The following is a 279,798-nucleotide window of genomic DNA, read 5'->3' on the forward strand; positions in this document are numbered from 1 at the left end:
TAGCCTAATGACTTTGCAAGTTAACTCCTTTTAGACCATCACAATTGCTGAAGGAGAAAATGTTGCAGGTTAACAGAGATCGGTAACACTGTCTAATCCCTAGCCTAGTGCTGTCCTAAGGCCCCATCCTTTGCTCAAGTGAGTAACTGTTAACTGACAGGGCCAGCATAAGGCATCAACCACATTGGTGACCATCTTGAAGAAAATATTTAGGGGAGGTTCCATTCCGGGCACCCCATGCCTACCATCTAATGGCTGGACAGTTTCAGGGGCCTTACTACTTTAGGAGCACGCTCTGCACTGCAGGGCAGTGGCCTAGACCATCAAAATACCTAGCAGTGCCTCTATACATAACTACTTACCTGACTTCAATTGTCCCCACTAGGACAACTCCCATGAGTAAGGTCACTCACATGGGGAAGAAGGGGGGGTGTCTCAAGATTGGACCCATAACGAAACATCAGTATGTTTGGGGAGACAACATAGAAAACATAGAAAACTTCTCCTGGTTTCATGGAAAATGAGCCTCAAAGTTTGCACTGCTTATTAAATGACTGATCCAAAACCTACTGTAGTTAACAGGAAGACTTCCATTGACCTTCAGTGGGCTTTGGAACTGGTCATACAAATCTGGGAATCCCTGGGTGTGATCCCATAGCCACTCCACATGCTGAACTCCCACTGAAACCAGGGGGTATTCTGGGTGCCCTTTGAGCCCCCTATAATATTAGGTGGGCTCAGATTGTGAGCTTTGTTTCTGCCTGACCTCAATTCAGCAGTACATGCTACAAGAAAGCCAATAATTCTGGCTAAAGCGTATTTTAAAAAAATGCTTAAAGCAACACTAATGCATTATTCACTACTTATTGAGGCAGGAAGAGCAGAGATAGACATTTGGGCCTTGGGTCTTTCCTGAGACGTACAGTATACTGACTTGGTGTGCTTATGGCGTTATAATAGGTTTTTCATTACTAAGATTATTTAAAAGACATCCCTATGATCAAAGGAAGAGACGTGTATGAGTGTTGCTGGAGCACTACATTAAGTTCACCTTTGCTTTTTTACTCTTATAATGGCTAGAGATGTTTCCGGTGCTGTCAGTTTTCTCTAGGGATAAAATATGCATTTTTTTTTCTTTTAGAATAGCAAATATTTGGGGAACTCATGGAGTACTCAGTGCAAAATGCCATCTTCTCAGCAGCTAGCCCAATGCCTAAGGACTTGCTCCTGAATGTGCCATAATGAGCACAGATCTCACCACCTTCCAAACAAAATGCAAAACTCGCTTATTTAACTTTCCCAAAATAAAAAAAAATATGAGGGGGAGAGAGAGAAACTTAAGATACACAAAGAACTTGTAATAAATAAATGAAAACCCTCGTAAGGCACTCAGGTTCCATTGTGATAAATACAATGTAATAACCTAGATAGAATACATTTATAATGATTGCTATTGTGAGACGTAATCTCAAAACAGTCAGAGATGCCGGGTTCTTCCTGGTCCTCCAGAACACACATTTTGGACTTTCCCCAAATTAGAACCTTTTTGTTCTATGATACTTTATCGTATCTCAGCAGTTATACAAGTTGTAGTGGCATCACAGCCAAGCCTTGCTCATACCACAGAGGATATAATGTTAGACAATTTCCTCTGCTGTTGTTGGTGAAAAGAAACATCACACTTTACTTCGGAAACCTGAAACTCCACCAAGCCTCTTTAGCTGTATGGAGAAGGCCTGCTGGACCCAGGAATAGCATGACTGAATTTTAGTTACAGTTCCTCAAGGTAGGTTCTGCCTAACATGTTTTGAGTCTGATACTTCATGATTTTTAGCTGTGACTATACATTAGTTTGCACTTAGATTACGATCTTCTTTAACATATTACCAATATCCACGGCTGATCTGGCACGGAAGCCACTTACTCAGTTTGCTGAATAACAAAACAAAGAAGCGACCACACTGAGCTGTAAAAAAGCAACAAGGTTATATGCTATAGTTTTATCTACAACTTTGTTATAAACCTCCCTATATTTATCCTTTTATAATACAGATATACACACTCACAAACACACACTAATGCACCTGGTTTATTGGTGATTTTCTTCATAGCCTTAGATAATGGCTGCAACTCAGGATATAACATGATTTCTATAAATAAGAGTTTTATTAAAAGAATAATAATTAGGAGGGGAAAGAGTTCTCTGAAGTCCCTATTCTTGATAGAATTTATATTTTTCCTCTGTTTGATCCCAGAAGCAAAGTCTAAAAAACTGACACCACAGCTCAATATTATGGTTCTTAATAACAGAATAGTTTTTAAAAATGTAAAATTCAGTCAGTAAACCAATCATAAAGCACCACCCATTAATGTGATCTATATTTTTAAAAAAGTTTAAATTAAGTCAGTAGTGTGAGCTAGGTCATAACTACATTAACATGACATTGCATGTCAAACATCACATGACATTATGGTGACATCACAAATCACTACACTATGCCATTGTCATTTATTATTATGTCACTAAAACCTCTTGCTGTATTTAGCAAGTGGTAACACCAGTGGCTATATAAATCCATTGTTAAACTACAGTGATGAAATAAGCCGTGGAACTCAGGTGGATTATGACCTCATGAAAACTCAAATAATGGAAATGTAGTTTTATAATCTCTTCTATTCATTACTCTTTTTATAATATACAATGCCTTAAACAATTTTTAAAGATGCCTGAGTCTTCCTGCAGTCCATTCCTTATTGTTTCAAAAGCTGAAAATTACTTCTCTTACTACAAATCTTGCATCTGTTCAGAATTTCTATGTTATATGCTTTCACCCCATTTACTGTGTTCTGAAGAGTTTAGAACAAATGATATGCACACATTGGATTATAAACCCCACACAGCTCATAGTATCAGTGTTGATTATAATTCATGAATCCAATTTAAAACTTCTAATCCATCTTGGATTGCTGCATTAATAACAAAATATGACAGCATTTCTTTCAATATGTATAGCATTGACGTGATCAAAGCGTTTCTATGCAATCAAGAGTAAAGCAAAGATGTGTGATCCAACTGGATTACTCATGGTGCTTTGTAATAGGGAATAATAGAACCTTGTTAGGATTACCACTAAAAATAATCTATTAAATGGCTATAGTACCTATATACAAAATGATCCTGACTACTTTAAAACAAGTACAGATTAAGGTTCTGATTCTGTGTTGGAATCCACGAGTGCACACCCTGTGTCCATGCAGAGTCCTGATACTTATTGGGGGCCCACTAGACAAACGTTATCTTTTAATTTTGCCACCAAAAGATGTACAAATTCCCTAAAGATGCACAAGCAGTACTAGGGCTCCGTTATGCTTACATTATATGTAAGCATTTACAGATTTGGGCCCCTTAATTTGCATTCTTATTTTAGCTGCCCTAAGTATAGCAACCCAAACAAATTGTTCCTAACAGAAACAAGATTCTATTCTAGCACTGGCAGTGTTTATGTTATTAAGATAAGTAGTTTTAGGAAATACCATAGGGATAGATGGATGAGGTAGACATGCTGATGCACACCCACAGAGCCGTATAAATTAATAAATAATAATTGCTCTCTTAGTAACATGGTGAAGTTTGCCTGAGGCTATGCTATCTCACCTTCCTCAAGAGACATGCAGCAAAATGACATAATGCTTACCAACTTGTTTAGTGACATTGACCATGGCAGGTCTATGAGAGCATCAGTGTGAGACATGAGAAGAGGGCAATCAGCCATCATTGACATGGGGATTTTTAATTGATTTTAAATTAAGGTCACTGTCCCCAGGCCACAGCTAGATTCGATTATTTCTGGCATATCTCTGTGCATATATTTCTGACAGAAATATATGCGCAGCACTGACTTGGGGGGTCATGAGGGTTTTTGTAGAGGTCTGTGACCCAGTAAACTTTCATAATGTGCACTACACCTATAGCTAACATTGCTACTATCCCATTGATAATAGTTAACATCTTGTTTAACCATTCCATTCATCTCTTTTAATATTAGGTTTTATTGTTACAGTTTGTAACACCACCACAAACATCACTGCTTTCCATTCCCAGTATCTGAATAGAATATAACAATCTTCCATTACAGTGCAGGCTGTGTCCTTATATATGTTACACTGTGAAATACAACGTAATGTCCTCTCCGATTGTCCATTGAATGGTTGTAATTCCCTCTAGGGGTCTCCTTTAAATTCAGGCTCATAGTTTTAAAATATTTGGAGGAGGGAAGAAAAAAGAGACTGTCTCAACCCTATGTAATCTGCCTAAGAACTATAGATGCTAGCTGTTATATTAACACCTTTTTATATATTCCTTGATTCCACAGCCATGGAATTTGCTGTAAAATCTACCCCTTGCCAAAGAATTGTGCTCCAGAATGTACATATTATTTATTTTTAAAATCATGGTTCTCGTGCAGCCTTCGTGCCTGTAAAGAAAACCTTGGAACTGTGAACCCAGTGTATGTTGGTGCAATGTTGGCTTCCTGTGAGTGCTGACAATCCTGAAACAATAGCTTCCCCACTCATCTCAATGGGGTGTTGATTCTGAAATCTAAATATTACAGTTTAAATGATTATTTGTTCCATTGCTGATCATTTTACTGAGAGCACCAGGTACTGTTCCCATCCCAAAGCCTTAAACTGTCTTCTCTGGAGCCAAAAGTCCCAACTATCCTCTACTCATCTACAAGACCCTCCTGCTTCCCCTCACAGCTTCCATAATGCAGTTATGCATTTCCAATATGTAATTCTGCATAATACAAAAAATTAAAAAGTTGAGGACAACACACAGTTAAATGTAATATCACATTAAATCACAGAGGCTCCTTCACTGAGTGTATTATTTATATTCATAGTTAATTGACCAAAACCCACCATTTTAAAATTTAAATGAAGCTACTGTTCAACTCAGGCCTGCTCCATCCGTGTGCTGTTGTATCCAGACATCATGTCACAGAATTTAGGTCAGCTTGCTGTAGTATACACGGGGCGTTGACTGTGGTGGTTGGTGCATCTGAAAAAAGTTAAGACAAAATGGGTAAAGGAAAGATTAGAAAAGCTGAAGAGAAAGGAATTAGTTACATTTATTCACATCTTCAAGGAAATTAGGCTATATAATATTGAAAGGTTTTATGGTGTCTAGTATTTCTTTCCATATCAACAAGTTCACTCATACTTTATTTATAATGATCTCTAGCTCAGCAGACTATATTTCTCTGTTATGAGAAGTGGTCAAGGAACTAGGATTTTCTCATCTAGGTTTGATAAATCTGCTAGGTCTACTTGTCCATGGGTTTTCCACCTAGGGGTGGTGACCCCTCTGCCCTTCCTATATTGCTAATAGGGAAGGAGGTCTCACTTACATCTACGCAGTTGCAGTTTGGAAAAATCCAAGAACCTCATGGTACTTGGTAATAAGTCAATATGTTTACTAGCAGGTAGGTTTGACCTAGATTCCTAAGGGGGAGTGGAGAAACATTTTAAACAAAACTGCACAAAGGACTAGAACAGGGGTAGGCAACCTATGGCATGTGTGCCAAAGGCGGCACGTGAGCTGATTTTCAGTCGCACTTGCACTGCCTGGGTCTTGGCCACCGGTCCGGGGGGGCTCTGCATATTAATTTAATTTTAAATGAACCTTCTTAAACATTTTAAAACCCTTATTTACTTTACATACAACAATAGTTTAGTTATATGTTATAGATTTATAGAAAGAGACCTTCTAAAAATGTTAAAATGTATTACTGGCACATGAAACCGTAAATTAGAGTGAATAAATGAAGACTTGGCACACCACTTCTGAAAGGCTGCCAACCCCTGGACTAGAAGATAGACTATAGGGGACACTCCTGCATTATTTGGGAGATGGATCAGATGACCTAGTAAGTCTTTCTCCCCTCATTAGTTCCAATGATGCTATGATAAAAGGGAGTGTTCTCCTTTAGTATTTCTAAATCCATAATCTATTTGATCTGAGTCCAATCAAAGATTTTGAAATGACATCATAAACTACAACTCCAAATTTGGAGTAGCTAGTTAATATCACCATAAACCCAGATGGAAATACAATCATTTATATAATGTACATTTAAAGGCATATTATGTAATATTAGACATGGATTTAGTTTAATGCTCAGAACCATCCAATAAGCTGCTAGTGCCACTAACAGCAATTTAAAGTATCTGAAAACACTTTAAAAATTGGGTTACATGATAACAGCTGGGCTGGGGGGAGTTCTGGGGATGGGGAATGAGGGTATAGGAGTTGCAGGGGAAAATGGGGGTGCAAAATAAAAACCACAGCGAGGGACCAAGGTAAAAAAATGTAGGGAGAGGGCACACTGTAGAAGCAGGAGAGCCTGGTCAAATATGGGACAGAGGAAAAACAGAGGGATCACAAAGTGCAGGGGTATAGGCCAAAACACTCCTGTTAGAAAGGGAGAGGTCCTATGGCCTCCCCCTTCTCTAGCTGTTTATGAGGTTGTCAGGATTGTATTGTAAACCTTAGGGTTAAAAATCCTGTGACCCTTTCCAAGGTGCATAGTGTGTTTATTTGGTTGCTGACTATGGGCCACCTCTTACAACAGGATCCGTGGGGGCAGCAGACCCCAACCGAAGCCACTGGCGCCCCCGCGAGGAAGCCGTGGTCCCCTCCATGCAGATCCAGTTGCAGAAGGGGGCCCAGCACCTCCAGAGCGAGCTCTAAAGAGACGCGGAGAGGGGGTGCGGGGCAGGGGGTGGCGAACACCGCGATCAGTAACGCCCCAGCTTCCCCTTTCGCGTGGGCTCCTGGCCCCCGCCATCCCCCCACTCGCCAGTTTCCCCCACGCTCCCGTCTTTCCCAAGCACCCCAGTTTCCCCCACACCCGCTGATTATCGCCACCCTCTCTACACCCCCCCCCCGCCTTTCCCTTCACGCCCCGATCAGCCCGCCTGCTCCCCCTTCTCCACCTGCTCCCATCACCCCCCGCCTCCCGCCCCGGCATTTCCCCCTGCACACGGGGCCGCCGCGGGGCCCTTCTCAGCTGGAAGCCGGGAGCAGAGGCAGCCCCGCGCCCCGAGCCGCGAGCGGAGAAGGCGCCGGGGGCCTCGCTGCGGCTCCGGCGCACCCTCCCCCCCCCCGCGTCGGGCATGCGCCGTGGCGGGCAAGCGAGCGATTTTGGGAGGGGAGGGAGACGTGACACTCCCCGGCATGTGCACCCGGGGGGGGGCGGGGACACTCCTCCACCCGCTGCCCCCCCCCCAGCCTCGCGTGGGGCGGGGCGGGGCGGGGGGAGCGAGCGAGAGACGCGGCTCCCCAGCCAGCCGCGAGGACAGGGCGGGCGGGCAGCGCCGCGGCACGTAGAGTGGCTCGGCCACGCCAGTCGGGCGGCGGCGGCGGCTGACAGCGACGCAGGACCCCCCCCCCCCCCGCCCGGCCAGAGCAGGCGCAGCCCTCCCCGCCCCCGGTCCAGCGGCGGCGTGACACCGACCGCGCTCCATGGAGCCCGGCTAGGGGCTCCCGCCCGCAGCCGCCGGGAGAGCCGGAGGTGAGCCGCGGAGCCGCGTGGGGAGAGCGCGGGGTGCGCAGGGACCCTGCCCGGCCGGGGTGTGTCTGTGTGTGTGTGTGTGTGTATGTGCGGGGGGGGGGTGTTGCTGAAGGGTGACCCCCGCCCCCTCCCCCGGATATATCCGGCTACCAGCGGGAGCGGGCGAGTCCGCACGGTCATCCGTGGGAAGGTGACATGAGGGGTGGGAGGCGGGGTGCAGCCGGCTGACAGGTCGCTGGAGCCGCCCGGGGAGGAGGAGGAGGAAGCCGGCGGCTTGCAAAGCCCGCGGCGGGGCTGGACCGGCTGCCCCCGGCACGGGCAGCCGCCGGCACCGAGAGGCTGCGGTGCGGGGTTTGCCACAGACAAGGGGAAAACGGGGCGGGGGGATCGGAAGCAGAGTGGGGTTTTTTGGGTGGTCGGGGGGGGGGGTGATTGGCGCAGCCGGGCGGTGTGAAGGGAACGGGGTTGGTGCTGGAGGAAGGAGGCTGTTTGCGCTGCTGTTGGCGCTGATTTGCATCCAGCGGAACAATGCTAAAATTGCCTTTTGGTAGGTGATGGGAGGGATTGTTTGTTGGGGGCATCCGTCTCCTCTTAGATTTGTGGCTGGGAGAATGAACTGGGTTGTTCTATTTAATTAATTAATTTATTTATTTATTTGAAAAGCGATGTCTGCTCCCTGCGGCTCCAAGGAGCAGGGCTTGCTGTGAACTTGTATTTTCAAGGGTTTTGCAAAATACCTCCCCGCACCCTAACTACGTGCGCGCTATAGCACTCAGAATTGGCTCTGCGATATGCACTTCGGGAGCCTTATAATAAACATTCTGAGATTCTGGGAAATAATCAAAACGTGGAAGATATGAAGACCCCAGGTATAAAGCAAACACACAGAGAATTGTGGTATTATTTCTCTTGCCTTAGCTACATTTCTAGCCACAACTCTTTTCAATAATATTGGCTAACACAAACCAATCCTGCATCTGATGTGGCTTTTCTAGCTGAAAGAGTTGATTTCATATACATTTGTTGTAAACCATGACTGTTGTGTCACATCGCACTGAATGAGGTCTGAATGTTTAGTGAAATGAAATCTCATCACAGTTGCTTTTTAGGGTTAGAAATGTTGCCAAACAGCTGCTGCTTTGTGTTTCAATTGTCGAGGTCCCAGGAGTGGATTTTGGACACAGTAAGAGAGAGATGGTGTGTAAACATTGAAGGAAGGGGAAGAGCATATACATGTACATAGAGTGCCTCTTTACAAAACTTTTAAAAATAATTATTGGGGTTCTGGAGTGGAGAGCTTTGCATGTGTGTGAGAGAGACATAATTTAGATGAAGTGGTCCGATTTTTACAATAAACAAACACTTCCCAGTTATCAGTGGTTCAAATACTTGCATCAGTGAAGTAAATGAAAGCCAGAGAGAAATTAAAAAAATATTGTGTATATTTAAAGGTTGGCAGTAATGTGTTATGTAGATATTTTTCACAGTCAGTAGTGAAACACTTGGAAGATTTATGGTTCAAAAGTTGCATCACTTCCTTTCTCATTGTTCAGATTCATAGAGAAGGTTGCCAAGAAGATAAATTGTCACCTGTGTTCTTTGTTATCTACAGTAGATAGAGGTAATTGTTTCTTCTGGACTAGGTAATTATGGGTTATGTGCCACTAGTGTCACAGTAGTGAGGTTTGGATGCACATCATCTTGGCTTTTTAAGAATATGTAAATATTTTACTAAAGAAGTTTTACATGAACCAAATGGTATTGTGCAGAGTCTGAGTGTTCAGTGATGGAGATAAATAGATAACATCTTTTCTTAAAAGGCTGGTTTTGCTTAGGTTTTTTTTTTTTTTTTTGCAGTTGTTTACATTAGTTTTCTCAGGTTAGTCTCAGTATGAATAAATTTTTTTAGAAGAAAATCTTCCTTAAAATACAAGAAAAATGCAGTGAGGTAAATTGTAATCTGTAATTTTAATTCTAATGTATTAGTTTGAGAGGAAAGAGCATTTGGTTGCTGAAGTATTCCTGGATTTTTCTGTATTAACCCTTATTTGTTTAGATCACATTTTCTCTTTTTCATTGTTACCTCTTTAATGTAGCTTATTCTCTAGGGAAATGATTTAAAATAAATTTGAAAATAACAATATATTTTTCCCTTTGGCAACTGGCAAGAACATGTTTAATTACTAAAATAATATAGAACGCCGGAGTATTCCCAGCAATACAATTATATATGGCAGTGGTTCTCAAACTTATTTGATCGGGCCCCCCTTTTTTGTGTCTTTAATCATTTATGGCCCCAACCCCAACAGTATATATACTGCCACCCAGCTCTGAAGGCAGAGCGGAGAGCAGTGGCTGCTGGCTGGGTGCCCAGCTCTGAAGGCAGCGCAGTGCCAGGAGTGGCACTGAAGTAAGGGAGGCAGTGTGAAAAGTGATATTTGTCACAGCACTTTTCACAGGAGACTTAGCACCCCATTGCCACCCATACTTCTGCGCTGGTGCTGCTGCCACCACCCTGGGGGCTGGTAGTTGGAGCCCCACCACCTTCAGGTGAGGGATTGGAGGAGCGGAGGGAGGAGAGCTGGAGCCTGGGCTGCCTCCCAGTGAGGGATTGAGGGCAGTGGGGGGGAGGAGGCGAGCCCAGGTAATGGGGCTCTGGCTGTCAACTCTGTGGCGGCGGGGCTCCAGCTGTCCCTTTATCCCCACCTCCCAGGCATGTGTGGCCCTTCTGCATGAGCTCCAGCCACCTGGGGTTGACAGAGCTCTTAAAAAACCAACCAACCAACCAACAAAAAGCACACAGCTCCCTTGCCCCTTTCCCACGCCTCCCTGGGAGGCCTGTCCCAACCGCTGATATAGGAAGTAAAATCAGAATGCTTCCTTTTTCTTTTCATTTGATATATGAATTTGGGGAGTTCTTCTCCTCCTGGAAAGAGAGACATCAGTGGCAGTGACTGCAACTAGACACTATGGGCTGAATAGATACCTGGGGATCGGGTCCAATAAGATGCAAATACGATGCACATTTTCCCACAGACCGCTCTCAGTGCAGTTCATTAATTACTTCTAGCACTCTTGATATTTTGTCCTTAGAATCTCTGATCAATTTCGTGGTGTTTTTTTATGGTAAGAGCAAAGCTCCATGTGGGGTCTCATTGAATGAGCCAAACCTTGCCTCCCCCAATGTAAGCTGCTCTTTTTATTTTATTTTAAATCTCCTTTCTTTGAAGCATGAGAAATGGCCACAACGGGAGATGGGGTGGCACCAGGCATTCACTCTCCGGTGGTTGGCTGGCTGGTTCTTGCTGACGTGCTCCAGGTCTAACAGATCATCATATATGGGGTCAGGAAGGAATCTCCCCGCCCCCAGTCATGTTATCAGTGACCTTGGGGTTTGTTTGTTTTTTGCCTTCCTCTGTAGCTTGGGATGCAGGTCACTTGCCGGGATTATCTGGGCATATCTCACTTAATCATTTCCCTGCTATTGAGAGGGTGTCAGGCACTGGTATACTTCAGTCCCTCCCATTCTCGGGCTGTGGCACTTAATAATGTAGTCTCCTCTGGGCTGTAATACTTTGGTCTGATTTTGGTTGTTGGATTTAGTGTATGGGTGCTGGGTGGGGTTGATGGCCTGTGATACACTGGAGGTCAGACTAGATGATCTAGTGGTCTCTTCTGGCCTTGAACTCTGACTCTAAACCCATTTTTACCTTGCAACGTGGCTGAAGCCAAATTTGAACATGAGGTAAATGCTAGTAAATTAAGCTAGAGCGACATTTAGCTTCCATTTATGTATATAAAATTCTGAAACAGCACCAGTAAAAAGATCTGTCTGAGTCTGACTGCATCAAGAACCTCCAGAACTATGATTTTTCCAGGACACTCAGACTCTGCACAATACCATTTGGTTCATGTAAAACTTCTTTAGTAAAATATTTACATATTCTTAAAAAGCCAAGATGATGTGCATCCAAACCTCACTACTGTGACACTAGTGGCACATAAGCCATAATTACCTAGTCCAGAAAAAACAATTAACTCTATCTACTGTAGATAACAAAGAACACAGGTGACAATTAAACTGCCTTCTAACGAGAACACAAATGATAAGTATTATAACTTGCATGGATTGCATTAAAAGCAGAATCTCTAGGATAAAGTCATTGGAGCTGGTTAGATGAAGGCATAGAATCCGTGTTAAGAGGGTGGATCTGAGCAGGTTGCAGCTTCAAGAGGCTAGAATCGTCAGTGAACAGCCATTTGAAACTCATGCTTGATTAGCGCTCAGAGTAATATGGATTACAGTAGAAAAGGTGTGTCTATATGTAATGAAGAAGATTGACCCTGTGGTCTGGGGTACAGGAGATTTTGGTTCAATTTCTGGCTCTACCACAAAGTTCTTATGTGGCATTGGGCAAGTCACTTAATCAAAATAGATAAAACAGACAAAGGGTGAGGGAATTGTGGCACAGAAAGCTTATCAGCTTTTCAGGGCAGGGACTCTCTCACTCTGTGTTTATAAAATGCCTAGCACAATAGACCTTGATCTTGTTTGGGGCTTCTAGGCATAACTGTAATGCACATCATAAATAGTAATGTAACAAAAAGGTGGCCAACAAATGGTACCTCGAGAGTTTCCTATGCTGTCATCTCTGTAAATCAACAGAGAATGGAGGTGGAAGCAAGCACCTCTCTTGGAATAACAACAGGCTTCTTATTTTAGCATGGAAAAGAGCCAGAGATAGGGAGGTTGTTGCTGCCTTGCTGGTCAAAGTAAAACAGAAGTCTTGCTGAAAGAGTAAGATTTTCACTTGGGTACCAGAAGAGCAGAAAAGCTAGCTCTGGACTTAAAGACAGAAGGCAGTTTGCTTCCATGAACATACAAATGATTGTAATTAGGCCCAGACCCTCTTAAGTGACACATGGGTTCATTTATTTCAGATGTTTCCAACTCCCAGGGATGGGGCCAAATATGAAGCGTTTGATGTAGCCTGTAGTTTAACCCCAATTACTTCTACATAAATCATGTGACAATTACAAGCACTAAGTACACATTTGTCACATAAGTGCTACCTGTTAGAAAAAATTACAGTAACTTTAAAAAATGTTATTCTAGTAAAAATCTTTGAAAAAATAAAGGATAAACAACACTACTAGACATTAGCTTGCCTGAGCTGTGGACTGCATTGTGCAGACAATGGAGCCACCTATCTGGCTCCGATAAGAGAATGAAAATGCAGTATCTAGTGTCCTAGTCTTAGTGTCTTTTGGAGAGCATTTAAAAAAAATTAAACGAAGAAAATCAAAATGTTGTAGCTGTACAAACTCTTTGTGCTTACCAGTCTGTATGCTTAGAGAACTGAAATGGTGGTTTTGTAGAGCAGTGAACAAGAGAGCGAGAGAAGCAAAATGGGAGCTGGCAAAAATTCTTGTTACAAAACTGTGATGGATAAATGATTTACAGGGGTGTTTGCTTTCTTATTTTGGGTGAAAGGACTGAGTTGACAATGTGTAGTGATAGCTGTGAATTGTTTTGTTTTGGGATTAGACTGCATTGGGTCACACCTTCTGATCCTACATCTCCAGAATAAAAATGCAGTAGAACGCTTCATAACATCTCTCAGAAAACCAGCTATAACTTCTGTAGACTCAGTTTAAAAAAAAACAAACCTTTTTTTTTTTTTTCTTTCAGTCCTTATGCCATTCTGCAATTGTTCCAAAAGTGTCTAGGTCACAAAAAGGTGGATGTAACTTTGGCACAAAGTCCTAGGCACCTTCCTTCTTGCTGGTCATTAGCATTTCTTCATTTTCCTTAGCAATTCCTACAGCTTAGATTTTCAAATTGCTCACCTTTTGCAGGACAACCAGAAAAGATGCTATATATCAGATGTGTGAAGAAACCATATCATTCACAGTGTAATCTTGCTTAGTAATTTTGGGTTTCCTTCCATCTTCCATGTTTGTGTGTGTGTGTACACACACCTTACTACCCTTACCGATCCCCGCCATACCTTCATTGTCACATAGGCAATGTTTCGTGTATCAGGTCTGCTAAACTGGAGAGTAATTTTGTAGTTTTAGTTGAATGATTTTACAGGACTGCATTATAAGATTACTAGGTGTATGTGTTTAAATAATAGCTCATGGATGTGAACAGGGACGGTGGAGGCATGCTTTAATGTTGTCTTGTGTCTGGCTGGATCTCTTGGGGAGCCTTAGCAACAGTGCCACAAACATCAGTACAGTCTCTCTATCACATATTGTTCTCTGATTTCGTGTTCTATGAATACAAACCTCAAAGGCTGCTTCAGGAACAATTCTTTCCACACAGACTGTGGTTACTAATATGGTACAATTTTTGGAAAATTCTTCTGTCACACATCCGATGGGAGGCTGAATGTCTTCAAGAACTAACCCAAATCTCTCAAGCATTGCCCACCCCGAACGCTTTCTTTCTCATTGCCCCTTATAGTCTCCATGGCATAAACTGCCCATCAACTTTGTGAACCTAATCTCATTGACACTTCCACAATGAACCTCAGTTTCTTTAAATTAGTTGCTGAAGCATTTTCAGGGGGGGCTGGGCTAGAACTGCAACCACAGTTGGGAATGGTGAGCTAATTGCTGTTTCGGTTGAACAAGTAGGTTTTGATTTTTTTCCCCCTGGCACGTGTTGAGTTCTATGGACAAGTTCCAGGACTGGTCATGCCTATAGCTTTTCATTCGAATTCTGATGGGAAACCAGCCTTCTACTGAGGCATGTGACTGTGGGGTGCCCATCGGTTCTTAATTACAACTTGGATTCTTATGTCTTTGAGCCTACTTTTTAGTGTCTTTTGAAAATCTCATCTTGAACTGCTAAGGGAGTTAGGTGGTTAACCCCACCTCTGTTTCAGTGGCTGTTGGGTGCCTAACTCATTTAGGCACCTTTGAAAAATCCCAGCTTTTATCTCTGAATTCACTTATTGTAGGATAGTGGTAAGATCAATCTTGAGTCAAACATCAGAATTTACTTAGGCTTTCAGTGTTTTTTCTGCTTCTATTGTGACATGATAACAAAGAGGTTAGATGAACACTGTGGCTAACATGATGGCTGGGAGGACAATGGCTTTTACATGCTATGGTAGACAGAGCATTCTTCTTCATGGCAAATCTGGGTTATTTGCAGGAGTGCACTAAGCAAGTCCTACATTCCTGTGAAAAATAATTCATTAATGGCAAGAAAATAATCAGCTTACTCTAAAAAGCCGCTCCAACTGCATTGCTCCAACTGTTCTTTTTCAGCCTCTGAATCCTTAATGATAGTCATTGCTAATTTCTTGTTATTGTGTATTTCTAACTGCAGAGTCCTTTTTCTCCTGAGTTTTAAAGAGAAGATGATAGTAGTAATTGCAGAGCATAGCTATTTATCACTATTCAGGGGAGGACTCTTCCTCTATAGTTGAACAGACAAGTTGCTGGTCAGTTGGTGCTAGATTCACAAAAGGATTTAGGTGCCTAACTGCCATGATTTTTGGCACCTAACTCCCAAAATCAGGCCTAGTGGTATTTACAAAATCCCTGCTCTGCTGCCGCCGCACACTGTAGGTGCCTAAGCTCCCTTAGTGCCTAAGTTTTCGCAGTAAAAGTTCTCTAAGTGCCTATGTTTCTGCCTCTGTGCATGCACATTGGTGCTCCGCCCCAGGTGTTCAGATGCCTGAGCCACAGAGCAGTTCACAAACCAGGTGAAGATAGGTGTTCTTCTGCCTGACATGCCTGCAGGGCCTGACCTGGTGCGTGGACTCAGGGCTCGTCTACCAGATAGGGTCCCTGTAGGTGAGCTTACACAAAGTGGGAGGGTGGGGAGTAAAGAGAAGGCCTTCCTTCATGACTTCTAGCCTGGTGGTAAGGGTGTTCACCTGGGAGGTGGGAGACCCCTGGTTCAAGTCCTTCCTCTGCCTGAAAGGGAGAAGGGATTTGAATAGGGAGGGATCTGTTACTGCTCAGGTGAGTGCCCTAACTAGTGGGCTATGAGATATTCTGATGTGGGCTCCCTCACTCTCTTCTGTTGAAGCTCTTCCACTGTGGGTAAATAATTTTAAAAAGTCATTGGAGTAGGGGATTGGATCCTGGCTCTCCCACCTCTCTGGTTAGTTCTCCAACCACCCGCCTACACAGTCATCCTCATGCTTGCTTTCTCTTTGGCCCAATGATTCTTTCATTATTTATTCACAGTGGATGAGGGTTCACAGCTGAGTCACTGGCAGAAATAGGCACCTCCCTGCAGCCCAGAGTTAGATGCCTAACTCTGTGAGAGGGTAGGGTGTTGCATACACCCTCTCATTGGCATCTTCCATGGTCTAACTTAGGAGGCTCTCCACCTAGTATGCCAGCTTTTGTGAATTTCAGTCTAAGGCACCTATCTATCCCAGTTCATTGCATAGGGAGCCTAGGCACCCAACTCAGGCTTTGTGAATTGCAATGTGTTCCTGTGATTTCCCTCCCCCTCCCCCCCCCCCCCCCCGGTGCCTAAAAGTACCTAAGTGTCTTTGTGAAGTTAGCCCTTGATCCTTTAGCTTAAGCAGCAGTGTCTCATGTTCCTGATCCAGAAGTCCTGGTTCACTGCCTGTGGACAGCCCCTCCAGGATTGTTGTAATACAGGCTACAGAGCTCTGGTGCAATATACTATGTATGCGAAGCACTGCTTCATAAGTAAACAGCTCCATTCTGTGTTATCTTAAGTTACTGAAGGATCTAAATGGTGTTAATGTGTAGTCCCATCAAAAAGCACAAAGCAGTTGTCTAATCTAAAGGTGAGAAAGGTGTGTGGAGAACTGTAGCTGAGACTATTATGTGGCATCATGGCTCTTTATCCCTCTGTAGTGGTTATGTTGGTATGGGTGACACCTGCTCTGGCTTCTAGTTAGTTTCCAGGTGAATTGAAGGTGTTGGTTTTGTAGTATAAAGCCTTAAATGATTGGGACTTGGTGCTTCAGGAACTACCTTTCTTCAGGTGAGATGCCCCTGTACTTCCAATCAGTTGAGGTGCTAAAGCTACCAGCCTCCTGCTTTAAAAGGGACAGGGCATTTCCATTAGGACTCTTCAGTTCTGAACTTACTGCTCCCTTTGGTATGATTTGTTTCCCTTCGGGGATACCGTAAGGCTTAATTTTTTCCCTTTTGGGCTCTTGTTGAAAGGATAGGTTAAAGGTTATGACGTGGTTATACGTGGGGGCTGTTTTCACATTGGACAACGTATTTTTAGTCAGGCCAGTATGTTGTGGTTTTGAATTCCTATACTCGTTATGTGCAATTTGATTTGTGAAAACTCTCTATTTGAGATAGGCACTTTAAAGGAGTCTAACTATATAGAGAATGATGGAACAGAAGATGTTTGTAGTAAGTTGTGCTAGTTATGCTGGCAGTATCTCTGCTTAAACATTTAACATGATTTAAAAAAACCAAAAGTATCTTTCCTTCTGTTAAATTTGACATTTAAAAAAATTAAAAATGGAAAACATGCATTTTAGATAAACACATTGTTTATAATTACGATTCAATGAGATTTGGTGCTTTTATAAATCGTTTAAGTGTATTATTCGATTTAAAAGGTCAAAGGTAAGCTTTAAAATGGATACCAAATTGAGATGGGTAGGAAAGGTGACATTTCTATTCCTGTATATAGTTTGAATTTGACTGCAGACAAAACAAGACAGATTTCACTATGGGCTTGGTCCAGCAAAATCTTATTCACATGAGTAAGGCTTAGCAAGACAGGGTCCTAGCTAAATCAGTGCACTCCTGTCTTCATATCCAAGAAGTTTAGCTGTTGATTCTGCAAAGTCTTACTCATGCGAACAGACTGAGGGGTGACAGCAGATAGATAAATATGTCTAATATTATTTATTTTCAAGTACTTCAAGAAGATGTGGCTAATCTGCAATCTAACCTTTTTTTTTCATTTCTCCTGCCCTTTGTCTGTTTGAGATTCTAAATACTTTACGGAAAGAACTGTAGGTTCCTTTGTTTGTACAGATCCCGGTGCATTGTGGGTGCTATCAGTAGTACAATACAAGTAGCAAAATATAAAGTGAGTAAATCCTTTGACTTCTGTCCTTAGGCCTGGTCTACACTACAGAGTAAGGAGTGGGGAGCTCCACCTGGAACTGAGAGCCCATGCATTCAGCTCTCCACACTGCTCCTCTTAAGTCAGTTTAAGTGCTTCTGGTGAGGACTCCACCGACAGAAGGAGGGTAGCATGGACATGGAAAACCTCCGTAATTACTGCGTGTGGCTGTATGTCAATTTAAGTCAACTTAAGTTTGTAGTTTAGACATGCCCTCTGAGAATAGCTACTGATTACTGGTATGAGCAAGGCTTATGGGGCCAGACTCTAAGAACATAATAATATAATTCCTAAAATGTCAGTGTTTTAGTTTTTGGAGAATTCAGCATCATCTGAGTGAGAACTGAATCTGTGGATTTTCTGTGCCCATGGACTTCTACTGCACTCTGTTATTGCAGGGACCTGACCCTGCAAATGTGCCAAGTGCCCTGGGAGTTCATGATGCTCCCCTCCTTTGAGGACTGGGCACTTGGTGGCAGGTATGGGTCTTGGGCTATATAAACATCTAACTTCACAAGTTACTTATTTTCATTCCCGTTGCTTGGCGAAACCTATAAATCAAAAGTTTTTTTAAAAAAACGTTAAAATCCCACCAAATAAATCTTTCCTTCCTACACAAGGTGCTTCATCAAAGGTATGGCATCCAACATGAGAATATGAGTCACCTCACACAGAGAGGGGTAGTTACCTCTGCCCTGTATTTTATAGGGAAACATGTCCTCACTTCATGAATGCTGCAGATGATGTGTCAAGTTGGGAAGATCCAAAACTGGTTTTAAAACAATTATTTTTTTAATAGAAAGTAACAAATAAATAATACTTTTAAAAGATAAAAGCAAATGTTTTTGTTCAGTGTTTCAGACTGAGAGCCCAGTCCTCCTGTACAGTATTGTGTTTTTCAGATAAGGTCTGTGGGGCCAGAGGGAAATGGACAATGTGTGTCCCTTGGACAGCTCAGACTCCCGAACTTGCCCCTGACTCCCCAATTCCCATGTCACCCCCTCTCCCTGCCCACCTGAAACCTAATTGTGTGAAGTGCCCACTTGAAGGTTCAAGGGGGAAACCTGCAGTGGAGGCAGCTGAATGTAGAGCAGGGGAGACTGCATAAAAGGGTAGATCTGTGGGGGATGAGTGCCCATAGTGCTTTGGAGAGTATGAGTCAAATTCTGCTCTGTTACCTTTGACCAACTGTTAGTTACTGAAGGGTCACACAGGTATAAAGAGCAGATATGGTCCTGCCCCCACCACCACCTCGTTGATTTTACTACAGTAACTTTCCTCAGGTCAGAACCACCTCCCTTCCAAGTGAGGGGCCAAATACTGGTCCTATTGAAGGCAATGTGAGTTTGAAATGGAAGGCAATGGGATCAAGATTTACCAGCTATGGCTGAGTAGCTGATTATCAAAATAATTGCATTGTCTTTTACTGATTCTCATCCTTAGCCAACTAATCTTTGCTGACTAAGTGCCTGCTCCAAAACCCATGGAAAGCAATAGAAAGACACCCATTACATTCAATGTGCTCTGGGTCCACCTGTGTGCAAGTTTTGACAATTGCCCTTAAGAAGTTAAAATCTGAAGTAATTTCTTAACAAGAGGGAGGTGCATGTCTTAAACCTGAGCCAGCAGGCAAAGGTCTAAAAGATGGATGGAAGTCTACCACACTGACCACTCATATCTCATCAACTAAGCCCCACAGCCAGCTTATTCTTTATTGTTGCTGGAAAAGAGAGGCTGGACAGGCTTGGTACTAGAGTGAAAAAGACTATCACGTTTTTTCAAGCTGATAAATTGACAGCTTAAAAAACCCACAAATAATTGTTCCAACTCTTGCTAGCCGATCTAAGGACATCATGAGTGATGTTGGGCATTCAGAACCGGGTAAAGAGGCATGAGATTTTGAATCCATTGCGTATGGATTGCTCAGTTTAGTGGCAGGCAGCATTGCTGTTGGAGTACAGAAACTTGCGGCATTGACATTTTGTTAATAACATTGATGATAACATAAATGGTTGTGAAACAAACACTCAGGGCTTATATACACTATACAGTAGAGCAATGTGCACTATAGGAGTGAGTTCTAGAGTGAGCTGACATGTTGTGCATTAATTGGTCCATGTAAACCCTGCTGGTGCTCAGTAAAGGTGCTCTAGTCACAGTGTGCTTTAACATTATACTGTTTCAACAACACTATTTTAAAGCCCACTAGGGAACATTTAGCATGCACCAACAGGGTTTACTTGGGGCCAATTAATGCACAACACATTAATGCTCTTCAGAAATCACACTCCCATAGTATGCATTTCTGCACCATATAGACAAACCCTTAGATTGTTTTTTTTTTTTTGTCATAAAGATGGAAACCGCCCTGCTGCAGGGTGAAGTAAAATGCATTTTGTTGCAGCTATATCACATAGAAACAAGCCATTTTTGACTCTTTTTAATGACATTTATTTATCGCAGGTAGTGCCCAAGCTGCTGCTATTACTCAGCATGCTGAAAGAATGTTCTCCAGATGGCACTTGCAGTTTATGCTTTTATTCAGTTCACTTGAACACAGCAGCACTCAGTACAAAATCCAGAAAATTGAAAAATAAATGTAATACTGTTTCTACAAAGTGCCACGTTATTAGCTGAGAAAGCTTATATTCTGAATGACGAGAGAGAGGCCCCAAGCCATCCTGGATGATTGAACGTTTCTCAAATACTAGTCAGATTTACCAAATGGATAACAGGCATCTGCCTCAGTTTTAAAAAGCATTTTACTTCCCTCTCCCAAAAGGTATTTTAAGCATGACTACTGTTATCCCCATATTTATTGCCTCCTCCTTCCTTTTTTCTGGCTAGGTTGGATTTATTGGAATTTTATGGAGGTGTTTATAATTACGATATTTTAGCTGTCTTTTACATTGATATAGAGCTTCTCAGTGGGAATTGTGCTTGGAGCAAGGTGCTTTATAAATTATTTTATTTTTTCAATTGTCATTCTCTTGGCTTTTAATTTCAGTGAAAAAAAATGCAGGGCTTCCTGCTGGTGCTGTTGAGGTCAGTACAGTTCCTGTTGACCTTCAAGGGAACGTGATCAGGCCCTGATTCTTGTTCATTAAAATTACCAAACCATATAGTATTATCCAAATTATAGGCATGGTAGCCTTTCTTATTCCCTTTGACTTCAATGGGACTGCTCGCCTGAGAAAGAGTTCCAGGCCCAGGCCCTTTTCGGTTTATAGAAATCCAGCAATTTCCTAAGGGTTATTTTGCCACCCTTTAGTAGTTTCAGTGGAACTCCTTTTAGAGTAAGGTATTACTCAGTGTGAGTAAGAGTGGTAGGATCTGGTCCAGAATATAAATATTTAAATCCACTGGTTAAATATTTAAATCAACTGTCTTTTTTTAAAAAAATTGAAATTTGATAATCATTACTATAGTAACTATTTCATATAGCTCCTTCTGAAATGTAAACGAAAGTCAGGATTTGATGATTTGCTGCAATTAGAAAAATATAAAATATATAATTCTTACGCCTTTCGTGAACTGAGCTCAGTATGACTACATGGAAGAGACAATGTCAGGTTCTGAAGAGTCAAGGGGATATTAATTTGGAAGAGTCTAGGGGATATTAATCTCAGCTCAAGAAAGTTGGTCCACTTCCCTGTTTTGTTTTGGGTCAGACCCCAGTTGACAGTCAATTGTTCTTCACAGACAAACCCTGTTTAAGTCAGTGGGAGGCTCTCCCATTTACTTCAATAGGCACTGGATCAGGCCCCTGAAGAAGACAGAGGCTGTTGCCTTTTGTGGTTGCAAGGTCAGATGGCTAAACACTGAGGGGCAGATCTTATATTGGTGTAGATTGTCGTAGCTTCATTGAAGTAAATGGAGGAATCACAATTTACACACTCTGAGGATCCGCCCCTCAAGACAGAAGTCAGGATTAAAAGATGGAAGGGATCATGAACCAAGAATGAAAAAGATCAAGTGATTCAATCCTCCCATTCATCTTTCTGTCAAAAATATTGGTTATGTTTAACACAAGGTATTTTGAGTAGGGTTTAAAGTAGAGCTGGTTTGAATTTTTCAAACCAAAAAGTTGAATTAAAGAAGTCTTTTTTGAAAATGGAAATTTTTTGGTGAAAAATAACTTAAATGACAAACTTTGACAATTGGCTTTTTCCAGTTTTTGATCAAAACATTGTCAATGGTTTTCAGTAATCAAAAATATTGATAAACACTTCAGTGTTTTCTGTTTTTAAACAATGAATTAAAAATTGAAATAGCAAAGAATGGGTCAGTTTCTAATACTTCAAAATGAAAAACAACTTTGAATTTTTTTGTAAATGTATTTAATGGTCAGCCAGCTCTAGTTTAAAGTATTGGTAGTAAATATTGGTATTAAAACAAAACAAAAAAATAGGTGTACAAATGGATTCCAGTGTTCCTCAGCTAAACAGTAGGGCAATATTGTGAGATGTTTCTGTTTCTTTCTGCTTTCTATTCCCCAAGGAATACTCCCTTTCCAAACAGAATTCTTGCTACATCAGCTAGCTGCACACTGTTTATATTGGTTGCTCTCTTGGCAGTTATTATTTCTTAATGTGTTAATTGCAGTTCTTGGACCCTTTGAGAGGTGGGGTGTGTGTGTGTGTGTGTGTATTGCTATTTCCATTGTGTACATACTACATCCAGTAAGAGGATCTAATGGTAAGAATTAAAATAGCAAAAGGAGAACAAAATAGCCAGGGTAAATGGGAAGAATAGCCACCATTTTCTGCTTATTCAGTAAAGATTCCTACTACTATTCTTGGTTTGTCTGATGTCTTTTAATTGAAACGTGACTTATGTTAGTTGCTTTCCACCCACTACCAATATTTTACAGTTAATTCCTCTATAATAGTAGCTAGTCAGGGATAAGGAATGACTTCAATGAGAGATGGAGATTTTTAGCGATTTAAAAAGAAACCTATAGATTTTAAATATGTAGAGCTCCACTTGGGCTCTGAGTAGGTTTGCCAGTTGTGGTTGGATGTATTCCTAGAGGTTTCATCATGTGACATAATCTTCAATTAAAGATTAATCTTTAATTCCTGGAGACTCCTGGGCAATCCTGGAGGTTGGCAACACTAGTTCTGAGCCTTCAAGCACTTTACTCACAAGAACTTTACATTCAAATAGGCCTACTGATTTCAGTTGCAGAATATGACAGCTCTGTATTAAACCAGTGTAATTTGATTGACTTCAGTGAAGTAGCTCCAGGTTTACATTGATATAGTTGAGATTCAAATCAGGTCCTAAATAATGGGTTTTGTACTTATACATCCCATGAAAAATCATCTGTAGAAAATATTATGTGGAACTGTGTCATGGAGACTGAATATAACTTACTTATAGTTAAATACACGTAACATTAATTAATATGTTTTCATCAACTCCTTTATTCAGTTGTAACCCTGGAAAGATGAGTACATAGAACTGTATATTTTCAGGGAAGTCATATTGAAGACCGTTATATAAGCACCATCTACACAGCGTTCTAGAAATTTGGTTTCATTTTGTAGGTACAGTATTCACACACACACACGCTCTATGGGGTCCATTATCTTTTTGAGACACACCCCGGGCTTCAATTAACTTTACGGAGAGTCACACGCTTGCATCAGGAGGAGAAAAGTCCTCTGTGCTGGTTAGAAATTAGCAATAATGTTTTCTATCTGTGCAACAGTTTAAAATTAATTATTCAGAATGTACTGTTTGAGCAGCTTGCACATATATGCCCATTTACTATTACCCTCCATGGTGTAGTTATTATTCATGCCAATGGGAATTGAACACATGGACTGAGGGCAAGTTTTGGCCCATAGCCTGGAACACCATTTGACTGCACCTATGCAGAAAAGGATAGGAATATCTCCCTCACCATAGTCAGAGACCTAGAGAAAATGCTGTTTTGTTCTTTGGATATTTCAACAAGTCATGAATGAAGGGACTTTTTAAAATAAGAAACTGTTAATAGTTTTGACTGTTTAAAATATGTTCAGTGAGTACAAATTAATTTGTTTGATTAAATATGTCCTGTGAGATATCGAACACACTTGGTGCCTTTTGAAGTTCAGGTGAGTTGAGGGTTTTTCAGCACCTCAGGATTGGGCTTGTAGCTAACAAATCAGTTGATGCACAAGGCAGAAAGAAATCCAGGGACATCTCTGAAGACCGCCTTGGTTTTGCAATGTTAGAGAATTAAAATCATCTATTTCTGACAGCAAACTAAACATGTGAGATTCACACTACACATGCATAGCCTGTGAAGTGTCTGAGCTGGTTTGGATTAGCAGGCTGGCGGTGTTGTGAGTGACACACTGTGGGGAATTGTAGTGAGGAGACACTGTATGAGGGAGCATAGATTAATTTACTCAACAACAAAAATTCACTCACTTCATATACAGTTTCCAGGACAGATGTGCAGGGTGGAAGATGGACATTCATCTTATTTAATTTCCTAATTCTGGGAGGTGCTCAGTTACCATGATGGATGGGGTAAAAAAAACCTAAGCAGAATAAAATCTGTTGATTTAAGAAGGTGCTATTTCTACATAATCACTTTTTGGGCTATAACTGTATTTTAAATATACAAAGAGTACAGTATAAGAACACTTCATTCTCTGGATGATTGTGATTTCACCAGTATCCTTTGTAATATAGGCATCAGTCTTATGTCTCACAGTTTGTTGTTTGGAATTTTTCCTACTCTGTGTTATACAGAAATATGTATAATATATATGGCAAAAATCCCATTTACTAGTGAGTGAGGGAAATAATCTTTTATAATGTATAATTAATAACTGTGAAGCCAACAGCCATCCACTGACTTTTATTTAGTGTAAGAAAATTCTGGAACATTAGCACTTCAAAATGGGATTGTGGTATGAAATGAAATAGTCCAACCACCATTGTTCACAGTCTTGAAATAGCAAATTTAGTTTTTTAAGTCTGCCCGAGTTTTCTCTTTTCTTCCTCTTTATATCTCTAACAGATATCATCTTCTAATGCAGGGATGGGGAACCTTTTTTCTATCATGAGCCTTTGACCCACAGAAAATATCAATCGCAGGTGCTCACCCACTGGAGGGGGCGGAGCTCAGGGCTTCCCCTGCAGCAGGGCGAGCCAGTGCTTGTGACTCCAGCCCCATGGTGGTGGGGGCGCCGAGGACTGGATGAAATTAAGCAAGGGGCCGGATCTGGCTCATGGGTTCTCCACCCCTGTTCTCATGTAACTAGGTTAGTACTGTACCTAGAGAGGGAAAGACGCAATATCCAGATAACTGTAAAACAAAGGGCTAATAGACATTAAAGCCCTAATCAGGGAAGCATCTCTGTTCAGTAAGCACTTGAGGGGATGCATTACTTCAAGCATGTGCTTATGTCCCATTAAAGTCAATAGAATTTAGGCACATGCTTAATGTTAAGAATGTGCTCAATGTTTTACAGGATCAGGACCTATGTTCTGATAATAGTGCAATAACTGCAAGAGTGTTGCTCAAAACATTCAAATCCTATTGTCTACACAGTTTTATATCTGACTTTGCTGAGGTCTTTACATTAGCAGAGAGAAGTAAAACTGTGGCATATTACTGGGGTTATATTGTTTATGTGTGTTATGGTAATATATGCATCTTGATATGTTAGTTTAGTGTTCCCTCAGAGCGGAATTTCCTGTCTACCCCTTAGCTGACAATTAGGAGTTCTGAAGCTTTTTTGCCATTAAAATTTTTTTAAGGTGTGTGTTTTTTGGGGGTGGGGGGGGGCTGACTGTGTGTTTAGGACCATATCCATTACCCGGTATGTACAAAATATGTTGTGTGTATGTGACATCATTATTTCAATTGCAACTATTTTAGGTACTCTGTGAGGTAGGGAAGTGTCATTATCCCCATTTTTCATATAGTGAAATGAGGCACACAGAGACTTAGGGCCAGATTTGAAAGTTATTTAGGAGCCTAAAGATGTAGATGATTGATTTTGAAAACTCCACTAGGCACCTATCTCCTATTAATTTCTGAATCATTAGGTGCTTGAATACCTTTAAAAATCTGACCCTAAATGACTTGCCTACGGTCACGCAGGAAATCTTTGGCAGAGTGGGAAACTGAATACAGGTCTTCCAAGACCCTGGCTAGGAACTTAACTACTGTACTATCCCTTCCTAAAGTATTTAAGAACAGTAGGTGGGGATAATAAAAAGGACCAAAATAAAATGAACAAAATAAGTATCATGAGTAACATATGCGGCGTGGAGTGCATAAAGTTTTCAGTGATGCTTGATTGGGAAGATGTGTAACTTTTGAGCATTCAGTCTTTAGTAATACAGTTAATCCATGCAGGTGGCAATAAAAACTTTATAGGACCTCAGAGCATTATGTGTTTTCTTTCTACACCTTCATGTATACATGTGTGCGTGTGCATGAGCGCTGTTGTACAGTGTATAAAAAATATATAGTGTAGCTAGTTTAATAGAGAAAGTAGATATTTTAGCAGTGAATAACCTCATGGGTTTTTGTACAGCATTATTTGGAATGTTTAAAAACTAATCTTTAACATACAGTAATTTGTCTCGTACACAAAATCTGTGTTTTATTTTGCTGAAATGTGTTAAATTCTTTAAAGGGCTTCTGTAAACCATTCTTAGAAATATTTTGTTGCCGCAGTTTTATGGGTTAGCAACAAAACTGCATTTTTTGAAAAACACTCTCATTTTCTTCATGTGCATGTTTGAAAAGCAATACAACAGTGCATCAAACAAGGCAGACTGGAAATTTCCAGGTCAATTTCCTGTCTAATTCATGCTCATAAAGCTGGATTGTCTGTACTGTATGTAGCTGCAGTACTGCAGAAAGTCAATAAAGAGCTGACCGCCTCACCACTATCAAAAGCACTGAGAAACTCTGCCTTATTAAAACCACACTTGACTCCTGCAGAGAAACATAGCTGGAAACCTTGAGGAAGAAGGAATAAAAAGGAAGCTAAAATTGCAGTGAGTACTCTGTATGTTTAGGCCTTCCAGAGAGGTTAAAGGGTATTTATTATAAAATAAAACAAAAAGGCAGATTCATTAAAACATCATATTAAATATGGGCATTTTGCTTGAACTTCTGACTCTCCCACATACAGTTTGACACAGAAAGAAGGTGATTAATTTTCCCAGCAATGAGTGGATTTAAGTAGCTCCCTAATGGGTTTTGTATATCAGAATTATAAAATGTATATATTTCTTTATTCTCTAGAAGAAAGCACATGATGAAGAATTAGGAAATAAGCAATAGAACATGTACTGTAAGATATTTGGAAATGGGTTTATGAAGGGCGTACTAGGAAATGGGTTTATGAAGGGCGTACTATTTTATTCTTATCCACTGTATAGTATTAATTTATTGCTCGCCAAGCTTTAGGTAGCATCAAGCAGGATTTCCCTCCCCTCCTCTCTGTGCTCCTAGCTTTTTCTCACCGAGTGAAAAAAGAAGTAACTTTAATGGAAAGATCACTGGTTAAGCTTCATATTGTAATATTTCGGAGACTGAATTCGCTGAAAGTGATGAAACAAACCCAAAGTTATGCTGTGAATTTGATTGCAGTGAATTTGATTTCAGACATGTGAAACAAAGCTAGCCTGTTAGCTTTAACCCCACATACTTTGAATTTGTATGAAGGTTTCCAAACAATATATACAGTATCTTCTGCAAATCAGTTGTTTTTAACAATGACTGTAAATAAGGGCACCCATAAGTAGCACTAGATAAAGAATTATTGGAAGTCCCTGCTGCAGAGCCCAGCATATATCTGACCATTATTTCAGCTATGTTCATTACCTACCTTTTCACAAGAGCAACTACTGTGAGGATACCAACCTACGCACATGCGCAAACCCAGTCCTACAATTCTTAGCCATATGGACACTCCTTGTTGATCTCAGTGGAACTACTCTTACGGTAGTCAGAGTTACTCATGTGAGTGAAGCTTGTGGGGTCAATACCCCAATTTCTAATTATTTTTATTTGCTTTTACAGTGCTCCTCTGGCCAGAATTTACATGTATAGTGGCCAGAGCAAGAGGCAGTAACCCATTCAGGACAGGAGATCTGGAGGTGTCTGTTTTGCTGTTTGGAATGGCTCACGACCAGGAGTGCCAACCTCTGGGCAGACAGTCAAGAAAAATGGCAAAAACCCCAAACTGGTTGTGTGTTCTGTGCTTAGATTTCACCAACCCAGTAATAAGTGTGAACTCCTAAAGCACCATAACAGTCTTATCAATGAGTCATAGACAATCTCCTTGGTCAGTCCCGTCTATCTTGCCACCCGGGCAAGCTTGACTTTGTGGTAGATGATTGCTTGACACCAAAAATCACAATAGTAGTCAGGTTACTCCCAGTAACTAACCCCAGATCAACTGTATTCAGATCTCACACCAAAGACAATGTTTGTAGCCAATCCTGTAACAAACTAAAAGTTTATTAACTAGGAAAAAGAAATAAGAGTTATTTACCAGGTCAAAGCAAGTAAGTATACACACACGAATGAGTTACAGTCAGGTTTCAAAAGGTAATATAAACTTTTATAGTAAACAGACTCTGTATATCCTTTAGGACTAACCCAGGACAAACAGCTTGGAACTCCTTGCCTATGTGTAGAAATCCTTGCCCCTCAGAGTTCAAGCAGCATAAGAATAATAAATTCTCCTTATTTTTATTCCCTTCCCCCAGTGTTCAATCTGTGATGGGTCAAGGGCCTGGGCTTATACCCTCTTCACTGATGTGGGGAAAGCAGTCAACAAAGTCTTTTGTCCACAGAGGTTTGTCTGATGTCTTCTTTCCTTGGGGAGAAGATAACATCCCTTGTGATGAACTGGTATTTCACACTTGATAATGTTTCTCCCCTGACTATGGGGGATTTACAGGCTTAGCAAACATTTAAACATTACCTTTAAAACATGGGATAAAGTATTATAGATAGGATTAATGCATACAGCACCCTACAAGCATTCTGTGAAATCTGAACACTAAACATATTCTTATAACTCTAATACCTATTTTAACAATACTGACCCACAGGTGAGCCAGACCGATTTCCAGCTATGCATTTGTCAATGATCAGTGAGGCCTAGGGAGCGTGGCATGAACTAGCAGCTGATCTGCCAGCATCACAGTCATCTCTGCATGCACAATTTACACCTGTGCAGTAGTTTAGTAAAATGGAGGAAGATGAGGATATATGGGCAACTCTCCACCACATCTGATGGTTCAGAAGAAAGAACAGCAGGAGATTACTAAAAACCATGAGGGGAGCCAAAATTGGACCAGATGGTGGTGGGGCAAACAGAAGAAGAGTTCTGAAGCAGAGAGTGGGGCTAGGTGACAGTGGGGAAAGAATAAGAAGATGCTGTTCCTAGGTAGGAGGTTAAGGGTGATGAGATGATGGGCGTGAGTAGTAAGATGGGAGTAATTTTGGGAGTGTTTACATGTGAGGAGGAAATGAGGAGCTGCAAGGGAGGTTATTACTGTGATTGGATGATGAGAGGACTGGTTAACTGGGAGACTGGAAGGTCCTTCAGGGAGTCGGTGAGCTGGATTACACTTGGTGCTGGTCATGTGCAGGAGGGAAAGAATCTGTAGATGGGAAGTAGGTTGGATGCTAGGCTGGAACAAGTTGCCAGTGGGTTGGGGCTGGCATTGGAGGTCAGGGGTTTGTCACTAAATTCTCCATCTCCATCTATGAGCTGCACTGAGCACTTTTCTGGTGCTATATATTTGAAATAATGAGTGTGCCAGAGGGTAAATTCTTCCAGCGTGATGAAACTTATATTTGGGTTTTGCTCTGCAAAACCCCAGTTCTACTACAATATCAAACTGCCGAGGGCGTCAGAAACACCTACTCTTTTGCCCCACAGCTAAAAAAATTACGAAATTCAAACTTTCTACCCCCCCTTTTTTTGGCTTGCTGGACATGGGCAGAGAAAAGTTCCAGAGGTCAGGATGTGTCCAAACAATTGATCATAGATTGATAAATTCCAACGCCAACAGGGTTCACTGTGATGATCTAGTTCAGGGATCGGCAACCTTTGGCACTCGGCCCATCAGGGACATCCTCTGGTGGGCCGGGACGGTTTGTTTATCTGCAGCGTTTGCAGGTTCGGCTGATCGCAGCTCCCACTGGCTGCGGTTCGCCACTCCAGGTCAATGGGGGCTGCGGGAAGCGGCGCGGGACAAGGGATGTGCTGGCTGCCGCTTCCCACAGCCCCCATTGGCCACAGAACTTCCCCAAAATAATTCTTAGAGCATATTTTTTAGAAAACATCTAATCTTGCTGTAAAAATAGTCAGCGGTGGAGACTCCACCATGTCCTTTGGTAAATTATTGAAATGTTTAATTATCCTCACTGTCAAACATTTATTCCTTATTTCCAGTCTGAATTTGTCTAACTTTGACTTTCAGCCATTGGATCATATTCTAACTTTGTCTGCTAGATTGAAGAGCCCATTATTAAATATTTGTTCCCCATGTAGATACTTATAGTCTGTAATGAAGTTCCCCTAACCTTTTGTTTGTTGAGCTAAATAGATTGAGTTCTTTGGGTATGTCTTCACTACAAAAAGGCGTCTGCGGCTGGCCCATGTCAGCTGACTCAGGCTGATGGAGCGCAGTCTGCGGGACTAATTGCATTGAAGATGTTTGGGCTTGGGTTGGAGCCAGGGCTGTGGGGTCCTCCCATCTTGCTGGGTCCCAGAGCTCAGGCTCCAGCCCCAGTGAAAGTTGCCATTTTGCTACATGACAAATTGTACTTTTTCCTGTGGCTGGGGGAGGGAGGAGCAGGATGGACAATACACCCTTAGTACCCATAGCCACAGGCTCACTCATTTCAGCCTGCATTCAGTGAGGTGGAAGTACAGTGGATATGAGGATACTGGAGGCTGAAGGGCTGCATCAGGTGCTCCGAATCTTTCCTTTGCACGTTTTCCACAGATTTGCACCCGTCTTCATAGCAGAGGCTGGCAGCAGGATTTAACGCTTACTGAGGAATGCTGTAGCTTAAATCTTGCTACCAACTCTAAGTTAGAGTAGTTCAGAGGTACAGTAACGGACATTTCTCAGTAACTGGAATAAAACCACAGCAGAGAGCACAGCTCGGAAGGAAACATAATTTTTACACATCAGCAATTTTTTATGATTAATAACATTATCCTGCCTTAATTGAAAAATGGCATGGTGCCCTTAAGAAAATTAAGCTGCAGGAATTAGTATCTAACATCTTGATGATGAATGTATATTTTTACACACTGCATATTACTGTCAGTGCATTTAGAAATAATAGTGTAGTGTATTGTAATAAGTCATCCTATGTTGTTTGTAGTTTCATGGCACCATTCTGTCTGGCTGACTTGACTCTTAGAGCTGAAATGCTTGTGTAGATTCAGGATGAGGATCCTGAAATCTTCAAAATGGAATTAATGTACAAACATGAGAATTATGTGTAGGCTCTGAGCTTTGTTATCAGTTGTTATTGCTGAGAGGTATTCACAGCAAGTTAATGCCAGACATAGCATTAGTAATTGTCAGCTCCAATGCCTTTGTGAAAAGTAAACTATTTGTGTGACTTTAAACATTAATGAATCCTTTTGAATGGTAGGTCAGTTGTTGTGATGAGTTTGTGTAATGCATGTTTGTGGGCCACTCTCTCTTCCTAGCCAAAGACTGAGAATGAAAAAAGGTGATTCCAAAGAACAGGGGGATTTGTTATACCTGTCAGAAAGCTTATAGCTGTGCATGGCCAATGTTTTCACGTCAGTGTAAAACACCAGAGGCATGTAGTAGTTCTCTTCTCCACCTACCAATACTCAGCCCAGCAGAGATGCCAAATTGTGACTGAAGAGCACAATATGTATCATGTGGAACCAGACCCTCACCTGGTGCAAATCAGCTTCGCTCCAGTGGAGTCAGAGTTACACAGATTTACATCAACTGAGGATCTGACTTGTGATGTGAAAAGTCAGGTAGTAAAACGTATGAATTCATCTTTGCTCCAGTGGAGTTATTCTCATCCCATCTGTTTCCTACATACCATTAAAACAGGACCATGGCTGCCTTAACAAAAGGAAAGAGAGGTCAGTTTTGTTGATATAAAATTAATTATACAAGTGTGAATGTCTTAATCCTCCAAACAGCACCAACTAAAAGTGCAAAATAATATTGTTGGCTGTGGTATTGTCAGCCCCAAGCATTCAAAAAAATCACAAGATTTTAAAAAAACAATGAATTTGGGGTCTTTTTATTTCTTTGTTTCTGAACCTCTAGAATTCAAGTTTTCATGCTCTTCTCTCTTGAAACTATGAGGACTAGAAACACTGCTATATATGGGGGGAAGGGAGGGAAGGTAAAATTGTAATGCAAGGATCGACAACCTTTGGCACGCAGCCCGTCAGGAAAATCTGCTAATGTGCCGGGTCGGTTTGTTTACCTGCAGCATCCACAGGTTTGGCCGATCGCAGCTCCCACTGGCTGCGGTTCGCCGTTCCAGGCCAATGGGGGCTGCGGAAAGTGGTGGCCAGTACATCCCTCAGCTCTCGGCCGAACCCACGGACGCTGCAGGTAAACAAACCGGCCCGGCAGCAGATTTCCCTGACAGGCCGTGTGCCAAAGGTTGCTGATCCCTGTTCTAATGTAATCACCTGACTCCAAGAACTGGGGCTTTAAGATAAAAATGGCTTGGGATTTTTTGATAGTCACGAGCTGGCCACAGTGTGGCTTTGCCGACTGACAGACTTCTCCAACCATCAAGAAGAGAATAAGAGTTGTTGTAGAAATGTTCCACCTGTAAGCACCTGTGTAACAATGCTGCACTTTCCATCCAGCAATAACACCTGTCATAGACCCAGGCCAGTTGTGTTCAGCAGAGTAGCAGAAGGCAGATATACTGGCCACTGGATTAACAGTTTTCTGTTCCCTGACTGACCAGAGCAGGGGCTGCTCCAGGCTAATGAGAACACCTGACTCCAATTAACCTGCAAAGAGTCAGGTGAGGCCATTAAGCTAATGTGATCACCTGACTCTAATTAAGGCCCCTCTGATCTTATAAAAGGGCTCACTCCAGTCAGCCAGCTTGTACGCACACACTCCTCATGTGAGGGCAGTTCTTACTCTGTTGATCCTCTCCTGGGTACATAAAAGTATCAGTGCAAAGAGGTTTTAAACACTATACTATACCCACTTTTGCACCAGTGTTTTGGACACACAAGGTGCCCGGCAATGATTAAATGATTACATTACCCTTCCCCTCCTCTCCTCCTGGCAAGGGCTGTCCAACCAGACACATTTCTTTTTCTATTCTCATCAGAATAACTAACTGAAATCTTTGCCCAATCTTGCTGATAAAACAGCGGACGATAGAACAGTGAGAGAGATGACAGGAGGTACTGGCATTTTCCTGCAGCTCTTCCAGATCACTGATACTTTGGTGCTTATATGTTGGCCCTGATCCACCTTTCCACTTGCTCTTTGTTTGTCCATATTTGTAGGCAAATGTCTACCTACTTACCTTCCCTTTTGAATTCTAGTCAGTGTCCCTATGAAAACAGACAATGAGGAAAGCCGTAATAATATACTTCCTTCTTCCCCGCCGCCGCACATTGTCCCTTGAGGAAAGATTCGTTTCTGCCAAGATCTCAGCTTGCAAAACTAAACAATATAACATTGCAATAAAGTATTTTCATTCAGTGGGTCTAGCATCTAGGAGCTGTACTGCATAGGGAATTATAAAAAGGATCCTCTATAGCTAGCCAGTGGGAGAAAAAATAATCTTTCATTTTCAGTGTATTTTAAATGGAAGTATTAGAGCAGTGCAGACGAAGAACAAGGGACTTCTTTGTCAAAACTTAAGGTTCTTAAGAGGCTTATTATTCAGCATCTGTCAACAGCTTTCTGTCTGACTTTTATCTCTGATTGGTTATTGCATATAACCCTGTCAATATCCCTGGGTTTTATGTGTGCGTGTGCTGTTGTTTTTAATATTTGAACAAGTGGGGTGTCTTACTGAGAACACTGAAAATGAAATATGTGAGCTGAAATTGGTTTCCTCTAAGGTTGCTCCAAATGAGTCAAACTAAAGCAAACCTAAGTGGTGGTGTAATCCCTAAGAGATGAGCTTCTTTGGAATCTTGCCAGTTTTGCAGGCTGGGTAATCTGCACTGTCATCAAGATTCGCAGATTAGCTATAGTGAGGTTAGTTGGTTTTGACATTTCATTAGGGGAACTTCTACAGTCATGCACCCCAAGTCTTTATACTGTAATATGTGGATGACCTACTTTTATTGACTGTATAACTTTTAAAATCCCTTCAAGTAAATAGTGGGATTGCAAACAGGTCTACCAGGTACTTTTGTTAATGGTGCACTGAAGCCTGCTCTACGCTTAAAAAATTAGATTGACCTAGCTACGTTGTTCAGGCCTGTGAAAAATTGTATACTCAGCGTGCCATAGTTAAGTCAACCTAACTTCCGATGTAGATGCAGCTAGGTTGATGGAAGAATTCTTCCATCAACCTAATTACCGCCTCTTGGAGAGGTGAATTAGCTGCATCAACAGAGTAACCCCTCCTGCTGATGTAGAAAGCATCTATGCCGTAGCACTACAGTGTGCAGTCACCCTGACTTGTTTGCAAAGTAAAAGTGGATCAAACGCTGATACAGAAAAGAGATTGCTTATCCTAAAGTAAGAATTTAGAGTCACTTGGGGTGGGGCGAGGGGAAACAGTGAAAGCATTATTTCCCAAAACAGAATATATGTGTTAAAGCAAGTGTTTATCTGTATAATCTGCTACGGTGTTGAAAAGAAAAACAGGATGTCAATAAAATAAATTCATAGCTGAGCCTCAAAGGAGCTTTTCAGAATTTTTCTTTACTACAGCATTTCTCAAAGTGGGGTCTGCAAGGGTACTCCAGGGGCCCCGGCTGATCAACTCCTCCCCCTCCCTCCCAGTGCCTCCTGCATGGTGGGGAACAGCTGTTCAGCAGTGTGCAGGAGGCGCTGGGAGGGAGGGGGAGGAGTGGGGACGGGGCGCGCTCAGGGTAGGGGATGGAAAGAGGCAGGGAAGAGGAAGGGAAAGGGTGCACTGGGGCGGGAAGAGGTGGGGTTGGGCCGTGAAATTTTTTAAAATCAAAATGGGGGTCCTCTGGTTGTTCAAAACCGCTGATTTACTAAAGTACTTTGGAGAAAGACTGGTTGTGCAAATGGGAGAGCAAATTCTAATCCTAGAGGAATGAGTGCTACAACAAGAGCGGCACAGTGCTGCAATCTGTCTGGAAGGGTCAAGGGACTGGGGAAGGGCACGGTATGCTAACTCATTTGTTCACAGAGATGTTTGGTGATAAGGGCTGTTAGTACACATGATGATGATTAACGACAAGATAAAAGATCATCCAGTGAGCTCCTGGAGCTCTTTTCAGAAACCTGTAGATTTCTGTAAATTGGAAGTGTCTTAACTTTTTAGTCCTACTAGTGTTGGAGGGGGGCTGGTGTTATCCTCTTGGTCTGTCTGGTAGCCCCAGTGACTCTCCCTCCACTAGGGTGACCAGATGTCCTGATTTTTATAGAGACAATCCTGATATTCGGAGCTTTTTCTTATATAGACACTTATTACCCCATCCCGATTTTTCACACTTTCTGTCTGGTCACCCTACCCTCCACCTTCATTTTATTCAAAGAATGAACCCTCATGCTCACACTCCATTTCTTTTCATTTCTTATTACAATGACATTAACTTTTCTGGAACATTGGGCACATCGCTTGTATTTATCTGGGACAATGTAAACGGCCATGTGTTGTAATCATTTTTGCTTTTGCACTGATTTGAGAATTGGAAGCATAAACTGGTAAAAAGAGATCACGGGAGTCGGGACTTCAGTGCAGCCCTAATAGATTTCTGAATTTGTTTAGTAAATGGCCAAATGCATATAAGATTGGCGTCCATACAATAGGTTATTATTACTTACAGTGGTTTCAACATGATTTCTTTACTTCCGGAATGTAAAGTGCAAGAAATTCCTGTTTGAGAGTGACTGCTAATTTAAGGTGTTTTTTCCCCCAAGAGCACTGAGTGTCATCCTAATTCTCTTCATACTGCAAATAGGAAAAACTGCCATTCATGTAGCTGGGAGCAGAGTCAGGCCACTGCTGAGCACTTCTGAAACCCCATCCTTTCAGTTGGACGTAAGGTATTGTTCAACCTGAATAAAAATATCGCAAGCTGTCCCTTAATAATCAGACAGAAGATTGGGGGTTGTGAGGAGAGATTATAATGAAGAACAATCCATTAACTATCTGGACTGCTGTCTATTGGCAACAAATAGAGATCTAGGGTAACATTTTCAATAGTGTCTAAGATCCATTGCTTTCACTGCGGCTTAAGTACTTAAGTCACTTAGGTTCTTTTGAAAATGTTACCCTGACTTTAAAAAGTAGTTCTTTGTACCCTTAAGGTGAAATCCTGGCCCCATTGACCTCAGTAAAGCCAGAATTTCGCCTTTAGTTATTTTTCTAACCATATTTTTGTCTGGGCAATTTCAGTGACACACATCTATCCAATGACATTGACTGTCTACCCACGGGTCTGAGCTGGTGAGGTGCTGAGTGCCTTGAATTCCACTAGCTTTGGTGGGAACTGAGAGCGTGTAGCCCCACTCAGGAAATGCTCAGCACTTTGTTTTATCGGGTACTATTTTTCTCATTTATATCAAATGTAACTTGACAATGTAAATATACAATGGAGATAATTGACCCCCACGGAAATAACATCATAAAGGACACCTATATTTTTATAATAACAAAATAATGTATATTACAGAATGGGCCACTTCTCTGATTTTTTTTTTTTAGATAATTTGAGGAACATCCATCATCTTCCTTCTCTGTTCTTGACATAGTGATAAAGTTATAGTTAACATTTTACCCTGTTCAGTCTCTATTAACAGTACGCTACTAAGAGTGTCAAAGTACTGCTACATCCTCATCCCTTCTGTGCCATGTAGTTGGTGTTCAGCACTGGGAAGTAATTAACGGCAGAACACAGTCGTGTGACTTCTGTAACCTAATGTCTTTGTGACATCAATACCCTCATAATTGCAGGACAAGTGTTAGCTTTCTGTTGCAGGAACTGTGGGCTTGACCCTGAGAGGTGATCAGCACCCTAATCTCTTACAGAGAAGTCAATGTGAATTGAGGGTACTCTGCACCGGGTAGGAGGCTTTTAGCGCCAGGCAGGATCAGGCCAATGGTAATTGCAGTTTAACAGTGGAAAACAACAGCTATTTCCTTGCCTACCCTCCTCCTTCAGCCATATAACAAGGGAAAAGAAGAGAACAAGCCTCTTATCCATAGTGCTGGAAAGAAATGTACAGTGATAATGTTAAAGTGCTGTGGGTTGGTGATACACGAGCCAGCTGTAGGCACATGTGCAATGCCAGTACAAACAGCACTGCTTTCCCTTCAGTTACAAGGAGATCATCTTAAAACGGTTTCCTTATTCTTTTCCCCCCAAAATCTTTTGACAGAATTCACAACAGCTAACATAACCCAGGGTCCAGCAATCCCTCTCTGAGAGAAAACCCATAGGAAGAGAGTCTAAACATGGACTATAGTTCTTCCCTGCTCTCCAAGAGGCTAGAGGGTGAGATGATGCATTCTCTCCTTGCCTGCTTGCCCACTCTCTCTTAGCCACTCCTCTCCCATGCATGAATCCACAGGAGTCCCTGTTCTGCGTGGAATGGGGAGATCCGTGCAGGAAGGGTCCCCTCTGTGCATGGATTTGAGGGGCAATCGACCCTGGAGTCACTTGTAACCAATTTTTTTCTTGCTAGCGGAGGAAATCAGAACAATCTCACTTTCCAAATATATGGGGCTTTGAATAATAAATTACATATAACACAACAAAGCAAAGTCTCGGGGAAGGAAGGAACCCTACTAAATGATGTATCTTATTTAGGTTTCAGATAAAACAAAATAGTAATTTATTCATAGACTCCTTGAAGCAATTCATCTTCGAGTCATCTCTGTATCATCTGACTTGTAGTGTGAGGCTAAAATGATGCTGCTCTGACTGTGGTTCTCACTTTACATCTAGACTTTGAGCTCTAGGTGGTCTTTCAGCTTTCTTTTTATCGTTACCAGTAGGGATCATTATTTTTTTTTTAAACAACTTCCTCTTTATTTATCATTTGCTGCAACAAGAGTACGATAAAAAGCCAGGCAAGAGAGTTGGAAATCTACCCACAGAAGCTATAAAAGGCACCAAGTATTCTTTTTAATGTTCCCTACTTTCTTTTCTCTACAAATCATAGTTATTAACAGACACATCTTGAGGTGCCATCAAAACAGTCCTCCATCCCCCAAGTTCCATAATGAACACCACACAGAAAAAGAAATACAGCTTCTCTCTTGACAATTTTGAAGGTAAACATTTTCATCATTATCTGAAATTTAAATTCTTTTTTGGTTTATTTATGATTTTAAGTGATATTATTGGGAAAATTCTTGTCCTGCTTTATTGAAACTTTCAGTGTTTGTTTTCCTTTTCTTGAATTGAGATTACCAATTTCATCTAATAATTAGGATGAAGATGCAACGAAGAATATTTTCCAAACTAATTTTAATCCAGAAATCTATTTTACTTTTGACTCAGTCCAGGTTCTTCGAAAATGAAAATGTTGAAGCTTTGGTACACTAAGCTGTGCAATTCCTCCCCTCTCCCTTCTTTTTAAAAAAAGTGTGCTATTGCATTAGATTGAGTGTAATCTGGATGCAGGGTACAATACAGCTCTAAACTCTAAATATCAGTGACCCAGATAAGCATGTTTTTAAAATGTTTGGCTTCACAAGACAGAAGCAGTAGAAATTCTAAAACAGACCCTACAGATAAACTTGTTAGGTAGAACTCATTAATATAGTACTGTGAAAAGCACATTCATTGCTCATTTTTAATGAAGAAAGTCCTAATATAGAAGTATTAATGTGAACAATATACATATAATCTATGTTAAAAGAATGTTTTTTAGTTTGCAAAGCCAGGCATTTGACAGGTAGGAAATGCCAGTTTTACAGTTGCCCGTGCAGTCTTCCTTCTGCTCCCTTATGCATTCATCTTGTGCACTGATTGAGGCAGGAGTCCTGTGGAAAAAAATAGTATGTAATTAAGACTGCATCGTAATGCACATGCACAGAATCAGGGTTGCACAGACAACTAAAACAGTAGCACTTTGTCACTTTTGACTGCACCCTTAATGTTCTTTTGGCAGTTTGTGTGTAATTTCTGAGATGTGTTTTTTGTTTTGCTTTGTTTTTTAAGAAAGTTAAAAACAAATTCTATGATGTGCAACAGTAATACCCCTGCTGCCATTTGCCCTAACTCATCAACAGGATTTGACCTGTGAACCTTTAGACTTGTGGCACAGGCTGTTCACAGTTGACCTGCAGAACTAATCATGTTAGCTCAACCCAGGAAGAGGCCTTTATCCCCAGAGGGGGGAAATGAGTTGCTGGGTTCAGGCACTAGGAAGTGATTGGTGAGGGAAGCCTCACTCTGTTCCCCCCCCCCGGGAATTTGGGGAGCTCCTGCCCAATCTGTTGCTCCCAATGGGGGGAAGAAGGCATTGGCCATTGGTACCATGTGCTGTGTCAGGAGGCAGTTGTAGGGAAGCACCTGAACTTCTGGGTAGGGAGAGAGACAGCTGGCCTGGGGGAATTCCTGCCCCCAAGGAAGGAGTAAATGAGACATGTACTAGCTACAGATGTGCTACAGTGGTTCTGGCACCCACTGGTGGTCTCAGCGCAGTGTGATGCTGCAGCCTCGGCAGGGTCGACAATTTTGGTGGGCTGCCAAGATTTTCTTAAGGGACACCAGTAAGAGAAGAGAAATGGTTATATTTAGCATGTTATTCCTCAGCCAAATTTGGATGGAATTTCATGGTCCAAAGAAAAGGCACTTGTGTGGCCCAAAGGAGGAGTGAGAGCTTCTCAGAGAAAAGGTCACCAGAATCATTTATAATATAATTGAAAGTGTCAAAATATAAAAGTTGCTACCAGCTCCCCTTTAATAGTGTGCTTTATAGCACGTTCCATGCCCCAATGATCTTGCAGTCCAAGCAAGACAAGCCTACGAATGTGCCTCATACAAGTTGGTAACTTGTACTCACAACCAGTAAACCCATGTACTAGTAAAGTTTCTTGTAAGATTTGCAGGATTAAGTGCAAATACAAAACGTAATGAGGAACAGCAAAAATGGTTCAGATAATGGAGGTTGCATAGTAATGATTAGTGAGGAAGGAAAAGATTATTCCTGGAAGAAATGTATTTTAAGGAAGGATTTAAAGAGCAAGAGAGAGAACTTGCTTGCTTGTCGGGGACATCAGTGAAAGTGTGCAGCTGAGAGTGGATGGAGGAGTCAAAGGAAATAGTAAATACAATTGCCATCCCCTAGTTCAAAAGTCATAAGTCCAGCCCACAAATGTCATAAGTCCAGCCCACAAATGAGTGGCTTAAAAATCATGAGTTTAACAAAAATGCAGTTTGGGTTCTTTTTATTTGCCTTCTGGTTTGTGAGCCTTTGGGATACATTTGGGTTATGTTTTCAACTTTTCTCTGTGACCAAGAGGGCTAGACATTTTATTTTTAAATAGAAGCTGAGATTCACACATCTTAGTATGACTCCAGCAGCTGGGGATTTAAGAAAACCACAAAATATTATAAGACTTCTGATATAATTATTAGAGTTGGCAATACTGCCTGAATGACTTATGCAGGTGAAAGGATTTTAATGAAGAATTGCACTGAGTTTTATGATATTTACCAGCTCTTTATTAATCCATCATTTTTGTTGTCCTTCAGCAATTTCACCTTCTCTCTCTCTCCCCTCCCCCCCCCCCTCTCTCTTGCTTGCACGCGCACACACACACACGCACATGATGTCCTTGTGTGTCTTTTTCTGTCTTCTCCTGCTTCACTCTCTGGTCCTTTTGTTTTCCTTCCTATTTCTGTAACTAAAAATGAATTTTTTGACCAAAAATGAAATCTCTAATATTTAATATCATCCTAGTAATGGCTCCATTTTTAAAATCTTTTGTCTAAGAATGGCTATTGATTACTACTCTAGCAATCACTTCCCTATGGAATTCTCATTGCAGTGATCAGGAGTTCCTTGTACAGTGCCTGGGCAGAATCGGGCCCTGTATTTGTGGAAAGGGCTTTGTATCTTTCATAGACTGTATTACAATTTGCCCAGCCACATACATTTTCATTTTTCATGTCTCATGGATTTTTAGACCAATAAGTGGCTATGTCAGATATAAACACAGAGGAAAAAATAGGACACGAGAAACAACCTTCTTATAAACACTTAGTAGTTAATAAAGACAAAGAGGAGTGAATGTACTTGCTCTGCACATGGCATAGACTATTACAGAAGTGCAAAGTGGCTGTAAAGTACTGCCGTTCCGATTTGGTAATGTTTGACACTCACTTTGCACACATGTAACTGACTGCACCTTGAGGTACATGGTAACAGTGTGTGAGCCTTGTGATGCATTGAGACTTCATGAAGGTTAGGGAGACAGAATCTACTACCTCCTTCCTCCCGGGGCACACAGCACATTATAGTCTATGGGCTGAGTGAAAAGCCACGGCTTTTATTCATCCCTTGACATGTGTGGGTGTTGGGCAGAAGATCTGTATAGTCATAACTCCACCCTTTAACTAGGCTTGACTCCTTCCCCTCCCTTCTACTGCTGCTCTGTACCCTGCAGTGAAGCTTTCTTTTCCCCGGGGAAGTCCCCCGTGAACAGCCCTGTTCACTCAGATGGTGGGCAAAGCTAAGGAACTGGAACCCTCACTAATTCTGTTACTATAACCTTTATGTAGCTGCTTTGATTAATGTTACTGTACAATAAAATGCTTCTGTGATATTGGGGACTCTACCTTTAAGGGTAGAGCTTCCCAGAGGAAGAGTCTGTGAAGCTCTTGTTGTTATGCTCAGCCATTGGAAATGGGACACAGAATAAAGCTGAGCTTTTCCAAGCACCTGACACACTGAATGATCACAGAATACCTCACACCCCTTCGGCCAACAGGTGTAAATTTGCAATGCTGCTTTGACTTCCATGAAGCAATGCCAGTTAACACCAGCTGAGGATCTGGACCCTTGTATTCTAAGCAAGTTCAGTGTTCTATGGTTCTCTGTAACTATAGCCAGGCTGGCGAAAGCAGAGAGCCGCTGCTGTAGATACATGGGGGAGTTAAGGAAAGACCGGTCCTTGATATTATTTTTATGTACTCTTTTTATAGATAGGTATGCAAGTTCAACTTTAATCGTTTGAAGGACAAAGCAGGGTTTGCAGGCGTGTATTGCATTGGGTGACTTTGGAATCTCTAGAGAACTTTTTTATTTTTGTTTAATTATTTTTTGGTAGCCTTATGGTCTTCTACTTACTTTGATTAGCATTAAGCTATAAAATTGTTAATGTCAGACAGGAAAGCCCATATCTTGTATTGATTTTTCAGTATTTTTAGATGTGCAGTATGAGCATATTCTCTGTATAAGTGCAGACTATCTCCACCAGGTGGTTTCAAAGTCCAGGCATCTGGAATTGCTAAGGGCACGAATCTTAAAGGCCCTTGATCCTGCAAAAGCTTCTGCATTGGCTTAACTTTACACATGTAAGCTATCCCATTGAACTCAATGGGACTGCCCATGTGCCTGAGGTTAAGCACATGTGTGTTTGCAGGCAGGTATGCAAATACTGTTGGTGAGCTAGGTGGTAATATACTGCAAAACAGTACATCCAGTCATTAGAGTAAATATTTAAAAACACTATATCATAGTTAAGGTGCACCAGATAAACTGATGTCCCCGTGAAGGATTTATGCTGTTCGTGTATGAGAGAGCCAAACAGTCAGTAAGTAAGTAATAACATGCTAGGTTAGTATTCCTTGAACCTCTTTTGATAGTGGGTGACCAATGTGTCTCCCCACCCCCCGCCCTTGAAAAATGCTAGTTCTAAATCTGGCTTGAATAGGGGTTCCAATCCAATGATTCGGGGGCTTCTCAGACCTTTTTATTGTGTGCACCACATCAGAATGGGAAGATTATCTTGGGGACTACAGCTATCCATACCTGCACAAGTCCCTTCCATTTGCAATCACACAGGAGCCCTATAGCAGCTACAGGAATTGCTTATGTACAACAACAACAAGAAGAAAGTACTTAACTTTCTCCACTACCCAGGTGGCCTATTTTTTCCCCACAACAAAGAGGGTGGGGTGACTTTGTGGCCTACTATGCTTCCCTCTGAATAGTTTGCCTGAGGCAAGGCCAGTATGTATGGTCTTCCAGGGCTTCTGTGGCTGCATAGGCTACAAATAACTTTTTTCTGAAATGTTTTTGGAACTTGTGTGTGTATATATATATATATATATATATATATATATATATATATATATATATATATATATATATATATATATATGTTTTGTTTTGTTTTGTTTTGTTTTGTTTTGTTTACCTCAGTTCATCGGAAAACTCGCACTCTCTGTTAAGCTGGCAGGGTTAGATTGGTTCAGTGGGCACTTAGATATCAGGATGTCTGATGCCCTTGAATGAGTGAGAGGGCACAGACGCACTGCTGCTGAAAGTTATTTTCTTGTTGGACAGAGGGTTTACAATAGTTAAACACAGGGTTAAAACATTAATACAGATACTGAAAGAGAAAATGTTTAATTCCAGCGTGTTAGTGAAAACGTGTCCTGAGTCAGAATGTAGAGAACACTAGGTACTTCTACAGTGTAGCTGGGAACGAGCCTCTGAGCCCAGGTAGACAGACTCGCAGTAGCTTTGCTCGAGCTATCACGCCAAAAATAGCAGTGTGGACATTGCAGCTCCTGTGGAGGCCCAGGCTATCCACCCAAGCTCAGACCCATTGGGTCTAGCGGGCTCAGAGTCAGGCATTTAGCCTGCACCACTGCTGAAGCCTGAGAATGCACACTGCTATTCTTAATGCACTAATTTGAGCCCCACGAGCAGGTGTCTGCCCAGCTTGGAGACATGCTCACAGCTGCAGTGTGGACGTACCCACTGAGACAGGCAGGGGTATCCTCATTTCCCACTATGAGTTTACTTCACTCAGTCCTACCTCATAGAATAGATTCCTTGAGCCTGACTTTCCCGTCACATCAGTTTTACGCTGGTAAAACACCCGTGGATTTCTCTTGTTTTATAACAGCATGAGCGAGAAGGTCCCAGATCTTTCTAGAATAAGGATAGGCAGTGGGGATTCAGCACAGCCATGTATATTTTTATTTATATTCCTATTTGTTAGCAGAAGCATTCTACTTGATCTTTATTTAAGGGAGAGCCTAGCAGAAGTATGTTTCAGGAAGCAGAAAACCTCTTGCCTTCCTTCTGTAACAGTTGTTTTGCCTCCATTTTCACAGCAACATTTCTCTATGCTACAGTCATCTGAAAAGTTTTGGTACCCATGGAAAATTTGCAGTCAGATTTGCACCTTGTATAGCTAGGCTTTTTTTCCTTACAGTGTTGTTCTTTCTATTAACTGAATGAATTCTGAAAGCAGCATTCTTGGTTATTTATTTTATAATCTGTCTGAATTCTGCTGTTTTCCACAATACATGGATCTTCCAGTCTGCCTGTTGTCTGCAAATAACTAAACGTGTGTCATTAAGAAGAAGCTGAAATTCTCTGTCCTTCCACATTTCCAGGCACTGACTTTCCATAAAACTGTGTGAGCCTCATCATGTGTGCAGAGAACCTTTTGGCTACGCATGCTATTTCTTTTTAACCTACCTCTTCAAGCTGAATTCGAGAGCCAAATACAAAATCTAGCACTGAGGGTTATCAGTATGGCCTTGTGACAGTCCCTGGAGGATTTAGGGCTTGTGATGATGGATTACACTGATCCATTAATGTAGTAGTATCATCTGTGAAAGATGTAATTGTGGCCTTGTATCCTGCCATTTCTGCAAGTTTTTGTTTGTTTAGAACATGGTGGTGTGTAGTAGCACACGTCACAATGGAAATTGCTTATACAGAATGTTGCAGTAAATGTGTCAGGAACTTGGTAGTGTATAGTTGGGATAGTTTTAGTCTGGCACTACACAGACATATTTAGGATAGGATTAAAAATACAACCTAGAGCTTTTTTCATTTGTAATGTTATATATTGTCTCCAAAAGTCTGACAGGGAAAAAATGGCTCGTGCTGATTTTTGTGTCCTTGTGGTTCATCAAAAATAGTCTCTGATCATACATTTCAACAGAATGTTTCTGTGTTGTCTGGTTCCGGCTCATAGTTACAGGAAAAATATTTACCTTTACCTGCAGTAGCACTGGCTGAAATATAACCAATGTTCTTCTCCATTACCAGAGTTTGTACAGCTAAACACAAAGAACATTACTTGACTGTATATTCTTTCAAACATGGTATTTACAGTTAGTAGAATGGTAAATGTTATTTCAAGAAAAGAAATATGGAAGCCCATTCTGTGTTTGAAAGGCAGAAATAGGCACTTTATGAAAACAAAACACTGTTAATGGCACATAACTATTTAAGAGGAAAATACTGGTTTAAACCTACCTCGTCTGTGTACACATTCTTTCTCTCTCATATTGATTATTTTTATTACAGCAGTATCTGGCAGCGCTAACCAAGATTGGGGCCCCATTATCCTAGGCACTGTGTTTTATGCTAAACATGAAGTAAGAGACAGTTCCTGCTCTGAAGAGCTTACAATCTTAGACCCAGCAGAGGGTGGAGAAAGGAAATATTTACAGATGAGGAACACCTGCATATACATACACTCTGTGTGTGTGTGTGTGTGTGTGTGTGTGTGTTACACACACACATAATATAGGTGTCCTGGCTAATGGTATGTGGATACAAACCCAGAGTCAGCTCTATCAAGACAGATCTTCAGTATCTCAAGTTAGTTATACATCATTTGTGACATAGAGGCATCTTCAAATATTTCACAGTTAGGTGTGTGGACCTTGAGGAGACTGGAATCGGATGCTGAGAGTGAACGTATGTTGAAAAAGTTGTGAGGCTTCTCTGATCACATCTATCGGCCTTGTAGTGTTGCATCTTACATTGGTGTTATCTCGATTTCAGTCAAAAGTGTGAAGTTTTACACATGAGCGTACAAAGGAGAGGTTAGGTTGTTTTATTTTACAAAATAAAACAATCAATTCTCAGTTAAGCAGATGGGGATGAAAGTGAGTACTTTAGAGTAAGGAAAAATTAAAAATACTGTGCACATTACCAAATACTATAAGATCCTTAAATTTTCTATGCTTGGTCTCTGCCCAGAGGTGAATTTGTTAAGGCCTTTTTTTAAGGCCTTTTATGCAAAATCCCCAAATCCTTTCAGTTTGTTTGTAAGTTTTGCAAGGGTGTGAATAATATAATTTCCCCATTTAAAACATTCTCTCCACACGTTTTTAGACAGGACTAAGGAAAAAATAGGTTAAGTTTGAAACTTGACATGAACAAACTTTCCACTGAGGACTAGTGCCTTGGCTTGGTTAGTAAAATGTTGTGTTTGGTGTACCAAAGTTATGTGCATTTGAATATTATGTACTAAGCATACACAGGAGATTGCCTGTTAGATCTAATGATGTGCACTTAGGGCCTGATCCTGCACACTAAGATCATAGAGTTTAAGGCCAGAAGGAACCACCACATCATCTAGTTTGACGTCCTGTATATCACAGGCCCCCAGCAGCACCCACGCACAAAGTGACTAGCATTTTGAAATTGACTTCAGTGAGCCTGGTGTCGTAGGCCAGATCATCTCCTAAATACACATCCTGTGCATTAGGGAATGAATCTTCCTCACCCTAGCAATACATGAGTTCTTCTGCAGCTTACTGTCTGCAGTAGCTGCCGAATGAGCAGTACCTGCCCCACAAAGCAAGAATAGTTGGAGGATCTGCATACTTGCAGATTCTCTGACCCACCCCAAAATCCTCTCCTTCATGATGGAGCACAACGGACTTCTTTGGTGGTGCAGAGGTCTACTGACTGTCTGGATTACGTGGAATATGACTCATCCTCCTCCCTGTGTAGCATAACTGTTGATTCCACTGCCTTCATGACCCTTCTGAGCCATGGAATGAGGGCAGTAGCCAGTTGGGACAAAATGAAGAGCATAAGTGTACATGGCTAATGACATACGGATTCTTCAAAACTGACCTTAAACTTAAACTCTCAAAACTTTAAAACTACTGACCCGCTTCTCTTCTCAATTGGATTTTTGGTACATTACTCTGAGACTTAAATGTCAAGCCAACTTCTATTAACATTGGTTTCAATATGTTTGTAATTATTTGGAACATTCAGACGCACATTGGAACCTTTTCCTTTGTTTTCATTTTCTTCTGTTTATATTTAGATTGACTTAAAGCCAGAGTGGGTATGACAATAGTTGCAGTTTATAAAATAGTGTGGCTCTCAATCTAAGTGGGGTTCAGATGGTGTCAGGACTTGCTGATTCTAAGCATCTGTGACTTTAAAACGATTAGACTGATTTTTTTATGTACTTCACTTAATCTGTCTCAAGGAGAACTATAAAGCAAATCAAGTTTAAAGAAAATAAAGCTGAATATTTTTGAAGTTATTCACACTTCGGTCTTGTCTTCACTAGGAAAACAAAGGTTTGTTTTTAACTCAAGTTAAAATCCTAATGAAGATAAGACAATTCATAGTTTTCATAGGAATTAGCAAATCGAGTTAAAGATTGTCTACCTAGTTCCCTGGGAATCCCACTGAAGTCAGTGGAAGGATCTGCACTAACGGATCCCACTGCAGGATCAGTGGCTTAGATTGGTGTACACGTCAAAAAATATTCCAGAATACATCATTTGGGTAGATGATAATAAAGGGACTGCTGGAGTTCTTGAGGTTGCATTGATGTAATTATGTAATATTTGAGTCAATTGAAATTTGTAGCCAAATACTTGAATTGGGACTCACTGGAATATAGGAAGCTTTTCTCCTTTAATGCCGCAAAGTCTTACACAAGGGGCGTGTGTAACCCATGCCTGTTTGATGTGGTGCTCTGTCCTTCTCTACAGGCCCCATGGGCCAACTCGAGATTAATGAATCTGCTACAACCTCAGCTAAGAGCCATGTGGCTTTTCGCTCATGCAGTAGAGGCTCTCACATGAAGCTTCAGAGGTCCCAGGTTCAATCCCACCTGCTGATTCCTTGTTGTCAGTGTTATACTTGCACACACCTAACCACTGCTTATCCTGCTACTCTCCTCCCTCTTCTCTCCCCCCCCCCCACCTGAGCATATAGTGGATTTTATTACATCAATACAAACTCTTGTTTTGATTTGACAATTATGAAAAATCAAACAAATTTAGCAAAAACATCACAGAATCCTGGATCAATGAAACTGGGTCAGGAGAAATTAGCAAACTGAATACTTCTCTGCTGAATATAAACATCAGTCACAGAACTAATACTTTGAAGTCATTATTTAACTGACACAAAACTTTGAAATCCTTTGTAAGAACTGAGATGTTTTAAGCCAGTTTAACAAAATTCTAGACCAGTGGTGGGCAACCTGTGTCCCATCAGGGTGATCTGATTGCAGGCCACAAGACATTTTGCTGATGTTGACCATCCACAGGCATGGCCATCCACAGCTCCTAGTGGCCACGGTTCACTGTTCCTGGCCAATGGGAGCTGCAGGAAGTGGGGTGGGTCACTGATCTAGACTGTGATAAAATACTTGTTTTTCCTTCTGAAGTTGATTTTTTTTTTAAATCCATTTTAATTAATATTCCTTTTTTACTTATGTTATCTTGGGATATCAATTGCTGAGAAAACAAAATGCATGTTTTTTTAAATGATTTTAAAATAATCTTGCTCTTATTTATTTTTTTTAGCTCTGTGTTCTCCAAACAGCTCATTTTTCTGTGCTTTTTTGGAGGTTATAGTGTTATGAATAAAAATGATACTAAGTAATCAGTCAATGGAGAGACTTTAATTACAAAAGGAAAAATATTTAAAAAATTTTCCCATAGGAAAATCATGCAGCTTAGATATCAGGTCTAAGAAGACTTTTTAGTAGTAGTATTGTTCCATATGCTTCCTAAGATCTCATCCCAAAACAAGTGAACACATTTTGTGTGTGTGAAGTTTAGGAAACTTCAAGAACTATTTTTTTAGGCTGACAGAAAATTCCCCTAACATACAACAGATGTTTTGTATATTATTTTTCTTAGAATTTGTCTCTTCGATGCTTGCTTCTTTTTTCTCACCATGTCTTTTAAGTCAGAGGATCTCAAACTGTGGTCTGCGAACTCCATTCAGATGGTCTGTGGATAGTTCCCTCTAAGGTGCACACCTGGGCAGCCTCACAAGGGAGAATGAAGGGCCACCCACCTAATTAGTGGAGCCGCGCAGGCATGGCTCCACTAATTCGGTGCCTGGACCCTGGAGAAGATGCACATGTAAGATGAGGTGGTGGCCTTGGGGGAAACAGTGTGTAGGTCGGAGTGGGCAGTGGGGTGAGAGGAATTAGGGACATGCAGGGCTGCAATGGCCAGACAAAGAGGTGACTTTCCCCAGCTCCATGGCTGCGGTTGGTGAGGAGAGACAGCCCTCCTTCCCAGCCTCAGCTCTGTGGCTGCTGTGGCAGGGGAGAGACCCCCCCACTCTTTCCCAGCCTCAGCTTGGGGGCTGCTGTGGCAGGGGAGAGACCCTCCCCCGCCCCCGTTTTCCCAGTCCCAGCTCGGAGGCTGCTGAGGTGGGGGAGAGAAGGCACATCTATCTCATTAGAAAGGTAAGACTACTGATCTTAAAATATGAGTTGTGTGCTTTTTATTTGTAGAACAAAAAACGTTAATTATTAAGGTTGTTTTTTTTTTCAATAGTGCTTTTATCCAAAGCGCTTTACAGTAGTTAGCTAACGGTACAAACAACATTTGGAAAGATCATTAAGTGGTCCGCTGAGACCCTCAGCAATTTTCAAGTGGTCCGTGGAAAAAAAAAAGTTTGAGAACCACTGTTCTAAGTTGACCGGAACCCCCCAGTGTTTGAATGCAAGTAACGATTCCAAACCCACACTATGTTTGAGATGAAGCAAAATACCTGTTCCTATAAAAAATTTGCAACAGGAAGTGATACTTACTGGGTACCATCTTTGGACAAATTGTGAGACATGTTCAAACTCCTTAGATTCTAAATGGGATCAGGTTACCCTCAAGCTTACCACCTGTGAAACTAGAGTGGTAACTCTGAACGTAGTTCTCCTTATAACACCTCTGTGAGCTAAGGAAATACCATTATTACTTGGTCACAGCTGGGGAGCTGTGATCCCGAGAGGCTAAGTGACTTGTTCAAGGTCACACAGGAAGCTGTGGTGGAGCAGAGAATTGAATCGGGGTGGCCCTAACCACTGAACCATCCTTCCTCGGTAGGCTTGCTCCCTGCGGTTCACCTCAATCAGCTACCTCAAGGTAAAACTACACCGTGCCCTGATGACACTAGGATATTACATTGTGTTAGCGATCTTATTGAAAAACACACCAATTTTTCCTAGTGTAGACAAGGGCAGTGGGGCTCCACAAGAGCTTGAGAGTTCATCCACGTGGATCCAGTTGCAGGGTTAGGACCTATATGAGTTTAACATGCGGTCATCCTGATTTGTTAGCATTTTATAACCACTTTGTACTAATACAAATGACAGGAAGACCGTGAATAATCTGGCCAAAGGCCCAGAGATAAAATCATGGTACCACTGAATGGGAATTTTGCCATGGACTTCAGTGGAGCCAGGATTTCACCCAGATCTTTAGCTGTGGGTGGGGAGTAAAATGTGACTTTAAGATGTGTTTGCATTCCTTCAGTCCTGGGTCCATCCCAGAGCCAGTTACATCCCCATTATAAATTAGAGCAACTTCGTATGCCAGTTGCCAACAACAACCAGGTACCATTGTGACAACAAGCCTTGACGTCTGTGCCAGCTGCTGAATGACGTAAGTGCCCATCTCTCAGCTCCTCTTCATCAGAGGACCCCCTTTTTGCAAGGGCAATCCTTAAGAAGCTTGATCTGCTGGGTCTTTGTGCCAGCAGCTCGGAGCAGTTTTTGTCCCTGAGTATTTATTTATCAAGCTCCAAATGGGGTCTTCAGTACATTGCAAGAGACATCAAGGGAAGGTTGATTTCAGTGGATGTCCTTGTAAATGCTTTAGGAGATTTTTTCAAAATCAGCTGCTCAGTTTCGCTGTTTGAACTCAAAATCTGAACAAGGAGGCTGTTAACTTCTGAGTCACTCTGTTATGTTAAAGGAACCTGACAAAATGTATGCAACACGTGACTCAACAGTAATTACAGTCTGTGAATTTATTTTCTTCCTCCGTGTGTCATGCTTAATATGTCAGATTTCCATACGGTATTTCAGCTTCAGATCAAATGTGTTGCCTACTGCAGGCTAAGCAAATTGCTATTTTTCATTGCTATTTTTCATTTTAGGCTGTACTAAACTAAAAAAGTGGTTTCTACGTTCTTTTGGAAAACGTAGCTACAATATATCTGTCCTTTATAGCATTATGGTTTAGGGCTTTGAAATAGCGAGAGCTAGAACATGTTACAGATATGAGGGTACCTGAACCTTAGGGAGTAGCAAGATGAACTCCAATAATTTCAAACTCATCATGTTCTTACAGTACCTGTTTGCCGACTAGTTCATCCAGTTATCAGAATTGTAAATGAATGGAGCTGAGCCAGGGAAAATGCATCTGGAAACACAGCAGCATGTGCTATCCCCATTATAGTTTGGGGTGTGCCACGGTCCCTATTGTAAACACAGTTGTTGAGGGTTTTTTAATTTGGTTATAAAAATTCATTACAGATTGAAAATTGTCAGATAAATGTTCTGTTCCTATCTCAGTACTCATTGTCTACCTCATCTACTTTGCCCTTGGGAACAGAGACCAATGTCTCAGACGAGGGGCAAATCTTTTAAAAAATAAATAATTTAATTAATTGGGTTGATTTATTTTTAAATTAGAAAAAAGCAATTTCCCCTCGTCCCCAAAATGGATCACTGCCTGTAGACCAGTGGTTCTCAAACTAGGGTCACTGCTTGTTCATGGAAATCCCCTGGTGGGCCGGGCCGGCTTGTTTACCTGTCATGTCCACAGGTTCGGCCGGTCGCAGCTCCCACTGGCCGCAGTTTGCCGCTCCAGGCCAATTGGGGCTGCAGGAAGGGTGGTCAGCACATCCCTCGGCCCGCACCGCTTCCCGCAGCCCACGTTGGCCTGGAGCGGCGAACCGCAGCCAGTGGGAGCTGCGATCAGCTGAACCTGCGGACGCGGCCGGTAAACAGCCCGGCCCGCGAGGGGCTTTCCCTGAACAAGTGGTGGCCCTAGTTTGAGAACCACTGCTGTAGACTCTTGGCATGCCACTACACTACCATATAATATATAATAATAAACCCAAAACTTTGCAGATTATTAGTCTGTGAAGTAGGAAAATATTTTAACTGTTTCTAAAACACAATATTTTAAAAAGATGAAATATGAAGATTTAAAAAAACTCCCCTACTGCTTTACATTATTTATGCATGAAGTACTTCTGAAAACATATTATGTAGTCAATATAATATCAATAATATGCAATTTTGTGCTGCTGTAATGATTTTCTTCCCCTGCAATCCCCTTTGTAGTTAATAGCCTACATATGAAAACCTTGACGGATCCATAAAGCAACATACATAAGTGGGGTTGAGGAGTCCTTATTAAAGAAGTACTTGATGCGTGGTCTGAGTCCTGGACTTCTGCTATTAGCTGGTATCCCCCCGAAATTGTATTTCTAGATTGACTTTTCATGACATTCATATCATGTTCCATAATAGATCTCCGATATAAAGTAAAATAATATACCAGGTGCCAATGCCTAAAGGCTGCTTAAAGGATGGTGAATGTTACATATTGGTGAGGGGGTGAAGGGGAATATGAGTTGCGCAGCTTACATTCTGTAAGGAAAGAAGGGAAAAGATGTGATGCTGTGTGATGCACATCAATTGATAACCCCTGTGTGATCCAAAGGAGTAGTCACCAGGGTGACTGGAGAGGGTTAAAGAGGTGAAGAGAGGGCTGGAACCAAACCCCCAAACTGGTGTCTACCCCGTTAGATGATGGGAAATGCAATCACCTGGAGGACTCCCCTAGCAATCTGATTGCTGGGTAGAATTAGGGGCAGAATTTTTAGCCCTATCTGTCCAACTCTGCTCCCAGATGATGCTTGTGTTCTGGATCTATTAACCAGAAGTGCAATGTAAAGGGGAGCATAGCCTCTTTAAATATTCTTGGGTTCGTCGATCCCTTTAGTTCTGCATGCACAGTACCTCCCCAGTGATATCCCCAGCTGCTCCAGATAGGGGTAGAGTCACTGCATCTATCTTGTGGTCCAGGGATAGATTTTGCTAGCGTGTGGTCCCCCAGAACCATCACTGAATATAACTGGTTCCCCCCGGGCATATTCAGACACGGCTGCACACTTTTCATTGGGCTCTGTACGTATCTTATGCTAGTTCCATACACAAGTGGGACTCAAATTGTAGCTGTGATGACCTTGCAACCTGGTGCATGGTGGGGTGTCCAACAGAGCTTCCGAGAAACTGAAATGAAGGGGAAAGCATTAATTTAATATTATTTGTGAGCTGAATACCCTTCTTCCTTTTGCTGTTTGAGGCATTCAGTACATCATCGGAAAAAGACACCGATGAGCCAGAACTTTCCAGTTCAGGTGCCTAGGCACGAAAATGAGGGGAAGTTGGGGAGGCAAGCATGACTGAATTTGGGCCAGTTTTTTAGGTGCCTAAAGTTAGGCAACCAAGCCTGAGTATTCTGACTGTAGTTCACTTAAATATTTGCAGGTTCTTTAACTTTTAACTGATGTCGATAACAACATGATAAAGGCCTTATTTTTGCAGGGTTATGAATCCCCCACAAGATTCCAGGTTGGAAGATGATGTGAGGTTTCAGCCAGGAAGCCACTTACAGAACTTGAGGGTGGTGGTGGTGGGGTGCGGAAGAATCCCTTATTGGTTTTAAAATTAAAAAGCACTTGCCCTCAACCCCCCAGGACAGGTAAATAATACAATTTGTATTTATAGGGCACCCATGTAAATGAAAGCCACTGGATCGTTAAACACAGAGTAAATGTAAGCAACAAGGCCTGCTAAATATCGGAACGGGGGCAGAAATGAAAAACAAGACACACACCAAAACCCCATCCCAAATGCACATAAATAAAACATCCCCGTCAGATGAGGGGTGCCAGTGTTAACGTTGTATTTTCTTGCTTTTGTCAGTGTGCATCTTCATAATTTTTTATGAGAGAGAGGACCTTTATGGGAGGATGACTTTAATAGGTGAGATAGCTGATAATGGATATGTCTGCCTGACATCAGGAGCTATGATTGCAGCTTTAATATAGATAGCACGAGTACCAATAGTAGTGAAGCTATGACAGTGGGGGCTTCAGCATGGACTGCACAAGTGTACACAGGACCCTGAGTACTTCAGCATGGGCTAGCTACCTGAGCAAGTCTCTGCTGCCTTGGCTTTGCCGCTGTTGGTACTCACGCTAGCTAGATTAAAGTTAGCTTGGGTATGTCTACACGTACTGCAGTTACACCTCTGACTGCAGTGTAGACACACTCAATGTGTGGACATGATTCTATGATCCTTAGAACAGTTTTTGGTCTGTTATATCTGTGTAAATCAGAATAATTCTACAGTGGAGTTACTCCCAGTGTATCCTGGTGTAACTGAAATCAGAATTTTACTGACTAATTTCCATAGGAGTTCTGCTGGAGTGAAGACTGAACAACCCAGGCTAATACTGGCAACGGTATTAGTGAGGCTGAGCAACAGGCTTAAGCTATTTTTCTCCCCTGTAACTATAGCTCCTGAGCTCTGAAGACTATTAAAGACTATTCTGGTCCAAATTCTGCTATAATTTACTCACCTTGCAGTTCTACTGAAATCAGGGCTTATAATTTTGCTTTTATGTATAGTGCTTTGCACATACTAAAATGGGTTGGCAACCTTTCAGAAGTGGTGTGCCAAGTCTTCATTTATTCACTCTAATTTAAGGTTTCGCGTGCCAGTAATACATTTTAACGTTTTTAGAAGGTCTCTTTCTATAAGTCTATAATATACAACTAAACTACTGTTGTATGTAAAGTAAATAAGGGTTTTAAAATGTTTAAGAAGCTTCATTTAAAATTAAATTTAAAATGCAGAGCTCCCTCCAGACCAGTGGCCAAGACCTGGGCAGTGTGAGTGCCACTGAAAATCAGCTCGCATGCCGCTTTTGGCATGTGTGCCATAGGTTGCCTACCCCTGTACTAAAAGAAAATCCTACATGTCCACTGTTGCCAGCTCTCATGATGATGTTGTGAATCTCGTGCTATTTGGTGTTTTTCTGGTAATCCCAGCTGCTAGAGTCATGTGCTTATTTGAGAATCTCAACTTTTTGGAATGAAAGTTTCTAACTTTCATGGTGGTGGAAGAAAGCTTGAAAACGTTAACCCTCCAGGCTCAAATACCAGAAGGCAAATAAAAAGTGCCCCAGATTTTTTTTCTGAGATCTCACTCTTTTTTAAAAACCAATTTTCATCATTCTTTGTGGTCAGACTCATGAACATTGAGCACTTAGGTTTGGCAATTGTACTGCTCTTTAGGCTTCTGAAGTACTGATTAATGTTGTTAGTTATTTCTATCCTGCCAGTTTCATTGGGTGGATGGTGCACAAAGCTAAAAGAAAACACATTGTTCTTGAATAAAGCTTACAGTGTAAGTCTCCAATCCTGCACTGAGCTCCGTGTAGGCACAAGGATCTGCCCATGTAGAGTTCAGTACAGGACTTGTCTGTCTTCACCTTCTTTCCCATCAAGCACTTTGTTTGTTATCGTCCCACATAATGTTACATTACATAAGAACGTCCATACTGGGTCAGACCAAAGGTCCATCTTGCCCAGTATCCTGTCTTTCGACAGTGGCCAACGCCAGGTGCCCCAGAGGGAATGAACAGAACAGGTAATCATCAAGTGATCCATCCCCGATCACCCATTCCCAGCTTCTGGCAAACAGAGGCTAGGGACACCATCCCTGTTCATCCTAGGTAATAACCATTGATGGACGTATCCTCCATGAATTTATCTAGTTCTTTTTTGAATGCTGTTATAGTCTTTGTCTTCACAACACCCTCTGGCAAGGAGTTCCACAGGATAACTGTGCATTCTGTGAAAAAACACTTCCTTTTGCATGTTTTAAACCTGCTGCCTATTGATTTCATTTGGTGATCCCTAGTTCTTGTGTTTATGAGAAGGAGTAAATAACACTTCCTTATTTACTTTCTCCACACCAGTCATGATTTTAGAGACCTCTATTGTATTCCCCCTTTGTCGTCTCTTTTCCAAGCTGAAAAGTTCCAGTCTTATTGATGTCTCCTCATACGGAAGCCGTTCCATACCCCTAATCATTTTTATTGCCCTTTTCTGTATGTTTTCCAATTCCAATATATTTTTTTTTGAGATTGGGCGACCACATCTGCACACAGTATTCAAGATTTGGGTTTACCATGGATTTATATAGAGGCAATATGATATTTTCTGTCTTATTATCTATCCCTTTCTTAATCATTCCCAGCATTCTGTTTGCTTTTTTGACTGCTGCTACACATTGAGTGGATGTTTTCAGAAAACTATCCACAATGACTCCAAGATCTTTCTTGAGTGGTAACAGCTAATTTAGACCCCATCATTTTATATGTATAGTTGGGATTGTTTTCCAATGTGCATTACTTTGCATTTGTCAACACTGAATTTCATCTGCCATTTTGTTACCCAGTCACCCAGTTTTGTGAGATCCCTTTTGTAGCTCTTCACAGTCTGCTTGGGACTTAACTATCTTGAGTAGTTTTGTATCATCTGCAAATTTTGCCACCTCACTGTTTACCTCTTTTTCCAGATCATTTATGAATATGTTGAATAGGACTGGTCTCAGTACAGACCCCTAGGGAGACACCAATGTTTACCTCTCTCTCCATTCTGAAAACTGACCATTTATTCCTACCCTTTGTTTCCTTTCTTTTAACCAGTTTTGATCCTTGATCCTTCCATTTTATTATTTGTATTGGGGTAACACCTGGTTATACAGTGGAGTCTTGGTCCATAATCAGAAAAGGCAGTCCTGTCCCAAAAGAGCTTAACCACAACAATTGACACTGTGCAGACACATTGCTGTGCCTTCGCGGAGCCCGATTAGCGTGCCCACGCACTCTCAAATTGCAGGATTGAGGCCTACGATTCTAAGCAAAACACTTCACAGCAGGACACTCTTTAAATTTATTCTGTAAAATGCCTAGCACACTTTGGATGCTCTATAAATAATTAATAATGAGATAAGGAGCAAGACGTGGTGCATACAAGCAGGTAAACTAGAAGGATAAGCTGGGCTTAATGGCTTTAGAGAGACAAATTCTTTGGTTCCATCTTATGGCACATAAGTGCTGACATGATAGAATTAATCACCACTCTTTTAAATGGGATTTCCATGTAGTTAACATGTAGTTTCCTATAAAATAACATACATCATTGCATGGTCCTATGCACTTAACTCCTATCACCATCCCAGGGGGAACCTAGCAGTATTTAACATAGGTCTATTTTCAGTGCTGTGAGTTTTATTTTACATTAAAACAAACAAAAATAAATTAAATATTAAACCAGTAAGTGAAATCAAATCAGTTTCTGGGACTGAAGCTTGGTAGATGGTAAGAGGAAATTTTAAGATTTCACTCACTTGTATTAAATTGCAGCTTTATAATATGTACATTAAATAGGCCATCTGTGACATGAACACTGAAAAATTATTCTATGAAATTAAATCTTAAGGGTTATTTAATGAAAGAGACATGGTGGGTGAGATAATATCTTTTATTGGACCAACTTCTGTTGGTGAACAAGACAAGCTTTTGAGCTACACAGCTGTTCAAGTCTGGGAACGGTATTTAGAGTGTCACAATTAAATACAAGTTGCAACAGATTGTTAAGCATAAGAAGTTAACACATGGTGCAAGAGACCATTCAGGGTGAGGTGGGCAGTTAACATCTCTGCTGTCAATAGACTAAGGAGTTATAGATTGTTCTAATGAGACCTAAAACCAGTGTCTCCATTGAGTCCATGATGTTTAGTGTTGAGCAAAGTTATGGATTTAAGCTCCCAGACTCGTCTTTAGAAGGTGTCGTGCAGGTTTCCTTTGAAGATGAGGACTGAGAGGTCAGATATAGAGTGATTGTTTTGTGAAAAGTGTGTGCCTAGGAGTGATAGTGTGTTTTGTCTGTTATCATTTCTCTGTGTGAGTTCATTTGAGAGCATAGTGATTGTCTGTTTTCACCCACACAGTTGGGGCATTTGATGCACTGGATGAGGTACAACACATGTTGTGAGAGGCACGTGTAGGACCCATGGATCTTGAAAGGTGTATTGTATGGGGTGTTGATCATTGTAGCCGTGGAGATACGTCTGCAGGTTTTGCATCTGTTGTGATGACAGGATCTGGTGTTGCTTTGAATTGGTGTGTCCTGGTCTGTGGCGAGCTTGGTGAGGTTGGGGGTTTGTTTGAAGGCCAGAAGAGGGCGTTTATGAAAGATTTTTTTTCGAGATGTGGCCCCCAGCAGGTATGAGCTGTAATTGTTTGATGCAGGTTCTCTCAGGTATTTGGGTGGCCTGTTCTATGATCTGATCTACCTCTCTGGTGGAATGTCCTTGTTTTGTGCAGGTTGTTTTAAGTGTTTTAAGGTGTGTATCCTGGACTTTCTTCCACATAACATATTCTGAATTATCTGAGTGCCTGACTGTAGCTAACAGATTTCTTGGTGTGTCTGGGGTGGTGACTGGATCTGTGAAGGTAGGTGTGCTGATCCGTGGGTTTCTTATATATAGATGTCTGTAGTGTTCCATTGTTGAAGCTAATCACGATGTCTAGGAAATTGATGCTGGTGTGGGAGCATTCCAAAGAGAGTTTGATGGGTGGATGGCGGTAGTTGAAGTTGTGATGGAAATTTATGACGGAGTTTAGGTCGTTTGTCAAGAGGATGAAAATATCATCAGTGTATTTTAGGTATATCATTGGTTTTGTGGTGCATTTTTCCAGTATTTTTTTCTAGAGATGGGTCAGGAAGAGATTGGTATATGGGGAATGTAAAGTTGTAATGGGTGAGTGTAGCGATGTGTTTTGTGTGGATATCTGAGGGTTGTCCATTGTCTTGTAGATATTTGAGGCAGACAGTGAAGCCATTATTGCGAGGGATGTTGGTGTATAGAGAGGTGACATCTATGATGGCAAGGATGATGATCTGAGGGAGGTTGTTAATGTTACAGCGCTTCTGGAGGAAGTCAGTTGCATCCTGGAGGGAGCTGGCCTTTGTGTGATGAATGATTTTAAGATGTTTTCTATGAGCCCAGATAGTCCTTCAGTAAGAGTGCCATGGCCAGATGTGATGGGTCTGCCTGGGTTCCCTTTTTTGTGTATCTTGGGAAACATGTAGAAGGTTCCTGGCTAGGTTCCTAACAGATAATGTTGTAAAGTTTCTCTTGGAGTTGTTTGGGGGAAGGATTAGATGATATCTTTAAAGTCCTGTGCGAATTGTGGTGCGGGGTCTTCTTTGAGCTCTTTATAGTAGGTGGTGTCAGAGAGTTGTCCGTTAGTCTCATTGACACAGTCATCATGGTTGAGGACTATGATGGCGCCTCCTTTGTCTGCTGTTTGATGAGTAGCTGGTGGTTGGATTTCAGGGACTGTATAGCTTTGGTGGAGGTGAAGATGGAGAGATGGAGGTGGATGTGATGTTTGTTATGGATTTTACTGTCAATTATTTTTTGCCTGAAGCAATCAATGTAACGATCAACTGAATGGTTTTGTCTGTTGGAGGGTGTCTAGTCAGGTGATTCTTTTTTTTTTAATGACTTGACAGTGGGAACGTGGTAATTGTGGGTGGTGTCATCTTTGTTGTGAAAGAATTTTTTGTGGTAGAGTTGGAGAAAAATTTATTTTAGTCCTCCACATGTTAGTATAGTATCAGGTTTTGTGTTGTGGGAGAAGTTCAGTCCCTTGGCAAGTACAGATAATTCATCTCTGGTAATGGGTAGTCTTAATAAAATTTATGATGTTGAGGTATTGTGTAGTGTCCATGTGGCAGGTCCTAGTGTCTTGGTTTCTCCCAGAAGTCTTTTTTTTTTTAACCCACTCCAATTTTATGCAGAGAGAAATATATGAGTATTAGCATTAAAGTTGGAAAAAGTAGCTGAGCTACTCTTCCGAATTTCAATTACATTTTGGATCCCTTAGCAAGGAATACAGTCTAAAGGGGAGATGGTCCTTTAAAAAAATTCTCCTTTGGTTCCTGGATCTCTTCAACTCTGCATTCACAGTACATATACACATTTTAAATAAAATGTAATGATTAGTGTAGACCACACCTCCACCGATAGGTAGTGCTGTATCTTTATTTTAGGATTAAGTTGCTGTCTTGTTTTGATATTATATCATTGTATCTGGTCAGGAGGTTTATAGGAAGATTTAGTCCTGCATGTGTTTGCTGGAGTTGTTACTTGTCGTGCCCCAATAAATCCTTTGATTTCTATAAGTGAATATTCTGATATTGGCAATTGTCTAGTTGGATTGGCTTGTAGGTCAGAAGGGAAAAATATTATAAACAGTGCAGTGGACAGTTCTACTTTTGATAGATACAGTGGATAGTTCTACTATCCCATCTTAAACCCAAACAATGTTTGTCAGACTGCTATGTATTGTTCGCATGTTGTTTTATATGATGATGTGAAATATGATAATACATTTTACATCTATTCTCTGCTGTGCTCACGTACATAAGAACAAACTGTCATAGAAATAAGCAAGCTGTCTTTCCACACGTGTGTAAAGGAGAGGAAGAGCATAGGTTTAGTTTTCTAGCAGCTTTACAGTTAATGTGCGTAGGAGAAAAATGTTGGCAGAGCACATCATGTTATAAGGACTGCAGGGTTTGAGATTGTGCCTTTTCACCGTTCTAAATCTGTGTGCATGCAGTTCTGATTTTGGGGGCTGCTGCCATTATCCAGTTCTGGCAAACCTGGTCAGTGTTTAAACCCTTAAATAGACCTGTATATGAGAGCTTGCTTTCTCTCTGCTGTCTTTGATTTACTGTCTTGAATTGAAAATACACAGATAGACTTGGGAGCTTTGGATCAGGCCCTTTCTGTTGCCTTCAGTGGGCATTTAAGCATACCTCTAATGCAGGACTTGAAAAAATTTATCAGACTCCTATTAGCCAGGGACTGATGCAAAAGATGGGGGAAGACTGCCAACAAGGTCCAAAACCAAAACCCTGCAGAGAAGGCCAACCCTGCTGCTGCCAGGACTCCTGCCAGAGAACTCTCCGTAGACACTGATTTAGATGCTCCATTGACTCCTAGCTGCTGTTGCAGGGCTAAGGTAGAATTGGAGTGGTGTCCACTGTTCTACTCCTCCCCTGTCCTCTTGGCTTCTGCCAGATATTATGAAAGTTGGTCTGTTGTTCTGGCCCAGCCTGTGGTGGTTTTTTGATGAGGGGTTGCCTCTTCCTTCCTTCCCAACCCCACGCATGAATAGCTACAATGCATGCCCCTGCTTAGCGCTTTGCCAAGCAGGAACAACAGGAGCCCCCACCCCAGGCATTCCAAAATCATGAGATTGTAAAAATAATAAATTTGGGGTTCTTTTGCTTGGCCTTCTGGTATTTTTGGAGCCTTAGGGGGTCACATTTTCAAGCCTTTCTCCACAACCTGAAGGGCTAGAAGCATCCTTTTTCTTTTTAAAAAAGAAAGCTGACATTTCTCCCATAATCCCCTGACTCCAAGCGCTGAGAGAGTTGGCATAAAATTGAGAGGTGGCAACGCTGTGAAATGAAAACGATTCTTATCAGTTTTATAGCTGCCCTTGGGGTTTTGTCATTCACCCTTGCCCACTAGCAAGAGAGACAAGAATGAAAAAAAATACAACCCCTACTTTATCATTTAACATAGTTTAAAAACACACAGCGCCTCCCCCTCTTTCCCCTTTGCAGTTCCCACTCTCACAGTTCTGCATCTGTGTTGCTAACAAGCCAGAACCCTCAAGCAGTGCCAGAAATATTTTCCACATAATAGAGAGACACACGACTCAGCATAGAAAACAGTATTTGAGCGTGTTTAAAGCTATCCCTAGCCTTTTCTCCAAGGTGTCAGATTATGATACATGAGGTCTTCTTTCCCTGTCTAGCTATGTCCTCTGCCTCCAGCCCTGTAACATTTTAAGGCAGCAGTGTGAGGTTTTATGATGTTTTATACTTTCATCTCCTGCAGTTATCCCTGTTTCCCTCCTGGAGTCTGTATGTATGGCATGCTAAGTCATCACATCTGTAGTGTAATTTTCACCCTGTATTCCCTATTTTTCAATGTCAATTGAACTTGGTAGAGGAATAGAAGGTCGTCTTCTGCCCTTACAAGATCATCATTTCCTATGAAACCACAGAAATTTCTGTTTTAAAATACATAAAAAAATCAGAGAAATCTGACCTAATTTGCCAAGGATACAAAATGCATTTCTGCGTGCCAACATTTAGAGAAGCAACCAGACGGGTGGAAAATACAGTAGGTAAGGAATTTGAAAGTGACAATTAAAAACAGAGCAGAACAGAGCTTTAAAAAAGAGATGCTTTTCCTGGATTTTTCTAATTTACTAACACGAACAGGAAGGTTTTGGTTTTTGAAAACTTGAACTTGCCAAGTGCTGTTACCTGCATTATCTTTATTTTTAGAAATGTTTGTTCTTTACTTTCCAAAAACAGGCTGGCATGATCTTGTTGTTAGTTGAAGCACATTTGTTACAGTTTGAATCACTGATGGGTTTTTCTGTTTGGAAAGCAAAAATCTCAATAATTGTTTTTATTTAATTTGCTTTATCTAGAGCTGGGCAAATAATCAAAAAACACAGCACCCTGTATATGTGGATGTTCGATTCAAAGAATGTAATGAAATAAGAATATTCATAAATTATTCTCTCAGTTCTAGAAACTAGGTGAGTAAGAGGGGAAAATAACAGAGTAATTTGCTACTAAAATAAAAGTTTGATAAATTATGGTCTTATTATTCAGCCAGCCTTAAAATATTGGCCACTCACATATTTGTAGTGTAACACACTGTGATACCTACATCCCAATACAAAGATGTAAGTCACAGGAGAGGACAGTGAGATCATAATTTAATTTTTATTTTTTTCTGTCTTGGTCATTTTTTTTTAGCCGTTGGATGTGTTTTATTTGGTCTTGGAAGGATTAGATTTTGATTGGTAAATGTTGATTTCACAATGAAAAAATATTCCATCAATAATAATCAAAATGTACATATAGGCAAAGTAAGAAAAATGCTACTTGAGAACTTACTGAAGTTTGATTTAAGTCTATTTACTTTGTATATTTTGACATGTGACTTTGACAATTTGTATTTTAAGTTCTAACTTTTAGAATCTCAACATCTACTGTCATTAAATAATTGTTAGGCACTTCCCATAATTTCCAATCTAAATGGATACAAATTGGAAAAAATGCTTAAAAATAAATATTGATATAATCTGTCAAAATTATAAAAAATCAAATTTCGCCAAGCTTTGATTTATTATATTTCCTTTTAGCTTGTGCATTATGGCCCCAATCCTTCAAACACTTACACATGTGCGTAAATTTACACTCATGAATAGGCTCATTGAGTCAGGGAAACTACTTACATGCTTTAGGTTACTCATTTGCATAAGCATTTGTAGATCAGACCCTATGGGTATGTCTACACTACGAAATTAGGTCGAATTTATAGAAGTTGATTTTTAGAAAGCGATTTTATACAGTCGTTTGTGTGTGTCCCCACTAAGCGCATTAAGTTGGTGGAGTGCGTCCACAGTACCGAGGCTAGCGTCGACTTTCAGAGCGTTGCACTGTGGGTGGCTATCCCCAGTTCCCGCAGTCTCCACTGCCCATTGGAATTCTGGGTTAAGCTCCCAATGCCTGATGGGGCAAAAACATAGTCACAGATGGTTTTGGGTACATGTCGTCGTCAGTCGTCCCTCCTTCCGTGAAAGCAATGGCAGACAATCGTTTCACGCCTTTTTTCCATGCGAGCGCCATATTGCTTTCAGCAGATGGTGCAATAGGACTGCTAACCGTCATCATCCAACCACCGCTTCCGCTGTCACTCTGCTCTCCTGCTCTTGTCTCGATAGCGAATTTCTCCATGTTGTCTGTCATGGGCTCCTGCTTCCGCTGCAACTCTGCTCTCCTGCTCTCATGAATCCACCTTGCGGGTCGTCAGCCACTGCTTCCGCTGCCACTCTGTTCTCCTGGTGGTCTCGCAGGGCTGCTTCCGCTGCTACTCTGCTCGGCTGCTCTTGTCTCGCAATAACACGGCAAGCGTGCAGCCCGCTCAGCTGTTGTGTCCTGGCAGCAGACGGTTAGTAGGTCTCCAAACCATCGTCATTGAACAACCGCTTTCGCTGCCACTCTGCTCTCCTGCAGACGCCATACCACGGAAAGCATGGAGCCCGCTCAGATCACCGCAGCAGTTATGAGCAGTGTAAACACCTCACACATTATCATGCAGTATATGCAGAACCAGAACCTGCAAAAGCAGTGAGGAGGCGATGGCAGCATGGTGACGAGAGTGATGAGGACATGGACACAGACTTCTCTCAAAGCACAGGCCCTGGCAATTTGGCCATCCTGGTGGCAATGGGGCAAGTTCATGACATGGAACGCCGATTCTGGGCCTGTGAAACAAGCACAGGCTGGTGGGACCGCATAGTGTTGCAGGTCTGGGATGAGTCCCAGTGGCTGCGAAACTTTTGCATGCGTAAGGGCACTTTCATGGAACTTTGTGACTTGCTTTCCCCTGTCCTGAAGCACAAGAATACCAATATGAGAGCAGCCCTCACAGTTCACAAGCGAGTGGCAATAACCCTTTGGAAGCTTGCAACACCAGACAGCTACCGGTCAGTCAGGGATCAATTTGGAGTGGGCAAATCTACTGTGGGGGCTGCTGTGATCCAACCAGCCAACACAATCACTGAGCTGCTGCTATCAAGGGTAGTGACTCTGGGAAATGTGCAGGTCATAGTGGATGGCTTTGCTGCAATGGGATTCCCTAACTGTGGTGGGGCGATAGACAGAACTCATATCCCTATCTTGGGACTGGACTACCAAGGCAGCCAGTACATAAACCGAAAGGGGTACTTTTCAGTGGTGTGGCAAGCATCAACGTGGGATGGCCGGGAAAGGTACATGACGCTTGCATCTTCAGGAACTCTGGTCTGTATGAACAGCTGTAGCAAGGGACTTACTTTCCAGACCAGAAAATATCCGTTGGGGATGTTGAAATGCCTATAGTTATGCTTGGGGACCCAGCCTACCCCTTAATGCCCTGACTCATGAAGCCATACACAGGCACCCTGGACAGTAGTCAGGAGCTGTTCAACTACAGGCTGAGCAAGTGCAGAATGGTGGTAGAATGTGCGTTCGGACATTTAAAAGCACGCTGGCGCAGTTTACTGACTCGGTTAGACCTCAGTGAAACCAGTATTCCCATTGTTATTACTGCTTGCTGTGTGCTCCACACTCTCTCTGTGAGAGTAAGAGGGAGATGTTTATGGCGGGGTGGGAAGTTGAGGCAAATTGCCTGGCTGCTGATTATGCACAGCCAGACACAGGGCAGTTAGAAGAGCACAGTAGGGCGCGCTGTGCTTCAGAGAAGCTTTGAAAACCAGTTTCATGACTGGCCAGGCTACGGTGTGACAGTTGTTTTTCTCCTTGATGAAAACCTGCTCCCTTGGTTCACTCTACTTCCCTGTAAGCCAACCACCCTCCCCTCCCCTCTTTGATCACCGCTTGCAGAGGCAATAAAGTCATTGTTGTTTCAGATTCATGCATTCTTTATTAATTTGTCACACAAATAAGGGAATAACTGCCAAGGTAGCCCGGGAGTGGTGGGGGAGGAGGGAAGCACCGGGTGGGGTGGTGGATGAGGGGAGGAGGGAAGCACAAGGCCACACTGCACTTCAAAACTTATTGAATGCCAGCCTTCTGTTGCTTGGACAGCCCTCTGGGGAGTGGTTGGGTGCCCAGATGGGGGGCCCCCCCACATTCTTGGGTGTCTGGGTGAGGAGGCTATGGAACTTGGGGAGGAGGGCAGTTGATTACGCAGGGCCTGCAGTGGTGGTCTGTATCTTTTCTGCACCTCAACCATATGCCAGAGCCTATCAGTTTGATCCTCCAGTAGCCTCAGCATTGCATCCTGCCACCTCTCATCGTGCTGCCGCCACCTCTTCTGTTGCTGTAGCCATCTATCCTCTTGCACGTTCCTCCTGTCCTCATGTTCATTTTGTGCTTTCCTGGACTCTGCCATTGTCTGCCTTCACGCATTCTGCTGGGCTCTTTCAGTTTGGGTGGACTGCATAAGCTCAGAGAACATTTCATCGCGAGTGCGTTTTTTTCACCTTCTTATCTGCGCTAGCCTCTGGAACGGAGATGCTAGTGACAGCACTGAAACATTTGCAGCTGTGGGAGGAATAAAAGGGAGATTAAAATTGAAAAAGTCACACTGGCCACTTAAGAGGAGGGGCTGATGTTTTTGGGTTAACGTGCAGCACAACCCCCCCACACACACACACGCACACCCAATTCTCTGGGATGATCGCTTCACCCCTTCCCCCCACCGTGTGGCTAAGTGGGGATGATTTCTTTTCAGCCACAGGCAAACAGCCTAGCAGGAACGGCCACCTCTGAATGTCCCCTGAATAAAATTCCCCTATTTCAACCAGGTGACCATGAATGATATCACTCTCCTGAGGATAACACAGAGAGATAAAGAACGGATGTTGCTTGAATGCCAGCAAACACCGGGACCACACGCAGCCATGCTTTCTTATGCAGTGATTCCAGACTACATGCTACTGGCCTGCCGTGGTAAAGTGTCCTACCATGGCAGAGGCAATAAGGCTGCCCTCCCCAGAAACCTTTTGCAAAGCTTTGGGAGTACCTCCAGGACAGCTTCATGGAGATGTCCCTGGAGGATTTCCACTCTATCCCCAGACACGTTAACAGACTTTTCCAGTAGCTGTACTGGCCGCAAATGCATCCCAAGTCTTCAGAGCAAATTAATCATTAAACACGCTTGCTTTTAAACCGTATATTATATTTACAAAGGTAGACTCACCAGAGCTGCCTTCTTCGCCTTCAAGGTCTGGGAGCACAGGTTGGGAGGGTATTGGATCCAGGGTGATAAACGGTTCCTGGCTGTCGGGGAGAACAGTTTCTCCGCTTGCTTGCTGTGCGCTATCTTCAACCTCCCCCTCCTCCTCATCTTCTTCATCCCCAAAATCCTCATCCCTGTTGCGTGAGACTCCCCCCTTGCAGGAGTCCACGTACGGGGTGGGGCAGTGGTAGGGACACCCCCTAGAATTGCATGCAGCTCATCATAGAAGTGGCATGTCTGGGGCTCTGACCCCGAGCGGGCGTTTGCCTCTTTGGTTTTTTTGGTAGGCTTGCCTAAGCTCCTTAAGTTTCACTCGGCACTGCTGTAGGTCCCTGTTATAGCCTCTGTCTTTCATGTCCTTGGAGATTTTTTCAAATATTTTGGCATTTCTTCTTTTGGAACGGAGTTCTGATAGCACGGATTCATCTCCCCATACAGCAATCAGATCCAGTACCTCCCATTTGGTCCATGCTGGAGCTCTTTTGTGACTCTGGGACTCCATGGTCACCTCTGCTGATGGGCTCGCCATGCTGGCCAAACAGGAAATGAAATTCAAAAGGCTTTTCCTGTCTACCTGGCCAGTGCATCTGAGTTCAGAGTGCTGTCCAGAGCAGTCACAATGGAGCACTGTGGGATAGCTCCCAGAGGCCAATACTGTCAAATTGCATCCACACTAACCCAAATTCGACCTGGCGATGTTGATTTCAGCCCTAAGCCTCTTGTCGGGGAGAAGTACAGAAATTGATTTTAAGAGCCCATTAAGTTGACAGAAATGGCTTCATTGTGTGGACGGGTGCAGGGTTAAATCGATCTAATGCTGCTAAATTCGACCTAAACTCGTCATGTAGACCAGGGCTAAGATGTCAAATTGTGGAGTTACATTTAACTTCATTTTATCTCAGTAAGAAACAGGACTGAAACAAATAAGGGAGAAAACCTCCTGAACTGTTCAGCCTAACAAATGCATGAACAATAATGCAGATATAACTTGAGGCAGTAAAATGCAGGTTAACGTACCTGGACCTGTAAAGTTGGGGTGCTTTTCTACTTCCCCATGGTAACAGAGTTAAATATAGACAAGTTTCCATGGCAGTTATTATCACAGGATGGAACAGTTTAGGAGCATCACCTTCTTGTTTTCTTCTGTACTACTGTATCAAAAGATCTTAAAGAGAAGTTTTGCGTATGGTAGCTTCCATGGGGGAGAGAGCATTCAGTGAGCTCACTGCCTATATGGGAGAGAAAATCTTTTTAAGAAATATGCAAAAATTTCTCTAGGCTCATTAAAGGGAAAAGATCTCCGCACTTCTTATTAAGCTTATTAACATTTGCTTAGTTAAGATAAGGGATTAGTTTGTCAAAATAAATTTAAAGTTGCTTTGATTTTTATTCTTTGCAGCTTATTAATAAGTTTTCTGGTTCATATTACTGTCGTCTAGCTCTAGAGCAGGAGGTGAGTGCCGGGTTTAGGTTTCTTTCTTTTTTTATTTTATTTTTTTTAAGTGGGAAGAAAAGCATTGTTGTTAAATAAACGAAACTGCCAAACTACACAGTCCTGTGCGTGTGTGTGTTGCTGAGCTACTGATAGCTCTTTGTTGTGCTGTTTACTGCAGATTTTGAACGCGCTATGTAGTGTATGCATGGATCGTCAGATTTATTTTAGGATCTTCAAAGACAAGAAAAGGATGATTAATTTAGGCTGAGTGGGGAGCCTTTATCCACGGAGAGCCTTCACAATGGAACATTTCTTAAGTTTATTTTTAGGAAAGTTTGTTTTTATGCTTTTTACGGAGTTTAAACACTGCAGTGTCTCTTGACTGTGCCATACCCTGTCATTTCATGAAGCTTTGTTTAAAAATGTAAAATGTACTGCCTCGGTTCTTTTATTATGCTATGTACTGTAACTTTTTTCTTTGACTGCAGTTAGTTCTTTAGGCCTTTAAATGATCTATGTTTATAGCTAAATATAAGTTCCCCAGAACTCTTCATATAACACTCACAGATGTATGTACTGTATGTATATACAGTATGTATGTATAGAGTGTACAGTATAATGGAGCAGTTACCCTGAAGTGTGGAAACATTTTATAGCTTTTATGTGATAGGCTTTTTAAAGGCAGTTGCAAATATTATTTTAAGAACGAGATTTATGCAGTGCCTAAAGTATGTTTCTGTTCTGCAGGCCAAGCTATGTCGGTGCAGATGCTTTTGGCAGCCCTGACCCAATGTGGATCCTGGTGACAGCAATGTAAACGTGAATTTCTGCAAAGTCTCAGAAGTCCTGTAAAATGGAGGAACTGTACAAGGACACACAAAATCTGCCCATGGATGTTACCAACTCTCCTTCCACAATAGCTAACAATAAGCTAGAAAATGGGGTCGCTCAGCTGATAACTGCTGAAGCCTGGAATATCAACTCCACAGACTTGATGAAGAAAGCACTTTCACCACTTGTGACTGTCCCAGCCCCTTCGATCCTCACCCCACCAGCGGAATCCCAAAGTGGGGTAGCTCTGAAAGTAGCAGCCACGGTGCTCCAGCCAATTTGTTTAGGGGACAGCCCAGTGGTTCTTCCAATACACCTGCAAGTAGCCGGGAGCACCACCCCTCAGATTGCGCCTAATAACAACACTCCATATGTTATGACGACTCAAGGTCCAGTTCCACTACCTGTCCTCTTGGAGCAACATGTGTTTCAGCATTTAAATTCTCCATTGGTGTTACCTCAGGGTGCTCCCTGCTCTACAAATCCCATTCACAGCAATCTTTTCCAGGGTTCTTCTGCCCCAGTTGGACAGCCCCAGTTACTGGATCAGAAAGCATCCAACCAGACCCAGGAGCCCATCTTACCCCCAGTGTTTCAGACACCAGGATTTGCTGCAGTTCTTCAGGATTTGTTTCCTCCACAGGGCACCTTAGGTTCATCACCCTGTCAGCCACCCCCAGATTACTCCTCTGTTCCGCCCCAGGCCTTCAGTTCCCCTCTGTCTCCACTGGTACCCCCAGCCACCCTCCTAGTGCCATATCCAGTGATTGTTCCCTTGCCAGTCCCAGTCCCCATCCCTATCCCTATCCCCATCCCTGTGCCTCATGGCGCTGAATCCAAGGTCAACCCGGACTACCCCAAGCCACCATTGTTCACCCTGTATTCCTGCAAAGGCACCCAAACCCCTCTGGAGAAAGAAGAATCTAAACCCTTTGATTTCATCCACCACAGGGAATTTTCCCAGCTGAATCGTCACACAGTCATCAAGATGAGCAATGAGAATGAGGCCCTGGACCTTTCCATGAAAACGGTGCCCTTGCTAAAGGCAAGTGAGGTCAGTTCCCAGCTCACCCCTGAAGATGGTGCTTTAGACTTGTCGATTGCTTCCTACAGGAAGACGGGCAATGCGGGGGTCCATGCTGAAGCAGCTAGTGCCATGTGCTCTGGATCCATGATGGACAGTGCTGCTCATTCCATGATAGATAAACTCTCCAGTGCAACAGTCCCCTTTGCCCCTCCCAAACCTCACGAAGCCTCAGCCAAGGTTGACAGCAGAATGACTGGTAGCAATTCGGCCGAGCTCCTGAGACAGCAGCAAAAGTGGCTGGTGGATCAGACGAGCAGAGCAGCCTGTGAACCCAAGGCTGGGAATAATATTGAGATTGTGAGCACTTCGCAGACTGCCAAAGTAATAGTCTCTGTCAAAGATGCTGTGCCCACTATTTTTTGTGGCAAGATTAAAGGCCTCTCGGGAGTATCCACCAAAAACTTCTCCTTCAAAAGGGACATGCCCCAGGACTCTGTTCTGCAGTGTTACGATGTGAAGAACCAGCCAGAGCCTAGGGATAATGCAGAAGCTCTTAGGAAACCAATCAAAAACAGGAGTGTAAAGTTAAAGAAAATGAACTCCCAGGAGATACACATTCTTCCAATCAAAAAGCAACGGCTCGCTGCCTTCTTTCCAAGAAAGTAAATTATGGGTTTTTAGAATTTTAAGATATAATTATTATTATGAAAAATAAAAAAGATGCACTTGGCTTAAAATGCATTTAAAACTTTAAACTATCTTTGTAAGTTATTTTGGGGAAAGCGGGAGAGGATTGGATGTAGATTTCCTGTAAAGCTGGGGGAGGAAACTTCTTTTGGTTTTGTTTTTTGTTATTGATTTTTGACTTTTCATGAAAAAGTAAATAAAAAGCAACCTATTTTTCAAGCGGATTGCACATTTTGCAGCTTTAATGGAATAACGGATGAGTCAGAGGGGTAAGAGCTATTTTCACTGCCATAAAGTGCTTTGATGATGTAATTCTTAGAAATGGGTACAATGGAAACTTCAAAATAAATGTTTGTATGTGGTAATTGGCTGTGGTTTATTTTGTCATTTATAAATTGCTTGCATTATTGGGGAAGATTTGGCAAAAGTCTGTAAACTGTAAAGCACTACAAGTTTATCTTTGTTATAGCCCTGAAATGTTAAGGTGACCAGGCTAAGAAAAATTATATTGCCCCATAGCACCATTAGAGAGCACCTCTGAACAGCCACTAATGATGTGTTTCAACTATCTTCAATAAAAATGACAGAACAAGATCACTGTTATGCTCTGGCATGAGTCCAATGCACAGAAAAGACTAGTTTTATGATTAAAAATAGAGATCAGTTTTTAAACACAAAGTAAACACTAATGATGATTTTAATAAAATCTAAAAGTCAGGGGAATTTGGTTGCCACTGGGTGAGGAAAAGTCACATAATTTTTCCCAGCCTGAATATAGATATAAGGAAAAGTGTTCGTTGTAAGTTTTACCATGTCTTGATGGCTGAAATCAATGCACACAAAAGAGCAGAACAATGTAACTTTACGACATTACAGTGTAAAAGCCAGCCACGTGAATGGAGAAATGTGAATGTAAACTTAAAATAAAAGCCTGCTAGGTGACAGTTGCGCTTGTATGTGAAAATGGGCTGGAGCTGTATTATTGCATGTCTGCTTCTAAATTTACACGTCTTGCAGTTAAAATATATCCAGCTGTTAGTGTGAACATGAGCGCAGGAAAGTATTCTGATGGATCGTCGAGATTTATGGTGAGGCCCCCTTACAGTTTAGAATGTTATTGTTTAGCTGTTCGTAGCATGTGTTGCCACAACAGTCCTGGTTCCGTTGAAATAAACATGAGACTGTAAGCAAGCGAGCAGGGGTCTGTATCCGGTTTACTGGTCCTTACTCTGCAGGGTCGCAGCCAGCCTCTCTACTTCCAGTCCGCTCCGTCATTCTGCAGTTCCTTGCATTAATCCATGAGCACTGAGGCAAAGACTCTCAAAAGTTAGGCACCCTTTTAAGGCACTGGCCTTTCTCCTCACCCCCCCATCCCCAAATATTGAGCACCCAAAAGGACAGTGTCTTAAGAGGACTTTAGGAAAATCTTGGTCCAACCATGTTCCGGTTAAAAATAATATAGATGTTGCATTTTCATTAGTAAGAATCCTTTTTTGCCTCGGACACCTTTTCCTTGGCTAGAGAATTGATGCTGGTGGTGCTTTATCTTTCTTGCTTTCTGTGGGGACCAGGAGCTTCAACGGTCAGGACTTGTTAGGGCTGTAGGTATGTTTGTTTTGTAAGAAGTATCTTTTTTTTTTTTTTTTTTTTAAGCTAGCCTTTTCCTTTTTCCAAGGCTGGCCGAACAGAGTGTACAAAATAGTTTGAAGGATTAGCCACTCAGTTAATGTTTATTGACTCCCTTTTATTGTCTATCTGCAAATACTTTGCTTTCTTCCCCTTGGGTACAGTTTTGATTAAATAAGAGGTGGATCTTGTGATTTATTCAGTGTGCAGAAATACGAGTTATGTTATGTGGTATGAATGCCCTTTCCAATTGCTGCTTGCCCCCTCTTCATGTTTTAAGTTGGACTTTTCAAACCGCCAAGATCTTCTGAAAATTTACTTCATTCCAACTGGGAAATTTTTAAAGAGGAAAGTCACAAAATCAGCTGCTGAAACATTGAGTTCTCAAATAATGCAAAGAGCAATAATCAGTGGGAAGAAACATGTATCAGATGAGTGGTACTTTCATATAGACCCCATGGCCCTTGTTAAATACTGTACTTGATTTCACATGGCAAGTGAGCGAGTCGTAGCCATCAAGTTCCACCTATTAACTCCAGTAATTCCTCTTAGCCATTGTGTTAGCAGTACCGATCCTCTTTGCAGCCTGTTTAAAGAGGACTATAGTAACATGAACTAGGTACCTTGTTAGTTCGCACCTACAGCAGCCACACAGGAGAGCTACAGCGCAGCACACTAATGCAGACGTAGGCTAACTAAAATTGGTTTAAAAAAAAAATCAAATGAGTCTAACCAGTGCCAGCCCCTCTGTGGACACACTTACATTGGTTTCCAACTGGCTTATAGCAATGTAGCTTAATTCACTCTCAATGGTTGTACACACAGGAAGTTTGGTCACCAAATTAAGCTAAATCAGTTCAAGCCAGTTGTAAATCATTGTGTGTGAATTTTGACTAAATCAGTTTAAAACCAATTTTAGTAAAACTGGTGCAATTTGTGTGTGTAGAAAAAGCGGTACTATCATAGGATGTCTGCCAAGAATGATTTAAAAATCTAAACAGCTGAAATGTGACAACCACATCTGATATTAAATGAAAGAAATTTTTCCAAATGCCTTTTAAAATATACCAGTTGCTTATCTGCGGCCTTCGGGGTGAAATGGCCTGTTTTCAGTCCTATGATTTATTTTATTTTTTTTTTAAATTTCCAGATTGCCCTGAGTTAATCACTGATGTACCTGCTGATACACTTGCTTACAAACCATCAGGAACAGCTCAACTGGATCAGTGGGCTGACAGTGGAAAAGTTCCCATGTTCAACTGCTTTGCCCTCAGTGTTATTTTTTTAAGCTACAGCCTCTGGTGGTGGTGTTTGGAAGAGCATCTAACCCAACAGTAAGGGCTATTGCAGGCCACTTTATCCTCTCATCATTGTCTGGTTTTAATCTGTGAAGGAGACCATATTAAATACAAAAGGAGAGATCCTCCTTTCATACCTGCATTATTTTGAGCAAACCCCACTATGTTCCAGGTTGTTTCTTTTCTCTCCTCCTACTGGAAATGTTCCAAAGCACGAGTAGAAGTGATACAGATTGGACAGATTGGAATTCTGCATCCCCAAAATTAAAAAAATCTGTGCACAATATTTTCAAATTCTGCATATTTTATGTTGTGTTATTTTGACAAATAATCATTCCAGTTTCAATTATTTTGGTAATTTGTTTCGAAGTACCTGTCAACAAGTATGTCAACAATGCAAACAGCAGCAAAAAAAAGTCCCCCAGGAATAGAGAGTTAAAGAAAAACCCCTACAATAATCCAGTTCAGGGGGCCCTCCCAGAGCCCAGAAAACCCACATCTCCGATTCCCCCAGAGCCAAGCCATGGGGCAGCCCCCAGCCTTGCCCCCCACCCCTCAAACACAGAGCCCTGCTGCGGTGCAACCCCTGGCTCAGACACCAGCCCTCCCCTTTCCAGAGCCCAACCATGGGGCAGGCACTAGTGCCCCCTCCTCCCCCCAGCTTTTATTCCACCCAGGTTCTTTACTGTCCCGCCAGGGGACGTGGTGTGGTGTGGTGCGGCCCTGCCCTTCCTCCTGCTTTGCCAGAGTTGTCTGGGTCTCCCAGGCTCTCTCCTGTCCCCGGAAGAATGAGGACTGGGTTCTGCAGAGTCCAGCAGTCCCTCATGGTGGTCAGAAATTCTGCGGGGCAAACGGGAATTCTACAAAATTCTGCATTGCGCAGTGGTGGAGAATTCCTCCAGGAATAAGATTCTTAGCATGGGGAAGAGGCAGCCACAAAACAAGGCACTTAATTATTCACACCCCCACCATGCCTCTCTAGTAGCAATTACAGTGTTGGTGTATTGACCCATTAATTATTGAAAGAGCTGCATTTTAAATACGTCTAAAACTTTTGCATGGACCCAGAGCTGTAGTGTTGATAGATGGCGGTTCCATTTCTGGTAGCTGTTAATGGAGACATTAGTGCCTTGGTGACGTTGGCATGAAAGTCATTCCATCAGTATGGCAGGAGAAGGTGGTTTTCTGAGATGCCTGTCTGCGTGCTATTTAAGCTCTTAGAAGCGATCAGTGTGTGTTCTGACCAGCAACAGGCTCTCACTCTCCCTTGGAGCCTGTGTGCATTTCTGGACATTTTTCCTTCCTCATCTTCTTGCCTTTTAAGTCCTCTCTCCAAATTTTCAAGTCGATGCCATCACTCAGGAAAGTTAGTGTGGCTTAAGTTAGGGTGTGTATGTAAAGCACATTACCTGCTCCATACTAAATCACCATGTGGCCAGTCTTACTCTACACTGAGTGTCTTTGTGTGCTTTAGCTAAATACACTTTGCAGGTGTAGGTGCCAAAGGCACCCTTAATGCAGAGTAAGCGTGTCCACACAGCGCTTTAGTATGGAGTAGCTAGGGCATTCGAGCTATGCCAGCCTTTTCCCCAGATAAACCCTTAGTAGTAAAGCTGAAAAAATTGGGGGTTAGGCTCTATTGATCGCTTTAACGGTTGGGGACTGGCACAGAGCCTGCTTTGGCCCATTGCGTCTTAGCCTGAAGCAGTCTTTTTGACTCTCTTTGGGGCATGTAGCTGCCTGGGAGATTCATGAATTGGATAGGGAGTCTTCATGGTAGCTTCTACCCAAGCTATTAAGTGCCCAGTAAATCAAGACTAGGCTCCTATAGTCGAGGCATGAACACATTGCACCATTGCCTCTTTGGCTGAGTAGTAAATGTGCTACACACGAGCTTCAGCTTCCAGCTGGTGTTCAGATTCATTCTCTGGTAGAGTAAGTGAGGTGGCCTAATCGGGAGTTAACACTCAGGTGGATGATGATGGCAAGGTCTTAACTGCAGAAAAAAGGTGGAATTTTCCTGGGCTAAGATAGCACTAAGAATTTGTGCCATGTCTGTGGTGTGGAATCCACCAGGACCATGCAGATACTGTAAAAGAGTGACATGCTGGCCTTGAAATCTATGTACAGAATGGTACAGCGCTATTTGACTGACTTACACTTGCAGCCCGACCAGCTGATCCATATTAGCTTCAACCCAGCATCTAAAAAGAGTCGTGATGCACTTCTGTGAATAAAGCTAACTAGGCCCAGGAACAGAAGGGACCTTCAGGGAGCACCTTCAAGACAGCCAACTGCAAACGGGAAGTTAGTGAAGGTAACATAAGGTAGGGTGTAAGGCTGGGCCTGAGTCAGTGTGCGCATGCTGGTACATGCAGCGTGGAATGCAACATTCCAGTAAATTCTTCAGATGTCTCCCTTCTCACTCAGCAGAAGCACAGCCATCCTCCCACAGAAGAGTGATCCAGGTGGTTAGTGTGATCACCTCACAACACATTTAGCATAACATTTTGGAGCTGACTCGTACGGTCAAGTTTGTGTTCCTCACACAGCGCATGTTCGCTCTGCTCCCTGCAGGAGAACTTCTGGCTGTTGTTTGAAGTGAGGGATAAGAGGAGTATTCCAGCAGTGGCCTCGCTCCCTCTGTACAGCGGGGGGAAAGCTGTTGACTCATCTCTTCTTATTCCACTTGCAGCTGTACCACTGCCAGCTACCGTCAGGTTAGGGCAAGGCCAGGCCAGCGGTGGAACTCCTGAACAGAAGAGATCAGACGGGACTAGGCCAGCTGTGAAATCAGACCCTCTGACCGGAATAGGTCCAACATAGCCCAACCCGGGGCTGTGATAGAGCTGCAGGTGGAGTATGTGGAACTGTTTAAATGACCCCACTGGTCAAGTTAATACTCAGTAGGGTAAGGCCTGGCAGAGGGGCGTCACTCTGCTCCGGTATTGAACCAGTGTTCGCACTGAGCATTCAAAAACTCTGGTTCTCTGCGTGTACCATTTTTCTGAGGAGCTGTACATCCAAAGAGTTTACAATCTACATGAGCCAAGTATAGAGCAGCTGGGGAAGCTGTGATTAAAAAATGAGGATTATGTTATGTTGTTTATATTTCATTGGTTCTACTGGAGTGATTGACCCTTAAGTATGAGCCTGAGGCAGTAGAGCAGTAGCCCAATGAACGGGCTGTCTTCCCAGGATTAGTGAGCAATGTGAAAAAGGCACAAAGCAGGAGCAGGAAGAGACCCATGGGAGCACTGAGGTGTGACGAGTGGACAGAGCACAGGGAGTGATGTGGAGCACAATAGGAAAGGGGAGATGCAGACAGGGACAGAGCCTGAACATTGATCACGAGGAGTCTGAACTTTAATAGAGGGAACCAGTGAAGGGATGTAGATGGCGTGACAGCGTCTGAGCAAGGGAGGAGGAAGAAACCTTAAGCAGGCAGAGAGAGAGAGGAGGGAACAGAACCCAAACATAATGGAGGAAGTTGGCAGCCAATGTATCCATACAACAACATACATGCCAAGAAGTCTAAAGGGATGTAGCCTCATATCACACATCTTCATGTTAGCTACTTCTCCTGATGCACTCAGACCCCTTCCACCCTGTGGGCATGCCCTCTATTGAGTCTTTGCAAGTTACACTCCTTCACCACTTACTCCCATTTCCTGCTCAGCTTCCACTACACGGACAAAAGTTACACCCCATTTTATGACCTTGTAGAATTTGGCCTACTGGGATTTTCAAAGTGTTAACACAAAATCCAAGCTCATGAAGCAGTGGGCACTGTAAACTGACTGACGTTCTTTGGCAATGCTGAAATTCCATTTTTGATTCAGAGAAGTTACCACTAGCTCTCTAGCAGATGGAGGCTTAAGGACAGCAGTGACTCTAATGCCATAAAGTAGTCTTGCTAACAGTCTACCTGGTAATCTCAGAAAATGAGTATTAACAAAGCAATAGCACGGTAGGGTCTTCTGAAAAAACAGGTATCACTTTGCAGTCTGGTGGCAGATATTTTAGTTTTTCCTGGTGCTCAAGGTTTATATAAAATATGCAGAAATCTTTAGCCAAATGCCTTTGTTTCAGGCGTCTAGAATCAGTTACGGCCATCTCAAATCCAGCCAGCTTGGCACATTTACCTCGAGAAGAAAAACAGTATAATATAGAAGTACAACATACTATTTTCATTTGTTAACTTTACACCTTAAGCAATTTTCCCTACATTTCTGCTTGAGAACTACAGTACGTACTTGGTAAGCATGAAGTTTTAAATCCAAACTATTTTTGAGTTGTCCATCTGCATACACAAAAAAAGCTGCTCTACTTTTTCAGTTTCTGATTTCCACAATTTTGTCATGCAAGAATAACTCAGAAAAGCTGAATGGATTTTCTTTGGATTTTATGCATGCAGAAGTGTGTCTGATGAGAAATTTCAACCCAGATGGGGAACAGAATTAATAAATGAGCTACTTAAAATAAAGATTAAGCACTATCCTGGTTGTCCATAGAAAAAATTGTTACCTACCTCTCGTAACTGTTGTTCTTAGAGATGTGTTGCTCATGTCTATTCCAATAGGTGTGCGTGTGTCGCGTGCATGATTGTTGGAAGGTTTTTCCCCTAGCGGTACCCACTGGGTTGGCTGTGGAGACCCCTGTAGTCTTTATGGGGTGTATATAGGTCCTTGCCGACCTGCTGCCTGCTCTGTTCCTTCTTGCTGGAATACTCTGACAGAGTGGAGGCGGGTGGGATTTGGAACGGATATGAGCAACACATCTTGAAGAACAACAGGTACGCGAGGTAGGTAACCGGTTTTTTCTTCAAGTGATTGCTCAGGTACATTCCGATAGGTGACTTCCAAGCAGTTTCCCTGTGGGAGGGGTCAGTGGTCACCTGGTTGCTGAGTGCAGGACTGCCCTGCCAAAGGCTGCATCATCCCTTGCCTGTTGGGTAATGGCATAGTGTGATGCGAAGGTGTGAGTGGATGACCACATTGCTGCCTTGCATATGTCCTGGATAGGGAACTGCACCAGGAATGCTGCGGACGACGCCTGCGCTCTCATGGAGTGAGCCATAAGAGGAGGGGCTGGAATTTTAGCCAGGTCGTAGCATATCCTGATATAGGACGTGATCCATGATGAATTGCGCTGGATGAGATTGGGAGCCCCCTCATTCTTTCTGCAATGGCAATAAAGAGCTGTGGTGATTTACGAAATGGCTTTGTGCACTTAATGTAGAATCCTAGGGCACGCCTAATGTCCAGGGAATGCAACATGCATTCTCTGTTACTGGCATGGGGCTTAGGGAAGAACAGAGGTAAAAATATGTCTTGGTTCACATGAAACTGGGAGACTCCCTTTGGCAGAAATGCAGGGTGAGGGCGTAGCTGCACCTTTTCTTTATAAAAGATCACATGGGGGGCTCTGAGCTCTGATAACCTTCTGGCCGAGGTTATGGCCACCAGAAAGGCCACCTTCCAGGAAAGATAGGACAGAGGGCAGGTTGCCAGGGGCTCGAAAGGGGGCCCCATAAGTGCAGACAAGACCAGGTTGAGGTCCCATTGAGGAACGGGCCGTTGTACCTGGGGATAAAGTCTGTCCAAGCCCTTGAGAAACCGGCCCACCAGGGGATTATCGAAGACTGACCTACCCGCTGGCCCCAGGTGAAAGGCTGAAATGGCAGCCAGGTGTACCCTGAGAGATGATATTGCCAATCCCTCCTGCTTGAGGATAGTAGGTAGCCCAAAACAAGGGGAATTGGCGCTAGCTGTGGTTCAGTTCCCCTCTGCAGAGACCAGATGGAAAAACGTTTCCACTTTGCCAGGTACGTGGCACAAGTGGAGGGTTTCCTACTTCCCAGCAAGCCCTCCCTCACTGGGTCTGAACACTGAAGCTTGAGAGGGTTCAGCCATGGACTTTCCATGCCATGAGGTGGAGGGACTCCAGATTGAAGTGTTGCAGATGGCCGTGGTCCTGTGTGATTAGGGTCAGACAGACAGGAAGCCCCACTGGTCTGTCCACTGAGAGGTTCAACAGCATGGTGAACCAGTGCTGGCAGGGCCATGCTGGCTATGAGGATCAAGGAAGCCCCGTCCTGGTGTGCCTTGAGGAGGACTTTGTGTATGAGAGGGAAAGGTGGGAATGCATACAACAGGTGACTCATCCATGAAAGGTGAAATGTGTTCGCGATGGAGCCTGGGCTGTGGTTCAGGAAGGAGCGGAACTGCTGGCACTTCCTGTTGCTCCATGTCATGAACAGGTCCACGTAGGGAGAGCCCTACCTCTGGAAAATCGAGTGTGCTATGTCCGGCCTGAGGGATCATTCATGACCGTGTTTTGGATTGTTCTTATTAGGGGCAAGACCACCCTAGAAGGACCCTCAGGGGTAAGGACATCCACCATCGGGTCAGACTCCTCCATGACCGCCTCTGCCTGGAGATTGAGGTCTAGGGCCACCCTCCTAAGAAGGTCCTGGTGTTCCCTGGTGTCCATCGCTGGTAGGGTGGTGGTGATGCCCGTCTGGCGAGGAGGAGGCCCATGGGTCAGGGTCATCCTGCCCTTCTCGCTTTCTGGAGGGCGGGTCACGTACTTCAGAGCTTCCAGTGAGTGGACGGGGCTCTAGTGTCACTGATGGTGCTGGTTCAGGTGCTGAGCATGACAGCCCAGAGTCCCTGTCTCGTGGGGAGCCCTGGGGATGTGGCGAGCCAGTGATGTTTCTTGGGGCGGGGGGGGAGAACAGGGTGAAGGATGCCACCGATGCTGGCCTGGAGTCCTGACCCTGAGCCTGATGGTAGGCCCAAGGGGTCCAAAAGGGCCATTGTACTGGGCCTGCCCAGTACAATTGCAAGTGCCAATGATTCCACTGGTCTGCAGTTCTGGGACCGGTAGTGGCAGCGTTGAGAGACAGAAGACATGGCGTCTGCCTTGGAGGAGTGGTCTGTGCCCGACCATGGGGGGAGGAGCCCGATGGTGCCAGGGAGATGGTGAGCGGCCCCGTATCATCATAGGCTTGTCACGATGATGAACCAGAGGCGGTGCCGCCCTCGGTGCTGTAAAGGGTGCTGGAGCTTGCAGTGCCAGGGCCTGCACCTGTGGGGCCGGGGACCTCATTGCCATGGCAATGAGGTCCCACGCTGCCGCGTAGATATCCAGCATGGAGGGAAGGTTGAGCTCTTCCTCCAAATCCTCCCAAGTTGGAGAGTCCACCAGCACCGGACTCGACGGGCCTCCTGTTGGGGTCGAAGTCAATAGTGCTGGGTCTTGAGGCCCAGATCATGGGTGTCCCACCGGAGGACACACCCCACTGGAATCCCCTCACAGCTTCTTGATAGGGGAGGGAGGAAACATTTCCTAGAGGTAGGAAATCAGAGGGGAGGGGTTGGGAAGGTGAAGACACGGGCACAAGCCATTTTTCTGAGATGGGAGCATGTGGATGTGCCTTGGTCAAAGGCTTTTGGCACCAAAAGCTCGTGACCAGCTAGGTGTGCTAGAAATAGGACAAATCTACTTCTCAAAAAAGTTTTAAGTATCCAAAAATCTAATTGTCATAATTGGTCACCAGACAATGAAGTCAGCAAAACAGATTTTTTTACATCCCTAAATTGGACAATAATATTGAACTATGTAATTTGCCAGTCGCAGTGTGCTTTACCATTTGGACACAAAAATACTGTTACTCAGATGAAATTTAATGTTGATAAATGCAAAGTAATGCACACTGGAAAACATAATCCTAACTATACATATACTATACATGTACAATGATGTGGTCTAAATTAGCTGTTACCACTCAAGAAAGATCTTGGAGTAACTGTGAATAGTTCTCTGAAAACATCCACTCAATGTGCAGCAGCAGTCAAAAAAGCAAACAGAATGTTGGGAATCATCAAGAAAGGGATAGATAGTAAGACAGAAAATATACTACTACTTCTATATAAATCAATGGTACGCCCACACCTTGAATTCTGCATGCAGATATAGTCGTCCCATCTAAACAAAGATATATTGGAATTGGAAATTTCAGAAAAGGGCAACAAAAATTATTAGGGGTATAGAACGGCTTCCGTATGAGGAGAGATTAATAAGACTGGGACTTTTCAGCTTGAAAAAGAGGCGACTAAGGGGGGATATGATAGAGGTCTATAAAATCATGAGTGGTATAGAGAAAGTAAATAAGGAAATGTTGTTTACTCCTTCTCATAATACAAGAACAAGGGGCCATGAAATGAAATTAATAGGTAAAAGGTTTAAAACAAACACAAGGAAGTATTTTTTTTCACGCAACGCACTGTCAATCTCTGGAATTCCTTGCCAGAGGGTATTGTGAAGGCCAATGCTATAATGGGCAGTGTTGGTCAATTCTAAGGAACCTACATCTTTGAAGTTATGGGAAGTCACAACATGGCCCAAAGTGTGGATAAACACCCAGGCCAAATTTTTCCAACCTAAATACTTTAAATTAAGCTCCTAAAGCTATATTGGGACTTTCAGCAGTGCTGAGCATTACCACAACTCTGCTTGCACTGAAGTTAATGACAGTAGTAGGCTATCGCTGAAGGCTTTTGAAAATCCCATCCTTGGGCACCTGAAGCACGGAAACAATTTTCCAGAGGTACTGAGTTCGTGCCGCTCCTATTGACATGAGTGAGGGTTGCAGGTGATCAGCTGTTCTGAAAAATTATGCTGCTGCTATGAATCATATCATAGAACATAGAATATCAGGGTCTGAAGGGACCTCAGGAGGTCATCTAGTCCAACCCCCTGCTCAAAGCAGGACCAATCCCCAACTAAATCATCCCAGCCAGGGCTTTGTCAAGCCTGACCTTAAAAACCTCAAAGGAAGGAGATTCCACCACCTCCCTAGGTAACGCATTCCAGTGCTTCACCACTCTCCTAGTAAAAAGTTTTTCCTAATATCCAACCTAAACCTCCCCCACTGCAACTTGAAACCATTACTCCTCATTCTGTCATCTGCTACCACTGCGAACAGTCTAGATCCATCCTCTTTGGAACCCCCTTTCAGGTAGTTGAAAGCAGCTATCAAATCCTCCCTCGTTCTTCTCTTCCACAGACTAAACAATCCCAGATCCCTCAGCCTCTCCTCATAAGTCATGTGTTCCAGTCCCCTAATCATTTTTGTTGCCCTCCGCTGGACGCTTTCCAATTTTTCTACATCCTTCTTGTAGTGTGGGGCCCAAACCTGGACACACTACTCCAGATGACGCCTCACCAATGTCTAATAGAGGCGAATGATCACATCCCCCGATCTGCTACCAATGCCCCTACTTATACAGCCCAGAATGCCGTTAGCCTTCTTGGCAACAAGGGCACACTGTTGACGCATATCCAGCTTCTCGTCCACTGTAACTCCTAGGTCCTTTTCTGCAGAACTGCTGCCTAGCCATTCGGTCCCTAGTCTGTAGCAATGCATGGGATTCTTCCATCCTAAGTGCAGGGCTCTGCACTTGTCCTTGTTGAACCTCATCAGATTTTCTTTCTTTGGCCCAATCTTCTAATTTGTCTAGGTACCTCTGTATCTTATCCCTGCCCTGCAGCGTATCTACCACTCCTCCCAGTTTAGTGTCATCTGCAAACTTGCTGAGGGTGCAGTCCACGCCATCCTCCAGATCATTAATGAAGATATTGAACAAAACCGGCCCGAGGACCGACCTTTGGGGCACTCCGCTTGATACCGTCTTCCAACTGGACATGGAGCCATTCATTACTACCCGTTGAGCCCGATGATCTAGCCAGCTTTCTATCCATCTTATAGTCCATTCATCCAGCCCACACTTCTTTAACTTGCTGGCAAGAATACTGTGGGAGACCATATCAAAAGCTTTGCTAAAGTCAAGGAATAAGACGTCCACTGCTTTCCCCTCATCCACAGAGCCAGTTATCTCGTCATAGAAGGCAATTAGATTAGTCAGGCATGACTTGCCCTTGGTAAATCCATGCTGATTGTTCCTGATCACTTTCCTCTCCTCTAAATGCTTCAGAATTGATTCCCTGAGGACCTGCTCCATGATTTTTCCAGGGACTGAGGTGAGGCTGACTGGCCTGTAGTTCCCCGGATCTTCCTCCTTCCCTTTTTTAAAGATGGGCACTACATTAGCCTTTTTCCAGTCATCTGGGACCTCCCCTGATTGCCATGAGTTTTCAAAGATAATGGCCAATGGCTCTGCAATCACATCCGCCAACTTCTTTAGCACCCTCAGATGCAGCGCATCCGGCCCCAGGGACTTGTGCTTGTCCAGCTTTTCTAAATAGTCCCAAACCACTTCTTTCTCCACAGAGGGCTGGTCACCTCCTCCCCATGCTGTGCTGTCCAGTGCAGTGGTCTGGGAGCTGACCTTGTTCGTGCAGACAGAGGCAAAAAAGCATTGAATACATTAGCTTTTTCCACATCCTCTGTCACGAGGTTGCCTCTCTCCTTCAGTAAGGGCCCACACTTTCCTTGACTTTCTTCTTGTTGCTAACATACCTGAAGAAACCCTTCTTGTTACTCTTAACATCTCTTGCTCGCTGCAACTCCAAGTGTGATTTGGCCTTCCTGATTTCACTCCTGCATGCTTGAGCAACATTTTTGTACTCCTCCCTGGTCATTTGTCCAATCTTCCACTTCCTGTAAGCTGCTTCTTTTTTGTGTTTAAGATCAGCAAGGATTTCACTGTTAAGCCAAGCTGGTCGCCTGCCATATTTACTATTCTTTCTACATATCGGGATGGTTTGTTCCTGTAACCTCAATAAGGATTCTTTAAAATACAGCTAACTCTCCTGGACTCCTTTCCCCGCTCATGTTGTTCTCCCAGGGGATCATGCCATCAGTTCCCTGAGGGAGTCAAAGTCTGCTTTTCTGAAGTCCAGGGTCTGTATTCTGCTGCTCTCCTTTCTTCCTTGTGTCAGGATCCTGAACTTGACCATCTCATGGTCACTGCCTCCCAGGTTCCCATCCACTTTTGCTTCCCCTACTAATTCTTCCCGGTTTGTGAGCAGCAGGTCAAGAAGAGCTCTGCCCCAGTTGGTTCCTCCAGCACTTGCACCAGTAAATTGTCCCCTACCCTTTCCAAAAACTTCCTGGATTGTCTGTGCACCGCTGTATTGCTCTCCCAGCAGATATTAGGATGATTGAAGTCGCCCATGAGAACCAGGGCCTGTGATCTAGTAACTTCTGTTAGTTGCCGGAAGAAAGCCTCGTCCACCTCATCCCTCTGGTCTGGTGGTCTATAGCAGACTCCCACCACGACATCCCCCTTGTTGCTCACACTTCTAAACTTAATCCAGAGACTCTCAGGTTTTTCTGCAGTTTCATACCGGAGCTCTGAGCAGTCATACTGCTCTCTTACATACAATGCAACTCCCCCACCTTTTCTGCTCTGCCTGTCCTTCCTGAACAGTTTATATCCATCCATGACAGTACTCCAGTTATCCCACCAAGTCTCTGTTATTCCAATCACATCATAATTCCTTGACTGTGCCAGGACTTCCAGTTCTCCCTACTTGTTTCCCAGGCTTCATGCATTTGTGTATAGGCACTTAAGATAACTCATTGATTGTCCCTCTTTCTCAGTATGAGGCAGGAGCCCTCCCCTCTTGTGCTCGCCTGCTCATGTTTCCTACTGGTATCTCACTTACCTCAGGGCTTTGGTCTCCTTCCCCCAGTGAACCTAGTTTAAAGCCCTCCTCACTAGGGTAGCCAGCCTGCTTGCAAAGATGTTCTTCCCTCTCTTCATTAGGTGGAGCCCGTCTCTGCCTAGCACTCCTCCTCCTTGGAACACCCTCCCATGGTCAAAGAACCCAAAGCCTTCTCTCCGCACCACCTGCGTAGCCATTCATTGACTTCCACAATTCGACGGTCTCTACCCGGGCCTTTTCCTTCCACGGGGAGGATGGACGAGAACACCACTTGCGCCTCAAACTCCTTTATCCTTCTTCCCAGAGCCACGTAGTCTGCAGTGATCCGCTCAAGGTCATTCTTGGCAGTATCATTGGTGCCCACATAAAGAAGCAGGAACGGGTAGCGATCCAAGGGCTTGATGAGTCTCAGCAGTGTCTCTGTCACATCGTGAATCCTAGCTCCCGGCAAGTAGCAGACTTCTCAGTTTTCCCGGTCGGGGCGGCAGATAGATGATTCAGTCTCCCTGAGGAGGGAGTCCCCAGCCACCACCATCCGCCTACTTCTCTTGGGAGTGGTGGTCGTGGAACTCCCTTCCCAAAGACAGTGCATCTCATGCCTTCCAATCGGCGGAGTCTCTTTCTGCTCCCTTCCCTCAGATATATCATCTAGTGACACTCTCCGCATTAGTACCTGTGGAGAGAACATGAAAACAGTTGCTTACCTGTATCTGCATTGCTGGTACCTGGTCGCTCCCCTTTCTTCTTCTGGAGGTCACATGCTGCCAAATTTCTTCACCGTCCTTCTGTCCCCGCTGCGCAGCCTGCTCTGAATCTTCAGAATGTTGTACCCATAGAAGCGTATCCTGATGTCTGTCTAGGAAATCTTCAGTTTCTCTTATGCTACTCAGGGTTGATACTTGTTTCTCCAGACCTTGAACCTTCTCTTCCAATATGAAGACCAGCTTGCACTTTGTACAAAGTCGCTTCTGTCCTCTGGAAGAAAGAAAAACATGGCACATCCTGTGCAGGTAACAACAGCTGAACACTCACCATCCATATTACCTTCCAAGAGCTTCCTCAGGTGTTGTAGTAACTACTCAGAGAAGCCTGCAAGCTGAAAGCCTCAGTGGGCTCTCCCCAGGCAAACTCCCTCTGTTAGCCTCTCCGCTGTTCGCTGCTCAGCTGGTTCACAGCTGACTGCCTTTTTATAACAGTCAGGCCCACTCAAGGCTGACCTGGAACAAAGCACTCCCAATGCAGGAGCCCTACAACAGATATAGAAGCCTAAGCCCTGGTCTACACTACAGGGTTAGGTTCAATTTCGCCGCGTTAGGTCAATTTTATAATGAATGCATCTACACAGGCAATCCCATTCCATCGACCTAAAGGGCTCTTAAAATTGGTGGTGAGCTCAGCAGCACAGGTGACCATGCAGTCCCCCCAGAATTGCGAACAAGCTCCAGCATGGACCGAAAGGGAGACACTGGATCTGATTGCTGTATGGGGAGAAGAATCTGTGCAGGCCGAACTCCAATCAAAAAGAAGAAATGCTAATGTATATATGCCAAAATTGCACAGGGCATGATGGACAGAGACTACAACAGGGACACACAGCAGTGCCGCGTGAATGTCAAGGAGCTCAGGCAAGCCTACTAAAGACAAAGGAGGCAAATGCTCACTCTGAGTCAGAGCCCCATACATGCTGTTTCTATGATCAACTGTATGGCATTCATCAGGGGGAGGGGGGGACCCTACCACTACCCCACCACTGTCCGTGGACACCTGCAAGGGGGGAGGATTTTGTGGATGAGGAAGAGGAGGAGAATGCACAACAGGCAAGTGGTGAATCCATTCTCCCTAGCAGCTAGGACCTTTTCATCACCCTAGAGCCAATACCCTCCCAAGGCGGGATCCCTGACCCTGAAGCCGGAGAAGGCACCTCTGGTGAGTGCACATTTGTAACTACAGTACAGGGTTTAAAAGCAATAGTGTTTAATGTCTGATTTGCCCTGAAGACTTGGGATGCATTCGTGGCCAGTACAGCTACTAGAAAAGTCTGTTAACGTGTCTGGGGATGGAGTGGGAATCCTCCAGGGAATCGTCCAGCTCTCCTGGAGGTAATTCTGAAAGCCTTTGCAGAAGGTTTCTGGGGAGGGCTGCCTTATTTCGTCCTCCACAGTAGGACACTTTACCATGCCAAGCCAGTAGCAAGTAGTCTAGAATCATTGCAGCACAAAGCATGGCAGCAAATGGTCCTGGGTTTTGGTCGCATTCAAGCAACGTTCGGTCTTTATCTTTCTGTGTTAGCCTCAGGAGAGTGATATAATTCATGGTCACCTGGCTGAAATAGGGGAATTTTTTTAAGGGAACAGTAAAAGGACCCCATTCATGCTGGACTGTTTGTGCTTGGCTAAAAGGGATCATGCCATAGCCATGCGGCAGAGGGAAGGATGAAGAGATCATCCCAAATACCTATGCGGAGGGGTGGGGGGAGGTGTGTGCTGCACATCCACCCCAAAACTGCAGCCCCACCTTTTAAATGGCAAACCCAACCGGCATTGCTTGCTATGGGAAAGGAGAATGCTGCAGTTTGAAAACATTTCCCACGTTATAAAGGTGTTAGAAGCCAAACCTATGTATCCTTTGGCTTACCATGGCTGCCTGGAAACTGAATTCTGTTGCCCAGCTGTGTGTGATGTGTCACCATACTGGCAGGCGCTCAATACAAAAGGCAAAATGCGACCTTGTACCTAAAGTATATGTGCTGTCTGCTGTGAATTGCTTGAGTCACTGTGAAAGAGTCTCCCTTTTGTTCTCAGAAACGTATCATCTTAAATTTTACTCTCCCTTTTTATCCCCTTGCAGGTGCAAATGTTTCTATGCTCTCCCTATCATCTCCGTCCCTAAGGTTATCGCAGATTAGAAGGCAAAAAAATCGCACTTTTGATGACATGTTTTCCGAGCTCATGCAGTCCTCCTGCACTGATAGGACACAGCTGAATGCATGGAGGCATTAAGTGGCAAAGTCCAGGAAAGCATTAAGTGAACGAGATGAGAAGAGGCAGGATGCAATGCTGAGGCTAATGGGGGAGCAAACAGACATGCTCAGGCGTCTGGTGGAGCTGCAGGAAAGCCAACAAGAGCACAGACCACTGCTGCATCCACTGTACAACCGCCTGCCCTCCTCCCCAAGTTCCATATCCTCCTCACCCAGATGCCCAAGAACGCAGGGGTGGAGGCTCTGGGCACCCAGCCACTGTACTCCAGAGGATGGCCCAAGCAACAGAAGGCTGTCATTAAAACAATTTTGATTTGTAGTGTGGCTACAATAAGCAATGTGCCCTTGTCCTTCCCTCCTCCCCCACCCAGGCTACCTTATCTGTTATCTCCCCCCGCCCACCCCTTTTTAAAATTAATAAAGAATGCATGGTTTCAAAACAATAGTGACTTTATTTCCTTTGCCAGCTGTGAGCAAAGGGGTGAGGGTGGTTGGCTTACAGGAAATTAATATCAACAAAGGGGGTGGGTTTGCATCAAGGAGAAACACACACAACCGTCACACCGTAGCCTGGCCAGTCATGAAACTGGTTTTCAAAGCCTCTCTGATGAGCAGCGTGTACTCTTCTTGTATTCTTCTAATTGCTGTTCAAAATTGGCAGCCAGGCGATTTGCCTCAACCTCCCACCCCACCATAAACGTCTCCCCCTTACTCTCACAGATATTATGGAGCACACAGCAAGCATAGACAATCCAGGAAGTTTTTGGAAACTGGAGGGGACAATTTCCTGGCGCAAGTGCTAGAGGAGCCAACTAGGGGGGGCGCTTTTCTTGACCTGCTGCTCACAAACCGGGTAGAATTAGTGGGGGAAGCAAAAGTGGATGGGAATCTGGGAGGCAGTGACCATGAGTTGGTTGAGTTCAGGATCCTGATGCAGGGAAGAAAGGTAAGCAGCAGGATACGGACCCTGGACTTCAGGAAAGCAGACTTCGACTCCCTCAGGGAACGGATGGCCAGGATCTCCTGGGGGACTAACATGAAGGGGAAAGGAGTCCAGGAGAGCTGGCTGTATTTCAAGGAATCCCTGTTGAGGTTACAGGGACAAACCATCCCGATGAGTCGAAAGAATAATAAATATGGCAGGCGACCAGCTTGGCTTAATGGTGAAATCCTAGCGGATCTTAAACATAAAAAAGAAGCTTACAAGAAGTGGAAGGTTGGACATATGACCAGGGAAGAGTATAAAAATATTGCTCGGGCATGTAGGAATGATATCAGGAGGGCCAAATCGCACCTGGAGCTGCAGCTAGCAAGAGATGTCAACAGTAACAAGAAGGGTTTCTTCAGGTATGTTGGCAACAAGAAGAAAGCCAAGGAAAGTGTGGACCCCTTACTGAATGAGGGAGGCAACCTAGTGACAGAGGATGTGGAAAAAGCTAATGTACTCAATGCTTTTTTTGCCTCTGTCTTCACTAACAAGGTCAGCTCCCAGACTGCTGCGCTGGGCATCACAAAATGGGGAAGAGATGGCCAGCCCTCTGTGGAGATAGAGGTGGTTAGGGACTATTTAGAAAAGCTGGACGTACACAAGTCCATGGGGCCAGACGAGTTGCATCCGAGAGTGCTGAAGGAATTGGCGGCTGTGATTGCAGAGCCATTGGCCATTATCTTTGAAAACTCGTGGCGAACGGGGGAAGTCCCGGATGACTGGAAAAAGGCTAATGTAGTGCCAATCTTTAAAAAAGGGAAGAAGGAGGATCCTGGGAACTACAGGCCAGTCAGCCTCACCTCAGTCCCTGGAAAAATCATGGAGCAGGTCCTCAAAGAATCAATCCTGAAGCACTTGCATGAGAGGAAAGTGATCAGGAACAGCCAGCATGGATTCACCAAGGGAAGATCATGCCTGACTAATCTAATCGCCTTTTATGATGAGATTACTGGTTCTGTGGATGAAGGGAAAGCAGTGGATGTATTGTATCTTGACTTTAGCAAAGCTTTTGACACGGTCTCCCACAGTATTCTTGTCAGCAAGTTAAGGAAGTATGGGCTGGATGAATGCACTATAAGGTGGGTAGAAAGCTGGCTAGATTGTCGGGCTCAATGGGTAGTGATCAATGGCTCCATGTCTAGTTGGCAGCTGGTGTCAAGTGGAGTGCCCCAGGGGTCGGTCCTGGGGCCGGTTTTGTTCAATATCTTCATAAATGATCTGGAGGATGGTGTAGATTGCACTCTCAGCAAATTTGCGGATGATACTAAACTGGGAGGAGTGGTAGGTACGCTGGAGGGGAGGGATAGGATACAGAAGGACCTAGACAAATTGGAGGATTGGGCCAAAAGAAATCTGATGAAGTTCAATAAGGATAAGTGCAGGGTCCTGCACTTAGGACGGAAGAATCCAATGCACCGCTACAGACTAGGGGCCGAATGGCTAGGCAGCAGTTCTGCGGAAAAGGACCTAGGGGTGACAGTGGACGAGAAGCTGGATATGAGTCAGCAGTGTGCCCTTGTTGCCAAGAAGGCCAATGGCATTTTGGGATGTATAAGCAGGGGCATAGCGAGCAGATCGAGGTACGTGATCGTTCCCCTCTATTCGACATTGGTGAGGCCTCATCTGGAGTACTGTGTCCAGTTTTGGGCCCCACACTACAAGAAGGATGTGGATAAATTGGAGAGAGTCCAGCGAAGGGCAACAAAAATGATTAGGGGTCTAGAACACATGACTTATGAGGAGAGGCTGAGGGAGCTGGGATTGTTTAGTCTGCAGAAGAGAAGAATGAGGGGGGATTTGATAGCTGCTTTCAACTACCTGAAAGGGGGTTCCAAAGAGGATGGCTCCTAGACTGTTTTCAATGGTAGCAGATGACAGAACAAGGAGTAATGGTCTCAAGTTGCAGTGGGGGAGGTTTAGATTGGATATTAGGAAAAACTTTTTCACTATGAGGGTGGTGAAACACTGGAATGCGTTAGCTAGGGAGGTGGTAGAATCTCCTTCCTTAGAGGTTTTTAAGGTCAGGCTTGACAAAGCCCTGGCTGGGATGATTTAACTGGGAATTGGTCCTGCTTCGAGCAGGGGGTTGGACTAGATGACCTTCTGGGGTCCCTTCCAACCCTGATATTCTATGATTCTAAGCAGTAATAGCAATGGGAATACTGGTTGCGCTGAGGTCTAACCTAGTCAGCAAACAGCACCAGCGAGCTTTTAAACGTCCAAACGCACATTCTACCACCATTCTGCACTTGCTCAGCCTATAGTTAAAATGCTCCTTACTACTGTCCAGGCTGCCTGTGTATGGCTTCATGAGCTATAGGAGCAAGGGGTAGACTGGGTTTCCAAGGATAACTATTGGCATTAATTTTCCCCAACATTAATTTTCTGGTCTGGGAAGTAAGTCCCTTCTTGCAGCTGCTCAAACAGCCCGGAGTTCCAAAAGATGCGAGAGTCATGCACCTTTCCTGGCCATCCCACATTGATGTTGATGAAACATCTGTTGTGAGCCACCAGTGCTTGCAGTACCACTGAGAAGTACCCCATGCAGCTTATGTATTGGGTGGCAAGGTGGTTCGGTGCCAAGATAGGGATATGGGTTCCGTCTATCGCCCCACCACAGTTAGGGAAACCCATTGCACCAAAGCCATCCATTGTGACCTGCACATTTCCCAGAGTCACTACCCTTGATAGCAGAATATCAGTGATTGCATTGGCTACTTGAATCACAGCAATCCCCACAGTAGATTTGCCCACTCCAAATTGATTCCCGACTGACCGGTAGCAGTCAGGAGTTGCAAGCTTCCATATGGCTATTGCCACTCGCTTCTCAACTGTCAGGGCAGCTCTCACCTTGGTATTCCTGTGCTTCAGGGTGGGGGAAAGCAACTCACAGAGTTCCAGCAAAGTGGCCTTATGCATGAATCATCCCATACCCGCAAGACTATGCGGTCCCCCTAGTCTATGCTTGTTTGCCGGGCCCAGAATCAGCATTCCACTGTATCTACCAGCCCCACTGCCACCATGATGTCCCAATTGCCACTTCCCTTGCTTTCAGGAATGTCTGTGTTCATGTCCTCATCAAAATCCTCCTTGTGCTGCCATCTCTTAGCCAGGTTCTGCACATACTGCAGTATAATGTGGGAGGTGTTTACAATGCTCGCAACAGCAGTGGTGAGCTGAGCGGGCTCCATGCTTGCCGTGGTATGGCGTCTGCATGGATAACCCAGGAAAAAAGCTGTGAAATGATTGTCTGCGGTTGCTTTCACGGCAGGAGGGAGGAAGGAGAGATTGATGACATGTATCCAAAACCAACTGTGACAATGTTTTTGTCCCATCAGGCATAGGAGCTTAACCCAGAATGCCAATGGGTGGCGGAGACTGCGGGAACTGTGGGATAGCTACCCACAGTGCAACGCTCCATGAGTCGCTGCTAGCCATGGTATTGAGGACGCACTGCACCAACTTAATGCATTTAGTGGGGATATACACAATCGACTACATAAAATTGATTTCTAAAAATCAACATCTATAGAATCGACCGAATTTCATAGTGTAGACATACTCTAACTTTGGGCACCTGACAGTTAAGCATTCAAAAATGCAAAGCCAAAATTTTCTATCTGAAAACAACTCCTGTTTAGCCTGGCCCAGCAGGAGTAGCATTAGTGCACGCTTCCTCCAGTGCCTTGCCCACATGCCTGAGCATCTAGAGCTGAAAGGGTAGGGCAGTGTTTAGTCAGTCCTTGACCTCACTTCTGAGACAGCAAACATAGGTGCTTCTTGGGACCAGTTGTCACAAAGATCATGTGCATTTTTTCTGCCATTGTAGCTAGAAAATAAAAAATTAGTAGATGTGGGTATGTGCAGGCTTTCAGCTATACCATTTTTTTTTCTTTTCAGCTCAAAGGATGAGCTATTTCTTCCCACTTTGTGCTGAAATTTCCCCTCCCCCATACGTGTCTGAAAATATCAAGGTAGGAGGCAGAGAAATGAATTTACATGCAGGGATGAAAAGCTTCATGCCAGCTTTTGACCAGATGGTGGCAGTACACAGCCTTCCATACAAGCACTGAGACAGCAGTATCAGGAGCTACTCTATTTGAAGTAAAACCTACCATGTGCCAGCTCAAAGGACAAACTTTTGCATAAACTTTGACTCAGTACAGGATTCCTTATCTAGTACAGTTGTGGAGTTGCAGATTAGTAGGATCCTGGCGTTTACAAATGCACTTCAGAAAGAGCTGGGACAATTACAGTTCAACATAATAAATCTACTGGCACCTGTATGGATGATCCAGATAATACTAGCAATTGGAATCTATAGGTGGTAAAATGGAAAAATCATTAATGGGTGTGATGGAATCTCAAATATTTTTAGGATTTTCTTTACTTATAAGCACCATAATGGCCACATACACTTCCTGGGGAAAACTCATTATTTGATTATCTTTAAATGATTTTTTTCTATTTTTTAAAATTGGAGAATCATAGAATATCAGGGTTGGAAGGGACCTCAGGAGGTCATCTAGTCCAACCCCTGCTCAAAGCAGGACCAACCCCAACTAAATCATCCCAGCCAGGGCTTTGTCAAGCCTGACCTTAAAAATATCTAAGGAAGGAGATTCCACCACCTCCCTAGGTAATGCATTCCAGTGTTTCACCACCCTCCTAGTGAAATAGTGTTTCCTACTATCCAGCCTAGACCTCCCCCACTGCAACTTGAGACCACTGCTGCTTATTCTGTCTTCTGCCACCACTGAGAACAGCCAAGCTCCATCCTCTTTGGAACCCCCTTCAGGTAGTTGAAAGCAGCTATCAAATCCCCCCTCACTCTTCTCCTCTGAAGACTAAATAACCCCAGTTCCCTCTGTCACGGAGTCCCTGGGCGATGCTCTGGAACTGCTCCCCATGAAGCCAGTCAGGACTCTGGGGAAGTCTCCTTTCTGTGAGCATCTTTAAGCCTCCTAAAATATGATACATATTTTGTGTCCATTTTACAGATGGCTTATCTGAGGTTGGTGAACAATTAAGTAATTTGACCAATGCTATAAAGATTAGACTAAAGTATGAGACTAAAGATCGCTGCATGATCCTTATTACAACAGAAACACCTACAGTGAAGGAACCAGATGTGCTAGACTGTGTGAAAGCCTGCTTTATAGGGTTGGAAGACTACAATCAAGTATGTTGGAGAATAGGAGATTATTCCACAGCAGGTATTCATTGAAAATCCTAGTGTCCTTAACGCTGCATAGCCCTTGAGCAGTTCAAATGGTTATTTTTCATTCACCAGCTAAATTACCGTATATACTCGTTCATAAGCTGAATTTTTTTAGTAAAAAAGGGAAGCATCAGAGAAGGGGGTCAGCTTATGAGCAGGTATAGAGAGAGGAAGAGGTGGGACACAGCCCCCCCCCCAAAAAAGAGTGGGCAAGGAGAGACAGCAGAGCCAGAAGGGTAGAGGGGGCCAGAATCTCTCCCCGCCCACTGGAGCAGGCTGTGGCTGCACCGCCCAGCCTGCTGGAGCAGCTCCGGCCAGGCCAGAGCCATCCTCCCCTAGCCTGCCCCAGCTAAGGTGGGAAGGAATGGGATGGGGGAAGTGTGGAGGTCCTGGACTAGGGGTGGGGTCATGGGTGTGGGGGGTGGCCACAGGGGTTACTCCCCTGACCCTCTCCTTCTCCCCTCATAAAATTTCCCCACCAGTTGCTGTCCAGACCCATCAGGGTAAGCTGTTGGCAGGCTGGGATACTTTATTTACTTAGGTTTACCTCCGTGCCTGTGGACACTTGAGGTAAATAAACTGCCTCAGCCCGCCAGAGGTTTATCCTGATGGCCTGGGAGCCAAAGTTTGCTGACCCCTGCTTATGATCAAGTATAGATGGTATGTTCCCTTCACTAAGAACTATGAAAACTGGAAGGGATGACCTTGGACATTTATCTTAAGGAGCCTTTGAACTTTTTTCACTTTATTTTTTCAGCAGTGAGCAGGACGAGCCTATATCTTCATTATTGTTTAGTACTTTAAACACAGTCAAAATGTTGATACCTGGTTTAGTTTATTAGGACAGGTCCACCTGTGCTGCAGTATTTTATTCTAAAACTACATAGGTAGTAGGACAATCAGGCTTACAGAGAAAATGAAAAATAAAATACCTCTTCCACATCAACCTTTGTCTTTTTAATATAATGAACTTTAATCCCTTGCCAGATTACTGAAAAGGGACAGACAGAACCTAACATTTATTTAGACATGAACAGATGTACAGAGAGTCCTTCCAGATACGGTAGTTTATCATATGCATGGTTACAAGCCAAGCAATTCTTTGCATACTTAAGGCTTTCATGGAATGCAAAAATCCAGTGATTTATTCTGAAGAGTGTTTTTACTTTTTCCCAATACCATTACCTTTCCAGTCGGTTGCCAGCATCATGTTTAACAATTACTTTCTCCAGTGGCCTGAGAAAAATAAGATACCGATTCTAGCATTCCCATTTCTTAGTACAGCTGTCCTTTTATAAGTTTCCTAAAAATATTTTAGATAGGATGTGGACATGACAACCAAGCAGATTTGAGGTGAGTTTGCAATAGTATAAGGCAAGCCCGTGCAAATTCAGAAGCAAAGAATAATAGTGGCTCCTAGACTATGGGCCATGAACCACTTGCTGGATGCCCCAAGAGAGCTGGAGGGGTTGGGGGTAGGGGGAAGATGACACATGGTGCTGTCTCTGCTCTTTGTTTCTGGCAGTTCATTTGTAGTACACCCACAAAGCTACTGTCAAATCCCTCCTCAAAACTGTTCTCTGCAATCTACCTCATACAAGTACTGTAGTGCAATCTCTTTATTGTGAAAGTGCAACTTACAAATGTATATTTTTTTTATTACATGACTGGGCTCAAAAACAAAACAATGTAAAACTTCAGAGCCTACAAGTCCACTCAGTCCTACTTCTTGTTCAGCCAATCGCTAAGACAAACAAATTTGTTTGTGATTGAACTCCTTGGGGAAGAACTGTATGTCCCCTGTTTTACCCACCTTCTGCCATATATTTCATGTTATAGCAGTCTTGCATGATGACCTAGCACATGTTGTTCATTTTAAGAACACTTTCACTGCAGATTTGACAAAGAGCAAAGGTACTAATGTGAGATTTCTAAAGATAGCTACAGCTCTCAACCCAAGGTTTAAGAATCTGAAGTGCCTTCCAAAATCTGAGAAGGATGAGGTGTGGTGCATGCTTTCAGAAGTCTTAAAAGAGCAACACTCCGATTAAGAAACTATAGACCATAAACCACCAAAAAAGAAAATCAACCTTCTGCTGGTAACATTGGACTCAGATAATGAAAATGAACATGTGTCGGTCCGCACTGCTTTGGATGGTTATTGAGCAGAACCCGTCATCACCCTGGACGCATGTCCCCTGGAATGGTGGTTGAAGCATGAAGGGACATATCAATCTTTAGCGCATTTGGCACATAAATATCTGGCTACAACAGTGCCACGAGAACGCCTGTTCTCACTTTCAGGTAACGTAAACCAGAATTGGGCAGCATTATCTCCTGCAAATGTAAACAAACTTGTTTATCTGAGTGATTGGCTGAACAAGAAGTAGGACTGAGTGGACTTGCAGCCTCTAAAATTTTACATTGTTTAATTTTTGAATGCAGGGTTTGTTTTTTTTACATAATTCTACATTTGTAAGTTCAACTTTCATGATAAAGAGATTGCACTACAGTACTTGTATTAGGTGAACTGAAAAATATTATTTCTTTTGTTTTTTACAATGCAAATATTTATAATAAAAATAAATATAAAGTGAGCACTGTACACTTTATATTCTGTGCTGTAATTGAAATCAATATATTTGAAAATGTAGAAAACATCCAAAAATATTTAAAGAAATGGTATTCTATTATTGTTTAACAGTGTGATTAATCGCGATTAATTTTTTTAATCACTTGGCAGCCCTAGTTAAAACTACATTGAATGCTTCCCTTAAATTACTTCTCCATGTATAAAGTGCCCGTAGTTAGCACAGGGATCTTATTTGATTATGCAAAGTGAGTTAGGTGGAGAAAAGAAAAAAGAAAAACTATTCGGATGCAATCCACCCTATGAAAGCATTTAAGAACCCCTGCTTAATACATTCAACCAAGTCATTCCATCCCCAAAAGAAAGAACACACAAATAATCCCCTGCCAAATGGGCCAAAATCCTTAGGTTCTTACTCAAGCCTCCATCATACCTTTGCAGGAATAACACAGATAAAATAATTCCAGTAATCCTGTGTAAGATTAGGTATCACATTAAGGAGCCTTCAAGCATGAATTTTGAATGTTCCATGCACCAATCTCAGCTCCAGCAAGATTAGCATGGCTTCCAGGGAGCTTTTGTTTATAAATAATTGGGGTGGGAGGGGGGAGGGAGAAGCAGTGTTTTTTAATACCATGAGCATTCAAGGTGAGATATTCCTGAGCAAATATCTCCTTCTCCCATGAGTTATTAATGAAGTGCCCTTATTAAAAACAACCCTCCTCCCCCCAGTATTCATCCAAATCAGAGTTTATAGAATGTGCTGCTGAGTTTTGGTCTATTCCAGCAAAGTACTGTAATAGTTTACAGCTATTTGTAATGAATGTGTTGCAGTTGTAACCAGATCAATCACAACAACTGATGAGCCTTGTCTTAGATAACTCCTTAGTTTCTAGTATCAGGGGGTAGCCGTGTTAGTCTGTATCCACAAAAACAACAAGGAGTCTGCCACCAGATTCCTTGTTGTTTTTCCTTATTTTCTGTTACACCACATCACTATTCTGCTATGAGAGTTACAAGACTAGTTAGAGACGCTATTGTAAAAAAATAAATATCAATCCCTAAACTTAATGTCAAGGGGTTAATTTTTAATTTGAGGTTAAATACATTTTTATCTAGTCCTATATAAAACTTATATTGCTGCCTTATAACAGCAAGAGGAACTAGAAAAGTATAGAAACAATCAGCTGCAAAACCATGCTAACAGCAGAGAACACATTTCATGTATACGCTACCTTTTTGCATGTAATCAATATATTTTGAGAGACTGAATTCAAACCACCTCTTGATTATTTTAACTGGATCCCAACTTCTGCAGTTTTCCTCTCCATGTTTTGCTTTGAAGTTACTATTCACTTGATTAAGTTACTTCTAAATTGCAAGCTGATTGTTCAGTGCTGGCATCAGAACAATAGACTTCTGTGTAACAGAAATCTGAAGTACATTAATTTGTAATTGAGGTCTATGTTAGTTGATATTAAAACATTTGACTTAAATATTTCGGTCTTTGCTTAGACACAGGACACAAGTATTGGGCAGTGTGTACTGGAAGAACAATGAGCCAGATTCAGAAGTGATGAACACCCACAATTTAAATAGAAGCCCTTGGGAGCAGTGGTGATCAAACTGAGCCCCACCGGAATACATACCAAATGCAACCCTTTTGAATTTAATAGATCCCTGTGGAAACCACAGCCACAACCAAATCCATGTTCAGTCACTTGAAACTCAAAGGGTAGAATCTGGTTTAATTTATGTATGCAGTCTGTCTGTATGTTTTTTAACTGCATTTTTAAGCATGACCCACATTCTGGTATATATTTATAAATAACATGAAACAAGAATAAATCCAAAGGATTCTTATACAATGCACTTGGTGTACCAGTTATGAACCACATTTTATCAAGGCAGCCATTAAACTGAAAGGAAAACAGTCTACTCTACACATCTCACCATTCAAGATTTTGCAAAGAAAAAAAAATAGTGACTGATCATACAAGAGGTTCGTAGGGGTCTCCTGTCCTTTTCAAATTAATGGATATTTGTGTGGAAATTTTGTGAATCATACGAGCAGCAAGATACTGTATACACTACAGCTATAGAGCGTCACAAATATTTCAAAAACACAGATCCATCTAAGTTCATATATTAATTGCTTTTGATAAGCAGATGTTGCAAGGTTATATTCCTGTAATAAAAAAAAAAAAACTTTACATCATAAGTTTACATGAACTGCCAAGTTCTGCAAAATGCTGGATAATATAGCCAACTATGATGTCTGCACAAATGTTAGTTGAAGTAGGAGTACATATACAATGTCAAACAAAATGGACAATTACAACACTGAACAAATTTTTTTTAATTATTTTAGATCAGAACATCCAGTTGAAAATAAACAATTAAAAATATATTCTGTTACACTGCTTGGATCTCATGCTATAATACAATGTAAAACTCTAGTACTACGACATTCTAGCATTTCATGTGCATGTATGTATGTGCACACAAACTTTGTACAAATATTTCTACCACAGCCATGGAGTGTATGAAAAAGAGGCTAAAACCTCATTGTTCTATATGGACGTTGTAAAAAACAGACAACATAAACATCTTCATTTATACCAACTATTTGGACAATGCAATAATATAGTTTCAGACCAAATTACTTCCAATGCAATTTTATGAGAGAGTGTTATTACTCATTCACGTTAAAAATTCAGCATAATGCTTAATATATTGATGAAGTGTGGCATAAGCAATATATAACAAATATACTAGATATTTCTCTATCATTGTTTTGCCCTTTTCTAGATATAAAGCAGGCACGTGTGTACTGTCCATCTAAACACACATGTGCACAAAGGATATGTAAAGTAACCCAAACCACATAACCCTTAGTGTTAAATGTTTTGTGATAGCAGAGCAAAACAATCCTCAAAGACAAATGAACTTCTCAATTAAAATTGTGCTGTAGTTCTTTAAATGACTACTTGGAAAGCTGAGAACTACAAAATATGATTTTGCAGTATTTCTGCTAAAACCTGAGGAATATTAAGCTAGCAATAAGCAAGGCATTTTCAAACAAGAAATTTGTAAAAAATACACATTTTTTACTAGAAGCTTTCATATATAAAAAGACAATAAGAAATATAATAAAACCTATCCTTTTAGGACTACATCTTCCCTAGTAAATAGTTCTTTATTCTCACTTGCACTATTACATACAGTACATTCGATTTCCTACACAGAAAATGTACATTCTTGTCCCTGATGTATATTTTATTGGCAGTGATCGCAAGCTGTTTTAGTATCAACACTCACTTCTGTAGCTTATAAAAACAGCACCAAGTTTTATGCAAAACAAGAGTATTAGTATGAGTACTACTTCTTCATGACAAGTGAAATATTTAATTTAAAGAAGTCAAAACACAAGAAACATCAGAACCAAAATGCATATTTCCAGAAACCATACCAGAATAAACGGCTCAGAGCTAAGTAATAAGTAACCAGGAGTTTTGCATAGTACAGGGCACTCCCCTGTTTGAATCCACCCATCCATTGATTGTTCCTTACCCTCCAGGAATGGAAAGCAAAATGGACAAGTGCTAATGAATATAGAAGTACACAAAAAATTTACTGGTAAAAAAATTGTACAGTTTCTCATTATGTCACAGTGCAAAGTATATTTTAAACACATTTTTAAAAAACTGAATACATATGTACAGTATATATGTATGTACCACACTCGCACACACATATATATACACATAAGCATGAATACAAATATCCATGCCAAGTTCAGCAAAAGAACGGAATGTTTAAAATGTGGGTCTTTTGTTCCACAGAAATCTGGAAGTCCATTCACCCCAGAACAGTTGGCTGTTTAAAATGGCCAAGAAAATGCTCCCTCCATGAAACAGAAATATTGCCTGCATAAATTGACAACATACTGTATATTTGTTCTCATAATTCACCAGAGAACTGATAACTACACTTTATAAAAGCTTATATTTGTATTAAAAACACACAGATCAAACAATTCATATGGCTATTCCCTTTATGGAAATCTGGATAGCATAATACAGATGAATATTACTTTTCTGGAGCACCAGACAAAGAGTATTCACTAAAGAGATGAAGTCTACTGCTGCTTCTTTAAAATTTTCTTATAACGTAAAGTTTTACAGCCACCCCTGTAAAAGTGAACACCTGATGCAGATTTTTTCCTTTGGGATTAAGCTGTTTTGGTTTTGAATGTGAATGTGTCAGCTGAAGTCTGTAGCAGAGAATGGATTTCTCGGCACTCTGTGTGAAGTTAGTACTCAGGAAAGCATTGCTTTTTAAAAAACACACACCACCAACTGGCTTTCTGTGTGACGTTTCTAAAACAGTTGTTAGAATACCAGAATGTAACAGTCTTTTTCACTTGGTAGTAAATATTTTATCACATTTTGAGAGGAAACTTTTGCAAACTGAAGACTTTTATGATGACAAAATATTCTTAAATAAAGAACATGTATGTGAACCTGAGAGTTAAGTCTGATATGAATACGTACATTACATTGTCTCCACTGGCTAGTACTTTCCTTGTTTAAGTCTCTCAATATGGTAGCATAGCTTTAATGCTGGCCCCAACTTCAGTCCCATATATTTCATTATCATATCGCTCCTTAGTAACAGTAGTGCCTTTCCATCAATTTCCTACAGAAGGAATAAATACAACATACAACGGCTTTAACAGGTTACATGGTAAAATCAAAAAGTACATTGTATTAGTTTATACCATAGTAAAACTTAATGTAGAGTATATAAAACAGTAATTTACTATAATTTAATACCTCTGATGGCTAATAAAACCAAACTGATTTTTATTTAGACATTTAAGTGTTTTATAAGGCACCTTTTGGTAGATATTTGAGATAATACACAAGTCAATAATAAAAGGCATTGGACAAAACCAGATACTGTAACCAAAATAAAGGTAACTCGGCCAAGAGAAAAATCCAGAAAGGAAGATCTGCTAAAGAAGGGAGGCCTCTCTAGTCAAAGATGAAATGACCCAAACACTGAGGCCTTGCACTGAACCTTGAAAACAGCCGTAGGGAGACTCTGGCATGCATGCATACACACACACACACACACACACAGAGGAAGGGAGTTACACATCATCTAGATCTGTGACACAAGACAGATCTGTGTCTAGCCTAAACCAGATGGAATGTTAGGATCAAAAGCAAGGACAATTGAACAGATTTTCACTGCCTTGAAAAGAAGCTGTTGCAGTTGGACAGGCCTAAGCTATTAAAAAAAGTATTGGCAATTCAGTGAATATTTCCCTGAAATTGCATACTGAAACCACTCTTTTGCTAAAACAGAATAGGCTGAAAAATACTATGAAATTTGGTCCCTATTCCAAAAATGTCCAGAAAAACCAAGAAGGGGAGGTGATTTGGGTTTTTTACATCTATCGATCTATATCCATCTATCTATATTTCAGTATCTTGAAGTTTCCTTTGGACCTAGCTTACTCCAAACTTAAAAGAATTTTTATTATGAACTGGTGCAGAGTGCATGAGAAATTTTACATGAAATTTTAAATTTTGCCCAGGTCTAAAGGAATACACAAGGCAGTAGAGACTCTGGCTCGTTGGGTTCACAATAAAAAAAAAGCCAGACACTTCTTGGTGGGGACACTGCCATTTTGAGATGACAGTAGTTCTCTATTAGGCAGCCCATCACGTAACCACACAGTGAAAGGAAAACAGGTGAATGAAAGGAGTATACAGGACATGCACAGTTAGAGCTACTAACTTTTGACCCTCCTAAATATATTATCTAGCTAGTTCTAGTGAAGATTTGCACAGTCTTGGCTAGATTAGACCAAGTAAATGCTTTTCATTATTGTTTTTAACCTTTCTTCTCTCTCCTAATAAAACTGTGTTATCTAAATGCAACGAAGCTTTGCACTTGACTGTTAATATTAAGGATCAGCTATCCTGGGATATCAGAAAAGTTCTATCCTGGGGAGGAAGCATATGTGGTGTCTAAGTGGCCCACAGGTGTCCAAAGTCATGAATGAAGATCCCTCTGAAAGAGGAGGTTACTGGGAGGTTCTTCAAGGTGTGTGGTCCCTATCTGTATTCCACTATTACACATGCGCACCATGCTCTTGGAGCTGGAGAATTTGAAAGTAGTGTCCCTGGGTCTGTGCATGGGCCCCGGCTCATCTCCAACTGAGATGAGGCAGACTCAGCGCCTCTCCAGTTCCTTCTCAATTACCACGAATCAGATAAGATTCAAAGCAGAGGGGCAGGAGGGCAAGAAGTGGAATACAGATAGGGACCTTAAATCTCGAAGAATTTCCAGTTGCAGGTAAATAACCCCCTCTTCTTCAAGTGATGGCCCCTATTGTATTCCACTATGGGTGACTGACAAGCAGTACCTAAGAAGGAGGAGGGTGCAAGGGTGTAGATAGCACGGCTGAGCGGAGTACTGCCATCCCAAAGGAGGCATCAACAGAAGTGTCCTGCACCAGGGAATAAGGTCGGCAAATGTGTGAATGGAGCTCCATGTGGCTGCTTTACAGGTGTCCAAGAGGGCTGCCACCTGAAGAGATGCCATAGTTGTTGATCGTGTTCTGGCAGAATAAGCTCTTACTCCATTGGGGGAAGAGGGTGGGGCGTGGGTGGAGATTTGAAAACGGATGGAGTAGAATGCAGCCAGAGACCCATTTGGAGAGTCTCTGGGTGGAGATGGTGTGCCCTCTGACTCTTTCTGCTATAGCAGAGGTCCCCAAACGGTGGAGCGCACCCCCCTATAGGGGCATGGAGGAACATTTAGGGGGACATAGCTGGGGCCTGGGCCAGCACTGATGGGGGGTGGGGAGGGAGCACCACCCAGCTTTGCTCCTGGCCCTGGCCCCACGCCCTGGCTGCTGGCCTTGGTCCCTGGCCGAGGCTCTGCTCCCAGCCCCGTCCCCACCGCCGGCCTCACCCCCTTACCCCTGTCCATGCCCCCTGCTCCCAGAGCCACGGACAGAAGGTAAAACATTTGGGGACCACTCTGCTACAGTGACAGACAGCCTCAGGGATTTCCTGTGTGGTTTTGTTCTCTGTAGGCAGAAAGCCAAGGCCTCCGAACATTGAGGATGTGAAGTCTTCGTTCCTCTGAAGAGGTGGTTTTGGAAAGAACACAGGTAAGTGAATGGACTGGTTAAGGTGAATTTCTAAAACTACCTTAGGGGTGAATTTGGGGGGGTAGATGTAAAGAAAGCATATCCATATGGAATATGTTGTATGGAGGCTCTGCCATCATCCCTCCAAATTTGCCAACCCTCTTGCTGAGGTGATGGCTACAAGAAAAACGACCTTCATGCAACAGAGTGACATGGAGCAAGTCGTTAAAGGCTCAAGTAAGGCCTTGTGAGTACTGAGAAAACAAGGTTCAGGTCCCACTGGGGCTGTAAGCGTGGCCTTTCCAGAATCTATTGGTCAATGGATCTTTGAAAACCAAATAGCCCTGAGAAGGTGCATGGGATGTGCTGGTCGCCACCAAGTGGTCACGCAAGGCGCTAATGGACAAACCTTATGTCTTCAAAGATAGGATAGAGTCCAAGATGAGAGGAATAGCCATAGTCTTTGGGAGAACACACTTTGTTGTGCCCAAGAAGAGAAGTGCTTCCATTTAGCTAGGTAACATTTTCTAGTAGAGTCCTTTTTACTATTGGAGAAGATGTCTCGTACAGCTGTGGAGCATAAACATTCTAATGATGATGCCCATCCAAATATCATGCCCTGAGGTCAAGCGGACACAGATCAGGGTGCTTGATGCTGCCGTTCTACTGGATCAAGAGCTCAGGGAAGGTTGGGATAACATGCATAGGAGATTGGGAAAACAGAACTGCCCAGGCCAGAAGGGGGCAATCAAGATTACACATTACTGAGTTGCGGAGTTCTCACTTCTGGTTGACTGTGAAATGTCTGCTGAGGAAATCTGCGAGCACATTTTGCTTCCCCAGAAGGTAGGCTGCCAACAGAGTGATCTGATTGCTGATGCACCACCTTTCGCTTCAAATTCAATAATAGCAGGGAAACTCACAAAAACTTCCTCCACAGATTAGTAACGTGATCAAGTCTAGCAGAATAGAAATAGAAAATATCATACGTGTCTCCTGAAGAGTTCTGCATGGGGTGCTAATGCCTGAGGATCAGCTTCTTTCACAAATTGCATTACTTCATCTATTGACCAGGTAGAAGGATCCTTATTTGGTACTCGTGAGGGTTCCCTTTTTAGTGCACTGAGATCAGGACCTGTTGTAGAACTTGCAGCTTAAATGTAAAACATTGGCAAAGGGAGAAATGTCATAAGTGTCAATGTAGTAAAAACACATCCTTGCAGACTCAAACGAAAGGAAAAATAACACATTGTTAGTGTCCCGTATTAGTAGCAGTCCTCTCTTCTACCAGTGTATCAACCTGGCTAAGATCACTCAAATTCTTTTACAATTTATTAAAATGAAAAATATTTGATTTTCCTTCTAAAGAGTCACCGAGATGTTCTATTTGGGTCACAGCATGAATCTGTGTTCAGATGACTTCTACAACTGCAGATACACACAACAGTATAAGTGTTAGCACTATGTACCATCAGGGAGGGATCAGTTTGAGACATTTGGTTCCTAGCTCCCAAGACACCAGCAGCTGGGAATGCTGTGCAAGAAGGGAAGGGAACCCCTCACTGCAAATTTCAGTGATCCTTTGGCCAACTTGGCAGCAGTACTTGAGAAGCTGGAGAATGAGCTGTAACCAGCACTGCCCAGCCAGGCAGGCTGCAGGGTCTTTGATAGCTAGCAGAGTAAAAAATCATATGCAGGATTTCTCTGCCTTGTACAGTATTAGAGTTAAAAGCTTAAATTCTGTATTTTGAAATCACGTTAGATGGTCTGACATGTTTGCCTAAGTCTGACTCCTTATGTGAAGTCTTGGATGTCAAAGCACTTTGCTTCATAATTCATAACCCACTGACTTTGCATACTGCTAAAAAGTAGTTAGCAATGCACACATTTTAAAAGGTTAAGTGTATGCCATACCTTCAATCCTCCTCTGCATTCGATTCCTATTGACTTCATAGTAACTGCTGTTCCCAGCAGAGCTTGATGACAGCCTGTGTAGGACTGGGGCTGAGTTTGAAGCAGCAGTCACTGGCTGAAGAGAATTTCTATAATATGCTGCACTCCCTGAGGTACGATATTCAGTGGAATTTCGGCAGGTTGGGCTTGCAGGATTTACTGAATTGAGCGCAGAATCCACAGAGTCCTCAGAAAATCGGTGTTCTTTGGCAGTGCCATGTTCTTCAGTTGGCAATGTTTCTGCTACATAATATGAGTAACACAAATACCAATCTATTCAACATGTTAGATTTTTGTAACCTTGTTATTTAAATTCTATGCTATTTATTTTTAACACTAACCACAATTTTTAAGCCTGTCAACAAGCTCCCCATAAAGCAAGCACCAAATACAACTAGCACCATTCTCCTTCTCTTATTTAAGTAAAAGTAGTCAGTAGGAAGTTCCTAACATACATTTAAAGTTACAGCTGTTAAAAAACCTGATTATTATAGAGTTTGATGAGAGCTTGAAGGTCACTTTGGAACATACAAAATATATGAAATTTTCAATACTTCATTTCATTGTCGTTTCATTCTATACAAAACAAACCTATATTATCAACAAAGGGAAGAGTTGATTCTCTAAGAATTATCTGAAGGTAGTATCAATACATTTGCAGTTATAGGCATAGATATAATCACCAAGGAAGCATATCCACAGTTTAAACATTTTTTCTAAAGCGCAGCCATTAAGCCTGTGTTATGTTTATCCTGTAAGAGATTTTTAGTAGGAATAAAAGATAAACCCGCTGTGTAATATTTAATTTGCCTCGTCTAAGCAATACAGAGAACCATCAACTTCTAATTAGAAACAAGTGTGCAACTGTGTATCTATAGATCATACTATCTTCAGATACAGTGGCCCTCTTTATGAAGTCAACAGATTGCAAACCGTTGCCACAATTATTTCCTGTATTGAGGAAAATCCTGGTATTTCAGATACTGATGTGCTAATTATTAAGAAATACTGACCACTGTACTTCACTTACACGCAGGCAACTCTTCTCTGGATATGAAAATATAAATGAAACCAATTAAATACATTCTGGCTTAAGAAAGAGGTAACAACCCTTTGATAAAATTTGAAAAAGGAAGTGTTTATCAGCTAATCTCTAGTCTTTAAAACATATTCTCAAACTCCACTTCGATGCTTCCCAGGACTGAATGCAGAGTGTAGACATCTGCTTCAGAGTAAGCTAAAGGTTGTTGCTATACAGCAACATAACAAAGTCCTTCCACCTGCCTATAGGGCTTGAGTGTTTGGTCTGTTTCAGTTTTTTTAAAAATCACTGACTGTTGAAGACTAATAATATAGTCTGATTAAAGTATGGCCCAGATTGGTCAATATGCTATTTGAGAAAAAAGAAATTAGTTGGCAAGAAATTGTTCCATTTTTTGGCAATAAATTTCTCTCTGCTCACATTAGACAAATCTAGCACTGAGAAAGAAAAAAGAAAGGGAGTAATGATGGATTTGGAGAAAGACTGATAACTGCTGTGAAATACGCTTCTAAAATGCATGCTCTTTACTCTTCTAGCATTTGTAGCTTTTATTTATTTTCTGCATCACACAAACATCTGGAATTAAAAAGGTGGTAAAAGAACCCTTTTCCTGAAAACTTGTGATGTTTTCACATTTGGCTTTAGAGGTCTACCATATGCCAGATGCTCTCTTTGTCAAAACTTGGCTTAGAGGTATTCTTGAGATCTGGAAGCACTTGGTTTATTTTAGCAGTGATTATTTTAACATAATCCTGAAGGAAAATAAGAAATAAGAAATTCTCTCTATGGTTTAAGCAATTAATTAATAAATCCTTCTTGCTGACATAACCCAATTGCAAAATGAAGAAAGAAGGGTTTCAAGGGCTGTGTATTTGGTTACTTCTACTTAGAACACCATCTTTCTGTGACAAATATTGAGTAAAACTGGTTCAGGCCTTGAAAGCTTAGACTTTCCAGAACTGGCCAAGAAGGAAAACTATTACTGTGCAAGAGATTAAAAAGTCTGCTCGACATGCATCTATATCAAAAGGTGAAAACATCCTCCTCTTGGCTACTGAGGCCTGCATATAATTAAAAAAAAAATAAAATCAGAGGACTTGAAAAAAACAGGAGAAGCTAGAAAATGAGATCATTACTGGAAATTTCAGTATGGGAAGTAAAAAAAGGGAGGAATCATAAATGAATATATAAGTGCTGAATAGAAGAGTTTGAGAATCAACTGCAGATATAAATCTCAGGATTTTTGGTTTCTAGAATAAATTAACTGGAGGGGATACACTGTAATAGGGATTAATGTCTGGAACCCTTTGGTTTAAACCAGCATACAATTTCTAGTGCCGTAGAAAGGGTCCATTTTATTGCAAGGAAGCAGACGACCCTGTCAGGAAAAAAATAATTTTTTTTTTTTTTTTTACTCGACACACTAAGGAAGCAGAAAGATTGTCAGGGTGCATAATGTTACACAAGACTCATATTTTACTTATCTGACTTCAGAGATAAGGCTCCAGATTATGCAGCCTTATCTCTGAAGTCAGAGACCTTGGAGATAATGGTGGTGTCTGAGACGAAGACTTCTTTAAGACATCTTCATGAAATTCTGAGACAGAAGATTTTTTTTCTTTTCAAGATATTATGGATTTGAAAATCTCCTGAAATAGGCCTTGGATTCACATATGCAAGGTAGGAAAGTTCACAGAAGTCAGAATTTAAGGCCTGAAGTGCCACCAGATCATCTAGTCTGACGTCCTATGTATCACAGGCCACCAACACCACCCAGCACCTGCACACTAAACCCAACAACCAAAATTAGTCCAAAGTATTACAGCCTATAGGAGACTAAACTATTATGTGCCAGAGGGAGAGTTAGGAGGTGCACCAACGGCCCTGCAATGGCAAGGAATGGATTAAGAGAGAGATACCCAGGTGATCCCGGCTTGCTGACAGGAAGGCAACCCCTTGCCCCCAGATCATTGCCAATCTGACCTGGGGGAAATTAATTCCTGACCCCAAATATGGCAATCAGTTAGACTCTGAGTATGTGGGCAAGAGTTAGCCAGCCCAGCACCTCAGAAAGAGAGAAAGAATGCTCCGTACCATCCTAGCGCACCAGCCCACCCCATCTAGAGTCCCACCTCAAGCCATGGCCATCTCTGATGCTTCTGAGGAAGGAGACAAAACAATCCAGAGTACACTGGGGCAAAAAAATCTCTTCCTGACCCCTGCAGGTGACCATCTGATACACGGAAGCATGAGATTATAGGGATATAAAACATAACCTGGTAATAGCCTGTGGGGACACCTGAAACATTTGTATAACTGGGCATTCAGATAAACAGAAGTGTTATTTTGAGCTGGATTCCTGCTGCAGGCTGGAAGGCAGTAAAGGTCTGGGTACAGCTGGGCAGCGAGGGGGCTGAAGAGCCACGCAGGGGTACTGTTTTGCCCAACTGGGTGCTGTTGTTGCCCTTCCTAGATTATCTTTAATCTTTTCCCCATGCTCACTCCATAGCAACCCAACCTCATCCATCCTTATTCACTTCTAATTTATATAACTAAGAAACCTCTGGTTATTTATTTTAATTTTCTGAGCAAGAGCTAATTAATCTAGATCTAGCAATTTTCACTTTATTTCTACATTTTTAACCTCCAAGAGATAGCTGTCTAGGCTAATCAATCCCCTTTTTCATTCCCTGTAGGCTCTCTGCTTATTCCTAATAACCTTTTTGGGATGGTTTCTCATCCAGTTGGTCTGGAGGCTTTCTGTACAAGATTTTTCCCCTTGCTTGGGATGCAAATTGCGTACAGTTTTTATATATTTGTTTAAAGAAATTCCAAGCCTCCACTACTTTTAGATTCTTGAACTCACCAGTACAGTTTATATTGTTAACTAAATTTCCTTATTTCTCCAAATCTGCCTTTCTGAAATAAGCCATAGTTGATGACCTGGCTTTGATTATTTCTCCATTTAATTTAAACTGAATCAATTCATGATCACTCAATCCCAGGGTGATATAACCAGCTCAGAATAATCCTTTTTAAATCAAGATCCCCTTGTTCAACCAGCAGGCTGTCACTTTTCAGTGAATCTGGGATGCTGTAATGGCCCCACTTTAAGGAGACCTTGTCTAACCAGCAGTCATTTGGTCTGAGATCTGAGTCAGTTTTGGTATTTGATAGAATGCCCAAGAAGACTTTAACTGATATTTTGAATATCTGAAATAAGATATGGAGAGAAGCCACAGACATGAGGTTTTCTTAAGTCTTGTTGGAAGTTCTACTTCCAAATCCTTGGTGTTTGGAGCAGGCTATTGACAAACAAGGAAAGAATCCTTATGGTTGAGCATAACAGAGGCCTATGTCTTAGCCTGAAGATCCTTCACAAGAATTTGAAACATCTTTTAGATCCTCTGGGAATTGGGAGCAAAAGTCAAAGGTTCTTCTTAATACAGGATTAGAATGATGTATTTGGCTACAGTAGTTAGCCACTTAGGTTGCAGCTTTTTTCCATTACCCTCCATGGCTGCAAAGAGGGAACTGTCACCTAGCAGAACAGATAGCAGAAATATCCCTGAGCAGATTAGAAAGAAAAAGTGTTGCTAAAAGAAGATCCTTTCCAACAGATATTCTTGGTCTTTCTTGCTAACCAGCCCATGAGAGAGAGATCTGAAATTACCTCCAAGTTTTCAGTAGATGACGCTGCCCTAAAAGGATGTGTGGGAGACATACAACGCTGGAAAATATTTTGCCTCTTCAAACACATAAAAACCTTATTGAAAACTTATCAAAATGTTTGAAGACAACACAAATTCTGACCCGTAAATATGGCAACATTTATTTTCCCTACAGATTTTTTTTTTGGAAATCCAGGAAACCATAGTGTATAATAAATGAACTACTGGTTCTTAAAACTTCCTTGTACTATGTAGTTATTAGACCTATATATTGAATAGGGATAGAAAAGTGATCAAGCTTATTTTGAGTGCACAAGATTCCTTACTGGATACTGCAGCTAACTGGCCTATATTTGAACCATACATTTTGGTTTGCTCCAGTTTGAGCAACCGTATTTTAGTACAGCTTAGGGTACTAAGCCATGTGTTATATTTATTCATGGACATAGCCAGACTCCTCTAAGTCCATGGCCATTAGAAACGTCTGACTCAATTCCACAGATTTATTGTATGTATAAAATAGTATCTCCTTTTTAAATCAACTCTAACTTTGCTACCAATTTCTGTGTCCCCTGCCTCTGTTATTAGACTAGATGAAAAGGAATGACTGATCTGTCTTAAATAAGCCTAGCATTTATCCTCATCTCCTCTTTCTTTCTAAATATAGTATAATGGCTCCATCTGCAGAGGAGCAGAGATCTCACTGAAGCTAGTGGGCGCTGCAGGAGCTCAGAACCTCTCAAAAGTCAGGTCACAAATCTCTAATTGACTCTCATAATCGACCCTTGCACATCTCCTGCCATCCTCACCGTCCTTTTCTGAACTCAAGTTAGGCTACCAACAGAGAGTGCAATACTCTAGTGGTGCAGAGAGTATGTGTATTTTACACAGTTGTTATAGTAGCTTATTTTATATCCCATTATAATGGGATGTAGCAGCCTACTGGCTTTTTAGTAAGCTGTTGCACATTAAGCAGACAGCTTCATTCATCAGCGGTCTGCGGTGAATCTTTAAACCCTTTCCCAAAAAAGAGCTAGTTGTGTTAGAGGCCAAAGCTCCCTTTAGTTCTCCCAATGTGCAATATTTGTGCCCACTCACCAATAATTACTTATACGTCCCCCTCCCCCACTCTGACTATGCATTCTGTCAACAGCTGATGGCTAAGGCTAGACAAAATTAATTGTACTTGTTTCTCTTTTATTTGAAATACTATGAACACAAATAACCCTCCCACAAACTGCAACAAATACACTTAAGTTACCTTCAGATGGGTGAGCGTCAGGTCTGGGGAGTTTAGGAGAGAGAGGGGCAGTGTAGGGCGGAGAATCCTGAGAATATCGTTTAGTACTTCTGTTTTCTGATATTTCCTCTTTTGCTGTCAATAGAAAAGTTACAGTCTTTCATTTCAGAACTAATAAAATTGTTGGGGGAAAAGAGGAAAGACATAAAAGTGAGGTGAATGTGTGCTGTATTCACTTACTGGATTTTAATTTGCTCCCCATATTGTGTGTCTTTTAATGGCTGTAACACAACTCAGACAGGTTTCAGAGTAACAGCCGTGTTAGTCTGTATTCGCAAAAAGAAAAGGAGGACTTGTGGCACCTTAGAGACTAACCAATTTATTTGAGCATAAGCTTGCGTGAGCTACAGCTCACACTGTAGCTCACGAAAGCTTATGCTCAAATAAATTGGTTAGTCTCCAAGGTGCTACAAGTACTCTTTTTTTTTTTTACAACTCAGACAGTGCTACCTTATACCATTCTTAAACATTACCCACAAGTCTTCAGTGATATCATCTTTCACTATTAGCTTAACCTTATCAGGCAGGCTCAGTTATCACCCCACAAACTTTCCGGGCTAAAATATAGTTGGGTTAGACAGTTATACCCAAGTTGCCTTGAGCTGACTTCACCCTGAAGAGAGTTCAAAACAGCACTTCTCGCTTGACAGACAAGATAAGAGAAGCTTAATGGCATATCACATCTATTTTTCCTCCTTATTAACCAAATCTACAAAAATTACAGCTAGATTACAGCTTGTTTTAACTAGCAGCTCCATAGGAGGAAAAAAACACTACTGACTTCCAAAGGAGCACACAGGAACATTGCAGCTTCTATACAGCCATCCACGTTTCTCCCCGAATAAGAATCTTTTGAGACTACAGCCACGTCAAATATTTGCGGTTATGAGCTACTGGATTGAGCACTGGACTGTGAGACTCAGGAGACTTGGGTTCTATTCCCAACTCTGCCACTGACCTGCTGGGTGACTTGGGGTAAGTCATTTTTCCCATCTGTAAAATGGGAGATAACGTTACTGACCTCCTTTGTAAAGTGCTTTGAGATCCACTGTTGCTATTATATATCACAAATATTTCTAGCAGAAGTATAGCTGCCATCTAACTAAAAATCAAGAGCTACAGGAATAGGGTAAAACAGTTACTAACCTTTCTGTAACTGTTGTTCTTTGAGATGTGTTGCTCATGTCCATTCCAAGTTAGGCGTGCATGCACTGTTGCCAGAGATTCTTCCCTCAGTGGTATCTGTCAGGCTGGTTCTAGCACCCTCTGGGGTTGCACACTCATGCACCGGTATAAGGAGCCTGGCCAGCCCTGCATCCTCACAGTTCCTTTTTGCCAGCTAACTCTGACAGAGGGGCAAGACGGTGGGTCGTGGAATGGACATGAGCTACACGTATTGAAGAAAAACAGTTATGGAAAGGTTAGTAACTGTTTTTTCTTCTTCTTCGAGTGCTTGCTTGCTTGCTTCGAGTGCTTGTTCATTCCATGTTAAATGAATCCCAAGCAATACCCAAGGAAGTGGGGTCAGAGTTCGCAGACATGTGGCTCACAACACTGCTCTATCAAACTTGGTATCATGTCTAGTCTGCAGGGTGACGGCACAGTGGGAGGAGAAGGTATGTAGATGACCAGGTCGCTGCTCTGCAGATGTCTTGGACTGGGACCCGGGCCAGAAACACTGCTGATGAAGCCTGAACTCTCGTCAAATGGGATGTCAAGATGGCAGGAGGTGGGATGCCGGCCTGCTCATTGCACTTACAAATGCAAAAAATGATCCAGGATGAAATTCTCTGAGCAGAAACCGGTAGGTCTTCCATCCTGTCTGCTACTGCCACAAAGATCTGCGTGGATTTATAGAATGGCTTCATCCTCTCAATGTAGAGGGCCAGGGCACACCTCTGTGTGATGCTTCTTCTCCAAATTTTTGTGCAGTTTTTGGAAGAAAACTGGCAGGAAAAAACCTGATTACCATGAAACTGTGAGACCACCTTTGGGAGGAATGCTGTAAGGGGGCATATCTGAAGCTGGTCCTTAAAGAACATAGTACACAGGCATTCCGACACAAGGACTCAGATTTCTGAGACCCTCCTGGCCGAGGTAATCACTACCAGGAAGGTGACCTTTCAGGAGATACATAAGAGGGCACAATGCTAGCGGCTCAATGGGAGGGCTTGTGAGTCTTGACAGGTTTAGGTCCCACGAGGGAATGGGTTTGCGAGTTTGAGGGTAAAGTCTCTCTTATCCCTTGTGGGAGAAGACCAACTTTCTGTCCATCAGAGGGTGGAAGCCTGAGATTGCTGCTAGATGCACCTTGATCGATGAAATGGCTAGGCCCTATTGTTTCAGATGGAGCAGGTACTCCAGCACAAACTGGAGGGGTGATCAAGTTGGTGAGAGGCCTCACTGGGATGATCACTCCGAGAAACGCTTCCATGTGGTGAAGTAAGTCGCTTTAGCAGATGGTTTCCTACTACCTAGCAAGACCTAGTGGACTTGTTCTGAACAAGCTAGCTCCGCCGGATTCAACCATGGAGCTTCCACGCTGTCAGGTGGTGGGTCTTGAGGTTCAGGTGGGACAGACGGCCATGATCTTGCAAGATCAGGTCCCTGAAGGGTGGGAGTGGTAATGGGGCTGCTACTGTCAGATCCACTAGCCTGCCAAACCAGTTTTGACACGACCATGCAGGGGCTATAAGAATAACTCTTACTTTGTCTCGCCTTACTTTCAGTAGGACCTTGTGTACAAGAGGAATGAGGGAAACGAGTAGAACAGGTGCTTTGTCCATGGGAATAGGAAGGTACCTGTGAACTAGCCCAGGCTGCAACCACATAGTGAGCAAAATTGCTGACATGAACAGGTCTACAAGGGGAAACTTCCATCTCTGAAAGATGGATCTTGCTGTGTTGAGGCAAAGGGACCACTTATGGTGAGAAGAGAAAGACCTGCTTAAGTGATCTGCCAGAGTGTTCTGGGCTCCCGGAAGGTAAGAAGCTTTGAGGCGGATGAAGTGCTTCCCTCAGAAGTCCCACAGGTGAAAGGCCTCTTGGCACAAGGTGGACAAGCGTGTTCCTCCCTGCCTGTTGATGTAAAACATGGCTGTTGTGTTGTCCATGAGTAGTCGCACTACTTCGCCTGCGATCTGTGGTAGAAACACCTGGCATGCTAGGCGGACCATTCTGAGCTCTCTGACCTTTATATGCAAGGAGACCTCCTCCTGGGACCACAGGGCTCGAGTCTTGAGGTACTTGAGGTGAGCCCCACACCTAGATTAGATGCGACCAAGATTAGGGATACTGATGGCTGGGGAGCGACAAAGGGAATGTCTGCCCTCACCAATTGGAGATTCTTCCAGGAGTTGAGGGAAGCGAGGACTGGGGTGGGAACTGTAAGCACTCAGTCCAAGTGGCGACAGCTCAGTGAGTACACTGAGACCAGCCAAGCTTGAAGGGGAGGATGGTAGTGGACCTGATTTATGATGAATTTGAGGAGCCTCCTGTGGCACCAGAAAAGACATGTGGAAATAGGCGTCTTTTCAAGTCGAGGGTGGTGTACCAATCCCCTGGATCCAGTGAGGGAATAATGGAGGCCAGGGAGATCATTCAGAACCTCAGCTTCTTGAAATAACTGTTGAGGCGACACAGGTCTAGGATGGGTCAGAGACGCCCTTTGGGACTAGGAAATAACAGGAGTAAAACCCTTTTCCTCTCAAATTCTAAGGCGCATCCTCCACAGCCCCTACTCGAAGGAGAGCTTGCATCTCCTGGAGTAGAAGTTGTTCGTAAAAAGAGCCCCTGAAGAGAGACTGGAATGGGGGGGTAGGGTGGAAGAAAACTGAAGGGTGTAACCTTTCTCCACCATACTCAGTACCCAGTGGTCCAAGGTGATGAGGGACCACACCAGGCTGAAGTGGAAGAATTGGTCTGAAAACAAAAGGGGGGGCAGGATCTGGTAGGGGAACTGATATAACACCCTTGAGCGCCTCTTCAAAAGTGGGAACTCCTGGGTATTTGTGTGAATCTGGAGCAAGGTTGAGGGTGTGTCATAAATATAAAGGGAAGGGTAAACCCCTTTAAAATCCCTCCTGGCCAGAGGAAAACGCCTCACCTGTAAGGGTTAAGAAGCTAAAGGTAACCTCGCTGGCACCTGACCAAAATGACCAATGAGGAGACAAGATACTTTCAAAAGCTGGGAGGAGGGAGAGAAACAAAGGGTCTGTGGGTCTGTCTTTATGCTGCTTTTGCCGGGGATAGACCAGGAATGGAGTCTTAGAACTTTTAGTAAGTAATCTAGCTAGGTATGTGTTAGATTATGATTTCTTTAAATGGCTGAGAAAAGAATTGTGCTGAATAGAATAACTATTTCTGTCTGTGTATCTTTTCTGTAACTTAAGTTTTTGCCTAGAGGGATTCTCTATGTTTTGAATCTAATTACCCTGTAAGGTATCTACTATCCTGATTTTAGAGAGGGGATTTCTTTACTTCTATTTACTCCTATTTCTATTAAAAGTCTTCTGTAAGAAAACTGAATGCTTTTTCATTGTTCTCAGATCCAAGGGTTTGGGTCTGTGGTCACCTATGCAAATTAGTGAGGCTTTTTATCCAACATTTCCCAGCAAAGGGGGGCGTGCAAGTGTTGGGAGGATTGTTCATTGTTCTTAAGATCCAAAGGTCTGGGTCTGTAGTCACCTAGGCAAACTGGTGAGGCTTTTTACCAAACCTTGTCCAGGAAGTGGGGTGCAAGGTTTTGGGAAGTATTTGGGGGGGAAAGACGTTTCCAAACAGCTCTTCCCCAGTAACCAGTATTTGTTTGGTGGTGGTAGCGGCCAATCCAAGGACAAAGGGTGGAATATTTTGTACCTTGGGGAACTTTTTGACGTAAGCTGGTAAAGATAAGCTTAGGAGGTTTTCATGCAGGTCCCCACATCTGTACCCTAGCGTTCAGAATGGAGGAGGAACCTTGACAAGGTGGAAGGAGAGGTTGCCTGCGCCTATAACACCTGTTCTGTTTCTTAAATAGGTCTTGGTGAAGTGGCAGAGCCAAGAAGCAGGCTCGTTGTTGAAGTCTGAAGTGCTTCCTTGAAGATACTGGGACAGAAAGGCCGTGGGACCTGAGAGTGGCCCTAGAATCTTTCAGGCCAGGGAGTTTTGTATCCATTATTTTGGAGAAGAGAGAGGTTCCCTCAAATGGAAGGTCTTGAATGGACAGCTGAACCTCCAGTGGTCGTCTTGAGGATTGGAACAAAGAGCATCTTCACATGACCACCGCAGATGCCATTGTTCTAGCAACCATGTCAACTGCGTCTGGGGCCACTTGGAGGGAAGCCATGGCTATAGTTTTCCTTTCCTCAACCAGAGCGGAGAAATCCTGTTTGGACTCCTGGGGCAGCAAGTCCTTGAATTTTGACACTGGTCTCAGATGTTATAGTCATACCTCCAACGCAAGGCCTGTTGGTTAGAGATGAAGAGCTGTAACCCACAAGTAGAATAAATCTTTCTACCAAACAGGTAAAGCTTCTGAGTCCTTTGTGGGTGGTGGCTTGCAGCCCTTGCCTGTCTCTTTCATTGGCTGCTGCAACCACAAGGGACCCGGGAGGGGAATGGGAATATAGGTATTCATACCCCTCGGTGGGAACAAAGTACTTTTTCTCTGCCTTTTTTGAAGTGGGTGAGCAGAGAGGATGGGATCTGCCACAGGTGTGTGACTGGACCCACAACAGCCTCATTGAGGGGTAGGGCCACTTTTGACAGGGCTGCTGCAACCAAAATGTTGATCATGCTGTGTGAGGACTCTTTAAGCACTTTCACCTCCAGCCCTTTTCAGTAGCTCCTGGTGAGCTCTAAAGTCGTCCTGTGGTGCAGAGCCGCTTGGCCCTGACACAGCTTCATCTGGCGAAGAAGAGGCAGCAGCCTGTACTGGCAGGAGCCTTCCTCTTCTTCTGCACCGACCATGTCACGCAGCCCCAAGTCCTAAGTATGAATACCGGGCTTGGTACCAGAGTCCATGTCAAGTGGGGTGGCAGAGGGGCCCTTCCCTTGGACGCCGCCAAGTACGAACAGCTGGAAAGCAGTCCCTGTACTGAGGGGAAACCCCACGAATGCCAAAAAGGCCACTGGACCTGCATAGGGGCTGCTGTTCATCAGGCCAGGCTCCTGGAAGGGGCCTCACATCAGGATCTGATAGAACATAATTCGGGTACTGGTATTGGCCCCTTGGTTGGGTGCCCGACTCCACCTCCAACTCTGAGAATGAGTCAGCTTGTGGGGACAGTACCCCTCACCTCTGTCAGCCAATGCCGAGGGTCTGGGGAATGGTGCCATGGCTGGGAAGACTTCGCCGACATCAGCAGGGTCGGTTTTCCTCTAGTCAGTACCAGTGGACCTGATGCTGGATAGGACCTTGGGGCAACATGCTCCCTACTGCTTGACGACCTTGCCAGTGCTGGAACTTACCCCACAAGAGTGGGTGATACCAAGAGAGCCATCTGGTCCCCTGGCTGTTGCAAACACCTCCGGGGTTGATGACACCACTATTCCTTTGGCACCATGATGACCCTCTGGTGTTGATGGGTGGTCCTGCACCAGACTCAACAGCACCTGCCAGAAAAGTGGAGTCAAAATTGCTGTTTGCAGAGCAGGGATAGAGGAGTGGTCCAACACAGGTCTCAGTCTGCTGCACTCGCCAGGCTTATCCTTACTCAGTTCTAGGGAGCATCCCCTCTTCGACCGCTGTTTCTTGTGTTTCTTCCTTGGCACCAGTGAAGGGGAATGATGCTGAGAGACCCATGCCGCTGGAGAAGCACTCCGAACCAACGCCGAGGTACTGGGTGCAGAGTCTGACCGGCTTGGCTCCAATGCCAGTCTGAGTGCAGGTTCCATCAGGATGGACCTTAGCCTAGCCTCCCTGTCCTTTTTCATATGAGGCTTGAACTGGCAGCAGAACTGGCTATGCTCTTGCACGTGAGCCTTCCCCAGACACTTTGGACAGCTACAGTGTAGGTTGCTCATGGGCTTGCTGCAGGAGGCAGAGGATTTGAAGCTTGGAGACTGGGGCATGCCTGACCCTATGGGCAGAGCATGCCCCTCTATGCTAAATATGGGGGGGGGTCCCTAACCATATACACTAATAGTAAAAGAAATAAAATGAAGATAACTAAACTTGTGAAAAAAAAAGGAGGAAATAACAGAACCACTGATTGAACACACTGCCGGGGCAAAATAATTTGTTCCCGTAATTGCACTGTTAAACAATAGAATACCAATTGAAATTTATTAAATAATTTGGATGTTTTTCTACATTTTAAAATATATTGATTTCAATTACAACACAGAATACAAAGTATACAGTGCTCACTTTATATTATTTTTATGAATATTTGCACTGTAAAAATGATAAACAAAAGAAATAGTATTTTTCAATTCACCTCATACAAGTACTATAGTGCAATCTCTTTATTGTGAACGTGCAACTTACAAATTTAGATTTTTTTTGTTACATAACTGCACTCAAAAAGAAAACAATGTAAAACTTTAGAGCCTACAAGTCCACTCAGTCCTACTTCTTGTTCAGCTAATTGCAAAAACAAACAAGTTTGTTTACATTTACAGGAGATACCGCAGCCCGCTTCTTATTTATAATGTCATCTGAAAGTGAAAACAGGCTTTCACATGGCACTTTTGTAGTTAGCTATTTACGTGCTAGATATGCTAAATGTTCATATGCCCCTTCGTGCTTTGGCCACCATTCCAGAGGACATGTTTCAATGCTGATGATGCTCGTTAAAAAAACTGTGTGTTAATTAAATTTGTGACTGAACTCGGAGGAGGAGAATTGTATATCTCCTGTTCTGTTTTACATGCATTCTGCCATATATTTCATGTTATGGCGATCTCGGATCATGATGCAGCACGTTCGTTTTAAGAACACTTACACAGCAGATTTGACTAAATGAAAAGAAGGTACCATGTGAGATTTCTAAAAATAACCACAGCACTCGACCAAAGGTTTTAAGAATCTGAAATGCTGTCCAAAATCTGAGAGGGACGCGGTGTACTTCAGTCCCCGGAAAAATCATGGAGCAGGTCCTCAAAGAATCAATCCTGAAGCACTTACATGAGAGGAAAGTGATCAGGAACAGTCAGCATGGATTCCCCAAGGGAAGGTCATGCCTGACTAATCTAATCGCCTTCTATGATGAGATTACTGGTTCTGTGGATGAAGGGAAAGCAGTGGATGTATTGTATCTTGACTTTAGCAAAGCTTTTGACACAGTCTCCCACAGTATTCTTGTCAGCAAGTTAAAGAAGTATGGGCTGGATGAATGCACTATAAGGTGGGTAGAAAGTTGGCTAGATTGTCGGGCTCAACGGGTAGTGATCAATGGCTCCATGTCTAGTTGGCAGCCGGCGTCAAGTGGAGTGCCCCAGGGGTCGGTCCTGGGGCCGGTTTTGTTCAATATCTTCATAAATGATCTGGAGGATGGTGTGGATTGCAATCTCAGCAAATTTGCGGATGATACTAAACTGGGAGGAGTGGTAGATACGCTGGAGGGCAGGGATAGGATACAGAGGGACCTAGACAAATTGGAGGATTGGGCCAAAAGAAATCTGATGAGGTTCAATAAGGATAAGTGCAGGGTCCTGCACTTAGGACGGAAGAACCCAATGCACAGCTACAGACTAGGGACCGAATGGCTAGGCAGCAGTTCTGCGGAAAAGGACCTGGGGTGACAGTGGACGAGAAGCTGGATATGAGTCAGCAGTGTGCCCTTGTTGCCAAGAAGGCTAATGGCATTTTGGGATGTATAAGCAGGGGCATAGCGAGCAGATCGAGGGACGTGATCGTCCCCCTCTATTCGACATTGGTGAGGCCTCATCTGGAGTACTGTGTCCAGTTTTGGGCCCCACACTACAAGAAGGATGTGGATAAATTGGAGAGAGTCCAGCGAAGGGCAACAAAAATGATTAGGGGTCTGGAACACATGACTTATGAGGAGAGGCTGAGGGAACTGGGATTGTTTAGTCTGCGGAAGAGAAGAATGAGGGGGGATTTGATAGCTGCTTTCAACTACCTGAGAGGTGGTTCCAGAGAGGATGGTTCTAGACTATTCTCAGTGGTGGAAGAGGACAGGACAAGGAGTAATGGTCTCAAGTTGCAGTGGGAGAGGTTTAGGTTGGATATTAGGAAAAACTTTTTCACTAGGAGGGTGGTGAAACACTGGAATGCGTTGCCTAGGGAGGTGCTGGAATCTCCTTCCTTAGAAGTTTTTAAGGTCAGGCTTGACAAAGCCCTGGCTGGGATGATTTAATTGGGGATGGGTCCTGCTTTTGAGCAGGGGGTTTGACTAGATGACCTCCTGAGGTCCCTTCCAACCCTGATATTCTATGATTCTATACAGCATGCTTTCTGAAGTCTTAAAAGAGCAATGATCCGATGTGGAAACTACAGAACCCAAACCACCAAAAAAGAAAATCAACCTTCTGCTGGTAGCATCTGACTCATGATAATGAAAATGAACATGGGTTGGTCTGCTCTGCTTTGGATCATTATCGAGCAGAATCTGTCATCAGCATGGACGCATGTCCTCTGGAATGGTGGTTGAAGCATGAAGGGACATATGAATCTGGCACGTAAATATGTTGTGATGCCAGCTACAACAGTGCCATGCGAACACCTATTCTCACTTTCAGATGACAATGTGAACAAGAAGCAGGCAGCATTATCTCCTGCAAATTGTAACCAAACTTGTTTGTCTGAACGATTGGCTGAAGTAGGACTGAGTGTACTTGTAGGCTCTGAAGTTTTACATTGTTTTATTTTTGAAAGCAGTTATTTTTTGTATATAATTCTACATTTGTAAGTCCAACTTTCACGATAGAGACTGTACTACAGTACTTGTATTAGGTGAATTGAAAAATACTATTTCTTTTTTTTACAGTGCAAATATTTTTAATAAAAAATAAATATAAAGTGAGCACTGTATACTTTGTATTCTGTGTTGTAATTGAAATAAAAATATTTGAAAATGTAGAAAACATCCAAAAATATTTATATAAATAGCATTCTATTATTGTTTTACAGTGCGATTAATCACAATTAATTTTTTTTAGTTGCTTGACAGCCCTACTAAACATCTTTAACATTAATGCTTTTAGTTTCAGATGGTGACCTTCATTATGAGAGAGATATATTTTTTTCTACATCATTTTCTGGTCTTACTCCTTTAGTTTTAGGATTATTTCATTTCAACTCTCACTTCTTCAGTTTTCTATAGAATTATCTTAGTCTCACTATGGGCTAAGTCCCGGATACTAGTGACACTGTAGTCAGCAGCTGGGTGCAGAAGGAGACTGCAGGGGTACCATGCTTCTCCTTGCAATCAAGATAAGGGGTGCTGTTTTGGGTGGGGTGCTGTGTTCTCCACTTGCAGAAATGGGTTCCTCATTTCCTAAACCACTACAGCCAGCCATCTATAAATCCTGGTTTCTCTCCCTACCTATGATAGACTCTACGTAGTTTCAACACCTTTGAAATGGTCACAGAAGGGAAAAAGAGAAAATCAGGATGAAGCATCTTTCAGTTGGGTAGAGAGGGGCTGCATTGAGTCTTATAGGGCAAACTTCTTTTAGGCAGTTAACTATATTTTGCTGCTGTGACTTAAATATATTTTACTACGTGCATAAATCAAGCAGATTAAATGTAAAGTTTAAACTAGATCTTCTGCAGCATCACAGTGGGATGTATACATTTCCTTGTTTGCCTAAAGAAAAGAAATTGCCTAACAATACGGTGGAATCTCCTTCCTTAGAAGTTTTTAAGGTCAGGCTTGACAAAGCCCTGGCTGGGATGATTTAGTTGGGGATTGGTCTTGCTTTGAGCAGGGGGTTGGACTAGATGACCTCCTGAGGTCCCTTCCAACCCTGATATTCTATGATTCTACAGTTTTTCCACATGTGGTATAAATAACCCCATCACACAAGGACTAATTTTACTAAGAACCACAAAGTACTCATTCAATCAATTCAAGTTGTAGGAGGACTGATCAAAAAATGAATTGCACAAAATAACCATACACCCCAAAACATGTATAATTTAGTATTACCTGGTTTGTTCCTATCATATTCCGTAGGACTATGTGCACTCCCCATATAAGGGCTGAAGGGCTGGCTACTAAAAAGATTATCACACTGCAGACTGTGGCAGAGCTTCTCCAAGAAACGCAGGACAAACGATGCACTATTTACAGAAGGAAGATTGATGGCGTGTTTCTCCCCATCAAAGGCAGCTGTGAGTAAGAAGATGATGTCAGACACCATCCAAACACCAGGAAGTAGAGTACAACACTACCACTAACTAAAATATAATACATCTCGCTTTGATTAAAACAGTGTAGAGGTAAAAAAAGAGGTAAACAATTGTTCTGGTATCTTATGAGACTATTTAGCAAATTTACCTTCAAAAGGACAGATTCTGATCTCAGTTACATCTGTGTAAATTCAGATTAGCTCCCCTGATAGAAATTAAACATTTTCTGTGTTATTTGCTTATTGAACAGCCGGAAATAAAACAGAAGAAAACTTTTATAGTACTTGGGGGCTTTCGAGGGACCTGATTTGTTAACATGAACTGCTCATACTCATCTGTTGCAGACTGTCACCTGTTACAATTACAGTGATAGCTGGAGTAACTGGTTTGCCATTTTAAGAAGCGGTGTTATTCAACATTATAGAACCCATTCCAACAATCGTTGTGCAGGTCAAGCTCCTATTTATTTAAGTAGGAACTCAGCTAATGTGAGGACACCAAGAACAGACAGTTTACTACATGCATCTTAGACAACACGAAGGGTGATATGCTTATACTTTATTTTATATTTATTACATAAGAATGGCCATACTGGGTCAGACCAAAGGTCCATCTAGCCCAGATTCCTGTCTTCCGACAGTGGCCAACCCCAGGTGCCCCAGAGGGAATGAACAGAACAGGTAATCATCAAGTGATCCATCCCCTGTCGCCCATTCCCAGCTTCCGGCAAACAGAGGCTAGGGACACCATTCTTGCCCATTCTGGCTAATAGCTATTGATGGGCTTATCCTCCATGAACTTATCTTGTTCTTTTTTTAACCCTGTTATAATCTTGACCTTCACACCATCTTCTGGCAAGGAGTTCCACAGATTGACTGTGTGTTGTGTGAAAAAATACTTCCTTTTGTATGTTTTAAACCTGCTGCCTATTAATTTCATTTGGTGACCCCTAGTTCTTGTGTTAAGAGAAGGAGCAAGTAACACTTCCTTATTTACTTTCTCCACATCAGTCATGATTTTAGAGCCCTCTATCATATCCCCCCTTAGTTGTCTCTTTTCCAAGCTGAAAAGTCCCAGTCCTATTAATCTCTCCTGATATGGTAGCTGTTCCATACCCCTAATCATTTTTGTTGCCCTTTTCTGAACCTTTTCCAATTCCAAGGTATTTTTTTGAGATGGGGTGACCACATCCGAATGCAGTATTCAAGAAGTGGGCGTACCATGGATTTATAGAGAGGCAATATGATATTTTCTGTCTTATTATCTATCCCTTTCTTAATGATGCCCAACATTCTGTTAGCTTTTTTGACTGCCACTGCACACTGAGTGGATGTTTTCAGAGAACTATTCACAATGACTCCAAGATCTCTTTCTTCAGTGATAATAGCTAATTTAGACCCCATCAGTTGGGACTATGTTTTCCAATGTGCATTACTTTGCATTTATCAACACTGAATTTCATCTGCCATTTTGTTGCTCAGTCACCCAGTTTTGTGAGATCCCTTTGTAGCTCTTTGCAGTCTGCTTGGGACTTAACTATCTAGTAGATTATACAAAACTACTCAAATTTGTCACCTCACTGTTTACCTTTTTCCGTATCATTTATGAATATGTTGAATAGGACTGGTCCCAGTACAGACCCCTCGGGAACACCACTATTTACCTCTCTCTGTTCTGAAAACAGACCATTTTTTCCTACCCTTTGTTTCCTATCTTTTAACCAGTTAACAATCTATGAGAGGACCTTCCCTCTTATCCCATGACAGCTTGTTGTATTAAAAGCATCGATAGGAATTAAAATGTTTTAGGGAAAAGCCAAGCATCATCTTCTGGCAAATAGTGAGATGAAAAAAGTTAAGACACTAATTCCAGGCCTATAGATGAGCAATTCTCATTGCATTAGCTGTGTTCTTTCTAACGAGAAATAATGTATAATGTAACACATCACAAATCTAACAGGTAACAAACGTAATTTTTGTTAAATTAAAAGAAGTTGCTATGAATGTTAAATTTGCTTTTCCTGCTCAAAAGTACGATTTGGGTGCACGCAAGAGTTTAGCATGAGGGTTTCCCTACAAAAAATAAGAAGCGCTGGAGAGCATCATATTCCACTGATAGGGAAACAGAGGTGTACTTTCAAAAACAATTCCTTTCTATTAAATGACAGAAATCTGAATTAGGAGCCACACCATGCTGAGAATCATTCCACCATCAATAAGGGGCAATGTATTCAGTTTTAAAAACATATCTAGAGTGATTTAAACTAATATCAGAAAAGTGATACAAATAACCCCTCTAATGCGAAGCGATGTTGTACAGGTATTTTATAAATGCAGTAAATATAATTCAGTATAAAAATGTTACAATAGAACCATACTCATTTGCTCTCATAACTGGATGACGCACTGAGGATTACTGAATTAGGGACAAATCCTGGCCCTTCTTTCCTTCGTGGCAAAGAAACCACTGAGGTCACTAGATTAACAAGACTCTGAAGTCCAATTGAAATCTTAAGGACTCACTGTACCACTTCAGAGTCACCCACAGAAGATAGTTATTTTGTGGGTTCCCAAGGAGCAGATTCCCCCTAGCTCTGAATCAGTTAGGAGACTGAATGGGCTACATGGCCTCCCATACACCTCCTGACAGACAGACTGCAAAACAGCAAGGTCCATCACAATGCAAATCGAAGATCCATCAGGATGGTCTTGTGGTCTTCCCACGTGACCTTAGGGAAGCCACTTACTCTCTGTGCCTCAGTTTCCCATTTATAAAATGGAAATATACTTCTTCATCTCATAGGGATGTTGTGAGAGTAAATCCAGTAATAGTTGTAAAATAATCAGTTGTTATGATGAGGATCACTATAGAACAAACCCAATAAATAATTTGGGCAAAAGAAGCTCTCCCTAGGCCTCACAATGCGCCATGGCAATCGTGGGAGAATAGTGTGATATCACCTGCAAACCTCCTAGCCCCAATGAAAATACTATTTTAAAAAACATTAATGGGAACTCCTCCTGGTCCCTGCTCCCTGTGTGATAGCTTTTTGGTGGTTTCCCCAGCTCCACAGCTGTTGTTCCAGAATCTAGAGGTGGGAGAAACTTAAGGTCATCTTGTCCATCTGCCAGTCACTGCAGACAAGACAATTTGTCAAAACAATTGACGAGTCCAGACACAATTTACTTGCTTATCCTTTACTATGATAAAGTTAATTAAATAAATTATGTTTTTAACCAACCAGTCCAAACATATTTAACTCTACCTGAGCGTCCAGCTTGAATTTTGCAAAGCTGCCCAACCTACTTTATATTTACTAGCGTTTTGTCCGGTCTATTCAAAAAAAACTGTCAAACACTGGAACTTCCATTACTTTCCTTGGGACATCATTCCACAAGCCAAAGAATCAGTTTTTCCTCATATTCCCTTTCTTAATTTTATTCTGTTACTCCTCATTTTATTCTGCTAAACAATTCCTCCCCCTGCTCAGTGTTCATACCTAGAGCTAGTTGAAAAACTTTTGATAAAACAGGTTTTCCAACAGAATCTGTCATTTTGTTGAAGCTGAAATGTTTGAGGATAACATTCAATTTCAATTCTGCCAGAAACCAGCTAGGATCCCAATGTTTTCCTTCCAGCTTGCCTGCCCAGCTCCTTGGCAGCCTGACTAGCAGACTGATGGGGAGCCGAGAACAGGACTCCCAGGGCTCTCACTTGTGACTCCTCATCAGCTTGGATTCCCAGGAGAGCTGGACGAAGAACGAGAATTCTCTTCTGTGGAGAATTTTGGGCTTTTGTTCCAAATTGGAACTAAACCAAATTTTAAAAATCACTAAATCCTCCAGGAAACAGAATTACAGTTGTCTGCCTAGTTCAATTCACACTCCTTACTTACACAACCCTTGGGCCAGGATTTAGTCCCTTGTAAGCAATCATAAAATGTATTTTGTTTTTGCAATTTGACAGTTTTTGGTGTTAATTATTTATGACAATACTTAATGTGCTAGTAAGCATACTGTAGTATATCTTGTACATATTAAAATGTATTTTTTGAGAAATAAGGCGAGAGCTCCTTTTTGGGAACAAACTGGTACGCAAATTGTGCATGAGGATCAGAGAAGTTCTGCCGCATGTGGGCCAGGATGCTGTATTTTAACACTGTTAGGCAGCGAGGTCTTTTATGAGAGCTTAAATAAACCTGCCTTCCACTAATCATCTTTCACATCTGGTATTAATATAAGGAGATTAAAGTAAGACAAACCCTTTTTACTGCCAGTGATGAAATTATGAATTAATGCGTCTTACTATTATACAGAAGATTGCCAACCCAGAAGGGGAAAAAATGACAAGATGCAGATACTGAGAGTTTGAGCTATGAGGATAATTTATCTACAGAGCTGCCCTCAGCATATATAAGAAATAAACCCACTCTGTAGTAGAGCAGGAGTTCTCAACCAGAGGCCTGGGGCCCCCTGAGCAGGTTTCAGGGGGTCTGCCAAGCATAGCTGGCATTAGACTTGCTAGGGCTCAGGACAGAAAGCCGAAGCTCTGCTGTGCAGGACTGCATCCCGGGGCTGAAGCTGAAGCCTAAGCAACTTAGCTTCGTGGTGCCCCCTGTGGCGTTGGGCCCTGGGAAACTGCCCTGCTTGCTACCCCTTAATGCCGGCCCTGGCTTTTATATGCAGAAAAACAGTTGTGGCACAGCTCGGGTGTCGAGTTTTTATAGCGGGGGGGAGGGGGGGCGCAGAAAGAAAAAGGTTGAGAACCACTGTAGCAGAGGACATAGGTGCTCAAACACTGACCCTAAAACACCTCTAAAATATTAGTACAGAAAAAAAAGGGAAGCAACAGCAGTTCTGTTTAACATATGGGATCAGTTATCTGGAACTTAAGCAGATTAGTTTTAAACTTTTTACCTACTTGGTTACAGCATCAAGACAACAAACACTGTGTATGGATAAGACGTGAATTAATAAAGCTGAACTTTGACTTGCATTGAATTTACTTGACAAATGTTTGGCTATGGCCATTTACTGCCGTATGCAAGTTTTACTTTGTAAAATATCGAACAATGCAGTATGGAATATGTAATTTTATATAGTCACGGCTGAATTCAAATTAAGAAAACTGGCTGTATCATTTTATACCCTATATTAAGATGTAAATTCAGTGCTGGCCGTAGATACACCACCAGTAAACGTAGCCACAGTTAGGTATTCTTAGCTTTGCTTAAAGATTTACAAAAGTAACATAAAAATGTTAATCATTGCTTTGCTACTACTTCCAGTCCCCTACTCTACACCACACTCAAACTTCTCAAACAGAACCCAGTGAACAAATTGGAAAAATTCAAGGACTTTGCATACCTGTTATCATCTCCCCTCCATGATGCCCTGACTTGAGGAATCCAAAGACTGTTTTGGATAGATAGGCACAGTCTACACAGGCCTGCACAGCCTGCTGAAGTACCACATTTACAGGACCTGGCCCAAAGTGGTCTGGAAGCTGCTGAACTTTCTTCTTATCCAGGTGAGGTCCAGAGTTCCCATGCTTGTTAACATAGACGCAAACTGAAAAATTACAAGCTATATTTATGGAATCTGCCCACTTCAGGCACAATCACACTCAATCAAAAGTATCTCAGCAGCTCTCACTGAAAGTCATATTGAATTCGACTGATGCACACAAAATGCAAAACCACCATACACCTTCTGTGCATACACTTATTTCTTTAATAACATGATTTACCAATAATCAGCAACTTAGCATGCAATGCATAAGTCATGAAATCCTGGCAGATTAAAGTAAAAACAGGATTTTGACCAGGTACCAAAATTATTAGCTACCCAGGCTTCCCCTGTCCCCTTTAGCAGACCACATTGCACTCAAGTGCCTCCCCTCTGCAGCCCAGTATATTTTAAAGCAACTTTAGGGCAATCTCTCTGCACTGCATGCTCAAAATGGCATCATCATTGCATTGTCTCCACACTGACACGAAATGCAGCTCGGTTCTCTAGTATTTTTAGTTTTAAAATTGTACCTACTGCACAACAAAATGATGGTGCCAAACTCCATGACAAATATCTCCAACCCAGCAGCCATTCACAGCAGTATTCATTTCCTTCTTTCTCAACCTGATAAATCAGCCTCCAAAACCCTCCTACATCACACTACCATGATGAGTTTATCCCAGCCTACACCCATCTGTGCTTGTCACTGAACTCCACCTGCATATGGGTTCTGTTACACTACACCTAACCTGGTGGATGCTCTGAGCTGTAAGAATACAGGGGTCAAAGTGAAGACCTTAACAAAATGCATTACTTTAAATGCCCTGTGTTATTTCTAGAGTTAAAATCTTCCAAAACAACAGTCAAGTTCATTTTAGGAAGACACTTTCTATGGAAACAAAAAAAAACCCCAACAACTGTCTGTTCAAGAAAAGACAGGCATGTGAAGTAACTCAGACCTATCACAGGGATCATGCTCTGTGGTTAAGCAACAAGACAAAATAAGGGGTGAAAGCCTGACCCCACTGAAGTGAATAGAAATTTTTTCCATTAACTGCAGTGGGACCAGGATTTATTGTGGTCTAATAAGGATATGCCTTGGTGGTAAGGCAATAGACTGAAGCATTAAATCAATAAAAGAAATCTGTTCTTTTAAAATGAATTACAGTATTATTTGTGCTCAAATGAAACTTAGATTTTTCAAACAACTGATACTTGTAAAAAGACTGTAATGCTCCTGAACTCTGCATTCATATCTATTTTCTGTTTGACAGCAGAAGCTGCGGGAGGCAGAGACGTGGATGTGGAGAGAACAGGAAAACTCTCTAAAATATGTTACTAAACTCTTATTTGGGCTCAATAAGGTTTGTAAACCTGACAGGTTTCCTTTAGTATGAAATGATTGCCTATTCTGCCCCAATGTTATCTAGCACTGAAAGAGGGGTAGCTGCAAGGACGTGGAGGAGACAAAGCAGAGGAACGGTTTCTTTGTAAAAGCAGTTTAAAAATGGCAAAACATTAAAAACATAGCAAACTTTTCCCACCATTTTTTTGGGGGGGGGGGGCACTTTTCAAGTCCCAGGATTTGGCGAAGACTGAACAGCTGACAATTTACAAATTGTCCCATAACTGTGTAATAAAGAGACTACTCAGAGGTAGTTCTAACTAGCTTACTCCTTTTCCACCACCCATTTTATAATATAGTTCACTGCCTTTGCATTTGAAATGAGTTCTTGTTTTAACCTGGCCCATTTCTCCTGGATTTTGTTTTTTCAGTGACAGACTACGCATCTGTATCTCTATTTCCATACTCTCTGGAGTGTAACAGCAGTGTCTGATGGCCTTTTGGTAACAGTCATTTCCAACACTGACTGTTACTTCCATCCCAATCAGTCATTTGCTACTGGTTGGGATGGAAGTAAGATGAGACAAAGCATGTCCTTTCCTCTTTATCAAGCATTGTACTCTAGGCTATGGATGACTACTGAAAGTGCAATGGATTTTCCTATTTACACACCAAAAAGCATGCTAACCAGACATCAAATTCCTGAAGTTTTGGTGTTTCTTGTCATTGCACATACACCAAATACCAGTCTTACCTAAGCACATTTGGAGAACTGCAATATAAAAATATATTTTCATATGAAGATGTAGCAAAACAATTTATTTTCAGCAGGTGTTTTAGAATAATAGTAGCATAAAACAATATAATTATTTTTATTTAGCAGGGGAAGTAATTTCATACATTCAGAGTGCCCTTTTATACCTGTGGATATAACTGCTGCTGTTGCACCAGCAATGCCAATTCCATCTTTATGTATCTGTGTACTGCCCTTGTCCCCCTCAGGAGAAGTAAGTGGAGAAGAAGGTGCAGGAGGAGATTTCACTGGCAGGATTTTTTTCTGTTAAAAAAACCCAAAACACAAAATCAGCAAGTGACCCTTTCTTAAACAATTCTCATTCATAAATGAACTATGCACTATCAATCGCCATTCACTACTGAGGTAAGGAACACACACCTTCAGAGTTCCACCTACTACAGTGAAACTGAACTCCCCAACAGGAAGACGTGCTAGAAACATTAACCCATTCAGGGTATTTAACTAAAACAAGACAGCCAGACCTTTGCACTATGGCTTTGTGACATGGCTGAAAGAAGTCATCTCTGGGTATGTCTACACTGGTGTAATTTCCAGCTTCGATAGATGTACCTGTGCTAGTTTTCATTGAACTAGCATTCTAAAAATAAAAGCATAACTATGGCAGCATAAGTAGCAGAATGGGCTAGCTGCCCCAAGTATGATCTCGGGTAAAACCTTAAGGAACTACATGGGGTGGGAAGCCCCTCCTATTGCTACGGCTACACTTCTATTTTTTCATGCCCTAACTCAATCAGAGCTAGATCAGGTACGTCTACTTGAGTTGGAAATTACACCTCCAGCTCCAGTGTACCCTCTGCCTAAGAAGGGAGAGAAGAGAGGGACAAACTGAGAATAGGCAATAAAGGTAACAAGAAATAGGGAGCTCATATAACTGTCTAATTCTTATCAACCACATACTTGGCATGTTAGTTTACTCTCCCTCACTTCATGCTCTGAGCTGATCAAGTCTCTGATTAGGCTGGTTGGGCTGGCAGGCAGCTCCCATAGGCGGCCTCCTCATGGCTAAGGTACTACAGGAAAACACAAAACAATACCGTATAGGGCCCTAATATCGTGAAAGGAAGTGCCAGACAAGCCACCAAAACTGCAAGAAATAACACATGCATAATGAGAAGTCACTCGTGAAAAAGAAATCGTTTAGGTTAGATCAGTAGCTTGCCAGTTGATGGCACTGCATTTGTAACATTACTCTTCTTTTCACTCCAAACAAATTATTTTTTAAAGGGATAGCCTGAGCTAAGTTTTGTTTCAATGCCATAACTACCTCATCCTTCCAGCTGTGGTAGTGCCCTGTTACACTGGAGCAGGTCATCTGAAGTAGCATAACAGTGAATTTGGTGTGGAAATGTTACTAATGATCGTGTTTCACTTTCATGCTAAATGGAAAAAAACCCACCACGCTAAATGTATCTTGCCTTCTGCTTTCAGCTCCACTTAACTTTTCTTTGCATCTGCAGTTGGTTTTGATAAACATTCATATGTGCGGATTTAAGAGCCAGGCCATGTAAGAATTTAGGAGAAGAGGGGGTGTGGTGATGAGGGGAGATTTACTGCTCCTATGAAGATAGCTGAAGGCTTTGAGCCTGTGAAGGTCAGAGAAGGCCTCCAGAGGTGTTAAGTGGAGGGTGAAAGAGAACAAGCTCACTGTCAGCTGCTATTATACTTGTTCTGCAGATGCAGATTGTGCTTCTCTAAGCACTGCCCTGCAGCTGCAAGTTGGCGCACAGAGAGATGAGCTCATGCAATATTGCTAGTGCAAAATGTTAATAGACACAGGTGTCATGCTCCCCCGAACATGTGAGATTGTCTTAAAAATAATAGATTTGGGGAACTTTATTTGCTTTCTCATTTGAGTCTTTAAGATACATTCAGGTCACATTTTCAAGCTTTTCTCTGCAACCAGGAACACTAGAAATTTGCTGAGATTCTCCATGATCACTTGTCTACGTTAAGTAAAAACACCAAATAGCAAAGCTTATGATAAAATCACGAGGGCTGCTACCACTGCATATGCTCTACACAACACAGGTTGGCCAGTCTCCACCCCTTCATGCTACAAATTATAGGCGCCTCCTGCACTGGAAAATGGAATACGAGAGGGGTTCTCAGTACACACAGGCACAGAGCAGCCACAATCTGGCCCTTTTATCACACCAGGGAAGCATTTCATATTCTAATGTTCTAATAAACTTTGTAAGCATACATGAAAATACAGGGGATTTTAAAGCAGTTCTACCCACTTTCCCCATTTTTCTTCATCAGAGCAGGTGACATTTTAAAAAATGGCTATTCCCATGCACTCATACATCCCACATACACTTATTATTGCTAGTACTTAAACTAATGTAAGCAGAGTCACGATGAGCTCCACCCTGACATCTGGTGGTGAGTTGGGGCAAGTTGTGGAAAAGAACTTCAGGGGCTGATCTCATTTGCATAGGCACACCCACCCCGCCTAGCATGAGCCCATAGCTGCCCAAGTGGTCACTTTGGCTGCTGTGGGATCCCCAGTTTCTCTGTTATTGGGGCAGGAAGAATAAATTGTTATTATCCTGATTATGTGAATCAAGGACAGTGGAACAGTACTTGGCCTTTTGTTATGATGGAGGGACTAGCCATCAACTAAGTAGCACTCGCTAAGCAAGGGACATGAGTTCCAAAACTCAGTGAATGGAGAGAGGCTGAGGACAGGTATTAATACTTGGTGGTATGGGCCCCCTGGTGAGGGCCTTACATGCTAATTACACTTCCTCCTTTCTCCACTGTGGAATATCAGAGCTAATTTTGATTCCATTAGGAGTCTAGTTACAGGCTGCTGAGCTGAATTCACTTTTAGCCAATAGTGCACAAGCACTGAGGCTCCCCTATACAAGCTGAAATCACTGAGTGTTGTGTTAAGTAGTAGGGGAGCCTGAAGATATAGTGCGGAGCAGTTTGCGGGACGGCTGGCAGAGCAGAGCAGCTCTTGAAGCAGAGCGGTTCGTGCGATGGCTGGAACAGCTCATGGGGGCGGCTGGCAGAGTGGAGCAATTCATGGGACGGCTGGTGGAGCAGAGCGGAGCCCCATGGAGAGGCTGGGACAATCGACTTTGGACCACATGAGGTGCCCCTTAAAACCCCCCCCCATCTCCACCCAGGTTGGGAGGTAAAACTCTACAGATAAACTTTTGAACTCTGGTGCTGCACTGACCAGGGACAGAAACTTTTGGGTTGTTGGACTTTTGGGACTTTGGGTGACATTGGGTTGCCGGACTCAAGAACCAAAGGGAAAGGTCACGTCCCAATTTGCTTGGGGTGGGTTTTTTTTGCTCATGGGTTGTGTTATGAATCCTGTTGGTGGTGTTTCACCAACATAATGCCATGTTGTTTCTCTTGGTTATTAAAAGGTTTTTGTTACACTCAGACTCTGTGCTTGAGAGAGGGGGAGTATTGCCTCTTGGGAGGCGCCCAGCGGGGGTGGTATATATTCGTCCCAGGTCACTGGGTGGGGGCTCAAGCTGGTTTTGCATTGTGTTATTGGAATGAAACCCCTAGATACTGAACCCGACCCTTGTTGCTGCCAACTCTGAAGGGCAGAAGGGTTACACTAACATTATGACCTAAGTCAGATGTACCTCAATCAGAAGTTTGCCTGCCATTTGCAGACAGCAGAGAGCTGGCTGGTGATGTGGTGGGGGTTCTCTTCATTGCTAGCTCCTGACCTGCATTAAAAGCTAAAAATTCACCAAGGCTGGAGTTTTGAAAAGGAGGCTACATCAGCTAGGAAACCAGCTCTCACTGAACTTCAATAGAATTTGGGAACATAATGCCCTCAGGTGCGTTTGGAAAACCCAGACTAAACGTTCTTCTGTATCACTTTTACATGTAAACAGTTGCCATAAGGAAGCTGAGATCACAAATGGGAAGGGAGATGATCTGTGCAACTGTGAATGGGAAAGGATGAGAAAAGGTGCACATGACAATCTTTCCCTTAAGCTGTGAACCAACACAGATTGATTTTTGCCAAAAATTGCATTAAAAAGCTACTCAGCTATTAAAAAACGTTCTCACATAAGACTTTTATGATAGCTACAGTCATTATGTGATTTTGGAAACAATTTTATATTGACACAGTGACTTTTCACTTAAGTATCTTAAAACAACCAAAATACAGGACTTTCAGTTTATGTATTCACTCTGAGCACTGCTGCAACATCTATAAAGAACTGCTTTAGCTTGCTATGAAATATATGGTACATGGCAAGGACTGAGATTTGGTAAAGGTCAACAGGCCAGAAAGGGCTGATTGGAGAGTCTATTTGGCATTGGTGACTGACGTTGCTGTAAGGATAATAAATATGGTGGCAGGAGTTACATTGTACTGATGATGGACACAGATCGTTTAGAACAGATGGAATAATATTCTACTGAACAGGGCAGTCAGTGGCAGCTTCCCAGTACACCTAAATATTCAGTAACAAAGGACTCAAATCATCCTGGACATAGAGAATAAACATGTACTGTAGTTAGCTAGGGCAAAACTTCCAACTTCCTAGGCATGACAATCCAAAAAGTCTCTCTATACAACTCTACAAGAGGTGACTTCACTCTACTTTGGGGCCATTGCTATTCCATAGCACAGAAAGCCATAGATAACAGAGAGGAAAATTCAACATGTGAAGAGATGGAGACATGAAAAGGAAATAATATGAACATTCATGTGGGAGACATGGAGGGACAAACATCTTCAACAACTAACATAACAGTGCATATACTGACTGGCTACTCCCCACATCCTCATTGAGGACCAAGGTACAGCCCGTATATTTGAAATACTGAAATATGTGGTCTGTTTGTTTTGACACTAGTCTGGTTACTTGTGTTGCTAAATTAAAGCATACATTTAAAAAATAATACATTAAAAACAGATATAAAGGGAACAAATGTTTTCCTTTCATATTAGAACTGAAATTAATAAAAAACACTACGTATTGAAATTGGGAGAAGGATGGTAAGGAGTCAAAATACAGGTAAGGGGAATTTTGTATTGAACTTTATTGCACTGTTATTGGGAAGTATTTGGATGAAAGACATTACATGCAAAATAAGCTTATTTTCTATTGCAGAGATGGAAATGTTGAATATTACATAATGATAACAAACAGTGAAACATGTTGATAACAAACAGATATTGCAACAGAATGGACTGCTTCCCCACCTGAGAATTATTTGGAAATTCAAAATGTACTGATCAAAGACTGACCTCCTTAACCATATATTTTCAAACTAGCACAAAAAACTTGTGAAAGGCTTAATCAGTCCGAACTGGCCTTAAACGTTTACTCTAGCGGCCTTTAAGCATAAGGCATTTTGCTATATTTAACGTCTGTTTAAGATGTGCAGTCTTCATGATATTCAGTCTGAATCTCACAAGCTCTCTGAGTGTGGCACTCCCAATGTAGTCAATGGGACTTTTTATTTTTTTCATCATTCTTTTGTAATACCTGCCATGTTTCAAAAAGTGTGTGTGTGTATAATATTTCTTGAGTTAATTAAAATATTCTTCTGGGTAAAGTGTGTGGTAAAATGGAAGACATTAATAAAAACAACCAAACATCATCCTATATAAGCATAAACTCTATTCAAACAATGCTAAGACAGAATCTTTATTATTTTTAACCAATGAGTCATTTTACAGAAGTCAGCAGAGCTTTATATTTATACTGTTTGATGGAGAGGGTGAATTTTATATCACATATATAGTAACTTAAGCAACATGTTACTCAATGCAGCAGTAATAACTTTTTATGGAATTTCAGAAGAAATTAATTTTTACGTTTTCCAGTCTAAAATTATACACAAAGCCTTGGTTTCTAACACGCCCTAAAGTAAGGTAAACACTGGGCAAACTTAACATTTATTTCAGTAAGAAAATAATTAAATCTAATAACCTAAGGGATTGTCTAAACTTGGAAATTTACTGAAAAAACTATTCTGGAAGAGTAAATAATAAATAGTAATAATAATAAATAAAGCCAGTGGATTAATCTAAATCAGAAAAAGGGTCTCTATTCTAGAATAAGAGTGTCCACATGGTGGCTTACCTCAAAATAAGAATTCCAGAATACTTATTTTGGTAAATTTCAAGTGGAGACAAGCCATAAGTGCTTGAAGGAAAAACAGCATCAGACTGTACATGGAATTATAAACAGCATGTTCAAAATAACGAATCACTACAAAGTTCCACAATACAAATTAAAGTAGCAACTGTAACTAACCTTTCTTCCAGGTTTTAAACCTTTTTTCCTTGTTTTGAGATTTTCAGTAGAGGTGTTTTTTGTCAGAGGAATGGCTTTAGGAGATCTTCCCTTCCTAGGAATTGTAGATTGTCCAGGGGGGTTGCCCCGACTTGTTTTCCTGCCACATTGTGGAGGCACTGGAGCAGACTTCTGTGGAGACTGCATTGAACGCCGGGTTACTTTGGAAGGGGAAGACTGGGATTTTGCACCTCTTTTTATAATGGAAACTGAGGGGAAAAACAAAAACCTCACCTCAGAATTAATACCAGCTTCTGAAGGTATTTTGTGTCATTGTCCAGAGATTACTTCGTACTACAAAAGCAACTTTTCTAATGATTTAAAAAACTTGCTACATATTTAATTTAAATTTTAAAATCAGTGTAAAATGAAGCTATCTAAATGTAACAAGTGTTTGGTATCAAACTACTTCATTTAACTAAAGAAAGAACAAAATCCAGTCCCGTTTCCCCCCCCCCCCCCCAAATATATATATTTAAGAGGGACTTTTCTACAAGAGACCATTTTCAGATAAAAAACAGAGATAATTTGAATACACTCACCTTACAGATGTTTCTCATAGTTTCCATTACTACCACAACTATTACATTCATATAGTGCCTGTCATCAAGAAGGATCCCAAAGTGCTTAACAAATTCTAAAGAATATAAAAAATCTAAGCTGCACCTCTAAATGTAGCTGCCACAGGGGCAAAACAATGTCAACTATTCAACTGTGCACAGCAGAAAGTGAAGAATACCATCCAAGTAAAGAGGAACAACGTTTTGATAGTCAAAATCTTAATAACTGGGAATTTGTCCGGGAAATCAAGTTTAACACCCAGAAAAATACCAAAGATTAATTAAAGAGACAAGGTGGATATGACCTGAAGAAGAGCTCTATGTAAGCTCCAAAGCTTGTCTCTCTCACCAACAGAAGTTGGTCCAATAAAAGATGTTCCCTCACCCACCTTGTCTCTCCAATATCCTGGGACCAACATGGCTACAACAACACTGCATGCAAAGATTAATTACACTGAGTGATCAGCAGTTCAGTTTTAAATTTCATTTGAAAGAAAGTCCTCGAGCAGCACAGTGCCCGCTGAGACTTGGATTCAACATGACTCAAAGGGAAAAGAATGACCTGTTAATTTTCTGTAATATCAAAGTTTTCCTACGTGGGATGTCCACCAAATACAAACCTCGCTAACCCTATGCAGCTCACATCTGACTAGATCACAGCCTGATGATAACAGGCTGGAAGCCATGACCAGATCTCTCTTCTATAAGAGCCTCCTAGTTAATAATGTATTTTCACCTATTTGATTGTGCTCTGAAGTCATTATGATGAATTTATGATAACTTCCTTGGCAACAAATTGATATTAAAACACAACAGAAGGAGTTTCTACATACACAGATATACCACTGATGGGAAAATGTGTTATGTCAGTCTCCAGTATCTCCTCTGGCCAACTCAAACAGCAATGACTGGTTCCAAGGGAAACTTATCTATTGTCATTTGATGAGAAGGCTGATCAACAGAGCTATACATGCTTTTGAGGAAGTGGTGAGGAAATAAAAGGCAGAGAGAATCGGACAACCCTTGCACCCCGAGAGGCAAAAGTTCAATTAAAACTAACAAACAAATAAAACAGAGGAAAATAAATAAATACAGAGCCTTCTCTTGACCCTCTTCCCCCACCCACATGTATGCGTGCACATGTACACACACAAAGGAAAAGAAATACGAGACAAAAAGGTTGAATTTGATAGATTCTCTGTCATGTGAAGTATTTAAATCAAGACTGGATGTCTTTCTAAAAAGAACTTCTGGCTTAACTAAAGCATATGAGGTTCCTTGATTCAGGAATCACGCAATGATATTCTATAGTCTGATCTCCTGCATAACACACGCCAGATGATCATAATGGTCCCTTCTGGCCTTACAATCTATGAACCTGTACTTAACATGACAAAAATTGAGAAATTCCAAATTAATGTTAAAGCTGAACTGACATAACCAAAGCTAAAATGCCTGATCTGGAACACTACTGCAAGCTGAAAGGGATGGATTCTAAGACTTTATTCTAATTTCCAGAGTTTTGTGTACATCAGAAAATTGTTACTGCTGAGCTATTAGTGATTGAAGATATATTTTGAAAAAAAAACCCCACCACAAATAAAACTAGAAGTTACATTTTCAAGGGAATCTAGACAGACAATTACCATTAGTCAATACAACAATGCCTACCCATACATGTGACGTGCATCTCAGCAGTCCAATGCTCTGTCTTAAGTGGTGCTTTTCATTTTATAAGTACTTCTCCCAATGAGTTAACTTTAACAAATAAATCATTTGAAGAGAAAGTGTCAAGGTAAAGTGAACTGAACCGAACATCCCAAAATGACACTTCAGATGCTTATAAAACAAAAGTTCTATTCAAACAAGTTAACACGTTAAACATGTTTTGTTTAATTCATTTATGAATCAAATGTCCTTGATGAGCAATTTTTTTTAAAAAAGTCCTTTTTACTAATATTTACATTACATTAAATATATTTTCTGCCTCTAGGTAACTGGAAAAAAGGAGCTTCTCATTTAGGAAAGTAATCACTTTCCTTTTATTTATGCATGATAGTACTTACAAGATTTCATGTACAGTAGCAATTTAAAATAAGTTTAACTGAATTTTAGCCAATACAAACAACATCACTCTTTTTTGTTATGCTTTTGAATCTTCCAAGTGACAACTCTTACTAGACAACATATCTGGAAAGCAAAACAAGATTATAATAAAAATACAGCTATTCTATTCGGACCACACAATTCTGTGATTAATAAATAAAGTCAAGAAATTGCAAAGAAATATGTGCTTCATAGATTCATTGTCTGGCTATACTGAAATCTAGCAAATGCTTTCATAGTCTCTGTTGCACAGTAAATGAAATGTTTAAATACACAGATAATTCCAACGACAAATGTTAATGCCAACAGGTTCTAGGAGTACAGGTACGCATTTCTACACGGTGGGTAAATTTCAACTGCTTTGTAAAAAGGATTGATATTATTTACTAAACAAAGGCTAACAATGCAAACAGTACTAATCTGGTCTTGCTGTACTGTTGAAATACAATATAAAATATATGTTCATTTTCATCATCTTCCTACCTTTATATTCCAGAGGGCCAAATACTAGCCGTGTTGACCATTAAGGGGGTTTAGGTCCCATTAGATAATTTTTCTTCTTACTAGGATTCAAACTGCCTTTTTGAATAAGCAAGTCTACAACAAAGCCCATGCTGCCTGGGCAGCAGCACTGAAATACTAGCAAATGGGAATGGAGCTATTTGCATTTGTTGGTTTAAGAGATGGGGGAGTGGAGGGAAGTGAGAGACTGCTAAAGTAATTCCCATATTGTCTGCAGGCTGTATTGACAGTGATCATCAGTCACCTGCTCATACTTCCTTCACCCCTGCCTTCCGAGGGAGACCAAAGGTTACACTGGGTCAAAGAATCTGGAAAGAAATGAAAAGACATGCAAAATCTAGCTGCCAACCCACTGCATCTGTGGACAAAGTTATCCCCGCTGGACCACATGTTCCAAAAACTAAGACGTTTTAATAGTCTCAAGAGGACTTGTTAAAATATATCAATGAAAAGAAGAGAGAAAAAACACCACGCTCTGCTTGCAATTACTGCAGCATTTAGCAGGGATATTTACAACAAAAAAAGCACATTTGCTTTTTTCCAGGACACTGCTTTGCATTATAATGGTCTTCTCATTTGCACGAACAAAACAAAGCATTTGTTTCATGCTGCTCTACCAAAAAAATAAAATATCAACTATTCGAGCTTCATGGGGTTTATGCATATAATTTAGTGAGCAGTGTTCTTTCCCATGTCTCTTATCCTAAGTAAAATCTGTATTCAAATCCTTTGAAAAGATGGTCTCATTTAACTAAAAATATTATAAACCGTAGAGTAAGCAAATAAAATGTTAACTGTTCATAAATATTCAGAGTTTTCATAGATTACAGAGCTCTCTAATTACACTACTATATTATAGGTATATAAGTTAATACACACACAAATTAAAGATCTTTCATGCTTTCAATTATTAGTAACATGACAACATTTTCAAAAGCTCCAAAATTGTCATTATCTGGAGAACACAATATCCGTAACTCTGTACCAAATATGTAGAAGAGCAAAAAACTTCAAATACCCCAGGACCCCAAATCCTGAAACACTTACCAAGGGTCCAGTTCTTGCACATGCAAAGCCAGTGAAGTCAACTGGTACTACTTGCTAGAGTAAGGTTTTCAAGGATCAGGGTTTTTGTTCAGGGCCAAATTCTGCTTGCCTTACTCATACAAGTAGGACAACTGACTGAGTGGACTGAATCTTTGCAAAGGACTGCAGAATTAGAACCCAGAATGTTTTACTGGGTATTTCCTGTTAGCCTTATAAATCTGAATAAGTCCATCGGTAAATGTAATGCTACAGAAGAACTCAAACATAGGGGAAAAGGAAAAACTACAGTTCAGAAGCCTGAAGATTGGTGCAATTCCAATTAATAGAATTCTCCTTAAAAAATTCCATATCAATTCTTTCATTTTATGTTGTTCATCTTGAGCGAAGTCATAAAACTACAGAATTTGTAACATATTTGGAATACTAGGAAGTTCTGTTGCTTCAGACAGTTGCCGATAGGTGATTATAAAAAAAATGATTAGAAACTCCGAAGTGAAATTACATGAAAATAGACCCCAACCCCAATGCTGTGACAGATCTGTGTGCAGAACTCCCTTGAATTTCTGGGCACAGAGCACTTGCTAAATTAGGCCCAAGATGTCAATTTGGGCAACAGAATGATTTTATTATGCAAAAAAGTTATACAAGTTTAACATTAAATCACATTGCAGTCTTGCCTCTGTTCTTTATTAATTATTATTATATTACTGATTACTAATAGTATAATAGTGACTTCGGGCCCCTCAGAAGACTGCCTCCCCCCATGCCGAGCACCACTATATATATTAAAAAACAGTCCTCTTGCCTCCATAGAGCTTGAAACACTAAAGGGACAAGAGAAAGGCTGGGGAGAAGAAAGTGCTCTTTCTATTTCACCAGTGAGGAATGGCAGCAAAAAGATTAAGTAATTTAGATCCACTATTAGCCAAAATAAATCACCATCACCTTCAGGGAAGGGGAACCTGCCAATTTTCCTTGGGAGGAGGAAGTTCCCCCAATCCAGAAAAAGCCAACATTATGTAAAAGACTCCCAACTATTGTCCCGCCTCCAGCCTCCCATTTCTAGGTCAAACTAACAACAAAATGACAACCAAGCATCTACAAGAAAAATGTGTAGGGCTTGCTGCAAAAGCCTTGTCAGGGTTCCTTCCCGACTCTGAACTCTAGGGTACAGATGTGGGGACTGCATGAAAGACCCCCTAAGCTTATTGTTACCAGCTGAGGTTAAAAATTTCCCCAAGGTACAAACTTTGCCTTGCCCTTGAACAGTATGCTGCCACCACCAAGCGTTTTAAACAAAGAACAGGGAAAGAGCCCACTTGGAGATGTCTTTCCCAAAAATATCCCCCCAAGCCCTACACCCCTTTTCCTGGGGAAGGCTTGATAAGAATCCTCACCAATTTGTACAGGTAAACACAGACCCAAACCCTTGAATCTTAAGAACAATGAAAAATCAATCAGGTTCTTAAAAGAAGAATTTTAATTAAAGAAAAGGTAAAAGAATCACCTCTGTAAAATCAGGATGGAAAATACTTTACAGGGTATTCAGAGTCAAATCAGAGAGGATCCCCCTCTGGGCAAAACCTTAAAGTTACTGAAAACAGGAATAAACCTCCCTCTTAACACAGGGAAAATTCACATAAAACAAAAGATAAACTAATCCGCCTTGCCTGGCTTACCTATACTGGTTGCAATATTGGAGACTTGGATTTAGATGGGTTGGAGAAGATGGATTTCTGTCTGGCCTCTCTCAGTCCCAAGAGAGCCAACACGTAAATAAACCTCACAAACAAAAGCCTTTCCTCCTCCCCCTCCAGATTTGAAAGTATCTTGTTCTCTTATTGGTCTTTGGGTCAGGTGCCCGTTAGGTTAACTGAGCTTCTTAACCCTTTACAGGTAACAGGATGTTGCCTCTGGCCAGGAGGGATTTTATAGCACTGTATACAGATAGGTGGTTACCCTTCCCTTTATATTTATGACAAGCCTCTATACTAAAGCATTTCCGGTACATCTAAAATGATTATTGAAGATTAAATGATATCTTATTTACATGTCCAAGCACAGCCTCTTTCACTGGGAAAGAAGAGCAGAAGAAAACTCCCTGTAATTCCTAAGGGATCTTACTGTCCATCTTTAAGCGTTCAGATACTATGGTGATGGTGCCACAGTGAACCCTTAGAGATTGCGAGCTGAGCACATGGGCCGCGGTAATGCTTATTTCACACCGAGCCATCTCCAAGTAGAGTTGTGGCTCAATGATCAGGGCACTATTCCCAACATTTATTGTTTATTTATATTACAGTAGCACCTACAGACCTCCCCACCCCTACCCCAGCAAAGCCCAACGTGAGGGAGGCTGTACAAACCACACACTTATTCCAAGCCTGCCCACAAGGAGAATCACTGTGAAGTGAAGCTCTGCACCATGAAGCAATCTGTTGAGTCCCCACTTAGCGGCCTCTCTGCTTCACACCATTTCTATAGCTGTGTACCAGGTGGCAGGAGTTAGCTTTAAATGTATTGGAAAGGGAAAAAACTCCTTAGGTCTCAATGTTTGAAATAATCAGAATCTGGGGAGGGTGAGACGACATCCAAGAAACTAAAGGGCCTTGATCCTGCTTCTATTTTAGTCAATGGGAATTTTGCTATTGATTTCATTGGGAGCAAGATTGGGCCCCAAATGGGAAAATAAAATGCAACAAGCCTAAGAAGAACATAAAGTCACCCTGGAAACTGGTCAATTGTTTTGTCTGAAAAGTACCATACTTGAATTATGGCACTGTTATTCCTGGGATGGGTTATAAATACTGAGATGCAACGGCCAGAAACCCACCAAGTCCCAGCCACTGTATGGCCAGTAACAAACATTCATGACACAAAAGGTACACAAGATGAATTAGAAGCAGAAGAAATGAGAAAATAGAATCCATTCAGTAATGGGAAGACAAATAACACTTGGAACACTGCTATAACATAATTTTAACAAGAGAACTCAAATGGCCTTATCCTAAAGCATCTTCTGGGCTTATTCATGCAAAGACATTCAACACAGTCTCTTCTTTGGGAAGAAGGGGAAAAACCCTTTCCTCCTTTTACAACAGATGCCTTACTCTGAGAGATACCACATGTGACTTGTTTTGAGATGCCAAGAAATATTAAAAGGAAAAAAAAAAAGCCTAACAGTGAGAGAGGATGGTGGCAAATAATATTTTTAGCCTTAAGCATTGTGGATTTTTCATATAAAACTAGGAGGACAGTATAAATCTGCCATTTTGTGCATGTCTGGTTTAACTATTGTGACCTGGACATAGAACAAAGCTGAGTTAGAGAAAAATGTAATCCATGCCAAAATAAAAATGTTACATCAACGTTTGTTAATGCTCCACTGAAAAGAAAAATAGATTATTGTGCTGTATATAATGCTTAATTTAAAGTTTTGTACTGTAAAAATTTCAGAATCCAGAGTAATTATATTAATTTTTAGTGAAATTGTTCATTAAACTATTTTTTCAGCTGTTCATTGTTTGTTTGAAAAAACATTAATTACCTTCTACACTTGGGTAAATACAAACTCGAGGTACAGGACAATTAGTTTTAAATAAAAAATAATTTGAATATCACCGTAAAGAAGTGAATTTCTGATAATTATCATCTTGGAAAAACAGAATAAAGAAATTGGATGTTGAAAATATTGTTGGAAAGTAAAAGATACAGACAAGGTACTTCACATTATCTGTTTTTGCCTGCACTATTCCTATGCCCGTAAGCGGTTCCTGAAGGGGATCTTTAATATCACAGGTTGATTAGTGTAATGAAAGACGACGGCTCTAACCAACAATAAAAGGGCTGCACTGGGAGATAAGTGATGAGGTGACATGTATGGGGGGGAAAGGAGGCGGCTGAGGATAAAAGCTGCAGTTGTTCATCACATATCACTTTTATATTTAGATTACTGGACACAGTCTTCCTTATGGTCACTAAAATCTGTCTCTCCAGCACTTCAGCTAGAGATTTCCCTTTCTGACTCCCCCTATTGCCTGCATCTCATTTTTTCACACCTTGGCTCATTTAAATTCCTATTCTGATAGTCTAGGAAGATCTGCATGAGAAAGAAACTGCATTTTTTTCCTGTCATTGTCTGCATGCAAGATTCTACTCAATCTTCGCAGATGAAGCTACTTAATTATATAGTTATCAATACCCAGACAGGCTCGTTTCCAACTGAATTTTCAAAATCCTCTAACTACACTTCATTTTGTTTAAGGAAGCATTTCAGTTGTTGCAGTATTGTGTGTTCTTTTGTGCAGGGAAAGGTGACTGCCTCATAATACCGATACAAGATGTATTATGTTGTCTAGACCAGGGATCGGCAACCTTTGGCACGCAGCCCTCCAGGGTAAGCCCCCTGGCGGGCCGGGCCGGTTTGTTTACCTGCTGCGTCTGCAGGTTCGGCCGATCGCAGCTCCCACTAGCCGCAGTTCGCTGCTCCAGGCCAAAGTGGGCTGTGGGAAGCAGCGGCCAGCACATCCCTCGGGCTGCGCCGCTTCCCGCAACCCCCACTGGAGGGCCGCGTGCCAAAGGTGCCAATCCCTGGTCTAGACAATTGTAACGGATGTGTGATGAACTTGAGCACACAAATGTCCACCAGAAACCTCCCTCTTACTATGAAGTTCTACAGCAGCTTGAAGACTGTTCTGATGATCCCAGGTTAGTTTCCACCTAATTCAACCTTAAACCCCCCAGACTGCTAGCTACAATGAAAAACACTACACTAAGTATGGTAGGGATGTCTTACATCAGTTACAGTCAAACAAAGATTCTGAGGATTACACACTGAAAGTCATCAGTGTTAGAAAGTCATATCTAAAAATGTACAAAATTGTAAAGCAAAATACAAAAAACACATTGAATGATAGTGTCAATATTTTACAAAGTCTGCCAAACCTATGATGATGGAACTCAGGACTAGTTAATGTTAACAAGTCAACCAGACACTGTTGCAAAATTTCTTTTTCTCATATACCTCCCTCCACCCACTACTCTGAAAGAGTCAAACATGGGAAATACCAGCAATAAGACTAACACCCAAGGGTGTTATAAACTATAGTTTATCTAGCTAAACAATATTTTGTTTTAGATAATCAATAGTTAGCCCTTCCCTCTCCATTTTACCTTTTTTATTACTTCTTTCATAGAGCATGATCCAATGCCTATCAAAATCTATGGTAGTCTTGACTTTCATGATACTGGATAAGGCCCTTAAAACGTAAATTCTTTCGGCCAGAGATTCATACGTATGGACATCATCTATTACACTGTGAGTGCTACCATAAATTTATGATGGGATATCCCGCATTTTATACCTGAATTTACCGCCACGTTATATACATCACTTGCTATTTCTACCTCCTCCTATGATAAATTATTTACATCAGAAATGTTAAACTACTTAACCAACCTGTAGAAAAATGTATTTAGTCCAAGACAATGCCATATTTCATGCTAATTCCTAAAATATTTGCTTGCTCTTGTATCCCTCACTTTAAATCTGTCACACATTTTTGCCCTGACAGATTACAAAGTATATGATCAAGGCATCCAAGATTAAAAAAAGACTGCCATATTAATTAGGAAACTTTTGTTGTTGTTCCTAATATTTCAGAATTAAAACACATTGACTACAAACTGCCTATTACAAATACTTTCACCTTTAAGAAGTACAGCATACTACTTTCCCTTTTTTAAGTAGGCTTGAAAGTGACACGATGGTAACGAGTAATCTACTTTGAAAAAAAGCAAAATGAAATTTTTGTCTATCTAGATTGCTATCTAGATGTTCACTGTGACAGACATTGCAACCCCATGCAGTATCTTTGGGGACCACTGTACTAAATTTATGAATGGTTCATGTAAGATTGTGTTGTACTCCATGGATTAAGGTGAGTCACTGAAACTAAATAATTCTCTTCATTTTGCTTCAGCAAATGGACATGACTCTCTGTCCAAGGGGAGGGCCCAACCCTTGTTAAATGGGACATTGGTCTACCTACCAGACTCCCCATATGGAAGATGGGTGATTTCTGGTATGTTTAGTATGGATTTAAAATCTGTTTATCGTTTGTTTGTTTTTAAATATTGTAGTGAGGTGGAGTGGCCCCCCTCTGACGCTTACAAGGAGAAACCCGCGGTGGGTGGAGCCAGGCCAAGCCTGCCCCTTGAGTCAGAAGTGGAGGGCGGAACAGGAAGTATAAGAGGCAGGGCCTCCAGCTCAGTTGAGGGAGACCCAGGGATGGAGTCGGACACTGCTGCCGGTCCGAGCCAGGGACTGAGCTGTCTCAACCTCTGCCTCTGGAGGAGTATCCGGAGGAGCTGCTGCCCGGTGAATAAGTCAATGCAAGTGTCAGTGTAGACACTGAAATGCTTACGTCAACTGTTGCTGGCTTTCAGGAGCCGTCCCACAATGCCCCATGCTGACAATACAATTCATACAAGTGCTCCTGGTGAGGAGGAACACTGCCAACACAAGGAGCCAAGTGTGCACACACAGAAGCAATTTATTAACTGTGGTGGCTGTATGCCAACATAAGTTAGGTTGATGTAATTTTGAAGTGTAGACATGATCTCATGGTTCTTGGTCTGTGACCTTGTACAATCAGCATATTACTTCAAGACACCCCGGAGCATCAGATGCATTTACACTTCAGTGATCTGTGAAAGCACTTCACACATGGAACCATGCTAATTAACTGCAATTGCTAACAACTATGGGCTTGTCTCCACTTAAAATACTATGGCAGCACAGCTGCGCTGCTGTAGTGCTACCATGTGGACACTACATACCTCCTCAAGAGGTGGTAGCTAGGTTCACCGAAGAAGTCTTCCATCAACATAGCTCTGCCTAGACAGGAACTTAGGCCTTGTCTACACTACAGAGTTTTGTCAACACAGTAGACTGTTGAAGTGAGTGGTGAATCACATCATTATGCAGGTATGGATGATGGGCAGTGGCTCCAGAACTTTCAGATGCGGAAAGCCATCTTCCTCCAGCGGTGTGAAGAGCCTGCCCCAGCACTGCGGCACAAGGAGTCCAAAATGAGAGCTGCTCCCTCGGTGGAGAAGTGCATGGCGATTGCTGTGTGGAAGCCGGTGATTCCAGACTACTACAGTCATTCGCTAAACAGTTTGGAGTCGGGAAGTCAACTATTGGGGCTGCGGTAATGCAAGTGTGCAGAGCCATTAATCTCAGCCTCCTATGAAGGACTGTGACTCTTGGCCATGCGTGTGAAATACTGGCTAGCTTTGTGGCAATGGAATTCCCTAAGTGCAGCAGAACAACAGGTGGCACGCATATTTCAATTTTGGCCCTGGACCATCTTTCAACAGAGTACATCAATAGAAAGGGATACTTTTCTATGGTATTTCAGGCACTTGTGGATCACCGTAGGCGTTTCACTGACATCAACACACGGTGGTCCGGAAAGGTGCATGCATCTTCAGGAACACCTGTACAGAAAGCTACAAGCACAGACTTCCTTTCCAGACCAGAAGATTCCAGTGGGGGATGTTGAAATGCCTATAGTGATCCTGAGAGACCTGGTGTACTCCTTACAGCCATGGCTCATGAAACCTTACACAGGAAACCTGGACAGCAGCAAAGAGCACTTCAACAGGTCGAGCAGGTGCAGAATGACAGTAGAATATACGTTTGGCGGATTAAAAGCATGCTGGCACTGCCTTTATGGCAGAATCAGATCTAAATGAGAAAATATTCCCACAGTCATAGCAGCCTACTGCATGCTCCATAATATTTGTGAGGTTAAGGGTGAAAAGTTTTCCCTTGGGTGGAGCACGGAGGCAGATCACCTGGCTGCTGAATTTGAGCAGCCAGATACCAGGTCTATTAGAGGGGCCTAACGGGAGGGCTACATTTTAACCACCACTTGTAGGAGACAAATAGAGATTGCTTGTCTTTCAGAGAATTTGTTTTTATTAAATACCAGTTAAAACACACATACACACACAAAAGACTTGGTGGGAAGAGAGATAGGAGTGCAGGGCAGTGTAGGCTCTCATAGCTGTGTGCAAGTCCAACTATCATTCTGGAAGCTGTTCAAAGGGATGGAGCGAATGGGATACTGAGACGTTGGGGAATTTGCAATGAATCTGTGGAAGGAGTTTGGGGAGGGCAAGGAAAGCAGTTGTGTTCATTTTAACATATGAATCACTTTCTCTCTGACCCTTGGCAAGCACACATCTTGGCAAACACCCTAAACACGGTGAGTTTGGCCCAGGGAGGGATGCGGGGTTGAGCATTCAAGATGGGGTAAGGGTCTAGGTGGTTTTTTAAGGTGATCACTGCAGGCAACTAGGGACAATATTGTAAATTCTGCCATAATTTTCCACAGGTGGGGGTCAGTGAAGTTGATATCTCCTGAAGGTAAGCAAGGATACAAAGGTGAAGCGTTCAGCTTCAGACCCAGTCCCTATGCTGCTTGCCTGTGTGCCGCTTTGGTCCCTGCACAAGTGATTGCTGATTGGCACAGGAAAGTTTCCTACAATGGGGGATGGAACAAAGCAGCTCTGCCAAGGAATCTTCGGCAGAGAATTGGCAAGTACCTCCCAGTTTCCTAGAGATCTCTCTGGAGGATTCCTGTGAAATCTCGGTGTGCATTAAGACAAAGTTCCACCGCACTGCTTAGCTGCAGAGAGGAATGTGAAGCACACGGAAACACAGCTAGTGTTGTACATTTCTATCCTTTCACTCACTTCTAGAATATACAGAGCTAACAGCAGCTCTGCCTCATATAACTGAGCATCATCAACTCAAAAAGATCACTTACCAGAGCTCTCCTCTCCCTCATCATGCACGCTAGAGACAGACTGCTGGGGAGGGCTAGACCCTTCTGGAGTAGAAAAGAGGTCCTGACTCGCTCTACCATCGGATGACCTTGCTGTGTGCTCCACAGTCCTTCAACTCAACCTCCTCGCCCATGACTTTGTCTTTAGGATTGAGTCTACTGTCCGCCACCATTTCCAGCCCCGCCCAAGTATCTATGGGGTTCTTGGTGGTGTAGGTGTGATCACCATCAAGGATGGCATCCAGCTTCTTACAGAAGCAGCAGGTCTTTGGCGCAGTGACAGTTTGCCTTCCTTGCCTTCTGGTATGCCTGCCGCCGCTCCTTTATCTTAGCACGGCACTGATGCATGTCCCATTCATAGCCCTTATCACACAAGTCACGAGAAATTGGACCATAAATACCAAAATTCCTATGGCTGGAGCGGAGCTGGGACTGCACAGCACTGTGGGGAGAGGAGGCTGTGCAGTCCCAGTGGGAAAGCATTTGGAGCTGCCGTGGTCAGTTGGGAAGATGCAATGTGAGCTGTCTAAACCGAGCCAACAGCAAGTGACATTTCAAAAATTCCCGGGCCTTAAAAGGGGGAAGGACAGATGTCTGTGTACCTGGGTGCAGGGCAGCAGAGTTTGAACTGCTGACCAGAGCAGTCAGGATGGGCATTGTGGGACACCTCCTGGAGCCCAATTATAGCAACATAACCAAGTGCGGTGTCTATACCGACTTTGTCAATACAACTTTGCCAAAAAAAGTTCTATGCTTTATTTTGTTGGCAAAGCAGGAGAATTTTGTCGGCAAAAGGAGCATTGCAGTATGTACATCTCCGCTGTTCTGTTGACGAAAACCGACTTTTGTCAACAAAACTGTGTAGTATAGACAAGGCCTTAGGTTGGCTTAATTATGGCCTCAATGTAAAAAAAGCTCTACACTTCAGCCCTACAGCATGCAACAAAAAAAAAGACTGAAGATGACAAGATGAAAAACAATTAGATGACAAATATGGTGATAAAGAAAAGGGAAGAAAGAACCTTTTGCAAGCATTAAAAAAAATTTAAGCTTCACAACACTTCCATAAAACCATGAAAATTCTGTCCTAATTCAAAGACTGGGATATTGAAACAGTGTTTTAAAGGAGTCATCTTTCAAATGTGCCCAAATTCAAGTGGTCCAAAGGGGGGCGAGAAAGTGAGAAAGACAGGTATTTCTCCAACAGATATTTGCTAGTTAACAGCATACATCAAGTCATCAAGCTGTAGCCTGCTCCATAATTTTTGCTTTGGAAAATAGCACATCACATTCCTTTGGATTTAGCTTCCAAAACAATAGGGAAATACAGCCTCTTTCCTACCAAATATACTCAGTAGTAGTCAGTACCCCACAGATTATTGTAGCTCAGTTTAGTTCTGAATTTCTTTTCAGCCGCACATTCAAAGGTTTCCCTTGATCATAATCTCCTCTTTAGTTCACTGCTGCAGGAAGGATTTAGGTCTGAATATAGAATATTAGGTCTCTCTATATTAGGTCTGAATATGGAAGAGAGATCTTTGATTCTAAGTCTTATGAACTTGTGACCAGTTTGTTTGCAGTTGCATCTTCAGATGACAGAAGTGCCATAGATCAAGATAACATGTTGATAAAAGAGATCAAAGACAACTCTAATATTTGGGATTAGATTTACATCCAAGTCCTTGATATTTTCATTAAACTTCATATACATTCCTAGAAAAAACTGACCACGTGACCTAAACTGCTGGATGGTCAATTTATCAATAGAAAGGCAGTGGATGAGATTCCTCTGTATGCTACAAATTACAACTGGGATTTTTAAAGGAACCTAAGGGAGTTAGGCATCCAACTCCCCTAACTTTCAATGGGAGTTGGATGCCTAACTCTTAGTCACCTTTTAAGATCCCAATCTATTTGCCCTGCTCTGCTTGCTACTATCAAGTGAGCTAAAGCTGCTGAAGAAAAGGCTGAAGTTGTCACTAAAAATCAACTAAGAAACATATTTCTTGCATGAAACAAGAGATTTAGATATAAGAATCTCCCTGGGAATTGACTGGAAATGCAGCTCTCTTCTCATCATCTCCAATCTCACAGAAGTATTGCTTTAAAATTATGTTCCTAGCTATAAATGACACAAATGCAACTGTATGGAGAAAACCCTCCAATCTTCAAAGCCTTTTTAAAAAGACAACAGTATTATTTTCTTCTACCTACTGTGACAAAGTTCCTCCTATACCTGGGTGGGTCCTGTGCTTTTTGGCGGATTTGCTCACCTCAGAGGTTTACAGCAGCTCTCAGTTTGGTCACTTCTGCTAGAGACTCAAACCTGCCGTATACTCAGCTAACCTCAGCACTGGCCAGCATGGAGAAATTGAGAACAATCTCCACAGTCTCTGTTGTCCCACGTAGGGGGTTGGGGACAGGCCAGATCCCTTTCCAAATTAGACCTTCCCTTCTGGTGTTGCTCACAAACCAGGTCAACGCCTCCTGTGTCTGATCAGGAGTGAGGGGAATGGGGGGAACCCGGGCCCGCCCTCTACACCGGGTTCCAGCCCAGGGCCCTGTGGATAGCAGCTGTCTACGTCTCCTATAACACCTGCGTTACAGCTACAACTCCCTGGGCTACTTCCCCATGGCCTCCACCCACCACCTTCTTTATCCTCACCACAGGATCTTCCTCCTGAAGCCTGATCACGCTTGTACTCCTCAGTCCTCCAGCAGCACACCTCACTCCTTCATGCCCTCCACTAACTGATGGGAGGTCCTCTTTAAACCAGGTGTCCTGATTAGTCTGCCTGCCATAATTCATTCTAGTATGTTCTTAATTGGCTCCAGGTGTCTTAATTAGCTTGCCTGTCTTAATTGGTTCTAGCAGGTTCCTGATTGCTCTAGCACAGTCCCTGCTCTGGTCACTCAGGGAACAGAAAACTATTCATCCAGTGGCCAGTATATTTGCCTTCTCCCAGATTCCTGTACCCCACTGGTCTGGGTCTGTCACAGCACCTAAGGTCCTTATATGACCCCCATTATCGTAGTATCTGAGTGCTTCAATGCTTTTTAAAAATCTTGTCATTTTATCATAATGAACATACATGAAGTTTCCATACAAGTTTTAACAAATCTTATTCAGTCTGAATTTGTTAGCCTTTATCTTCACAACATCCCTGTGGGGTACAGCAGTGGTGTTCTCCCCATTTTACAGATGGGGAACTGAGGCACAGAAAGACTAAACGACTTGTCCAAGGAAGTCTGTGGCAGAGCAGGGAGTCCCAGGCTAGGCCCATAATCACTGGACCACCTTTCCTCCCTCACCCTGTTTCAGTCTAACAGGTTCTATTACCGTAAGATTTTCTGTGACAACTCTTCCCAATTCTCACCCCAATCTTTAGTGGTTAGCCTTACTTCCGATTCTTACACTGTTGTTCTAAAAATGAAAAATCTTGGGAAAAGAACCATAAATGGTTACTTGCCTTCTTTGTTCTACCAGCTTTTCTACAGAAATGTGCTCTTCTTGTTTCTCATCCACTTAACACACACAGTGAAACCGTTTATGATTAGAACAAATTCTCAGTAACAGTAGAATGAATTTAAAATGTGGTTCCTACTTACAAAAACTCCTTTCACACATCTTGAATCTGAAAGGAGTAAGATAATACAACCCAAATTGTTTTACAGCAAAACCTCAGATATCTTATAAGAAACCCCTTATCATATCACAGATATTAAACAATGATATTCCTTTTTCATTTCACAGACCTTGGCAAAGACGGAAGGGGGTATATGACAACAGAGCAAACTTGGCTATTAGCTAAGGGGGCTCTCTATCCATAGGTTCACATAAGTAGGTAGATAAGCAGTAAACAAAGTATTTGGAAGATCCTAATAATATACAATTTCAAAAACAGAAAGTTTACAGTCCAAAGCAAATGCTACAGGTAAGCCTGGAGTTTGAATCCCTTGGAAACAATAAAGACACTTTTACTACATTTCTTACTTTAAAACAGCTTTTTGTTGTTCTTGGGAGCTCCATTCTATAACCCTGAAGTAAGGTGTTGATGCAAAGCTGAATATAAACTCCTATGAAATTCAATTAATACAGCTACCAACATTCTTGAGACTACCAACAATATAAGTAAACGGTCTAAATGAAGTCCAATATTCTTCAAAAGGACATAGAAAACTGAACATAACCAGCTCTCTCACTGCAGAAGAATTTGAATGCAATTGGTTTTAATGGAATCTGTTTAGATTTGGTCTTCTACCATTATCAGAATTAGAGCAGGAATGATAAAGAAACAAATTATGGCATGTCAAATGTCAGTCAAGATGTGTTTCCAGAGCTACTGTGTTCACAAATAGTTGTGAACTACAGTAAATGAGCAATAATAGTTTCTCATAGAGACAACACAAAAAGATATGATTAAGGTTAAGATTTTGCCAAGGTTATTTTTAGTAAAAGTCACAGACAGGTCATGGGCAATAAACAAAAATTCAGGGGAGCCATGACCTCTCTGCGACTTTTACTAAAAATAAGCAGAGATTGGAGGAGTAATGACAACCGGAGCCTGTTGGGGCAGGGGGAAGAGATTGACAGCTCAAGCCCCTTAGGTATGATACAGTGAAAACGTGTCACTATTTCATCTGCATCAGCTGTTTACATATTAAAATCTGCACAAGATCAGTTGGTTCTTAAGTCCCAGCTGCTTGACAGCGGCAAAATTTGGGAAGACAGATTAAGCGTTATTACTGGTAGTTTTACCATAGTTGCCTGGTGGCTGTAGTGCATCTCCTGTTAAGCCACACCATCCGACTGGGAAGATATCTCGAGAATCATATTTGCACCAATAGTCAAATGCTCCCCTCCAGCCATCAAATGTAACGAAAACTTCATCTCCTCTAACATCTCCGATGGTCGCTGGACAAATTAAATAAGGGTTCTTTTTGTCTACTGCTTCAAGTTTCATTCCAACTTTAAAATAGTTTGGAGCAGGTTTTGGTGGTTCCTGTCAAAATAAAAATTGCAGAACATATAGGTTTCCATGAACTCTTGAAAGACAGCTGCTTTTCTCTAACATTCTAACTTCTCATATTGATTACCTCAAAAAGGTTATACAATACACATTTAATACATGGTTACAAGTTTATTTTAAATTTTCTATAATACCTAGGCTCAAGTATGCTCCTACTTATGTGACTGGCAGCAAGGTTATGCTGAGTCTACTTAACCAGTTGTCTGAGTAAATCTGATGTGTTCTACAGGAACGGTGGGATAGTGAACGTACACTAAAAATAAATGGCATAGTTTTATGTAGGGAGAGGACAGGATCAGAAAAATATATTTCTACGAGGGACTGGATGTTTCTGGGGATTGATAATGGACTAGAGAATCTTTCACCTCTTTGTTACTTATACAAATGCACATACAAATCATTAACATCTGAAGGCTGTTTAGTGGCCTGGGTGAAATAAGTTGGACTGAAGGGAAACCAAAGTACATCCCACTCTCAATAAGTAGACCTTCCAGAAAAGGACTGAGGCATATTGCTGGGACAGTATCGAGAAGCTTGCAGTGCCACTGCTCACGCCATAGGTATTTTATGAATGCATTCAAATCAGTATGTTCTCAAAATGAATGGGGATTCATGAGCAAAGAGATTACAGGATCAAGCCCAATGTACGTTTTACTAAAACAAACTCATGCAAAGCCATTATCAGTACTAAGAAAGAAATCACTGAACTTCACTCTGATTTTAGCAAGCTCATAACAATGGTAAGAGGACAAATCAAAATCAACAGATCAGCTGAGTCATACCTGCATTCCTACATATTTTTTGCACAAAAACTTTTCACACATTTTTCTTAAGATCCTCTTTTCTTCAGCATAAAGGCCATACTTCTAAAACTGAGAGCATTTTTTTATTACTTTCAGCTAAGTCCCCACTACATTCTTAACAGCTAAACTGTCAAGTATCCGCCAAATAAAAATATTCAGCATAAACTCCCCATGCATTCCTGTGGCTCTCATTCTCCCTTACCAGTTTTAGCCCAACACATACACAGGCACATCATGAATACATTACTGTCAACAAATGAGAGATTCATGACATCTTAAATCCATGAAAAAAAACCAAGCTAACACAATTTTTTCTAAACACAGCGTACCTTAAAGGTCCAAACACAGGAAAAGAGGTGCCCATCCATTTGGACTAGAAGATGATCATTTCCTGTCCAGTTTTGTGGCTTGCCAATCCACTTCAAAGTAATTTTAAATAACATTCTTGCCTTTCCATGCTGAAAAGAACAGTACAATATCCTGGCATCCTCAATAAAAATGTAATCATGGACCAGTTGATGGAAGCTTGTTTACTAGGAGCCCCTTTCTTCTTACCTTCTTAAAGAATGTTGCAGGTGCCATTTCAGCTCCATTTAGTGTTCTTAACAGAAACATTGGCCAAGATGATGCATTCATCTGGAAACCTAATTAACATAAATAGATTAGTTGTGTAAAAGATTCTAGACTCACATTTATAAAGCATGAATATACAGGAAAAAGGAGTACGCAGAGTTTTCCCCCACTACCGTCCAAAACCCTCCGGTTTGGACTTGACTAGAATTAAATGTGGCCAAGAAACATGAATGCATAGGGCAGCTATTTAGTGCAGTAAACATGTTGGATAGCATATTTCCTTTCAGGAGTGATTTGCCTGCAAAATCATTTATCATGGTTACTATATTAAGTGTGACTAGAAACATGCAAGCTGTGGTACTGCAGATTAAATTATTCTCTATATTCCCTGGTCTCAAACAATCTTCCTTGCATAGTACCCAGTTATATTTACTGGGTCAGTTTTCCTTCATTCTCAAATGACATCCTCTCGTCTAGCTTCTCTGTCATCTAACTCTTATTTTTATTAGAAACATTTTCTTCTCCATTGAGGCTCTTTCACCAGAGTCCTTCACAAAAAGAAACAAGGAAGTGCAAACAAATCTCAGTGAAACAATACATCCTTTAATTACAAAGACAAGAACATAAAACAGGGAATGATAGAAATGAAACATCTTGATAAGTGTATGCATCACATTGCAATTGCATAAAGTGGAGAACGTTTCCATGCCAAAATTCTTCATTAAAATGTAAGTGAATACAATGCACAAAGTGTTACTATAACCCAAACCTGCTTTCATTAAGAACAACTTTATCTTATCAAAACAATTGTTTGGTTGAAATGTTCTTCAAACCATGATATTCTCCCTCAGAACCAAGTACCTCCCACTACAGGAAGAGACATGCTTCTCTCTCTGTCTGCTTTTGAAGCACCTTCAGGGCTGTGTTTGAAGCTACTAAACTGATTCAAATAGACAATAGACATTTTGGGCCAGATCTTTAGCAGGTGTAAGTCTGTTGTAGTTCTCTCCAAAAAAAAACCCTAACACAACAAAACAGGAACTCAATAGGAAACTTCTCTCTAAAGCAACTACTACTAGAATCCTTGTCTGGACTTGAAGAGTTGCCTTACAATCTAGGTATGATTTTTAAAAACAAACAAACAAAAAACCTTGGTTAGTCTCTAAGGTGCCACAAGTACTCCTTTTCTTTTTGTTTAAAGTCAGCAACTCAAACTGCATTTTAAAATTGGATACAAGCGGTCTTATATATGTGAGAAATTGTCATGTTTAAATGTTCACAACTTAGAAACTACTGAGCTGATTTTTAAACATGCATTGATTTCTAAGTCTTAACATGATTTATAAAACATGCCATTCTGGAAGTTTCCAGATTCACCTTCTGAATTAGCTGAGTAGAGCATTTCTCACTGGAAAGCACAGGGAGTGCATGAGTGCACATGCCAATAACAGGAAGGGTGACACTACTCAATTAAGTAGCTCAACTGATTTCACTTAAGCTTTCTTAAAAAAAATCACTTCTAATTAGAGCATGGAAAATGTTATCCCCAAAGGAATTTGTTTCAAAACATTATAAAGTACTTTTTAAAAAAAGGGTAGTTTCAAATGGAAATTGGAATTTGAAACCTTAACTAGATACTGAGCACTACTGAGCCCCTGACGTAATATGTGAAACAATCATATGTTTAGAGCTCAGGTGGGAGGGATTATTTTAAACTCATTTGTTACTGTGAGAGGAATCAAATGTTGGGACCAGCAGGCTCAATTCCAATTGAGAAAATCAGTTGTGTAAGTGTCTAGCAGGAGGCAATTATACACCCAATTGGCTCCCAGCTTTACCCAGGAACAGGATGCTGCAAAAGTGCCAAAAAGGCTTTTTCAAAAATGTATCTATCTATGCCAGGATGTTTGAGTGTTGGAACCTAGCTACTGCTAAAGAATCAAGGACTGGAGGGACAATATGTGACTATTTCTTTTCTGAATAAACTATGCAATAGAATGGCTGACTATCATCATGAGAGGAGCCAAACGTGAATTCCTGGATAATACAAAAACCATTTGCTTATTAGGTACATCATTTCAAATAATTTCAATGAAGAGGAATGGCAATCTGAACACAAGGACATCACTGGCCACAGACTGGTCTAAACACATTTTTTGTACCACTGTATTAGTTTAGGAACAGATAAAGTTAAAGTGGCGCAACCAGCTAGTGTAAGCGTAGTTAAACCAATATAAAAGTGCTAATATCAGCGTAGCCTATTTCGATACCAACCAAAGCACCTTCATACTGGTAATAATTGCATCCACGTTAGTGGGTTATACTGCTTTAACTATATCTGGTCCTAAAGCAATATAGTTACAGTGGCACAAGCACAATAAAGTGTATTTTGAAACACTTTAAATAGATCACAGACCCGCACAAAGCAAATTGCTGCTCCATTCTGGTTATCTCCCTCACACAACATTTGGAAGGTTCAGTTTTGGAGTAGAATAGAGTGATATTTTAATAGTACTTCACACTTCACCTTTCCACCAGCAGATCTCAAAACAAATATTAACTGAGCCTTGCAACATAATATGACTTAGTAGCTGAGGACCAGCCATAGCGGAGACCCAATTTGTACTTGATATAAGATCAGTCTGTCCAAAAGTTCTCTGATGCCATTAGGTACCTGCATTTTTCCTGCATCTGGGAGTGTAAGTGAACTACAATACAGCCGTGACCATCTACTCTATCTTTCTCCTCTCCAGGAATACAACCATTTTCCTCAGCAGTCAGAGTAATACACAAACATCCAGACGGCTCTCTAGTGATTAACACTGGACTTACTGTACTGAGTATTTCACTGTTGGACTAAGAGTGGGCTCCTCCTGGTGGTCTAGTGGAATATCACAGGTAGAAAAGAGATACGGAGTCTCATTCTATATTTCTTAACTTTAGCTGAACAGTTACTTCAAGGATCCCAAGCACTTGTTTATCCATCTGCCAATGATACAGTAACAGAACAAAAATCTCTCTCAAAATATCCACCCAGTACTTAGAAGTCCATAGATGAAGCATTTCCCAAATACTAATGTGAAAATATTAGAATGCACAAAGCCCTGTAGGTCAGGGTCAAGTTTACCAGGATATTTTGGGGGGGGGGGAGGGGGAGAAAGGGGGGAAGGAAGAGGAACTGTTAATTAAAAATCATGAAATCCTCAATTGAAAGCACAAAATACCATGATCACTGAGGGAACCAAGGAAAGGAAGTAAAAGTAGGCATTTAAATAATAAACTTGAAAACAAAAACATACTAGAGTTGTTGTTCAATGTTTTTTATTTATGGTAGTTACTGGACATTTTTGTTCTTTTTTCTATAAGTTACGCTGATCAGAGACAGAAAAGACCTACTGTGCTACATGGGAAAACACTGTGTGGTTAACTGTTGGTAAACGCTGACCACTATAAAGTGGTTGCTTAGGTTTATTGTCAAGTATGATTACTGAGTGCAAGTGAAAAGGTCTTCCTGTTTCTTTCTATTTTGACCAAAGAAGTATTAATATTTATATTCCCTTTATTATACTTAGGGAAAACATGTTAGTATGGTATCAAAGGTTTTATCAGCATAAATTTAAGATTGTTGTATTCCCATGAACGAAGTCAGCATTGAATTACGAAGATTACTCTTAACAAGTTCTGATAAAAACTTTATACTATATCCTCATATGTGCTACATTTAATTAGAATAACTGTTTTAGGAGGTATAATTTTTAGGCAAAATTATGCATTTGTGTTGTTGGGGAAAAGGAAAGAAAATGTTCTCTGACTGGTTGGTTTTATAAAATGGCAGCTGTTTAAATTTGCTGAGGGTCTTGGAAAGTCAGAATACAATCCCAGCCAACTATATTCTGCAGGCAACCTTACAGAGTAAAATACTTTAGACCACACTAAGTATACTTCACCACAGCATACATGATACATTATAAGTATAGGAAATGCCATAGTAATGTCAATACCACAGTACAGAATGTATTTACTTTTGAAAGTGTGGTTGTGGTTTAAAACCAGGTGCGTAAAAAAATTTTTAAAAATCATTTATATTAAACACTTTTTAAAAACAAAAATAAAGCTATTTAGAATTATATTTGAAATTGACAATCTATATTAAAGCCTAAAATTATAATTAAAGTTACCTAATTTAAATATAAAAAATAACATTAAGCAGTACACGCCTGCTGCCAGGTTTTAAAGAAAGTCTGGTAAAGTCTAAACTGGTAGAAGACACTGGCTAAGCACCTGGAACCAGAGTCTGTTGAGTGCTAAACCAGTATTTGATAGAAGTAGAGTAGGTCCCTGCAATTCTACCAGAACTTGATGGGACCCAACTACAAGTATCAGGTTTGGATTGGGTCAGAAAACAACCTGAACCTCTGAGGCTTGGGTCAGGTCACCTCTGAAGTCTCTCTCTTGCCCAGGAGGTTGGCATAGTGGTGGCTGCGTGCCCCACTCCTCCAGCCACCTCTGCCTTGTTGAATAGTATGCACTGCCAAATAAGTGTGCTGCACCTCTCACTCCACAGAACACACACAGTGCAGCAGGGGCTGGCAGCCAGCAGGATTGGGAAAAGCAGCTGCCACCATCACACCAACCCCATGGGCAGGAGGTGGCAGAGGCGCTGCTAACTCAGGTTTGGAGGGAAAGGTCAGGTTCAGGTTGGAAAATGACAACACTCTTGGGCTCAGATGGGGTGGATTTGGGACTAGTTTGGGTCTGGGCCTGAGCAGACCTTTAATACAAAAAGGGTAACCTAGATTCTATTCTGATTCATGCATCACCACCATCATTATCGTTAAGTGAGCAAAACACTCTTGAGTTTAGTCCTGTCCAAATATGGGAGGAATTTTTTGGAAAGGAAACTATGGATATCTGAGTGTGCAGGAAGATTATGTGGTGAAGATGACTTCTGGAAGGACAGTGGCAAGGGACTACTGGCTTCTGTAGTGCAGCAATAAAGAGTGTAGTGCTAAGTTATCAGTCTAAAACCAGGAAACACGTCCTACATTTGCTCCCATTCTCTGATACATATATTTGGAAAATTACTATCACCACATACAGTGGTACAGAAGTGTAAGAGAAAAAGATTTGAAGCAATGTAGGTCCCTCTGTCTCCTTTCTCATCCAAGAGCTAGCCTAGACTAAGAATGAGAAAAGAGTGAATGAAACATGCAGAGTGAGTGAAAGATAGAAAATGCACCCTCACGTCAGTCAGCCGACTCTTAAATTAGATAGGAAGTAGAAGAGAAAAGAAAGCAAAAAACCACAACAGGAGCTGTTACTCCTTTGAGTTTTATGGGAAGAGGCATTTAGGACCTTGTCCTGGCAAGAACGTACTTTAAATGCATTTCATTTTACTTAAACAAATTTAATTAAACTCCTGTGGAAATCATTTTGAGTTTGTCCGTTTTTTGAATTATTAAAATTTTAAAAATCTCTCTCTCTTTTCTACAGTGCACCTGATACACCAGAGACCCAAACTCAGGAGCTTCACGCAAGTTCTAAGAAATGTGGCTTTAGGAAGCACTTTGAGACTCTTCTCCACAACTGAAAGTAATGTAGAGGCCCTGGGTACCACAAGGTAATGCCACAGTTCTCTATAAATTATGGGGTGAAGGGGGATAAATTAACTAGACTAACGTAATATTTATGTGTAACCCATCAAGCAGTCACTGAAAAGACCATTGGGGATCTGTCCCTCCTCATGATTAGTGGGGGGATTCTGGGAAGAGGGAAACATTTTTGGATAGTAGAACTCATGCTCAAATTCTAAATTTCTCTATCCATTCCTAGACACAGTAATACACAAAGTGGAGTCCAGTTCAATTACTCTCTTTATTAGCTTTTTTACTTAACATTTATCCTTCTTTTGTTAACATTTCACTTGAACCATTATTTCAAGCAGCACTTGCCAAGAAAACAAGATAACACTAACCACAAAAGAGCAGCATCCTGTGGATCACATATACTATGTCATTAGTTCAGAAACATTGTTCCTTACCGAGTGGCGGCTGGAGCATCCCCCCTTTCTTTTCACAGGTCCCAATTGGCTGTATGTCACAAGAATCCACAAGCCTCCAAAAGTCATTTTTGTTGTCACTTCCATCAAGCCGTAACCTTAATCTGGCACCAGTGATTCCAATTACTGTAGCTATACACACTGAGGTAACATTGCGTGGGTCGTGGGCTTCCAGTTTCATACCAACTTTGAAATCATTGCTAGGTGGGATCCTAGACTACAGGAGGGGGGTGGGTGGAGAGAAAAAAGATATTTTTCTTATTTTTGTCTCCCAGCTTGAAACAGATACCATGAAAAGTTTTGCTAAATATACTAGACAGTTATGACCACATAGCTTCCATTCATCAAGACATATAAAATGCTGTTATACTTACCAGTTTATGAACTTTAGTCAGTGAAAAAGGTCCCCCCGCCCCTCTGCTGGTAATAGCTCACCTTTCCTGATCACTCTTGTTACAGTCTGTATGGTAACACCCATTGTTTCATGTTCTCTGTGTATATAAAATCTCCTATAAAATTCTCACTATATTTTCCACTGCATGCATCCTGATGAAGTGAGCTGTAGCTCACGAAAGCTTATGCTCTAATAAATTGGTTAGTCTCTAAGGTGCCACAAGTCCTCCTTTTCTTTTTACGGATACAGACTAACACAGCTCCTACTCTGAAAAAGGACTAAATCACTACAAATAATTGGCTGGCTTGTATTGCTTTCTAGCAACTCCTGAGCAGGATGCTTGGCTGCCATGTTGCTGGAGACCTCAGAGTCCAAAGCCTCTCTCCCCCAAACAGCGAAATCCTCAGATTTTTAAGGAAGTGTTTAATCAGCCAGTTAGTTTCTGTTGGCTTAATGGCTTTGGAATTCTAGATTAGCACAATGACTCTGCCAGCAGTTGATCCGTTGTTTTTCTTTCCTGTGCTGCAGGGTCAGAAGTGAGGAGCAGGTGGAAGGCTCCCTGGCAATTCAGAGAGCAATTGGCGAAGAGTGGCTCACTGAGACGGGTGCCTGGGTTGGTCAGAGTGGGGTGGTTGCTGGAGTACTCTTTGGAAACCATGTAGTGCTAGAGCAATAGCAGCTGGAGCACCGACAGCCCTTGCCTAAGAATGGCACAGCTGAGGGTCAGTGTGCCATGGCACTGCCGGACTCCACGAGAGGGCAATGATTATACTGATAATGGTGAAACATATTACAATGATCACCTTCTGGCAAAAGAATTACAAGTAATTGTACCCATGATGTTTCAAAAAGGCATTGTGAATTAAACAAAATTTCAATAAAGGCACTTTTAAGAACTAAGGTGGCAACCACTTTAGAGGCTTGGTATTACTTCTACATCAACACGACGAATTCTCAGTAGTCAGAAGGACAAGCATAGATAAGGAGGAGACCAAGGGTCATTTGGTGAAAGTGAGAATACAAGAGGGAAAGAACAATGCAAATTGCCATTAGATCCAGATTAACTACCTCATGTGATATAATAGCTGAAGACATATTAAGATTTATGGCTTGAGGTACGCTACATTCATAACAAAAAGTAACAGAAAATTAGGTGTTATTTGTATGACAGTAGTGCCTAGAGTAGTGGTTCTCAATCTTTCTAGGTTACTGTATCCCTTTCAGGAGTCTGATTTGTCTTGGTATCCCCAAGTTACATCTCATTTAAAAAATTACTTGCTTACAAAATCAGACATAAAAATACAGAAGTATTACATCACGCGGTTACTGAAAAATTGCGTACTGTCTCATTTTTACCGTATATTTATAAATCAATTTCAATGTAAATATTGCACTTACATTTCCGTATATAGAGCAGTATAAACAAGTTGTCGGTATGAAATTCTAGTTTGTACTGACTTCACTAGTGCTTTTTATGTAGACTTTTATAAAACTAGGCAAATATCTAAATGAATTGATGTACCACCTAGAAGACCTCTGCACGTCCCCAGGGGGTACGCGTACCTCTGGTTGAGAACCACTGGCCTAGAGAACTCAAGAAAAATCAGGGCACTACTGTACTAGGCACTGTATAAACACAAAGTAAGAGACAGTCCCTCCCTCAAAGAGATTACATCTAGATAAATAAGATAAAGGGCAGAAGAAAGGAAATATCCCCATTGTACAGATGGGAAATGAAAAGAGCGAGAAAGTGATTTACCCTAGGTCACACAGGAAGTTTGTGGCAATGCTGAGAACTGAACCTAGATATACTAGGTCCCAGTTCAGTGACTTCCTCTCACAGAGTTGAACACACACACGCACACACACACACACACACACACACACACAGAGGAAGAGTCAGCCACTGGATGCAAAGATGTAAGTGCCAAGCTGATTAGCATGCATCAGTTTTTGGACTTAAGACATCTGCATCATCACTTCCCCTGTTCTGACAATTGGTCTTTGATGCTGATTCAGTGTTTAGCATACTGTAAATTAGGAAGAAGAGGGGAGAGGAAGATCCTTTCAGAAATTTCTATACCAGGAAGGCAGGGATGATTGACGCATGACAACTGCACGGCACTAAACAGGATTTAGTAACATAAGTAGCAGTCCATTGCAGATCAGGATCAATCAGGTCCAAAGTTGTGAGGGAGAGGGAAGACCAGAGAAACTTGTATTCACCCCACACAAAATATCTATCCATTTAAAATATCTATCTATTTAAAATAGAGAGGTGTCAGTCAATGGTAGGAACTGTGTCTGTCCAACCTGACAGGAAAAGTGTGCTGCAAGACTTACTAGGATAACAAATGGGGTTGCATTTCCTGCCCCCTTTGCCCTTCTGAAATTTTAAAAATATTGAAATCTTGGGTTCCTCTCGCTGTGAGTGAAAAAGCACTGTTTGAGACAGACCCCAGATCAACAGCAGGAGCCCTGAAGGAGCCATCAGAGCTCTGCACAATAAAAAGACAAGAGACATTCAGTGTGTGGAGCCTAGCATCTGTCACTGTACCATTCAGACAGCAGGCTGTCTGAGAGGGGAGCCCAGGCATATTAAATTTAAAGGGCAATTCAATGTCAGGATATTGCTTGTCAAGCTGTTATTCTCTACAACCCTGAAAGTCAATTAAAATTGAAAAGTTAGGGTGGTTTTTTTTAAAAGAGAAACTGGTTTAAATTGCAATACTGGGGGGGAGACATATTAAAAGATATCATACATAATATTTATTTTTGGCATTATGGTAGCGTATGAACCCAACTGAGATCAGGCCTCCATTGCTCTATGTGCTGCACAAACAGATGGTAAGAGACAGTCCCTGCCCCAAACAGCTTTCAATCTACACAGACAGGACAAAGTGAGAGAAAGGGATGCAGATTTCAGATAGTTAAAGAATTTAAATAATTATAGAAAATAATTCTAAAATAATTTTAACAATTGAGTCTATAGAGAATGGGCTTACAAATACCTTTATCTTGATTTAAAACCTAGTTTATTGGTTTCTCACTTATTTGTTCATTTCAAAGTTAATTAAGTATCTTGTTGGCCTGTACATTAGAAAATTATTTGACTGGCCACTAGGGTATACTATCAGCTCCTCCCCTTGCATTACGCAAAGTGATGACACATTCACAGGCTTTCTGATTCTCATCTACGTGAATTCTATTCTATTGCAAAAAAACGTAGTTAATGCAGAGTTGAGGTTGTTTGTGGTATGTCATCCCCTTGCAGAACATTGAGTTGAGATCTGTGTGCAAGATCTGAACCCCAATTTGATTTCCTATCATTGTGTAATCCACCAAACTGCGCTTTGTGCAAAGCTTAGCTATGAGTATGCTAATGTAATGTCAATGGTGATTAAACTTGTCTCCTTCCTTCGATCAAAGTCATCATTGCAACACACAGTTAAGAAGAAAAGGAGTACTTGTGGCACCTTAGAGACTAACCAATTTATTTGAGCATAAGCTTTCGTGAGCTACAGCTGTAGCTCACGAAAGCTTATGCTCAAATAAATTGGTTAGTCTCTAAAGTGCCCCAAGTACTCCTTTTCTTTTTGCGAATACAGACTAACACGGCTGTTACTCTGAAACAGTTCAGAAGCTTTCTTTCAGAAGCATCTGCTGATTATGATGACCTGTTGATTCAAATGACATCCGCTGGCTGAGCAGAGGGTAAGTACTGAGAAGGCTGTGGGAAATTTGAGTTCACGTGGAAGAATATCTACATAACATTTCAGGGGGAAAAAAAAGGCGGAAGAGCTACATGCATTTTTGAGGGATGCCAGAAGCAGGAGCATCCTGGCCTTCCTTGTCAATTTAACAGGCAATGATTTCAACTTAAAGTTACAGGGGCAAAATCGCAATGTAGTGGATCTCCACAGCAGTGTCACTTCCTTTGAAAACAAACTAAGTCTCTTCAAAAGTGCTTTGGAAACTGGGGAGATGCTGCATTTCCCAACGTTGCTAAGCTGCTGGGACTGCAGGTGTGAATCAGATGGCATCTTCTCTGGACACGCTTCTTCAAAACTTCCAGCAGAGGTTCCAAAAATTTGGAAGTATTAAAGTCAACTTCCTGTTTGTACTGTTTGTAAGGAACCCATTTGTGGTACAAGCAAATGGTACTTAGTGTGATCAAGCAAAAGCATCCTTTCCAGATGTTGAAAAAGAAAAACTACAGCTAGAACTTACTGAATTAGAAGCGGATGAAGTGCTTAAGATGCGGCACACTGAAACTACATCTGAAACTTTCTGGACAACCCTTATGCTGGACTCCACGCATCCACACATAAGGAAGGTGGCATTTCACATTTTGACTATGTTTGGCTCGACGTATGAGTCAGCATTCTCGACAATGAACAACATTAAATCACATAATCGCTCTGTTCTGACTGATAATCATCTGTGCAATTGCCTCCGTCTTGCCTTGACTGAACTCACTCCGATCTTCAAGACCCTTGTCCAGCAGAGGATCTGTCACTTTTTCCACTGCGAGTACTATAGTTATACATTATTCACGTCTATTTTATTTTAAATTTGTATTGCTGTATAAAATTACATTTTCAGTAGTGAAACTACAGTTTTAACAAGTATTTCACAGTAATTATTCATGATTCTTTTGCTTAATACACGTGTAGGTGGGTGTGTATTTGTTATTGGAAAGACTTGAATCACAGAAGATAAAGAGTTCATGTGTACTAAGTGTTATTTTCTTTCAAACTCTGATAAACCACAAAAGGCTGAAAAGTTTTGAATATGTTTATCTATATGCAGATATGCTTACATTACAACAACTGTATTTGACAAAACTCATTCAAAACTTGAAACAGTTTTCTGAAAGTGTTTTTTATGCGAATATTTGCATGTTTTATATTTTATCTAAGTACTTTCTCAAAGTCTCAAATTATATCTTTCTTGGAGGTTATTTTTAGGTTATACAGTGGTTTGATTTTATTTTTTATTTAATGCAGTAAAAATATAAGCAATATAGGCGCTGGGTGTATTTCACAGTACTGTATGTGTTCGTTGAACAAGGGCACTTTGTGGTATGAAAAATATTTCTCTGGAGTCTGGACCTTCGCTATATCTTAACCAAGAAGTTTGGACCTTGACAAAAAATAATTGACTACCCTGGTGTACTCCTGGCTTTCACACAAACTTCTGCAAACTCATGTTCAAGGAATCGCCTAGAATCCACACAATGATAATTCTGGCAGCACATTTCTTTTCCCTCAGTGGTCAGCGTATCTGTGCTGTCAGCTCCAAACCTCCATACTGTCTGTGACGGGTTCAGTCACAGAAACCCCCTTGAGACTGTCACCTGACATGCTGAAATTACCTCTGAGCCCGTTTTCCACTGCCAGCTTGAGACTCCAGAAACCTGCCTTGTTGAGCCAGACATGCTAGTCTGCTGCAACACAGATCCAGGTCTGGTCCACGCCCCCAGAGCTGCAGACTTTAACCAAAAACTGCTCAGCAAGTCACCTATCTCCAGCACCCAGACACCCAGTTCCCAAAGGGATCCAACCCCCAAATAAATCAGTTTTACTCTGTATAAAGCTTATACAGGGTAAGCTCATAAATTGTCCACCCTCTATAATACTGATAGAGAGAGATGCATAGTTGTTTGCTCCCCCAGGTATTAATCACTTACTCTGGGTTAATCAATAAACAAAAAAGTGATTTTATTAAGTATATAAAGTAGGATTTAAGTGGTTTCAAGTAATAACAGACAGAACAAAGTAAGTTACCAAGCAAAATAAAACAAAACACTCTAGTCTAAGCCTAATACATTTTAGAAATGGAATACACCCTCAGAGATGTTCCAATAAGCTTCTTTCACAGACTATACTTAGTCTTAGTCTGGGCCCATTCCTTTCCCCAGTATAGTTCTTGTTAGTTCCAGTTCAGGTGGTAACTGGGGGATTTCTCATGACTGGCAGCCCCCTTTGTCCTGTTCCACCCCCTTTTATGGCTTTGGCAAAAGACAGGAATCTTTTGTCTCTCTGGGTCCCCACCCCTCCTTCTAAATGGAAAAGCACCAGGTTTAAGATGGATTCCAGTACCAGGTGACATGGTCACATGTCCTATGAGACCCCATTACTCACTGGCTGGCACCCAGGTATACAGGAAGGCTTACAAGTAAACAGAGCCATTTACAACCAATTGTCCGAATTAATGGGAGCCATCAAGATTCTAAACCACCATTAATGGCTCACACTTTGAATAATTACAATAGGACTTCAGAGTAATACTTCATATTTCTAGCTTCAGATACAAGAATGATACATTCATACAAATAGGATGAACACACTAGTAGATTATAAGCTTTGTTATGATACCTTACAAGAGACCTTTTGCATGAAGCATATTCCAGTTACATCATATTCACACTTATAAACATATTTCCATAAACATATGGATTGCAGCATCACACTCTTTGGAAACACTACATTAATCTGCCCCAAGATCAGGAAGTAGCCACTTGCCCCCTCCAACTTCCTCTGGGGCTAGTAAAATACAGATTTACTTAAATAACTAATCCAAGGCTTGCCTAACACCCATCCTCTTCCCCCCCTCGCCCCGCCCCGACATACACATTCCTCCGTCTCCAGCTCCTCCCCACCCAACATAACAAAGATTTTGGTTAGACTGGCTGCTTACTGTTCTGCTGTGTTCACAGTATACATCCCCATATAATTAAAAATATATATAATACGAGAGACAACGTGTAGCAAGCAACAAGAGTTATTAAATCTTTAGTGGACAGGTATGCAAAGGTTCAGACTAGAAACTACAGTTGGCAGTTGATCAGTGGCAATGGCCTCAGCAAATTCCATCAAACTGCAGAGACAAGTACAAAGTAGCTGCCTGGAAACCACTCATATTTTCTTTTTTATCCCCATCACTGGTGCATGTACATTGTAATCCTTCCTGACTGCACACCTATGCACGTGAAGAAGTGAACATGTTCTTATTAACTGTTCACAATTTGGGTCCCTCAGAGATTTAGTGAATGCCATACTCTACCTTACATTAAAAAAAAATTGACCAATTTTGACCTGCATCATGTATCAATAGTTTGATCTCTAGCGCTGTGCAAAAACCCACCTGGAAACTTTTTGATTAACTGGATATTTTTTTCTGGTCTAACAACTGTAGAACTGTTGGCTCAAATGACCTCAAATTTTGATCACTAATCCTACTCTACACTCCCACAAAGTGTAACAAATTTCAGGAAAATCTGAGCAAGAGGATTTTAGAGCATTTAGAAGCATCGTCCTTTAAACAGGAAGGATTGCGGGATGATGGAGGGAAAGAGCTGCTCTACACACCCATCTGCAGCAGAGGAGGTTCTGAAAGGTGTGAAGTGGCCCGTTCATCTCAATGTGATATTCTCAGCATGAGAACACCCCATGGTGATGAACAGAACCTAAAAGGATAACTCAAATGTGTTAACTGCTCCATTCATCTCAGTGGGTGTTCCCATACCCTTTCTGGTGGTTTTAGAGCCTGGGATATGCACGAAGTATGCCTGTTTTCAGCCTCCCACACGAAGGGGCAGAACTTCCAGCCCCCACGTCAGCCAGGATCTGGGGGAGGGGGCCTCAGACACTCATAAAAGAGCGAGTCCCCGCCCAAACCTGACTCATGTAAGTGAGGGTGGGAGGAAATCTTGTAGATGGGCATGGGACCCCCAGATCCTGACACATACCAAGGGGGCATAAGAGGGACTCAGACACCCCCAGAGGGGCAAAAGCCCCCCAGATATGGTCACACACACTGAAGGGGTGAATGAGGCTGACAAGTGCCTTTGCCCCTATACTCCAAGTCCTCTTGCCACTCACTCCCCACTTCCCAGTATCCCATACCCCCCACTCCCTAACCCCCATGCTTATCTCACCTGAGCCCCCAACTTCTCTCCATTCCCCTACTACCCCATTCCCAGTTAGCGCCCACCCCATATCCCCCTTCTCCTTGCTGCAGCCTCAAACCCCTCCCCCTCATCCTTCCACTCTTTTGTACCCTAATAACTGGCCCCCTCCCAGGATACAGTCACGTCTAATTTTTTCCTTAGCTGCTTTGATTACAATCCCCCCAAAATAGAATTGCCATCCATGACTCACAAATAACAGCCTCCAGCCACTCAGTCCAAAACTCTTTGTCTTAGGCTTGGACTTGTGATTCACTTATCCTTAGTTAAGTTAATTGAAGAGTGAGTTCACAGCCATTAATCTCAACCAGATCCATGATTCATCCAGTCATTATTTCGTCTCAGTTTAACAGTACAAGGCAGCAGAAGGAAACTTTTTTTTGTGGGGAGGGTGGGGGGGAACGGTGGCGGGGGGTGGGGGGGAGAAGAACCGTAACTCAGGAGCCTCTTATGCAAGGTAGCCTATTTCCTCTTGTTTTTTCCTACCCCCCCCCGCCCCAGATGTTCTGGTTTAACTTGGATTTAAACTTGGAGAGTGGTCAGTTTGGATGAGCTATTACCAGCAGGAGAGTGAGTTTGTGTGTGTATGGGGGTGGGTTTTTGGAGGGGGGTGAGGGAGTGAGAGAACCTGGATTTGTGCAGGAAATGGCCTAACTTGATTATCATGCACATTGTGTAAAGAGTTGTCACTTTGGATGGGCTATCACCAGCAGGAGAGTGAATTTGTGTGGGGGGGTGGAGGGTGAGAAAACCTGGATTTGTGCTGGAAATGGCCTAACCTGACGATTACTTTAGATAAGCTATTACCAGCAGGACAGTGGGGTGGGAGGAGGTATTGTTTCATATTCTCTGTGTATATATAAAGTCTGCTGCAGTTTCCACGGTATGCATCTGATGAAGTGAGCTGTGGCTCACGAAAGCTCATGCTCAAATAAATTGGTTAGTCTCTAAGGTGCCACAAGGACTCCTTTTCTTTTTGCGAATACAGACTAACACGGCTGTTACTCTGAAACCTCTTGGTTGAATGACTCCAAATTTGGCTCGCTAACACTATCCTGCACCTGCATACAAGGCAAACCAAATTTCAAAGCAGTCAAAGTTGCTAGTTGAGTTGGTGCCAACTCCGTGGGTTTTCCAGGGTGGAGCACCCATGGGAAGAAAATAATGGGAGCTCAGCACCCACCGGCAGCCCCCTGATCAGATCCCCCTCTTCCCCACAGCGCCTCCCACCCGCCTGCAGGCCCTGCTGATCAGCTCCTCCCCCTCTCCCCAGCGCCTCCAGCCCGCTGGTGATCAGCTGTTCAGCAGCACGCAGGAAGCACTGGGGGGGGAAGGAGCGGGGGGAGGAAGAAGCAGGAGAGGGAACGGAATGGTGCAGGTAGAAGCAGGGCGGGCCCGGAGGCAGAGCCAGGGTCAAGCACCCCCGGGAATTCAGGAAGTCGGCACTTCTGGCTAGTCAGATTTTAGAGCATTTATAAAAGTCAAGCTTTAAAGCATATAAAATGGTTTCCATATTGGCACATGTACACCATAAAAATTTTTCTTAAATATCATTCTAAGTTTGGGTCCCCCAAAGATTTTGTGAGTGCCACATGCATTACCTTGAGCAAAACTCAGATTGAGCCCGTCTTGACCCTCACCACATCAACAGTTTGATCTCGAGCTCTGCATACAAAAAACCCAAAACCTCCACTATCTAGAAACTTTTGAAAAATGGCTTTTTCAGGGCTTATATCTCCATAAGCCCTGCCTCAAATGACCCAACATTTGAGTCACTAACCATATCCTGTACCCTCCTGAGGTACACCAAATTTCAAAGGAATCTGAGTAGGCATCTCAATTTTAGAAGACTTAGAAAAGTCGACCTTAAAACAGAAATCTTGATGCAACCTTTACTATAGCAGCCTTACCACGCCACTATACGCCAATAAAATCAAAATAGACATACACAAAGATCAGACACTAAATTAATGCTGTTAATTATAGTGGAGTGCCATGTGACCACTTGTGTTGTGAGGCCATTTAGATGCACCCACTCCCATAAGTGATGCATCAGTGGTGAGGAGCAACGATGGTGAGCTTTGGGAGAAAGGGATCCCTTTGCAAACGTTGCTTGGGCTCTTCCACCAGTCTAGGGAGTTTTTGACCCTGATGCGAGGCCACAGAGATTTGTCCAGCCTGTCCCTGTTTGGTCTGCAGAACCACATTTGGAGGCATCACATGTGAAGCCTAACCCCGTGCTCACTGCCATGTGCCCCAGGAGTTGGAGGCAGAGTCTGGCTGATATTTGCAGGCTGCTTTAAACAGTGTCTATAAGCGTGGCTAAGGACAGGAATCTGTGTTGAGGCAAGAGGGCTCTGGCCTGAAATGAGTCGAGGTCAGCCCCTATGAATTCCATCCGTTGCACTGGAGTGAGGGTTGACTTCTGGGTGTTGATCTGTTGGACCAGACCTGTAAACAAGCACAGTCACTTTGGTTACTCGGTGAGCCTCAGAGAGATCTGGCTCTGAGTAGGCAATCGTCGAGATAAGGGTAGATCATTATCCCTTGAGAACATAAATGAGTAGGCACCGCCGAGAGAACCTTGGAAAATACTCTTGGGGCCAACGATAGCCTGAAGGGGAGCACTTTGTATTGGTAGTGGTCTTGTCGCAGGGTGAATCTGAGAAATCGTCTAAGAGTCAGTAGGACTGAGATGTGAAAAGGTGTGTCCTGAAGGTCCAGGGCCAAAAACCAGTCTCCCTGTTCCGACATTGGAATGATCATCAATAAAGTAACCATCTTGACTTTTTGAGCCTTGACAAATTTGCTGAGAGCTCTGAGGTCTAGTATGGGTCTCCAGCCTCCCTTCCTCTTTGGTATTAGGAAATAAAAAGAGTAGAACCCTCTTCCTTGTAGATGTTGAGGTACTGGTTCTATGGCTCCTAACTGGAGCAGACAATTTACTTCTTGTTGTAGTATACGCTCGTGAATCATAGAATATCAGGGTTGGAAGGGACCTCAGGAGGTCATCTAGTCCAACCCCCTGCTCAAAAGCAGGACCCATCCCCAATTAAATCATCCCAGCCAGTGAACGGAAAAGGTGTTCTGGAGGAGGTAGGGAGGTAAAATGGATAGAGTACCCAGTTCACGGTTCAATATTATGCATTCCCAGGCACTGGAGAACACTGCCAATCAGTGGCCAAACGGGTGTGAAGCGTTGGTCAGCTGTATCAGTCGGAGAGAATACTCTAGTGGCGCCTTGACCTGCACATCAAAACTGGTGTTTGGACTAAGAGGGCTGGGATGACAAAGATTGCAGGCCAAGTGATTTGCGTTTGGGGAATTTCCCGTTTTTTCTTTGTGGCTTATAGTGGCGTTGAGGTTGATATTGGGATGTATATGGTCTATGCTGGGACTGGGAACTAAATGATCTCTTTTGTCCCGGCATGCAGCTACCCAACGACCAGAAAGTAGCCCTGGAATCCTTCAGAGTGTGAATGGAGGCATCAGGGTGGCGGCAGCAGCAGCAAAAGCCCGGCAGCGGTATCCACAGGTGGCTGTACCACAATGATGATTGTGGGGCCATCTGCTTGTATGTGCCTTGTTAGTATTGAGCACCATATGGAGCATGAGAGGAGTACTATGTCGTCTCTTCCTCTGGCTTGCTGTCTGTACTCTTGCTAGAGAGTAGGAGAGTGCAGGGGTCAGCATCGTGTCCATACGCGGACAGAAGTGTCCGTGGGAAAAATTTTGAGGTCCGTGGTAATTTTTCAAAAAATTGAATGACTGAATGACATAACCCCCCACAATGTCCATCACTAAGTATGTTAATTTTGTCAAGTGTCCGTTGCGCAATGTGGTGCTGCCAACCCTTGGGGGAGTGTGGCATGGCAGTGGTGACAATTCCCATGCCAAGCAAAGACTTGGTGCAGAGGTCCTGGTATCGAGAAGCGGAGACCCCAGTACTTCCGGTATACAGAGGTCACTGGAATGGAAGAATTCTGCCAGTACTGATCGCCCCGGTGTTGGTATGGGGTGGGGTGGGGCAGGGATCTTGTCTGTACTGGCTGCTCCGTTGCTGGAGGTGGTGTCAATGTTGGTACTGATGATGATTCACGGACTAGTAGTACCTTTATAGAGGAATACTTATTCCTGTCTGTCAGTGCTGATGACTCAGTGCCCGTGCCCTTTGGGTCCAGGGGCATGTCAACAGTACTAACTGCTGACAGTTTCCATGGACTAAGGGTACCAGACTGTGAGGGTCTCGGTGCCGACAGTGCCAAAAGATAGTGAGTGAGATGGAGATCACTTACAGCTATCTGGAGGCTCCTTTTGGAGTCTTCCCACTCTCCTCTTAGATAACTTATGAGGGCATCAGCAGTCTGTTTCTTCGATCCACAGCCATTAGATGTAGAGGGCTGTGGGGAAGACTCATGTCCACCTGGGGACTCGCAGCGTAGGTCCTGCGAGGGTCTGAGAGCTGCCTCCATGAAGATGATCTTCTGCCTGAGCTCTCTGTCCTTACAGGAATGTGGCCGGAGTTGCTGACAAAGACCACACTTTTGCTAGATGCGGCCCTCCCTGAGGCAGCGAATGCCGTGGGAGTGCTTGTCTGCAATCAGAATTGCCTCTTTGTGAGCGAGGCACTTCTTAAAGCCTGCTGAACCAGGCACGCCTGCTGCGGGGAAGGGTCCCCAGCAGGGAGAAAAGTAGGAAAATAGTTTGTGGATTTTGTTTTTATCTTTTAGTGGATAAAATGAAAGAGTAAAGAATGACTTACAACTACAGTATACCAACAAACTAACTATATAAATGCGACTAGAGCATGATCCTAATGGACTGCAAGTAGCTCTGTCTTTAGCCAGTGGCAGTTGAGAAGGAACTGAGGGGGGTTAGCCTATGAGCACAGGCTAGCCTCATGGTGCAGCATGAGGGAAGACAGCACATGCGCAGTCCTAAGAGACACTACTATCAAAGTTCTCCAGTCAGCAACGCAGTAGTTCAAGCACACCTACAGTAGAGCACCCATAGGGACACTACTCAAAGAAGAATTCACACATGCTCTACGCCAGTGGTTCTCAAAGCCAGTCCGCCGCTTGTTCAGGGAAAGCCCCTGGAAGGCCGGGCCGGTTTGTTTACCTGCCGCATCCGCAGGTTCGGCTGAACACAGCTCCCACTGGCCGTGGTTCGCTGCACCAGGCCAATGGGGGCTGCGGAAAGGGCGACCAGCACATTCCTCGGCCCGCACCGCTTCCCGCAGCCCCCATTGGCCTGGAGCAGCGAGCTGTGATCTATGCAGATGTGAGAATGGTTGCTGACATCTCTCTCCTTTCAGCCTGAATGCTATCTCTTCTCCCTCTGCCCCCATGAAATAGCACTGGGGGAGTTGTACCTCTCATGGGGGGGGGGGGGTCCTGAGCCCTTCTCCATGCCCCCTTCTGTGTGAGCTGGGATCTGGGGAGCCTGCTCTCTGGAATGGAGCTGAGAACAGCCATGCTCGGAGCATGCACCAAGCACACAGTGCTGAGACGGGGTGAGGAGTTGAGAACAGGCATGTTTCATGCATGGCATACGCTCACAAGCACTATGGCTGGGGGGGGAGACACTGGGGGATTTGAGCACACCTACTGACATGGAGCTGGTCACATATCTCATAGCTTTTGTTTCAGGCCCTATTCATCTCCACAAGGTGTTCTTATTCAGAACATCTCATTAAGATAAAAGGTCATTTCACACTTCTGTGAGGAGAATAGATGTGCAGAGCCCATTCTCCCTACAGTAGGCCCAGATTTTGGACAGGGACTCTGAACTCTGCCCTTTCCTGCCTCCTGGTGAGCGGGTAAACTGGTTTGAGCCCTGGCACAGCCACAGGAAGGACGGCTGTGAAATCCTTAACGAGAGGTAAGAGTTTGGTCCTGAGAGGCCAAAGGATACTGTATAAAGGCTTAATATCCATTTACTTACTTTAATACTCTGAGCTGTGAACAAGCTGTCTGGGAGAAGAAAGAGGGAAATGAGAATGGCATGCCTTGGACTTCAGTGGCCTCATAGGCTGGGCTTAAGCTGACAGATGAGCAAGAGCATTAAAACACCGTTGAACTCCAAAGAAATAAACACAGCAAAAATTAGAATACATCAAAGCCTGAGTTCTCTCACTGGAAATATTTGCATATTTCCTGGAAACATTTCTGAAACTTTAACATTGGAAGGATGGATAAAATTATTTTCTCCCCAACAAAAAAAGCAAGAGAGACAACTCCATGATATGTTTTATTGATTACCTTTTATGACACTTCAATATGGGCTTAATTTCCAAAATACAAGATTGGCATGACCCTTTCCAGTAATCAGAACGGATACACTTATGTGTTGTTGCAATGTTTAATTGAGATATGTACAACAAAATTCTCAAACTTCCTGTAATGCAATTTTAATTAAATTTCTTAGAGAAAGTTCTTAAGGGTACAAAAACAAAACAAAAGATTTCAGGTTTCAGAGTAACAGCCGTGTTAGTCTGTATTCGCAAAAAGAAAAGGAGTACTTGTGGCACCTTAGAGACTAACCAATTTATTTGAGCAATATCTATAAGCTTCAATGAACTACAGCTCACTTCATCGGATGCATACTGTGGAAACTGCAGAAGACATTATATACACAGAGACCATGAAACAATACCTTCTCCCACCCCACTCTCCTGCTGGTAATAGCTTATCTAAAGTGATCACTCTCCTTACAATGTGTATGATAATCAAGGTGGGCCATTTCCAGCATAAATCCAAGTTTAACCAGAACGTCGGGGGGGGGGGTGTAGGAAAAAACAAGGGGAAATAGGCTACCTTGCATAATGACTTAGCCACTCCCAGTCTCTGGGGGTCTCCCACTCTGGGAGTGGCTAAGTCATTATGCAAGGTAGCCTATTTCCCCTTGTTTTTTCCTACACACACAACCCCCCCCCCCCCCCCGACGTTCTGGTTAAACTTGGATTTATGCTGGAAATGGCCCACCTTGATTATCATACACATTGTAAGGAGAGTGGTCAGTCTGGATGAGCTATTGCCAACAGGAGAGTGAGTTTGTGTGTGTGTGTGGGGGGGGGGGTGAGAAAACCTGGATTTGTGCTGGAAATGGCCTACCTTGATTATCATGCACATTGTAGGGAGAGTGGTCACTTTGGATAAGCTATTACCAGCAGGAGAGTGAGTTTGTGTGTGTGTGTGTGTCTTTTTTTGGGGTGGGGGGTGGGGGGGGAACCTGGATTTGTTCTGGAAATGGCCCACCTTGATTATCATACACATTGTAAAAGAGAGTGGTCACTTTGGATGGGCTATTACCAGCAGGAGAGTGAGTTTGGGGGGGGGGGGGGAGGGGAGGGTGAGAAAACCTGGATATGTGCTGGAAATGGCCCAATTTGATTATCATACACATTATAAGGAGAGTGATCACTTTAGATAAGCTATTACCAGCAGGAGAGTGGGGTGGGAGAAGGTATTGTTCTATGGTCTCTGTGTATATAATGTCTTCTGCAGTTTCCACAGTATGCATCCGATGAAGTGAGCTGTAGCTCACGAAAGCTTATGCTCAAATAAATTGGTTAGTCTCTAAGGTGCCACAAGTACTCCTTTTCTTTTTGCAAAAGATTTCAGTTAGTTATTTTAATAATTTATATTGGTTGCTATGTTCTTATACCAACGCTTGTTAAGTCTGTTGGGGGAAAAGCTGCAGCAGCCACCAGGCTGTTTGTCTCCTGTTCAGAGGTTCAGTTCTGTATCGCTACTTGAGAATGATGCTGGAGACTCGGAGTGCTGGAAGCCAGCACAGTGCAGTTGGAAGGTTCAGAAAATTAAGGGAGAAGTGCTAAATACGTTCTACTATAGATGGGCAAATGAGGAATTTGGGCAAAGGGTGGCAAAAGGCACTACACTCAGACCCTCAGCCACATTTCAAATTCTTGCTCTAAACCATGGAGAGACATGCTAAAGCTGTTCAAAAGAGAGTTGTAAAAATTTTAAGCATTGACAGGATTCCTTATTTTTCCACTAGCCTTGTTCTTGAAAGACAGCTGCAATATTTTTGATCAACCTTTCAAAGAAAATTTGACTTGCGGCAGAGACCAAGAAAACTTCAGCTTAAATGGTTACGGTTTGCCAAAGTTATAAGCACATGAGAACAGGGGGTTACAAAGGGAAGCCGTAGACACCCTTAATATAAAGCTTGTTATTGGGGCCCTTAACACACACACACACACACACACACACACACACAAAAGAATTTAGTGTACCTGTCTGAAACAATGTGGAGGAGCAGCTAGCGATCCAGTCTCTTTCAAGTAATTATCCCACTTAAAGTGTTCTAGAAGAGATAAAAATAAAAAGGTTAGACAACTTTTAAGGGAATGTATTGAGCAAACTTTTAGGGGGAAAACAGCTGTTTAGGTGAGCTAATTCTAGCCTTTTTAAAATAAGTTCTAAAAAGCGAATTCCTCTTGTGTGAAAGCCACGAGATTGACAGCCTTTGAGAGACTTTAAAAACTTTGTTAATCCATAGGAAAGACACACCACAGACAGACTCAGTACACAGTTTCAACATATTTCATCAGTAGTGAGGAAGGATGGTCCAGTGGTTAGGATGCTAGGCTGGGAATCACTAGAGCGGGATTCCATGTGCTGCTCCACCAGACTTCCTGTGTGACCTTGTGCAAGCCTTTGTGCCTCAGTTCCATATCTGTAAAACGAGAATAATAGCATGTCCTATGCTGCAGGAGTGAGGATAAATATGTTAAAGATTGAGACAGTCATATACTCTATATCCAGGACCATGTAAGCACTTTTAATAAAGTGTGTGCGCGTCATGACGGCTTGTGCAGAAGACCCAACTAGTATCTTGACTCCATTACAAACCAGGACGGGTTTGGGGTTTAGTGCAATCTGTGAATATGACTCTAGCTCCACAACTAGAACCCATGAATTTCTGGCTCCCTGTCCTACATTTGATCTAGACAAGACTGCCTTTCCAACCAAATATGCAAATATTTTGCCTTAACACTTAGGGTATGTCTACATTACGGAATAAGGTCGAATTTATAGAAGTCGGTTTTTTAGAAATCGGTTTTATATATTCGAGTGTGTGTGTCCCCACAGAAAATGCTCTAAGTGCATTAAGTGCATTAACTCGGCGGAGTGCTTCCACAGTACCGAGGCAAGCGTCGACTTCCGGAGTGTTGCACTGTGGGTAGCTATCCCACAGTTCCCGCAGTCTCCGCTGCCCATTGGAATTCTGGATTGAGATCCCAATGCCTGATGGGGCTAAAACATTGTTGCGGGTGGTTCTGGGTACATATCGTCAGGCCCCCGTTCCCTCCCTCCCACCGTGAAAGCAAGGGCAGACAATCATTTCACGCCTTTTTTCCTGAGTTACCTGTGCAGACGCCATACCATGGCAAGCATGGAGCCCGCTCAGGTAACCGTCACCGTATGTCTCCTGGGTGCTGGCAGACGCGGTACGGCATTGCTACACAGTAGCAGCAACCCATTGCCTTCTGGCAGCAGACGGTGCAGTATGACTGGTAGCCGTCATCGTCGTGTCCGAGGTGCTCCTGGCCTAATCGGCTGGGAGCGCCTGGGCAGACATGGGCGCAGGGACTAAATTTGGAGTGACTTGACCAGGTCATCCTCTTTAGTCCTGCCGTCAGTCCTATTGAACCGTCTTATGGTGAGCAGGCAGGCGATACGGATTGCTAGCAGTTGTACTGTACCATCTTCTGCCGGGCAGGCAAGAGATGAGGATGGCTAGCAGTCGTATTGTACCATCTTCTGCCGGGCAGGCAAGAGATGAGGATGGCATGCAGTCCTTCTGCACCGTCTGCTGCCAGCCAAAGATGTAAAAGATAGATGGAGTGGATCAAAACAAGAAACAGACCAGATTTGTTTTGTACTCATTTGCCTCCTCCCCCGTCTAGGGGACTCATTCCTCTAGGTCACACTGCAGTCACTCACAGAGAAGGTGCAGCGAGGTAAATCTAGCCATGTATCAATCAGAGGCCAGGCTAACCTCCTTGTTCCAATAAGAACAATAACTTAGGTGCACCATTTCTTATTGGAACCCTCCGTGAAGTCCTGCCTGAAATACTCCTTGATGTAAAGCCACCCCCTTTGTTGATTTTAGCTCCCTGAAGCCAACCCTGTAAGCCGTGTCGTCAGTCGCCCCTCCCTCCGTCAGAGCAACGGCAGACAATCGTTCCGCGCCTTTTTTCTGTGCAGACGCCATACCAAGGCAAACATGGAGGCCACTCAGCTCACTTTGGCAATTAGGAGCACATTAAACACCACACGCATAATCCAGCAGTATATGCAGCACCAGAACCTGGCAAAGCGATACCGGGCGAGGAGGCGACGTCAGCGCAGGCACGTGAGTGATCAGGACATGGACACAGATTTCTCTGAAAGCATGGGCCCTGCCAATGCATGCATCATGGTGCTAATGGGGCAGGTTCATGCTGTGGAACGCCGATTCTGGGCTCGGGAAACAAGCACAGACTGGTGGGACCGCATAGTGTTGCAGGTCTGGGATGATTCCCAGTGGCTGCGAAACTTTCACATGCGTGAGGGCATTTTCATGGAACTTTGTGACTTGCTTTCCCCTGCCCTGAGGCACATGAATACCAAGATGAGAGCAGCCCTCACAGTTGAGAAGCAAGTGGCGATAGCCCTGTGGAAGCTTGCAATGCCAGACAGCTACCGGTCAGTTAGGAATCAATTTGGAGTGGGCAAATCTACTGTTGGGGCTGCTGTGATGCAAGTAGCCCACGCAATCAAAGATCTGCTGATATCAAGGGTAGTCACCCTGGGAAATGTGCAGGTCACAGTGGATAGCTTTGCTGCAATGGGATTCCCTAACTGTGGTGGGGCCATAGACGGAACCCATATCCCTATCTTGGCACTGGAGCACCAAGCCGCCGAGTACATAAACCGCAAGGAGTACTTTTCAATAGTGCTGCAAGCTCTGGTGGATCACAAGGGACGTTTCACCAACATCAACGTGGGATGGCCGGGAAAGGTACATGACGCTCGCATCTTCAGGAACTCTGGTCTGTTTCAAAAGCTGCAGGAAGGGACTTTATTCCCAGACCAGAAAATAACTGTTGGGGATGTTGAAATGCCTATATGTATCCTTGGGGACCCAGCCTACCCCTTAATGCCATGGCTCATGAAGCCGTAAACAGGCAGCCTGGACAGTAGTCAGGAGCTGTTCAACTACAGGCTGAGCAAGTGCAGAATGGTGGTAGAATGTGCATTTGGACGTTTAAAGGCACGCTGGCGCAGTTTACTGACTCGCTTAGACCTCAGCGAAACCAATATTCCCACTGTTATTACTGCTTGCTGTGTGCTCCACAATATCTGTGAGAGTAAGGGGGAGACGTTTATGGCGAGGTGGGAGGTTGAGGCAAATCGCCTGGCTGCTGGTTACGCGCAGCCAGACACCAGGGCGGTTAGAAGAGCACAGGTGGGTGCATTACGCATCAGAGAAGCTTTGAAAACCAGTTTCATGACTGACCAGGCTACGGTGTGAAAGTTCTGTTTGTTTCTCCTTGATGAAACCCCCCGCACCTTGGTCCACTCTACTTCCCTGGAAGCTAACCACCCTCCCCTCCTTCCTTCGATCACCGCTTGCAGAGGCAATAAAGTCATTGTTGCTTCACATTCATGCATTCGTTATTCATTCATCACACAAATAGGGGGATGACTACCAAGGTAGCCCAGGAGGGGTGGTAGAGGAGAGAAGGAAAATGCCACACAGCACTTCAAAAGTTTATAACTTTAAAATTTATTGAATGCCAGCCTTCTTTTTTTTGGGCAATCCTCTATGGCGGAGTGGCTGGTTGGCTGGTGGCCCCCCCACCGCATTCTTGGGCATCTGGGTGTGGAGGCTACGGAACTTGGGGAGGAGGGCGGTTGGTTACACAGGGGCTGTAGTGGCAGTCTGTGCTCCAGCTGCCTTTGCTGCAGCTCAACCATACACTGGAGCATACTGGTTTGGTCCTCCAGCAGCCTCAGCATTGAATCCTGCCTCCTCTCATCATGCTACCGCCACATTTGAGCTTCAGCCCTGTCTTCAGCCCGCCACTTACTCTCTTCAGCCCGCCACCTCTCCTCCCGGTCATTTTGTGCTTTCCTGCACTCTGACATTATTTGCCTCCACGCATTCGTCTGTGCTCTGTCAGTGTGGGAGGACAGCATGAGCTCGGAGAACATTTCATCTCGAGTGCGTTTTTTTTTCTTTCTAAGCTTCACTAGCCTCTGGGAAGGAGAAGATCCTGTGATCATTGAAACACATGCAGCTGGTGGAGAAAAAAAAGGGACAGCAGTATTTAAAAAGACACATTTTATAAAACAGTGGCTACACTCTTTCAGGGTAAACCTTGCTGTTAACATTACATACATAGCACATGTGCTTTTGTTACAAGGTCGCATTTTGCCTCCCCCCACCGCGTGGCTACCCCCTCAACCCTCCCCCCTCCCTGTGGCTAACAGCAGGGAACATTTCTGTTTAGCCACAGGCAAACAGACCAGCAGGAATGGGCTCCTCTGAGTGTCCCCTGAAGAAAAGCAATCTATTTCAACCAGGTGACCACGAATTATATCTCACTCTCCTGAGGATAACACAGAGAGATAAAGAACGGATGTTGTTTGAACGCCAGCAAACATACACTGCAATGCTTTGTTGTACAATGATTCCCGAATACGTGTTACTGGCCTGGAGTGGTAAAGTGTCCTACCATGAAGGACGCAATAAGGCTGCCCTCCCCAGAAACCTTTTGCAAAGGCTTTGGGAGTATATCCAGGAGAGCCACAAATGCCAGGGCAAATTAATCAGTAAACATGCTTGCTTTTAAACCATGTGTAGTATTTTAAAAGGAACACTCACTGGAGGTCCCTTCTCTGCCTGCCGGGTCCGGGAGGCAGCCTTGGGCGGGTTCGTGGGGTACTGGCTCCAGGTCCAGGGTGAGAAACAGTTCCTGGCTGTTGGGAAAACCGGTTTCTCCGCTTGCTTGCTGTGAACTATCTTCTTCATCCCCAAAACCTGCTTCCGTGTTGCCTCCATCTCCATTGAAGGAGTCAAACAACACGGCTGGGGTAGTGGTGGCTGAACCCCCTAAAATGGCATGCAGCTCATCATAGAAGTGGCATGTTTGGGGCTCTGACCCGGAGCGGCTGTTCACCTCTCTGGTTTTCTGGTAGGCTTGCCTCAGCTCCTTCAGTTTCACGCGGCACTGCTTCGGGTCCCTGTTATGGCCTCTGTCCTTCATGCCCTGGGAGATTTTGACAAAGGTTTTGGCATTTCGAAAACTGGAACGGAGTTCTGATAGCACGGATTCCTCTCCCCATACAGCGATCAGATCCCGTACCTCCCGTTCGGTCCACGCTGGAGCTCTTTTGCGATTCTGGGACTCCATCATGGTCACCTCTGCTGATGAGCTCTGCATGGTCACCTGCAGCTTGCCACGCTGGCCAAACAGGAAATGAGATTCAAAAGTTCGCGGTTCTTTTCCTGTCTACCTGGCCAGTGCATCTGAGCTGAGAGTGCTGTTCAGAGCGGTCACAATGGAGCACTCTGGGACAGCTCCCGGAGGTCAATACCATCGAATTGTGTCCACAGTACCCCAAATTCAAGCCGGCAAGGCCGATTTAAGCGCTAATCCACTTGTCAGGGGTGGAGTAAGGAAATCGATTTTAAGAGCCCTTTAAGTCGAAATAAAGGGCTTCATCGTGTGGACAGGTGCAGGTTTACATCGATTTAATGCTGCTAAATTCGACCTAAAGTCCTAGTGTAGACCAGGGCTTAGCAATAAAATCAAATGACACCTCATACATCAACAGTCTTTGCAAATTCTTCACTTATTTTTAGACTGCTGTTCAAAGGGCTACAAAAATGTACAGTTATATGAGTTAATCAATCAATATGAAATACTATATGGCCAATGATCCAAATAAGCATGGCTTAAGTGACAAGAAAAGATAAGAACTAAAATAGTACAGCCCACATTTTGCTTCTACAGTGAAATTGTCTACAATCTTTAAGTTGATGTATCTAAAAACAGGAAAGAGAAGCAACAGTCATCTTTGTCCATCACCTCTTCACAATCAAAGTTTAAATGAGAACATAAATGGTGTAATGATGCCACCCAGTGGCTCAACAAACAATAGCTTTCAACGTGTTTGCATCAAAAAAAAAATCTTAGTTTTAGGCAGATAGTAAAATCAAATCGAATTGTCTTTTGGGAATGGGCATCAATAAAGTTATTTGGCTACATTTATAACAAAACATTAAGCATACAGCTTCATTTAAAGAAGGAAAACAGTGTTGCACTGAAAGATTCCAGAAATGTTCATCAATGACTGTCCCATGGGAGAATATTCCAGAAGCACTAGCCTTTGATAGGAAAGGCCTTGGCTAACATCCTCAAGATATTATCTCTGCATAGTCAGCACTTCCCAAATGATCTCAGCTGCAGTAGCTGTAAATTGATGGGATGACTCAGCAGCAAAATGAGGGAGCCAAAAAAGGTCTTTTCCTCAGGTGATCATGTTTACAGTAAGTAAACAAAATAAGGCCAAATAAGCAGAAAACTACACAGGTAGCTACAAGAAAGAGCACTTTCACTGGCCATTGAGGGAGTCTGCAGTTTCATTAACCTGCAGATCATCTACCTGAATAGCTGGATTTATCTATAAACCCCTTTCCTCACAGTCTGAAGTTTGCATTAGGTTTCCTTCACTTGTGAGCATAGATCAAAACTGAGGTAAATTATAGCAAAACTCATTCACAACTAATACTTAATATTCTGCAATTTATTTCAGGAAGAGAATATGAAATGGCAGAAAGGGGACGTGTGTGTCTATGGAAACAGTCACATGGAAAAATAATGCTCTTAACAAAAAAAGCTTCTCTATATCCAGTGAAAGATCATTTGTAGATAAAAGAAACTAACGCAGTTTTCTGAACATACACACCCATCTGAGGCTCTAGTATTGGAGAGAATTTCAGGAATGGAGGTGGAATAAAACTGCAACCGACAGGAAAGTTAGCTCACAGCAAACTATTAAATATTAGAATTTTTCCTTTTATATTACCCCAATTCAAGACACATGTAATTTTAGACTGAATTACCGGAGAAAATAAGAAAACAAATGTAGTGTACTACTGATTTAGCCAGTACCGCTATTAGTATCCTTTCAAAGGTTTAGGCCAGGGGTGGGAAACCTTTTTTCTATCAGGGGCCATTGACACACAGACAAAAATCAATCGCGGGCCAGACAGCCCTGCAGGGGGGTGCAGCGGCTCACGGCTTCCCCTCGAAGCAGGGCGAGCCAGTGCTCCCGGCTCCAGCCCTGCCGGGGGTTGTGAATGTGTGGAGGCTTGGGGCTTCCCCTAGGCTGTGGGGTGGGGCCAGAAATGAGGGGTTCAGGGTGTGGGAAGGGGCTCAGGGCTGGGGCAAGGGGTTGGCATGAGGACAGGGCGCTGGGTCTGGGAGGAAGTTGGTGTAGGAGGGGGTTCAGGGCTAGAGGTACGGGGTCTGGGAGGGAGTTAGGATGCAGGAGGGGGCTGAGGGATGGGGTGCGTGGTACGGGTGTGGGGGGAGTTAGGGTGCATGGTAGGGGTGCGGGATCTGGGAAGGAGTTAGGGTGCAGGAGGGGCCTGAGGGATGGGATGCGGGGTCTGGGAGGGAGTTAGGGTGCAGCAGGGGGCTGAGGGTTGGGGTGCGGGGTAAGGGTGCGGGATCTGGGAGGGAGTTAGGGTGCAGGAGGGGGTTGAGGGATGGGGTGCGTGGTAAGGGAGGGAGTTGGGTGCAGGAGGGGCCTGAGGGATAGGATGCGGGGGGGATGGGAGGGAGTTGGGTGCAGGAGGGGCCTGAGGGATGGGATGCGGGGTCTGGGAAGGAGTTAGCGTGCAGCAGGGGGCTGAGGGATGGGGTGCGGGGTCTGGGAGGGAGTTAGGGTGCTGCAGGGGGTTCTGACCTGGGGCAGGGGATGTGGGCTCTGGCCAGCTCCCAGTTGGCGGCGCGGCCACTCCACACTGCTCCCGGAAGCGGTCAGCATGTCTGGCCCCTAGGTGGAGATGCACAGGGGGCTCTGCGCAGTGTGTGCTGCCCATGCCCAAAGGTGCTGCCCCTGCAGATCCACTGGCCATGGTTCAATTATTTACTTTCTATTACATTTTACAGATATTTACATAGCAAACTTGTTTTTCATGGTTTCCTTGAACCCTTAGATGCAACTGTGCATCATTTAATTCTTATCAGAACACCACAAATTAATCTAAGACTAGTTCTGAATACAGATTCAAAGATCTAGTTTATGTACAATACATTAAATTGACAGATTATATTTATTATTAAGCCTGCCCACCACTGTATAAAACCAAACACCCACAATATGAGTTCTTGCATTAGAATTCAGTTGCTCTCTCACAAAGCTTCCCCCTGCCTAGTTGGTGTTTAGCAGATTGAGCCCCACTATCTAGGTTCAGGCTTTCAGCCAGTTTCTATTTTTCCACAGGCTCATTCTAGATTTCTGGCACATGGCTGTGTCCCCAAACTGACCCATCTGAGCTCTTTCCTCTGGGCTGGCATGGCTCCTTAAAGGTTCTCTCTGGATTTCTTCTGCTCAGTTGACTACTACAAGTAGCTGGTGCTTTCTTCAAGGCTGGCATAGGTCTTTTCAGAGCAGGAAGCTGTAAACCTCCATCTTTTTGGGCACATTACGATCTACAACTGTTCCCTTCTGTCTCTCTGCTCTCATCCCAAACACCCCTCCTAACATCCCACCCCTCCAGCTCTAAAAGTTGTATTCCCCCTCAGACACACTGAGTTTAGAAGTAAGGTGTCCTCAAATTTTACAAGTATGGATTTTATGTAGACTTATTTGCCTACTTTGGTGATACACAGAGCTCCTCATCATCTTGCACACCAATGACTGCTGGTAAAGGACACTTCAAAGTGGCTTAAATTCAAACGTATCCAAACCCATACATTTCTCTTTAGATTCAACCTCATTTTTTTAGTAGAGTGCGGCTACAGATATGCAAGCAGCCTTAATGAAGGCTGAAACTTCACTCACTCTTCCTTCCAGGATGGCCACTGCTTGCTTGTTCTTCAAGTCTTCTCTCCTTCCTGTGCAGACCGCTGGGAGCCTCATGCTTTCAATATCCTGTTTTTCACTCTTCAGCCCACCTTCTCCTTATCAATCCTGGGGTTTAGTTCTAATTTTGCTTGGTGAGTTGATAGCCTCACATACTCTTGCAAACGGGTGAGTTAAAATATGAAAAAAATAATCCTCAACGCAAATATTTTCCTTCCCTTGTACATTATCCTAAGTCCTCCCACTCCCAAATATCCTCCCCCATCATTTTACTGGAACCCTTCTCCCCATCACAAGATTTACCATACCTTCCTTCCCTCCTTCAGTCCTTCTACTCTCCTCATTCCTCTTACCCACAGCTCCAAGTTTCACCTCCTCTTCAACTTCCAGTCTTAACTGGCAAGTCTCCTGCAGTCCTACCACAAGACCAAGGGGCTCCCCGTGCAGATGCACTCTGCATTCTAAGGCCACTCTGTTCAGCTGGCACTAAGAGTGGCTCCCTGTCTCTCTTCTAGTCGAACAAACAACAGTTTTCATCCATAAACCTCAAAGAACTTTACATTGAAGGATATTACTACCCTAGTATTATAGATGGGTAAATGGAGATAGAGAGGTGAAGTGACTTGCCCAGGATCATGAAGTTGGTCTATGGCATAGTGGAAACTAGCTCTCATGACTAAGTCCAGTACCCTGTGATCACCCTACCTCTGACATATGGGTTACCTTTGCAGCACTAAAGAGTGCGCTCAGTAGCGGCTGGGTAGTTAGAATGTGGTCATGAAAGGAGAGACAGGCATTATTCAAATGCCAATAGCAGGAGGGATAAAAGTTGTCTCCTTAGCCACCTCCCACTCTGGGCAAGCAGAAGAAACAATTACTTATTATAACTGTGGTTTTCTTGGAGATGTGATGTAGATGTGTATTCCATTTAGGTGTGCGCATGCCCAGTGCACCGAAGCCAGAGAATTTTGCCAAGCAGCACCGGTAGAGGAGCAGCGCTCCTGCCTTGTGACCATAGCCCTTCCCCTGGCTATCTGAGGCTGTGCCACCACAATCCTCCTCAGTTCCTTCGCAAACACCCAGAGACTAGACGCCGATACATAGGGGACAGAGGCTGGGTCAGGAATACACATCTGAATCACATCTTGAAGAACCACAGTTACAGTAAGTAACCATTTCTTCTTTGAGTAGATGCAGCCGTGTATTCCACTTAGGTAATTCACAAGCAGTATTCACCCCAGTAGGTAGGGCTTGGAGTCTACCTAAACTGGAATTGCAGGATTGCCCTACCAAAACTTGCATCCGCTCTGGCAGATGCGGCAATGGCATAATAGTTTGCAAATGTATGTATGGAAGACCATGCAGCAGACCTGCAAGTATCCAATATCAAGATGTCACTAAGGAATGCTATTGACATTGGTGGTGCTCTCACAGAATGAGCTCACACCCTCTGAAGAGGCGTAGCCGAAACTATTTCATATTCAGTCTTGATACAGGATTCATTTAGAGAGCATCTATGAAGGCACTGCTTGCCCCTTCATACAATCTGCATACAACACACACAGGTCAGGTGAAGCATGAAGCGATTTAGTCCTGTCCAGATAGGCTAGACATTAACTGACATCTAATGTATGGAGACACTGCTCCTCTGGAGATGATGTGGCTTAGAAAAGAACACAGGTAAATACCCCACCTGGTTCAAAATGAAACTGAGAAACCACTTTAGACAAAACTTTTGCATGTGGTCAAAGTCACTTTGTCCTTAGAGAATTGTGTACAGTGGAGCCACATCTTCCATGGGGGTTAGGTTCTAAAGTCAGCGCATAAGGTGAAAATCGCGTATAGTCAAATTACCCTTGAAAATCCCTTAAATTGCCCATAAAGTACAGTATACTGTACATGGTTTTGTGTATACAACCCTGTACAGTAATATAAATGTATAATGTACAGTGTATAATAAAGAGTACATATGTAAAAGGTAATTTTACAGTACTGTATTATTAATTACAAGGGGCAATTACAGAGGGTTATCAGAGCTTGATGTCGATGCAGGAGACAGAGGTGACAGAGCTTGGGTGACGGAGAGCAAGTCGTAGACGAAGTGGTTGGCTCTGGTTCAGCTCGAGAAGTTGATTGCGTAGGCTCATCTGCTGCTGGTGTATTTTCCTTGAAAAACATGGTGATCGGCAACTGTCGCTGTTGGCTCTTGAGCTGCTCAAACATTTCTTGATACAGTCTCAATTCGTCTGTAATATGTCGTGTGATTTTGAGGCTTTGTTCCATAGAGGAATCGTATTTAGAAATTAAATCATTCAAGTGTTTCAGTGCTTGGAACACTTCAGCAAATTTATGAAGATTCCAACTTGCTGGTTCTTCCTGTTCGTTGTCATCATCTTCGTCTTCTGTAGAAGATTTTATCAGTTCCTCTAACTCTTCGTTAGTCAATGTTTCTCTATGGCTCTGTCAAGGTTCCTTTCCCACTCTGAACTCTAGGGTACAGATGTGGGGCCCTGCATGAAAAACCCCCTAAGCTTATTTTTACCAGCTTAGGTTAAAACTTTCCCAAGGTACAAACTATTTTACCTTTTGTCCCTGGACTTTATTGCTGCCACCACCAAGCATCTAACAAATATATAACCGGGAAAGAGCCCGCTTGGAAACGTCTTTCCCCCCCGCAAAATCCTCCCAAACACTAAACACACCCCTTTCCTGGGGAAGGCTTGATAAAAATCCTCACCAGTTTGCATAGGTGAACACAGACCCAAACCCTTGGATCATAAGAACAATGAAAAAGCAATCAGGTTCTTAAAAGAAGAATTTTAATTGAAGAAGAAGTAAAAGAATCACCTCTGTAAAATCAGGATGGTAAATACCTTACAGGGTAATCAGATTCAAAACATAGAGAATCCCTCTAGGCAAAACCTTAAGTTACAAAAAGACACAAAAACAGGAATATACATTCCGTTCAGCACAACTTATTTTATCAGCCATTTAAACAAAACAGAATCTAATGCATATCTAGCTAGATTGCTTATTAGCCCTTTACAGGAGTTCTGACCTGCATTCCTGCTCTGGTTCCGGCCAAAGCAACACACAGACAGAGAGAACCCTTTGTTTCTCCTCCTACCTCCAGCTTTGAAAGTATCTTGTCTCCTCATTGGTCATTTTGGTCAGGTGCCAGTGAGGTTATCTTTAGCTTCTTAACCCTTTACAGGTGAAAGGGTTTTTTTCTCTGGCCAGGAGAGATTTAAAGGTGGTTAGCCTTCCCTTTATATTTATGACAGGCTCTCAATTAATTCTTCAAATTTCTTCCTCAAGGATGTTGACAAAGCCTTCACCACCCACTTGCCTGGCCACCTGAACAATGTGTTTCCTTTCTTTGTCAACGGTCAGAAAACCCTTAAAATCGTTCACACATTCTTTCCATAGGTTTCGCCATCATGCATTGACTGTTTCAGGCTTGATTGCATCCATTGCCTGTTTAATATAAGTGATGCACTCGGCAACTTTGAAGGACTTCCAACACTCCATCACATTAAAGTTGGGATCAGCATCCATAGCACTACGTGTCTGTAAGAACGTAAGCCTCATGTATGTGGCCTTGAAACAGTGAATCACGCCTTGGTCAAAAGGTTGGAGGAGGTATTGGGGCGGGGGAGGGAGAGAAGACGACTTCAACGTCTGTATGCACAAACCGGAATGCCGCAGGATGGCCAGGAGCATTGTCTACAATCAGCAACACTTTAAAAAGTACAGTCCTTCAAGGTACCGCTTGACCTCCAAAATGAAACACTTGTGGAACCAATCCAGAAATAATGCTGTTGTCACCCAAGCCTTTTTATTTGATTGCCAGAACACAGGCAGGAGATTTTTGTTCTTGCCTTTTAGGGCATGGGGATTTGCAGCCCTGTAGAGCAAGCCCAGCTTTTATTAAATGCCCAGCCACATTGCCACAAAACAACACAGTCACACGGTCTTTAGCTGCTTTGAAGCAAGGGGCTTGTCTTTCTAATTTCAAAGTGTAAGTGCGGTTGGGCATTTTTTTCCAGAAGAGCCCAGTCTCCTCAGCATTAAAAACTTGTTCCAGAAGATAGCCCTTTTCTTCTATGATTTTCTTTAATTGTTCGGGGTCGGCTTTTGCTGCCTCTTCACTGGCAGATGCAGCTTTACCAGTAGTCTGCACGTTTTTGAGGTTGAAGCGGTTCCTAAAACCATTAAGCCAACCTTGGCTGGCTTTGAATTCCTTCTCATCAGAAGGCTATCCCTCTTCGGCGAGAGGTTTGAACGGCGCATAGAGGCTAAGAGCCTTTTTTCGCAACGTCTTGCCATTGATAGGCACACGTTTACGGTTCATGTCTTCCAGCCATAAGTTTAATGCCTTTTCAGTCTTCACTAATGTCTTATCACGCACCTGGCTCATCACCTTAGCAGTTATTGGAGTACTTGATGTCACAGCCTAATGAATTTCTCTCTCTTGAATCTTGAAGGCACAGATGCTAGATTCGTTGCGGCCATATTCACGCACCAAGTTGGAGACCAACACAGTCTCTCAATAAGTCCAACACAGCCAGTTTTTCCTCCAGCATTGGAACAGATCATTGTTTCTTTGGTTGAGTGCCAGATGGATAGTTGGCTTGCGTTTACGGGCCATGTTGTATGAAAAATATGTTCAGTAACTTTAAACACTGGAATCACATTCAGCGCGGTGAGATGCTCACACTATGAGAGGCACGCGGGAACTGAGACCGACTGAGGGAACAGCAGATTCACATCTCCCATCTCACGCTCACTCCGGGCATATGCTCATTGAGTAGAATGGTGGGCAGAATCGCTTGCACTATTTACAGGTACCTTGATATTTTTCTTTTTTTTTTTTTTGCTGAGCGCGTATAGTTGAATTTGCATAAGTTAAATGTGTGTATGATGCGACTCACCTGTATAAGGAGAATCTGCCTTTAGAGCCTGCAACTCACAGAGTCTCCTTGCAGCTGTTATCCTACCAGGAACGCTTCTGACACAAAAGCGGAAAGGTAGAAGATGCCAGGGGCTTGAATGGGGGTCCCATTAAAGCAACTAGGACAGTATTAGGGTTCACCAGAGGAACTGGCTCTCAGACTGGAGTATGCGATGAAGAAGTCCTTTAAAGAATCTTGCCACCATGGCACTGGGGAAGACAGATCTTCCCTGAATAGGGGGATGAAATGCTGATATTGCCACCAGATGTACTCTCAATGAGCTAAGTGCAAGGCCCAATGAGAAAGTGCAGCAAGGATGTCCTGAACAGAAGCCAGCATCAGCTGAACTCTGTGGGCCAATGACCACACCAAAAACTGCTTGAATCTTGCCAAGCAGGCCATTCTGGTAGAGGGCTTTCTACTGGTGAGTAGAACCTGTTGAACAGCTGCTGACCATACTTCCTCCTCATTTAGCCACAAAGCAGCCATACCATGAGATGCAGGGCGCTAAGCTATAAGGTGCGACTGTGATTCTGTGTGAGTAGGTCAGGATGGAGAGGTATGGGAGGATGAACTGACAGCACAAAAGGTCAGAGACCCAGCACTGCCTCGGCCACACTGGGGCAACGAGAATGAGCTTGGCCAGATCCATCTTCAGCTTGAAAACGACCTGTAGGAAGAGTGTACAGGATAGCCAACAGCCAGCTGAGATGGAAAGTGTCAGACAGGAAACCTGTACTGAGACCCCCTTGAGAGCAGAACAGATGGCATTTTCTGTTGTCCTTTGTAGCAAACAGGTCAATCGTCAGAATATACCAAGCTGCGAAAATTACCTGGAAGACACTTGTCTTCAGAGACAACTCATGAGTCAGGGAAAAATTCCTGCTGAGATTGTTCGTGAAATGATTCTGGACCCTGACAAGTGGTGGTTAATAGAGTGATCATCTCCTTGATGCAGAACTGCCACAACCTGATTGCCTCTTGGCAGAGCATCCTTACCTCTTCACATAATACGTGGCTGTGGTATTCTCAGTAAGTATGTGAGCCACTGATGCGGTCCAGAAAAGCAGGACATGCATTGTAAATGGCCTGAAGCGCCAACACTTTGATATGCAGTGATGATTCCTGCTCCAACCACAGACCTTGAACTTTCAGTGACCCCAGATAGGCTCCCTTGCCCATCAGGGAGGCATTGGTGACAACAGACCTGGTTGGTAAGGACTGGACGAAGGGAACACCCTGACAAACATTTTCCATTAGCATCTACCATTGCAAGGAGTCCAGGACCAGTGGAATGAGGCAGACCAATATGCTCAGGGAGCGAAGAGTCGGACGGTGAACTGTCCTGAGCTACATTTAAAGGGAGCAAAGATGCAACCTTGCAAACTGGACCATCTGTGCAGAAGCAGACTTGTGGCCCAAGAGCCTTAGGCACATCCGAACCATAATGCATACTAAAGAAAATGTGGCAAAATGTCTGAAAAAGGTCTGTCAGCAAAAAAGTCTTCTACAGGTCCCCAATGAACTTGATTTTCTGAGCAGGAACCAAAGTTGACATTTCAATGTTCAGGATGAGACCCAGATGGTCTCAAGCGCACTGTAGTGTTGACATGGGAAAGGACTTCCTTTCTGGACCTGCCCCATAGTAACCAGTTGTCCATATATGGGAAGGTGTGGATTCCTTTCCGGCTGAGGTACCCCTTCACCACGACCATGCATTTGGTAAAAACCCAAAGGGCAGAAGAGAGGCAAAAGGGAAGCACCGTATACTGAAAATGGTGCTCCACTACGACAAATCAAAGGAATTTTCTGTTTCTCTGCAAAATTGTCAGGTGAAAAGAGGTGTCCTGAAGGTCAAGAAAAGCCAACCAGCTGCTCTGTGACAACTGCGAGAGGATAGTTGATAAAGTGACCATTTGGAACCTCATGTATCTGATATATTTGTTGAGGCCAGGAAAGTTGGGAAGTCTTACCCTTCCCTTGGATTTAGGCACCAGATAGTACAGTAATAGAAGCCATGACCCCAGTGGAACCTCCTCCACCGCTCCCAAAGCCAGTAGAGAGCAAACTTGCTTGAGAAGCAGTATTTTATAAGAGGTGATCCCTATCGGGAACTTGGGGTGGGGGCTTCGGGGAAGGTGTGTAGAGTGGCCAAACCCCAGAACTGAATGCTTCCTCTTCTAGGACCTATGCCCCTTTCTGGGGTAGTCCTGCTATCTCAGGGGAGGGAAAGGCTGCCCAAATGTGTGCTGCAAACAATACTGCTGCTGATCACTGTAGTGGTCCCTCTGCACTGCTGGCGTACACATCCCCAAAGATCGTAGGGCAGCCCTAGAGTCCTTGAAGGAGTGCAGAATCTCGTCCGTCTTGTCCAAAAAATGCACTCAGCTGAAGGGCAAATCCTCTATGGCTTGTTGCACACCAGGACAATTCCCGAATTCTGCAGCCAGGACTCCCTTCTCATAGTCACTGCCAAAGCCATCACTCTGACTGAACTATCCGCAATGTCCAGCATGGGCCATTACAAAGTCTTAGTCACCAAACAGCCTCTGGTGATAAATGCCCAAAATTCCTCCCTCAAGACTTTGGGCAACTGGTCTGCAAACTCAGACATAGCCATCCAATTCACAAAGTCGTATTTAGACAGCAATACCTGCTGGTTAGCAATGTCCATCTACAAATAAGAGAAAGTGTCAATCTTCCTACCCATCGGGGCCATCTGTTTGGAGCCCTTATCTTTGGGGGTGGACTTAAATCCATCCTTCAGACCTCTATTGTTCACCGTGGTTATGACCAGGGAATTTGGGGCTGGATGGGAGTAAAAACCCCCAAATCCCTGCACCACAATGAAGTAGCAATTCTCCATGTGCTTTGCAAGAGGGGGTAATGAAGCTGACATGCTCCAGAGAAAATTAGCAGGCTCTAGGAGTGCATCATTAATAGGGAGGGCTACTCTCCCGGGGCAGATGGCTGCAGGATATCCAACAATTTATAGATATTCTCCTGCAGGAACACCCAGGGAAGGCAGCCACATGCTGCAGAAGGTCCTGGTACACCTTGAAATCCTCTGGTACGAAAGGAAGATCGAGACACCACAGAATCAGAATCACAGAATCACCACAGAAAGCAGTTAACTGTGCCAGAGCCAGATCCTACTCCAGGACTAACAGGCCTGGACAGGATGACTCTGGAGGCTCCACATGGGGAAGGTTCACTGGTGCCCAGGCCTGTGGCAGCTCGACATGACTGCTCAGCGATCTTGTCTTAGAGCGCGATGGAGGAGTTGGACCTACGCAACCAAGGAGCATCCCACAGATTTCAAGCAGCCCACTGGTATGGATAGGGCATTGGTAGCCAGTAGACACCAGGCAGAGGCCCGCCATCTCCACTGTGAGACGAGCACCTATCATAGTACCCATAGCTCTCCTTGACTGGGCCCTGATGCAGGTGAGGCAATGGAGAGCAGGTGGAGGAAGATCCCGACCTGGACGCTGAGGAATCCCGAGCTTCAGGGGATAAAGGTGGAGCCAGCCCTGAGGGTGCAAGCAACTGGCCTGACTCATCCATACCCCAAAATGAAGAGCAAACTGGCACAGATGGTCGAAACGGTACTGCTAGCATCAAATATACCTCCGTTGTTTCCAGTGCTGGAAGTGGGGTCAACCCTGAAGTCGAGGTGACTGACAGTGCTGAAGTCGAGAGAGGTGCATGCCGCCACGGTTACATCAATGGTGCCAACAGCAGGGGTGCCAAGAAGTTCCCAGTGCTGGGGAGGTCCCTTGTTCTGAGCCCGGCACCAGCCCCACTTCCACTGACTATCAAAGGGAAACATCAGATACCAGAAGACCCACAGCCTCAGCAGCCCAGCCTCAGCAGCCCACCCAGCCAACAGGGCTATAAACTAGGCAGCCTTGGCAAAGTCCTGGGCCAAGGGAGAGGTCAGGACAGAAAGGCAGAGGAGGCTCATTACCATCTGATATACCGCCAGTGCAGAAACAGCCAGTGCCAGCATCACCCTCTTCAATATGGGACTCAATGGACGGCCAGAGCCGGAACCAGAGTTGATGGTACGGTGTCTCTGATCTCCCTGAACGGTACCAGGGAGTGGTTGATGGGACCGGCTCCATTTCGCACGCTGACATTCACACTGTGTATTAAGCTAGATGTCAAACACAGCAATACTTCCAAGTGTGACTGCAGCTCCCCTCACTCAAACTGGCATAGCAAAGCAAGTGGAGCACTAATCACAGAACCATTTCCTCTACTGCCCAGTATATACTGGCAGCAACGAGCAACAGAAAACTGCAAGGATCCCTCCCAGTAACTAGGAATGGAGGAGGAAAAAACCCACCTCTCTCCCAACAGTCTTAGGGAGGAGAAGAAAATGAGTCAAAATGACAAATGAAGTTCTAGAGAGCTTTAACAAGTTTGCAGACAACTCTGTGGTGAGATGACATCTACAGGTGGTGATGTCATAACAACTACACAGTTACAATACAGATAACGAATATGACATCAGGATGTCATTCCATGGATTATTTTGTGGTTCACTGCAACACCAGTCTATGGAAAAAAGTAGCTCCCAGCCAGTCAGAGGACCAATGAGATTACGCTTCCTCTCATGGGAAAGAGCTTCGGGGTAGCAGCCAAAAAGTCTCTGTAGCAGACTGAAAAACTTCTGTTTAATTAGATGCCCATGGAAGGCCTTAGTGTTTTAGTTTTATGAAATGTTATAACTCTGATGTGCTATCAAAGTTTTAACAAAAGACCCCTTCATAAGTTTTCTACCTCAGTCAATAATACCTGTGACAGTCCCTCGGTAAAATACTGTCCACAAAACTCGTCAGTTCCATACTATTCTCAACTCTACCAAAATCTTTACACACCTTGTTTCACCACCTCCACGCCTCATGAAGCCTCTAACTAGCTCCTCTACCTGACAGCTTTTCCTTTTAGCAGCAGTGATCATGTGTTACTCCTGGGGGAATTCTGCACCACTGCACAATGCAGAATTTGTGCAGAATTAATGTCCCGCACAGAATTTATGTTTTCCCCCACAGACTTGGGGCTGCAGAGCTACTGGCTACCTCTAGGGGCCGCTGGACTCTGCAGAGCCTGGCTCTTCTCCAGCTTGCAGCGAGACAAATGTCTGGACCAGCAGGAATGGAAGCTTTGCACATTCTGGCAACAGGGCTTGATCCTCATCCACTTAACGGGAGCAGGCATGGGAGACCTGGCTCTGGCACAGAGTGAGGAAGGGCAGGGTTGCACCGTGTCCCTCAGTGGGACAAAGCTGCAGGGGGCGGGCTCGGGGGGAGCCGCACGACTGGGCTCTGGGGAGAGGGGAGGAGCATGTGTCTAGGCCGGGGGGGGGGGGGGAAACATGTCTGGGCTAGGGGAGGAATCATGCAGCCCTCTCCAGCGCCCTCTAACTTGAAATGGGTTGTTGTAGGAGTTTCTTTAAACTCTCTACTCCTCGGGGAATTTTTTTCATTCTCTGTGTTGTTGACATACTTGCTGATAGGTATTTTTAAATAAATTACCAAAATAACTGAAACTGGTGTGATTATATTGTGTTATTTTGACAAATAAATTTAAAAATATTGTGCACAGAATTATAAAAATTTTTAGCACAGAATTCCCCCAGGAGTAAGTCTGTGCTCGGTGGGCTCAGACAGTGGGAGTGCCCCACCCTTCTGTTAATTAGTAGGAAAGAGAGATGGTGAAAACAACTTACTGAAAACATTTGTTGTTGCCTATAAGACATGTAACTAGGTTAATGGGTCAGCTTTAAAAAACCAAACACAAACACAACAGGTGATTTCCCACACCCTCCAAATGACAGACCAATTGTCCCTGATGAAAAATTATCATTTTCTGCTAAGAGTGAAGGTATCCATTTTTATTTTAAATGATGGGAAACAGCTGCAGATGGGAATGCTCTCAACTTTTTCATTTAGTCTCAAACAATCCACTTTGTTTTTTAGTTTTCCCCACAAAACAACAAATGCAGAAGATTATTTTACCTTCCCTACCTATGTAGCACTAATGAAGATTCAGCCCAACTATCGCAGCTCCTCTCTTCAGTATCAGCAAACATGGTAGTTAAGGAGAAAACAAAACAATGGAGACTTTTGGGAGAGAAGGCAGAGAAAAGGTATACATAGGGTTAAAGGAAGTAGAAAACAGTAATGATCCAAAACTTCATCTTAAAAAAATTGGTACCCACACATTATTTTTGTTCAGAGGATTACATAGGTAACTAGTATTTGCCTTTTGGTCAGCTGAACTAGTATGCTAAAGTCAATTCTTTCACCCTTCCAAAGGCATTTATATATGCAATATCAAAGCACTGTCTGCTAATGAAGTTAACAGCAGTGGTTCAGATGCTTTCTATTCTTCTTTTATGTATCCCAGTCATCACTAACAGCCTGAGCAGTGTAAAAGATTCCCAGACAACACAATCCAAATATTTAGATTTAAACATTATCTTGACTAATAACCTGACAATTTTAATACCTACCATTTTTTAAAGACACGTTGTTTGACTGCTGACTCTTCCCATGTTTCTCCTTTTTAACATTCTTTGAATCTACAAGACATAAAATGTCATTACATAACAGATTTAGCATTCACATCATACTAAAGTCCAGGGTAACAATTAGTCTAATATAAAGCACTTTTAACCATAACTTTCAAGACAAATACGTTCTATTAACCACAGATTTTTGTTTATATATTTCACTATGTCATAAAAAGGTAAATTTTATTCTTATTCTAGTTCACCTCAGAGTTCAAAAGAGAAACTAACATCAAGATAAAAGTACAAGCATGGAAAGAAAGAATTCCAAAAAGAATGCTTCTTGGCTGTCAACAAACATCTTCCAAAATTTTAAAAAACACAATCTACATTTATTTTCAAATAGCTTTTATTTTGTTTTATAGTTTGAGCGAGAGTATTAGACCAAAGAGCATCTTGGACCTTGCACCAAGGTTTCCAAAAGACATTCATGATTTTTGATTTGAGACAAGAAAAGGTCTTGGTGCTCAATGTGCTGCACACGACCCTCTGAAATTCAAGCCCCTCTAAGGTATCTCAAGTGGGCCGCACAAAAACTGCAGAACCCAAGATCACTAGTCATTTTTGTCAATCTTGGTGCAGGTCCTGACAAACTGAAACAGAAAAAAATTAGTTTATTTCTCAGTGAAGGTTCTCACTGCAACCCTAATTCACTGAATACAGGCCTATGCTTACACCACACCAATGAATCAGCAGAAAGATTCTCTCAGCTGTTTCTGCACATTACTCCTGTTACCATTGGTGGAAGAACAGAGTGAAACCCAAGAGGAACACACAATCAATTCCACTTTACTTCAGGTATCAGTACGACAAGGAAAAGGTAACTCAAGCCATAATGTGAGTGTTGCCCCTAACTCAAGTTCCAGCCTCACACAAAATCCCTTAACTTGAGTGTAGTGGTGCTTTTAATTCAAGTTGGCTGGCTTGTCAGGGGGTATTATGCTACAGCTCAAGTAAGCACAACTACTCAGCTGCTACCACAGCCATTCTGTGCAGCTTGAGCATTATTTCACAGTGTCGCTGCTCTCAATCAAGCTAACCTAACTCAAGAGAAGTTAGCCATGAAGATACCCATAGACAGATGAGCTACCCATGATTGACTTTATTCACAGCTTTGCCACATTAGCAAATATTAAGACAACCATTGTGCTGCAGCGCATTCAATTCCCTTTTCAGTTTAGGATCATACTTCAATTTCCAGTTCCATACCAAATGTCTATATTTTTGACAGATGTTTGATACTTACCTGGAAACTGAAATGAAGGTACAATCCAATGTTATAAAGCGGATCACACATCTTGTGTGTCACATAAGCAAGGAATTGGTGAAACTGAGACACCATTTTCTCTCCAACATAGACAGTTTAGAACTGGTAGAAAATATCTGAAGAAAACAAATCCTAATGGACTTGTTCTTCTTGATATGCTAGCAGGGGAGTGGGCAGTGAGTGAAGGAGAATGGAAGCAAATAAGTGAGCAAGTGCTCTTTGTTGCTTTTGGGCAGAGAAAGACAGCATAGGTTATTTTTCACCCTGTGTAGAAAGTAAATTTTTCAAGCCATGAAATAGATGTAGGTAGTTTCACTAAGGCAGTAGATTTCAAATCTCAGTCTCTATTTTTCTTGGTAAACAAGTATATTTAAACATAGCATTATTGCATTCAGGTCAGTGACAGCCTTGATATTTCACAGCTATGATAAGGAATCGCTGCTGTGATTACAGTAGGTGTTTTAAGCATATACGGTAAACTACTATTCCTTTTCTGTATAATGCAATCATTCTCTTATAATATTGTGCTACCCACAGTTATAGTGAATGTGAGCTCCTGTTTTCATGCACCATTTTCAATATAACCTTTTCGGCTAACATTTTCACTGATGTTGATAGCCCAACAAGTGTTTTAAACTAAGAACAAAGATATGAACTCCTGGCCTCCACACAGGATGGGAAGCCAAGTAATTCCTTACTGGGCTGTAATCTCTTAAAGATTAAAAGTTCTGGGTTTCTGCTCTATTGACTAAAGGGGAAATTTTCTCCCTCTTCTTTGGCCTGTTTTCCATTTCCTTCTCAATGATTTAAAATGACTATCCAAACATAGTATGGCAATAAGGCCAACACCAGGGAAAAGGATAAGTAAAAGGTCCACTAAAACCCCAAGATGGTGAGTGTACATATCCTTACATAGGGATAACAGTCACAACCCCATCCCATTTCTTCAAATGCAGTGACCTTCCAAATCAACATTACTTGGATCTAATTGGGATTGATCTGAAGACCGCTGGTTCTCTTCCAAGGTACCACCACTGCTAGATATTTAGAGGCTAATGAGATTGCAAATATGGATTTGAAATATGAAAAATAAAAGTGGAATTGTCATTAGCATTATTTGTGAGATTTTGGAATGGACAAAACTTCCAAAGCAGTTTCCCTTTGAATAGGAAGTGTTTGGAGATTGAATCCTGGGGGATCCCACATGATTGAGATCTTGAGGGTGACTAAAAATTGTCCATTGCCCCAAGTTTTGAAAAGAATCAGGGCAGATAAAAATCTATTAAATGGGATTTTTTTGATAAAATGCTTTTTGAGGAAGAAACCTATCTAAAGATAGTTTTAATTAAGATACATTATAGCTCAAAATATCTCATCATGGAATAGGATTATAAATTCTAATTCTATAGTATGAGACAAACATACATGGGTATATTAAGAAAAGTTTTGTAAAATGAGTTCCAATGGCTCATGGATTAGGGACCAAATTTTATGCGGTTCCAGGAGCTTCTGTATAGATTATTTAGGTTAATCTTTCTATCTACCCAATGGGACTCAGAGCAGAAGATACTATCAGAGATGCATAGTTTTGCAGTTCTCAAACTGTGGATTTGTGTCTCCAGAGATAACATGCTTGTTAACAGCAAAAATGTTTACAAATAAATATATAGAAGTAAGAAATAATAGACCTCAACCCTACTGTCCTTCTGCAAATTTGTGTACACAGAGTCAATCCCTTACCTCTCTCTAAAAGTGCAAAGTTTCAAAAAGTTCAATGAATAGAAGATTGTTGGGGGCAGAATAGATCTGGACAAGGAGAAGAAGTCTAGAGATTAATGTGAGAAGGGAGGGACCAGCAGCAGAAACAGAAGTGAAACTGTTTGAGCAGCATATTCCAGAAGTCTTGAGGTCTGAGTATAGCCTTCATTGATTTGAGATCTACCATACCGTTCACTCCCTAGAAGGGAAAGCCTATAATGGCAGCAGGCCGTAAAAGAGACCCAGTTTGGGAATATTTTAATGAAGTTCCTCTACCTGTGGGTAAGACAAGGCATGCGTGCAAAATGCAAACAGCGCAACAAAAAATGCAAGGCCTGGTTTCCCAAATGAAACAACATCAAGAGAAGTGTTCCTTCTCAGGAGGAAGCTGCATTGAAGATGATGAAAGGAACACGTCTGAACATGCAGGATCTTCAGGTTGGTAAACTTTTTTTATTTCATACTTCTTTCTTAAGGACTGCCTGTCTTCCCTCTGGACTATTCCTGAATTCTCAAGTTTGAGCAAAAAAATATATAGTTGTTACTCCATGGTACTATCATTTTAGCTGCAGTTGTGATAAAAAATAAACAGCTGAAATAGGCAGATCTTCCTTTTACAATTTCACCTTTAAAGTAGTACTGAGTGTCAGTGAATGCAATGAGTAATACTAAATGAGCAGTATGATAATCATAATTAAATAACTGCATTGACTTATTTTGTTTAGGAGAATCCATCCTCAACATACAGAATTCTGAAGACTATCCACTTTCAAGATCACCATCATTTTCTATAGTTTCAGAGTTATCTGCCAAGGATAGTGTTTCAGTCACATCATGTATGTCACACAGCAACAGTATATCTGTTGTATGTTCTTCTGTTACAACAGAAGAAGGGAATGTCTTCCATACAAAAAATGCATACACAGTAGAATACTTACAAAAAGTAGCATTAAAGGCTATAACAAACTGTGAAAAAAAATTCAACTGTCTAGCACGCAGCTTGGTCACAGACAATGCTGCAAATGTATCCAAGATAAGAAGAAATTATTTAGAAGAGAGTCCCAAGCTAACAACAAATGGTTGCAGTGCTCATTTGATGCACCTCCTACCCAAAGACTTCAGTGTTCCAGAAATAAAGGATAATGTTGTTGAAATTGCAAAATACTTCTGTAACAACCACTTTGCAGCAGCTGCACTGAAAAAAGTGGGAGGAACCAAGCTAACTCTCCTACAAGACGTGTGATGGAACTCAGTAGTGGACTGTTTTGAGTACTGTAGCAAGAACTGGCCTAATCTGATGACAGTTAGTGCCATCTATTTTTTCATGATTTTGTTCACAGTAACAGCCAAAGTTCTCAACAGTGGGCTTGAGAGAAACGCTGAGCACGTGCTGAGTACCCTGAAGCCTATTTCTGTAGCCTGGAACAAAATGCAGGGAAATAGCTGTTTTATTGCTGACGCTGTTAAAATTTGGAAGGAACTGAGTGAAATCTTAAAAAGAGAAATATGCAATGACAGAGTTAAATTACAAGCATTAAAAAAACCAACGGGGCAAGCTCTATCTCCAGCTCATTTTCTTGCAAATATTCTCAGTACTTGGTACCACGGTCAAACCTTAACTGCTGAAGAAGAGGAGTTGGCTATGACATGGACATTCAGCAATCATCCCTCCATAATGCCAACTATAATAAACTTCAGAGCTAAGGGTGAACCATTTAAGAAATATATGTTTGCTCATGATGTTTTAAAGAAAGTCACACCAGTGAACTGGTGGAAATCACTGAAGCACTTGGATTCAGAGACTGTTGAAGTGATAATCTCACTTTTAACGCAGTAGCTTCTTCTGCCAGCGTAGAAATAATATTTTTGTCCTTTGGACTAATTCATTCCAAATTGAGAAATCGTTTGGGACCTGAAAAAGCACGAAAGCTTCTTTTTCTTTTCCAGAATATGAACAAACAAGAAAATGAAGGTGAAGACGACTGAGTTAGCTGCAGAAGCCAATATTTTAAGTTTCTCATGTTGACCTGGATGACAGTCGATTTAATTTGTTGTTGTTTTTTAAAAAAACAATTCGTTTTAACTATTTTAGTTAGAAACAATTTTAACAAAAACAGACCTGATTTTAAAAAACTTGAATATTTAACTAAATTCAAAAATTAATATGCTTGTTTTGTTAAAATATGATATGTTTGTTGCTGAAAAAAAAATATATAATGTTGTTGTTTTAGTTAAATAAAACAATTTAAATGTCTGTCTGGCGATGTTATCCTCCTAATACAGCATGGCAAGAAAATCCTCCAAATATTAATGATTAACCTGTTGAATTGGAGATATTCACCTCCCATGGACTTCATAAATATCTGCTTCAAATTACCTTTGGTAAATGAAATAATCAAACAATCATTCATTTTCGGATACAGTGTAAAACTAATCTGAAAAGTTTTCAAATTAAAATCATTTTAAAAATGTATAGTGTGTACCTTCTAAAAATGAAACCTACATCTATCTCTACGTTGTGAAGAATATGTATACCAAGAAGAATACACTTTTATGTAGAAATCCATGATTAAATCGAGTCTTCCCGACTAGTGATTTAAATCAAATCCACCCTGAAAAGAATGGAACCATGGTTGAGCAATTCCATCTACCCAGGTTACACTTTACAGATACTATGCATGGCAGGTTGGTCTGGAGCACCTCTCCCCAATCTGTAGACATGAAATTCTTCTGCTAATAAGATAACTCATCAGAAGACAAGCCAGAGTAATCACAGCCATCATACAAGAAATCAGAGACAACTGGAGATTGACCCAAGCTTTCTTCATTGATTTGCAATCCACCAGGGACCAAGAAGGCTACCTCCTTCAAGCACAGAGTCTGGTAGAAGCAACTGAGATGATCCTAGTGACCACTTACAGTTCCTCCTAACATTGAACTCCAGTTTCCTGACACAAGAGAGCTTTCACAGAAAGTACCCACTTTTTAGAAGAGCCAGTTTCTTAACCAATGATATGACTATTACTCTCCTGCGACTGGAGAGTGCCCCAAGTCTTGTAGAATCTTTTTGGGAAACAATGAAAGCAATGCATTGCCTTAGAGAATATGTATCAGTCCTTTCCCAAGACGCTATTTCCTTGATGTCCTTGTGGGAAGGGAGCAACATAGAGGGTCGGTCTATCAAGATTTGCACAGCCACTTCCTAGGGACTTATTCTTGAGATTCCAGACACCACTCCAACAAGGGAGTCAAAGTCTTCCACCCTGGCTAGTTCTGATGATGTGTGAGGAGGCTCCCTCTCAGAAGTCTCTACCTCTGTTCCTCAGAGTTGTCAAGCACCTTAGAGTGACAGATCGCAAAAGACTATTCCCCTCCACCCTGACAGAAGGTCTCAGCTGCACCTCAGGAGTGGAGGACTGAGATGGAGTGGAAGAGCATTCCCCAACAAGCTGACCACCACCTCTCTGAAGATCTGTGATGGCAACCAGAGGAGGGGAAAATGTTTGATTCCTAATGCACCTGAGACTCTGTCTAGGACCTTTTATCCACCTCCAAGAGGGGGATGGGAAGAGAAGAGCTGGCTAACATCTTCCATCAAGACTTCTCTCAAATCTGTGTACACTCTAAAGCAGGGTGGATCTGGAACAGCTCCATCTCCTTCAACCTGTGTTTGTTTTTTTCTAGGTGACACATCCCAGATGGGCTTCCAGGAATAGGGCCTGTCTTGCAGCATTTTCAAACTATTACATGCGCAACTACAGTCATCATAGATGATCCACTGCAATTTACAGGCAGTAGACAACTGCAGAGAAAGCAGTTGGACTGCAAAGGTGGAAAGCATGAATTAGGTGCAAAAAACGTAGCAATCTTCAATAGAGCAGAACGACCTGTCCCAAAACTGAAAAGGACCAGTTACAGAGTAGTTGGGCTCTCTTCACAAGATTCTGTATTTCTATTTCATGCCTATTCTATTTCACATATTCACTTCTGCTCAAATCTCACCCTCAAGTTGATGCAAAACAACATAACTTATGATGTCCCCCCCCCCAGATACAGCACAGTAGAAGACATGACTAGAGAGAATACCACTGCATAGATGAGAAATTAAACTGCATAGAACAGTTTATGTTATCTACATGGGCTTTTGAAAGGTAGTTGCTGATGCAGTTTGCTATTGTAAAACTTAATACCCGATATTACACATTATTCTGATAACTGGATTCTGTGACATCTGCATAATTTATCACCTATAAAGGATTATATGTTAACAACACATCTAGATATGTGCTTAAATTTTCTACTCTGACTGTTTTCTAGCTTGTCTGAGGACAACAGTTGTTTTGGGTGAAATTATATAGAATGGTTTCAATTAAGGAGAAATTTAACACACCTACTGTAAGTTTGGGATTTTTTGCTTTAATTTGATTCATAACAAGTTCAGTACATATTACCATCCTATTTCAACTTAACAATACAGCAGTTATTACTATTAGGTATAATAATACCCCATTTAATCAAAAATAGCTTTTATGTTTTCTACTTTCTTTCCTTTTGGATAAAAGCCACCAACCTTACCTTTAGCTGCTGTTCTCCCCATGGTAACACTTATGTGATCTTCCTTCTCACAATAAAAAGCCTGAAGTTGAAAGACCAGTTAATTCTTCCTTTCAGCACAACAGTTTCCTGTGGAGTAGTAATACAGCTAGTTAGTTATAGATCCAATACAAAAAAAACCCCATTATATTGCTGTTTTAAAGCTGCAAAAGTTTAACAAGCTACTCGTAGAGGAACTTTGTGTAAACAAGAGCTAAATCGAAGAAATACTGGAAGGAGGAGAATAAATTAAATTTTCTTATTACTTCATTTTAAAAGGATGTAAACCCTTGAAAAGAAAAATCAGATTGCTTCACACAGCATGTTATGATTTGACATTAAAATATGCTTTTTTCTTTCCATCTTACATACACGCAATCCAACAATGGTCATGCTAGAAAATACCACCTGGGAAAAATGTTATGCTATTTAAAAACTAAGGCGTAATAAAACTCAAGTTTGGGAGCACGAAAGCAAAGGCACAATTGCTAGCTGAGATAAGTTGCAATGGCAGGTAGTGTCAGATCACAGATATCCATGAGGATAACACTAGTCTCAAATATAGCACAGGCGTAAGTTGCTGTGGGCTTTAAGAACAAGGAGGTCCAAGTTAGTTAAGCTATGCCACCTCAATAAAGAGAAAAGAGCAATATCTGTTTTGTTACTAGTTTTCCACTCCAGCACTCACATTTGCTGAACTTTACTGATGAATTTCATCAGCATTCCACTGAAATCAGAACAGTCATGGGTTAGTCCAGCAACAACAATGCTAACGAGCCACTTATTTTTCCATTCACTCTACGTGTATGTATGTATATACAGAAAGGAAAGGAAAGGAAAATATATATAAGGTAGGAATCTAACACAATTTTCAAGCTACCAACCTTGACAGATTCCCTTTAAGACTGTGTCAGTTTCTATTATGGTTAGTGTATAACTCTAAGTTACAAAACTCTTAAAACAGACACACACATTTTCTCTACAACAAAATCTGACTAAAGAAGATACTACCATGGATTTGCAGAAGCCAGACTTTCAAACATTCATTGATCTAAACAACATATCTATTATAACATGAACAATAGCTCAAAGCTAAGGATGCTACAGCAGTATTAGCTCAGAATTTCTTGAGCTTCACAGGGGTATACAACAACATTTAAAAACACACATTAAAAATTTTGAGTTTCATTGAACAACTAAATAGCTTTTACTAAAGCTTCACAATTTCAAGGTAATTGAAAGTCTGTAAATTATATATGGTCATGATGGACTTCATCACACGTCCTTTTACATCTACAGGATACTTCATGTGGATAAAACCAATTGAAAACTTCGTTTAATGTCATTTAATGAAATTTGTTAGTCTTAAAAATATTTGTAATGTACCAAACAGGTATTACCACTAAAATTATCAGTGCAAAAAATTTAAGATTAATAATAGCTGTAAATAAAACTGAATACTAAAACAAGCAAAGCATTTTTGCTACACAATAATGCTATAAATGATCAAATGAATAATATCTATATTTGAAATGATTGTAGAATTCCCCCAAAACATTTCAAAGCTTTTCCTCTTTAAGCAATAAACTATGAAAGGTGTTGCAGAGTCAAAGTAGTTGCCTTTATGGGTAGATTACTTAAAACAGTGCACGGTTTTTATCTTTTTTTGTTCCAAACACTGGATTGCACTTGGTGCTGTAATAAAGATTCCAACCCTGCAGTGATAGTCATCAAGTTTAGCACAAGTGGAGTGTCTGTCAGAAACATAAAAAGGATTCCAGCATTTCATTAGTTTGTGTAGCACCAGATAGGCTATTTTACAACATGCTCACCAGCCTGTTAAAAATGTAAGACAATTGGAAATTCTAAACCGTTGTTTGAAATAGCACAAATCCAACAACAGGATAAAATTTATTACTATTTAGAAGAGGTGTTACTGCAAAGGCCAGTTGCACCAAGTCTATTCTATTCAGGGTGCTTAAGTGAGCTTTTAAAGATTATTTCTTGTCCTATAAATTAAGTTGTACTTAAAAACTGAATTTCTCAGCCTCCATTCTGAAGAACAGCAAAAAAGCTAAATCTCTACAGAGACAGTGCAGTCAGACTAAGGCAGAACATAACTCCTTTCTGGGGTAGAGTTGAGGAGCACTCTAGTTCTGCATTTCTCAAAAACTGGTCCATGGAATGGTGCCAGTCCTTGTGATCCTCCTTACAGTTTAAGGAAGGAAGCAAACTGGTCCCTGGTATCAAAAAGGTTGAGAAACACTACTTCAGTTGATTCCACCTAATTAATTACCTTCCTTAACAGTTTGTCTTCTTATCTGCTGCCTACTCCCTACCCCAGCCAGGGTGGGAGCTTTTTGCATACAACTTCCAACATCACTGGCCTTCGAATCAGCACAACACAGCCATATATATATATATAAAAAGCTGGACAAATACAGAGTGCGAAGCTTGCAGAGATCCTTGGGCGGACGGGCAGGGAAGAGGGGAAGCCTAAGACATCCTTGAATATGTGAGTGAGCAAGCAAGCAGAGTATGTTGAAAAAAGATAGGAAATTAGGGTAAGAAGGAAGATAGACAAATCTAGAGAATGGAAGTCAGAAACAAAGGAAGGAATGAACCAGGTAGGAGAATGAAACCTGGGAAAGGCAGAGGCAAGGACAGAAAACTAGGAATAAACAGGCATAAGAAAGTAATGGGAAAGGTGAGGGGAATGGAAACAAAACCAAAGGCAAAGAAGAAAAATATGGAGAAAAATTAATCAAGCTAGGAACAGCACTTATGTCAGTCACAATACAGGAAACACCCCAAGAAGAGTCAATTCAGACCCTGGAAGTATAGGATCAGCAGGGGAGAACAATAAGTCACTTGACCTAAGCTAGGGAAACTGAAAATCAAAGGCAAAAGGCAAGAAAGAAAAAAAAAGTGTCATGTTAGTTTGAACATTAAAATGTTCAGAAATGAAACCCACTAAAAAAAGTCAATGTGGAGGATGTCCACATGCTTGCTACTAATACTACTTATAGCTGGGGTTTAAAGCATCCAGTAAATTCCGCTACATCCTTCTGTTTAACTTCCCCTACTTCATTTAATTCTGAATTAGATGGTGAGCTTGTGTCTGCCTTTAACTTCCTAATAAGGCTTTTGTTGTCAAAACCCATTCACCCTTACTAGTCACCTCCCACTGTGTGAGCTCTTGGTTAAAAATATATATGACTAGACAAGCCTAAAGCATTTGCATTTCCAAAGTTACTACTACATATGATGGAAAAATATTTTCCATCCTACTCTAATATTGTTCTTCTAATTTAGAAAGTCAACTTGAAGGGCAAGAATTACTGCTTTTCAGAGAGGTGAGCCTTTTAAAGAGAGACACTGTCAAAAATCATATACTTTCTTTTGGATGGCATATCACAACTTTCCCTTCCGCTATCTACACCATTCTTACAAGCAAGCAAGACAGTTATCTAGCAGAAATTTGTCCCAATACCCTGCCTGTTCACGAGAATACAACAAACACACCGAACATGGAGATACAACTTAACATGTCAGTTTAACACATGATATTTCAAAGAAACCTAAACCTATAGAGATTGGAGACTTTTGTTTTGAAGAATCAGATGCTTCAGGCTTAGGTGGACAGTTAAATCAAAGAAGTGGGTGGAGAGGAAACATTCTTAAAGCAGATTAGGTTTTTGGTCCTATCAACATTGTTGGTATAGCTCAGACTCCCAACTCTGCAATCCTTAGTTAAACAAAATGAATGGGAAATTTTGGCTGGGTAAAGACGAGAAACCCATTTCAGTCCACTTGATTTCTTTCACACGTGTAAGGATAACTATAAAAATCTACAGGAGAGTCAGATATGAGAATAATTTAAAAACCTCTCTCAAATTTCAAATTTAACTGTTTAAAAGACAATCAAATTGAAAAGACACAGTTAATTTCAAGTACTATCGCTACCTCTGTGGTTTTTCTTTTTCCTTATATTTTCTTAATGTTTCCTCTGATCTTGGCTTCTATGTGAAAGTCCCACATAAACAATATGGGATACTTACTGTGCAGGATGAACAGGGGAATTGGCTATACACAGAGAGCTGTCAAATGTACGAAGTAAAACAAACTGATATTTGCGCCCCTCTAATCTCTTTCACAAATTTTACTTCATAGATTATATAATCAGAAGAAAAAAAAATGGTTACTTACTTTCTCGTAACTGTTGTTCTTCTAGATGTGTTGTTCATGTCCATTCCAAGCAGGTGTGCGTGTGTGCGCCGTGTGCATGCCAGCCGGAAGATTTTTCCCCTAGCAGCGTCCATAGGGTCAGCCTGGGCACCCCCCCTGGAGTGGTGCCTTCATGGCACCCAATATTGGGCCCCGCCGACCCTCCACCCCCTCAGTTCCTTCTTCTGGACTATTCCGACAGAGGGGTAAGAGGGTGGGTATTGATAACCGTTTTTTCTTCAAGTGATTGTTCATGTCCATTCCAAGCAGGTGATTCACAAGCCAGAGCTCAGGAGGTGGGGTCGGAGTTATCCACAGAAAAGAGCACAGCTCTCCTGAAAGCCGCATCGTCCCTGGACTGTTGTGTAATTGCATAGTGCGACGTAAATGTATGTATCGAGGACCACGTGGCTACCCTGCAAATTTCCTGAATAGGGACTTGTGCCAGGAACGCCGCAAAGGAGGCCTGGGCCCTGGTAGAGTGAGCAGTTATCTGCGGAGTGGGCTCCTTTGCCAGGGTATAGCACTCCCTAATGCAGGACGTTATCCATGACGATATGCGTAGAGAGGATACCGGGAGGCCCTTCATTCTGTCCACCACGACTACAAAGAGTTGGACGGACTTTCGGAACAACTTAGTTCTCTCTATGTAGAAGACCCTACGCACATCCAGTGCGTGCAGCCTGCGCTCCCTATCGGAGGAGCGTGGCTTGGGATAAAACACTGGGAGGAAGATGTCCTGGGTCATGTGAAAATGGGAGACGACCTTCGGGAGAAAAGACGGATGAGGCTTGAGTTGGACCTTATCCTTATGAAAAGCTGTGTAAGGGGGCTCAGACGTGAAGGCCCTGAGCTCCGAAACCGTCGAGCCGAGGTAATTGCCACGAGGAACGCGACCTTGAATGAGAGATATAACAGGGAGCAGGTGGCCAGATGTTCAATTGGCAGGCCTGTAAGCCTGGAGAGGACTAAATTGAGGTCCTAGGCAGGGAGAGGCTGACACTTGTGTGGGAAGAGCCTGTCCAAACCCTTGAGAAAACAACTGACCATAGGGTTTGCAAAGACTGAGAGACCATCTGAGCCCCGATGCAAGGTGGATACAGCAGCCAAGTGGACCCTTACTGATGACCGGGACAAGTCTTGATGCGTTAGGTGAAGGAGGTAGTCCAGTATAAATGGTATGGATGCGAAGAGCGGTGACTGACTATGTTGCTCCGCCCAGACGGAAAACCTTTTCCACTTGGCCAGGTAAGTAGCCCTGGTGGAGGGCTTTCTACTATCCAGGAGGACTTGTCTGACCTGGTCCGAACAAGACAGCTCTGTGGCACTTAGCCGTGGAGCATCCAGGCCGTAAGGTGGAGCAACTCCAGATTCGGGTGCCGGATCTGTCCTGGACCTGTGTGATCAGGTCAGGGACCAGCAGTAAGGTGAGTGGGGCCGCTATGGACATTTCCAGGAGCGAGGTGAAACAGTGCTGATGCAGCCACACCGGCGCTATTAGTATGACTCGGGCCCGGTCTCTGCAGATCTCGAGGAGCACCCTGTGGACTAGGGGGATGGGTGGGAAAGCATATAGCAGGCAGCCCTCCCATGAAAGAAGGAAGGCATCCCTGATGGACCCTGAGCTGTGGCTCCCGAGGGAACCAAATGTTTGACATTTTCTGTTGTCCGGAGTGGCAAACAGGTCTACTTGGGGAGACCCCCAGAACCGGAAGATTGAGCTCACCACGTCTGGCCGAAGGGACCACTCGTGGCCGCTGACGCTCCGGCTGACGCTGTCCGCCTGCATGTTTCGCACCCCTGAGAGGTATGAAGCCTGCAGGTGGATTGAGTTCTCTATGCCGAAGTCCCACAGCGCAAGGGCTTCTCGGCACAGGGGAGAGGAGCGTGCACCCCCGTTTGTTGATATAAAACATCGCTGAGGATTGAAACACATCTGCCCATTATGTGCATTTTGAAAGCATAGCATGCCAGACGCACTGCCCTCAGCTCTTTGACACCGGAGACCAGAGGCCTTGGGTCTTGAGGTCCCCTAGGTGAGCCCCCCAACCCAGATGCCAAGGTGAGTAAGGGCTGGCAAAAGGCACCTCTACGCAAACCATTCGTGGGTCTAGCCACCATAGGAGGGAGTCCAGTACCAGGCGGGGCAGGGTTATGACCCTGTCCAACGCATCTCTGGCTAGTCGGTACACCGACGCCAGCCAGGACTGGAGTGGGTGCAGCCTGAGCCTGGCATGCTGCACCACTTACGTGCAGGAGGCCATGTGTCCCAGCAGCTTTAGACTGATTCTTGCTGACATCGTGGGGAACCGTCTGAGGCTCTGTATGATGTCCTCAGTGAAACCTGGCCTCTGGGAAGCACGGTCCTGGACTCAACCCAAGCCAGGGCGTGCTTCCCAGAGGCCAGTAGATTTCTCCTCATTCAGGAGGAGACCTATGTCGAGGAAGGTCTTTCTTATGAACTCGACCTGAGCCTCCACCTGGGCTCTCGAGCGACCTTTGATCAGCCAGTCATCCAGGTATGGAAAGACCTGTATCTGGAGCTTGCGCAGGAACGCTGCGACGACTGCCATGCATTTTGTGGCTACTCAGGGGGAAGCTGACAGTCTGAACGGGAGAACGGCAAACTGGTAGTGGCCTCTGTTCACCACGAACCTGAGGTAGCGTCTGTGATGTGGGACTTTTGCAATATGAAAAGACACGTCCTTCAAGTCGAGGGCGGCGTACCAGTCTCCTGGATCCAGTGAGGGGATAATGGAGGTTACCGAGACCATGCGAAACTTGAGTTTCTTTACGTATTTGTTGAGCTGTCGCAGGTCCAGTATGGGTCTGAGGCCCGCCTTGGCCTTCGGTATGAGGAAATACCAGGAGTAGAAACCCGTTATCTCCTGAGGAACCTCCTCCACTGCCCCTACCGAGAGGAGGGACTGCACCTCGAATTAGAAGTTGCTCGTGAGAGGGGTCCCTGAAGAGGGACAGGGAAAGGGGTTGAGGGGGCAGGAGGGTACAGAATTGGATGGAATATCCCCTCTCTACCATGCGGAGCACCCACCGGTCTGAAGTAATTTGAGACCAGGCACAGCAGAAAGGGGATAAACGGGACGAGAAAGTAAGATGGGAAGGATCCAAAGGTCATACTGGCAAGCTGTCCTCGACCGTACCCTCAAAAGGGTAGTCTAGAGCCCGGTGTGGCCCTGGGCTGGCTCAAGCTTTGTCCAGAGGGAGGGCGTTGCCTCCTCCAAATGCTCCTGTTCCACCTATGCGTAACGTCCTAATGGTTTTGGGATTGGTAAGGACGAAGGGCAGATTGAGGCCTAAAACGTCTGCGCTGGGTAGCAGGCGTGTGAAGCCCCAGGGAACGAAGGGTTGCCTTCAAGTCCTTCAAGCTGTGAAGTCTCTTATCCGTCTTCTCGAAGAAGAGAGCTACACTTTCAAGGGAAGGTCTTGAATGGTCTGCTGGACCTCGTGGGGAAGACCAGAGACCTGTAGCCAGGAGCCTCTCCTCATAACTACCCCTGTGGCCAAAATGCGAGAGGCCGCATCCGCCGCGTCCGAGGCCGCTTGCAAAGACGCTCTGGAGACCAGTTTCCCCTCCTCCACGGCACAGAGAACTCCCCCCGAGCTTCCTGGGGCAGAAGTTCTGTAAACTTAGCCATGGACGAGCAGGTGTTATGCCCATAGCGGCTTACTATGACATGCTGGTTGGCTATACGAAGTTGCAGGCCTCCTGTTGAGTAGACCTTCCGGCCAAACAGGTCCAGTTTCTTGGCATCCCTGTTTTTAGGGGTGGATCCTTGAAACCCTTGACGTTCTCTCTGATTGGCCACGTTGACCACCAAAGAGTCCAGAGGAGGGTGGGTGTAAAGATGTTCATACCCTCCAGAGCAGTGCTTCTCAAGCTATTGGATGTGAGGAACCGGCAATTTTTTTTTTCCAATGTGCGTGCAGACCGGCAGCCGAAGGCTTGCAGACCGGTACCAGTCCGCGGACCACCACTTTGAGTAGCACTGCTCTAGAGGGAACAAAGTAGTGGTGCTCGGCCAGAGAAGCAGGAGTTTGCCACAAGTTCTTAGATGTTTCGGTTATCGACTTGACAAATGGCAGTACAACCCTGGACAGGCCGGAAGGAGCCAGGAAGTCTACGACACCTCCACTTCCACCGTCTAAATCCACTTCCACCTCCTCTGCTTGAATCCCCAGGCTTCGGGCGGCCCGTCTCAAAAGCTGTTGAAGAACCCGGTTGTCCTCCAAAGCTGGGGCCGTTGAAGTCCCCGCGACTGCTTCATCAGGTGAGGAGGAGGAAGAGAGAACAAGAGGTGGGCCCAGTTCACTGCCTTCGGCACGCGGGCTGTGGAGCCAGTACCGATGAAGAATTCTGCACCGCAGCCGGTGCTGGGGCAGTTTAATCCAGCAGGACCAAGACCATTGGGGTCGGTAGGGACGGAGCTGAGGCTTCCACCAGTGCCATCACCTGGAGAGCCAGTGCCGAAACACACCTGCTTGGAATGGACATGAACAATCACTCGAAGAAGAACCATTGTCATCATCTAGTCTGACCTCCCATATACCACAGGCCATAGGGCTCCCCTGAATTAATTCCTGTTTGAACTAGAGAATATACCTTTGCAACACTATCATCCATTTATTACTAGTCTCATAACATTATATATAAATTCAAACTATCCAGCTCTGTACATAGCTGATCTATATTAACCTTCTTCTCGTTTCCCTCCTCCCCAGTCCTGTTTGTCATACCCACTATTGCATCCTGATTTAAATTAGGCAGAACTCTTCATGGCAGGGACTGTCCTACTCTGTGCTGAGCTGTGCAGAGTATAATGAGGTCACAATCCTGATTCAGACTTAGTGCTACCTTAATGCAGACACAGGTACACTATTTCCAGACAGAAGGGTGACTTCTAAATTAATGGGGTCCCTTCAAAGTATTTTGAAAAATGAAAAATTATTTTCTTAAATATAATAAGCACCTACCCATCTCTCTTTTTAAAAAAGAATTAAGAAAAAGGTCTGAGGCTGTTTTGTCAACAGTCCTGAAGGTTGGAAAAGGAGAGAGAGATAAGAGAAGGTACAGAGAAATTTACAGCAAGTTATTTATATGTAGGCTTGGCAGAATTCTATTTTACATATAATTTTAACAGCTAGCATCAATGCTTATTTTTAAGCATTCCCCATCCACCCCTGATTTTTATCAATTTAAATTTTTACAATTGTGAAAAATTATGGGAGGGAGGTCAACATCCAGTCAAGTAAATATCCTTCAACTCTAATAAGTTCTCAAGCAGCATTTTTCTTAACTCATCAATCTGTAAATTTCAATTATCAATGGAAATATTTTTTCATAGAGGGCCACACATGTGGGGAACCGACATTTACCAAAAAAAACCCAAAAAACCCCCAAAAAAACAAAACAAAACCAAAAAAAAAATAAACAAAAAAACCACCTAATCATTCCAAGCCTACTATATGGTATTAAATACTTCACAAACACCTTTGCTATTTTCCATTCTGGGATCAAAATAGGTTTACTTTTTTTCCCAAAAGGAAGTACAGTGTGCATGCTTATTTCTGCAATGCAGATGTTCAGTAATCCTAGTGACAGCAGTTGGGACCTACTGAACAACAGAATTAAGGTACTGGTGGAAGAGAGAGACATGAAAAAATACCAGATTTTACATTATAAAATTAAAACTATCTACTTGTGTTACTGACATTAATATTACAATGTATCATTAAAAAGTAGTTTTCCCTCCTTTGTAAATAAAAAGCATATACAGGTATTTTTAATAGGAAATTAGGTCTAAGGTAGAATCCATTTTCGTCCATACGTTTAAGAAAGGCAGGCTTTCAAGAAGCAGAAATTCAATTTTCATCTTTTTATACAGCAAAGCTGATAAACCGTTAGCACAGAAAAACTTCTAGTTCATAAAAAATGCTGAGACAGATTTTTAATACTTGTCTTGACAGACTTGTGCCAGTAAAAGAGCAAATATAATAAATCTTACAGCTAGATGGTAAACACCGAAACTAGCTTTATCAAAATATTTCCTTCCTGAGTTGGAAATATATTGATTATTTAACAAAAATAATCCTTTGTATTATCTGTTATAAAGATCACTAAGCAAGTTTCTATGTACTGTCAATAGGATTATGGGAAACTTTACAGCACAACATGAAACATATAATTAGCATAAATATAAAGCAATGAACTTTTGACTATCTACAAACAGTATTATACTGCAAAGTTTTGAGTTTTTAGACAAAAGGCAATATGTCATTACAATCAAATCAAACTGTCTGATCCTTCACAAATCTCTTTCATAATAATCCATTCAATACAAAGAAGTAAATTTCAGTATCCATCAAGAGACTGTGTTTAAAATATTACTTGAACATACTTTAGGCTGAAGAGTTGTCACAAGAAGAACAGAAAAATAAAAATTTTCAATTATTTTTTAAAGTGCAACTTCTCTTCACTGTTGTGAAATTTAAAACAAAACCATATTTTGTTACTGTATGAGAGCCAAGATGTGAAACTGACCAATGTAGTTTCACTGTTCAAACAGAGGAAACAAAGACTAATTTACTTGTGCCAAAAGCATTCTGAAATAAAATATGAAACTAGATTCAAAATTAGCTAAATCAGCAATCCTTTCAAGAGAGAAGGTATGCCACCCTTCTTAGGGCTGCAGATGCAAAATACAAACAGTTCTCCCATCATGTTTTCAGGTTCTCAAAATTCTAAATCTTCCAACCTAGAATGATGAAATAGTATGTAAGGAGCCACCAGATTTTTAAGAAAGCTGGACCCAAGCCTATTAACATTCTTAAAACCAAAATCTTCAATGCAGTCTGCTCACAAAAGAGGAGATTTTGAATAGTTTTGGTTTCAGAGTGGTAGCCGTGTTAGTCTGTATCAGCAAAAAAAAAAAAAAAAAAAAAAAAAAAAGTACCTGTGGCACCTTTGAGACTAACAGATTTATTTGAATATTTTTTGAATATTTTTGTTCATACTCCAACAGCTCAAAAAATGTCCTGAAGCATTTTTAAACTAGATATGAAATTCAAAGACAGATTGGCTGAAAATTGTAAGCTGAATTTTAATACTGTATATTTACATTATGTAAGTGCTGGAAAAACCACTCACACAATTTGGCAAATTTACCATCTTAAACATCTGTGTTGTTTTCCATGTCCCCATACAAACCTGGAACACTTTCTTAGAACATATTCATCAGGCCACTACCCTAGTTTCATTCAAAACCTTGCCAAAGACTCATTTCTGCAACAAAAACTAATTAGAATATTAAACTTTAAGAAAAATCTTTACTTGCTAAGAAATTTGCATGGGCCTAACATCTCCACATCACAATTTATGTGCCCTGTTGAATCCCACCCTAGCCCCTCTGACTTTAACTAACCCTCACTTGCCATGGCAGGAAGCTTATTATTTGTTCAGTGAGGCACCTAGCATACTTTTGAGCATAGTACAAATAAAACAGGTGGGGGGGGGGGGGAAGAGAGAGCGAGAAGGGAATTCCTATTACAAGTGTAGTAAGAGCTGCCCAGACACTAGTATGGAATGGGATGCTAGAGATCCCTATAGAGCTGTTTGCACTTCTCTACCAAAGCAACCAGCAGCACCAACAACGTAAAAGCAGCACTTAGAGAAGCTAGAGGGGAAGTCCTTATATAATTATCTACGGTACTCTGCCCTGGTCCAATCAGCAATACCTCTAAGCTCCAGGATTCTGGAAGCTAGGATCACAGAGGGTCTATGGACAGAGCACTGTTATTCTGGAGCTGTGAAATCCACCCCTTGCCACAGAGCTGAGAGCCAGAATTGACGGTATTTTTTTTTTAAATTTTTCAAAAGGGTTTTAACCCTCATGGTTGTGAAGAAAGTCTTCCAAGAACAGAGTAACTGATGACAGCTTTAATTGATAGTTCAGAAAGGTTCTGACTGACCCAAGGTTAATTCCGAAATGAAAGATGACAATTTCATTGTCAGTATTGTTAACTATATCACTACTGATCATTTTACAGCTACTGTGCTTAACCCCAAAATATCTTAAAGATTCTGTGCACCCCCAAAATTGTGTGTAGTAAATAGTGACACTCTCCCTGTGCCCATAAGCTGGATGTTTAAATACATTGGGGGGGGGGCGGGGGAGGAAGGAAGGGGGGAGTACAACACTTCCCTTCCCCTAAAATAATTTTTGTATCCGAACAACTTGGGGATAAATTTAGTAAACACTAAACTCGAGTACTTACTGAAACAATAATAAAGCTTTAATTTTGTTAGCCTCTTAACACAAACCTAACAATACCAAATATATTACTTTATTTTTTTTTGTTGGAGCATGGGCAACACTGACAGTCCTGGAACCTACTGGCACAGAGTCAGTCACAGTACAGGCCCCTGCAGCAGCAAGAGGAAGCTTAGCAAGATCAGCAGGATCCAGCACAGCAGCAAATGGCAGAAGTTGCAGGCCCACCGTTTCCTCAAAGCCAGCTACAGACTCCTCCTATGTGGCAGTCTCACACTGGATTAAATAGATGCCATGCTACCTGCACCCACGGTGCTAGCAGGCACACATTCCGTGAGCATCCTCTCTCTGCATTTAAAGGTGTGTCTCTCACTGGCAATTTAAAAAGCCAGCACTATCCAACTGCCACCACCTACAAGATGCTGACAAAGGCAGTACACAGATCCTCCCTCACCAGAACTACTTACTGCTGCAGCTCATCCTCACCTACACAGGAGGACCAGCGAAGTCCTCTGCACATGGGAGGCTGAAGTCCCCTCAGGACAGGACACAAGCTTTTCCTTACCGTCATAAAAGATGCTTCTGAAGGAAGTAGGTCCCAGATAGATTATTCCCTTCCTAAGTACACAGCTGAACTCCAGGCTCACACACATTCCTGTGCCTGATTAGAGATACAAGTCTACAACCCCCAATGGTGGTGGTTGCATACCATCCCCCACCTGCTAACTCTTGCCCCTCTTCAAAAAAACAACCTCCCTCCCCCTTCAATTGGCTTCCAAATCTCAACTTTCAAAAGCCAGCAAGACCATTTCCAGTGCTAATATTAACAAAGATATATTTGTGTGAAAACTCTGCAAAACACTCTGTTTTCTGCAAACATTCTTGTGGATAAAAAAAAACAAACAAACAAACAAACAAGAAGAGGTCACCAAAAATATCAGAATTTTTGCAAATATTTTGCTGCAGTATTTGCCCAGCTGCATTATTTACCCTGAAAAAGCACCTTTTCCATCCCATTTCATATGGTGGAAAAAACAGACTATAAGTTTTCCAGTTAAATCAAAGCATTTCAGAAGGGTCTTCCTTTAAAAACTGTCAGTTTTTTCCACAAAATTTATTGTAGCTGAACACAGTAGAAAATGTATTCACAAATCCAGATGGTTAACATTTTTCTACAATGAGAAGAAAATATTGCTTGGTACCAGCAGACTAATTTTCCTGATCTCTTCCCTCCCACCCCTACACACATAGCTATTTATCATTTTCATTTATCACCACCAGTATAACCCCCTCTCACCATTATCTGTCCTTTCCTCACAATTTTGACTCCTAATTATTCAGTTCCAACTTCATGGTGGTGCCACTGGTAACTCTGACTCAACTATGGATGGCACTGAAAGCCCTTCACTTCTTTCTCACACAAAATGTACTTACATATCAAACTTTTCTTTTACATGGGCTTTAAAAAGTAACATCTATTCCATCAGGTTTTCCTATACTTGACCATGATAGAATCCAGGTGCTTAAATAATGGTACATAGAATCATAGAATATCAGGGTTGGAAGGGACCTCAGGAGGTCATCTAGTCCAACCCCCTGCTCAAAGCAGGACCAATCCCCAATTAAATCATCCCAGCCAGGGCTTTGTCAAGCCTGACCTTAAAAACTTCTAAGGAAGGAGATTCTACCACCTCCCTAGGTAACGCATTCCAGTGTTTCACCACCCTCCTAGTGAAAAAGTTTTTCCTAATATCCAACCTAAACCTCCCCCACTGCAACTTGAGACCATTACTCCTTGTCCTGTCATCTTCTACCACTGAGAATAGTCTATAACCATCCTCTTTGGAACCACCTCTCAGGTAGTTGAAAGCAGCTATCAAATCCCCCCTCATTCTTCTCTTCTGCAGACTAAACAATCCCAGTTCCCTCAGCCTCGTCTCGTAAGTCATGTGTTCCAGACCCCTAATCATTTTTGTTGCCCTTCGCTGGACTCTCTCCAATTTATCCACATCCTTCTTGTAGTGTGGGGCCCAAAACTGGACACAGTACTCCAGATGAGGCCTCACCAATGTCGAATAGAGGGGGACGATCACGTCCCTCGATCTGCTCGCTATGCCCCTACTTATACATCCCAAAATGCCATTGGCCTTCTTGGCAACAAAGGCACACTGTTGACTCATATCCAGCTTCTCGTCCACTGTCACCCCTAGGTCCTTTTCCGCAGAACTGCTGCCTAGCCATTCGGTCCCTAGTCTGTAGCTGTGCATTGGGTTCTTCCGTCCTAAGTGCAGGACCCTGCGCTTATCCTTATTGAACCTCATCAGATTTCTTTTGGCCCAATCCTCCAATTTGTCTAGGTCCCTCTGTATCCTATCCCTGCCCTCCAGTATATCTACCACTCCTCCCAGTTTAGTATCATCCGCAAATTTGCTGAGAGTGCAATCCACACCATCCTCCAGATCATTTATCGAAGATATTGAACAAAACCGGCCCCAGGACCGACCCCTGGGGCACTCCACTTGACACCGGCTGCCAACTAGACATGAAGCCATTGACCACTACCCGCTGAGCCCGACAATCTAGCTAACTTTCTACCCACCTTATAGTGCATTCATCCAGCCCATACTTCTTTAACTTGCTGACAAGTTAAACAAACATACTCTTGTTTATATACATGCACCTAATTTAAATAGTGCTACTCTCTTGTAGGTTTTATAAGTTTCAGATGCTCTATGAGCTAATGTTTGCTAAGAGTCTCAACCTACTCTTTGTCCAAGCTAAGAAGGGTATCGTATTACCTTAAAACAGCAACAATTTGAGATACCTGGCAACGAAGCCCATTCCCTCCAGTAAGAGACTCATTTTGCTTACCATATCACATTTTAACTACAAATTGTTGGTCAAATTTTGAAGCTGAAGGTTCAGATACTAAACTAAGTGGTTTGGTGAAGACCTCTACCTTCAATGCCTTACTTGCTTAAGACAACAAACAAGGGGAGAGCTGCCTATGTGTTAAAGGGACACCACCTTGAAAAAAAAAAAAAGTGTGTCTGAGAAAGTTGTGCCTACTATAGTTACAAGCAACACCTACCACATCTTTTAGTGTGAGATAAATAATGGTAGATACTTCACAGAACAAACACACAAGATCACAGCCGCCAGGAGCCTACAATCTAGAATTTTAGACGTGACCTAACAAGAGAACAAACAAGAGACTGCACGTGTGTGGTAAGGGAGGAGGGGGTGCTTCGAGATGATGTAGTTCAGTGGTTCTCAACGAGGGCACATTAGAGACAGCAACAGGCTCTGGCAAACCCCAGCCACCATTCAGCCCACGTTTAAACAGGTGGCTGAGTGCTGCTAGGTGCCTCTGAAAAACTTTGAGCACTTCTATTGTCACCAAAATCCAGGATCATTAGTAGAGGCAGCAGTGTAGGAAACGTTGAAATCTGTGAAAGGCACATGGACAAGGACCTCCAAAAGCTAGACCTGTCTGGGCATTACTTGTCTTGCCTACAACTCTGGGTGGCAGCTGCCAGGCATTGTTCACCTAATATAATGTACTGACATGGGAAAGGGCGATCCCTTCTTGACGAAAGTACCACAGGGCACTAGGGATGAACTTAGAGGTCATAAAAAAAAAATTAAAAAAGCCAGAAGAGGCCTCCAGGAAGCTATGGACTACACAGATATGGCCACAAGGTTGATAGTCATGGCCGTGACTACTGACTGTTGGCATCTGGAATACCAAGAGAAGTCCAAGATGCCATCCAGGACCTCCTATTTCAGTGGATGGAGTTTTTCAATACACAACGGATAAAGGACCACTCTGAGGTTACTGGGGATGTATACACCAACCCCATACAGGAAGCCCAAAAGAGATAACTGTCTCGTCCTTATTTTGGGGGCAGATAGAGTACCCACTGCAGAAATGATTGTGCTACTTGTCTGATGGGCACCTTCTCAGCAGATTTGATGGGAATGTTAGCAACCATATCAGAGCCTTTCAGGAGCTGCCTTGTCTCATTCCATTGGGCGTGGACCAATATCGCTTCGGACAAATGTGTGTAGAACATAGTTGTCTCTGGCTATCCCATTCACTTCCATGCTCTCCACCCTACTCAACCCTTTCCCTGTTACCCTTCAGGGACTCATCTCATGAGAGGGGGGGAAAACGTGGCCATATTGCTTCTGCTAGGAGTCATGGAAGGGTTCTTAAGTAGTACAGAAGAGGCTTCTACTTTCAGTATCTCCTTCCCGAAGAAGAAAGGAGGGATTTGTCCTATCCTAGACCTGAGGGGTCTGAACAAATTGTATGTATAGTCTCAGATTCCAGAATATAGTGCTTTCCTCCAGCACCCCGTGTGTGCAGGCTCAACTGGTTCATGGCTATCAACCTGCAAGGTGAGTTCTTATATATAGCCATTAAACTGGCACACAGGAAGCACTTGAGATTCACACTGGGACCGGATAATTATCAATATAAAGTACTTTGAGATGTTACAGTAGTCAGTGTAGATCCCAGAACATGTCCTTCATCCCTGGATTTTGGAGTCCATGGCCTTTGAACCTTTAGGGTATTGATGGAGGATAGCAACTGAGGCGGCGGCACAAGGTACAGGAGCGGCCCCAATGGATGCTACTATTTAAAAAAAAAAAAGAATAGTTGCAGGTGCATGAGGCACATGCCCACCTACAGTGGGATCCACACTGACTACACCAGTGGCTCTCAACCTTTCCAGACCACTGTACCCCTTTCAGGAGTGATTTGTGTTGCACACCCCCAAGCTTCACCTCACTTAAAAACAACTTGCTTACAAAATCAGACATAAAAATACAAAAAAGCGTCACAGCACACTGTTTCCAAAAAAAAAAAAAAAAAGCTTACTTTCTCATTTTTACCATAAGTTATAAAATTAATTGGAATATAAATATTACATTTCCATATATAGTATATAAAGCAGTAAGACAAATCATTGCCTGTATGAAATTTTAGTTTGTACTGACTTTGCCTAATTTTACAACAGGTGCATAAAAAACACTAGCAAAGATCTAGATGAGTTGACGTACCCCCTGGAAGACCTCTTTACAGGAGGGGGAAATCTGGTGTGGATGCTTGAAACGATGGTCCACAGACGAGCCAGGACAGCCTCTTATATTGACACTGGCCCATTTGTGACCGGTTAGACCAATGCTACGTGCACCTCCTTTGCAGTGGTGCCCTGCATGAGTGATCTCCAGTGCTGTCTCTAGGGTCACTCTCAAAAGGTAGAGGAGAGACATCCCTGCTTGATACCAGGAAGAAGGCAAAGTCTGGCAATAGCGATGATGAGTAACTCTCCACAAATGGCAGTGCTATGTGATAATGTCTCAGCTCCAGTGACTGGTGCCACTGGACATACCAGGAGAGTATCTCCAGAGATGCATGAAGGCACATCTTAGTCCCATAATCAGCACAGCCAATGACAGTGCCATCTTAAATGGCACCACTCTCTTACCAGAGAGCTTAGCCACTTTGTCCTTGGAAGAGTGAGATTTGTTCCCCTCTTTGGAACAATGCTTCATGGTGTTTGGAGCAGTTTCTGGACTTTGGCTGGCATTGCCTTTCAATTTACCCTTGCATTGGGGTGCTGATGCTGGTTCCAGTGATGACATTGTCAGTGCCAGAAGTGCCAGCACTGAAGCCAGTGCTGAATCTATCAATACCAGCACTGAAGGGGTTGATGGTGTCGGTGTACCGGCTGCTGGTGCCAAAGTGATTGGTGTCAATATGATGGTGTTGATTTCTACAGTGTATTCTCTCTTGCCTTTCCATCACTGCTGGACTGTGCTGTCTGCTCATAGAAGAACATGCTGAAGAAAACCCTTCCAGTTCTTTGGAGGTGATTATCTCCTCCAGGTCTGAGATGATGCACATACATTGCTTAAATAGGTACAGTTTCAGCTGCCCGGCCCTCAATTTGTGAATCCCTGAGGAGGACTTAGAAATTGAACACTTCTTAAGGATCTGACCCTCCCCCAGATAGAACAGGCATCAGCTATGCCCATTGACCAGGGGAATGAGCTCTCGCAGGTCAGGAAGGTTTCAAACCTTGAAGGTTTAGAGTCTGCCATACTGTTTGTCATGAAGCATCTTGTCCCCCCTCTATTGGGGGTGCTTTTTTTTTTGAACATCCAAATTAAAGAAATTAAAGGGATAAGGAGGGTGAACTAGTTGAGAATAGGCCTTTGAATATCAGAGAAGGCAGTGGGTTGGACATTCGCCAGGTTTTGTCTCACTATCATGGTTAATAAGAAGGAACTGCAAGGGGAGAAATAAATTTCACCCACTCTACACATTATGCCCTCACTCGGGAGCCCAAGGAGATACAGGGTGCACGTGCACCCCCAGACAATGCTGTTCAAAAAAAACCTGACCTCACGCACAAGGCACATACACACCTACAGTGGGATTCATACAGACACATGCCCGAAGTTAAAAATTAACTTAGTCATGATACTTTTTATAGGGTGTGTCAGAAATAAAGGAAGTGTCCCTCAACTACGCATCAAAATATACATGCAATATAATTTAACTGAACTATGCCTTGCCAAGACCAGACATGGCCACCCAGTAAAGAAATAAACTCTATCACCCAGCACAGTGGCACACAACCTTTCCAGACTACTGTATCCCTTTCAGAAGTCTGGTTTGTCTTGCATACCCCCAAGTTTCATCTCACTGAAAGACTACTTGCTTACAAAATGAGACATAAAAATACAAAAGTGTCACAGCACACTATTATTGAAAAATCGCTTACTTTCTCATTTTACTATATAATTCAAAAGTAAATCAATTAGAATATAAATATTGTACTTACTTTTCAGTGTATAGCATATAAATCAGTATAAGCAAGCCACTGTCTGTATGAAATTTTAGTTTGTACTGACTTTGCTACTGCTTTCTGTAGCCTATTGTAAAACTAGGCAAATATCTAGATGAGTTAATGTACCCCCTGGAAGTCCTCTGTGTACCCCCAGAGGTACACATGCCCCTTGTTGAGAAACACTGCCCTAACACACAACAAATATTGTATGTCTTTTTACCACTACATGAAGAGACCATCAGAATATGGCAAATTTTAGCACCTACATGACAGAAGCCAGCCAATTTCTATTTTTAAACTTACCAAGCACCATTTTAAGTAACTATTACCAAAACATCTTGGAATTTTAACTAAGATCCTGGAATTTCCTGTTACACTAAACACAAGTCCGACTATAAAATCATCGCAAAGATGATGAAACCAAAGTCTAAAGTTAAAAAAAAAAAAATCAGGTGTTAAAAAAACAGACCGTCCTCAACTTTAGGGAGTAAAGTTTCTAGGGCACTGTTTTGCATTTTCTTTATTAAGAGAGGATGCATGTGCTCCCTATTTACAAACTGTCCTATCAAGACTAACAGACAACTATACTCACTTTAAAAGAGGCAAAGAGTCCTGTGGCACCTTAAGCTTTCGTGGGTGAATACCCACTTCGTCGGATGCATGATATACTCACTTTCTAAGTTTTAAAGTCCACTTGGTCCTTTACTTGAGCTGGGAGATCCCAGACCTCAAAAGTCTCTTGACCCATTTTCTTTGTGTTTAAGTCTCAGTGAAGCCTAACAGCACAGTCCTTTATATTATGACATTGCCTGTCTTCATTTCTGGGGTAGTCAGCCAGGACATACATTGTGTGCCAATAGATATTTTTCCAAATCTGAATAAATACAATAGATTTTGAAATTCCTGGGCGCACACACAATAAATAGTACTGTAATTAGAAATGGTTCCCGGACTTCCAGCTCACACACTGAAGTGGTGGTCCACAACCCAATTCCGAAGAAAAAAACATGGAACATGCTTAATAGAATCTGGGGACCCACATGCAAAGAGCAGGGGCTCTATGGATTTTTATCCAGCATCTTTCACAACCTCCATTCATAAGGAAGCCTGGGTCACCATCTCTTGAAACAAAAGAACAGGGTTGAGATAAATTCTCAGCACCATTTAAATTCAGGTAGTTGCCTGGATGTTCTTGGACTTGTATTGGAACCACCACCTATCAACAACTCCTTTGAGATTAAGCAGCAACATGGAGCAGTTTGCCATTTATTTTGCTCAGGACATTGCACCTGGATCCAGTGAGGGAGTCAGCAGCTGTAAAGGACACCTGCCTGCTCAAAGAAGTAATGAGAAAAGTTAAAATATAGATATATTTGAGAAGTCTGATGCTGCTCTTTCACTCAACTTTCCTAAGTGCAATAAACATTTACCATATAACCAGATTTTAAAATAGAAGAATATTCCAGACATCAAAGCTTTAGCTAAGCTTTGGGTATCTATTCAGTTTCTTCTTGCAGCCACAATAGATCCTTGCACCACTTACAGTATCTGCTAGAAAATGAACAAATGTTTTTGCAGAGTTTAAACAATTACTGCAAAATATTTATTCTTAAATGCACTACTGTATATATATGTATACAACAAACCAAATTTGCTAGACAGAAGGTATTGTTTATAGCAACTAGATAGCAAGAGTGTAAGATTTTGGTAACTGTTAATAAATAGAGGTTAAGGATATTACCGTGTAAGGATCTTTCACTGGTAAAAAGACCCCACAAACCCACAGAAGGTTTGGAAAGTGGGGGGGGGGGGGCTAAATTTACCGGGTTACGCCTTGAGCTCACAAAACGGTAAAGGTGAGTGCCGTACAGCGTGCAGGTAACAAGAGTACTAGCACTGTCAGCTAATCCTCACAGTGAAATATTAATTTCAAGTATTTTCTTTTAAAGAGTCATATCACTGACTCATATTCAAACAGTGCACCTGAAACTTTATTAAAAGGGCCTTTAGTTTTAAAATCATTTCAATATTCATATTTAGAGGGATAAACTTTGGTGTTACATCACACTCTTCTCCACTGTAGCATGTCTGCATTATTGCAAAGCTTTCATTTAATCAGACGCTGAAAATAAAAAGTTCAGAAAATTTTTCTACTCTTAAGTTTATTTTTTCTTTACACTAACTCAAGTAAAATCACCCTGACAGTACAGTAAATATTAAGCACTACTCACAAAATTAGCTCTTCTTGTTAATAAATACATAATTTGATTGTACAAATATATTTTCAGAATGCACTGCTAATGCAGAGATAACTCAGTGGTTACTAGGCTACTGGTGGTCTGTGGAGCACTTGCTGGTGGACCAGAGTGTACTGGTTTCCCACATGGTGCTGGCTCTCCTACTTATTTCCTGCTGTTAAACTGCTTTAAAAACATCTAGAAAGACATTAAAGCTTTCCTAACATTACTTTTCCCATGTAAGCGGTTGCTCCAGTTACCACAGTGACTTTAAGTGATTACAAATGGTAGGGTTGTTGTCCGTGAGACAAACTACTAAAATATGATCCATCCTATAAAAGAGTTTGAGAAGCTCTAAATTAATTTAAAACTGAAATATCTGACAGGAAAAAAAAATACTAAAGATCTCATATTCAGTTAAGATTGTACTTAAAATTATTATTGAAGAAATGTTGGCATTTCAGGTGTGTTTTGAAAGCCATTATCAAGCTATAAAATATAAGGGTTTTCTTCACTTAATCATCAGATTTGTTCGATTAATTTTAGGATTACCAAGAGCTAACAATGAGGTTAAAATAATTTTTAAGATGAACTATTACCTCACCAAAATATTTACGTATCCAGACAAAATATTACTCCTCCTATTTGTTATAATCCCTAGGTTATAAAGCTGTTTAATTATTTTTGCAGTCCTTTATAGCTGATTAATCGGAAAGAGGAGAATTAAATGACTGTGGGAAGAAGAAAGGTATTAACATATTTTAAATTACAATAAGTAACTATTTAGGAAAGAAAAACACATGAAAGTGCTTTTTTATTCCTAAAGTTTAACTGAGCATGAAATTTAGCTTTAATAAAATAAGGTTCCACTTAATTACTATGCCACTGCAATCTGTTCTGCAATTTGCCCCAATGGCTACACACAGTGGCTGACAGATAAGGATTTATTTTTTATGAAATTTGCAACCGAATATTTCATTCTTTGTCAAAAATCATATACAATATCCCCAAAGAAAGTTATCTCTGAAAAACAAGCCCTTATACAATAAACCCATACTAACTCACTCTGCAATCACTCGTATGTACGGCATAAATTAATTTTAAGCTGAACTTTATGCATGTTTTAACATGGCATATTTTCCAAGTGTAGTATGAGTGATCCCCAACTCCTAAAGCTTTATACTCTGCATTCTGCCAATCTGAACAGTGATCTATTGAGTAAATGATCACAGTATGACCCATTTTTGAAAAGCAACAAACACATTAGTAAAGGTGTTTTGATTAGAGGTTTTATTCTTTGTTTTTTGGGCATTTTCGCTATCATTTTAACATTTTCAGGTGAACACAGGTTCAAGAAACACAAATTTTAAAAATTATTCGAGTACTTCATTTCGTGGTCATACAAAATTAGACAGGTTTTCACTGGCTCTAAGGAGTGATATTTGAAAAATAAACATACTGCCATACACATTCAGAAGGGAAAAACATAAAACACAGTTATCTACGGCTCAGGACCATCATGGGTTTTTCTTGAACAGAGAGGCATTGACTAGTCTCTTGCTAACCACACATACAGTGAGCAACAAGGAAACCTTATTCCTACTGCCCGGCACTTCTCTCCGGCTGGAGAAGGAACCCGCCAGCCTGGCTAAGACTGCGCTACGGCAGGAGCCCGCTCCGTGCAACACTCTCCCCTCCCACCGCCCCATTTCAGGCCAAGCCCTTCCTCAGGCAAAACTCCCGTTCACTTTCGCTGGAGCTCTGCCTTACTGACGAGGGTATAAATTCACTAATGAGGGGATGCAAGTGCAGATCTGTTGAACCCGCTCCTCCAATGCGCCCGATCCCATCCGCTCGGTGAAGCTCCTGCCCTAGATCGAGCGCAGCAGCGGTCCCCGCAAGTGCATTTAGGCGCCCCCGCTGCCCGGAAGGAGGAGAATACACCCCTCCAGCACAGGGAGGTGTGTCCTAGCCACAGCTCCTGTCAAACGCTCACACCCGCACCTAGGCGATCCTGGGGGCCCCGCAACAAACGGGGCTGTGCGCACGGTAGAGAGCAAGCAGCTTGGCTCGGGGAGGAAACGCTCCAGGCATTTCTCAGCGCTGATCCCCTGGCTCAGGGACAGGTAGATGCACAGATAACGGGGCACCAGCCAAGGGAGCAGCAGCGGCTGCTTGGGCACCCTCCGGCTCTGCCCCTGCCGCCCTCAAGCAGGGCCGAGTGCGACGAGCAGTGCCAAGGATGCAGCGCTGCCTTCGCGGCTGCGGCCCCAGGAGCAGGGCTAGGCGGGACAGGGAGCTCAAGCCCCGGGAAAGCCGCGAGCTAGCGGGCGGCCGCTCACTGAACTGGGGGTAGGTAGCGTATCCCCCTCCTCGCGGCTGCTCTTTTACCCCCTTCGCCCCTGGACTTGGGCTGGGAGGGAAGAGGCTGGGATGGAGCCTCCGCACCCGCTGGACTTCAGTCCCTCCTCACCAGCCGGCTCTGCAGCTTTTACCCCTCAAGCCTCCGGGCTCGGGCTGGCCAATGCCGCTCCCCCCAAGCCCTAGGGGGCTGCAGGAGCACGATCCAGGGTGCAGGGGGCGGGAAGAGATCCCCGGCTCCCCTCGAGCCCTGCCCCCAACTGTTCGGGACGATTTACAGACACCCTCCCCCCCCCGCGCCCCACATCCCCCTGCCTCCCGTTTTCCCTCCGAGGACTGGGGGGGCGCGCACCGATGCCCTGAGCAAGAAGCGGCAGCAGCAAAGCCCCTGCCCGGGCTGGGGGCACCTACTCCCCGCACAACACACCAGGGACAGACACCCCCCCCTACACACACACACACGCGCGCGGGGCGCAGCCGGGCCAGCGCCAATACCTGCCCCGAGAAGCGCCGCCGAGCCCGGGGGGGGGGCAGCGATGGGGGGCAGCGGGGAGAGGCCGGGAGGCGGCTGTGGAGCCCGAGGAGAGAAAAGACCCAGCCCGACCCACCGTCTCTACCGGCGACCGCTGCAGGCGGCGCAGCCCCACGCGTCCCCCAGCCGCCGCCCCCGCCCAGGAGCCGGGGGAACAAGGGGGCAGCTGCCCCGCTTCTCCACCCCCGACCCCGGCCAGTTCTGGGGTGTCTCTCGCTTCCTCCCCGCAACCCAGGGCACCGCCAAGCCGCCGCCACTCACCGGGCTGGGGACCGGAGGGGGGGGGGGAGGAGCCGCCCGCTTCCTCGCGCGCCACCAGCGGCTCGTGGGTCTGTCAAGTAGCGCGCAGCCCCCGCCGCCGGGATTCACGCCGCCGCCGCCGCCATGTTAGTGGGGCGCTCGCGCATGCCCGCCAGCCGCACTGGGGGCTGCCGCCGCCGCCGCCTCCCCACCACCAGAGCCCGCGCGAGGGGGCAGGCGCCTGCCGCAGGCGCTGGGTGCAAGCCCGCCCCCGTCAACGTTTGCTTCAGGCTTTCCTGTCCACACACACTCAGACTCAGGTCAGCAGAGTCACTCAGGCCCGGGGTCTTAGGAGCCTGCGGGGAGGGTCAGCCCCTGAGTCCCGCAGTGACTGGGGTCTCAGCCCTGTCATTTTGCAGTCTGGACCTCAGGGCTGGGAGCCAGCAACTGGAAACCCAGTCTGGAAGGGATGCTCAAGCACAGGCTTGGCCATGCCAAGTCCACAAGCCTGGATCCCACAAACCCAGCTTTCCAGCGCGTCTTATGGCAATGAAACCCCCAGGTCGGGCCCCTGTCAGCTGACAGGCTCCTGGGATTTCAGCTGCAGGGCTATAAAAGGGCAACGTAGCCCTTCAGCTCCGAGCCCAGGCTCTAGGACTCAGCCCGAGGCTTGGGTCCCTGAGCAGCGACACTGCTATTTTTAGCCCCAAAGCCTGAGCCTCACAAGCCCAAGTCAGTTGGCCTGGGCTCTGAGGCTCAGTGCTGTGGGTTTTTTAGACCCAAGAAGCATGAGGATGTTAAACCGCCCCCTACAGTTGAGTGTATGTAAATACTGTATACACACATCCCCAAGCACATACACATCTACCTAGAAGTGTAGAGGCAGACAATTATACTAGTATATAAATAAGCATATATTCATTCTCACACACAATTCTATACCTGCTTTATACATACATATAGTTATACAGAGAGTTCTAGAGGGTGTAAAAATTAGTGTGTAATATGTCACAAACACAAAAACTAGGTTTAAAGACCATTATTATGATTGCAAAGTCAAGCACTCAAAAGTTAGTAAATACCAGAATTAAGGCTTCTTGTTCAACCTAAGTCTTCAACTAAATGGTCACATACTATTTTTTCCACAGGACCTTTGCTCATTTAGTGCAAAGGATAGACAGTGCTCACTTAATGAACAGCTATTCAATATTTTGTTTTCTCATTGTTAAACACATGCCTTATTTATTGCACACAACTCAGACCATGTTGTGAAAACAGAATTATTAACCTCCTCATTGATTTTTCTATGATGCTAATCACTATAGTATCTAAATGCTGCACAAACATTAATGAATTTATTTTCAAAATACAATAACACTTGAGATGAGGGAGGATTATTATCCCCATTGTACAGATGGGGAACTGAGGCACAGAGCATTTAAGATAAAAAGTTTCCACTAATTTTGTGTGCCTAATTTGAGACACAAAGGAGCTGATTTTACAGAGTACTTATCATTATATAGCACTTCATATGTTCAAAGCACAGCTTCTATTGACCTCATTTGCAGCTCTGAGTGATCACTACTTAGGCAAATCAGACCCAGGTCTTAAGTGGGTACTCAGAAAATAAGAAACACATTTAGTGGAAACCTCTGAAAAGTTTGGGTTTAGTGACTTACCTAGAGTCAGCTAGGAACTCTGTGGCACAGGTAAAGATAGACTCCAGTTCAGGGTTTATTCTCAATGGTTGGGTAACTGTTAAAACATGCTGATTTGCAGCTACATTTAGCCTTTCTACTACATATTGTGTTTCTTTCTGCTAACCATGAGGATACAATATATCCATACACATTTATTTAGGCAATCATATAGCTTAATTTACATTTATTAAGATTCTTATTTTTTATTATTTTAGAAAATGGTTAATGATGCATTTCTTATTTACTGAATGATTAATTTCTTACTTGTCATTTTTATCAAGCTACATGTGGATGGAATTCAAATTAAATTAAAATGCACAAAAACAGTATTTAATTTTTGTATTAAATAAAATTACCTCAAATGTGCTGGAAATGTAAGAAAAAATGTGTATCAAAAAGTTTATCTGAACATGTTTTGCTAACTGATTTATTAAATAAAGGAAGTATTCTCTATATTTAGTATGTTCAACTGAATATTTCTGGTCACTATGTCCTTCAAGATTTTAGAACTAATAGATCTCATCCACTCACACCTAGTTTTTATTCACAAATTGTAGAGAAAACAAGGTTTCATACATTTTCAAATCCCAATTGGTTTCTCAACTTTGAATGAACTATAGCCATTTAACAGACTAAATGAACTGAATAAAATGAAATGAAGAAATATTACTTCCCTTGCACCTGCAGAAGAGGCTACTGTTGTCAAAAGTTGGGTTAGCACTCCACAAAACCTGGTGCTTTTTCAGGTGCTTTTCCGGTGACTTCCAGTAGTTCAGTGGTTTGACTTTAAATTATTTTAATAAAGTATGTTATTTTCAGGGCTTAACAATGGTTGTCAATTTCAAATTAAATTTTGAAAGGGTTTATTTAAATAACTATTTAGTTTAAATTTAAAATTTTGATTTAAATACATGTAAATATTGTATTAATTTAAAAAACCCAGATTTTTAATCCATCCTGATCTCATTCTCCAGGTTAGTATTAACCATGAGACCATCCTTTCTTCTTCCTACAGTCTCTTGCCTCATTCATGACACTCATTTCTACTTTAGCACCCCTGCTTCATCCGTTGCCACTGACAAGAGTTTCCTTCGTTATACAACCCTGATTCATCCCCAGAGCAAGTCTATCTGTGAACTAAATGAAAAAATAGAAGTCCTATGGAAAAAATAGTATGTGATCATGTAATTAAAGACTGGGAGTACAAGGGAGTCAACTAAGTTTGTAGAAGCAGCCTTACTTCTGGCATATCCTAACTTTTGAGTGTTAGGCTTCATGTGGTGTCATAGTGAAACCTACATGGTTCATCAACAGGATGACTGGAACTTTTTTTTCCCCATTGCACAGACTTCTGCTACTTGAGCCAAGGGACTAACTGATAGCAGTAGTAGGTTTTCGTTCTCTTTGTTGACCAGTGCTAGAGAGGGATGGGTCACTCTACTAGTGGGTTTCCTGGATACTTGCTGACAGCAGAGGAATTGTGAATCTCAGGAAACCCGGGTTCCATTCCAGGCTCTAAAGGAGAGTGTGCTCTAATGGGCACAGACCTTCCTGCTTGTTCCCCTCCAAGCTTTACCCCCTCTGTCCCATCCCAGTCCTGTCTCTTCCTCATCTTTGACTCATTGTCCCAGTCCCATTCTTATTGCATGCCCAGTCCCAATCTCCACGCCTAAGGCTTCTCATCTCAGCCCCAATCTCTCTGCCCAGCCAGTTCTAGTTTCCCACTCCAGGCTTCCCATCTGAGTGGATCTCTTTTGCCCACTCCCAGTTGAGTCTTCTTGCCGAGCCAGTCTCAGTTCAACCATCCCACCCCCACTCCTCATCCACTGGCTCCTTGCCCAGCCAGTCCCAGCTCCCAAACACACAATCCTTGTCTCTAGTCTCCTTGGACAGCCAACCCAGTTCCTCCTTCCCAGCACCTACTCCAGTCTGTCTCTTCCCTGTTCCGCCTGTGCACACGCGCACACACACACACACACTCTCTCTCTCTCTCCCCCCTCGCTTCCCCAGTCCAGGTGTCCTTGTCCAACCAATCTCACCCTCTCCCCCATTCCTCAGCTCCCAGTCTCGTTGGCCACTCAGTCACAGATTACTCTTCCCCACAGCTTCCAGTCCCCTTTCCCACCAAGTCTCAGCCTCCTCTTCTCTAAGTCCCAATCACACTTTCTCTCTTCTTCCCTCTCTTTTCCAGACCCAGTCTCATCAATCTCTTTGTCCCAATATACTTCTACCATCTCCCCATCTCTCCCTTCTGGGTTTTATCTCTTCTGCATTAAAGTCAAACAGCTTCCTCCTTCACCTTGCCTGGGGCCAGCGGGGGGGGGGGGGGGGTCATTCAGAACACAGGAGAGACAGTTTCCCTGTTCTTAGTTCAAGTGCCTGGCCCCACCTGAGTCCAGAGCGGCTAGGATGGAGTATAGTCTGTATGCACAGAATCTTCATAGAATTTAGCAGTTAAACTCTAAGATGTGACTACTGAGCATGGGCACACTGATTTTTTCACAAATTTATAACCTGACTAATTTTTCAATGGATTTTCTTAGGAACAGGAAAAGGTACATACTTAACACAAAGGCTACCCTGGTGCCAAACTGTAAATCTCTGTTCCAAAATATGGAAATGCTAGAGCTTTTCAAGAAAAGGTCACCAAAATTTTTTAAACATTGCAAAACACATTTTCCCCTAGCCTTGTTCTCAGAAATGACTAAACCATTTTGGCAAAAAAACTTTTCAAAAAATTCCACCCAAGGTAGACACCCAGCATGGAAAATTTCAGTTCAGACAGTTAAGGTGTGTCAGAGTTGTAGAAAACTGAAAATAGTCTTATAATGTGAAGTGTCAGACAACCTTAATAATAGGTAAAGCTATCAGCCCCATCTATAATATATAAATTATTTGAATGTCTGACGTAGGTATATAAATCTGAATGTGAGACTGTTCATATACACTTTTACATACCAGAATGTCAGCCTATGCATTATTGCTATCTGTAAATTATCTGTACAGCTTTCTGTATGAATGTAATAAGTATAAATGTGTGTGGGTATGGTATCAAGTTTTAAGATCTATAGTAATAGCTGTATACACATATAACCACCACATTATACATATACATATGGTCACAATCATATCATACATATTATAATCTACAAACAGGACCGTCAGATATATAATAGGATGTATATAAATAGATATACAATTCCATATTATATAATCGATACTGGGTAAAATATTCTAAAATGCCTACATGACTTGGGAGCTTAAGTGTCATTTTTAAAAGTGATTTAGGCATTTAAGATGGAACCTAGGTTCCTATGTCCATTAGGGCCAGATCCAAAGTCCCTAGGCATTTTTGAAATTGTATACACTTAGATGGACATATGAATATAATACAGTAGAACTACATACATTATAAGTTATTAATAGTTGTTTTGTGCATTAGATATGTAACCCTTCTGCCAGGCCAAGTTGATAGCAGCAAGGGCCGGGTTCAGTACACAGGGGCTCCCTCTCATCAAAGCAAATGCAAAACTGGCTGGAGCCCCCACCCAGTGACCTGGGAAAATCTTATACACCCCCTGGGCGCCTCAAAGAGGCAATACTTCCCCTCTCGCAAGCACAGAGTCTCGGTGTAGTAGAGAATCTTTAATAACATGAGGTAAACAACATTAGCATTAAATTGGGGAAACACCACAGCTAGTGTTCATTAACCAAACCAGGAGCAAAGACCCACCCCAGAAAATTGGGCCACATCCTTTCCCTCGGGTTCTTGAGTCCCAGAACCCAAACTTCTCTTGAGTCCAGCAATCCACAAATCACCCAAAGTCCAAAAAAGTCCAGCCCCAGAGTTCAAAAGTTCATCTGCAGAGTGTTACTCCCCAGTCTGGCTAAAATGTGCCTGTGTGGGGGGGAAAGAGGTAAGGGGCACCTAACGTGTCCTGAAGCTGACTGCCCCACAGGGCTGTGCTCCAGCACAACTGGCTCCGCTCCGCACAGCTCGCCATCTCACAAACAGCTCTGCTCACCTTGCCATCTCACGAACACTCTGCCAGCCTATCCATGAACAGCACCGCTGCACTCTAGATCTTCCGGCTCCCCACTACTTGACACAGTGCTCAGTGATTTCAGCTCATAGTAGTGGGAGCCTTAGTGCTGGTGCACCATAAGGCCAAAGTGAATGCAGCACAGTACCTGTAGCAAGACTCTCAATAGACCCAAAATTAGCTCTGACATTCCACAGTGGAGAGAGACAGAGGTGCAATTGGTGCTTCAGGCCCTCACAAAGAGACCCACACCGCCAGGTACTAATACCTATCTCAAGTCTCTCTCAATTCACAGAGTTTTGGAACCCATGTCCCTTGCCTAGCGAGTGCTACTTAGTTGATGGTGAGTCCCTCCATCATAACAAAAGGCCAAGTACAGTTCCAAGCACAGTTCCCATAATCAGGGTAATAACAATTTATTCTTCCCACCCCGATAACAGAGACACTGGGGATCCCACAACAGCCAAAGTGACCATTTGGGCAGTTATGGCCTCATTCTAGGTGGGGTGGGTGTGCCTATGCAAATGAGATCAGCCCCTAAAGTTCTTTTCCACAACTTGCCACACCTCACCACCAGATGTCAGGGTGGAGCCCATCCTGACTCTGCTTACAGATAATTCACAAGAAACAGAGAAGATGGGCTCCTGCCCCATAATGTAAACATGTTCACTTTGTAGACAATGTTGAGGAAGCAAGTGGAATAGAAAATATGCAGCTCCAAATGAGCAAGAAAATTTACAATAGAAGGATGGAATTACTGCATATATACCTAAATACACAATATTATATATAACAATAATAGTAATTATATATATGCACACAGCCATTTTTAAATGCACTATTAGCTAAATACAAATAGAATGATGATTAATTTGATACAATACTTTTGCTTTTCAACTATAATCAAAGGAAAAATGTAGATAAACATTATTATTTCCATTTTACAGATAGATACAGAGACTTGCCTAAAGTCCCACAGCATGTCACTGAGAGAGCTGGGAATAAAAACCATGTTTCCTGATGCACACCTCATTCTGATTCCACAGTTATTTGTAGGATTTGAAAAATCCATTTACCCTGGGTGAGTACAGGATCTACACCATTAGTTTCTGCAGATCTTTGAGTTTGCTTTTTAAAAAAGGTTTTAGCTCTAGTAGTTGCAGAGAAAATCTTTCAAATATAAACTGATACAGTGTTATGTACTAACAGTTCTTGCTGCTGCTCATACCTTTCCCAAACAGACTAAAATTAACAAGACTGGCCAGTTTTAATATTGCTATTCAGAACCCTGGGGGCGGCTGTGAAACGGATAATAATCAGCAGAGAAGAGAAGACAAAAAGTAAAGTTTAGCAAGGAAACATAGCATACGTCAGGCAAGATGATCAAGAGCTGAAATTGAAAAAGCTCCTTTTCCCCCTCGAGCAGCCAAATGGGGCCAGAGGGCCTTCAAATGCATCATTCACTCAATAGCTAGAGTCTGATGCAAAAGAAGGAGCCTCCTAGCAGCATCCCTAGGAAAGCACTGAGAAAGAATCCCACATCCTTCCATTTTCCAACAGCTGCAGGTGCGTGGTGAGCTTGTCATTAGGACATTGCCCAGAGAGTTTTCTTGTGGACAACCTACTCATGAGCCTCTGAATTAATTAAGTTGGTCGTGTGTTTCCACACCACACTCATTGTCTCGGTGGAATGCATCCTCACTAGCAGCCCCTGGATTGATGCACAGAGCAGTGCACTGCGGGTCGCTATCCCACAGTGCAACTAGCCACAGGTGTTTTGGGAAGGGCTTGTAATGCTTCATGGGACCAAAACATTGTCACGGGTGGTAATGGGAACATGGCTTTGGCCTCCCATGGTGCACTTTCCTCCCTCCCTCCCCTAATATCAACGGCAAACAACCCATGTTTTTTCATGCCTTTTTTTTGAAAGCCTGACTTAGCCTCACCCAAGAAGCGTGGACCCTGCTCAGCTGTGCACTCTTGTTGTGAGCATTACAAACATCTCACGCCTTATCCTGCAGTATTTCCAGAGCCGAGACAGGAGCTGCTATGCATGACATCGCAATGTTCCACAATCAGCCCTTCTGCAAGCCATAGAAGGAAACAATTCCTGGTTGCTGCTGGCAGTCGTACATCAGCTGAACACAGTGGAGCACCTTTTTTTGGTCCCAGGAAACAAGCAGTAACTGGTGGGACCGCATCATTATGCGGATATGAGATGATGAGCAGTGGCTGCAGAACTTTCAAATACAGAAGGCCTCTTTCCAGGAACTTTGTGAAGAGCTTTCCCCTGTCCTGAGGGCTGCTCTGAACAGTGGAGAAGCGAGTGGAGATTGCTCTTTGGAAGCTAGCAATTCCAGACTGTTACTGCTCAGTGGGGAATCAATTCAGAGTTGGTAAATCCACCATGAAAGCTGTTGTGATGAAAGTGTGCAGGGCCATTAATTGACTTTTGCTAAGAAGGGTAGTGACTCTTGGCAATGTGCAGGCAATAGTGGATGGTTTTGCCACAATGGAGTTCGCTAACAGTGGTGGGGTGATAGATGGAACACATATCCCTATCTTGGCCCCAGACCAAAGAGTACATAAACTGAGAGTTATTGCTCAATGGTGTTGCAAGTGCTGGTGGATCACAGGGGACTTTTCACTGACATCAACATGGGATGATCAGGAAAAGTGCATGACACGCACATCTTTAGGAACACAGGTCTGTTCAGAAAGCTGTGAGTAGGGACTTTCTTTCCAAACTGCAAAATAACCATTGATGAAATTGAAATCCCCTTGCTCCCATGGCTCATGAAGCTGTATACCGGTCACCTGGACAGCAGTAAGGAGCAATTCAACAACATGCTGAGCAATGCAGGATGGTGGTGGTGGAATGTGCCTTTGAATGTTCAAAGGGTCACTGGCACAGTTTGCTTGCTAGGTTAGACCTCAGTGAAAGCAATATCCCCATTGTTATCGGTACCAACTGTATGTTCCATAATATCTGTGAAGCAAAGGGAGAAAAGTTTCCGCCAGGGTATGGTTTGGAGGCAGATAGGTTGGCAGCTAATTTTGAGCAGCCAGATACCAGGGCAAGAAGAAGAGCCCAGCAAGGAGCTCTGGGAAGCTTTGAAAACATGTGTCAGTAACGAGCCACAGTAATGTGCGCTCCTTATCTGCATTGTGTCTTTCCATAGCATTCCCTCCATTGCATCAGTTTCCCTGTACCTCCCTTCCTTCACTCAAACTCCCATGCTTGGAATAAAGAAAGCATGAAACATTTACTTTTATTATGCAAACACAAAAACTGAAACAAAAAATAAGTTAACCTTGGGCAAATGGGCTGATAAAATTGGGAGAGGAGAAACAAGGTCAGCTTGTTTTCGAGAGCACAGTACTCTTGACCACCAAAGACCTTGGAATGGGCACCTTCTGTTCTTTGTACCTTCCACCGGTGTTGAGTGGAAGGGATACTGAACTACCTCCCCCACACACAGCTCATGGAACTTTTGGAGGAGGGGGATTGTGAACAGGGCGATGTTTGCAGGAAGTTCTGCAGTGGCTGCAGAGGAAGTCTAGCCTCAAGCCGCTTTTCTTGCAGCTCAACCAGACACCTCAATATGTCCCATTGGTCCTTCATTATCCACAGGATCTCCTTTTGCACTGCACACTCCTGCTCCAGGGATGCTCTCCATATCTGTAGTGCAGTGAGACTCACTGGCACAGTGCCTCCTGCTGATTGCCCTGGGAATTAGCTCGCTTCCAGTCCAGAGCGCCCTCTGCTGGCCATTGGCTCACCTGCCTGAGGCCCCCCCATGTCCCTCATGGACCCCAGTGCCCCTTACCCTTGGGGTTTTGCCCTGACAGGATCCCCACTCTCTGGGTCTCCCCTCCCAGGGGAACCCCTAACCCTGTAAGCCCACCTCACCTCAGTGGCTACTGCCAGTCATCTAGCCCCTGTTCACTGAGGCAGACAGAAGTGTAATGGGCACTCATCAATGGCAAGGGGGGTTTAGACTGGCTGCCTTTCCCTGCAGCCCAGTACCACTCTAGGCCTTCCTGCCAAGCTGCAGACTGGGAGGTCGCCAGGCCTGAGCTCCCCAGCTCAGCCTGCCCCTTCCCCAACACTGCTCTGTCTACAGTACCCTTTGCTCCTTCAGGCAGCTAGGTCCATCTCTCTCCAAAGATGGAGAGAGACTGCCCCAGCTCCTGGCTCACAGCCCTTTTATAGGGCCAGCTGTCTTCTAATTGGGCATGGCCCCAGCTGTGGCTGCCTTCCCAATCAGCCTACCTTTTCTGTTGGTTGGCTCTCAGCCCCAGCCCTCTCCAAGGGCTGGTGTTAACCCTTTCTGGACAGGAGCAGGGTGACTGCCCTGCTACAACATCCAAGTTCTGTTTCTCAGAGAGTGAAATCCTCCGTGCTCTGAGCTCTGTCTCAGCTGTCCCAGAGGCATTCATTATCTCACTGAACAGGTCATCCCACATGTTATTTTTCTGCTTCAAAAAAATCTGTAAAAGCCTCTCTCCGGGTGTGGAGGATGTACCAAAGGACAACCTTTGCACTATAAGGCATGCAAAGCACAAGGCAACCACTGTCAGTGCATACATAGTTTCTGGTGCAAGGTTGCTATTTTTTTTAAAAAATCCCCTTATTACACTGCACTGCAAGCCAGAACATAATCAGAATCCCTAGCTATTCAATGCGTCTGTTTGCTGTTCCAGCCATTGGCCCAGGGCATGGGTGACAAGCCTTGTGCTGCAACTTGTGGCAAACCCGCGTTGGGAGCACAGGCGGGCAGTTGGACAATGCCCCCTCCCCCTAGCAACATTGATGTTGCTTGAAAACTGGGACCAGCATTAAGATTCCCAAATTGCTGTCTTTTCCCAAGGTGGCTTCGCGAGGGGGTTGGGAGGGAAGACACAGGAATCCCTCCCCCCACCTTAATGCTGCTCATAGTAAATGCCAAACCATGCCAACCACAACAATGGCATTTTAGGGAAAGCATGGTTGAGGGACCCGGAATTCAGCGTGGGGGGTTGGTGGATCACATGCCCTATTGTTTGCAGTACAAGCACTTGTATAATGAGAATTTCCCCCATTTCCCCTAGATGACCCTATGTGATATCACTCTCCTGAGGATAACAGAGGCAGAAAGGGAGCAGATGCTGCAAGGGTCTAGGTTTAGACCTGGTCTTTATGTTGCTATGCTGTGTGCCACAATGATGCTAGCAGAGTTAATACTGGAATGGCATGGGAAAGTATCCTACTGTCATGGAGGAAATAAGGATTGCAGAGTTTCCTAGAGATCTCCATGGAAGATTCCTGGGCAATCCCTGTTCACATACAGTCTTTTTTGGGGAGCACCCTCAATATGCGCTGACAATGTGTAGCTAGAGTGGTCATCAGGAAGCAGACACCCACTGTACCTCATTTTTTGTTCAGATTAAACATAAAATATAATAGCATGTAACCCCTACAGTTTGACTGGAAATGTATACTCACCAGAGGTGCCTTCTCCAGCATCACACTCAGGCACCACTCTGTCCTGCAACCGGCTGGGCTCTGGGTTAAAAAAAAATTGCTCCTGGCTGTTGGGAGAAAGGATCCACCACTTGCCTGTCTCCCATTCTCCTCCTCCTCATTCAGAATGTCCTCCTCACGGTTGCCTGAGGTGGCCCGGCCCTCAGACTCCTGGGACATATCTATGCGGCATTTGGAGGCAGTGGTGGCGTTGCGACCAAGAATCCCATGCAACTCATGGTAAAAGCTCATGTCTGGGGGGCAGAACCAGAACACCTGTTTGCCTCCCTTGTCTTCTGGTACACTTGCCAAAGTTTTTATTTTCACACAGCACTACTGCGTGTCCCTGGTGTAGCCCTTCTCCCCCATACCTGCGCCATCTTTGCGTAGATGGCAGCATTTCTTCAGCTGGATCGGAGCTGTGCCTGCGCAAATGCTTCTCCCCAGACAGCAATAAAGTCAAGCACCTCCTGTGTACTCCATGCTGGAGCACATTGGGGTGTTGAGTCTTTATGATCAGCTGGGTTAGCGAACCCTCCATGCTGATCAAACAGGAAACGGGAATTCAAAAGTTCCCAGGACTTTACCTGTGGAGGACGGTTTCCAGTCAAACTAGGCTACTGTGCAGCAGATCTGAAAAAGTTCTCCAGAGCAGTCACAGCAGAGCATTGTGGGACACCTCTGGGAGGCCAATTAAGTCAAATTACACAATGCTGCGTCTGCTCTACCTCTGTGTCGACACATGATCATCGAATTAAGCACTACCCCTCTCGCAACAGTGGAGTACAGAAGTGGACATTACAGCAATTTAGGTCAGCGGAAGGGACCTGGTAGTGCAGATGCATACATTATTAGGTCGACTTAAAGCTGCTTACGTCGACCTAAATTTGTAATATAGACCAGGCCTCAGATGTCCTCCAAGTCCCAAATGTGTGACACTGATTCATGTTTTTAAAAAACCCTTTTTCTCTTGTGCTTTTTATTTTTTGCCTGTTTGCAGGAAACCCACCTCCTGCTTCATGAGTTTAAGATGTGCAGATTAAAAGAATAGGAATAATTAGCTGGCAACTGTAAATAACAATTACAATTATATTTGGAAAACAAACATTAATTGTTGCATTCATCAAGTAAGTTACAGTATACATGTAACTTGTTCTCATCTATATACACACTAATTATATTAGAAGAAAACAGGTCACATTCTGCTCTTATTTACATGGATGTAAACCTGAAAGAAGTCCACTGTTTTAAATGATGTGTTCCAGATCTAGACCACTGTAAGTGAGATCACAATTTCCCCCAACATGCATTGTTTTACTATGTTAGACAGACATAACTTGGGGGACAGGGGAAGAAACTGTTTTCAGAGGAATCCTGGCTTGAGCTATAAGTAATTTTTTTGCCATTAGAAAGGTGCTGATTGCAACTTATTAGCCAAAACGGCTACACAGGGAATCAAATAAAGCAAATCTAGTTGTATGGAGTAAATGCCTTCCATGTGTTGCAGGACAAAGGGAAAAGGATATTCGCTTTTAAAATAGCAGATAAAATTTGAGTTATATCAAGTTTTCTATAATCTCAGTTTAATGTTGTCACATTTGTGAGGTAAATAACGTACATGAATAGAATGTGAGATGACAGATTTATGTAAAATGGATATAAAAACAGAGTTTGTAATGAATAAGGGTACGAAACACAGGAATGGTGGCAAGAAACAAAAACTTTATTTCCTGACCATAGTCATAGTGATCTAGATGAGGTTTCCAAAAACAGATACCCCATTATGTAACATAGATAAGTGTTCACTATTGCATTGAACATTTTAACAATGCACATTGGCCCAAATTCTGCTCTCCCTTACAGTAGTATAAATCTGGAGTAACTTGTTGCATTCAGTGGAGTTACTCCAGATTTTTACCCATGAAAAATCTGGAGTAACTGAGTAAATTAAAGCAAAATTTAGTCCACCTTCTGTTTGTATAACTAATTTCCTTTGTGTATAGATCAGGATCTTATGTGGAAATTGTAACCGTTACATTATAAATATGGCAATCACTTTTGTTTATTTTCCAAATATAATTGTAATTAATGTTGTCCGAGTTCTTCACAGTTACTCCAGATTTACACTCAAGTAAACAAGAACTAAATTTGTCCCCTTTTCTCTTAACATTAGTCCCCAGCGATTATGGTTGCATCTTCTCGTCAAAGAAGGATCAACCACAACTTTAACATAGTGTCAATAAAAACAAATAACTAATGAAACCCATCAAAAATTACTGTCTCTGAAATTCAGTGCTTTCTGATCACACAGCCACTTCTTGTTCTCAAACAGTTCCTTCTGCAGTGGTTTAATCCACTCCAGCAGCTGAATAATTAACTTGTGTCCAGTCAATAACCCGCATTCTGGAGGTCCTCAAAATGAAAGAGCGGGCATCCTTGTCTTGAAGGCTGCTTTACATTACACTGACTGCCAGCATTCCTTGTGGGGTGTTCTGACAGGTAGGCAAGGCCAGGATGTAGGGATAACCTGACTATACACCCTCCACTGAAAGCAGAGCAGTATAGGAGTTACTATAGCAGCATCCCGTCACCTGAGTATTTACCTGCCTAGAGATATCGTATAAGGCTGTTTTCACCAAGTGTCTGACTGCTTTGCATTAGGAGGCCAGAGCAAGGCTGACAGTGCATAAAAGGATTGGGACTTACTATCGTATTCCACAATTCTATGTGGCAGAATTTGTCACAGAATTCAACTCGGTGGAAGAATGATGGCCCAGAATCATAAGAATGGCCATACTGGGTCAGACCAAAGGTCCATCTAGCCCAGATTCCTGTCTTCCGACAGTGGCCAACCCCAGGTGCCCCAGAGGGAATGAACAGAACAGGTAATCAAGTGATCCATCCCCTGTTGCCCATTCCCAGCTTCTGGCAAACAGAGGCTAGGGACATCATCCTGCCCATCCTGGCTAATAGCCATTGAGGGACCTGTCCTCCATCAACTTCAGTTTTGTTTTGTTTTTTAAACCCTGTTATAGTCGTGAGCTTCACAACATCCTCTGGCAAGGAGTTCCACAGGTTGACTGTGCGTTGTGAGAAAATATACTTCCTTTTGTTTGTAACCTGCTGCCTATTAATTTCATTTGCTGAGTCCTAGTTCTTATGTTATGAGAAGGAGTAAATAACACTTTCTTATTTACTTTCTCCACACCAGTCATGATTTTATAGACCTCTATCATATCCCCCCTTGTCAGTTTGGAAAAGATATGACTAAGTCTCAGTCTTATTAATCTCTCCTCATATGGCAGTCATTTCATACCCCTAATCATTTTTATTGCTCTTTTCTGAATCTTTTCCAATTCCAATGTATCTTTTTTGAGATGAGGCGACCACATCTGTACGCAATATTCAGGATGTGGACATACCATGGATTTATACCATGGATTTACAGGCACTATGATAGAGTTAGTTTTATTATCTATCCTTTTCTTAATAATTCCCAACCTTGTTTGCTTTTTTGACTGCCGCTGCATATTGAGTGGATGTTTTCAGAGAACTATCCACAATGATTCCAAAATCTCTTTTGAGTAGTAACAAGCTAGTTTATATGTATATAAATTTTTTTTATCATTTTGTATGTATAGTTGGGATTATGGTTTTCCAATGTGCATTATTTTCCATCTATCAACATTGAATTTCATCTGCCATTTTGTTGCCCAGTCACCCAGTTTTGAGAGATCCTTTTGTAGTGCTTTGCAGTCTCCCTGGGACTTCAGTATCTTGAATAGTTTTGTATCATCTGCAATTTTTTCCACCTCACTGTTTTCCCCCTTTTCCAGATCATTTATGAATATGTTGACTAGGACTGGTCCCAGTACAGAACCCTGGGGGACACTACTATTTACCACTCTCCATTCTGAAAATTGACTATTTATTCCTACCCTTTGTTTCCTATCTTTCAAACAGTTACCAATCCCTTAGAGGGCCTTCCCTCTTATCCCATGGCAGCTTTCTTTGCTTGAGAGCCTTTGGTGAGGAACCTTGTCAAAGGCTTTCAGAAAATCTTAGTATACTATCCTCTGGATTCCCCTTGTCCACATGGTTGTTGACCCCCTCAAAGAATTCTAGTAGATTGGTGAGGCATGATTTCCCTTTACAAAAACTATGTTGACTTTTCCCTAACAAATTATGTTCATCTATGCGTCTGACAATTTTGTTCTTTACCACAGTTTCAACCAATTTGCCTGGTACTGCAATCAGGCTTACCGGCCTGTAATTGCCAGGATCACCTCTGGAGCCCTTTTTAAAAATTGGCTTCACATTAGCTATCCTCCAGTCATCTGGTACACAAGCTCATTTACATGATAGGTTACGGATTACAGTTAGTTGTGCAATTTCACATTTGAGCTCCTTCAGAACTCTTGGGTGAATACCATCTGGTCCTGGTGACTTATTACTGTTTAGTTTAACAATTTGTTCCAAAACCTCCTCTAATGACACCTCAGTCCTCAGATTTGTCACCTAAAAAGAATGGCTCAGGTTTGGGAATCTCCCTCATATCCTGAGACGTGAAGACCAATGCAAAGAATTCATGTAGTTTCTCCACAGTGGCCTTATCGTCCTAGAGTGCTCCTTTAGCATCTCCATCGTCCAGTGGCCCCACTGATTGTTTAGCAGGCTTCCTGCTTCTGATGTACTTAAATTTTTTTTTGCCATTACTTTGCGTCTTTGGCTAACTGTACTTCAAATTCTTTAGCCTTCCTAATTATATTTCTACACTTAATTTGCCAGAGCTTATGATCCTTTTTATTTTCCTCACTAGGATTTAACTTCCACTTTTTAAACGATGCCTTTTTGCCTCTCACTGCTTCTTTTACTTTGTTGTTTAGCCATGGCAGAATTTTTTTGTTCCTCTTATTATGTTTTTTAATTTGGGGTACACATTTAAAGTTGAGCCTCTATTATGGTGTCTTTAAAAAAGTTTCCAAGCAGCTTGCAGGGATTTCACTTTTTGCACTGTACCTTTTAATTTCTGTTTAACTTCCTCATTTTTGTGTAGTCCCCCTTTCTAAAATTAAATCTGAATGTTTCTTTTTTAAAAAATTAAGCTTTCAGCTGTTCTAGTTATAGAGAGGCCATGAAAAAGTGAAGGATTGTAAGCCAGAGCCATGTTGTCTTGCTGAGCTGGCAGAGAGCCCAAAACAATTTTTAAGTGGTATGAACTGCCCCATTCATGGCCCTGTGGGCTTCATGATTCCACAGCCTCAAAATTTAGCATTTCTGCCATGGAATTTGCCATATGCTGCAGGCATCTCCTTGCCTTGCTGGGACCTGCCTAGCTGCCCCTTGTGGGGAAAGCTGCAGAGCAGGAGGACAGTAATTAGATTACTGTGCATGACCTACAGTTCCATGGTGCAAGGCAGCATAGGTGGTCATTTGGGAGCCAGAGCTGGAGTTCGGCTTCCAGCCAGGGAGTGGGTAAGTGTCCGAAGTAGAGGCTGGCCATCTGGTCTGACTGTAGAACACTGCAGCAGCCGTGGCCTGGCAAGCTAAGAAAATGAGCTGTTAAAGTTGGCTAAAGGTTCCCCACTTTCCTTCTCAGGAGGTTCTGAGCTGAGCCCCCTAGACAGCCTTGCAACCACTGCAGCCCATGCTGCTAAGCCCCCAGAGAACATAACAAAAACAAAAAAGTGTCAAACAATCATTGCTGAAAATAGGCATCAAGGTATTTTACATCAATAATTAGTTTTCACTATAAGCTACAGTTGTTTGTGTGTTTAAGGATGAGAATGGTGGGTATTTAGAATAAATTCACCTTCCTGGAGAATTTAGGAGTTTTTGCTGCATAATTTGGTCCCAGTGCATTGTGGAGTAGATGGGACCCTTCTTATATATATATATATATATATCTTACATTGAGTCTTTAACGTTTGAAATAAGAAAAGCAAAATATCCTATTCCTTCCTAGCTGCAGCTTTAAAATGGAGGATGAAGAGGGGATCTGACCGGTCATTTTTGAACTCAGGATTTCATAATTTAGCTTAGAAAAAGATATCCAGTACCTCTTTTTAAGTGTGCCCAATTTTGCTCGCTTAAATGGGTGTCTAGTAGAAGCAAGTTCCAGAGATGTAGGTCTGCTTTTGCAATTACCCTGCCTCCGGGTCCTACAAGCATCAGCCTGGGGATATTGAATTCTAGCACTCTAAATGAACATAGGTTCTAGAAAAAGAGGCAATGTTTATGGTAATCTGGACCTACTCCATTTGAGGCCTTTTATATAATGACCAGAAGACTGAATTTCAACCAGTCAATTGGCAGCAGGTGCAGAGAGTAGCCCGTCCTACTCAGAAGGCAGTCAGCTGTATTTTGAACGAGCCAATGCTCCTAAATGGTTTTCACAGATAGTCCCTTACAATCCTCCATCTGAGGATTATAGAGCTATGAAGAACTGAGTGAAATCTACATCTGAAATTAACAGTAAATAAAAAAATAGTTTATGCTCTTTGCAGTCACAATACATGTTTAATTCAGACCAGTTTAGAATGATGTGCTACATTTTAGTTTTGTACTAAATTTTATAATATAAATGCTGATGGGGAAAGAAATCTCATGTTTAATGTACTCCACAGGAAAATATGCTAATATTAACACACGTACTATTTTTAGAGTAGTTTGGAGAAAAACAAATTCTTAATGCTAATTTTCTGTCACTAGTATGATACCAACAGAAAACTTTAGGTACTGTGTTTACAGCTGCTGCCATTGAAAATTCACATTTATCACAATTAAGTCCTCTTCTAAGGATAAAACAATACTGTGGCATCTTATACAACTGAGAGGTAAATCTTAGCAAATACTGACTTTAAAATGACAAGTTAAAGAATGACATTGAAACACAAGGAGCCATATCCTGGTCTCAATAACAGTGGTGTAAATCAAGGGTAACTCCACTGAAATAATTGGAAATACACTGGTGTAAATTCAGTAGCATAGAGAAAAGTAGTATTAAAAATATGGGGGACTGAGTCCCTTCTCACTTCTGCTGGCTTCACATTCCATTGACCCTTAGTGGAGTCACTCATCCTTTACACCAGTGTAAGTGAAGGGAGAATCAGGCCGCTAAGCTATTACCAGATAAGTACTGTTTATTCAACATCAGAGCGAAAGATGAAATAGGTCAGCCAAAATGCTGATTATGCAAAGAATATAATAAATAGATAAGGCACCAAGTGTTGCAATAAATATGTACTTCTTAAGGATGAGCCCAATTCTGCTTCCATTACAGTCAGGAGCATTGAAGACTGTGTATTAGCTGTCATTTGACTAGTGTACTAAGAATTACAAACACTACTCAGAGGACTAATGGATAATTAGTTTTAAATTACTCATGTATGTATTTGAAAAGAATATGATTTTCTAGAGATCACAGAATTTAACCACTGAGAGATGCCAACACAGACATGAATAATAGGGTAGATGTCATTCTTCAAATTAACAGCACCTATTTTTATTGCAGCTACATGAAACCCAAGTTAATTAGGTTTGTCCTGCTAAGTGCCATTGGCAGCTCGTAGCTGTCAGTCACTATTTTTAAAAATGATGACAGACATGATTTGCCAGTAACTCTCAGCTTGCAGGCCACACAAGTTATTTTTGTTAAAAGTTTTTTTAAAATATTAAAAAAAATGTATAGTTTAAACAGAGTGTATATCAGTGAAAAGTTGTTACAGCAAGTAGTTTCATTCATTTGGGTTTATTAAGAGCAGATGTTTCTTCCCCGTGTGGGTGTCCCAAGATCAATATAGATCTCAGGACTTGCGGGTATAGGAGGCAGAAACCACCCTCCCCCATCATTTCCACAAAGGGACAAACATAGCCCCATTAATCTCTTTAATGAGTAAAGTGAGAGGAAACTCTAAGGGTGACCTGTGATTTGAAAACCTTGGGCCTGATTCTACAGTCCTTATTGAAGCTAAAGAAATTCAAGAGCAGGCTGTATATGTAAGAACTATTTCTGGATTTTACAATAGTTCTTACATATACAGCCTGCTCTTGAATTTCTTTGAACAGATAACAGGTTAAGAGAAAAAGGGAGGTAGTAGGGAAAAGAAAGATGTATTGCCTCTATTTCAACTAGATCTCATTTTTTAAGAGAGGTTTACCTAGTGCTAGATAAAAATATGTTGAGAATCTAGACAATCTCCAAATTATCTACAAAAAGGGGCTATTAAAATTCTGATATCATAAAATACTGATTATCAGTATGAAGGAGGAAAAAAACCTAGCAAGATAATATAAGTAGAAGGATTTTTAATATATAACAGGCTCCTTAAACAGCACTCACCACTTATTTTACTACTGGTGTGTTTCTGTGCATGAGAGAAAAATGAGAGAAGAAAAGACATACAGTTGTTGGGGAAGGAGGAAGGCATGACCTTATTAAATAGAACAATAATGAGACATTATTCAAGTATATCAGAAGGGAACCCTGAAAGAGCCAGTGCATCTGCTGGACTACCAGGGAGTAAAGAAAGCAAATAGAATCTAAGAAGATGAAGACATTGAGAAAAAAAAAAAAAGCTTTCATCAAAGGATGCTGGAATGGTACCTACCCGAGTTCTACTCTTTTCAGGTAATAAAGATTAAATACAGTCACAGATTGAGGAGTCAAAAGAAGAGGTGTTGGAACAAATTGACAAGTTAAAGGACAAGACACCAGGATCAACTAATATTCATAAAGCACGTAACGGCCATACTGGGTCAGACCAAAGGTCCATCTAGCCCAGTATCCTGTCTTTTGACAGTGGCCAATGCCAGGTGCCCCAGAGGGAATGAACAGAACAGGTAATCATCAAATGATCCATCCCCTGTCACCCATTCCCAGCTTCTGGCAAACAGAGGCGAGAGACACCATCCCTACCCTTCCTGGCTAATAGCCATTGATGGACCTATGTTCCATGAATTCATCTAGTTTTTTTGAACCCTGTTATAGTCTTGGCCTTCACAACATCCTCTGGGAAAGAGTTCCACAGGTTGTTTGTGCATTGTGTGAAAAAACACTTCCTTTTGTTTTAAACCTGCTGCCTATTAATTTCATTTGATGACCCCCAGTTCTTATGTTATTTACTTTCTCCACACCAGTCATGATTTTAGAGACCTCTATCGTATCCCCCCTTAGTTGTCTCTTTTCCAAGCTGAAGAGTCCCAGTCTTATTAATCATATAGAAGCTGTTCCATACCCCTAATCATTTTTGTTGCCCTTTTCTGAACCTAGACTCAATCAGCAGCAGGATGAAAAACAGAGCAGGAAGGAAGGGGCCTCTACTGAAATGTCTTGTCACAACCCCTCCTCCCCATTAGTGTAGCACTTTGACGTTTGCCTGGGGATAAGTGTATATGGGGAGGCTATAGTGGGGATTTTTGTGAAGAGCAGACATGGGAGGACTTTTTACACCAACTTTTAATGTGGGTTGTTTGATTTGTTCAGGTGAGGATGGTGTTGTTGTGTTTTGTTTAAGCGTGAGGTTTAGTCTTTTTTTCTGTGTGTTGGGGAAGATTTAAGGACTCTGAGCTTTACTCTTTCCCCTACTCTCTTCTGTAGAGATTTCTGAATGTTTGTATAGTGAGCTTAGACTAAGATCTTCAGGTTAGGGATCATATCTTTTAACTTGTAACTTTGTAAACCTCCATGGCCTGGTATACAAATAAAGATATACATGCAATGTTTGTTCTATCCAATTCCAGCTAATTAAGAGGCTCAACTTTCTAGTTCACCTTTTCCCTGCAACAGGTGGCATTAACACGTAGTAAAGTGAGTGATCAAGACTTCTAAGTAAGTTTTCAAACAGATGGCACCACAGTGCAATCAAAAAAGCTAGGCCACCACCTACATCAGGACATTCTTGCTAGAATATCTGACTGTGGTCAAATAGGCAGTTGTCATAAATATAAAGGGAAGAGTAAACACCTTTAAAATCCCTTCTGGCCAGAGGAAAAAGCCTTTCACCTGTAAAGGGTTAAGAAGCTAGGATAACCTCACTGGCACCTGACCAAAATGTCCTATGAGGAGACAAGATACTTTCAAAAGCTGCGGGGGGAGAAACAAAGGTTCTCTCGGTCTGTGTGATGCTTTTGCCAGAGACAGAACAGGAATGGAGTCTTAGAACTTAGTAAGTAATCTAGCTAGATATGCATTAGATTCTGATTTCTTTAAATGGCTGAGAAAATAAGCTGTGCTGAATGGAATGGATATTTCTGTTTTTGTGTCTTTTTGTAACTTAAGGTTTTGCCTAGAGGGATTCTCTATGTTTTGAATCTAATTACCCTGTAAAGCATTTACCATCCTGATTTTACAGAGGTGATTCTTTTTACTTTTTCTTCTATTAAAATTCTTCTTTTAAGAAACTGATTGCTTTTTCATTGTTCTTAAGATCCAAGTGTTTGGGTCTGTGGTCACCTGTGCAAATTGATGAGGATTTTTATCAAACCTTCCCCAGAAAGGGGGGGGGACGTTTGGAAGGATTTGGCGGGGGGGGGGGGGGGGGAGATGTTTCCAAACAGACTCTTTCCTAATAATAATACCAGTTAGACATTTGGTGGTGGCAGCGAAAGTCCAAGGGCAAAAGGTAAAATAGTTTGTACCTTGGGGAAGTTTTAATCTAAGCTGGTAAAAGTAAGCTTTGGAGCTTTTCATGCAGGTCCCCACGTCTGTACCCTAGAGTTCAGAGTGGGGAAGGAACCTTGACATGGTGGCAGAGGTGGGATTAACTTGAAATTATTTTGAGATTTTTTGAACCAGAAGCACAGATTTGAAAAGGAAATATTTTTTTCCCCTTTGGGCTCCTGGAAAGCAGGTTTTAATCTGAAAGCAGTTAGATTTTTTTTTCTCTGCTTGGGGGCCAGAGCAGAGACAAAAGGGAATTGTCTTTTGTGAGCTGGAGTTTTCTCTATCTGAAGGCAGGGTAGTTAACCTCCTTAAATTCACCAGACTTCACAGACCTGAAGAAGTTTTTTTTTTTTTTTTTAACCTAAGAGCAACTAGAGGGGTTTTCTGCCGATTTGCCTGGAGACAAAGGTGTTAAGATTTTTTTTGTTTTTGTTTTCTCTTTTTTTTTTTTTAGGATTTTTCTGTAGGCTGACCATCACGATCGGAGAATATAGGTGTCATATTACAGCACAGCAAAATTTTACATGCCAAGTTTTTTTTGTTTGTTTGTTTTGATTTCTAACTCTTGGGTGTAAAGTTAATTAAAAACAGAGAAGCAAAGATGACAGAAACCAAGACACAACACAAATTGGAGTTAGCCAGACTGGAGGCAGCGAAAGAGGCAGAAAAAGCCCTAAAAGCTGCCCACAGGAGAGAAATGGAAGCAGCGAAAGAAGCAGAAAAAAACAAAGAGGCTGCCCACAGGAGAGCTATGGAGGTAGAAAAGAACCAAGAGCCTGCCCCCAGGAGAGCTTATGGAGGCAAGGACCAAAGAACTGGAGGAGAAGGAAAAAGAGAGGAAGCATGCACTGGAGATGGGGAAGGCAAAGGCTCAGCAGAATATACCAACAAACCCTAGCAATCCTTCTCCAGGTACCACTTCCCATCCCAGAAAGTTGCCCAACTACAGGGCTGGTGATGATACCAAGGCCTTCTTAGAAAACTTCGAAAGGGCCTGCCTTGGGTACAGCATCTCTACAGACCAATACATGGTAGAGCTGAGGCCACAGCTCAGTGGACCCTTAGCTGAGGTGGTGGCTGAAATGCCTAAGGAACAAATGAACTAGTACGAACTGTTTAAAACCAAGGCGAGAGTTAGAATGGGGCTAACACCCGAGCATTCCCATCGGCAGTTCAGAGCCCTAAGGTGGAAATGTGTCATTTACCCGACATGCTCCTGATATCTAGGCATCCCAGTGTTTCACAATGTGGTAGGCAAGTGCTAAATCTCCAGAAGATTTGCCCTTCCTAGTACAAATGGAGCAGTTCTTAGAGGGTGTTCTTGAGGAAATAGAAAGATACATCTGAAGCCCAAAACCGTAATCGAGGCAGGGGAGATTGGAGCCAAATGGGTGGAGGTGGCAGAGAAGAAAAAAACTGGTCGCAGTTGGAGCGAATACCAGAAGGGACAACCTCAGACCATCCCCTACTACTGGGGGCAGCCCGAGGCCCAAAACTGCCCCCCAAGGAACCCTCCGGACACCTTATCGTCCCGCCACACCATTCTCCAGCAACCCACCTCGCCCCAATGACCTGTCAGCTGGACGATGTTTTAAATGTAACGAGCCAGGGCACGTAAAGGCCAACTGCCCCAAGAACCCCAACAGATCATAGTTCATTGCACCGGAATCACCCCAGAGGTCCTCAGGCCCAGATACCTCCCAGATACCCTTAGAGTGGAGGGAAACTGAGTGTGGGTGGGAAGAAGGTCACCGCGTGGAGGGACACCGGAGCACAAGTGTCTGCTATCCAGGCTTCCTTAGTGGACCCCAACTTAATCAACCCAGAGATCCAAGTGATGATTCAACCCTTCAAGTCAAACTCTTTCAGTTTGCCTACAGCCAAGTTGCCTGTCCAGTACAAGGGCTGGTCAGGTATGTGGACTTTTGCGGTCTATGATGATTATCCCATCCCCATGCTGTTGGGGGAAGACTTGGCCAGTCATGCGAAGCAAGCCAAGAGGGTGGGAATGGTCATCCGCAGCCAGGCTAAACAAGCCGTCATGCCTAGCTCTGTTCCGGAAACTTCTACCAGGACCCAGTCAGAGGGGATGGACCTGGACCCCAGGCCAATGTCTGCAATAGCAGTAGTGGATCCAGTCCCAGAGACCCAGACAGAGCCAGAACCAGAACTGGTGGAACAACTAGCACCAGACCCATTGCCAGCACTGAATCCAATACTTGCAACCCCAACACCAGAGGACCCCACTGAACCTGAACTGGCAGTAGCCGATAACCCTACACAAGAGGCTCAGCCGGAGCCTGAACCCCAACATGGTGCACCAGCAGAGAGCGGTTCATAGTCAACGGAAACAGCTCCATCCCCTACATCGCTTCCAGAGGGACAAAGCACAGGTCCACAATCCAGTGAGGAACTGATGTCTCCAGCATCAAGAGCACAGTTCCAGACCGAACAGGAAGCAGATAAAAGCCTCCAGAGAGCTTGGACGGTGGCACTGAGCAACCCACCACCTCTCAGTTCTTCTAATCGATCCAGGTTTGTTGCAGAAAGAGGACTTTTATACAAGGAAACTCTTTCTGGTGGACACCAGGAAGACTGGCATCCTCAAAGACAGTTGGTAGTTCCAACTAAGTACCGGGTCAAGCTCTTGACCTTAGCCCACAATCATCCTAGTGGCCATGCTGGGGTGAACAGGACCAAAGACCATTTGGGGAGGTCATTCCACTGGGAGGGAATGGGCAAGGATGTTTCTACCTATGTCCGGTCTTGTGAGGTATGCCAAAAATTGGGAAAACCCCAAGACCGGGTCAAAGCCTCTCTCCAGTCACTCCCCATCATTGAAGTTCCATTTCAGCAAGTAGCTGTGGATATTCTGGGTCCTTTTCCGAAAACGACTCCCAGAGGAAAGCAGTACATACTGACTTTCATGGATTTTGCCACCCGATGGCCAGAAGCAGTAGCTCTAAGCAACACCAGGGCTAAAAGTGTGTGCCAGGCACTAGCAGACATTTTTGCCAGGGTAGGTTGGACCTCCGACATCCCCACAGATGCAGGAATTAATTTCCTGGCAGGAACTATGAAAAGCCTTTGGGAAGTTCATGGGGTAAATCACTTGGTTGCCACTCCTTACCATCATCACACAAATGGCCCCCAAAGTTCCATTAAACTTCTCCACCATGCCATGATACGTAAATTCGTAAATGAGCACTCCAATGATTGGGACCTAGTGTTGCAGCAGTTGCTCTTTGCTTACAGAGCTGTACCACATCCCAGTTTACGGTTTTCACCACTTGAACTTGTATATGGCCGCGAGGTTAAGGGGCCAATGCAGTTGGTGAAGCAGCAATGGGAGGGATTTACACCTTCTCCAGGAACTAACATTCTGGACTTTGTAACCAACCTACAAAACACCCTCCAAACTTCTTTAGCCCTTGCTAAAGAAAGCCTACAGGATGCTCAAAAAGAGCAAAAAGCCAGGTATGGTAAATGTGCCAGAGAGCGTTCGTTCAAAGTAGGGGACCAGGTCATGGTCTTAAAGGCACTCCAGGCCCATAAAATGGAAGCATCGTGGGAAGGGCTATTCACGGTCCAGGAGTGCCTGGGAGCTGTTAATTATCTCATAGCATTCCCCACCTCCAACCGAAAGCCTAAGGTATACCATATTAATTCTCTAAAGCCCTTTTATTCCAGAGAATTAAAGGTTTGTCAGTTTACAGCCCAGGGAGGAGATGACGCTGAGTGGCCTGAAGGTGTCTAGTATGAAGGGAACAGTGATGGCGTGGAAGAGGTGAACCTCTCCATGACCCTTGGGCGTATGCAGCGACAGCAAATCAAGGAGCTGTGCACTAGCTATGCGCCAATGTTCTCAGCCACCTCAGGACTGACTCAACGGGCATACCACTCCATTGATACGGGTAATACTCACCCAATTAAAGTCCAACCTTACCAGGTGTCTCCTCAAGCTAAAACTGCTATAGAACAGGAGATCCAGGATATGTTACAAGATGGGTGTAATCCGCCCCTCTGGCAGTGCATGGGCATCTCCAGTGGTTCTAGTTCCCAAACTAGATGGGGAGATATGTTTTTGTATGGACTACCGTAAGCTAAATGCTGTAACTCACCCAGACAACTATCCAATGCCACGCACAGATGAACTATTAGAGAAACTGGGACAGGCCCAGTTCATCTCTACCTTGGACTTAACCAAGGGGTACTGGCAGGTACCGCTAGATGAATCTGCCAAGGAAAGGTCAGCCTTCACCACACATCTCGAGCTGTATGAATTTAATGTACTCCCTTTCAGGCTGCGGAATGCACCCGCCACCTCCCAAAGACTTGTAGATGGTCTCCTAGCGGGATTAGGAGAATATGCAGTCGCCTACCTTGACGATGTGGCCATATTTTCGGATTCCTGGGCAGAACACCTGGAACATCTACAAAAAGTCTTCAAGCGCATAAGGGAGGGAGGACTAACTGTTAAGGCTAAGAAGTGTCAAATAGGCCTAAACAGAGTGACTTACCTTGGACACCAGGTGGGTCAAGGAACTATCAACCCCCTACAGGCCAAAGTGGATGCTATCCAAAAGTGGCCTGTCCCCAAGTCAAAGAAACAGGTTCAATCCTTCTTAGGCTTGGCCAGTTATTACAGACTATTTGTCCCGCAATACAGCTAAATCGCCGCCCCACTGACAGATCTAACCAAAAAGAAACAGCCAAATGCCGTTCAGTGGACCGAAGAGTGTCAGAAGGCCTTTAACCAGCTTAAAGCAGCACTCATGTCTGACCCTGTACTAAGGGCCCCAGACTTTGACAAACTGTTCCTAGTAACCACAGATGTGTCCGAGCATGGTGTGGGGGCAGTTTTAATGCAGGAAGGACCGGATCAAGAATTCCATCCTGTAGTGTTTCTCAGCAAGAAGCTGTCTGAGAGGGTAAGCAACTGGTCAGTCAGTGAAAAAGAATGTTACACCATTGTCTACACTCTGAAAAAGCTATGCCCATATGTTTGGGGACGGCATTTCCACCTGCAAACCGACCATGCTGCGCTACGCTGGCTTCATACCGCCACGGGAAATAACAAAAACTTATTTGGTGGAGTTTAGCTCTCCAAGATTTTGATTTCGACATCCAACACATCTCAGGAGCTTCTAACAAAGTGACTGATGCACTCTCCCGTGAAAGTTTCCCAGAATCAACTGGTTAAAATCTTCCTTGATGTGGACAATATTATTAGTCTTTATATACTTGGTAGTATATTTAGAGGTGCATGTGTCTTATTAACTCTATTTTTTCCTAGAGCTCCAGAAAGAAATCCCAGACAGCGTTTCACCCTATCTGTGATTGGGGGGGGGGTGTCATAAATATAAAGGGAAGGCTAATCACCTTTAAAATCCCTCCTGGCCAGAGGAAAAAGCCTTTCACCTGTAAAGGGTTAAGAAGCTAGGATAACCTCACTGGCACCTGACCAGAATGTCCTATGAGGAGACAAGATACTTTCAAAAGCTGCGGGGGGACGGGGGGAGAAACAAAGATTCTCTCGGTCTGTGTGATGCTTTGCCGGGGAAAGAACAGGAATGGAGTCTTAGAACTTAGTAAGAAATCTAGCTAGATATGCATTAGATTCTGATTTCTTTAAATGGCTGAGAAAATAAGCTGTGCTGAATGGAATGGATATTCCTGTTTTTGTGTCTTTTTGTAACTTAAGGTTTTGCCTAGAGGGATTCTCTATGTTTTGAATCTAATTACCCTGTAAGGTATTTACCATCCTGATTTTACAGAGGTGATTCTTTTTATTTTCTTCTATTAAAATTCTTCTTTTAAGAAACTGATTGCTTTTTCATTGTTCTTAAGATCCAAGTGTTTGGGTCTGTGGTCACCTGTGCAAATTGGTGAGGATTTTTATCAAACCTTCCCCAGAAAGGGGTGGGGGGGAAGAGAACATTTGGAAGGATTTGGGGTGGGGAGGGTGAAAGATGTTTCCAAATGGACTCTTTCCTAATAATAATACCGGTTAGACGTTTGGTGGTGGCAGCAAAAGTCCAAGGGCAAAAAGGTAAAATAGTTTGTACCTTGGGGAAGTTTTAATCTAAGCTGGTAAAAGTAAGCTTTGGAGCTTTTCATGCAGGTCCCCATATCTGTACCCTACAGTTCAGAGTGTGGAAGGAACCTTGACAGCAGTCAAATGACATTATTTGACTGGTCAATTGATCAGCTTGCCAAGCCTACTCTAAGGCATCTAGTAGTGGTCATTGTCAAAGGATACTGAACTAGATCAACTATTGGTCTTATCCAATATGGCAATTCCTATGCTCCTAAAGAAGGAGAGCTTTGGTGACAAATACGGATTGGGTGGAAATTGCGGGGGGGTGGGGGGAGGGAAATGTTTCTAATTGAAAGGCCAGGCAAGAAAAAAAATGAATAAATAATGTACCAAGACTCTGAATTGTAAAGTGCTATTTTTCATACACTTAATGTTTTCCCCTCCTGTTACAGATAAGTTCTTGCACACTTGAAAACAAAAGACTTAAAATTTTTCCTTCATTTTTTTCTCCTATAATTGCCTGTGAAGTTACTGTCAGGATAATGAAACATTGATTTTGAAGAAAAAAAATCTCGTATACAAGTAAAGAATTCTATGGACATGGGGCCTAACCTCTGGAAGTCAGTCTTCCCATTGAGCTTTGGATCATGATGCAGAAAAGCTGGGTTCTCATCCCAAGTGGACTGGGTATATACATGCAGTTAGGAACCTTATCTCTTCTCCTCATCTGCATGGGATGGGAACTCTCCAAAAGAGGATCTCATTGTTGCCTGTTACAACCCCAGTGGCTCATTGGGCTGTCCATGGAAGTAGATAAGTCCTCAGTCTAAGATTTTGACATTCTCCTTCAGAAATTATTTGTCACAAAAGAATTCTTTATGTCAGGTAAAGATCTCTCTCCAGGCTTGTGTACTTTTGTTTTCAAAAGAAACAGAAGTTTCTTGCTAATACTGGGAAGGGTGGAACAGGCTGTGGAAAACCTCCCAGTGTGACAAGGATTATCATAAGTCATGCCATTGCTTACTGGAAAAAAAAACTTTGCTTGAGTAGTCTTTAATATATTTCACTAGACCTGAAAAATATCTTAGGGTGCTGCTGTAAAACCACCACCTCATTATTAGTAACCTACTAAGAAATGGTTTGCTGTGAAAATAAACTTTTAATAAATAGTCTGGAAACAAGAGCCCAGATTCACTGGACTGGTTGAGCTAAACTTGATGCAAGAGAGGAGCAGCTGACAAAGGTGTCTTGGGTTCACTGGGCACTATCCCTGTCCATAGCATGGCTGCTCTCTAGTTTGTGCCAGCTGCTAGCAACCCACAGGAGCCTCTCTTTTCACCAAGGATCAGCGGAGTTCTGGCCCTGGCCATGCCTCCTGAAACCAGCAGCCTTCATCCATGGAGGATTCCTCTACACAGGGGAAATTTGCCTCTAGCCAGAAAAGCTGGGTTTAGGCTGTGCCTTAATGGAAGAGAATTCAGCTCAGAATGCATAGATAAAAGACAGGGATAAAACTGTTGGGGATCAAATTGGTTGTGACCTAGAACTCCATAGACCTGAGTCCACAAAGCAGCACATTGTGGCTGTATTATTAGAGTTGAAAAGTACCCACCTATGATCTAATAAGAACAGAGGGCAGGTCTACACTTAAGCACTACAGTGGTGCAGTGCTGTAATTAAGACTCTACCTACATTGGTGGGAGAGCTTCTCCCATCAGTGTAGGTACTCCACCTCCCTGAGAGGTGGTAGCTATGTTGACAGGAGAAGCTCTCCCATACAGCACAGCGCTGTCTACACCAGGGGTTAGGTTGGTATAATTGCATCACTCAGGGCTGTGGATTTTCCACACCCCTGAGCAACATAGTTATACCAACATAAGTTTGTAAGGTAGACCAGGCTCCTATGATCCAGTTTAGGTAACCCCAAGTAACTTTTAGAAAAGTTAAGCAATGTTTGAGAAATGAGGTTGTTTTCTGCTGTTAAACATGCCATTAGCTCAGGTTATTTTAGGCTTAAGTCAGAAAGCTTTATTTCTAGTGCTTTTTTGATGTGACTTGTTCATTAAAACAACCCTTGCAAAAAGGCCCCACAGAGTTCTTATTTGAGCCAGTCTTGAGATGCCCTCCTTACAAGAAGCCTGAGGCACTCAATGCTTGACTTGCACAGAGAGGATGTGAAGGAAGTAAAAATGCATCTATTCTTATGATTACACTGACTGTTAAAAGCACAGTAAGCTCATTTGTAATGGGTTTATGATTTCCTTAGCTTCAGCAGTTAAAGGAAACAATCAGAACACATATACCCTTGACAGCTGTTCTGCTTCAAAATAACTATTTTCCCCTCAGATAAATATGCAAGGAGGGAGAGGTAAATCTTTAGGTTATGTTGTGCTATTAAGAGGCTGTGTATGTATGTCATAGTTAGAGGAAATGACTGGGAACCTGAACAGAATCAGGCTGAGCTATTGTCTCTTGTGTGACTGTGGCAGCAGTCACTTGACCTTTTTGGGGAGGGGGAAATCTTAGCCAGCACATCTGAAAATAAATCAGGATTGCTTTGAAAACCAGATGCTGCATTTGACCTGAAGTTTCCAAGATAAATAAGTTACCCATTCCAAACAAAGACCCTTTCAAAATACCACTTTGATTCTGCCCAAACGCATGATTTTCTCTCATAGCAAGGTTTCTGTAATGAGGCTTCCAGTTACATTAAACCAGACGTGTACTCTTAAGAACTCTCATTTAGTATTACTCAGAATGCCTAATTGCCATTATGCAAGTGATGTTATAAGCCCTGATGATAGCACTTCCATTGACTTCAATGTACGTAGGATCAAGCTGAAAAAAGGGTTGAGTTCTATATTTTCCTTTGATTCCTCCAAAATATATTTTAAAAAATGCGTACCAAAATATTTCCTACGTGGTTGAAAAACAAGAACTATCGCTTAGCCAAACCTGTTAGCCATATTTGTGGTCTTGTTGAGTTGTTTCCATTAGAAGGAGAAAATAATGAGAGTCAGGTATTCTGGTGCAATCCTCGTTATTTACCAGAATGTCCATAAAGTCCTATTTCTCTGAACACATTCACAATCAAACAGTAGAAGTCAGTTTTCTTACTCACAGTTCCAACCCTGCCTTTTCAGCCATGCCACAAAAGCTCTGTCTCCTGGCTTTCAGCTTCTTCCATCCACAGACACACATAGCTCTGTCAGTCCCCAGGCCCTGCCTTTATCCATCCCCAGGGGTACTCCTCAGATTGCATGGCCCAGCTTTTTCCAGGTCTTGCATGTAGTTTAGTCCTGGGGCAGTGGTTTCCATTGTTTCAGCTATCAGTAAACCAAAGGGCAATTAACTGCTGCCTCATTTTGCCTGAATGAAAGGCAGCTAGCATGCCCATCAGCTTCCATAAAGTTTGCAACTTCCCATGGATCAAAGACACACTTGCTGGGAGCCACCCAGTTTCCAGTATAACAATTATTTGAAGGAAAGAGTTATGGATTAGCTGAGAATTGTAAATAAATGCAGACTACAGAGTTAAGAATCCTGAGAATTTACAAAAAGAACAGTGTGAATTCTAAGTACTGATATGCCTCTGACCTCTTCCCCAGAGAAATGCCCACTGCAGGGGGGAAAATGACTCATTCCACAGGAGAAGGTGGGTGAGGTCATATCTTTTACTGGATCAACTTCAGTTGGTGAGAGAAACAAGCTTTTGAGCTACACAGAGCTCTTCTTCAGGTCTGGAAAAGGTACTCAGAGTATCACATCTAACACAAGGTGGTATAGATTGTTTAGCATAAGCAGGTTAACGTATATTCTAAGGGACTATGATGTAATGTGATGTTCACCCCCACACTAGCCTGGAGAACATTACTGAGACTGAAAAGGAGCCAATTAACTGGATAGGCCACAGATGAGGGGGAATTTGTTGGCCTAAGCTCTGATTGATGATGGAACCCAGCTGAAAAGGAACAGGCAGGGCTGGTATAAAGCCAGGAAGTTGGCAGTAGAAAGTGAGTGGATTTGGATCTGATGGCTAGCCAGATTGCAGGGTGGCTGTGTAGGCTGGAAGAGGCTGGGAGCTGGGGCTTGGACCTGAGGGGTGGTTTGGGCTGGCTGGCTGGAGCTATAAATACTGGCTGAGAGAAAAAGGCTGGAAGTTATGTTGGGAAATGAGAGAAGCAGCAAGTGATAAGGAATAGCTTTCAGATTAGAAAGAAGAAAAAGGAATAGAAGTATCTGAAAAAGAGGGAGAAGAAAACTATGGGAAAAAGGATCACTATCTTACAAATATCAAATGACTAGCTGAAGATGTAAAGCTAGGAGATGTTAATATCTTGAACACTGTGGAATGGATCAGGTGAAGTATCAGAGATATGTTAAGAGCTCAAAGAATTCAGGGTCAGATTTATTAGTAGAATGTACACATTAGGAACAGGCTGAAAAACTTTTTACAACTACTACTTGGGAAAATAAAAGTAAATTGCCAGCTACCTAAATGTATGCCAGAAGGAAGGAGTGATAGAGTGGATTCCACTAGGTATGACTGAGGATGAACTTAAAAGGGGTATGTAATGGGTTGGTCTCACCACTGTGGCACTTCCTGCTACTTGCTCTGGGAATTAGCTCATTCAGCTGTGGGGCACCCTCTGCAGGTGGTGTCTTGCTCATTGTCTGCTCAGCTGTATGGACTCCACCACCAGGACACATGTCACTCTTTGGACCATAGTGTCCTCTTCAGGATACTGCCCTCCAGCAGTGCCCACTACTCCAATCTTCCCCCTTCCCAGGGTTGTACAGCCTAGCAGCCAGAATCCATGAAACACACCCTTACTACCAGGGCAGTGCAGCCCAATGGCCACAGTCTATGCAAACACCGCACTCATTTGGGGTAGTCCCGCTTAGCAGCCAGAGTCTATGAAACACACCTCTACTGTCAGGACAGTGTGGCTCAATGGCCAGAGTTCACAGGGGCTGCTGGTAGGAGGGCCAACGGCCCAGGTAGGGCGGGGGGCACCCAGGCCCACCCCACTTCACCAGGCCCCAACCCAGGGCCTTAGTAGCAGTGGAATGACCAGCTACCAGCTCAGGTACAGTACCGAAACAGACCAAGTTTACCTCGGTGGGAGATACCACTCTGACACCACCCTGAGTCACTTACTACCGTGGTCTCAGGCGTTGTAGTCCAGGAGGTGTTGGGATCTCTTAGTTCACCAGCACTGGCTGCTCCCTGGGGCACCATGAACTGCTGGGGTCCAAGGCTGTGGTCCACATTTCCGCTCCCCTCTGGCACACGCTGAAGCCCATCCTCAGCAGGAGCTCCTGGCACACATCCTTCCCCACCAGCATCCCTCCCTGACTGAGCTGGGCTGCTCTCTTTTATCCTGGAATATCTGGAATATGCCTAGTAGGGAGAAGGGGGCATGGCTTCCTCAGCCCACAACGTGGCATAAACCCCTTCCCGTCCAGTGCAGAGTGAGTGCACCCCATCACAGGGTATAGGTGAGGAACAAATGCTGTTTGTTAAGTGACTGATTATCAGGAAAGAGGAAGAATGTAAACCATCCACTACCATCCAAGTAACATTTACTTGGTGCAACACTACCTGATAGGATTAATAAAGGATATCAACTCTTTTGGATTAAACCATATATCCCTGCCCCTTTGAGATGTTATTAATGTCGAAGGTTTGGGCATATGGCAGCTGTCTGTAAGGGGGAAATGAGTTGTAGTACATGTGAACACTCATAAGAACTGTATGGAAGGAACAGAACTAAAATGAAATAATTATGTGGATAAACCCAGTGCAGCATACAAAGGCTGCGTGGCAGTGGAATGAACTAGAGAAATACAGAAAATTAAAACTATCCATAAAATGCCCTATGTAGAAACTACCAAAAGGTGTTCACAACTGAATGGGGAGAAGGAGGAAAATGCCCGTGTGTGAAAAGAGCTACGAGTACAACAAGCAGTTCAGGGCAGGAAAGAAAAAAAAAGGGAATAGATGAAGGTGTACTGCTTTCAGGCAAAGAAAAATGTATAGCATTTATGATAGAAGTGCTTAATTCCACTTTAGAGACAGAAGACAACAAAAATAAAAATTATAACAAAAATGGCAGAAAAATATTTGCATATAAGCAATCTCTTGATAGACTGCATTCATGCAATTTTAAATGAAGGTAATGTAGTTTAAAAACATGGTTCTAATTTTTTTGCTGAAACACACATAGTTTAATAGCACATGCTCAGGAAAACTGTATTATGAAATGGAAAACAAACCTGATGTGATATGCGTACAGGAAACATGGTTAACGAGAAAACTTATGTTTAGACTTCCAGGATATGATGTAATCAGATGTGATGTAGAAATAATAAGAGGAGGAGGGGTATTTATATTTATAATAGAAGGTCTTAGTTACACTGACATAGATGTGCAGAACTCAAGTTTTGAGTACAATGCTGTTGAGATTCCTCTGCAGAATGATAGCACCGTTATATGACTCTAGAATGTTTACAACCTATGTAAAAAAACTAGACAATCTAGAATTAGAAGAGTTAGTTAAGGGTGTCAAGGGCCCGCATATTATTTGTGGAGACCTTGATGACCATAATGAAGTATGGGGAAGCAGAAAATCTGATTATAATGGCAAATGCCTAGAACAGTTCATTGACATGCACAACCTGGTATTGCTTAATACTGGAGCACCTACTACATTTCATTCAGTGGATGGAACCTTTTCCTGTTTAGATCTGGGAATTGCAGCAAGCAACATAGCAAGTAAATGCAGCTCGGAAATCTATAAAGAAGACAGAATGGATGGAAGAAGTGATCATTTCCCTATGATAATTACATATCAAGGCCAAGGTAACGTTGAAAACACTGAGAGAATTCCTACCTGGAGCCTTAGAAAAGCAAACTGGAGACTCTTTAAGAGGAAGTGTGCTGAGTACCTAAATACCAGTTGTGTAAGTGATAATCTAGAAGAATTTCAGGATAATATAATAAAAGGAGTTGTAGCAGCAGCCAACCTAGCTGTATCCTATGGAAGACATCAAATTATCACAAACTTAGAAATCCAGTTCCCTGTGGAATGAAGATTGTAAAACATCAATTAAAGAAAGAAATAAGGCATACAAGCAAGCAAAAAGTCCAGTGAAATAGCAAGGACATAGTGAACTATAAAGGATGTAAACAGTGGCACAAAGAATTATCAAACAGGCAAAGAAAGAGAGTTGGAGAAAATATTGTGGGAAAATAAACAAAGATTCCAAGGTTTCAGAGATATATAAACAAGTTAAAAGAATAAATGGGATACAGAGTACAAACAAATTTATTTCTGGTCTTATAGTAAATGATAAAGTTGAAAGTTCTAACTTAGGAAAAGCGGACATTTTAGCAAAAGGGTTCCAAAAATTAGTAGTGATACAACACAAAGAGTTTAATGAACAAAAAAGAAAGTTCACTGCAGAAAATTGTGAACACTTACATGAATGGGTAGACTATAAAGATGATGTACTGAACGAAAATTTCAGCATACAGAAACAAAAAAAGCTGTAGACAAAAGTAAAAATACAGCCCCAGGTAAAGATAGCATGTGTAATGCAATGGTGGCCAAATTGCGGAGGACCTGGATAAGGGATGTATGCCCAACTATGACTATTATCCTACCTGACTCTTAATCAGGTATAATCATGGTTAGAAAGAGAGTCTCAGAAATGACTTTCTCAATGATGAAATATTGTTCTTAACACAGAGATAGTACAATTGGGTATACATACAGTAATAGTATGGATTCTGGTGCATGTTGGAATAGCAAGCAATGAAACGGCAGTTAAATCAGCAAAAAATGCCTTTAAAATGAGGTTGGAATCACAGAAGCATAGAATATCAGGGTTGGAAGGGACCTCAGTTGGTCATCTAGTCCACCCCCCTGCTCAAAGCAGGACCAATCCCCAACTAAATCATCCCAGCCACAGCTTTGTCAAGCCTGACCTTAAAAACCTCTAAGGAAGGAGATTCCACCAACTCCCTAGGTAACGCATTCCAGTGCTTCACCACTCTCCCAGTGAAAAAGTTTTTCCTAATATCCAACCTAAACCTCCCCCACTGCAACTTGACACCATTACTTCTTGTTCTGTCATCTGCTACCACTGAGAACGGTCTAGATCCATCCTCTTTGGAACCCCCTTTCAGGTAGTTGAAAGCAACTATCAAATCCCACCCCATTCTTCTCTTCCGTAGACTAAACAATCCCAGTTCCCTCAGCCTCTCCTCATAAGTCATGTGTTTCAGTCCCCTAATCATTTTTGTTGCCCTCCGCTGGACGCTTTCCAATTTTTTCACATCCTTCTTGTAGTGTGGGGCCCAAAACTGGACACACTACTCCAGATGAGGCCTCACCAATGTCGAATAGAGGGGAATGATCACGTCCCTCGATCTGCTGGCAATGCCCCTACTTATACATCCCAAAATGCCATTGGCCTTCTTGGCAACAAGGGCACACTGTTGACGCATATCCAGCTTCTCGTCCACTGTCACCCCCTAGGTCCTTTTCTGCAGAACTGTTGCCTAGCCATTCAGTCCCTAGTCTGTAGCGGTGCATTGGGTTCTTCCGTCCTAAGTGCAGGACTCTGCACTTGTCCTTGTTGAACCTCATCAGATTTTTTTTGGCCCAATCCTCTAATTTGTCTAGGTCCCTCTGTATCCTATCCCTACCCTCCAGCGTCTCTTCTTCTCCTCCCAGTTTAGTGTCATCTGCAAACTTGCTGAGGTGCAATCCACGCCATCCTCCAGATCATTAATGAAGATATTGAACAAAAACAGCCCCAGGACCGACCCTAGGGGCACTCCATTTGATACCGGCTGCCAACTGGACATGGAGCCATAGATCACTACCCGTTGAGCCCGACAATCCAGCCAGCTTTCTATCCACCTTATAATCCAGTCATCCAGCCATACTTCTTTAACTTGCTGGCAAGAATACTGTGGGAGACCGTGTCAAAAGCTTTGCTAAAGTCAAGGAATAACACGTCCACTGCTTTCCCCTCATCCACAGAGCCAATTATCTCATCATAGAAGGCAATTAGATTAGTCAGGCATGACTTGCCCTTGGTGAATCCATGCTGACTGTTCCTGATCACTTTCCTCTTCTCTAAGTGCCTCAGAATTGATTCCTTGAGGACCTGCTCCATGATTTTTCCAGGGACTGAAGTGAGGCTGACTGGCCTGTAGTTCTCCAGATCGTCCGTCTTCCGTTTTTAAAAGATGGGCACTTTTTCCAGTCATCGAGGACCTCCCCTGATTGCCATGAGTTTTCAAAGATAATGGCCAATCACATCCGCCAACTCCTTTAGCACTCTCGGATGCAGCACATCTGGCCCATGGACTTGTGCTCTTCCAGCTTTTCTAAATAGTCCCAAACCACTTCTTTCTCCACAGAGGGCTAGTCACCTCCTCCCAATGCTGTGCTGCCCAGTGCGGTATTCTGGGAGCTGACCTTGTTCGTGAAGACAGAGGCAAAAAAGCATTGAATACATTAGCTTTTTCCACATCCTCTGTCACTAGGTTGCCTGCCTCATACAGTAAGGGGCCCACACTTTCCTTGACTTTCTTCTTGTTGCCAACATACCTGAAGAAACCCTTCTTGTTACGCTTAACATCTCTTGCTAGCTGCAACTCCAGGTGTGATTTGGCCTTCCTGATTTCACTCCTGCATGCTTGAGCAACATTTTTGTACTCCTCCCTGGTCATTTGTCCAATCTTCCACTTCCTGTAAGCTTCTTCTTTTTTGTGTTTAAGATCAGCAAGGATTTCACGGTTAAGCCAAGCTGGTCGCCTGTCATATTTACTATTCTTTCTACACATCGGGATGGTTTGTCCCTGTAACCTCAATAAGGATTCTTTAAAATACAGCCAACTCTCCTGGACTCCTTTCCCCCCTCATGTTATTCTCCCAGGGGATCATGCCCATCAGTTTCCTGAGGGAGTCAAAGTCTGCTTTTCTGAAGTCCACGGTCCGTATTCGGCTGCTCTCCTTTTTTCCTTTTGTCAGGATCCTGAACTTGACCATCTCATGGTCACTGCCTCCCAGGTTCCCATCCACTTTTCCTTCCCCTACTAATTCTTCCTGGTTTGTGAGCAGCAGGTCAAGATGAGCTCTGCCCCTAGTTGGTTCCTCCAGCACTTGTACCAGGAAATTGTCCCCTACCCTTTCCAAAAACTTCCTGGATTGTCTGTGCACCGCTGCATTGCTCTCCCAGCGGATATCAAGGTGATTGAAATCTCCCATAAGAACCAGGGCCTGCAATCTAGTAACTTCCGTTTGTTGCCAGAAGAAAGCCTCATCTACCTCACACCCCTGGTCTGGTGGTCTATAGCAGTCTTCTCCCACCACTACATTCCCCTTGTTGCTCACACTTCTAAACTTAATCCAGAGACTCTCAGGTTTTTCTGCAGTTTCATACTGGAGCTCTGAGCAGTCATACATACAATTACATACAATACATACATACTCTTACATACATACTCTTACATACAATGCAACTCCCCCACCTTTTCTGCCCTGCCTGACCTTCCTGAACAGTTTATATGCATCCATGACAGTTTATATGTATCCATGACAGTACTCCAGCCATGTGAGTTATCCCACCAAGTCTCTGTTATTCCAATCACATCATAATTCCTTGACTGTGCCAGGACTTCCAGTTCTCCCTGCTTGTTTCCCTGGCTTCTTGCATTTGTGTGTAGGCACTTAAGATAACTCACTGATCATCCCTCTTTCTCAGTGTGAGGCAGGAGCCCTCCCCTCTTGCACTCTCCTGCTCGTGCTTCTTCCCGGTATCCCACTGCCCCACTTACCTCAGGGCTTTAGTCTCTTTCCCCCGGTGAACCTAGTTTAAAGCCCTCCTCACTAGGGTAGCCAGCCTGCTTGCGAAGATGCTCTTCCTCTCTTCATTGGTGCAGCCTGTCTCTGCCTAGCACTTCTTTTTGGAACACCATCCCATGGTCAAAGAATCCAAAGCCTTCTCTCCGACATCACCTGTGTAGCCATTCGTTGACTTCCACGATCCCTCTGAGTAAAAAAGACTTCAAAAGTATGGTTGAGAGAGAACTTAAGAAGGAATGGCAAAAACTATGGACCAAAAAGAAAAAAAGTATAAAGGTTCTATGAAATATGTCCTAAACTTGAGGATAATGTGAATACCACATTAGTCTGATCAACAGTTTCCAAGTTTACAGGATCAACAACATCCTCATTTCCCAGACATAGATGAAATATTTCTGCCTCTGGATGCGGAGTCTCTGTAGCCTGGGCAGTATCTGGTACCATCACATAATGTAGTTCATTTTCACTCTCATCAGAATCACTGGAGTCCAAATTGCTCTATTCATTTTGATCTCTTATTGTACTCATTTCCCTTGTTCTCTGTGTCTTCCAGTGTGGTGGTTTTGAGGGTGGTGTTATAGCCAAAGGTCAGATGTCACAGGGAAGTAAATATTGAAGAAGTAAAAGCACTGTAACACATCCTTTTCCATCTTCTGCTTTTACTTCATAGATTGGACTGTCCCCTTTCCTTTCAAGTATTACATGAATCTAATCTTTCCAGTAGGATCTTAATTTGCCTGATCCCCCTTCTCTGAAATATTCCAGACAATTTCTTCTGCTGAGAAGGCAGCACCAAGCACTTTCTCGTCATTTTCAAATTCTGTCCTTTGGTCATGATGGATCTTTCGGGGGAAGCCAAATTTTAAGAGTCCTCAAAGATCTTGTCTGCTACTGTCTTGCCTGACCCGTTAGTGGTTGTTTAGGCTTGCATAAATCTAGTGAAGTGATTCACTGTGACTACGATGTATTCACATCCTCCCTTCCTTCTGTCTAGATGCAAGAAGTTTTGCTCCAATGATTCTGTTGTAACTATGTTAGCTAGTGGAGCTCTAGTAGTTTGGTGAGGTGTCTTTTGCTTAACTCATGCACAGACTCTAGAGACACCATGCTCAATGTCAGGTTTCAGAGTAGCAGCTGTGTTAGTCTGTATTTGCAAAAAGAAAAGGAGTACTAGTGGCACCTTAGAGACTAACCAATTTATTTGAGCATAAGCTTTCGTGAGCTATGGGCAATAAAACCAATCTCTTGCAAGACTGATTACTCGCTCTGCTCCTAAATGTCTCATCTGCTCCTAAATATATGGGACACCTCTTCATGTACTTCTTGATATACCTGTCTTTTATATTTTTCAGGTAATGCCAGATGATTTTGTAACTTGGTTTTACAATAAAGTTTTCCATCTATATCCAAATGCAATTGATACCATCATGCATCAGGGCAGAGTTCTTATCACATCCTTCTGTGTTTTCTTGGTTATTTGGCTTGTGCTACAAGGACTTATCATGAAGAATTTTAGCAATAGCTTGATCCTCCTCTGAGCTGCCAAATTGTCTTCTCATGGAATAGGCTTTATAGTGGATTTAATACCCATGGAAAAGTCTTCTATTGCTAAAAGGTTGGTATCAATAGCAGCTAACCAAGATGCCTCACCATCTCTTTGCACATCTGATACCTGCTCAATTTAGGGCACACCGCGTATACCCTACCAAGGGCTCAAGGCGTGACCTGGTCAATTTAGGGCATCTCACCTATACCCTACTGAGAACTCAAGGCATGACCCAATCAATTTAGGCACCCCCACCCTTTCCCTTCCGAGGGCTAATGCTGTAAGGCACCTATCCTTCCCCACAGGGCTCAGGAAGAAACCTGGTCAATTTAAGTACCCGCCCTTTCCCTCAGGGCTCAGGACTCTATGGGTCTGCAGAAGTTTTTCCCAGTGAAAGAGCCTTACACAGTTGTGCTCTAAACATCTATTTATTAGCAACACGCACAGAATACATATACCAAGCAAATCTCTTATGCTCTTTAGTCTTATGCAGCCTCCCCATGATTAACAAAGCATTTCAATTATTTCAAAATGTTTCATTTTGATTTTTTCTGTTTCAAAATGTTTTGTTTCAACTTTTCCATTCAAAGAGGCATTTCAATTTCAAACTTGGCCAATTTACAAAAATACAAAGAAGCATGAACAGCTGAGTTGAAACACAAACTCAGAAAATTTCTGAGTCAACTCAAAACACTTCCATTGACTCAATGGAAATTTTTTGGTGTAATTCAATTCAACAAATTTTTAAAAAAATTGTTTTAGTTCAAATCAAACAGGATTTTTTTTTCAATTCAGGTCCCAAACCAAAGAATCCATTATTTGCTCTGTTCTAGCCTCTACTCTTTTCCTATAGAAAATTTTGGCCAGTGTATCAGCATAGTCATGTATTCACCAGCTGTGGACCTTCACCACTCAAGGCCCGATCCCATAAAACCTCTCTGTAACTCTGTGATGTGTAGGAAGCCAAGACGCTTCAGCACACTCTGGCTGCTTCAGGCTTCTTTCTGTCTCTTACAATATATGTTAACTCCTTATGCAACACAATCTGTTCCACCTTTTATTTAGTTGTGACTCTCTGAATACATTTCCTAGACCTGAAAAAGAGCTCTGTGTCTCTCAAAAGATCATCTCTCTCATCAACAGAAGTTGGTCCAATAAAAGATATTACCTCACCCACCTTATCTCTCTAGTAACTCAAGACTAACACAGGTACAACCAAAGTGTTCTTAAACACCCTCCTTGCTACTTCTATGAATATTAATTTCCTAATCTTTCTATTTGAGGTGTTAAGGGGCTATTTAAGATGTTTAACATATTAATATTATAAAGACCCCTGTCTTGAAATTTAGTGTAGCTGTAGCATAAGGCTTCTTTGTACGAACCCCTTGAGAGGATGTCAAACTTAACTGCATTATGGTTACCATTCCAGAATGGCTCAATCGCATCTACTTCTGGAATTCGCTCATGACAAAGTCAAGAGAGGGTCTTTCTCAGAAGGTGTACATAGAATAGCTGAGGTAGATTTTTAAAGTTGTTTTACTGACATTCCCCAACATTAAACATGTACAATTCAAAAATAATATGTTAACGAGAAGAATTAAAACAGATTTCTAGGTGAACTGGGAAAAAAGAAAACATTTATAAAAAGAAATGTTAACAAAGTTCATGGCTTTCATATGTACTATGACATTCTCCATAGGCTTAATTTCAAAGCTGAAAGGTAATGTTGCACAAACCTAAACATGAAGGTAAATAATATAAGGATCCTCCTTCTTAAAATAGGCGATGAACTATTCTCATCCAATCAGACCAGCAGAAGGACCCCAAATAGTGTTAATGTTTAACATACATATATATATATATATATATATAATTTCAAATTAGATTGTTTGTTTTTATGAGCTGATGACCTATTATATGATGGGGTATAATCAACAAGCCACACACCAGTTGTAGTTCATCTGTATGCCAAGAAGTATTTCTACATTCCAGTGTTCAGACTGTTAGAGTGTTTGCATTTCTCTGTTGCACCTTTCCACCTTCTCAGTGCCAATTTAAGAGTTGTTATTCTCAGCTCATACTAATTGTGAGAAAATAAAATCCTATCTGTTTCTGCCAAAAGGAAATGTAATTAGAGAATCAACAGAAAACTCCACTTGCTAGACACCATTTGCTACCACTTATTGCCTTGCTAAGGGAAGTCATGTTCAGGTGAGTTCCACAAAGTAACAACCAGTCAAGATGACAAGTGTGCAGGATTTTGATTTTACATCTCATCTCAAGAGCAACACTTCCAACAGGACAGTGCCACATCCTTTGCACATGTAAATCCCATACATATGAGTTCTATGCACATACAGTCAGGGCAGTACAGGGATCTTAAAGTGAGTTAATAGCATAACGCACACATTTCTTTCATTAGGATTTAAAAATAAAGACAGCCAGTGAATAGGAACAGTTGTGGAGCATTCACAGCTAAAGTAAGTCAGACCTAATTTTTGCAATCACCGAGAGCTTGGGATTGGCTCAAAGTGACAAAATTGAGAGGCTTAGCCTGGACAGCCATCAATTGTTAAACAATCTGTAAATAAAAGAACCTTGAAATAAGCATGGAATTCTACCAGAAAACAATGAAGAGATGTACAGGCAAGAGTAACAAATTAGAAGAGGCTGCCTCAGTGGGAATTCAAATTGTGTCAGTCTGTTTTAATTACAGGCTATAAATAGAGCATTCTGGGACATTTGTAAATAAATTGCAGTAGCAAGCAGAGCCATAAAACCTTTATACCAGTATTTTCAGGACTCTCTCATACAAGCATGGCCTCAGTCTGGCAATATTTCCTAGCCCCCTGCAGCACTTGTCTGGCTCCTTATTAGCCTGGCAGAGTCCCAAGGGCTTCTCCCTGTAGCAGATACCTCTAGAATCTCTGCCAAAGGTGGGTCCTACAGTGCAGAAGGGGAGTTAATACAATATGTCACACAGGAATAGGAGGAGGTGCATATCCTATGGTCCTGTTCCTACACCACTGAAGACAAGGAAGTTTTACCATTGCCTTTGATGAGAGCAGGAATAGACCCCATGTTCACATCCTTGGAAGCAAGAGACAAACAGTCCAGCTGAGGCAACTGCCTCCCTCTCCAACATAAGCACATGGAGCCAAGAGAGGCAGTTCTGCATGCAGAGGGTCTCCCCTAGATTTGTGCCAATAAATGATTTTTTGTTTCATTGGAAAAACTGAAAAATTATTAGTGGAAGTAATTTAAGGTCAAGCCAAACAGTAAATTCTTCAGTTTTCTCACTGAAACAAAATAAAACAAAAAATATTGTTTCATGTTGAATAAAATGGGGCTTTTTTAACCACTATTTGTATTTAAACATTTTTTTTTTAGAAACACCATTCACAGCCCTGAAGGAGGCGATGGTGTTGTCCCTTCCCTGGCCTGGTATTAGGGTGCTCACCTCCAATATGGGACACCCAAGTTCAGATCCTTGTTCTGAATCAGGCCGAGTGGGAACTTGAGCCTACGTCTCCCACATCCTATATAAATACTCCAGCTGCAGGACTATAGGGTATTCTGGAGTGGGAATCTCACCTATGGAAGCTGTTTCACTTTGTATAGATACTTAAATATTAATGGGGCTAGAAAGAGAATGATTCCATAGCCTGAGGGGTAGGGGACTCAGATGGGAGGGAAGACAGCTGGGGTCTAGTCCCTGTGCTAATGATTATTTATATAAAGTGAAACTGCTTCACCAGGAGCAAGCCCAACCCCAGAATAGCCAATAGTGGTTAGGGCATTCATTTCTAATGTGTTTTGTGGAAGACCCTAGTTAAAATGGCTGCTCCTCCAAAGGCAGAGTGGTAACTTGAACCTGGGTCTCCCACATCCAAGTGAGTGCTGCAATCACAAGGGCATACAGGGGAGCAGCAGCACCACTGTCCTTCTGCCCCCCAAAATGTTGGAGCCAAAACTATTTGATGAATTCATGAATAGTTTTGGTTGACCTGAAACATAATGCTGGGCAAATATCCCATTTTTTTGGTTTGGCCAACAACCACCCCCTTCGCCTCCCCCCCCAAAAAAAGTTTAATTTCAGATCAAAATTGAAACGTAACATTCTTTTAATTTCTTGGCAAAATGAAAAAAGCAAAAAAAAATTGGGGTCAAACAAAAACATGATTTTTGTTTTGTTTTGGGTGTTTATAATTTTTACAAAATAAAATTTAGGGAAATTCCAAAATGAATGGAATCTGAGCAACTAATAAAACTGTCTGTCCAATAAAGATCTTATCCCTCCCTCTTTCAATAAATACCCAGAGTTCATTCCTATAATCAAATGGAGAACAGACTAAAACAAATTCCTTGAGAAATAAAAATGTTTGCATGTAAACAAGTCACAGGACACATTAGTCATTTTTTTAAAAACTGGAGACATGTGGATGACTGATGCTGAGTCACCAACTCTATAATAGAGCAAAAGTTTGCAAAGGTAAAAGTTAAAAAACAACAACAAAACACCTACTTTTACACTGTTCAGGACAGAGAAACACTGAAGACATTAATGGTTCTTCTACTTTCATTCAGTAGATGTCACTGTAATACAGGGATTTACCACACTACCTTAAAATAGCTTGAAGATAGAGAACCTGCCCTCCCCGCCAAATAAAACCCCAACCACAACCCCTACCCGCCCCCCCCACACACACACACACCACAACAACAACAGCACCAGCAGGAACTAGGGAGGAATCAAAACTGGCAACTCAAACTTAACACCTTTAGATTTTGAAGGAGGTAGAATTTCAGTTTCCAGATCCAAATCACTCCCTGTGTTTTGCTCTTGGTTGGGTCTAAAATCAGTAAGGAATTAAGTTCTGGTTTGGGTTTGGATGCAATTGAATAGCTGATCTTATGAGATAAGATGTTTTTAGTTCAAGATGATGGATGAGAACAGCTTGTGCAATTTCAGCGCTGGTGGAGCTGAACCTTAACCTTAGCCCTGATTCAGTCTCAAATCAATACCCCTAAACCTACTTCAGATCCAGATTTGAACTCTGTCGCCTTAGTCCATCTTTGGTTATAACCATGAAAACTATCTGTTTAGCAGACAGACTGACTTATTTATTTAATTTCCATGTATTTTAAAATGCACGTAACCCATGCCTTGACGGCTTGAACAGGAAAATATACACGTATATATACTTTTAAAGAACCATTATCAACATCTCTTTGGCCCATAATTTAAATAGTTTAAAAACAATAATTAAAATATGTTTCCCAAAATCCCAATGAAAACAGTAGTCTTTAAACAACACACTTCCCCTGAAATGCCTGAAAGCAAAATATTGCAATACAAAAACCTGATAGCAAAAACAACTTGAGCATTTCAATTGCCCAAGCTTAGAGGTATGCAAGAGGAAATAGTATAAGTATTTACAAATTTTACAGTGTTTTAAAGATGATTTCACTTTTAATAATCTCAGTTATTAAAAACAGCTAATGAAGTGTGTATGTTTACATTGAGACTTTCAAGGCACCCTCTAACCAAATAAATCATAACTTATCAACCCTTCCTCGCACAGTCATTCATATAAAATCAATAGAACTCACTCTCTTTAGCTATATAGCGCCTCTTGTCTACTAACTATAGAATCATAGAATAACAGAGTTGGAAGGGACCTCTGGAGGCCATCTAGTCCAACCCCCTGCCCAGAGCAGGACCAATCCAAACTAAGTCATCCCAGCCAGGGCTTTGTCAAGCCTGACCTTAAAAACTTCTAAGGAAGGGGATTCCACCACCTCCCTAGGTAACGCATTCCAGTGTTTCACCACCCTCCTAGTGAAAAAGTTTTTCCTAATATCCAACCTAAACCTCCCCCACTGCAACTTGAGACCATTACTCCTTGTCCTGTCATCTGCTATCACTGAGAATAGTCTAGATCCATCCTCTTTAGATCCACCTTTCGGGTAGTTAAAAGCAGCTATCAAATCCCCCCTCATTCTTCTCTTCCGTAGACTAAACAATCCCTGTTCCCTCAGCCTCTCCTCATAAGTCATGTGTTTCAGTCCCCTAATCATTTCTGTTGTCCTCCGCTGGACGCTTTCCAATTTTTTCACATCCTTCTTGTAGTGTGGGGCCCAAAACTGGACACACTACTCCAGATGAGGCCTCACCAATGTCGAACAGAGGGGACGATCACGTCCCTCGATCTGCTGGCAATGCCCCTACTTATACATCCCAAAATGCCATTGGCCTTCTTGGCAACAAGGGCACACTGTTGACTCATATCCAGCTTCTCGTCCACTGTCACCCCTAGGTCCTTCTCTGAAGAACTGTTGCCTAGCCATTCGGTCCCTAGGCTGTAGCAGTGCATTGGATTCTTCCATCCTAAGTGCAGGACTCTGCACTTGTCCTTGTTCCACTCTCTTCTCAAAAGTCTGAAGATCTGAGGTAAGTTGGGTGATTTAGTGGGTGTTGGTCCTGCTTTGAGCAGGGGATTGGACTAGATGACCTCCTGGGGTCTCTTCCAACTCTAATATTCTATGATTCTAAGTTTCATAGCAGGCTTAACAGGTCAGACTCAGGCTTTCTATGACCAAAGATGGATCCAAATGCCAGAATCAAGGA

The 279,798-nt window shown here is 42.7% G+C and overlaps 2 protein-coding genes across 2 annotated transcripts; one reads left to right on the forward strand and one right to left on the reverse strand.

Moving 5' to 3' along the window:
* The first annotated feature begins 7,534 nt into the window (after positions 1 to 7,534).
* Positions 7,535 to 71,068, forward strand: RAI2 (retinoic acid induced 2). Its single transcript, XM_077807181.1, has 2 exons — positions 7,535 to 7,577; positions 69,292 to 71,068. Exon 2 carries the CDS (start codon positions 69,398 to 69,400, stop codon positions 71,066 to 71,068), a length of 1,671 nt encoding a protein of 556 aa, XP_077663307.1. The 5' UTR covers positions 7,535 to 7,577; positions 69,292 to 69,397.
* A 30,936-nt stretch (positions 71,069 to 102,004) lies between these two features.
* SCML2 (Scm polycomb group protein like 2) lies at positions 102,005 to 208,123 on the reverse strand. The gene is made up of 14 exons (XM_077807182.1): positions 208,015 to 208,123; positions 200,358 to 200,426; positions 180,023 to 180,093; positions 163,379 to 163,613; positions 157,321 to 157,409; positions 155,692 to 155,935; positions 137,801 to 138,048; positions 131,648 to 131,783; positions 129,238 to 129,441; positions 123,669 to 123,851; positions 112,531 to 112,644; positions 106,518 to 106,799; positions 105,593 to 105,756; positions 102,005 to 102,130 (listed from the first exon to the last, which is right to left on the reverse strand). The coding sequence occupies exons 1-14, from the start codon at positions 208,034 to 208,036 to the stop codon at positions 102,005 to 102,007; spliced, it is 2,187 nt and encodes a 728-aa protein (XP_077663308.1). The 5' UTR covers positions 208,037 to 208,123.
* Between the last annotated feature and the right edge of the window lie 71,675 nt (positions 208,124 to 279,798).

Source organism: Eretmochelys imbricata, chromosome 1, assembly GCF_965152235.1.
Source record: "Eretmochelys imbricata isolate rEreImb1 chromosome 1, rEreImb1.hap1, whole genome shotgun sequence".
Classification (NCBI taxonomy): domain Eukaryota; kingdom Metazoa; phylum Chordata; order Testudines; family Cheloniidae; genus Eretmochelys; species Eretmochelys imbricata.

What these genes read in the sequence shown, in the direction of transcription:
- RAI2 (XM_077807181.1), top strand. Translation starts at nt 69,398, where the DNA reads ATGGAGGAACTGTACAAGGACACACAAAATCTGCCCATGGATGTTACC.
- SCML2 (XM_077807182.1), bottom strand. Translation starts at nt 208,036, where the DNA reads ATGGGGAGAACAGCAGCTAAAG. An exon ending in CAACGTGTCTTTAAAAAATG is followed by an intron (nt 180,094 to 200,357) that starts GTAGGTATTAAA and finishes TATCTCTTCTAG; the next exon opens with AACACTTTAAGTGGGATAAT. An exon ending in TGGAGGGGAGATGATAACAG is followed by an intron (nt 123,852 to 129,237) that starts GTATGCAAAGTC and finishes TCTTACTCACAG; the next exon opens with CTGCCTTTGATGGGGAGAAA.